At 28.2% G+C, this 215,507-nt stretch overlaps 50 protein-coding genes and 1 non-coding gene across 53 annotated transcripts; 22 read left to right on the top strand and 29 right to left on the bottom strand.

Annotated features, from left to right (window-relative positions):
• Positions 1 to 3,670: 3,670 nt before the first annotated feature.
• LOC128958240 (transcription factor HES-1-like) lies at positions 3,671 to 4,541 on the bottom strand. Its single transcript, XM_054304056.1, has 2 exons — positions 4,365 to 4,541; positions 3,671 to 4,263 (listed from the first exon to the last, which is right to left on the bottom strand). Exons 1-2 carry the CDS (start codon positions 4,539 to 4,541, stop codon positions 3,673 to 3,675), a joined length of 768 nt encoding a protein of 255 aa, XP_054160031.1. The 3' UTR covers positions 3,671 to 3,672.
• A 7,883-nt stretch (positions 4,542 to 12,424) lies between these two features.
• Positions 12,425 to 14,838, bottom strand: LOC128958848 (cytosolic non-specific dipeptidase-like). Its single transcript, XM_054304792.1, has 6 exons — positions 14,657 to 14,838; positions 14,440 to 14,563; positions 14,051 to 14,377; positions 13,376 to 13,850; positions 13,051 to 13,299; positions 12,425 to 12,639 (listed from the first exon to the last, which is right to left on the bottom strand). Exons 1-6 carry the CDS (start codon positions 14,686 to 14,688, stop codon positions 12,425 to 12,427), a joined length of 1,422 nt encoding a protein of 473 aa, XP_054160767.1. The 5' UTR covers positions 14,689 to 14,838.
• Positions 14,839 to 21,467: 6,629 nt separating this feature from the next.
• On the bottom strand, positions 21,468 to 27,103 carry LOC128957465 (long-chain fatty acid transport protein 4-like). Its single transcript, XM_054303230.1, has 6 exons — positions 26,858 to 27,103; positions 24,729 to 25,117; positions 23,587 to 24,032; positions 22,442 to 22,634; positions 21,985 to 22,353; positions 21,468 to 21,894 (listed from the first exon to the last, which is right to left on the bottom strand). Exons 1-6 carry the CDS (start codon positions 27,022 to 27,024, stop codon positions 21,497 to 21,499), a joined length of 1,962 nt encoding a protein of 653 aa, XP_054159205.1. The 5' UTR covers positions 27,025 to 27,103; the 3' UTR covers positions 21,468 to 21,496.
• A 1,718-nt stretch (positions 27,104 to 28,821) lies between these two features.
• Trnal-cag (transfer RNA leucine (anticodon CAG)) lies at positions 28,822 to 28,905 on the bottom strand. The gene has a single exon. It is a non-coding gene; the product is annotated as a tRNA-Leu (tRNA).
• A 672-nt stretch (positions 28,906 to 29,577) lies between these two features.
• LOC128958239 (long-chain fatty acid transport protein 1-like) lies at positions 29,578 to 33,497 on the bottom strand. The gene is made up of 7 exons (XM_054304054.1): positions 33,489 to 33,497; positions 32,331 to 32,424; positions 31,850 to 32,238; positions 31,338 to 31,792; positions 31,099 to 31,291; positions 30,067 to 30,435; positions 29,578 to 29,978 (listed from the first exon to the last, which is right to left on the bottom strand). The coding sequence occupies exons 2-7, from the start codon at positions 32,369 to 32,371 to the stop codon at positions 29,578 to 29,580; spliced, it is 1,848 nt and encodes a 615-aa protein (XP_054160029.1). The 5' UTR covers positions 32,372 to 32,424; positions 33,489 to 33,497.
• A 1,034-nt stretch (positions 33,498 to 34,531) lies between these two features.
• Positions 34,532 to 35,076, bottom strand: LOC128958445 (39S ribosomal protein L52, mitochondrial-like). Its single transcript, XM_054304302.1, has one exon. It carries the CDS (start codon positions 34,957 to 34,959, stop codon positions 34,633 to 34,635), a length of 327 nt encoding a protein of 108 aa, XP_054160277.1. The 5' UTR covers positions 34,960 to 35,076; the 3' UTR covers positions 34,532 to 34,632.
• Positions 35,077 to 36,095: 1,019 nt separating this feature from the next.
• Positions 36,096 to 41,012, top strand: LOC128957575 (coiled-coil domain-containing protein 149-like). Its single transcript, XM_054303365.1, has 5 exons — positions 36,096 to 36,247; positions 36,504 to 36,831; positions 39,364 to 39,972; positions 40,039 to 40,119; positions 40,547 to 41,012. Exons 1-5 carry the CDS (start codon positions 36,188 to 36,190, stop codon positions 40,996 to 40,998), a joined length of 1,530 nt encoding a protein of 509 aa, XP_054159340.1. The 5' UTR covers positions 36,096 to 36,187; the 3' UTR covers positions 40,999 to 41,012.
• A 953-nt stretch (positions 41,013 to 41,965) lies between these two features.
• Positions 41,966 to 47,931, bottom strand: LOC128957529 (ATP-binding cassette sub-family G member 4-like). Its single transcript, XM_054303303.1, has 7 exons — positions 47,342 to 47,931; positions 44,710 to 45,103; positions 43,581 to 43,856; positions 43,281 to 43,493; positions 42,708 to 43,187; positions 42,286 to 42,604; positions 41,966 to 42,187 (listed from the first exon to the last, which is right to left on the bottom strand). Exons 1-7 carry the CDS (start codon positions 47,656 to 47,658, stop codon positions 41,991 to 41,993), a joined length of 2,196 nt encoding a protein of 731 aa, XP_054159278.1. The 5' UTR covers positions 47,659 to 47,931; the 3' UTR covers positions 41,966 to 41,990.
• Positions 47,932 to 53,737: 5,806 nt separating this feature from the next.
• On the top strand, positions 53,738 to 56,700 carry LOC128957570 (uncharacterized). The gene is made up of 9 exons (XM_054303359.1): positions 53,738 to 53,876; positions 54,001 to 55,380; positions 55,455 to 55,537; positions 55,613 to 55,674; positions 55,751 to 55,967; positions 56,055 to 56,188; positions 56,285 to 56,359; positions 56,438 to 56,517; positions 56,575 to 56,700. Exons 1-9 carry the CDS (start codon positions 53,793 to 53,795, stop codon positions 56,587 to 56,589), a joined length of 2,130 nt encoding a protein of 709 aa, XP_054159334.1. The 5' UTR covers positions 53,738 to 53,792; the 3' UTR covers positions 56,590 to 56,700.
• Positions 56,701 to 59,976: 3,276 nt separating this feature from the next.
• On the top strand, positions 59,977 to 60,956 carry LOC128958238 (uncharacterized). Its single transcript, XM_054304053.1, has 3 exons — positions 59,977 to 60,331; positions 60,415 to 60,650; positions 60,762 to 60,956. Exons 1-3 carry the CDS (start codon positions 59,992 to 59,994, stop codon positions 60,954 to 60,956), a joined length of 771 nt encoding a protein of 256 aa, XP_054160028.1. The 5' UTR covers positions 59,977 to 59,991.
• Positions 60,957 to 62,468: 1,512 nt separating this feature from the next.
• On the top strand, positions 62,469 to 63,410 carry LOC128958237 (uncharacterized). The gene is made up of 3 exons (XM_054304052.1): positions 62,469 to 62,805; positions 62,891 to 63,123; positions 63,213 to 63,410. Exons 1-3 carry the CDS (start codon positions 62,469 to 62,471, stop codon positions 63,408 to 63,410), a joined length of 768 nt encoding a protein of 255 aa, XP_054160027.1.
• A 1,274-nt stretch (positions 63,411 to 64,684) lies between these two features.
• On the top strand, positions 64,685 to 65,705 carry LOC128958235 (uncharacterized). The gene is made up of 4 exons (XM_054304051.1): positions 64,685 to 64,729; positions 64,816 to 64,963; positions 65,014 to 65,392; positions 65,508 to 65,705. Exons 1-4 carry the CDS (start codon positions 64,699 to 64,701, stop codon positions 65,703 to 65,705), a joined length of 756 nt encoding a protein of 251 aa, XP_054160026.1. The 5' UTR covers positions 64,685 to 64,698.
• Positions 65,706 to 66,315: 610 nt separating this feature from the next.
• On the top strand, positions 66,316 to 67,483 carry LOC128958476 (uncharacterized). Its single transcript, XM_054304337.1, has 4 exons — positions 66,316 to 66,397; positions 66,561 to 66,708; positions 66,798 to 67,179; positions 67,267 to 67,483. Exons 1-4 carry the CDS (start codon positions 66,361 to 66,363, stop codon positions 67,459 to 67,461), a joined length of 762 nt encoding a protein of 253 aa, XP_054160312.1. The 5' UTR covers positions 66,316 to 66,360; the 3' UTR covers positions 67,462 to 67,483.
• Positions 67,484 to 69,970: 2,487 nt separating this feature from the next.
• Positions 69,971 to 72,110, bottom strand: LOC128957501 (zinc finger protein Xfin-like). 2 transcript variants are annotated; one of them, XM_054303269.1, is made up of 4 exons: positions 72,047 to 72,110; positions 71,395 to 71,740; positions 70,621 to 71,324; positions 69,971 to 70,396 (listed from the first exon to the last, which is right to left on the bottom strand). In XM_054303269.1, exons 1-4 carry the CDS (start codon positions 72,063 to 72,065, stop codon positions 70,158 to 70,160), a joined length of 1,308 nt encoding a protein of 435 aa, XP_054159244.1. In that variant the 5' UTR covers positions 72,066 to 72,110; the 3' UTR covers positions 69,971 to 70,157. The 2 variants fall into 2 exon arrangements, with proteins under 2 accessions (XP_054159244.1, XP_054159245.1); XM_054303270.1 differs by having other exon boundaries at positions 70,627 to 71,324.
• Positions 72,111 to 73,008: 898 nt separating this feature from the next.
• Positions 73,009 to 74,966, bottom strand: LOC128957726 (uncharacterized). The gene is made up of 4 exons (XM_054303536.1): positions 74,362 to 74,966; positions 73,770 to 74,281; positions 73,387 to 73,684; positions 73,009 to 73,281 (listed from the first exon to the last, which is right to left on the bottom strand). The coding sequence occupies exons 1-4, from the start codon at positions 74,777 to 74,779 to the stop codon at positions 73,058 to 73,060; spliced, it is 1,452 nt and encodes a 483-aa protein (XP_054159511.1). The 5' UTR covers positions 74,780 to 74,966; the 3' UTR covers positions 73,009 to 73,057.
• A 723-nt stretch (positions 74,967 to 75,689) lies between these two features.
• On the bottom strand, positions 75,690 to 76,435 carry LOC128958234 (uncharacterized). Its single transcript, XM_054304050.1, has 3 exons — positions 76,341 to 76,435; positions 76,031 to 76,259; positions 75,690 to 75,868 (listed from the first exon to the last, which is right to left on the bottom strand). Exons 1-3 carry the CDS (start codon positions 76,425 to 76,427, stop codon positions 75,690 to 75,692), a joined length of 495 nt encoding a protein of 164 aa, XP_054160025.1. The 5' UTR covers positions 76,428 to 76,435.
• A 292-nt stretch (positions 76,436 to 76,727) lies between these two features.
• Positions 76,728 to 78,427, bottom strand: LOC128957687 (selenocysteine lyase-like). The gene is made up of 5 exons (XM_054303492.1): positions 78,066 to 78,427; positions 77,529 to 77,999; positions 77,334 to 77,468; positions 77,012 to 77,269; positions 76,728 to 76,938 (listed from the first exon to the last, which is right to left on the bottom strand). The coding sequence occupies exons 1-5, from the start codon at positions 78,291 to 78,293 to the stop codon at positions 76,774 to 76,776; spliced, it is 1,257 nt and encodes a 418-aa protein (XP_054159467.1). The 5' UTR covers positions 78,294 to 78,427; the 3' UTR covers positions 76,728 to 76,773.
• Positions 78,428 to 82,970: 4,543 nt separating this feature from the next.
• Positions 82,971 to 92,277, top strand: LOC128958233 (fatty acid synthase-like). The gene is made up of 14 exons (XM_054304049.1): positions 82,971 to 83,133; positions 83,238 to 83,390; positions 83,470 to 83,742; positions 83,815 to 84,176; positions 84,611 to 84,878; positions 84,958 to 85,230; positions 85,287 to 85,871; positions 85,939 to 86,796; positions 86,907 to 87,655; positions 87,735 to 89,145; positions 89,200 to 89,454; positions 89,539 to 90,881; positions 90,980 to 92,047; positions 92,161 to 92,277. Exons 1-14 carry the CDS (start codon positions 82,971 to 82,973, stop codon positions 92,275 to 92,277), a joined length of 7,878 nt encoding a protein of 2,625 aa, XP_054160024.1.
• A 516-nt stretch (positions 92,278 to 92,793) lies between these two features.
• Positions 92,794 to 94,484, bottom strand: LOC128957694 (uncharacterized). Its single transcript, XM_054303499.1, has one exon. The coding sequence runs from the start codon at positions 94,272 to 94,274 to the stop codon at positions 92,904 to 92,906; it is 1,371 nt and encodes a 456-aa protein (XP_054159474.1). The 5' UTR covers positions 94,275 to 94,484; the 3' UTR covers positions 92,794 to 92,903.
• A 545-nt stretch (positions 94,485 to 95,029) lies between these two features.
• Positions 95,030 to 96,411, top strand: LOC128958232 (uncharacterized). Its single transcript, XM_054304048.1, has 4 exons — positions 95,030 to 95,126; positions 95,240 to 95,491; positions 95,555 to 96,194; positions 96,317 to 96,411. Exons 1-4 carry the CDS (start codon positions 95,049 to 95,051, stop codon positions 96,409 to 96,411), a joined length of 1,065 nt encoding a protein of 354 aa, XP_054160023.1. The 5' UTR covers positions 95,030 to 95,048.
• Positions 96,412 to 98,243: 1,832 nt separating this feature from the next.
• LOC128958231 (uncharacterized) lies at positions 98,244 to 99,719 on the top strand. The gene is made up of 4 exons (XM_054304047.1): positions 98,244 to 98,445; positions 98,529 to 98,914; positions 99,001 to 99,240; positions 99,312 to 99,719. Exons 1-4 carry the CDS (start codon positions 98,244 to 98,246, stop codon positions 99,672 to 99,674), a joined length of 1,191 nt encoding a protein of 396 aa, XP_054160022.1. The 3' UTR covers positions 99,675 to 99,719.
• Positions 99,720 to 103,288: 3,569 nt separating this feature from the next.
• On the bottom strand, positions 103,289 to 105,129 carry LOC128958314 (phospholipid scramblase 2-like). The gene is made up of 3 exons (XM_054304154.1): positions 105,080 to 105,129; positions 103,680 to 104,981; positions 103,289 to 103,349 (listed from the first exon to the last, which is right to left on the bottom strand). The coding sequence occupies exons 2-3, from the start codon at positions 104,932 to 104,934 to the stop codon at positions 103,297 to 103,299; spliced, it is 1,308 nt and encodes a 435-aa protein (XP_054160129.1). The 5' UTR covers positions 104,935 to 104,981; positions 105,080 to 105,129; the 3' UTR covers positions 103,289 to 103,296.
• A 2,537-nt stretch (positions 105,130 to 107,666) lies between these two features.
• On the bottom strand, positions 107,667 to 108,472 carry LOC128957526 (uncharacterized). Its single transcript, XM_054303297.1, has 2 exons — positions 108,103 to 108,472; positions 107,667 to 108,008 (listed from the first exon to the last, which is right to left on the bottom strand). Exons 1-2 carry the CDS (start codon positions 108,429 to 108,431, stop codon positions 107,687 to 107,689), a joined length of 651 nt encoding a protein of 216 aa, XP_054159272.1. The 5' UTR covers positions 108,432 to 108,472; the 3' UTR covers positions 107,667 to 107,686.
• Positions 108,473 to 108,957: 485 nt separating this feature from the next.
• LOC128958230 (integumentary mucin C.1-like) lies at positions 108,958 to 109,539 on the top strand. Its single transcript, XM_054304046.1, has one exon. The coding sequence runs from the start codon at positions 108,958 to 108,960 to the stop codon at positions 109,537 to 109,539; it is 582 nt and encodes a 193-aa protein (XP_054160021.1).
• A 725-nt stretch (positions 109,540 to 110,264) lies between these two features.
• On the top strand, positions 110,265 to 111,372 carry LOC128958229 (ubiquitin carboxyl-terminal hydrolase 2-like). Its single transcript, XM_054304045.1, has one exon. The coding sequence runs from the start codon at positions 110,329 to 110,331 to the stop codon at positions 111,370 to 111,372; it is 1,044 nt and encodes a 347-aa protein (XP_054160020.1). The 5' UTR covers positions 110,265 to 110,328.
• Positions 111,373 to 112,939: 1,567 nt separating this feature from the next.
• On the top strand, positions 112,940 to 118,397 carry LOC128957474 (endoribonuclease Dicer-like). The gene is made up of 5 exons (XM_054303239.1): positions 112,940 to 113,066; positions 113,207 to 113,444; positions 113,502 to 117,974; positions 118,035 to 118,107; positions 118,178 to 118,397. Exons 1-5 carry the CDS (start codon positions 113,013 to 113,015, stop codon positions 118,323 to 118,325), a joined length of 4,986 nt encoding a protein of 1,661 aa, XP_054159214.1. The 5' UTR covers positions 112,940 to 113,012; the 3' UTR covers positions 118,326 to 118,397.
• A 1,709-nt stretch (positions 118,398 to 120,106) lies between these two features.
• Positions 120,107 to 121,571, top strand: LOC128958228 (hexokinase type 2-like). Its single transcript, XM_054304043.1, has one exon. The coding sequence runs from the start codon at positions 120,138 to 120,140 to the stop codon at positions 121,569 to 121,571; it is 1,434 nt and encodes a 477-aa protein (XP_054160018.1). The 5' UTR covers positions 120,107 to 120,137.
• Positions 121,572 to 132,977: 11,406 nt separating this feature from the next.
• On the bottom strand, positions 132,978 to 135,280 carry LOC128958838 (AP-2 complex subunit mu). The gene is made up of 5 exons (XM_054304781.1): positions 134,885 to 135,280; positions 134,428 to 134,809; positions 134,247 to 134,349; positions 133,502 to 134,024; positions 132,978 to 133,433 (listed from the first exon to the last, which is right to left on the bottom strand). The coding sequence occupies exons 1-5, from the start codon at positions 134,956 to 134,958 to the stop codon at positions 133,187 to 133,189; spliced, it is 1,329 nt and encodes a 442-aa protein (XP_054160756.1). The 5' UTR covers positions 134,959 to 135,280; the 3' UTR covers positions 132,978 to 133,186.
• A 2,188-nt stretch (positions 135,281 to 137,468) lies between these two features.
• LOC128957680 (uncharacterized) lies at positions 137,469 to 139,530 on the bottom strand. 2 transcript variants are annotated; one of them, XM_054303483.1, is made up of 4 exons: positions 139,465 to 139,530; positions 138,847 to 139,412; positions 138,463 to 138,724; positions 137,469 to 138,363 (listed from the first exon to the last, which is right to left on the bottom strand). In XM_054303483.1, the coding sequence occupies exons 2-4, from the start codon at positions 139,318 to 139,320 to the stop codon at positions 137,567 to 137,569; spliced, it is 1,533 nt and encodes a 510-aa protein (XP_054159458.1). In that variant the 5' UTR covers positions 139,321 to 139,412; positions 139,465 to 139,530; the 3' UTR covers positions 137,469 to 137,566. The 2 variants fall into 2 exon arrangements, with proteins under 2 accessions (XP_054159458.1, XP_054159459.1); XM_054303484.1 differs by having other exon boundaries at positions 138,847 to 139,406.
• A 3,329-nt stretch (positions 139,531 to 142,859) lies between these two features.
• LOC128958227 (uncharacterized) lies at positions 142,860 to 145,073 on the top strand. Its single transcript, XM_054304042.1, has 7 exons — positions 142,860 to 142,923; positions 143,014 to 143,300; positions 143,368 to 144,068; positions 144,136 to 144,386; positions 144,465 to 144,600; positions 144,682 to 144,966; positions 145,040 to 145,073. Exons 1-7 carry the CDS (start codon positions 142,860 to 142,862, stop codon positions 145,071 to 145,073), a joined length of 1,758 nt encoding a protein of 585 aa, XP_054160017.1.
• A 253-nt stretch (positions 145,074 to 145,326) lies between these two features.
• On the top strand, positions 145,327 to 146,052 carry LOC128958226 (CUB and sushi domain-containing protein 3-like). Its single transcript, XM_054304041.1, has 2 exons — positions 145,327 to 145,531; positions 145,646 to 146,052. Exons 1-2 carry the CDS (start codon positions 145,327 to 145,329, stop codon positions 146,050 to 146,052), a joined length of 612 nt encoding a protein of 203 aa, XP_054160016.1.
• Positions 146,053 to 146,381: 329 nt separating this feature from the next.
• LOC128957603 (uncharacterized) lies at positions 146,382 to 148,488 on the bottom strand. Its single transcript, XM_054303399.1, has 3 exons — positions 148,103 to 148,488; positions 147,252 to 147,964; positions 146,382 to 147,139 (listed from the first exon to the last, which is right to left on the bottom strand). The coding sequence occupies exons 1-3, from the start codon at positions 148,138 to 148,140 to the stop codon at positions 146,586 to 146,588; spliced, it is 1,305 nt and encodes a 434-aa protein (XP_054159374.1). The 5' UTR covers positions 148,141 to 148,488; the 3' UTR covers positions 146,382 to 146,585.
• Positions 148,489 to 148,753: 265 nt separating this feature from the next.
• LOC128958224 (DDT domain-containing protein DDB_G0282237-like) lies at positions 148,754 to 149,372 on the top strand. The gene is made up of 2 exons (XM_054304040.1): positions 148,754 to 149,290; positions 149,334 to 149,372. Exons 1-2 carry the CDS (start codon positions 148,754 to 148,756, stop codon positions 149,370 to 149,372), a joined length of 576 nt encoding a protein of 191 aa, XP_054160015.1.
• A 919-nt stretch (positions 149,373 to 150,291) lies between these two features.
• On the bottom strand, positions 150,292 to 151,808 carry LOC128958623 (venom peptide isomerase heavy chain-like). Its single transcript, XM_054304514.1, has 4 exons — positions 151,718 to 151,808; positions 151,196 to 151,544; positions 150,675 to 151,095; positions 150,292 to 150,543 (listed from the first exon to the last, which is right to left on the bottom strand). The coding sequence occupies exons 1-4, from the start codon at positions 151,773 to 151,775 to the stop codon at positions 150,370 to 150,372; spliced, it is 1,002 nt and encodes a 333-aa protein (XP_054160489.1). The 5' UTR covers positions 151,776 to 151,808; the 3' UTR covers positions 150,292 to 150,369.
• Positions 151,809 to 152,442: 634 nt separating this feature from the next.
• On the bottom strand, positions 152,443 to 156,276 carry LOC128958223 (uncharacterized). Its single transcript, XM_054304039.1, has 8 exons — positions 155,944 to 156,276; positions 155,714 to 155,863; positions 155,046 to 155,638; positions 154,670 to 154,955; positions 153,886 to 154,589; positions 153,568 to 153,808; positions 152,854 to 153,494; positions 152,443 to 152,766 (listed from the first exon to the last, which is right to left on the bottom strand). The coding sequence occupies exons 1-8, from the start codon at positions 156,269 to 156,271 to the stop codon at positions 152,443 to 152,445; spliced, it is 3,267 nt and encodes a 1,088-aa protein (XP_054160014.1). The 5' UTR covers positions 156,272 to 156,276.
• Positions 156,277 to 156,834: 558 nt separating this feature from the next.
• LOC128957431 (uncharacterized) lies at positions 156,835 to 160,691 on the bottom strand. The gene is made up of 8 exons (XM_054303190.1): positions 160,301 to 160,691; positions 160,086 to 160,232; positions 159,440 to 160,035; positions 159,074 to 159,359; positions 158,310 to 158,998; positions 157,972 to 158,212; positions 157,262 to 157,902; positions 156,835 to 157,176 (listed from the first exon to the last, which is right to left on the bottom strand). The coding sequence occupies exons 1-8, from the start codon at positions 160,632 to 160,634 to the stop codon at positions 156,850 to 156,852; spliced, it is 3,261 nt and encodes a 1,086-aa protein (XP_054159165.1). The 5' UTR covers positions 160,635 to 160,691; the 3' UTR covers positions 156,835 to 156,849.
• A 207-nt stretch (positions 160,692 to 160,898) lies between these two features.
• Positions 160,899 to 162,435, top strand: LOC128958222 (serine protease HTRA2, mitochondrial-like). The gene is made up of 4 exons (XM_054304038.1): positions 160,899 to 161,727; positions 161,821 to 161,864; positions 161,941 to 162,167; positions 162,243 to 162,435. Exons 1-4 carry the CDS (start codon positions 160,971 to 160,973, stop codon positions 162,433 to 162,435), a joined length of 1,221 nt encoding a protein of 406 aa, XP_054160013.1. The 5' UTR covers positions 160,899 to 160,970.
• An 842-nt stretch (positions 162,436 to 163,277) lies between these two features.
• Positions 163,278 to 164,066, bottom strand: LOC128958221 (uncharacterized). Its single transcript, XM_054304037.1, has one exon. It carries the CDS (start codon positions 164,064 to 164,066, stop codon positions 163,278 to 163,280), a length of 789 nt encoding a protein of 262 aa, XP_054160012.1.
• A 506-nt stretch (positions 164,067 to 164,572) lies between these two features.
• On the bottom strand, positions 164,573 to 165,326 carry LOC128958220 (uncharacterized). Its single transcript, XM_054304036.1, has 2 exons — positions 165,186 to 165,326; positions 164,573 to 165,106 (listed from the first exon to the last, which is right to left on the bottom strand). The coding sequence occupies exons 1-2, from the start codon at positions 165,324 to 165,326 to the stop codon at positions 164,573 to 164,575; spliced, it is 675 nt and encodes a 224-aa protein (XP_054160011.1).
• A 1,013-nt stretch (positions 165,327 to 166,339) lies between these two features.
• Positions 166,340 to 167,132, bottom strand: LOC128958219 (uncharacterized). Its single transcript, XM_054304035.1, has 2 exons — positions 166,571 to 167,132; positions 166,340 to 166,479 (listed from the first exon to the last, which is right to left on the bottom strand). Exons 1-2 carry the CDS (start codon positions 167,001 to 167,003, stop codon positions 166,340 to 166,342), a joined length of 573 nt encoding a protein of 190 aa, XP_054160010.1. The 5' UTR covers positions 167,004 to 167,132.
• A 6-nt stretch (positions 167,133 to 167,138) lies between these two features.
• Positions 167,139 to 169,379, top strand: LOC128957487 (uncharacterized). Its single transcript, XM_054303254.1, has one exon. It carries the CDS (start codon positions 167,335 to 167,337, stop codon positions 169,360 to 169,362), a length of 2,028 nt encoding a protein of 675 aa, XP_054159229.1. The 5' UTR covers positions 167,139 to 167,334; the 3' UTR covers positions 169,363 to 169,379.
• A 3,252-nt stretch (positions 169,380 to 172,631) lies between these two features.
• LOC128958218 (long-chain fatty acid transport protein 4-like) lies at positions 172,632 to 177,961 on the top strand. Its single transcript, XM_054304034.1, has 9 exons — positions 172,632 to 172,706; positions 173,709 to 174,100; positions 174,353 to 175,021; positions 175,097 to 175,465; positions 175,518 to 175,904; positions 176,518 to 176,895; positions 176,960 to 177,409; positions 177,477 to 177,838; positions 177,911 to 177,961. The coding sequence occupies exons 1-9, from the start codon at positions 172,666 to 172,668 to the stop codon at positions 177,959 to 177,961; spliced, it is 3,099 nt and encodes a 1,032-aa protein (XP_054160009.1). The 5' UTR covers positions 172,632 to 172,665.
• Positions 177,962 to 178,279: 318 nt separating this feature from the next.
• Positions 178,280 to 179,964, bottom strand: LOC128958217 (neuronal acetylcholine receptor subunit alpha-7-like). Its single transcript, XM_054304032.1, has 6 exons — positions 179,886 to 179,964; positions 179,651 to 179,781; positions 179,499 to 179,548; positions 179,100 to 179,407; positions 178,653 to 178,988; positions 178,280 to 178,590 (listed from the first exon to the last, which is right to left on the bottom strand). Exons 1-6 carry the CDS (start codon positions 179,962 to 179,964, stop codon positions 178,280 to 178,282), a joined length of 1,215 nt encoding a protein of 404 aa, XP_054160007.1.
• Positions 179,965 to 180,614: 650 nt separating this feature from the next.
• LOC128958677 (acetylcholine receptor subunit alpha-type acr-16-like) lies at positions 180,615 to 182,399 on the bottom strand. Its single transcript, XM_054304579.1, has 6 exons — positions 182,224 to 182,399; positions 182,017 to 182,147; positions 181,862 to 181,911; positions 181,484 to 181,791; positions 181,082 to 181,420; positions 180,615 to 180,995 (listed from the first exon to the last, which is right to left on the bottom strand). The coding sequence occupies exons 1-6, from the start codon at positions 182,312 to 182,314 to the stop codon at positions 180,703 to 180,705; spliced, it is 1,212 nt and encodes a 403-aa protein (XP_054160554.1). The 5' UTR covers positions 182,315 to 182,399; the 3' UTR covers positions 180,615 to 180,702.
• Positions 182,400 to 183,105: 706 nt separating this feature from the next.
• On the bottom strand, positions 183,106 to 184,093 carry LOC128957521 (acetylcholine receptor subunit alpha-type acr-16-like). Its single transcript, XM_054303293.1, has 3 exons — positions 183,896 to 184,093; positions 183,485 to 183,826; positions 183,106 to 183,413 (listed from the first exon to the last, which is right to left on the bottom strand). The coding sequence occupies exons 1-3, from the start codon at positions 184,071 to 184,073 to the stop codon at positions 183,106 to 183,108; spliced, it is 828 nt and encodes a 275-aa protein (XP_054159268.1). The 5' UTR covers positions 184,074 to 184,093.
• Position 184,094: 1 nt separating this feature from the next.
• On the bottom strand, positions 184,095 to 184,762 carry LOC128958216 (neuronal acetylcholine receptor subunit beta-3-like; the record flags this gene model as incomplete). Its single annotated transcript, XM_054304031.1, has 4 exons — positions 184,666 to 184,762; positions 184,416 to 184,543; positions 184,274 to 184,323; positions 184,095 to 184,203 (listed from the first exon to the last, which is right to left on the bottom strand). Coding segments are annotated over exons 1-4 (384 nt in total), but the record flags the coding sequence as incomplete, so codon positions are not given.
• A 1,567-nt stretch (positions 184,763 to 186,329) lies between these two features.
• On the top strand, positions 186,330 to 188,024 carry LOC128958215 (uncharacterized). The gene is made up of 2 exons (XM_054304030.1): positions 186,330 to 187,557; positions 187,626 to 188,024. Exons 1-2 carry the CDS (start codon positions 186,481 to 186,483, stop codon positions 188,022 to 188,024), a joined length of 1,476 nt encoding a protein of 491 aa, XP_054160005.1. The 5' UTR covers positions 186,330 to 186,480.
• A 126-nt stretch (positions 188,025 to 188,150) lies between these two features.
• Positions 188,151 to 189,809, bottom strand: LOC128957595 (uncharacterized). Its single transcript, XM_054303388.1, has 3 exons — positions 189,594 to 189,809; positions 188,922 to 189,321; positions 188,151 to 188,853 (listed from the first exon to the last, which is right to left on the bottom strand). The coding sequence occupies exons 1-3, from the start codon at positions 189,638 to 189,640 to the stop codon at positions 188,353 to 188,355; spliced, it is 948 nt and encodes a 315-aa protein (XP_054159363.1). The 5' UTR covers positions 189,641 to 189,809; the 3' UTR covers positions 188,151 to 188,352.
• Positions 189,810 to 191,730: 1,921 nt separating this feature from the next.
• On the bottom strand, positions 191,731 to 193,487 carry LOC128957657 (nuclear receptor coactivator 5-like). Its single transcript, XM_054303461.1, has 4 exons — positions 193,051 to 193,487; positions 192,851 to 192,970; positions 192,678 to 192,760; positions 191,731 to 192,604 (listed from the first exon to the last, which is right to left on the bottom strand). Exons 1-4 carry the CDS (start codon positions 193,323 to 193,325, stop codon positions 191,850 to 191,852), a joined length of 1,233 nt encoding a protein of 410 aa, XP_054159436.1. The 5' UTR covers positions 193,326 to 193,487; the 3' UTR covers positions 191,731 to 191,849.
• Positions 193,488 to 196,325: 2,838 nt separating this feature from the next.
• LOC128958213 (uncharacterized) lies at positions 196,326 to 207,537 on the top strand. The gene is made up of 2 exons (XM_054304029.1): positions 196,326 to 196,344; positions 207,005 to 207,537. Exons 1-2 carry the CDS (start codon positions 196,326 to 196,328, stop codon positions 207,535 to 207,537), a joined length of 552 nt encoding a protein of 183 aa, XP_054160004.1.
• A 3,408-nt stretch (positions 207,538 to 210,945) lies between these two features.
• Positions 210,946 to 211,716, top strand: LOC128958212 (gastrin-releasing peptide receptor-like). The gene has a single exon (XM_054304028.1). It carries the CDS (start codon positions 210,946 to 210,948, stop codon positions 211,714 to 211,716), a length of 771 nt encoding a protein of 256 aa, XP_054160003.1.
• The last annotated feature ends 3,791 nt before the right edge of the window (positions 211,717 to 215,507 follow it).

Here is a 215,507-nt window from a genome sequence, read left to right as displayed (position 1 = left end):
TATAATCACATATTTTCATATTTTTAAGCAAATATTTCATTGAATAAAAACCGAATTTTAGTCACATATATCTAAAGTTACTACTAATTATATACGGTCTCTTTTGTGATCATCGTTTTTTACATATTTAAAATCTAACTTATTATATAAGCAATATCTTATATATGTATTAATAATATCGTGATTTTCTCAATATTAACAATTTTTCTATATTAGAGCACACACCTTAAAAACATGATATGATTCAAAATATATTACAGTAAATATAAATTACAGTATATAAGTATAATACAAAGCAAAATTAGTTTTTCAACTATAGATTAGTGTGGTAAATATTTTTATATATATATATATTGAACTATTTGTTGATCAAGTATTTGAAAAAAACTATTTAATAATCACATTTAAATATTTATAAACTTTAACTCGGGTTTATATATTTACAGTAGAAAGCAGTTTAAGTTATAAGCTATAATACCTACAGTACTGGTGTGTGTGTGTGTGTGTGTGTGTGTGTGTGTGTGTGTGTGTGTGTGTGTGTGTGTGTGTGTGTGTGTGTGTGTGTGTGTGTGTGTGTGTGTGTGTGTGTGTGTGTGTGTGTGTGTGTGTGTGTGTGTGTGTGTGTGTGTGTGTGTGTGTGTGTGTGTGTGTGTGTGTGTGTGTGTGTGTGTGTGTGTGTGTGTGTGTGTGTGTGTGTGTGTGTGTGTGTGTGTGTGTGTGTGTGTGTGTGTGTGTGTGTGTGTGTGTGTGTGTGTGTGTGTGTGTGTGTGTGTGTGTGTGTGTGTGTGTGTGTGTGTGTGTGTGTGTGTGTGTTGTGTGTGTGTGTGTGTGTGTGTGTGTGTGTGTGTGTGTGTGTGTGTGTGTGTGTGTGTGTGTGTGTGTGTGTGTGTGTGTGTGTGTGTGTGTGTGTGTGTGTGTGTGTGTGTGTGTGTGTGTGTGTGTGTGTGTGTGTGTGTGTGTGTGTGTGTGTGTGTGTGTGTGTGTGTGTGTGTGTGTGTGTGTGTGTGTGTGTGTGTGTGTGTGTGTGTGTGTGTGTGTGTGTGTGTGTGTGTGTGTGTGTGTGTGTGTGTGTGTGTGTGTGTGTGTGTGTGTGTGTGTGTGTGACAATGTGTTGACGATAGGCAATATCAAATTGATATTATCAATCACATCGTTTATATAATTGCTGTCAACATAATAGACTTAAATATTTCAATAATAATATATAGATATTTTTTTTAAAATATTTTAATAGTATATGGTATAAAATATACAATTATTTATTAAAAAATAGACGAATTAATAATTTCAGTAAATAATTATAGACTGCTATATTTAAAAAATGTTTTCATAAAATTTTTAAATAACTTTTATTATGTAATCTACAATTATGGTTGGACAGTTTTGTTATAGAAACAAATCATTTTTAACAAAAATTAAATCTACCCCCTCCCCTTGTTTACCCCCTCATCCACTTTTATTGATGACTTCAATTGTTGATAATAGGCTCGTGTGTGACAAATGAATTAGATTTTTTTTTAAAATATAAATATTGATTGAACACATAATCAATAATACGTGAAATATCAATATATATTACAGTATATCAATAAAATTTAAAAACTTATCATTTATACAATATTTATATTGAATGTTAGGCTTAAAGTGTGTGATAATAATATACAGTATATTTATAGACAATGATTACATTAAACAGGCTCTCAATTATTGTTGAATTTTAATACAACAAAAAATAAATTGATAACTAATCACATATATTGTACAGTATATACAGTCTATTATGGATTTTATAGTGTTAACAAAATAATATACTGTGTATAATATGCTGATTCAATATATCTATTCATTAAGCTATTAATATTTATATAATACAGTATATACTTTATTAAATATATTATATATTGTAGAAAATGATTATATGATAGTATTGATTATATCACATGCAAGTCGTTAAATCAAAAGGTTTTTTTTATCAATTTATGAATTGATGAGTTTATCTATAAAAAAATGTTAGCTGATGTTGGTGTGTGTGTGTAAAAAAATTTCTAATCAATAAAAATTTGTCTAAACAAAAATCTAAAATTACATCTAAAAAAAATTTGTTTTGTTTTATCAAATAATTTTACGTTTCCCGTGATTACGATCATCTGAAATAATATTCACATGACTTTAGTTGTGTCTATGCAATAGTCGACTACTGTTTATATAAAAAATTTTAATACAGTACTTATAACATAAAATCATATATATATTCACTTATTATTAATACTGTTTATATTTAACAGGATATAAAAAAATATTTATAAATAGCACATTTTTTAGCAAAAAAAATAAATGACATGTTTATATTATCTATGATGCTATTTATATATATATATACTATATACTTTTATATATATATATGTATAAAATATTTATATTTTAGTTTTTTAAGACAAAAATTGTCTCATAATTTATAAGATTATAGACACAAAAAAATGATTTTTTAGCTTGAATTCATAATATACTTAAGATTAGTACAGTAGTACACTAGTTACAACAAAATGTTAACTATAAAATTTATTTATTTTTTAAATTAAAACTATAGACTACAAAATAAAAAGGTTTCCAGCTTTTCAAATAACATTTATAATTATTATTAAATTTATTTACTATAGATAATAATATTAAATCTATTTGTGCAATAATTTTTTTTATAAGCGTGCAGTCTTTTTAATTGTATTGATTGTTATATCATTTAATTTTATTTTTACTTTATCGGCATATCTTATAATACAGAATATATAGTAGTATTGTATATTATATAGTACTTCAAGTGCATTATCAAGTGGTTTGTGCCTAAACTGTACATTGATTTTGAAGTTATTAGCAAGCAGAAACAAATTAATTAAAATTTTATTTAATACAAAGCAAACAATTAAATGTATGTCTAGTAAATGGACTTTAAATAAAAATGCACTTTAGTAGTATTTTTCTATACATTTAAAAAAAATTATTAAATTATCGTTAAAAATATTTAAGTGCTTATTATATACTGTATTACTGTATAATATTATAATAGTCTGACTCGTGATTATTAATAAAAGCTATCCTATACTTATTTTTTTAAATAATTTTTTTTAATATAAAATATTACATAAAATTATGTATGTTTATCTTAAATTAAAAATTAAATTTTATTAATTATTTTATTTTATTCATTTTTATTTAAAATATAATCATATAATATTTAAAAAATAACTATTTAATAATAATAAAATAATTAAAAACATATAGATTTATATTTTAAAATATTTAAAAATATTTATTGATTTATTAAGATGAACAAGTGAATTTTTTTAAATAACTATTTATTACAAAAATAATGACAAAATATAAAACAATTATTATTATATTATTCGAAAGACAAGAATCAATTAATTTATATATTTTTAGAGTATTTGTCAATAAAAATAAACAGAAACATAAAATTAATATAATATTTAATTAAATTTATATTACAATATCTCAGTTACTATAAGTATACGCAAATAAAAATTTACAAAAATTTTAATGATATTTAATAATAATATATATAGTCCACACGTATTACAGTAGTAGAGCACCCGTAGATTTTTTATATAACAAATTTATATATCAATAGTATGTAGCAAAGTTTATGATAGCGCACAGTTACCACGGTCTCCAGACACTGTCGTCTAGTATCTGACCGTGCATTAAATGATGGGGAAAGTTATGCTCATCGATCATCGGGTGATGATGGTATCGGTTACTGGAGGATAGGTTTAACGGCATGTCCTCATCGGCTGCACTACTGACTGGTGACAATTGCATGGCGTCGAGCATTGACTGATGCGGACCACTAGTGCTGCTGATACCAGTACTACTGGAACTGGACGCGGATGACACGTTAGACGGTGCCGGCGATGGTGGACAACACTGGCGAGTATGCCGTATGACACTGTAGTTGACAGTGTCGTCAGCGGTCGAATCAAACGAAGTCATACATTGATTGAGATGTGAGTTAAGAGATGTAAAGACAATCGGATCCACGGCTGGGGTATGGCATACAAACTCCTCGACCTGTTTGGCGCACTCGGCAAAGCCGGCAACAAAATCCCTTAACATTGATTGTGTGGACTGTTGTTGTTGTTGACTACTAGTGTTCTCCTTACGGTCCGTAAGCTTTTGCTGATGTAATTGTTGCACATATTTAACGGTCAGCTCCAATATATCGGCCTTTTCCAGCTTAGACTTGGAGTTCTGTAACAATTAAAAAATTTTATGTTAATTATAATGAAAAAAATTTATTAATTAATTTACAAGTTTTTTTATATTATTATATCAAAGTTATAGTAGCGCACCTGTAGATTTTGTTTGCCAGAATCGATGACCATTTCCTTCAATTGCATCAAACACTGGTTGATTCTGGCCCGACGTCGCTTCTCCATCATTGGCTTCGACATACGTTTTACACCGTTTTTATTGGTAATCATGTCGTTTTCGGTAACACGAAACGGTACTTCATATGGTTTGGTCATTATTATTATTATTATATTTTAATATCCCGTTACCAAAAAATAATATATTTAAATTGCGTTGAAAATTAAAGGGCACTTTTTTTATTTAAAAAAAACTTTAGGCAATTTTTTTTGTTGCACAAAATTTCAAATAACTTTTTTTCTCGTTATATAAATCAAACTCTCAACGATTTGGATGTGTTGAGCTACAGGAGCCGTTACCAAATGGTATAGTCAGTTCCCAGCACAAGGTATTTATATAAAGTATACGGTGAGTGAGTGAGTGTGTGAATAGAGATAAACTGTAAACCACTCTCTTAGCAGAATCTTTAAGAGAATTTTTAAGAGAGGAACTGTTAGTGTTTGTGTGTGCGCTCCGGTAGACAACCTGATGCTAACTGAGCACAAGGAACTGAGAGTCAAATATTTTTGTAGTCGAGTGCTGAAACTCGGAGTGACTGAGTGAGTGCGTGTGTGAGAGGTTGCCACCAGTGCTCAGACAGCTTTTCACATATGTGTGATTTTGTGAGTGTGTGTGTCGAGAGTTTGCACTCTCTCACGCTCATTTATGCAGCCTACCAGTGCCCTCTTATTTATATTTTGTCCGTTAAAAAATCATTGAAGATAATGTGTGTGTSTGTGTGTGTGTGTGTGTGTGTGTGTGTGTGTGTGTGTGTGTGTGTGTGTGTGTGTGTGTGTGTGTGTGTGTGTGTGTGTGTGTGTGTGTGTGTGTGTGTGTGTGTGTGWGAGCGTATRTGGYTGTGTGTAATCCACCGACCATACCTACATTCCTGAGAGGAAAGTTGGTTTTTTAGTGACAAAAGCTTGTATAACACAGTTGTCCTAACAGGACGTGTGTGAGTGAGTAAGTGTGAGAGCTATACTGGTAAAGGTTGGAGAGGTAAGTAGTTTTTTATTTATCAACTACCTGAGCACAGTTTGCACCATCAGTGCCGGCTGCATGCGCTTATGTATCATATGTATAAAAAATAAGAAAGAGAGACAAATTTATAACCGACTTTCCCACTGGAATGTCGATTATGAAATTCTTTTAGTGTGTATATGGATAATACCAACGGTAGCTCAGCTCAGGTAGCTATCATCTAAATACAGGAGCGCACCTCACCTTTACTATCAAATAAGGCACACGTACTACTCACTTATTGGCACATGCACTGGCACACATACACGTGCTATTATATAAACGCGTGCATCTGTTGTACGACAAACACTCACGCGTTTTTTTGCACATTCCTGAGAGAGAGTCACTCTCTTTCATACAATTAGATATATATTTTATATATATATAGTATACACTCAATGCACCGGTAGATTAGACAAACATTATTTTTTATGAATGATTTTTTCAGTGAGAAACAGATGGGAAAACAGTGAGTGAGTGAGTGAGAGAATCGGTTGATATATTGCACAACAAGAAAAATATTTTTGAATTTTTATCCCATATTGTTGGGGACAGTCGTCATTATAACGATAATCGTAGGCCAGAGTGCAGCTGCGGTCATACTCTATAATGTAAAGATAGTTAAATAAATTGATTGAAGCATTTTAAGGGGTAATTAGTACTAAGATTTAAATGACAAACAATTTGTTTTATTTAAACCCAATTTTCTCGATAAGAAAAAGACATTTTAATTTTCACCAGAATTTTGATGCCTTTATACATACAGTATATATAAGTTATAGATATTTATCATTCCTTATCTCAACAAAAACATCTCAATCCCTTTCCACCAAATGACTGTTTGGCTGGTTATTGACTTATATGAGAGTGAGACTGAAATACTAGTTTTTTGTGGCTGAGCTTTCACTCAGTCAGTGTGTGTGTTTTGTGCACCGGTATGGTATGGTATGACCCGAACATAAACTTATAAACAGAATACAGAATTTACGGTTCACTTAATTTAAATGACAGTTTACTGGGCATTGGGAGTACTAAAACTTATATACCAATTCAGTAGACAGCTTTGGATGTTTAGTAAAGATATCGGGCAGAGAAAAAACATACTGTTCCTTTGAATACTAAAAATATATATCACATGCCTTGYGTGTGTATGTGTGTTTTTGACAAATCAATGGCTGCAAAAATATTGTAGGCTTTGTATTATGTATTGTTAGACACGATTTATTGTAATATCCAAAACAATATCACAGCAATAATATGGTTTTGAATGAACAGAAGCACAGGTATAGTGAATACCTGTGTGTGTGTTGTTTAGTTGATAAGTGATGGTAGGCTATAAAGTTTGTGTGGGTTTTACCACATTTTTATACAAATATACCGCTATTTCGCTATCTTTTATTTTTTCTGGTCCGACATATATGTAATTTTAAACCATAACAGCACACCACTGATAGCCGACTCATATAATATATGTCCCATTATTATTATTATATGCACTTATTTTATAAAATAAAATACCAGTGCAACTGAATAGGACAATAGGGTAATACAACACATCTATTTCTAGTATTTCTTAAATATATATCGGTTTTCGGGTTTCCCTTTATTTCCCGATATATTTTCTCACAAAATTTATGGAAATATTTTTTTCTATGTGTTTGTATTGTTTTGTTGGTAAGAAAATTCCGGTACTTTTTTCACTATCAGGTGGTCCCACACACACACACACACACACACATACACTCGTAACTATTGCATCACATATTCATAGAAAATACTGTTAGACTTTAATATGGTTGACCATAATTTATGACTATAACATAATGGTTATGTCCATTGGTTTCGGGTCATATAACCAACGTTAACAAAAACGGTTCTCATATTTTTTCAAGTGATAAGTTAGTACCGTATAATATGTTTTAATGGCTACTAAACGATAGAAAAAATGTTAAAAGTTTTTCAAACTAAAAATTTGATTTCCATAACAAGTGTTACAACTAAATTAATAATGTTAAAATCTAAATTGTTAGCTAAACTAAAAATTCATAAATAATTAATTTTACTGATATTTATCTATTTTTCAAATAGATAATTAATAATTAATAAATAAATAAAAATAAACTAATATCATATTAGTATTTGATTTAAATTTTTATATGAAATAGTTTTTAAAGCAAAATCTATTGATATATCCAGCACACAATTTGAAATAAAATCTAAATACAGTATAGGTATATAATATATAAGTTTATATGTATAAGTATAAACTAGTAAATAAATAATTTAATATAATGCTATTATTTTCCCAATCAATTTATCCAATTTATTATTACAATATAAGAGATTAATCTTTAATCCATTGACGAAAATTAATGCTTTAACCAATCCTTTAATATCTGGTTTGTATTAGTAATGTATTACTTGTTATTTGGATGGTCTTAAGGAGGCACTGAAAGGTTTTAAAAATAATTTTATTTATCGATTCAATAGCACACATAGTATACCATAGTATACCACATACACATGAATAAGCGTCTATTTATTGATAGTAAATTGAAAGATCCGTATGTTTACTGTATTATGTCTGTCCCGGACAATACTGGTGCCAAATAACAGGACTTTAGGAATCTATAGATTATATTGTAATTGCAATGAATTTTTTGGTTCAAAAAGTTTATCCATCAAAACATAAGATTCTCTCTCTCTCTCTCTCTCTGAACTAAAGAGTTAAACTTTTTAAAAACTCAGTTATGTTTAGTAAATGGAGCTAAAAGACTGAACCAAAAAATAGTTTTAATAAATGAATTAACGAGAGAATGAGGCGATAAATAACAGTCCATTTTTACGGGCACTGGTAGTCAGGCATAAATAAATTGGTAATGAATGACTGTTGCTTTGATAACCCGTGCAATCGATAACTGATCGTTCGGTCAGTACGTACACTAAAAACCATTAAAATAGATGATTGTGGTGTTGGCGTATACCATATACAGTATATACAGTACTGTATATGAAAGCTATCACTGATAGTAGTATTGGCACACTATTATGTGGTGCAAATACATCAAACACACATACAATTGTGACTTTTAATGTGGTTTTTCTATTTTAGCTTTAGTTACGGTTCAACAGTTATAGCCCTTTCCCATAGTAGTATTGTATGCAAAAGAAAGTACTGTATTTGTGGGGACTGACTGACCGCTAGGGCCAGAGGTTTCCAATTTCCTTATGTTAGGACCCCATACCATACCATAATATTAGAGTACATTAGAGTTCATGTATTCACACAAAACACACACACATATACTGTAATATATAATATAATAAAAAAAAGTATAGATTATTTTCATTTAAGCTATTTTACTTTAAAAAAATAGATCGGTTCAATACCCGATATCCCAGTTGAATATCCCTGGGCTGGTTGTATGTATGTGTGTGTGTAAATTGTATGTGTTTTTGGTCTCAATTTACATCTCAGTCCTCTCTCTCTCTCTCTCTCTCTCTCTCTCTCTCTCTCTCTCTCTCTCTCTCTCTCTCTCTCTCTCTCTCTCTCTCTCTCTCTCTCTCTCTCTCTCTCTCTCTAGTTTACAGTATATGGATATGAGTTCACTCACGCGTGAGATCTGCCCGAAGAAAACCTATTGAAAGGATTTTGCATTTTTTGCTTAAAAAAATACAATAAAATCTTTATATTTTGCAATTTATATTGCATTCCGTGTGTTACTATACAGTGATGGAGATAGTATGGTTAGGTGACGGTAGTAATTGAATACCATTTCTCTATATTATAGTCACACACATATATATAGACTGTATATTATGTGCGTCCATCAAGAAAAATCAATTAAATTCCCAGTTATGGGACCCGTTGTGCCCATACAGCCGACACTTATACAAATGGTTATAGTGGTGTTGAGGGAAAAGGAGGGTTTGAGAGAGAAAGAGAGGTCTATTTGTGGGGGCAAATAAACTATTTCATAAAGTTTTTAAAAAAAAAATTTGAGACAAATATGTATACAAATATTTTTCTCATACAAAGCGATGCCATTCATTAGGAGTTTTGTTTTTTTTGAATCCCGAAAAAACATGTGTGAAAACCACACATAAAGTCAAATGTTTTCTTTTTGATGTCTTTCCTCTCAGTTTTCTATGAAAATTCCCCAATAATTAGCTTGAAATTAGTGACCAATGCATTATCGTCATTGAAATGGCATAATTAGCCGATTTATGTGTGTATTTACTATAAGTTATGGGCCATAACAACCAAATGTATCTATTTTTTATGGTATGTACTCTGTAAATGTGTAATATTATAACTGTCCAAAATAAATTATAGGAAGTATATATAATTGATGGCTAAATGCATACAATTTTAATGATTACTTGTTAAACATATTTTTGAATATTTATTTATTTATGTCTCTGTGTATGTTTTGTTATTATTTAATGATATTTACATAATTATTATTTATTTTATTGTTTTTATAGTAATATTTTATTATTTATAATGTTTTAAAATTTAATTCCTATTGATAATTATATTTTTTATATTTATGTACTATTTTAATAAAATAAAACAAATATGCATTAAATAAAAAGTTATATTATAAATATGTTTAAAATAAAATTATTTTTTATTATTATTACCTGAAAGTTATAGAAAATCTTCAAGGTGGTCTATTTTTTTTTATTTTGTTACTATTGATAGTATAATATTATCATTATTTTTTATTATTATGGTTTTAATGAGTTAGTTGTATGGATACATGTTGTATCAATATATAGATTATTTTCTAAATATATTGCATTATATTTATATTGTTCCGCATTTTGCAAGCAAAATATTTTTGTTTTTGTTCAATTTCTATATATAAATGTATATATATATTGTATAATATATATACTGTAATATGTATCAATAGGCAAAATAATATAAATCAATAATTCAATGTCAATATCGATAGTCACGACCCAATCATTAAAGTAATATTTAAATAATGTGAGAAAGCGAGTGACAATACATTGAGATAAAAAGATCAAATGATATATATTATTACAACATATAATTTCAATAAAACATTTGGGAAAAAATGAGAAATAACAACAAAATCATTATATGTATATATATTATATACACAGTAATATATAGCATTTTTTATTTATATATAAAATATATTATCAATAAATTAGATATATCTGTATATACAGGTATTTATTTCTCACTTCTTAAAGCATGAATATAACCCATAAATTCTACAGTTTTTAGTTATACATAATAACTATCTCTCTCTCTCTCTCTCTCTCTCTCTCTCTCTCTCTCTCTCTCTCTCTCTCTCTCTCTCTCTCTCTCTCTAGTGATAAAAATATGTGAAACACCTGCAGATAGGCATCTAATTATTAAGGTGGAGATTAACACGATTTTTGAGTTACACTTTTGTCTATTGATGTCCTATTGCGAGTGTGTGTATGTGTATGTGTATGTAATACTATGTATGTATGTTTGTGTTATATAGATAATTTACAATGATAAATAACACAAAAATGTAATTATTTTTAAATATATAAATTATAATATAATTATCATACAGTAGTAGTTTAAAATAAAACTCCCCAAAAAACTGTAAATTAACCAATTGCTTATAGAAAAATACAGTATATATTAATTATTATTATTTAATTAATTTTCTAAAAAAATTGAAATATTAATATTAGAAAAATACAGTATATTTTTATTAAACGATTTAATAATTAACCGCAAATTTTATTCATTTGATTCTATCTGTGATAACACTAAATGACATAATATTAATACAAGATATAAAAGTATATTAAAAAATATTTCAAAATAAAATTTTAAATAAATTAGACATAATTTTTCACTTTGTTTTTAATGGATTTGAGGCCCACAAAATAATAATGTTTTATTTTTTTAGTTTGATATCACATGTTGTTTAATGTATTTGTATCAAAAAATATAGTATTTAAGTGTACAAACATTAATATGAAAAATATTTATAAAATGTATATTTTTAGTAGACTTCGGGTTAAATTTGAGGCCCGTTTTTGTTAAATATTTAGAGGTACCGGTGTTGCCTTTACTAAACTAATGAGTTTTTCATTTTATATATAATATATTATATATAAAATAAAATAATACTTAATATATATTAATGGAAATAAAGTATTATTTTGTTTTATATATTATATATATATAATGAAAATCACAATCACAACAACAAAACTACTATCTGTACATAAATATTATATAAATAATAATTGTATAAATTGTAATATACAAAACAACATTTTAATTTTTACTTATTATTGTTTTGATCATTGGCTTAACCAATGCCAGACAATCCGATAAACCAAATAAAGATATCATATATACTATTGTTTCAGTAAATAATACCAATATGTTTGCAGCAAACCTTACACGAGATGATCGATGTAAACCATTGTCTGTATTGAAATTAATGTGTCGTAGGAGAGGGTGGTTGTCATATGATTTATGTGTCTTCATTGCTATCAATAGACTTATCAAATGATATATATATATAAGCATCAAAATCATTACTACTCTCATAAATAATATCATTATTATTTGATTTCATATTTAATGAATTGTTATCACTTGAGATAATTTTAGGAACGGGAGTCAAATTATTTTTGTTTTGTACAATATTTTTAAAACTTTTTTGGCATAAAATTTAATTAAAAATTAAACGAAAATTTTAAAGAAAAAAAAATTATATATTAATTCAAAAACTCAATTCAATTAGAGGTAATAATAAATGTAAAACTATTTTTCTCCAATTTCCATAAAAATTGAATGCAATCTATTTTATTTTAAAATTCGTTATTAAAACATTTTTTATGATTTTTAAAAAAATATTTGTTGCGATATATTCTTGATTAAATATCAATATTCAATATCAAATGATACAAATATATATATATATATATATATTAAAAATACCTATTAATTTAATTGTGCCAATTGATAGACATAAGCGGCAAACACTTTAGTGCCTTCAATATAATTTCTTTTATTAATCTTTTCATTTTGAGAGTGAGCCCCGTCATCACTGGCACCCATAGGTAAAAGCAATACATTTTTGCCGGTCGCTTCTTGAAAAGTTAATGTAACCGGTATTGATCCGCCCTCACGGGTCAGATCTGGATCGACACCAAAAACTATGAGTAAATTTTGATAACAATATATATATCTTTTAGTAATGATTAAAATATTACAGTAAATGAAAATTAATGAAAAAATTAGATCATCTAAGAGTTGATGAAAGTTTTTTTTGTAATCATATCTCAAACACTAATGTTTCTGTAAATAATTATCAATAGTAACAGAATTAACAAAAAATAAATTTTGTGTCAAATTCTGATCTTTCAATAATTTATTTTTAGCCGAAAATAACTATAGTTTCAAATATATATTTTTTTTTTTTAATTTGAAACAATAAAATTAAGATCGAAGTCATAATCTATTAATTAATTGAAACAATAATTGTTTGAATCAAATCTTTTACAATCTTAACATTTGATTTGAAATTCACAATAATTACTATAGAGTATTGTTATAGAAATACAAACCCAATTGCATAGCTTTTCTTCCGGCAGTAAAGTTGGCATCATTTGTGTCGGCAACCCATGGTTTGCTACCTTTAGATGTATGAACTATCAATTTATTAGGACTGTCCATTTTGTTAAATTCATTGTTTAAGTAATCATTGATTTGTTTGTTTATTTTATCGGGATTTTGATCGGGAACAAGTCTTATAGAGAACTTTCCGATAACTTTACTGGGAATAACAGTCCTGGCTCCGGCACCTCCTTCAATATCTATAGATAATTGAAAAAACAATTTTTAATTTTATATTCAATTCAATTATAATATATTTATAATTAATAACAAAACCATGCAATGAAAGCGATGGAAATCTCCAGCGATGTGTTAATGTCTTAACTTTATCGCAATGAATCAGTCTATCAGTTCCGACTTCATTAGCAAATTGTTTGCAATCAAATTCAATTTGTTTGTATAGTTTTTCTTCATCAGTTGTCAATGGGATCACGTCATCCATAATTCCGGGAATAAGTATATTTCCCTTACTATCGACTAATTTGGCCATTAATTGTATTAAATCGGTCATCGCTTCGTGAACCGAACCGCCGTAAACACCTGAATGCAAGTCTTTGTCGGCGCACTCGATCTCAATACAGAAATAGCAGATACCTCTCAATCCATAAGTAAGGGACGGCTTATCAGTTCCCAACCAAAAATTATCACTAATACAGACATAGTCAACATTGTTGAGAAATTTGTTGGCCTCCGCACGGATCAGGTCATCGAGTCCTTGTGATCCCGATTCCTCCATTCCCTCGAAAACAAACTAAAATACATAATTTCCATATTATTTTAATATTATTGTATTCAATAAAATTTAAATTATTATTTTTTTAATAATTATAATAATTGAAAATATAAAAATATTCTAATAAAGTTTAAAGTTTAAACTAATAAAAATGAGGTAATATAAGTAATATAATTTATATTGAAACTTAGTTATGAGATACTATATTTAGAGATTACCCTAAAATTGACGGGTATTTCTATGTTTAACTTATGAAAAGCTTGAATAATATGAAGCCATCCGAGCACTGGTCCCTTGTCATCGGTAGAACCCCTTCCGTATAGTTTGCCATCTTTTTCAGTCAAAACAAATGGATCGGTATCCCAACCGTCGTCTTTATTAGCCGGCTGTACGTCCAGATGGCCGTAAACACAAAGTGTTTTTTTCTTAGGGTCGGAACCTAATTGAGCCAACAGGACGGGTGGCAGCGGTAGTGTAGTACCGTCGGGAAATGTCTGTTCGCCGATGTCAACCAACCGTGTGATAGCACCCTCAGCTGTCAATTGCTATAATAATTTATATGTTAAACTAATTATTAATAAAAAGTAGTATTCAAATAATTGAAAACCTTTTGCATCCACTTAACCATTGAAATGGTATCATCTCTGGTGTCCGGCTGTGCCGACACACTCTTAATGGCCACACATTCGGCTAAATTCTTTATATAGTCATTTGAATGCGAGTCTATATAACTGTTAAATAAATATTAATTTATTTATTTATGTAATATACCGGTAAAAGTGTGGACAAAGTAATCATAAAATATTAAGCAATGCAAGACTTACGCAAACAATTGCTTGAGATTTGATTCAGACATGACTTCAATGTTCAAACAATCACTCAATTATACAATCAATAGACTATTACTTTAAACACTTTACAAATCAATGTATTCAATCAATTAATTTAATATTAATTTAATTGTTTTAATATTTTATTTATCATTCAATGATAGCAATAAATGTCTCATTCAAACATTACATTAGAGCTGGCGATTAAATAGTATTATATATTGTTTAGGCAACTATCTATAGTTATCTTATCTAATCAATACATTAGTTTTTGAAGTCCCAGTCTATCAGTGAATTTTTTTTATTTTGCAATCAGTTTGCAAACAGTATCGTATAATATATTGTGTAATATTACAAAAAATAAAATATTTTTTTTAATACTGTACATACAGTATGTATGTTTTGTATACAGTATACCAATATTTAAATTTTTATTTATATAACAATTTAGTAATACAGTATAATATAATGTAGAAAATGTCATATTATATCCACACACACTATATATAATGTTTGTTCAACTCTTTTGTTTATTTATTATGACTATGTATTTATGTATGTATAATGAACCCGGATCCTATAACAATCACTAAACCATATAATCATTCAAATAACTCGAAAAAATGCATATGTTTTTAGACTTTAGGGAAATGGATGCGATCGCGTTTTTTCTTAATAAATAATAGGTGTATACACTTTCTGTACTGAATTATATACATAATACTAGTAGTTGTTTATCTAGATTAGCAAAAATAAACAGTAGTAGTCAATGTATACTAGAAACTAATATACTGTAGTATAGTATTATACATTGCACCGGTATACTATTAGTAATCTATTAGGAATTTATAATACATTACATTTTAATATACTCTACATTATTTAGAGTAGATTATCAATAATTGCAACTATCAAGTTGATACTGTAGTATTAACTATACACAAAAAATTATATGATTACACTAATACTGTATTAGTAATACTGGACCGGTAGTTGAAATTAAATAGTAATGGTTTCATGAAACTAAAAAACAATGTTTTCTTTGCCAGCGCGTGCATGTTATTGGGATTGATATAATTAAATATATTTTAAATGTCAATCAAAATTAGATTAAAACTAAAAATCTCGTCATCAATCAGTTATTTTTGTGTGTAATCAAACAATTAATACATCGCGCGTACATTTCTATAATAAACAATTAATATTTTTTATTAATGCAAAATACAAATAATTTTTAATCATTAGATATACAAAGTATTATTGGTTTACTAACTGTACGATCACTGAACAAAAAAAACCGTTAAAACATACAAAAAGTCAGACCAATTGGTTTCAACGACGACAACAAAAACACCACAAACGCCACCTTAAAAAACACAGGTTTTAGTTAGTAATTATTTGTTAGACAACACCAGCAAAAAAGGACAGTCAACTCAGGAGTGATGGAACAGATCAGGGATGGACTGCGACCGGCCATTAGGGCGTCGTTCAAGATGTTCGAGTCTCTCGGAGTGAGTGGCAGTGAACTGGACGCCTACGTCAACCGCTATTGGATCCGTATTATTGTCACCTGGATGATAATGATCATTGAACTCTACTATGTGTGGTCAGTGATGGCCGTATTGCACAGTAGCAAAAGTTCAGGCCTATTCGGACTCATCTATATAGTGGTGGCTACCGCTATCGGTAAGGGTATCTTTGAGGCCGGCCGACTTGTGTTGGGCACTCTGGCTGACGAGGCTGTCAACGGAGGACCTGGTGGTGGTGGTGGGCACTGATAGATCAGGTGTCTGTCAGTGTATGTATATGTGTGCTACCCGTGCAGCAGTAGCTCCTCGTTTCATATATCAGTTATCACCGCAACAAACAAAAAAGTTATCCTATCTTTTATTTTTGCTTTTAAATCACACCAAAAAAATGTTTGACAAAATTGTTTTTTATTTGATTGTAATCATCAGTTTTCAATAGATTTCAATAAATTTTTTTAATAAATTCAATTGTGTTTTTTGTATGTTTCTATTAATTTATTTATTTACTATATATTGTTAGTTAAATTATAATAGTTTGTTTTTAAATAATAATATAATCTGAATTGATCTACTGTTCCCTCTATGAAAATAAGTTATATTACGGTAAGCTATTTACAGCTACAGGTTTTTACCTACTTTTTCTGAATAATAATACTAATAATAATATAAAACCAATTAAATAAAAGTCAAATTTTTAAATACAATACTCTTATCTTCTCAATGAATGTATTGTAAAGTGTTGTCTCCAATATTATGGGGAAAAACTATTACTTTTACCTTTTGTTATGCGAAAACTACTACTACTAACTATACAGTATTTATCAATACCTTTATCAGACAGCCAACTAGCGTTTAACATGTTATGGGAACGACATGTAATACTTTTACTGGTCAGTCGTGCCAATTGTCATTATATTGAATATACTGTATGTATATTGAAAGTAAAAACCAAATGTGTATTCAATTTATAACAATCACTTAAAATCTTATTTCAATTTTTCCCAAAAACTGTAACTTAAACTATATATGGATTGATAAATACTATCTCTATTTGTCTCTATTATACTATAACTTACAGTTCAGGTGCCCGTATGTTAGCTCTCCCACTCGCATACCTGTCCACTGCATTGTTATCCTATCAATCTATGCATCTATTGACAGACATACTTACCAATTGATGGCTAACTTTTGGAAAAGTAATGGTGGGATGAAAGTGAAGACACAGTGTCCAACACATACACTATCCTAACAAAAGGGTTAGATATGAGTAAAGGCTTACTGTGTGTGTCTGTTTCTGATGACAATTGCCAACTCAACTGACCCACCAATAAATTTACTATTATTACTACTACTACTACTCATATAGTATGTACAGTATGTCTTCAAAGCACACGCACACAGGTAGGACCTCCACGGATATTTGCATATCAGTTTGAAGACATCTGCACAGATATATATTTTCTCAAAGTAGTAGTACGGTTACGGTATACCATATATATATAACTTTTCTCATTCAATTACTTATATATATAATATAAATTATGTACAATAACTATATTGTAATAGTATTTGTATTTAAATATTGTATACAAAGTTTTTCAGGTACTGTTGTACACTAAACAAACCGGTGCGTGAGAGAGAGAGAGAGAGAGAGAGAGAGAGAGAGAGAGAGAGAGAGAGCACTGGTAGAGGTACGGTATAAGTGAAAGTAAAACGTTTTTTTCTATGAATGTATGTGAAGATCAAAAATAACCAAAAAGTCTTTTCAATTGAAAGAAAGAGAGAGAAAAAAGAGTTAAAGAAATAGTATAAGATATATACTGTATATATTTAAAATGGAAAGTAGTATCGATGAGGGGATGGGATGGAAAAGTTTTTTGAAACCTACTGTCCACTACTACTCGGCTACGATTATTACAACAGTAACCCGTACTATGGCTACTAAAAAGGAGTGATTAGAAATGCCATTCAAAACTAAACTATATTTAACTATTACTTGAGTTAACAACAATAACAGTTTGTCCATAAGAAATTGCACCGGTGTCCACCATCACTACAACGCTAACTTATTACTATAGCTATGTAAATTAAGCTTGAATTTCAACATCTATTTAATACATACCCTCACCCACTCACCCGCTAACCCTTTCACTTTTTATTTGAGTTTCACTTAAAAACATACATCTATTATGTGTTAAGGGAAAAATGTTTATCTCAAACATGGTATTAAATTTATTTTTCCCACTCAAATATACCCCTCAACACTAATTTTGCTTGTCAAGTGTGTGTGTGTGTGTGTGTGTGTGTGTGTGTGTGTGTGTGTGTGTGTGTGTGTGTGTTTAGTACATTCAAATAATAAAATAGCTTGTATACTTAAAAATAATTCAAGCTATCCAGGTGATCAAGTTAGGGTAAAACTTGGTAAATACAATATTTGTATAACAATTATTATCAATCAACAACATTTGATGGCTTAAATTAGTGGTATATTAGTGGCAATTGAACGAAAAAAAACTCTCAATACTATCATCAAGTGTTTTGACGCAAAATAATCTAAAGTTAGTGTTACTGTAAATATATACTACAGAAAATTATTAGGTTTTTTTATTGTATTTTATAAAATTATTTTAAATATTTATTTAAGTCATAAAACTATACCTTAGTTCAACACATTGTACAAAATGTATACAAATATCTTTACATTAGATATCTTTAACTTTACTTTTACTAAAAGCACTTAAAATTATCCCTTTTTAGTCAAAAACGATAACTAGAGTATAGTTTTCAATGGATTTGATGTGAATTTTATGGTTTGCCAAACAGTTTTTCACAAATATTATTGATATATAGATTGATATATTGAATATCGTTTTTACCTCATTAGCGGCTCTAAAAGTTTTAGACTCTAAAACTCAAATAAAAACTTTGTGTCCGAAATACTTTCACCTGAAAAACCTGGTTGTCCTCTACTGTACTGTGTTGTTGTGTCCACCCTTTCCCTTCAATATACAGTACAGTAGTAACTCTCCCTCTCTTTCCTCACATACAATAACTTTACACTGCATTTCACTCTTTATAATATTTAGTATTTTTCTCTTAAAGTTTTATAAGAAAACCCTTTGAAAAAACACTTTCTATAAATTCGTTTCATTTGATTAAACATTTACAGTAGCAGTAATAGTAGTAGTAGTCGTAGTAGTAGTGATAGTGATAGTAAAGTCCAGTTCCCAGTTCAGTCCATATACTGTACTGAACTGTACATAAAGTGTATAGTAATTTATACCTCCAAAAAAACCTACCGATTCATTGGAGCATTAAGTTAGAAAACTTTGTGAAACTTATTCCGGCACAATAGTCAATGTGTTTTGTTATGGACAGGCATATTGGGCATTATCATCACCAAATATGAGTTAACCATGCATATATATACTTTAACAATTTAGTAAACTCTAACTTTACTATTACTAAATTATACTCACACATTATAGTAGTGGACAATGTATAGTCAATGTAAAGTATAGTACCAGTATTATCAATGAATAGTCAGTATAGTAATCGATATCGGGTCAGTTTAGATCATAAATTGAATGATTCACACACACACACACACACACACACACACACACACACACACACACACACACACACACACACACACACACACACACAAACACATACATACATACACATTCATACACCCACCTGTTATACACGTTTAGCATCACTATTGCCTCCAAATATAAAAACATTTATTGAAAAAAGTGTTTTTGCTTTAATACAAATATTTGTCTATTATTAATAATATACAATATAAAATTCATATATAAATAGTACCTTACTACTTATATATACTGTATATACAGTATTGTAGTATAAATAGACTATAATAGTAAGTTTGTTTTATTTAAAATATAGTAGAAATACCAAATAAATTAATTTGAATGAATGAATGAAAACTTTAATTAGATTTTATTATATCAAACAGTAGTTCAACAAAAGGCAGACATACAGACAACAATATACAGGTCATGGCAGCAGTGATGGTTTTTTTGGATACCTGTGCTGCTGAATGAATAGTATGGTGATCATTGTCGTCAATAAAAGAAATATTTTATGGGTAGTTATAAAATTCAGTGACCAATCTTAAGGAGAGACTGTATGTGTGAGAGAGAGAGAGAGCACAGGTAGTAATAAACTTGAAAATCCTCWATACTTTAGTAAACTCTATGCTTATTGTGACAATTGTCAAAAATAATCAAGGCTATACATACACTCTCTATTATTATATTTTTATCTTGATAAGGATCAGTACCTAATGTCTATGCATACAGTTCCTCAACATACTCACAGCAGTTTCTCACAACAAAGTCCAGTACCACTTGAATCCTATTTGAGTGCACTTTTGCCATAAGGTTTCTCTCATTTTCAATGTGTAGTAGACATACATTACAATCAAAATTTTTACAAAAATACAATTGCAAAAAAAAGGTTTGAGCCTTACAATAATTTTATTATCATCGAGAATGACCTTATTTTAAGCTACCTTTCCCTAGTAATATGTGTGTATATGAGTATGCATATACACACATACCAATGGCACAGGTAATAATAATAATATGGTACTGTAGTTTTTATTAGTTTCTATCAATTGCCTGACCTCGTGGAACAATAGGGAACAGATGCATCGGCACTGGTATGTGTGGGTGTAGATGTTTTAACAGCACATATACTTAAACATAAGGACCGGGAAAAATCATATGACTTTTTAATAGTTTGCCCTTTCTATGAGTTTTCGAAATATACAATAAATTGTAATTTTGATAGATTTTTTTATACAGTTTTGTTAAAATTTTAATAATTTATTTTCAAATTATGTGTTCAAACTTTTCAAATATTATTTAATTTTTTCAATTTAGTTTTTCAAAATAATGAATATTTTTACTAATATATTACTAATTTTAAATTTTAGTAAAATTAAGTGAATTAAATTATTTAAAAATTTAAAATTAAGCACAAATTTAGCATATGTTGTACAGTATATAAAAATTTATAATTATATACAGTAGTTATTTTTTTAAAAAAGGCTAATTAAAATGTATAAAAATATATTCATATCTGTATATTTGTAAATTAATATTCCTTAATAAATAGCAGTACATATAGCAGTCATTAAAAAACAATAATTTTATAAAAATTTTTATCAAAAAATTTAATTTCAAAATTAATACATTATTATAAATAATAATAATAATAATCTTTTGCTAAATAATTTCCTAGTAATTTGTAAATAATGTAATGAATGTCTTTATAAAGTAATGTTTCCGCTTTGAATTTGTTGATACAATTGTGTTGTCAGCGGTACATAATTGGCCGACTTTTTGTCCAAAAAGTACAGCTCATCTTTTACTACATTTGGATTGAAGCCCTCCTTTTCCAGGCTATGCTTCTGTAGTTTATAACTGCCGGTAATTTCAATCTTGTCGACCACCCGAACAAATAACGGTACAGCATATGACGGTAAGTCATCTTTTAACCTATGATACAGTTGTGCGACGTCTAGTTTGCCGGTTTGCGGACGTGTCATCACTAGCATACAGGCCTTTCCTTCGCACTGTTCAACTGAGACGCCAAACACGACACAGTCGTTCAGTTTGATTACCTTCTGAATGATGGCCTCGATCTCAGTGGTCGATACGTTCTCACCTAATAATCACAAATAAATCTTTTTTTAGTACCGATAATATTGATAATAATTTTGAGAAAATTGAGAACAACTACTGTTCTAATAACTACCTTTCCATCGGAACGTATCGCCAGTTCTGTCTCTGAAATAAAGAAAGCCGAGCTCATCCATCTCCATAAGATCGCCGGATAGAAAAGCTTTGTCTCCGTGAACGAGTACATTGTGGACAACCTTTTTCTTGGTGGCCTCGGGATTATGATAGCCCGGGTAAGCACGCGATGGGTCCGATTCGTGTATTTTGCCGACTATTTCACCGATTTCGCCCGGTTTTACCGGTATACACAAACCATTGGCATCGCGCAGTGCTTCGCCAGTGTGTTCGTCTACTTTGATGACCACTACCGGGTATATGAGCCGACATAACCACTGTATACAACAGGGAACAAAACCACAGGCGCCCTCTTTGTTTGAAATATTGGCTATAATAGTAATAAAAGTTAGTTTTGATTAAAATAAATTGGGATCTAATGATTGCTAGTGTCCATCGATCGGACAGACAATACTGACCAACATTGGCGTTGCCTTCGGTGGCGCCGTAAAACTCTCCAATTTGTTTGATATTGAAACGTGTCTTGACGTCCGTCCAAATTTTTTGGCGCAAACCGTTGCCAAACAGTATCCTTACGTTATGCTGTTTGTCTACCGGCTTCTCCGGTTGGGCCAACAGGTACCGGCATATTTCACCAATGTACATGGCACCCTTTATTAACATATTAAAAATTTATTATTGTAAATATTTATCAATTTTTTTGCTTGTTTTAAACAAATAATTATATTTCTTAAAATTTGCTTTTTACTTATATGACTTTATGTGAAAATTAGTAAATTAATTTATTATTATTATTATTAAAATATGGGCTTTTGGTTAATGTTTTTATTTACTGCTTAAAAATTTGCTGCAATAAAATTTATTGCTAATTTTTTTTATTATAATTATGCTAAAAATAATTGAATATAACTAAATAAAACATAGACAATGCAAAATAAAATATAATTAATTTCGTTTGTTTAACTAAATCTATTATTTATTGCAATAATCTTTATTTAATAGTAAACTTTATATAACTTTTTGTGTATTTAAATTTTTTTTATAAATTTCAATCAACTATAAATAGTTTAATATTCCCATTAAAATACAATTTCACACGTTTAAAATGAATTGTCAAATAACTCATTTAAATTATTAAAAAAATATTATTTGAACATTTTATATTAACTATACTACTATTAATATGGCATATAAAATATTATTATTTGTAAAATAATTTATTTTCATAATCTATAATAAAATAGTTTATAATCTTTTGACTGAATTTCGCATAAAATATTTAACAAAAGCAGTTAACAAAAAAAATAATTATGAGATAAAATTGTTTTTTTGTTATTGTTCTTCAATAAATATCTATCACTAATAAATTATTAACTAACAAATCTAACAATTTTGGCAAATTTGTAAACAACAACAACAATAATAAATTTTATGATTTATATCTTGATCTATACAAACCATAAAAGCTACGGTAATATTAAATTAATTACATAACCTACAGGTGCAAGCAATTATAGTTAGTGCAAGCGTTATAGTTGTTATGGTTTAACTAAGTAAGAGATCTTAATTTTCAATGTCATCTTCAAAATAAACAGACACTTACAGTACACTTATATCGGATACAGTCCTCCCAGAAGTTTGAGGCCGAAAACTTTTCTCTCAGTGTCAACGTTATGCCAAACAGTACGCCCTGTGCTGAGCCCATAGTGCCGGCGTTGTTGTGATATAACGGTAGTGTCAGATAAAGGTTGTCGGAGTGGTCGAAACTGAACAGTGACCTAATGATTGAACCCATCCATATGTATCGGTGATTGCGAATGACGGCCGCTTTCGGCAGACCAGTTGTACCCGAAGTGAATATGTAATATAGTTTGTCGCTAAAGTTGCCTTTTGCCAGTGTTACCGGATCATCACTGGATGCCTGATCCAGAAGATCGTGTAGTGGTTGAGACGGTATCTCACGTCCTTCTTGTGAAACTGGTTCACCAAAACTAAAGAAGCGCATCGATGGTGACTTATCTTGAAGTGATGGTAGTATCTCATGTATGGCTATTCATTTAAAAATATTTATTTTTTTAATTTTAAAGTTATATCATATTAACAAAAAAAAGTAATGAAATTTTTGAATATAATTTTGATATTTTTTGTTTGTTTTTTAGCTATAAAGCTTGAAATGGGAAATTAATTTAATAACAAACAAAATTTTATTATTATTTTAAGAGATGTTAGATTAGATTAAAAACTTAATTAACATTTAAGGTAAGTAAATGTAATGCATATCAATCTCAATATATATACAGTGTATATAAATTTATATATGTGAGTTTAGTTTGTGTTATTTTTTTTGTTTATTTGTTATTTTCCAGTATTTTAATCTAATTTATTATATAAAAGTCAAAACTTTAGTGCAAACAAATTAATAACACTTTATATGTTTACTAAGTTTCAAGCTATAAATTTCAATGTAAAATATTTTCAATAACAGATGAATAATAAATTGTTTTTTTTTGCTTTTACTTTTATAATTTATTTTATAGTGAGTTTTATTGGATCGTTAGATCTATATCTAAATTAATGCAGTCTTTTATATAATATTTTATATACGATTTAATCTGTAAGAGTTGTTTTTTCAAAAAAATATATATAACATTGATATATTAAAGATAGATAATCAAGGTTTGAGTAAAACAAAAACAATAAAAAAAATTATAAAAAAAACAATTTCAATATAATACTAGTCTTTACCTTTGGCCAGTTGTGGCTCATATATCACAGCCTTACAGTTTACAACTGTTATTGAATGGGTCAGTGCCTCCAATCGCTGATTGGTATTAATAAAGGCAGTGATTAGACCAGCTTTGGCCAGACCTAACCACATGACAACAAACTCGGGTCGTGTGTTCATCATGAGTGCTACCTCTTCGCCGGGATGATAGCCCATTTCGGCAAAAACATTGGCCACTCTATTGGACATTTCGTCTACCTTTCCAAATGTCCAAACCTCGTCCTTGAAGTAAAACATCACCCGATTTGGGTGCCGTTGTGCCAACTCTTTGAACACTTTTGGCACCGATTTGTTGTGTTTTTTGCATTCCCGAAGAAACCATTTGGCCCTCAATAGCTTAATACCGGCCCTAATATTGAGTTAATTTATTTATAAATAAAAAGTTAATTTTAATAATATATAAAACTTAATTTAATCATATTTTGAGTAAACAATATTTTACAATTATGAGGAAAGTTATAAGTGATTATAATTTACATAAATTTCTCATTAGTTTTAATTTTAATTTTCTATAAAACTAACTATTTTACAATATTAATATAAAAGTTTCAGTAAGCTATTAATAGGTTATTGTATTATGTTATTTTTTAAATTTACTTTTATTTGACTTGATAATTTTTAATTAATTATTTAAATAAATAAAACAACTCTTTAATGATAAACAATTTTTATCTTTGATTTGGTTAATCAATAAATTATATATTTTTTTTAAACACATGTTTGACCTCAAATTTAATGCAACAGGTTTTAATACAATTTGTTTATTTGATATAATATTTTTAATTAATTTTACTAAAATTAATAATTAATATTTTAATGTTTATGTTAAATTTTATTTTTTTAAAACTTATAAATAAATAAATAAATTTTAATAAATTTTATAGATACTACTTCTTATTATAAATATAAATTAGCTTATAAATTTAATAATATATATAATTATCTATTTAAATTAAAGTTATGGTGTAATTTAATTTAAATTAAATAAATATTTTTATTATTCATATTAAAAAACATTTTTTCTTATGTTTTATTTAATAATTTAATTCAAAAATTATAAACTTAAAAAATATATTGCTCAATTTTAACTGTCTGACATTTAGTTGCAATTTAGTTTATCAATAAGATATGATAAATATAAACTATGATACATTGTAATTGTTTAGTTAAATCAATTTATACTAATGTGAAATATAGGTTATTTTTATTTATGCAAAAAAAACAAAATTTATTCAATATATCTTTTAAACAAATAATAATAATAATAAAATTTATAAAATTCCCTAAATATAAAAATTATACTTAAATTTATCACAGATTTTCAAATAAGATATAATAATTTATATATTTATTATCGGAGTCATCGATTCATTTCATGTGAAAATGTAATTATTTATTAATTCATTCATTTAGCGATACAATAATTAAATTATAATTTTGTTTTATTTTTTCATTTACAAAACAAAACGCAAACTATTATTTAATATATCTAAACAGTGACTTAATTTATATTAATATTTTATGTGTACCAATAATTATGTGGGTTTTTGGGAAAAGTGATTTCATAAAATATTGAAAAAAAAATTGACAACAAATATTTAATGTACTTAAAATAATAATTTATCATTTTTAAAAATAATACAATATAATAAAAATAAATTAATATATTAAATATATTAAATATTTTTATTTTATTAATTAATATTAATAAATAACTAATTAAAAATATAATAATTTAATAATTTAATACAATAAAATAAAATTCTATTAATTAATATTAGAAATTAACAAATTTATTATTAAATTTTAATAATAAACTGCATTAATATTAATATTATAATATAATACTATTTAATTAAATATTTGTTATAAATATTGTTGTTATATTCAAAATATTAATATATTTTAATTAATTTTAGTTAATTAAATTTCTAATAATTATACTATTTTAATATTAATAATTTTTTATATTTAGTTTACTGCATTAAACACCACAAAATAACTAAATATTCTAAATATGCAACAATAAAAACATAGATAAATATATATTGCAAATAATAAATATCAGTTTAATGTATCAAACACTTACCTAATATCCCTGGGAAGGGTATTATAAAAAATTTTCATGACACTCCAGTAGTTATAAACAATATAACCGATGAGACCCAGTAGACTGGCCAATATAAGCCAACAGTTCATATTAAATAATAAAACGGCAACGTTTGCCACTAATAATGAGACCAATACTAATACCATTATTATTATTAGTAGTTTTAACGATTGTATATTTTTAGAAAAATAATTACTATTTAGTTGTTTTTCAGGTCAATTATAGTTATCTAATGTATTTATTATTATGATTTGTTTTTCTCATATACATAAATATATTTAAAAAACACAGTCAACTAAATAATAAACGATAATTAATAATTTTTTTGTTTAAAACAAATCAATTATTAAGTTATATGAAATGAAAAGTTTTGTTTTATATTAAAAACAACTAAATTAATAATAAACAAACTATGAATAGTTTAAATGACTGAATAATGTTATTTTATTGCTTTAATGAAAATATTTCAAACAAAATCATTTAATAGTAAATTTAATTATATATAAATTTTTTAAAATACATAAATTCATCAAAACTACTAAATATATAATTAAATTATATATTTATTAACAATTAATTGAGTCGAGTGGAAAATATATACTTTACTGTATATAAAAACTACAGGTAATTTTTGCGATAATAAATTAATTGATAGTTATTTTTGAACGCTTAGATAATACACAACAGTATAAACCATTTTAAATATCACACTTAATTGGAAGTTCAAAATACACTAATATATACTGTATATACAAATATATAAATTGTATAATATTGTTATCATAAATAAAAATGATTGTGAATTATATAAGATATCAATGAGTTTTAAATTAGCACTTTTCTGGTATCCCTATCACAAGTGGTTGGGGTGTGTGTGTGTGTGTGTGTGTATTAGATCAAAAGCACTGGTAGACTAAATAGCAAATACATACAGTCAACAAATATATTAATACTTTTTTTTTATTATTATTATGATGACGTTAAATGTTTTTTTTCAACTAAAAAAACTTATAATATTTTAAAATGTTTGTATGTTTTTTTCCTAACTTTCCACTCAACAAATATTTTCTAGCTATATATGTGTGCTGTATAATATTCACTTGGGAAGGATCAGTCAGTTTAAAATACCGGTTTTTTCGGTGAGAGCACTGACAGTGTCATAGACTTCAATACAGTAGACAGTGATCTCTAACTAACACTAAAGTGTTTCCCCTCTATTATATTTTTCCGATGAATTTAGTTTAGTTTTGTTATGTTTGGGGACTTTTAAATTGTAGTCATCATAATATTTTTGTTGTCAAATGTTTTGTTTTATTTTTTGATTTTACGACCTAAACTCTAGTGTCTTAAAATAACTATCGTACAAATATTTGTTTATATATAGAAATATTCATATACTGATACACTGTAATAAATTTAGATACTGATAAAAATTGATTACATTACTGACAAATAAAAATATAGTGTAATGTAAATTATTTAGATAATTATGTCTAATTAATATTTAATTAAATAACTAAACATTACTTACAACAACATATTATATATACTGTATATATTAAATATCAAATTATTTATAAAAAAATTATGACGTCTAAACAATTTGATTTAAAATTTGGTTATTTTTATTATTTTTTATAGAATAATATATAACAATATATTATTAATTGTTTGAATAGTTTTAATTTTAATGTTGAGTGTGTAAAATAATTGACAGAGTTTTACAAATAATTAATAAGTAATTAAAAAACAAGTACTTTATAAGTAATTAAATTTAGGTATTAATTACATACAGTATATGAAAAACAAAATTCAACATAACTTTTTTGATGTAAATTTTTTGTTTATATATACATGTAAATAATTTATTTATAAAATTACTTAGCATAGCATATTTTCATATTACTAATAATTATTAAACAACACACACACAAAAATGATTGTGTCAGAAGTGGGATTCGAACCCACGCCTACAGAAGTAGACTGCGACCTGAACGCAGCGCCTTAGACCACTCGGCCATCCTGACGGTTATATAATTATTAAATTTATAAAATTAACAAAATTCAATTTATAATAAATTTTGTTGGATAAATGCTAATATATTTTTTTTATTAAAAATAATAGTAATTCACATAAATGATAAAATTGACATAAACATGTTTAGGTAAAAAAAAATTTTAATGATTAAAATTTTTGCACTATTACACTACTACTACATATGTTGTTTCATAATTGTTTGCGAGTCTCTCTACTGCTATACAACAACGAAAAATCATAACTGTTAAATACTAGTATAATTTATTTTATATTTTTTTTATAAAATATGATACAATATGTGATCATCTATGAGTACAGTTTTTTTATAGATAACTAACAAGTAAGTGCATTATGCACTGTGCTATTTGGTTAGTAGAGTATTATTTTATTGATAGTATAACTACCGTAAGTTTGAAATTATTTGCTAATCTGTAGGTTTATAATGGTATTAAAATTCAATATTTATACTAATTACAAAAAAAAGATAATTTATAAAAAGTTTCATTCTACATGTTATCATTTAATTATATATAAATATTAAAAAATTATTTTATTTTAATTAATTAAAATATAATTTATTACATTGTATTTATTACTTTTTTTAAATGTCATTTAAAATAACTAATTAATAATTAATGTTTCAAATCAATCAAATTTACAATTAAAGTCTAACTTTTCCTGCATTGATGTCATCGAGTATTTGACTATCAAGAGGAACGTATGTTTTATTGATGCCACTGATGTCATAAAAGTATATACGATCACCGGTACCATCGGGATGATAGCCGGCTTTCATAAAATTATTTTTCATCAATTTATATGAACCAGTAATGTCAATATGTGTGGTCAGTCGTACAAACACAGGTATGGCATACGGGGGTAGTTGTCGGCTCAATTGATTGGCCAATCGGTTGGCATCGAAATCATTTTCTTGGATGACTATGACAGCCATACCAGCCTTTCCTTCACAACATGGAATGTCGACACCGAATACAATACAATCGGACAGTTGTGTAACTTTCTGTATGACACTCTCCACGTCGGCTGTCGACACGTTTTCTCCTTTTTTTGTTTATAATAAATATTAAAAATTATTAGTTTTTTAATTTATATGTATTGTATTAATAAATGATGAAAAAAATTCAGATACCTTTCCATCTATAGGTATCACCTGTACGGTCAACAAATGTTAGATATCCGTTGACATCCATACGCATGAGATCACCGGACAGGAAGGCTTTATCGCCTTTTTTGAATACATTTTTGATAATCTTTTTATTGGTCTCACTTTCGTTGGTGTAACCATCAAATTTGCTAATAGGGTTTGAGTCCATAATACGGGCCCCAATTTCGCCCACCTCTCCCGCTTCGGCCGCTACACACAAACCATTTTTTTCGCGAACTACTTGTCCGGTCTCTTCATCGGTTTTCAATAATATAACCGGATATAAAAAGCGTACAAATATTGTATAATAATATGGATAGAAACCACAGGCACCTTCACGACCCTCCCAATTGACTGTTAATATATTTGTTTGGAAAAAATTATATTTTACTAATATTATAAATTTATATAATGGTACATATTTTACAATAAATTAATACTTACTACTATGAAATACACAGTAGTAGTATATTAAGTAATTTATAAAAGTTAAAAAAATCAACTAATTGTTATTTCTAAACTATACATTTCCCATAATTTTGAGTGATAATAACCTTGATAAGTTTTTTTTTAAAAAAATAATTATTACTTTAGTCATAAATCAATCAATTGTCAAATGTGATGAAAATAATGAATTTAGTTATTAAATGATTGATAAATGGAAAAGTATTATTGTTTTTAATAATTTGAATGAATATTTTTTTCACATTGCATTAAAAAATTATTACCTTTAGAGTACAGGTAATTTGATAATACAATATATATATGGCTCTATGAAATTTGTTAATTATAAAGAGATTTTTTGATTTATAATCAATAAACAAGTAATAACTAAGGAAACAATTTTCTAGTATTTAAAAATATCAAAAATAGGACTAAAAACTAATATTTTATGGTTTTCTATGATTTTCAATTAAAACATTCATTATTCAACATTATACTAAAAAAAAGATTAATATAAAATAATTTTAATTATAAAAAACATATATTATATTATAATGAACTGTCAATACTGACTGAGATTAGAGTTTCCTTCAGTGGAGGCATAAAACTCTGCGATCCGTTTAATACCGAAACGTTGTTGAAAGTCGCGCCAAATTTTCGGTCGCAAACCGTTACCAAACATTACCCGTAATCGGTGTTTCTGATCGCAGTCCCGAACCGGCTGAGCCAATAGGTATCGGCAAATTTCTCCGATATAATTGGCAACCTATTAATTATTGTTTAGTTATGTATATAAATCAATTGACACTTACAGTGCACTTGTATTTAATACAATCGTTCCAGTAGTCAGTGGCCGAAAATCTGTCTTTAATAACAACCGTCAAACCAAATATAAGAGATAGACATGTGCTGACACATGAGTTTGCGTGATATAGCGGTAAAGATAAATAGATAATGTCGTCCCGATTGAGACTAATACACGTGTGTTGGACAACACCGAGTGTCAGATAGCGGTAATGTCGGAAAATGGCAGCCTTTGAATAGCCTGTTGTTCCCGATGTATACAAATAAAACAGTACGGAATCAAAGTGTTGTTTCGATACTAAATAGTTTTGAGTGGTTGGAGCCGATGATATCAACTCGTGAATGCATTGACAGTCAAACGGAGCAATCTGTGTGCCGCCGCTGAGCACAGGTATCTCACCAAAGCAATAGTATTTTATATCTGGATTGTAGTCCATTAGTTGTGGTATAATTTCGGCAACGACTGATAGTTAGAAATAGATTTTAGTTATGTCAACAACAAAATAGGTATTTCTCTTACTTTCGTAGTATATGTTTTCAAAGATGAAAGCTTTACAGTTGATTGCTTTGGTTGCGTTCAACAAATAGTCGCTTCGGTGGTTAATATTGATCAGTGCCGGAATGACACCCATTTTTGTCAGTCCCATCCATACGCCAATATACTCGGGCCTATTGCTCATCATAAAGCATACCTCTTGACGACTTCTGAGACCGAGATCGGTAAACACATTGGCCGTCTGATTGCTGAACTCATGTGTCTTGAGAAAAGTCCACATTTCGTTGCGGAACTGTATAGCAATCTTAAAGGGATTTTTTTCGACACTTTTTACAAACAATTCGTCCACCGATTGATCCAAATATTTCCATTTTGTTAGATTATATTTGACTATTATGTAGTAGTAAAATGATCTTTAAAAATAAATTGATAACAAAAAATTTAATTAATTAATAATTATTTTAATTTTATTGTTATAATAATATAGAATAATAGGGTTACATACTTGACATCTCTGGGCAAATTGATGAGTCCCCTGATAGCCATTTTGGTCAGCACTGGTACTGTCAACTGGAAATATGATAGCAACAAAAATATGGCTATACCCGTCAACATTATTAGTAACAAATAAAATCCTATATCATAGGTCACGGCATAATAATCCATTGTTTTTTTAGATTTTAATTTAAACAAAAATTAATGACAATCACAAAGTTATTTCAAACTATATTAAATTATTTCCTTATACTAACAAAGTTAAAAACTTTTATAAACTGTAAATATATATATATATATATATATAAATATATGTTTAGCAAAATATTAAATATAATAAATATTTATAAACGTTGATTGATAAGTAAGTTATATTTACTAATTTATTATTATTATTATTATATTAAATAAAATTATTAAATATAAACATATTTGTTTTTCATTACAAACACACATATACTTTAGTTACTAATTATATAAATTAAAATTTTAAAAGGAAACTAATTGATGAAATTTCTTATATTTAATTTGTATTGTATTTGCATTGTGAACATCATTTACCTGGACTTTATAATTAGCTGCCCTCACATCTATAGATAAATAACACTGAATAATAATAATAATTATTATTATTATTAATTAGTTGTATAACTTGTTTATTGTGTGGAAAATACTAAATTATTACTCTTATTAAAATATTTTTTTGACATTTAAATTATTAAAATTAATATATTATTCATACTAAATATTTTTTATAAAACGTTTATATAATTTTCTATGATGCAATTATTAATACATTAATTGTAATAATATTTTAACATATTTAATTAAATTTAAAAAAATCATTAAATAATAAACAAAATTATATTTAAAATGTTATTTTAAAATTAAACTACAAAGTAATTAAAATATCCTTTAATTATAACAAAAAAATTATAATCTGAATCATTATATAATCATTATTTTTCATATATTTATAATACAGTATTTTACTAATGCTGTATAATAATAAAATGATTTTCAACTTAAATATATATTTCAAAACACATTAAGTAAAATTGCAAATAAAAATTAATTAAATCAAACCAAATAATTAAAAATAAAAAAATAATATATATTTTATATTAAATAATAATATCATATTTTTTAACATTAAATAATTTCTTACCGCTAATTGTTTTTTATTTGTATTACTATCATGTTTATTATGAAAATAATAATAATAATACCAGTATTAGTAGTACTAATAATATATATTTTTAACTATCCTAAAAATAAAAATTAATTAATTATATTAGTTTAATCTAAATAATACTAAATCCAATAGATGGTAGTACATGAAAATAATTACCAGGGTGGAGGAAAAATAAGGAACTTTGGGAAATTAAAACGAGGGAGGGAATTTGCCCAAACCCTAAATTCTATACAAATACAGTACATTTTACGGTAATCCTATTAAACTAAAAATAAAAAACCACATAAAAATTATTAAAATATTTTCAATATTATAAAATACAATTATCGGCTACCGTTTATGTCGCCATTTACGGGTCAATCATTTATTGCTGTTTTTCCGTATCCCTAGTAGTAGTGGTAACAGAATGTGTAGAACTGGTAGTGCCGTATAACCACTGATATATGATTGATGACTCAACTGATAATCATTTTTGGTCAGCACTGGTATATCAATTTGAGTGTCCCGTCAATAGTATTAGTAAGAGATAGGGATAATAAAATGGTTAAACACTTACCGATAAATACTCATTGATGAGATTACTTATGAGAGAGAGAGAGAGAGAGAGAGAGAGAGAGAGAGAGAGAGAGAGAGAGCTAATGGATATTTGGATATATTTTGTTATTTATTTAATTACCGGTAATTAGATATTTAACTGCAAAATATTTTTATGGACAGAGCATTGAATTGTGTTTTTATCACTATTTTGCAGTTAAATATCTAATAATATAAATAAATAAATAGTCATTTAATATTATACTAATATATAATTAACACTAAAAAAAGTGCTAAATTTTATTTTAAAAATCAATTAATTAATATCCATTATAATTATCATATTAATACAATATAATGTGTATATTAATACAATTTTTAAAAAATTAATAAATGATTTAATCAAATGTTATTAATAATAATAATACCCTTAATAATGACTAAAATTGATTTTGAAAGGTATTTATTTAGTAAAAATTAAACAAATATATCATTTATATATAACATCTACTGTAATGACTGGTCAATTGATTACCGAAACAATGTGTTAGTGTGTCTGTGTGTCCATCAGTTTCATGACCGGTCACTTGCTATTGTCGCCGTCGCCGCCGTCGGGAAGCAATTGTTTAGCCGTTTGCATATCTTTCCAATGATTGATTACACTGCGGGCCAACTCTTGGTCGCGCAAATATCGCTTCTTTTGGCCAACAGTTAGCGGACCAAAACCGCGGCCGTCAGTGTACGACCAGTCGGGCAACTCGTTTAGCGGTGATGTCGACTGACTCATGTTATGCATTGCACGCCACTTGCGGACAGTTATGTATTGACGGCACTGTTGGTGATGACGGCAAACAGTGGCCGCCAATAGACGACGCAAACCGGCGTCCAGTGAATAGTAGTGACCAAACATGTGATGACAACAACAATGTTATAACAAATCTAAACAATTATTTTGTTTAATAAAATCAATTGATGTTTAATATTGAATCCAATGTTTGTTTGTTTTGTATAGAAATGTACATAAATTACGACATAATTATTATTTAATAAATATTATCGTAAACTTTGATATAAAAAAATATATTTACAGTACAAACGTTTATTATAATAATATAAATATTTAAATTTTTATTAATATAATTTTACACTAATTTAACATGTTAAATTAGATAATAATCAATAAATGATACTTTAAACTTATAATACAAATAATACACTAAATAATAGCAATTATTATAAAAGATAGTTAAAATTAAATAAATGATAATTCAGTAATGATAAAAATAATAATTAACACAATAATGAAATTTAAATTGAAAATTACTAATTTGTAGGACGATTATTGAAATAACATAATACTGTTTTAAAACTTTATAAACTTATTTAAAATATTAATATAATAATATAATATATTTAAATAATAATAACAAATAAGCTCTAAATTTACCAAGTTTACTTATCTGATAGTGCTATTTTTATAATTTTTCTAAAATAAAGTTACAATAAATTATATTTTAAATACATTATACAGATTTCTCTACTAATACATTATTGTTATATTAGTCTATATTGTATTGTATTGTATAATATAAATTTAATATTCTATATATATATATATATATTTTTAATTTATGTGTGTTTGATATTACTTAATGTTTAACTAATTAATTAGTTTTTCATACACACGACAAGCATTTATATTATTAAGCATATAATTAATCAAAATATATGTGACAATAATTTTATAATTAGGCGCACTCTCACCAAAATTGTCACACATGTGCATATTTATTATTTATACATTGATTCTAATAGTATAAATGATTTCATAAAAATCATTATCTCATAGATTATTGTCAAACTATTATACACATTGTATACAAAAACTACTGTAGAATATTACATGGTATACAGTAATACATGGTATAACACCTAAGCTCCGCCCATCACTGGCTATAATGATAGTAACGTGTGGTATCAGTTTGATTCTTTAATGTTGACATGTACAGTTACATTTTTTTTTACATTATAGGTGTGTTTACGGTTTATTCTCTCAAACAAATAATAATAATCAATGGCTGAGTAATAATGTGATAGTTAGTTGATATAGAAATAAATTGTAGGATTGACCACAAAAAATGAGTGATAAAAAAATTAAATCAGTTCCCACTCAACAATTTGATGCCGCGCTCAATGAGGTATAGTGTATGCACCCACCAATCGCCCTACCCTTTCGTCAAAATAATTACTTAAATTTAGAATATTTTTGTTATAACATTATATAAAAATAAGTTTAATGTTTAGTTTAATTTTAATTAAATCATATTATTTTTTTACTAAGATAACTAACTATATTTAAATCTATATAATAGATATTATTCACAAATTGTATTTTAATTATCAATAAAATTAAACATCATCTATTGATATATATATAACTAATTTTATCTATAGATACAAGTGCTGCGGGAAAAATTGGACAGCAAGTCATGTGCATTGATTATACTGTCCCAGGAGTTGCTGGAATGTAAGGCACAAAAAGATCAATTTAAATTAATGGGCGAACAGCTCAGGGAACGGTATGCTCAAGTGAAACGCAAGATGGAAGGTCTGGGACCTACACTGTCCAATGTGTATGACTACGAGTACGATATGCCGCGCAATAGTGCCAATTGCCAGCAAACGGAACCGTTAGGTCAACTGTTAATTACAATGAAAGAACAAAACAAACATCTGATCCGCGAAATTGATGATTTGAGGATGAAATTAGAGGACGCAGAGGGTATGTTCCTGAGGCTCAGTTAGCTAATCATTATTTAGTATTTTTTTAAAAATAGATATATAAACGGAAAAATTATATTGTTTGGTCAACACATACACACAAAATTGGTTTTTAAATTATCATTTTGATTGTTTGTTTGATTGCATTGCATTTAAGAAAATAATTTTATATAATAATTGTTTGCTGATAACAACATTAAATTGTATTGTATTGTACTGTATTTGGAAAAAGTAGTTATCATTGATAATAATAATAATATGATATTATAGTAGTGATATGTTAGTAGAATAACAGCAGCACTAGTATTCAAAGCACTAGTAGTTTGACAATCTAGTGGCACCACTAGGGAGTTGATTGATTTATGACAATCATTTTTATTTTTTAAATTACATGTATTAAATTGCAAATACTGGTAATTGAATTTTCTATGCGGCCATAAATTTAATATAAATGACTATTTATTTTATTTATTTATTTTTTTCAATAGTTTTATTGATTTTTTTATTTCGATTTATTACTTACTGTATAAATATATTAGTTTTTGCCTTATTATCTAAAAAACTATTCAATTCTTACTGTAAATACAGTATAATAATATAATATATACTGTACTATTAATACAGACAAACAAAATATTATTATTATTCACTATAATAAGTCCCAAAATAAAGTTAAGCAACAAAAACCACAATTATTTAATAAATACTTTAATAATATAAAGTTATATAAGTTTATTAGATGTCATAAATAATAGATAATACAAGTAATAACTCATTTCAAAACTACATTGACATTACATCTGTAAGCGCTTCCAATTTTTTAGCCAAATTGTCCCAAAATACCGGCCATAATACTTGATATATCGGGAGTTGTGGCCATCATTGCGGCCACTGGTGTCGAGGCCGCCTTTCCATTATTACCCGACGCTGGCAATTGACCACCAATATCGTTGACTATTTTCATAATTGAATCAATACATGATTGTATATCAAGTGGTGTTGTCAACTGTATGGTTGTTGAGGGTGTCATACCTGACCGTATAGGTGGTGGTGTAGGTCGGGCATCGTATAAGCCGCCCGGTAGTCCTGGCCATCGCTGAGATCCGGGAGCACTGGTTGCACCTGTCCAGACCATTGCCACAACCGGTGTTTTGTTTCCGCTACCTGTAGTGGCCGCGGCTGTCTGTTGACCGATAGACGGAGGTGTACTGCCGTATTGTTTTTCTATTTCGCCGACCACTGCTGATATGAGTTCACCCCAATCGACGGTAGTTGTCTCCATCGGCGCTTGTGTAATAATCTGACCATTGTCCCCCATATTACCCCCCGCTACTGTCGAACCCCACGAACCCATAACCTGTGAGATCAAGTCCTGCCAATTGGGCGTATTTGTCAACACACTGCCCGGTGTTGCCCATTGTTGACCATTGCTTCCCATAATTTGTGACACCATTTGATCCCAATTGAATGGTGTGCTCGTCTCCATTGACGGCTTAGCCGTTACAGCACCTCCGCTAATTGCCTGGCTATTAGGCGACATACGATTAACTATTTGTACCATAATATAGACAATTTGTGTAACGATTATCATTAGCTGATTCTGCTGGCCATCGCCTGTTACTGCAACTGGCGGTGACATTGTCGGCAGTTTTCGAGTAAAACCCGACTCATAGCAGACACTGTCGTCCAACATATCGTGTCCCTTATGTTTGCCAACATAATTGGTCAATCGTACCCTTACACAGTCCAATCTAAGCAAATTTTTATGAATCTCATGGGGCACATCCCGGGCCGATTCAAAGTGTTCAAGTATATAGTCTATACGTTTAATCATATGGACCAGTATCTGACGGAAATGGTAGTTCTGTAACAGTGTGCCATCCATTTCAAGTCCACTAACCATCTCATGCAATATGTCTATCAATTGGTTCAGAAGCCATACAACTTCCGATATCTGACTCGATCCCCGATATGACTGTTGCAGATCATTGTTGAGACTTTTACCGCTTTTTTGGATAGTTTTTGTAATATTTTTTTGGCCATTAATAGGTTGGCTATAGATTTGTTGAAATAGTGTTATTAAGATTATAGTAAATACGATAGTTATATGATGTGATTTACTAGTAATCATCATTGATTTTTGTTATCTAATTAATAAAATATCAAATTAAAAATTTAACTCAAGTTATAATATATATTTAAAAATGATAAATACTAATTGAACTAATGAACAATATTGAAAATTTGAACCCACATTATAGTTAATGTTTTCAAACTTTAACTTTTATAACTAAATTATTTATAAGTTTAGCAATGTTATAAATTTAACATTATAGTGGTTATAAATTATTTATTAATATTAAAAATGTAGCCAATAAATTGATAATAATTAAAATTGACTTGAAAAAAATTATATAATTTATTGAATAACAATTAAAAAATTATTATTAATCAAACTTATAAATGTTAATTAAAAAATTTTAATAATTATCATGCTAAATTTTATTTATTTATTGATTATTTTTAACTGCAGGTGACTTAAAGATAGTTAGGGGACAGATGAGGACAATGTCACAGCATATCGACAGCGCGGCCTACGAGTCGCGAGATCGCAACAACATAGACATGAATGTCATACAGGAACTGGAGTTTTATAAAAATAAAGTGGTTTTATTGGAAAGAGATCTTCAGTCAGTGCTCGATGAGAAGGAAGAGTTGATTTTATCTCGCGATTCGTATAAACTGAAAGTCGACAGACTTAACGAAAAACTCAATGATCTCATGAGAAACGAGTTGACTACTGGAACTGCCAGTAGAGCATCGGGTGGATCAGTCACTAATGATGGCAACAATGGTAGCGGACCTGGAGGTGGAATGGCTAACACTATGACTGATAACCGTATTTTCGATATCGATCAGCTGTTTATGGAGAACCGATACCTTCAGGAGAAGCTCAAGACTTACGATGAAGAGAAACGTCTGCTGACATTGCGTTTAACCAAATATAAGGAAATACTCGACAAGAAGCGCATGAATGCCAACAAATTAAGTCCACAAGCGCTGAGAAATTCGTTGTCATCGACCGGCCAGACATTGGCCGGTATTAATGTCATAACTGCCCGACAAATTGAGGAACTTATTGGTTAGACTTTTTTTTAAAAAAAAGAAATCAATAATTATTAACTAATAATTGTTTTTATTACTGTAGCCACTGATGCCATAAACAATATGGATGTGACGGCCACTAATTTATTACAATTGAAAAATCTAGTGATCGCACTGTTTGATGGTATGGTATATTCAAACTTTGTTTTTTCTTAAATTTAATTTATATATGAAATTTTTGTTTAAATACAAACTAGAAATAAGGGTCGACTCAATGTATGCAAACTATTTGGCAAAAAAGTTCAATATTAATATTAAGAATAATAATAATAACAAATTTGATAGACGTTTGCATTGATTGTGATTTGCATTTATAATAATAATATTAATTGTTTCCCTTTTTTGTTTGCCATTAAATTTATTATTTTCTTTAAATCCTCAACTAATAATATACACTACACTAATATCTATTTATTTATCGGTTAGTTTTTAAAAAAAATATAATTTTGACAAATTTAGTATCAATTTTTAGTTTATCTAGATTTAGTAGTGATTTATATGATTAATTTAAATATTATGTTATAAATAATATTTATAATATTATCTAATAGGACTTCAAGACAAAAGTGTAAGTCTATCGCACGCCAAGAGAACCAATAAAATTTTAGGCAAACGGGTCGAGGAGTTAGAAACTCAGGTCAGATGTCTGCGGTCGGCCACCGCTAAAGATAAGATGCCTATCATGAAGACCGAATCGCTGGAAAGCAATACCAGCAGTAATACAACTACCAGTGCATCAAATCAGGACGATTTGGCCACACCTGATGACGATCTGGTTGGCGATGAAGACGAGATAGAAGATCGAGACTCGTCGTCGACACCGATTGACGATCGAGATGTCAATGAAGATGACGACGAATTGCCGCCAGAATTGGACCGATTGGTCAAAGAGGCCATCAATGAGCTCAAGATTAGGGATTTAGAGGAACCAATTGGACAGACAGTCACTAGCAAAACGATAGCCAAAAACAACGATAACAGTTATTACAGTATTAGTCAATAATGAAAAGTTGTGAACCAAAGAAACAAAAAAACATTACCAAAAAATATTATATTAATATATCATTACAAATATGTGTGTATTTTCATTGATTTTTTATATAAATTTTTATAATTTGTTTGTTTGCATATCAAATAAAACAAAATAGTTGGTAAATGGGCATTGAATACACAGGTATATAATGATCACCGATATCTAGTCAAAATGTGATGCGATTTTCAAGTTATTAATTAATTAAAAGTTTTGTTTATTTTGATATTTTATTTTAAACATTTAAATTAATCATTAAATCCTAAATTATATAACCAAACATTACATATGTACAGTAAATATTAAATTTTGTTACAATCTATTTATTAAATGGTTTTTTGATTTTAAGTTTTATTTATAATAAAATACATGAGATTGTTGTTATTGAATAATTATTTTTTATTTGAAAATATAATTATAAAAATTATTTTAGTATATTATTGTTGAATGATAAGCATAGTTTAAAATCTATGATAAAGTTATGCAATAAATAATAAATAAAGTATAACTTATAGTTACTATCAATTTGCTAGGATTTAATTAAAATGCATTAATTGTGTGCATATTTTTAAATAGCTATAATAAATAAATTGTTTTGTTTATTGCAATTATTCGTTATTCAATAACAATATTTTGTTTAATTGTTTTTAAAAATAATCAACATTTTAATTTACAAATTATTGCATAACAAATAACAATATGTCAACAGTGATATATAATTTTTCTTAAAAATTATAATGATACCTAAATACTAAAAATAATAAAATATAGATTAAAAATTAATAATAAATATAATAAATATTGATTGGTTTGCATATGTGATATTGCAACTAGTGATAGTAAAAAAATTGTTAAAAAAAATAAATTTACAAAAATTAAAATAATCTATCTTAATATAAAAAAATGAGATTAATAAATTCACTATTAAAATCATACACTACTATTAGGTTAAAATTTGACTTAAATTATGTATCACTTGTAGACTTGTTATCTGTGTTCAAGTAGTTTGCAGTAAATGTAATACTTTTATTGTCGGTCATCACAGTAGTAGTAGTCAATTGCTTAGCTTTGTTTTGTCGTTGGATCAGATTAGCAATACTCCAGTCGTTGGCCCGATATATCAGTGCCAACAGTGCCAATAGACGCCACACTATTAAATGGCCTGAAAAAAAACAAAAACAATTGTTTAGTGAAAATAATTTATTATGTAGTTAAGAAAAAATCTATAGATAATTAAATATAATTGAAGCACATGTATACCAACTATCCAGTAGGAGTTAATAGTCAGATCGTCATCGTTGAGCTCCAATTGGTGTAACATTATAGATATTTGGGTCGACTCGCACCGATCGATACCATAGATGGATACCATTATTGCCTCAAATGTTAACTTTATAAACGATAGATAACTGGATGAACGAATAATTTCGTGTTGTATGGTTAACGGTACGAAAAAACCGGACAACAGGACCAGCACAAGAAATAGGACAACACCCGATGTGGTGGCCACTTGAAAGCTTCGGGCAAATATAATGCCTACAAGTGTACCGGCACTGTTGGCTATGGACATACCAAATGTCTAGATTTTAGATTAAAACACAGAAAAAAATTAAAGATAACAAACGTTTAATATATCGGTAAATAATTATAGTAATTTAAGTATTAAAGTATTCAATACATACGACAATTAAAGTAAAATAAGCGTAACGGTAGGCATCGGATAGTTGTCCGGTGCCGTAGTATATGATAAATGAGTAAACATATGATATGACAATAGAAACGGGTATTTCCAGCATAAATTTGGACCAGAAGTATGAACTGGTAGAATACCACTTGTTGTGGTGTTCGTTGAGAAATATCCGTACCTCTGACGGGAACACCAGTATAGTGCAGGCCATTGACACAAACTGCAGAAATACCACCACAAAGAACTGACACTTGAGATTAAGAGATACTTTGGATTCTTGGCTCAACAGTCTGAGCGACTGTTCCAGCGATGAGACCTGTGTTGGTGTACGGTTGGCCACCGCAACGGCGGCAGCGTATAAGTCCATACAGCCGTTTTCCTGGCCAATGTCGGTACCGTACAAATAGATTAACATAACTGCTACCACTATTGAAAAAGTGGCCAACGCGGCGCTCACTCGCCATTCAGATCGGATCTAAAATTATAAAAATAATCAATAAATTGTATTATCAGACGATCTTTAAAAAAAATGTTTTACTTTTGTGAATAACAAATAAAAAAAACTTACAAAACAAGTGATTCCTCGCATTAATAAATAGTAAAAGTGATAAAAATTAAAATATTTTGTGTGTTTGTTAATAGATTTGGACACAAATCGGCCATTGGTTTGACACTCGGCCACAATATCCGGTACTTGTTTTATAGTAATATCAATGAGTCGATCGATTTCATTATTATTGTTATTTATAGTCATTGTCTCGTCTTCTACATTGTTAGAGCCCTGATATTCAATGGATAGATAGTGTCAATAATTATTTTTTTGGTGTGTATTTCTATCAGATGTTATCTATTATCTAAATATTTATACATTAGTTTTGCTATATTTATTATATGAATTGTTGGGAAACTTTGATGAAATTTTCAATAGCATTTCAATGGGTAGTATATCTTCGGCACAGTTGATGTCGCATGTCGTCAGATGATCGCGCAGATGATTGGGTCGACCGGCAAACACACAGTGACCACCTTTGGACAGAACATACAACTGATCAAACATTGACAACAATAGTGAGTTCGGCTGATGTATTGAAGTGACAATTGCCATCCGGTGCCGATCTGATAGTTGTTTCAGGCATTGTATAACCTTTTTTTATAAATAGAAATATTAATTATTTATTTAATAAAAAAACAATGTAATTATCAATTATTTAGTTATCGTTAAAAAATTAATTAATACTTTAGAATTAAATGTGTTTTTATTAACTTAAATATTTATAAATATAAATAAAAAAAATTATTTAAGGTAAATCTAATTTATATTAAGTTATAAAATATTACATTAGAAATTACAGACATATTATGCTAATAGTTATCAAGGTTACATAATTGTCAAATTTATGGCTAAAATATAAATGCTGAAAATAAATATTTAAAATAACTTATTGCTGTTATTTGCAAATTTATGACTATAATTTTACATCATAAACTTATTCAATAGCCATGTTTTTTTAATATAATTAAATTTTTTACGACAATTTCAAATGTATAATTTATGAGACAATTGTATCACAAGACAATAAAATAATCACAAAAAAATCAATTTAATTAAAAATTTTATATTTTCCAATGAATATATTTAAGATAAGCTTATATAAATTTATGGTATGCAGTCTACTATAAGCAATAAGTTATATAAAAATATATTTTTTCACAAAAAAAATAAAAATAATGCTATAAATTGACTTTTAAATTGAAATTGAAATATTCAATATAAAACTTTCATGAATTACATATAACTTTACTAAACTTAATATTGCTTTAGTTGAGTTAAATAGAAAAAATAAAATAAAACTCATATATAGTATACTGTATATGATATACAGTAGTCATTAATTTAAAACACATTGACATCAATATCTTTAGTGTATTATATTATTATATAAAATGCTTTAATTAATTTTCTAATAATAAACAAAACAATAAAAAAACTAAAATACCATTTCCGATGCATTACTATCTAAACCACTGGTGGGCTCATCGATACACAAGAGGTTTGGCTTAATTTGCTGAACCAATTCAAGACCGACGGAAAGTCGTTTCTGTTCTCCGCCACTACACGTATGGACAGCATTGTCGGCACAGTCTTCCAGTAGGAGTTCCTGAAGTATTTTCATGATATTCATGTTGTGATCAAAATTGCCATTTTTATCGTACGGATCGGACCACTTCTCCATTGTCACTGCTGTCGACTCATAGCTTTCATCGGATCCGTCTTCGCGGACATCGTTTAGATTTAACAATGAGGTACCAGTTTGTGCATAACTGTCCCGATAGTTGAGCTCCCGTTTTGACGACCGATTCTTTATTCTCGATGCAAATAATAATGATTCTCTAAATTAATTAAATAAATAAATAATAAAATACTTTTTGATAAATTAAATTAATTTTGATTAAATAAAATAAATTAAATAAAATTCGTATAAATTAATTATTTTTTTTGTGTGTTTTTATTATATATTTGTAAATTGAACATAAATAAATTATAATAAAATATTCATAAATAATAATTGAAAATCATATATAAATATTAGAAATACAGGTATAGTACTGTGTAATAATAATAAATTTATTTAAACATGATATGTTATTACATAAATACCATTGATAGTTAAAATAAAATATTTAAAAAATTATATTTAGCTATTTATTTCAGTTAACTACACTAATATTTATTTTTAACAAATTACAGTTATCATGTTTTGTGGTAATTTTAATTGCCCAGAACAAAATCAATAAATATACATTTTATAAATTTATTACTTTTTGGTTTATAAAATAAATTGCAAATATTTTATAATGTTGGCTATCAGTAAATTATGTGGCATCAAATAATGTCTAACAGTGAAAAAAAATAATATTTAATATTTTTTAAAAAAAATATTAACCCTTTATGCAAAATAAACAACAAATATTTTGTTTTAACATTAAAAATAAATTAGGTGTGTGAGAGAGAGTGTGTTAATTATTTAATTTTTTAAAAGTTTTAATTATATATTATATATATACTAATACTGTATATGAAGGTCATCAATATCGTCAATGCACTGCTGTTATCATAATTATATTGCACTAAACAAACTCTAATTAGTTTTTTATGTTTATATTTGATTTATTATCATTTGAAAGATCAAGTGTTTATAAATAAACATTTTTTTCAATAATAATATTTAAATTTTCTGATTTATTCTTTACAAAGAGTTTATTATCGTTTACTAATACACAATATGTTAAATAATATATTTTTTGATAAATTTATTTAACATAGTATATTATGTTTAATTATAATTAAAATGCAAAATCATGAATATCATAAGTAATGATAAAAATCATAAAAATAATTAATTAACTGATATTTTATTAATATCACAGTTATAAAAAATGTAAATTTTAAATGTTGTAATTTTATTAGATGAATAAACAAATTTAAGTAAATTTTATAGTAGTTTAATTAAAAAAAATATTTTATAATAATTGTAAAATATTTAAAATAAAAATATTAATTTATTATATATTTCAATAAAAATAATTAAAATACTTATTTCTAATTTAAATACAACAACAATTAGTATAATTGCATTTTCTATATATGTTTGATAGTCTAATAATAAATTTTAACAAAAATAAAAGTAAAATAATAAAATAAATAAATAATAATAATAATATTTAGTCTAAATAATTGAAATAGTCATACATTGCTGATAAAGAGGAAATATTTTTGTATACAATAATTCATTTATAGTAAGTCTTTTATTTTGTGACAACATTAGAGATGATTAAAATAAAAATAATATTTATATACATTGTAATTGTAATATTTGGATATAAAACAAAATAATATTTGCATTATAATAAAGTAAATTAAAATTAAATTAGAATTAAAAAGATGACCTTGACAATACAAGGTAATCATTTTTATACTGTATTATAATAATGTTGTTTTTTTGCTTATAACTTTATATTGATATTGTTCATTATTAAATATCAATATTAGCAACAACAAAAAATAACCTTCAAACTAACTATAAGTAGAAATGGGCAAATAGAAATTTCTAATAAATTTCCTGAGAAAATTTCTAGTAAATTTGTCAGGAATAAATTTCTATAGAAATTTTACTTTATTATTATACTGGGATAATCTATAGCTACTAATTTTAAACTTTATTAATGTGAAATAATACTGGTATACACTACACTACTATATAAATAAGATATCTATATATAAAATTAATATAATTATATAATTATAATAATATATTAATAAAATTTTAATAAAAGTTATCATTCAAATATATTTTTAGTTTAATGTAATTAAATAGATTAATATTTTATTTTAAATATTAATTAAAATACTAATATTATTATTTAGTTTTTATTTTAATTATAATGTATTTTTACAAGCTAACAAATATTGAGATAACAAAATTAACATGGGTATCCTATAGACAGAAATTTCTTTTAGAAACTTTCTAGAAATTTCTATCTCTTACCAACTTTAACTATAAGTCAATTTAATTTACAATTGTATATTCATCTAATAATATATACCTAATATAACAATACAGTACATACCTGACTGTCAAACCCATGAACAGGTGTTCATCAGACGATTGCATTATAAAACAAGTCCTTAAATCAGTATATTTGTTGACAAACATTTGCGAATCGCTAGTGAGGCCACAGTTGGGCCGCATATTAATACACTTCAATAGTGTTGTCTTTCCAGCACCGGAAGGACCCATCAGTGCTGTCAATGTATGAAAATTGATACAACCGTTCAAAGAGTTTAGTATAGTCTTGGATGGCCCGCAAAACAATGAATTTTGTACACAACACATGTCCAACCAGGCCATTGCCATCTCGTTTTTGTGACAATAGTTCATAACCATTGCTGACGGTGTGATAAATACTACCGTATATTCAATGTCTTCAATCAATCAATCAAACAAACAGTTCAAACCAGTAGATGTAAACTGTTTTTTGTTGTGAGAATTTCCACTGAATTTAATCATTGAGTTTCCTCTGTAATACTGTATCAAAACAGAGCACTGGTATGTTTAAAAGTGAAAGAAAGAGAGAGAGAAAAAAAAGAGTGAATATAAGTGAAATGTTTAATAATAGACAGTTTTCACACACACTCGCGGATGACAAGTACTGAGAGACACTGTGACAGACAGACTGTCAGTTTGAAATGAAATGAAAATAATAATAATAATCAAAATATTTTTAATATAACTAATTTATATCATATATACAGTATTTAAAGTAACAATTTTATTAAAAAATAGTTGATGTGTTTCCTTATCAGTTTTATAACTATAAATAACTAAATTAATAAGTTGTTAGTATTTTTTTTCGTTAAAAATCAAATTATATAGTTTTATTAATGTAAGTTATATAATAAATATAACAATTACTATTATTTATTTTTTTTTTGGGAAAAAGGACTAAAATTAACTGTTTAACTGTGAGGAAGTGTTAACACTGTAAAGAAATTCAACTATTTTTTATTATTATATACCTTATATAATGCTAAATATATGAATAATTTATGTGTTAATAAAATAAAAATCATTGTCATGTAATTTTGGACACACATTAAGCACACAAATATAAATATCGGTATATATTTTACATATAAAACCCCAAACACACACACAAATATATATACGCCGGTGCAAAAAACAACTATTTTTTGTAATTATTAGATAAGCACTTCAATCGTAATTCATATAGTTTTATATAATATATAAATATTAAAAGCACTGATATTTTTGGATATCATATAATAATAATAAATCTTTTGCAATATGAGTTAACATATCATAATAATAATGATAGTAAATCATATTTATTCACAAACAAACAAATAAAGTGTATTGAGTTTATTATGCATAAATAGAAATGGATGCATGTATTAGATAACAAAAAAAAACTTAACTAACTGTAAAAAAAACTAAACAAACAACAAATATTATATCAATATTATTGCCAATAAGATATTGATTTACAAATTCTAGTGTAACATAACATTGATGTTACAATTGAATATAAAACTAGTGAATATAAGCATAAAACAAAAGTTAATACTGTATATTACGAGTACTAAATATTTTATTTCAAAAAATTAAAAAAATATATAAATTATATACCTTAACATGAGTGCAAACATTATTTAAATAATAAATGCACTTAACAAATAATATTTTTTTTTAAATAATAATTTCTTACTTTTTTTTGTCTTATATGTAGTAATTCGTTCAATTAAAAAAATATAATTGCACTAATAGGAAATTATTAATTTATAATATAAATAGATTTTTATTTTTAATGACAAAGTTATGTTTGTTTTGAAGTATTTTAAAAAAAATTAAGCTCAAAAGTAAAGAAAACTTATAAACTTTTTAATACTTATAATTAAAATTAACATATTATCTATAATCCACAAATATAATAAATAAATTAAATAAATAACAAAAAAATAGACTTACCTGGCTTACCGAAAAAATAGGCTGTATAAAACAATATTATTATTTTGATGATAATATTTCAGGGATAAAATTACATTTATTTATTATTAATGTTATAATTTAAAACCATTTTAATAATTGATAATAATAATTTTTAAACATTAAACATTTATATCGTTGTACACAATTTAAGAATTTTAACTGTAATTAATTTTTTTAATCACATAATGATTAACAGTAAAAATATTAATTTGTATTTATTTGATAATGATATTTACTATACAATTCACTAATACTTATAAAGTATGACATTTTGTTGATTATTTTGATTTATAAATATATATTTATATTAAAACTTTATTATACATTAACTGTTGATATACTGTACTTTTTAGGACGATAAAAAATAATTGACACTAAACAAGTCTATCACACATTTATATATTATAAAATCAATAAAATATAAATTAGTTTATATTAATATTAAATTTTTAGTTGTGTGTTTGTGTGTGTGAACCGGCATTAATACTATTTAATATATTATTTAATGATATTTTTATTATATATAAAAATTATTTTTTATTAAAATTTAATTAAGTTTTTTCTGCATAATAATAATAATAATAATAATGATGTCTAATAATGATACATTAAAATAATCATTAATGACTGATTATTCAGTATAATTACTTAAATTATTATTATTAATAATAATAATTAATGTTATTGTTAAATAATTATTTTTATTTTATATACGTAACTTACATATATACAAATTTATGTTAAATATAGTATCCAAAACTTGTTGACATTGATGTTTTTTTTGTTGGGAACGGCATATTGAATCAACATACCTCTGCCCATAACTGACTTTTAACTAAATATCTCAAATGTCATAATATATTAAATTTATTTATTAAATGTATAGACACAATATTTAAATATATAAGCATTTTTGCATAATTAAATTTGCATGTTAGCGGTGATTATGTTAATGATAATGATAACAATTTTTTTAAAATTAAAAATATAAATATAATTTTATTATTGCTAACTATTATAATATTATGTTCAATAAAAAAATTCTACTAATCATTTATAATACATTAAGCAAATGAAAATAAACATGAAACATTTTTATTTATTTTTCATTATCACTATAAATAATTATCACATAGTTTATGACATTTGAAAAAATAATAAAAATAAATAAATAGATATTAAAATTTAATCATTAATGTAAAATATTATAAATATATAATTTTATATTTGAAAAAATAATAATATTTATATTTTCTAAATGTATTTACAAATAAAATATCAATATATCGATTTTTTATATAATAGCACATGCACCAAAATTATATTATACAGTATATACAATATATTGCATATTCAATATTCTATATTAGAAAAAATATTATAACATTAGAGGTGTGCACTGGTATTATAAACACAAGAATATTCGTGTGATTTGTCAGAATATTCTTAATTAAAAATTATTGTTATAAATAGCTTATAGATAATTAATAAATAATAAAAATAATTATATCTATTCAATATAGGAATTAGTATTTAAAAATATTTATAAAAACTATTTATTAGGTATTTAATAAATTTATTAATTCTTAAATTGTTAACTTTTTTTTTAAAAATAAATAATTAATTGTTTATATATATAGTTTCTATTTACAATAATTACTTACATTAAATTTTTAAGTATAATATTATACTTAAATAAAGAGATTAAATATTTTTTTTAATCTACAGCATATATTTAATATATTTAGCATTGGTTGACAAATAAAATAAACTTTAAAATTAAATTATTAGTTTATATTTAGTTTAGTTTATATTTATGTTATCAGTATTCTATAGATTCTCAAATGTTTAGAGCAATGTTTGTCTGTTTAATTATTACACTATATTAAAGTATTATTATTTATATTAATAATTTTTTTTTATCAGAAACACACATACGCTAAAATACATATATAATAAATTGTATTTATTATATACCGATGATAATCATATTGCGTGTGTAAAATTAATATCTCAATATTATATCTAATGTTTGTAACCTATTTTAGAGTATTTTCAATGTTAAGTATATTGTCGTTTGTTATAATCATATAGTGTTAGGGTTGCTATACGTCCTCTATTTTATTTTAATTTAACCTCTAATATTATTTTTCAAATATTCTTTATCTAAATATGATCTAGCAACCTTATATATACTATACATATAACATATTGAACATTAAAAAATCAATTGTAATTTTATATGAAAACCGTATATAAAAAACACATACAAAAATAAAAATATGAAATCGATCTAAAAGTTATATCGATTAGTGAAATACTTAAATAAATGAATAGTAATATTTACATCATATTGATTATTAAATATTCAACATTTTAATATTAAACAAATATAATAGATAAATGATTAATTAAACTAAATTACGAAACAAACAATTATTTATAGATAAAATTATACACTTTCTCAAAATTAATTTATTTGTTATTTATTACAATATTTATTGCACTAAATAACTCAATTGTAATAACTAAAAATTTCATTATTATATTATTATTGTTTCAAATAAGATAAATATTACTTATAAAATTAATCCAAAAAACAATTAAAATGTTTTTTGATAACAATAATAATAATGTACATAAATAATAATTATATTGTTATTACTTAATAATAGAGTATAAATTTTAAAAATTAGTAAATTAAATTTATATAATTTAGACTATATTAGGTAGTATATTAAAAAATATGTGAGAAACAGTAATATTATATTTACTGCTAGATTATTAAGTATACAAATTATCAATTATATATTAGTTACTAATTATGTTTTTTTAAATAAAAAATTATATTTTAAGTGGCATTGAAGTCAATCAATCAATGATAAGATATATTGATATTTAACAAATTTTATATAATATACTTTTTTGAAGTTTATTAATCATTGAGAAGATTTACATAAATAAAAAAGTATTGATTTGACAAATTAACAACAAATACACTACTTTAACATTACAATATTCGATGTAAATGACAATTTTACTATTATTAAAATACAATATATACTGTATTAGTATTAAAGTATTGGTTTTAATTAATTAGATTAACTGTATTAATTGAATTTATTAAATCAAGTTAACTATTTGTTTATAGATTTTTAAGCCTTTTTCTTTATTTAATAATAACAGAAACTTATATTTATATTTTAATATATTTAGTAAATATTATTTTTAAATATATCTGTGTATCATTAAATGAAATAATATAAGTAAATAAAAAAAATATTGTATATATATATGTTAAATATCAGTATATTTTTATTAAGTCTAAAAACATTATATTGTATATAAATATTTATTTATTAAATTAAATCCCATAATAAAGTTCATAAATTAAAATATTAAAAAAATTAATATATTTTTTAAAAATAACTAATAATGATAATGTCAAATTAATCAAATATAATTTCATAAATAATTTACATTATTTTCTTGAGCATCTAAGCATTGAAAATATTGAACATAATAAATAATCAATGCTAACAATAAACAAAAATTTAATTTCATTGCGAATAATTTTTTTGTATTACTGTAAAAATTATTTAAAAAATACTCTATTTATATACTAACTAAATTATACACGAATTAATTATATTTTAATCTTACTTATTATTAATAATTTCTTTATTTATTAATTTATTATACTATATTATGTAATGAGTATAATAATTCTAATAATTACTGTTTTAAAATATATTATATGCTATAATAAAATTATTACTAATACTATTAAGTTTTATATAAGTTTATTCTATTTATTATATTTTGAAATACACTATATTTTATTAATTTATTATATTATTTAAAAAAATGAAATATTTTTATCAACTTTTTTGTCGTCATACTATGAATATAATTAATTGACATATGTATATTATGTTCTATTAAGTTACTAATTTTGCAAATAAATAGTATTAAATAAATAAATTAAATTACTTATTTATATTATTATATAACTTTTGTTTTAATTACTTTTATAAAATTAAACTATAAATACTGTAATATTTACTGCTAATAATAAAAATAACTAATATAATTGATAATAAAAAATAAAATATATATTTTATTTTTTATTATCAATTATACTAGTTATTCGTTATTAATTAATTATATTCATAGTTTGATAAAAAATATTTCACTTTTTAATAATATAATAAATTAATAAAATATAGTCTATTTCAAAGTATAGCAAATAGAATAAACATATAAAAATACTTAATAGTATTATTAATAATTTTATTATACTATATAATATATTTTAAACCAGTAATTATTACAATTATTACATAATATAGTATAATAAAGAAATAAATAAAGAAATTATTAATAAAAAGTAAGGTTAAAATATAATTTAGTTTGTATATAAATAGATCATTTTGTTAAATAATTTTTTAATTTACTGATAATATCTTAGTAATTACTTTTAGTAGAGTAATACAAAAAAATTATTCGCAATGAAATTAAATTTTTGTTTATTGTTAGCATTGATTATTTATTATGTTCAGTATTTTCAATGCTCAGATGCTCACGAAAATAATGTAAATTGTTTATGAAATTATATTTGATTAATTTGATTAATGTGACATTATCATTATTAGTTATTTTTAAAAAATATATATTAATTTTCTAAATTTTTTTATTTATATACTGTTAATATATTAGGAAATATTCATATATTCATTGGTCAACGGGAGTAATATTGGTGATCTGTACAATGCAAACAGTGGCCAATTTATCGGCACTAATATATTTGGCAATCGTTTGGCCAATTTGTCGGTTCAATCAAATAGTGTGGGAGATGATGATCAAAATATAAACATTGCAATTGTTTACAATGTTCATGATAAATTTAACCATTTTCAATTGACTAGTTTACAAAAATTGCATCTATTAGCCCAATCAATTAAAGTAGATGATGATAATGGTGCTAACAAATATCTGCTTGATCATCAATCCTCAACAAATGTGCAAGTAGCGTTTATCAAAACTATCAAAAGTAAATCTCAGCATGTCAATTTAGATGATGATAGTGTCAAAGCCGCTATCAATTGGGAAAGTCTATTGCATACCAGTGCCACACATGTTGTTGTGGGCATTGAATGGGGCACTCGGCTTATCGCTGCGATCGGCGATAGCAATAGTGGCAATAAAAACAGTGCTATTATTGGCAACCAATTGGAGCGCACTGTCCAAACGGTTTACAATAACGTAGAAATCAATGGCCAATTCAAGTCATACAACAATAAGATAAATAATATTAATTTATTTGACTACCGGTTCAAATTGTTTACCGATATTAAACCTGATACTACACCCGTTACTATTGTCGATGCTATTTCCTATGTAAAATACTATAAAACTGACCATGCTAAACAATTGAACTACAAGATTATGCCGATTAGTCATTTGATTTCATTAATGACTCAAACAAAACCCAATTATAAAACAATTGCAAAACAAATTGATAATGAAATTGTTGATAAATTTGTACAATTATTTTATAATATGATTACAATTGAACAACAATTCAATGATTATATTTATGGTAAACAATCAGTCAAAGATAGATTATCAGTGGCTAATCTAACTGAACTCAAACATGATTTTGTTTTATTTAAAAATAATTTTTCAAAAAAATTGATTGAATTGCTTAATAAAATTGACACAATAGATGATAATGATTGGTCTCAATTTGTTAATCATTATGATGTGAGTCATTCAAAAGTTGATGAATTCAATAGTAAACTTAAAAAGTTTCAATCACTGGTGTCTACTCATCATCAGCTTATTGATCCAATTGTTTCAAATGTCAATAGATCATCAACATTATCATCATCATCGGTATCATTGCAACAAACAAAAACGTCAAAATACTATAATGAAAATTTTATTTACATATGTGGTGGTAATTATAAAAACAAATGTTATAAATATGATATACGTAAAAAAGTGTGGCAACAAATTGCTAGTATGAACTATGGTAGACGTGGTTTTAGTTTAATTACATTATATAATCAATTGTTTGCCATCGAAGGTCTGAATGTATGAAATCAATTTGAATTTCCTTTATATACCGTTTATATAATTTTATATAAAATTTCTAATTTATCTTTTAGGATGAGCCGTATTACTCGGTTGAAGTATATGACCCGTACAATAATTTTTGGCGATTGGGTTCGTCATTAAATATTAAACGACAGTAAATATTGATTATAATAATATTTTTAGATTACTCTAATAGTTTGTACAAAAAAATTACAATTATTTTTTTCAGATATTATGGTGCTACTGTTTTATACAATAATATTTATGTATGTGGTGGCAGTTATAATGATTGTATGTTATTATTTATATATAAATTTATAAACCTGTATACATAATTGTTAGCTTTATATAATAATTATTTTTATAGGGATAAAATCGTGTGAATATTATACGCCATCAACTGATGAATGGATGTTTAGTACACCACTGACCAGTGGTCGCAGTGAACTGGCTCTGGTAGCACATGATGGCTATATCTATGCCATTGGCGGAAGAGATAATAGCAATTATGGATTAGATTTAGTCGAAAGATTTAATACACAAAACAAAATATGGAGTCGAATGGCTAATATGTTATTTAAACGGTTTAATTAAATATTATTATAACTATTATGTTGTTGTTGAATAGTAACGATAAAATTATTATATATGTTTAAAAAATATATATTTAGTACCCAATGTGCTTCAGCATCATTCATGGGTAGTATATATGTTTGCGGAGGTATTTACAACACTAATGACAGCTATTATTATACAAATTCTTGCGAGAAATATGATTCAGATAAAAATCAATGGACTTCTATCGGTAAGTCATAAAATATTATTAATATATGCTTATATAATAAAAGTTATATTACTAAAAATAAATATTAAAACTAATTAATTAATATATATATTATAGCTAATATGACTACATCGAGAAGTGATTTTCATTTACTTGTATACAATGATAAATTGTACGCCATTGGAGATAGTTGTATGATATTTTCATTTACTACAATATAAAAAACAAATAATCTAAGATTAATGAAATAAATATTTTGATTTTTTTTAGCCCAAATTGATGTTTACGATTATCAATCGGATATTTGGACTAATACAGTGTCACTGCCTAATTATAATTATGAATTTGGGGTAATGTTATTTTTTTACAAAATAATTTTTATAAATATTTTTTTAAAATTTAAATAGGCAGCAATTCTATAAACAATTAAATGATGGTTTAACGTTATTAACAATTTTAAACAATAATGTTTGTCAATATGAATACATTGAATATTAATTTAAAATTAGTTTATTATATTCATTATTTAACCAATTATTTTTATTTAATAATTATTACATATAAAAATTTATGTTTATAGATTCAATAGATGGCAATATATAGTACAGTATATATATATACTGTATAGTATTATAGTAAATTTATATAGCTCAAGTTTCAATATTAAATTAAAGCTAAATTGCTAATAATTTTAATAAATTGATAGCAATTTAGTAAAACAAATATTTATTTTATTTGATAAAAAAATAAATTACATTATCAAGCAATTAATACACACATTATTATATAGTATTATACCGTATAGTAATATTATTTGTAATAAATTAAAATTAATTTATACTAATTAATTTACATTATAACTCAAAATTATTAAAGTAGAAATCAAATTAAATATACAGTATTATTTGATACAATAAAATAATTATAGCATACATAGATGCAAACATTTTCAGCAACTTATTTATTTTAATATTAATATAAATTTGTGTATACTATACTTGTATTATCATTATTAAATAAAAATCTAAATAAAATAATTTAAAATATATAAATTTAATTAATATTTATATAATGCACTTATATAATAAACTGCAGTATATTAATTTAAAACAAATTCAATAGTGTTCCCAATTAAGTTCAATATCCGGATTAATATAAATCCTAGCAATTTGTGTACATTTATTGCACATTTCATGTAAATAGTTATCATTTTGAAAACCATTTTCGCCATATAATCGTAAAGTTTTCAAATTTCGAAACCGAATCATCAATTTCAACAAATTTTCAGTTATTTTCAGATTTTTTAGCGATAAATACTCGAGATTTGGCATATTATAGACAATTTTTGACATATTATTGTCTTCATTATCATCTATAAGATGATACTCTGTATCAAACGTCAAGTGAGTCAATCGTTTACTTCTAATCAATTGTAAAAGATTTTTGACATTATATCCTCTGATCTCTAGTCGTCGCAAACTATTAAACTGATTGTTGATTACTGTCAACAAGTTTTCATCGACTTTCGGAGCATTTATGACAAGTGATAATCGCTTTAATTGTCGACACTTGAGTCCAATTTTCTGAAGATTATCAACAAATAGCGGACACATACTGTTCTTGAAGAATGTAATCTGAAGATCATTCAATTGATTCATTTGCGACAATCCTGTCATCAGTATTTCAATGTATTTCTCATCGCAAGGCCTATCAATTGTCACATCAATTGATTTCATACCAGACTTATAGTTGAAGACAAACCTTTGAAAATCTTGCGAGTCTTTGGCTGAAAATTCAAAGACAAACTTCTGAAGTTTGCTAAATACTTCTTTACCATCGCTGGTAAATAGCAGCGAAAATGCCGAAAATGCTGTTGAATTCAATGGGAAACTAAAGTCTTTCATAATATCTAAGTTAAGAGCCGTAATGTTTAAGCATTTCTGGATATTTTGTTCAATAAACTTGTGAAACAAATTGCTGTTAATTGTTTTAAATGTAATATTTTTCAATTGTTTAGCAAATTTTTCGAAAAACCTTTCGATAGTTTCCTTATTGATGTCGCCATCGGTGGTAATATATATGGTATGCAAGTGATGACATTGTTTGACTATCAGATCAAAAAGTGAGACGTTGTCAGTAATGTTAATATTTATATAAATTGATGTAATGTTTGGACATTTCTTCAAAATGGTCTCAAATGCTGTCAAAACTAAACTTTTGTCGCATTTATTATTATTAAAAAATATTTGATTTTTATTTATTATTAGTTCAGTTTGTGTCGTAAATATCAATCTTTGCCACTGTTTTGCTATACATTCGTATTGAAATTTTTGATTAAATGTTAATTGACTTAACAATACTTCACATAAGTCATCGCCAAATCTATCAAATGAATCTTTACTGTAATTTTGTGGCATTTTTTAAAAGTATTAATTATATTAGATTTCACAAAAATATAGTATATATTACATATATATTACAATATTAAATATTAAAAAAATAATAATAACTTCAGCAGTTTAGTTATATTTAGTCATTTCTTGATAAAAATACAACATAACATAAATACAGTATAACGTATTACATTAATAAAATTTATTTTTTTAATATCCTAGCATCGTCATATTGATGTGTAATTTATATAAACAACTAAATGCTAACATTAATAACTACAGCATAATAGACATTTGTTTACATTATCTAATAAAATGTTTATTTTATGTAATTTCATAGAATATTCTGTGTATTACATATAGATATTGATACAGAGATTGTAAATAAAGTAATAAAATATTAACTATACAGTGTATATAGATATAATACATGCGCTAATACTGTATAATAGTTACATTACAGTATCGTATAATAAGTGAAACTTCAGTACTGTATGTTATTTTATGGCATAATATTTAGGTTATATTTTATTAGAGAATTAATAAGTTTTATGATATATAGTTAATAAATATTATAATATGAGTTGAGTTTAGTAAATTTCATGTCCTATGGTTTAATATTAATATAATTAAGCAAACACATAAAACTTATATTTAAATATTAATTTAATCGTTAAGTTTATTTATGAAATTGCTAGTACAGTATATCATAAGATATATTATCAATAATAATTTATTATACCATATTTTCCCCCAAAATTGTTTACTATGGATACACTTGAATATATAATTCAAGTGTATTACAGAAACTTTATTTATTAACTGCTAATTAATTTTAAATTATAAAAATTATTGTTATATAAGTATTGTAAAATACGGATTTAAAGTGCAATACAGTCACGTAATATTTATATTGAAAATTATTAATTAATAATTTATGTCTTTTATTATTTATTGTTATTAGTTTTTTAATACATACAATTTGATTGTCAATTTAATTTTATGAATGACACTATTATTCACTATAATTTCTTTGTCTATTATAACTTTGGCTATAACTTAATTAAAATCTCTCTCTCTCTCTCTCTCTCTCTCTCTCTCTCTCTCTCTCTCTCTCTCTCTCTCTCTTTCTCTCTCTCTAGCTTTCTCTGTATAATAATAATACAAATACTGTACAATAACAATGATTTATTTTAAAAACCTACTAAATTATATAACTACTAACAATGACAAACGGAAATTATATTGTTAATAAAAATGACAAACTATTGAGATTTTTTAAGTCATTAGTGATTAACAGGTTTTCAATTGAAAGAAAAAATTCCTATATTGTTATAATAGTGAAGAAAAAGTCTAATTTAATTTATAATACACTAATATATCAATGTTAGGGATCTAATCAAGTTATTGATATATATATATAGCAAAAAAATGAATTTTTTAGTAAATATTAGTTGTTTAGCCATCACTCTCATCGTCATCATTGGCACCGGTGTCCTAGTGTCGGGTGAAGACAAAAAATGTGACATAACTGAAGAACAGGCCGAAAGTTGCGGCGTTAAAATGCAATTATTGAATGAAAACGTGACACTTCCCAAAACAGATCAGGAAATACTTGACAAATGTGGCGATATTAACAAAGGGATCGACTGTTTTCAAAATTATGCCAAAAACTGTTTGGATAATATGTCGGCCCGTATGATGACAATGATTGCCCGTAACGGCAAAAAATTGGCCGACAAAGTGTGCAATAGTGAGGCCAGTCGTAAAGGTAATAGGATTCAACTAATAGTAATAGAACTGTAAGATAATTGATTGGATAATATTTTTTTAATTTTACTTTCTTTTAAATAGAGTTAATACAACATTTCAATTGTTGGCCAACAGCTGAAGATTTGCGTTCAATTAATATCTGTTTTGACAAATATATCGTCCAAATGGAGAGTTTGGCCACCGTTTCAAATGAAGATCGTATACCAATAACCTGTTGTTCGTATCAAATGTTAAAGTCGTGTCTTAAGGAAAAAGGTTCACAAAAATGCAATAAACCAGAATCGGTGGCCTATATCGACAATATGGCCACAGGAGTGGTAAGTATTGACTTTCAGTTTAGAGTTTCAGATTTCATTTCTCTTATAAAATATTTTTTTTTTAATTTAAAAAATTATTTTTGTAAATGATTTTTAATATATGTTGACTAGACTGGTGAATTGGTTAAGTTTGTTTGCGGCAAATTCAAGACCATTGATGACTGTAAAACCAAAATGAATGGCGATTCGTGGAAAAACCTACAGGAAATGGTGGCCAGCGATGACCCGGAGGTGATTAAGTCAAAGAAAAAGTATCCGACACCGTTTACAGCCATGAGAGAGATTATTAAAAAATTTAGAAATTAAATAAATATTTTTGAATTGTTAAGTATAAACATAAAATATTGTTGTTTTTTTCTCAATAAAAATTTGTTGAATAAATTAATCATTGAATCTATGTGTTAGTAGTAAATTGATTTAGTAAAATTTTATTTATAGATAATTTTTGTTGTTGTAAATATTGCAAACTTAAATATTGTATAAACTGTATTTTATATACAGTGTATTGATTTAAAGTAGAGATTCAAAAATATTTACCTCAATTGCTATCAATATTTTTATTAAAATTATTAATACTAACAATATAAGTATACATAAGTATACATTGTAAGTAAAGTGTTTGCTTAATTGTTTATGAGCTAATACAGTATTGATAATACAGTAGCAATTTGATATAATACTGTATTAATAGTGCATTTCAGAGTCAATTAATTATATTGTGTTTAAAGCACCTGTAGTTTACAGGCCAGTATCATAAATAGGTTCAATAAGTAGATTCAATATTATTAAGAAAATTAGATTAAACTGTATATAAGTTTACACTATTAATAGATTAATAAGAAATTTATTTTAATTAAATTTTATTTTAAAAAATTAATGGTAAAAATTTCTTAAAATATATGAAATACTATTTTTTATGATCACACAATAGTTTTAATACTAAATTAATTAATTTTGCTACAAACAAAATAACTCAAAATTGATTCAAATTTTCCATAAATTTTATATTATTTATTTACTTTAATTATGTCGATTACAGTCAAAAATATATTTTTTAAAATTGAAAACTTTAACACATGAGTAACTCAAGTCATTAAATGCTTTCACATTTAAAAAAATATTTAGACAAAAATATAATGAATGTATTTTCCATATTTAAAAAACAAAAGTATTTTTTTTAACTCACGTAATATAGATATTAGGCATAAAATTAATAATTAATTTAAGAATTGTCTCCTATTAAGACAGACACTTAAAAAATATAAATAATAAAAGATAAAATAAAATCACTCATATAAATAAAATTTTCATTGTTTATTTTCAATTTGATTTTATCAATGGTATTATCAATTTGATGACTAAAATCATAAAACAAATTAGAAAAACAAAATAATTGTTTTTATAAATCAAATGGAAATTTCTTGTTTTTTAAGCATTTAAATGTGAAAGTCATAAAATTGCAATTATTTTATTGACTGACTAACCGATTAATTTATTGATTCACATTAAAAACAATATAATTATTATAATATTTTAAGCTAGCTCTTTTTAGCAACAATACACCTTGCTTATTTGACAAAAAATAGATAAATTGTAGCAAATATTTAATTAATTGTAAACAAAAAAATTTTCATATGTGGTATATAAATATTAGGATTACTAAATTATAGTTTCAGATAATTTTTTTTAACGGCCAATATTTAATAATCATACTGTACCCTGATTACTTTCATAATTATTTTTAAATTTTATTATTTTTCTCATAATAAATAATCTCATATTTCTGTAAATTATTAAAAGAAATACAATATATTTAATATGTCGACAATTTTACAAAAACTTTTAACTCAGTGTTCATCAATAGTGCTATTGTTAGCACTGGTAGTCAATGGACGTCCGAAATGTGAAATTTCCGACGCTTATGCCAATGAATGCGGCAAAAAGTTAATGTTTATATCGCCCGATGAGGTACACCTGCCTAATGATGACACGGAATTGAAGACCCGATGCGCCGACATTGACGAAGGACTCAAGTGTCTGAAAAAGTATAGCAAAAGTTGTTTGGATCCGTTTGCCACACAAATGATGAATTTGGTCGTCAAAAATGGCGACAAACTTGAGGCCAAATATTGCAAGAATGACTCAGAAAGGCTAAGTATGTATTACTAAAATGTGTATTGTATTCAAAAGGGGTAGTCATTCAACAAAAAAATTCATTATTTTATTTTTCCCCCCAAAAGAACTGCTGAAATCCTTCCAGTGCGCCAAAGATGCCGATTTGTCACCCATTAAGTTATGTATCGCTAAATTTGTCGTTCAGGCCGAACACTTGGCCGACGTTCCCGGCGATCACCGAATACCTGCTGCCTGTTGTTCCTTTCAAATGCTGAAAAAATGTATTCAAGATAAGTCTGTAGGTCTGTGCAACCAACCCGACAAAGTTAACTATATAACCAACTTTTTAACTGAATTGGTATGTATTATATATATAGATATTTATTTTTATCAATTTTTAATAATCATAAATATATAGATTCATTAAATATAATGTTTGTGATTTAGACTAGTGATGTTGTGAAGACAGGATGCGGTAGGTTTGACAGTCTGACCCATTGTAACAGTGCTATGGATAAGAAGGAATGGGAGAAACTGAAAGAGTTGGTCTCGTCCGACAATATGGATGTAATTCTGGCCAAACGGGTCGACTCATCACCATTTATGGCGCTCAAGCATATCATGAAACATCTAATTGAAGAATAAAAAATTATTTTTGAATTATTTTTTTTAATTATATTACTACTTATTTGCTAATAATTTATATATAATTAGCAATAACAATAAAATTAACAATACATATATTGTTTATGCAACATTGATAACAAACAAAATTATTTTTATTCACTATTATTACAAATAATTTACTGAATTTGAATATCCAATTCATTTATAACATAAATTATTATTTATTTAGACAAAAAAAGAGAGAAACCGATCATTTCTATCAATTCATATCTATATAAATAATATATATTTTTTTCACTATTATAGCTTTAATTAATTTTATGCTAATATATAATTTAATAAATGACAAACAATAAATACATTTTTTTACCGAACATGACATTACGTTTTTTTAAAAATTTTTATTTGAACAGTCAAATAGTTGTTAAACATTTAGTTTAATATTTTTAGTTTAATATGTAATAAATTTACAAAAAATATACTAATAAATATTTTTTCTAATAGCTTTATAATATCTGATAAATATATATATATATATATTAAATAATTTAATTATTTATTTAATAAGAATTGACAAAATTCTTAAATAAATAAAAAAAAATTGTTTTTAATATATTTTAGATTATTCTAATTGTAATAATTACATAAATAAAATTTAAAAAATTATTGCATAATAGTGAACAAATAAAATCATTAACATAATTAATTTTTCAAAAATTAGTGAATTTGTATTGAAACAAATAATAACAATAGTAAACAATATAATATAAACAAAACAATATAAAAACTAAAGAAAAATACTAAAGAAAGTAAAAGTAATTTTTTTATAGATTTTAGTTATAAGATTTATTTTAAATAAATTATAAATGTGTGCTTTAAAATAATTTTATCTATCATTAATTATGAAATATATTTTAAAAATTGTTTTTAAAACATACAGTATATTTCAAAACATATGTAAGTGTAAAAATATCAACAATTGTGCTGTCTTATTAATGGTTTTTAGTTATTAATTAGTTTTTTAGTTGACATTACAATAGAAATTATTAAGACTAATAAGCAAACTATTAAAAATTAATTAAAAATTATTAATGATAAATGTTAATATAATAAAATTACTATTATAATTTCAAATAAATTATGTAGATGCAAATTATTACTGTAAAAATACACTATATATAAATTTTTGAAATACAATAATTTTTTCATTAAACTAATATGATAAAAAATTGTTAAGAAAAACATTTTTTTATTATATTAGATAGTTTATAGCTAAAATTTTATTTTTGTTATTAAAAAAAATATCATGTACAATTTATTAAATTACGTTAGCTATGGTAAGTAATAAAAACATTTAAAAATAATGTTTAAAACATTAATTTATTCTTATGTATTAATTAACATTTATTTGATATTTATTTAGTTATCATTTTGTTAATTATACCGCAAATTATATTGTCGTGTGATGTGGATCACCATAAACTAGAAGTATGTGTAGAAGAGTCCGTATTTATCGGTAATCCCAATGCCATAGTGCCGGCCAATGATGCAGAAATGGAGCAGCATTGCAGGTATATTGATAACTAAATATATTATCCGTTAATATATATGTCTACAACAGTATGGTTAAGGGCGGCATTAAGTGTGCGGGTGATTACGCCGATACATGTCTGAATGGTTTGGCGCAATCGGTTACCCGGATAATTGTCAAAAATTTTGATAGCCATATGCATAAACGATGCAATCAACCGAAAGATAGGGCAGACTTTATCGATAATGTCAAATGTTTTCTACCAAAAGAAAAGATGAAACCATTGTATGTCTGTTACGATAAATATATTAAATCAATGGATATTGCCGTACATATGCCCAAAACAGACGCATTTATGCCATTGGTTTGCTGTGGCTTTCATTTGTTCAAACAATGTGTTTTGACTGAAACCAAAAAGATCTGCAGTGATGCTCACGCAGAGTATTGGGACGACGTTTATGACGAAATTGTCAGTCAATTATTATTATTATTAATGTTATCAGATTTGTTGATCAATTTTTATTAATAATGTTTTCTTATGCTTTATTCATATATATATATATTGTTGTTATTGGTCTCGACAGTCGGCAGAGGCTATTACCTATGCGTGCAATCAATTTGAGACGGTAGACGAATGTAGCAAAAATTTGGACCCTAAATACTGGACCCAATTGTCGACTATAGACAAGGCAACTGATCCGGCCGTCTGGGATCATGGTCGCACCACTTTTATTAAGTATGTCCTCGATCTAATCCAATCGTTTCATATGGATAGTTCATAAATATTTTATTAAATAATTTGATATGTTTTTTAAAAATAAATATTTTATTGTTTTATCAAAATTAATTTTAATTTGTTTACTGCTATTATTGTTTATTAGTTTTCGTAATCAAAAATGAAATTATAATTTTAATTTTAATAACACTTTTATAATTTGTTTTTTTTCTAAATATTACTATTAATTTGTTTGTATAATTAAATTTATCTTTTTCTTGTAATGAAAATCTTATAAATTTAAATAAAATAAAAAAGTGCACAACAAGTTGCTCAAAATTATATATTAATAGAAAATTATTTTATTTTATTTAACTATTACTTATTATAATTGGCAAATTAGCAAATTTAAATGTTTTTCTATACAATAAACAACATTCATTAGTTAGCTATTGTGTCTTATAATTAATGGTTTTGATTGATAAATTATTATTTTAATAATAATGTAAATTGTTGTTATAGCTATTGATAATAAATGAGTTTTTAACAATAGGAACAAATAATTAGTTGTTGATTAATTTGTTTTAATTAAATAATTAAAAAATACAATGAAATTAAATTTAGTAAATTATTATCACTTAATATATAAATAAAAGACAAAGTCAATTGAAAAATATTACTAATTTCTATTGACTTTCTATAGATAATCTTGAAATTTTATCATGGCAAATTTATATGCAAACTTAGTTTTTATTTGTGGTTTGTATATTTTTAATTATTACATTTTATTTATTATAAAAAATTATTACTTTTAAAACATTTTGATATATATACATGATATAATATTTTATTGCTCGTAATTAGATAACAATAATTAATATTTTTATAATTATAATTATAAATAAAACTTTTTTTTTATTAGCAATACTTGTGGCCATAGCACCTGGATACAAATTTGATTGCAAGATGACATTCGAGCAATTAGACGAATGTGTAGAGCACGCCATGTTTATCGGTAATCGTAACGCCATAGTGCCGACCAATGAGGCCGAAATGGATCAGCACTGCAAGTAATATCATATATAAACTATAAATAATACAATGATAACTATTTTTAATATTAATAAAAAAAATAAGTGTATATAAAATTTACTGATAGCACAATCAAAGACGGTATCTCATGCGCCCGCGACTACGCATCTACCTGTGTAACCGGTTTCCCGCAACAGGTGACCGGTATGGTACTGACCAATGTTGGACAACTGATGGAGAAACGATGCGGTACACCGAAAGAAAGGGCAGAGTTTTTAGAAAATGTCAAATGTTTTATACCCAGTGCTGAAAAAATGAAACCATTGCACGACTGTTTTGACAAAAATATTAAGATCATGGAGTTGGCCAGTCAGCTCAATGCCGACGACCCGCATATGGCCTTTGTTTGCTGCGGTCATCATCTGTTCAAACAGTGTATTGTTCAAAACACTGCAAAGATTTGCAGCAGTGGTCACGCAGACTATTGGGATGACGTGTTTGATGAAGTGGTCAGTTAGTTATTAGTTGGCGATGGGGGGAGGGGAGGGGTTAAAAATTCAATTATTTTGAGGCTAACATTTATATCCTATTTATAGGCCTCTGAGGTTATAGCGTTCGCGTGCGGCGACTTTGACACTGTCAATGTTTGCCAAAATAAAATGGATCCGAAATACTGGAGCCAATTGGCAACCATTGATTCGGCAACTGATCCAGCCGTATGGCACCATAGTTATAAAACACCCGTTAAATTTATGTTGGATATGATACACAAATTTCATATGGATGGATAAATTTCTACATAAGCTAGACTACAGAACATATTAGTTATTATTTTTTTTTTTTTGAGGGCTAAATCAGTTTTATGAAACATAATATAAAGTTTATTAATGATGGCTAAAGTAAATGACTGTAAAAACAATAATAAAATTTATAAAATATTTCACGAGATTTATTATTACTATATTTGATTTGAATAAATTGTTTAATTCATGATTTTTTTGTTAATTCATTTTATTCGTTATTTTATTTGACAGTTATTTGATTCGACAGTTATTATTTGAACAGTTATTTTTGAAACAAAGTCTTTATTTGATGACAATGAGTGAACCCAACGATCAGTCCAAAGTGTGTCCAATAAAAACACAATCACCGGTCACTCCTAGACAGTCAATTATATCATCAAACCAGATCCAGCCATCAGTTCCCAGTCAAGTGCAACCATCAGCACCAATAAAACTGCGACAGCCACACGAATGTATTGTTCACAGACCGCCATCACTACCACAACCACAGCATCCATCAGCTGCTTATGTGCCAACCGGTGAGCCGATAAAGACAGTCAATAGAAAACCTCAAGTCCGTAGTGATAGAAACAGTGATTTGGTTTACTCTGTTTTAATGGCATTTCAGGCTATACTCTGTGTTATCATAATTATTGTTTCGGTAGTAATTATCATATTTTTTGGTCATTGGAGTCAATCCAAGTATATGGAAACAGACTATATCTTCTGCATTCAGGAACCAAATGACTGTTACATCGACAAAGCGTTTGCTTATCTGGTCAGCTATTGGATGATTTTAGTCGAAATTATTGGTTTGGTAGCACTGGTCACCCAATTGCTCTGTTTTCAGATAACTTATGCAATTTTGATGACACTGTCCCCGTATATAGCGTTTTGCTTTATCCCATGGATAGTCGTGTGCGCTATGGTATATCGTAGACGACCGCCTACATCACAATCTAAAAGCGAGGAACGTATAGTTGTGGTTCACACCTAATGCCTACACCACTGTCCATCTTGTCATACATTTATCATTTAATTTACAGTATAGGCTTCATAATAATATTATTGACTTTTTAAGACTACAAACATTTTATTTTATTATTTTTTTGTTTCATTTTTATTTTATGTAGATTTTTAAATTTTGTATTTATATTAAATTTCTATATTATTTAATGTGCTTTCAAATAGTAATACAATAATAAAAATGTTATTTTTAATAAATTCGTAATATTCCTAACCTATAAACTGCATAATTATCTGTAAGTTACTACAGTATAACTAATGTGAAAATTATTAGGTGATTATAAAATGCAAAGATTAGTGTCTAACTATAGTATAGTAAAGTATAGATATAGTAAAATAGATTTTAGCCACAATTATCTAGAAAAATAATAACTAATATTTATAATATCAATAGTAACTTATTTATTATTTTATTGAAATTATATATTTTTTACAATTACAACATATCTATATTTTTATTTTAATGTTCTTTGAGTCATGTAAAACAAAGTATCAATTTATTTATTTATATTTATATATTTATAAATTCAGCAAATATTTTAATTTACAATTAAATCGTCTCATATTTGAGGAACATATTATTATTATTATTTTATTTATTTATTTATAATTTATTTTGAAAAAATATATGTTAATTTTCATTTTTCTGTTTACATTTTGTTGATTTTCTTTATAAATGCAATTCAATAATAATTATTGTATTATTAAAATGTCAAATAAAAAAACAATCAATAGTTGATTATAAATAAAAACTATATTACATATAAAATGATATACCGGTAGAGATGTAATAAAAAAACTGATAAGAAGTTCTCTCTTAATGAAAATAAACAATTACTATAAACTTAATATAATTATAATTTTCATTGATTTACATCAAACAAAATATATAAATATAAATAATATATTTTAAAAGTGGCAAATTATAAAATCAAATATAAGATATTTCATACATTGATTTTTTTATCTCTAACTTAAACTTATAAAGCAATTTATATACTAAATTATAATTTATAGTTTTAAATAATTTAATAAACATATATTAAAACTGTCTTCATCTTTCTATCTAACAATTTATATATATATATATAACTAAATATACATATAGAGTGATTTTAGTTACATAAAATAATCAAAAATTAATAATAAATAAATTTAAATTATTTTAAGTTTTACATAAGCAAAAACTATTTAATAGTACATAATTATATATTTTTTGTTTATAATTATTATAATAAAAATCTGATTTTTTCGTCTTTTAAATTAATTATTATATAATTATTAAATCATTTAATTAATAATATATATATATTTATATGATTTGTGGCACTATTTTAGTTTAGAAAATAATGTCATTTAATAAAATAATAATATATTCAAAATGATATATGAATTATTAATAATATATTTATAATATTAGAATCAATAATAATAATAAATTTTTAACAACAAATATATGTTACCAATGAATCAAACGATGATATAACTCGTGAATTCAAGCAATTTAGTCGTCAAATGCAGACATCACTTAACTATCATTTAATTATTTTATATTTTTGATGAAACGGTATGTTATTTGTGTTTGAAATATATGTTAAGTGTATGTTTCTCACATAGTTTGTATGGGTGTGATGTGTGTATGTGGGAGGGGGGGTATGGATAATGATGGTCAAGTGGTGTCAACATTTAGACTTGTGACTGGTGGCCACGTGCTTCTGTAACAGTGCGGGCATCAGAAAACCCTTGTTACACGTGGGACAGTAGTGAGGATACTCTTTCGTGTGGATTGCGATGATGTGATTGCGTAGGGATGAGCTTTGATTGAATTTACTACCGCATCGGTTACAATGGTAGGGCTTTTCGCCGGTATGGGTCAGGATATGCCTTTGGAGATGGCTTTTCGTTTTGAAACTTTTACCTAAAATTATTTAACACAAACAGACAAAAAACAATACATTAATTTTTAAAATGCACTAAACATTGAAACAATTATGTCAAGTGAGGTGTTATCAACTTTTCCTAAACTACCGTAATATATAAAAGTTATAATATGTGGACAGTTAGCTTATCTACGGTAACATTACTCAGGTGTCTAATGGTGTGTATTAAGTGTGTATAAGGTAAATATAAATTGTTTAATACCATTACCACAATGAGAACAATGAAACTTTCTTCGGGTAACTTCGACACCGGTGCCCAATGTGTCGCCGACACCCGTGCCGTCAAAAAATGCATTAACGACGCGTGACTTTCGGTTGCCTTTTCCACGGCCTCTGGGCTTTGGGGTACCGGTGACGTCACCGGTTGTGGACAGTTCACTAGTTTTCACTCTTTTATTATTATTATTACTATTATTATTATTATTAATAGTACTAATTGTCAAATTTGGTACACCAGTGTCCACACCAAACACATCCTCCTGTTCCTCATCCTCTTCTTCTTCATCACTTTCCTCTTCGTCTTCTTCGTCCTCATCAGCTGACTCAAGAACAGCTCCTCCACCACCGCCATCACCGTTACAATCATTGGGAACCATACAGTCTTCATCGTCATCTTCTTCTTCCTCCTCCTCTTCCTCCTCTTCTTCTTCTTCCTCCTCCTCCTCTTCTTCTTCTTCTTCATCATCTTCCTCTTCATCACCGGAAGAGTTGCCGTATTTGTTGTCCATCAGATCGGACGCATCGATTGTTTTTAAATTATAAAAGTTGTTTGTGTAGTCACTGTGCGGTGCAGTTGTCGTCGTAGTCATAATGTTTTTGGATGATGTCATGCGACACGAGCTCTGCTGTGTTGACTGTATGCTCGACGATAATAACAGATCATCGGTGGTGGCCGTCGCCACAGATCTAGAAAAACCATTAGTTAAAAACAAAACAACTCAACGGCTATCAAATAGCTTGACATCGATGAACATACCGTTTGCCGGCCATATAACATGCGGACGGCTCGTCGTCTGATATGCTGATGGGTTCGGATTTGATGGGCGATGAGGCGGTGTTGTTGTTGGCTGTATTCGTATTGGTCGTTGACGTGGTCACCGACAGCGGCGGTTTGCTACACACTTGACACCGATGTGGCGGTCGTCCCGTGTGTGACATCATATGCCAATTGAAGTGAAACTCTTTATCACTTGAATACGGACAGTGACTACAAGTCAATAGTTTAATGCCATCGCATTCGGCGTGATTGCGACGATGTTGTTGATAGTAGTCCAGACACGTGAACAGCGCGTTGCACGTCTGGCACGTGTAGACGCCCGGCGCTAATTGGTTGACATTTGTCGTCATCGGCAGTCATGGATAGTCAAGATAGCGGTGAACATCACACGATAGGTAAGAGATTGGGAGCGCAGAGATTGGCAAAGAGAGAGAAAAACAAACGGCAATTTTGTTAGTCAACAATCGGGTGATAATAACAACAACAATGGCAACCAACGGTCGGCCGAATACGCGGGTGCGGCACTGGCGGTCACACTAGCATATGATAGGCCATCATTGACTACCCAGTGAACACCCGCGCCGCCGTTGGCCGCCGATAGTTGTTTTGGTGGTTATAACGAAATACATACTTATTTTTGTTGAGTCCATCTTTGTTGACAGTCCTGTGTTGGGGGGAAACACCTAAACGCTACCCGTGTGTGTGTGTGTGTGTGTGTGCGTACACTAATGTGTGTGTGTGTGGACTCATTGTGTTTAGTATTAATCTATACAAACTGTTCACTCACTCACTGACTCACACATACAATGCCAGTGCAGGCATGCGTACAGTGATAGACATCTCTCTCTCTTTCAACTATAATATACACAAAAAAAACAGTTTTCGTATTACAGTTGTTATGATTACTGTATTTATTAATACTGTATATTACAGTACAGTGTGTTTGTTGTCTATGCTATGGAATACATAATATACCCATTGTTTTCAATACTGTATAACACTAACACACAAAAGCAATAAAATATTAAAACACTATTTATTTCTATATACATGTGCTGTACGTTAGATGGCGTATACTATATGTGTGATTATACAACAAACATACCTGTATTTTCTTAATATTATCTGTACTTTATATTTATTGATTTATTGATTAATAAGTTTATTATAAACAGTTTATTTAGAAATTATAGTTTTAAAAACACTTATTGTTTTTGATTACCTTTTGATTATCTAATTTAGTTAATATTTTTAGTTATATTATTACTTAATATTAATGATAATTAATTACTTTTATTATATAAAATATTTTATCAAAAGTGTTTTTATTTTTTCACAAAAAATTATAAAGTTTTATTACCAGTAACAAATATTTTTTTTAAATTTTAGTTATTATTTCATTTAATAAACATTTAAATTTATGATAAAATAAAATATGAATAATATTTAAATAGAAAATGAAAACTATGTTAAATAGATAATATAATTGAGACGAAACTATAAAATAATAAATCATTAAAATCTATAATAAAAAAATGCATTCAATAAATAGTTTACAACAGAAAAGAATATAAAAACTAAAAAAGCGATTTTGGATAACAATTTGATATAAATTACTAGAAAATAGCCATAAAATGCAATACTAAACGGCATCGGAACGGGTGGCATCAACTTTGCTATTAGAACGACTGGCCATACCGGAGCCACCACCAGCTCCTGCACCAGTTTTTGAGCCACTACCAGCTCCAGTGACACTACCAGCTTTAGAGCCACCCGCTTTGGATGATGCGGCACCGGTATTACTAGCGGCTGGTCCTCCTTTGGCCGATTTCTTTGGCTGTGGTTTTGAATCATCTTTTGATTTGCCTAAAGTTGGGTTAGAAAAGAGAGAAAAAATAGAATTTAGTGATAATTAAAGTCAATGAAAATTGTCTTTTTTTTTGTTGTTGAAAGACTTCGATGATTACTTACTCCGACCGCAGCAACAGAGACAACAAATGATGAGTATAATGATAATTATAATAATTATAATAATGATTATCCATATCCACCAACTACTTGATTTCGGCTTCTCCGTAGTATTGGCCGGTTCACCAGTCGGTGACTGATCGGTGGGTCCGGGAGGCATACTGTTATCATTGCTTGAACTGCTGGTGACATCATTGTGGGACTCAGTGGAGTTGCTGTCGCCGGGAGGAGATGTTGAGTCTGATCTATGGATGAATAGCGGCGATTTGTCGTTACAATTGAAGAACTCACGCAAATTGAACTATAGATTCAATTAGAATAGTTAAGTGAACAGAGAGAGAGAGAGAGAGAGAAAAAAAAATGATGGATCAATTGGTTTGACATACAAAAGTTTTTCCTGTCACTGATGTGCCATTGATTTCCAACTTATACCACAGTTTGCCGTACAGACCGTATAGTACGCCGTCGTGATGTATGAGTCCAGTATAGAGACGATCGGTAGTGCATTCAGTGAATAGGCCTTTGCGTGACTCATCAGTAGCCGTGCTCTTGAAATACATGGCCGAACGGTTTTGCTTAAACATTTCCATCGATATGTACAGCGTATTGTTGCCCAAGTCGTGTGCAAAACCCCTGTAGTTATAATCATCGGTTGTATTCAAATTGTCTATTTTCCACGGGTATTGTACTTTAGCTGTGCCATTGGTGTCCAGATCCCAAGGGACATACTGTTTGTCTTCGATCGGATAGTCATTTTCAAGTTGGTAAGCCTTATAACCGTAACTGTTACCGGTTTGTTGACTCGGGTCGTTACCGATATCTCCGAACACAAAATACATGGCCGCCTTATCACCGTCTTTCACCATAAACCCGCTATTAATGTATTTGTAGTCATTGGCTACAAGTTATAGAAGAAGATAGAGTTAAGGAGAGAAATAGAAAAGTTTTTAAAGCGGAACTGTATGTCTAAATACAAACACTTAATAAATATTTCAGTCCTAATTTTGCTGGGCATCTCTTTCATATCACTCGTTGAGATGACGGTATGGTAACAGTCCTGATCGTTAATATTTGTTTTACCATTTTTACAATAGTATAGCTTTTTGTCGATAAGAAACGCATAGTTGATCGACTGGTCTACGTTGCCGTCCACACCGCCCGTCTCAGTGCAGTAGAACTTACCGTCTGCGCCGCCACCGCCGCCACCACTACCAGTTCCATTACCATCAGTGGGAGGCGAATCCTGACTGGGAGGCGTAATAATAGGACTAGTGTTCGTCTCAACAATGACAGGCGATTGGTTACTCTCGTCGTCGTCGCCAACAACCGGTCTAATAGTGATAGCCAACAGAGTGACCATCAATAAGATAAGTGCCGTATAACAGGCAGATGTCATATTTAGGCTGAAATTAGTTAGTTTAGCACTCCTTAAGATAACTAATGTTTAATTTTAAACGCTTCTCTAGAGTTTTAGGTATGAGTTTTAGCTAAACTAACAGTTTTAAAAAAAATTAATTTTGACAACTGTTTTCAGTTAATAACTTTAGACTAAATCAAACGGTTATATTATAGACGGAATTCAATTGTTTATTAGAATAGTATTATTCATTTGAATTCACATAAATTTCACGGAATCTTAATAATAAAATTATTTAAAACATTTTTAATAAGGTATTCAATGATTTCCATACAGTATTGCATTTCATGTTAGTATAATACACGTGCAAAGATTTTTTTACAGGTTTTATAATACTTTAGTTTATTAGTAATAAATTATTACTGTATACCATATAATGACAATTTTTTATTATATTGTTTTAACTAATTAAGTTAAGTTAATTTAACTAAATGGATGATATTTTTTTAACTCTAGGAAATCATACATTATTGAATAATACAATAGTTTATTTAAACAAACAAATTGTTTATTTATTGTATTACTAATGTATAGAAAATGTTTTTATTGAATGAAAGTTTTTAAAAAGTTTCTAATATTTTTTATTTATAAAATTTTAAATATTTGATTTATAAATTATATAATTATGATTCGATACTGTATGCCAATCTAACCTGAAATATTTAAAGTAATTGAAATTTTACTTAAATTTTTATTATTTTTTATTTATCTCATAAGCTAACAACAAATCTCAAATTAGTTTTATACTGTACTGTATTCTGTAGCTAACATAGTAATTATATTATGAAATTTAGTTATTTTTATAACTATTATAATTTATACTAATATTGTATAAAAAATTATAAATAAATTAAAATTTAATGTTTTTTAAATAAATGAATTATTTTTTTTAAATTGCTGTTTGAAATCTATTGACAATATCCTGATAGAGAGCCCGTTCATCCTGTATTGGTTCATACCGTTCAACAGTGCCGTCCTCTTTGCAATAAACTCCCGTTAGTTTGAGTCGATCCAAACGATTCCACAATAGTTTATAGCCATGACATGGACTGTACTCCATAAGTTGGACTATTATTTGGGGATAAAATACATAAATAGTTATTAAAATAAACAAAAATTAAATTATTTGTTTTCTATTAGATAAACTACTAGATTGTGTGTGTGTGTGAGTGTAAATTTAAAAATTATAAATGAAATGTAATAATATTACTGTAAATATTTAATACTAACATAATCTGTTAAAATCTATGAAAGAGATGATACATAATACAAGACATATAAGAAAACAAATGCCAATTACGGTAAATATTAACCAAAATGTTACAATAAATGGCATAAAAATATCCCAAACAGTGATTTCCGGCGAATCAATGATAGGATTAAAGAGATTTCTGTTTTTTCTCTTCAAAATCAAATCATACTCTTCTTTATAATCTCTGTAATCACCAAAAGTCTCACTCTTTTTTAAAAAAATATAATTAATTTTCAAAATAATAATTATTGATATATAGTTTTTTTTAATATTTAACATATAACTTACATAAATTGGATTACCGGTACAAATTAAATAACAAACACCTGATAATAATATCGTTATTAAAATATTTATCTCTAAATAGCGATACATTATTTAGTTATTTTTGTATAATATAAGATGATAACTATGGTCTAAAATGATAAAAATATTACCGTAATTTTAAAAATTAGTAAATCTCAATTCAATTTCTTAAATATAAATATAAAATCTCATTATCTCGCTCAATTAGTAATGTAATAAAATAACATTAAATTAAACAATTATTGTACAAATTATATTCATTAAATTGGCTTTAAAAAATTTTTATTATCGATACTAAAATAAAATTATAAAAAATAAATAAAACAACCGGTACAATTTAATATTTTAATATTACGGTAGTGAAAAATATAATCAGTAACTTATAACAAAAATATTTTATTTATTTCAAATACATTTATTTATCATTTAATAATAACTTATTTATCGTATTAGACAAATCATGAATAGCCCGATCAATATCATCTTTGGTTGTTTGTCTACCGGTGCTCAATCGTATAGTTCTCTGAGCTAACTCAGCGCTTAGACCCGATGCCAACAAAACTTTTGAAGGAATTTCTTTCTAAAGATAGATAAATGAAAATAAAAACATTTTTAAATATAAAATAAAAGCCAATAAATGTTTGCAAACATACTTTCATATTATGTGAATGACACGCAGCGCCCATTGAGGCCCGCAAGGAGGTAGTTGTGGCCAATATTTTGCCCGCTATAGGATGCGACTCACAAAACGACAAACTTGTGGTGTTAGGCAACCGACCGTTTGGACAGTTATCGCAGTTTATAACAATCAATTTGCCAAATCTGTTACGCAATTGTGTCTCCAAATAGGTCTGTAATTCGGCAAAATGTTGCCGATATTTGTCCAGATTATTGACAACTAAATCCGAGGCCTAAACAGAGATATACATTATTTTTAAAAATCTACTCTAATATAGGTTGTGTCAATCACCACACCTTTCCGAGACCAACAATCATCGGTACATTTTCGGTACCCGGTCTCAGACCCGACTCCTGACCACCGCCGTATAGCATAGGCATCAGTGGTACACTGTTTCGCCGATAAAGTGCACCAATTTTCGGTCCATAAAACTATTGATCAATAAAAAAAGATAACAACAATAAAATATGAAGTGTCTAACTCTCCCATACCTTGTGTCCAACAATTGTTGCAAAATCTACACCCAATTCGCAAACGTTGACTTCAATTTTGCCGACGGCTTGAGCAATGTCGCTGTGAAACAGAATTCTCGGCAAACCAGTGGCCACTCTTTGTGCGTTCAATTTTCTCAACTGTCTGGCAATGTCGGCAATCGGTTGTATAACTCCAGTCTCGTTGTTGGCCATCATTACCGTTACGAAACACGTTTCAGGCCGTACGGCATTCATAATATCTTCAGCGCTGACCGAACCGGTCTTTGTCGAGACGGCCACAAAAGTTACGTTTATTGGCCGTACGACCAATGAGTCAATATTATCGTCCATTAAGGCGCGCAACGGTTCACAAATAGAGTCGTGCTCTATATTAGTGGTAATCACGTGTGGTCTGCGGCGGTCATCACCCGAAACCGTCAACTCTTTTGCATAGTATCTGACCGATGAGTATATCACCCAATTGTTTGCCTATAAATTTAAATGACCATTAAGTGGCCAAATAAACTCTCGATGTTTAACTAATGTATTAACTACCTCTGTACCGCCGGACGTAAACACTATATCATCGCCGTCGGCGGCATTAATCATAGCGGCTACCCGTGATCTGGCCGTACGTATTAGCGCTCTGACGTCGACGACGCCACAGCTAGCGGTCGCATAACTGGACGATGGATTAGTCCAACCGTTGAGCAAACAGTCGGTAATGGTGTCCACAACTTGTGTGTCCACCGGAGTAGTAGCGTTATAGTCTAGATATATCATAACCCTATTGTATGGTTGAACCGTATTTTCTATAGGTTTTGCCGCAAAAAAACTTTATAACAATAAATCATTTATTTATTTATTCATTCATTCATTCATTCATATGATAAGTGCTATCAAAACATTACAATAAACACCATATGATAAACACATGTGTGTTGTTTGACAATCACTTGTCTATTGTATTGATATTAATGTATTAATGTTCAGTATATACGATAAACTAGAGTATACTGTAGAAAAAAAATTATGTTATTATTATTATTTTTATTTAAAAAATTTGTTTTAACAAAAGTGTTAGTTTAGAAACTATATTTGTATGTTATTTTTAAAATATTTTATTATATATATATATATATTTTAAATATAAATTTTATTGTATGAATTGATAATATATTTTTTCAATAAAAATATCTCATTTATTATGCAATGCAAACATTTTCATATTTACAGTAGTATTAAATATCAATAACGTTATTTTATTTATTGATTGATTCATATTTTACTTTTTTAAGGAAATATAAATTTTTGATATTTATTATAATCATTAATAAAATATTTAATATAAAATTTTACTAACAAATAATTTATTATTTGTATTTTAATTATCTTTTTTATTACTATATCCTCAATAATACCTAATAATTATTATAATTGCTATAAAATTTTATTATTATTTTTACAATGAATTGATAATTTTATAAGTTATAATCTTAATATAATTTAATTAACTTTTGGCATAAATTATAAGTTGTCTAAACGTTAATTATTGGCAAAAATTTTATGTATTGCAAATATTTTTTTTCTGAAAAAATCTAATATTTAAATATTACAATTAAATTATAATATCATTATAGAAATATTTTAAAAATAAAAAATACTTTTGACAAAATTATTTAAAATATAATGTTAATAATATGATAATCATTAATATTAAATAAATAAGATATATTTGTTCGATAATTACTGTACATAAAAAAATGTTTATAACAATACTAATAAATAAGTATTTTAATTAATTTATTTAATTATATATTTAACCAAAGGTTTCAATGATTACCAAAGGTTTAATTGTTATACATAATATAGCCATGAATTTTTATTATCAAATATGATGATTAAACTTTTTTTATTAATAATTATAAATTAAAACAATATTTTAATATTTTACGAGCCTTTAAGTTTTTAAATTAAAATTAGCAGTCATATAGCATAGAGTTACATATAAATCATATTAGTAGCAGTATTAATAAATTATGATAACTCACGTCTAATACTTTTTTAGTTTAAAATTTGTTTTAATTATTAATATAATAATATACAGTATATATATTATATAATATTAAATAAATGCTAACAACAAAATAAAAATATGTATAATAATTTACATGCATTTTTGATCAATTATATGTTTTTGTATTCTAGTATAAAGTAATTATGTATGGATATCATTGATTCATCAAGAAAAAATAAACATCTATTTCAGATAATATTACTATTATGATTAATATAAAGAAAATTTATAGCTTAGATTATTTAGAAAAAAATATCATAATAATTAGTAATAAATTAATAAATATCATATTAAGCTTAGTGTGTTATTAAATTATTCAAAAATGCCAATTAATTAAATCTATGTTTTTTAAAAATTAGAAATAACTTTTCAGTTTTAGCAATTAAATTAATAAGTTAAAAAAATTAAAATTAAAGTACACTAAATTTATAATATTTTATAAAATGTAAACAATTTTTTGTTATATGATATATAGTAAGTTTAAAGATATAAAATTGTCAAAAAATTATATTTGTTTTTATTTTTGTTAATTAACATTTAAAATAAATTAAAATAACTACAAAATAAACGTAAGATTATGTCTAACAAGGTTAGATTTATGATTAGCTATTTTTTGATAGATTGAAATGATAAAGGATGTAATGGCACTTATATTTTATTATAATTTATAATTTTTTAGATGTTTTATTTTTATTATAATATAACATATTTAGACACTTTTATATTAAAATCTATTTTTTTATCAATGAAGCATAATATTGTAAATATAAATAATATTGTATTAATTAGTTATAAAATAATTTCAAGCAAAATATAAACTAATAATAAGCAGAATATTAATGGTTTGAAAATAAATTAATTTAAATTTATTATAAAATTAAATAATACTATTAATTGATTATTATTTTTGTATAAATTAAATATAATTAATGATCGAATTATAAATATAGTTGTTTTAATATTTGTTGAAAATATAAAATATACAATGTATAAATAATTTGCATCAGGTTAAAAAAATGTTTTGTTACTAAAAATTTTTAAATAATTTTATGCTTTAATTTATTTCTTTAAAAATCTCCATTAAAATATTTATAAAATTTTAACACACAGTTAAATCATTACACAAAGTTAATGAATTGGTATTATTTTTTCTAAATATATATGATTTACTATCTCTAATAAACTGGATTTATCAGAGTTGGCAAATACAAAATGTTTGTATAATACATTATATAGTTATATTAATTCTCTAATTATATATATATACTAAAAAATAATGACTATCAGTCATAAATTTAACTGTTTTTTAAATAATATCACATTCATTTATTTGTAAATGTTTTAACTTTTATAAAGAAAAATTATTTAAAAGCTTTTTGATGTTTTGTATGAGTTTATGATAAACATTTAACACAAGACAATAAAAGGAAAAAAATATTTTTATTTACTAATATACAGTACATATAATGTAAATTACAAAATTGATAAAAAAATTTACTATTTATGTTGTTAATTTGCTTTGTTTATTTTTTTAAAAATAATAATAAAAATTATCTAGTAAAATAATCCTTGAACTAGATTAATTTTCTAGAAAATAATAAGCAATGCATGATAAAAATTATAGAAATTTAAATATCTTTTAATTTTATATAAATTTACAAGATTTTATTTTTTTAAATATACTTTTTTATACTATAATAATAAAATACTAATGTTTTAATTTGATTTATAATTGTAATTATAAAAAATACATTTAAAAAAGTTAAATAATATAAAGATATAAAAACTTAAAAATTTGAATATTAAAACAATAATTCAATCAAATAAAATAAATATTATTTTAATGTTTATTATGTATTAAAAGATTTCATATTTTAATGTTTATTAGGTATTAAAAGATTTCATATTTTATTGTTATCATAAAATAGTATTTTATTGACTATAACTATTATTTTAAATAACATTAACCTATATAATTAAAAATATATAATATTTATATTTGACACCAATTGACAGTAATATTACCATGATTATTTAAAATATCAGTAATTTATATCAACTATTATATTTAAAAAATGCTATTTATTTATTAAATATTATACAATATATATCTATCTACGATTGCGATCTAATCTAAATTATTAACTAAAAAAAATATTATTTATTAAAATGTTTTATTGTGCGTCTATTTTGTTTGCTATAATAAATACTTGACGTTTATAAAATAATAATGCTATTTAAAAACAATATTTAATTAAAACAGTAACTGTAAATGACAAAAATAAATTTTTAAATTTTATTTATAGTATTTTTCTAATGTATCCGTCAATATAAACTATTGTACTAAAAAAAACAAACTAAAATTTCTCAAAGTATTAAAATGAAAGTAATAAAAATATTTTAAACATGACTGATACATAATATTCAGAAATAACTTTTATTAAATTTTATTTATTTTTATCATTTATATTGATTATTGTTTTTATTTTAACAAAATGCCAATGTATTAACATATAATTTATATATAATTTTTACAATATAAAATTTGCTGCATTAATTTTCTATATATTTTTTTATTACTAAATTAAAGTATTATACAGTACAGTATATACTTTATAATACAATGTTTATATTTATCAGATTACAATTGTATATTTAAATAAAGTAAAAATATAAAATTAGTAAATATTAATAATAAAAAATTATTGTTTACATTAAAAAAAACAATTTGATTTAATCTTTTTTTTTATAAATAAAATCATAATCAAATATTAAATTGCTTGTTGTTATTACATAATATTTGACACATAATATATTAAAAAATGATTAAATTCTTAATAACAACAAAATAATAACAATTAAGACAATAAATATATATAATATAAGATAAACAATGATTGGCTAAACACAATTACTATCGATGAAAATATTATATATTTTATATATTATATTATTTTTCTATTAAAAATATATACATTTAAAGATATACTATTCAGTATTTGAATTGTTTTTACTATTATTTTATTTTCTTAATGCTATATATTTTTTAATTAAAAATTACGATATCATATAAAAACTTGTCATTCAATGTTAATTGCTTTAATAATCTATTGTACAATGTTTTAGTATTTTTGATTTTAAAATATTTTGTCATTTTGAAAATTTTTATTATTAAGTTTAAGTTAAAACTTTTTAAATTTATTATACTATTTTTCAAATGACAATTTGTTAACAAATTAATAGTAATAATAATAATGTTTAAATAATAAATAATAATATTATTAATTATTCAAATCTAATATTAATAAAACATTTTTCATTGTGAATATAATAAGTTTTTAGTTTGTGACCAACACTTATACAATCAGTAAAGTCAATATAATATGTCGGCCAAACATCTTCAACACTTTAAATGTGTCGACGAAGACATAGTAATCAGTGGAATGTCCGGCCGATTCCCAGAGTCCGACTCTACCGATGAATTTGCCGAAAATCTATACAACAAAGTGGATATGATTACATTGGATAACCGGCGCTGGCATCCAGGTCCGTTTATATACACTAATATTATTTACACTTTTATGTTATATAAAGTTAAATAAAATCAGTTTTTTTTAAATAAATTAATATTTTTTTATGAAATTTTATAGATTTATATGGAATGTGTGGCCGAATGGGCAAACTAAAAGAAATTGACAAATTTGACGGTAATTTTTTCGGTATTATAAGCACAATGGGCCACACAATAGATCCCCAGTCGAGGATACTATTAGAGACCACATATGAAGCTATTGTAGACTCAGGTATGGATTTACAAAAAAAATAGTAAACAAAAGTCTTTGAATCTTTCAATTTTTATACAATGTATAACTGAAATTATAGGCATAAATCCTCAGATACTACGGGGTTCAGACACCGGTGTATATATTGGCTACTCGTCCTTTGGTATGCCCGACGGTATCCCAGAGGAGACACAGCCCGACTCGCAGAACTCTATGGCCGAAATATTGTTGTGGGTGCCGGGAAACTCCAAGTGCTTGTATGCCAATCGAGTTTCGTTTGTACTCGACTTTAAGGGACCATCACTGGTCATAGACACGGCTTGTTCATCATCTATGGTAGCTTTCAATGTAGCCATGAATGATCTAAGATTAGGTATGCAATCATTAATTTAGAAATGATTTGACACTTATTGTTCTCTATTTGACTATAATATGATTTTTAAAGGCAAGTGTCGTCAGGCAATAGTTGGCGGAACTAATTTAGATCTACAGCCCTTTACAAACCATATATTTCAGTCGACTCGACTCAACTCTAAGGACGGTATACCAAAAGTATGGGACGAAACCGCAGATGGCTTTGCCAGAGGTGAGTGTGTTTCCTGTCTTTTCTTGCAACGAAAGTCCGATGCAAAGCGTATATACGCCACTGTTTTGAACACTGGTGTCAACATTGATGGTAACAAACGAATGGGAATGTTCTTCCCGTCGTCCGAGAGTCAGGAGGAACTGATGATTCAGGTGTACAGAGAGGCCGATATTGATCCACTTGATATCAACTATTTTGAAGCCCACGCCACCGGTACTAAGGTATGAGTTAGCGGTCATAAACTAGGGTACAGAACAATACTGAAAAACCAAAAACAGAGATTTAAATAATAATTTTTACTAAAATTGTTTAATAATAACCTAATTTTAGTACTACTTATTAACATTTTTTTGTAAAATTAATTGATATTATTTTAAGCTATATAAATATTTATATCTATATCATTAAGTAAAGTTTATTTAATTATAAATATTACATATTAAAAACCTTGCACTTTATAACATTTACTAAATGTTAGAAAAATATAAAAACAAATTTATTAATATTTTATAATTAAGTAATTATATATAAAATATTAGTGTAAACATACTGTACATATAAATACATTAAATTATTATTTCGATATTACACTAAATACTGTAAAATGATTTATATGAATATAAACAGTTAACTAACTTAAATCCATGTCCTATAGGTTGGTGATCCACAAGAAGCCCGAGCCATATATAATGCTTACTGTGGTAAACCTAAACGTCAGGGAACACTACCTATTGGTCTATTGAAGAGCAACATCGGTCACGCCGAGGGCGCCTCCGGTGTGTCATCTATTGTCAAAGTGTTAATTGCTTACGAACGAGAATCTATTCCGTCATGTCTTCATCTGAATAATATTAAGCAAAATATTAAAGACTTTTGTCCACCACTGGTGCCCGTAAATGGAGATAATCTCAAATATACTCCCGGTATGTATTTTATACATTAGATTACAGAATTTATGAAAAGGTTAGATTTTACATTTGATATTCAATGATATAAATACAGGCATTGCTGGTGTTAACAATTTTGGTGTGGGCGGTGTTAATGCTCACGCATTGCTTGAGCCCAACTACAAACTGGCAGATGAGGACAGTCTGAAAATTGCGGACACCATTCCTCGTATTATCAATGTTTGTGCCCGAACTCAGGAGTCGCTGAACCTTATGTTTGATTTCTTCGAGCAAAATCCGCACAAAATAACTCGCGATTTCATAGCACTCATTACCGACACAATGAAGACTAAGTCATCAATAAATTCAGCCGGTCTTCCATATAGGGGTCAGTTATACTATATATATATATAAATCTTTCAATTATTTAAAACATAATTATAGGCTCAATGATTATAAAGCAAGTGTTTGACGATAACAATGAGACACACTATGAGTACAAAAAACAATTATCTCTGCTGTCGCTGAAAACCCAGCGACCCGTTTGGTTTCTGTTTCCCGGTCTCGGGGGCCAATGGGTGGGTATGGCGCGGGCACTAATGGCTATCAAACTGTTTGCCGACAGCATCGATGAGTTTCACGAAATACTCAAACCTTTTGATATTGATCTCAAATATCTGCTTTTGTCGGACGACTCATCATCAATGTTGACGATGACCAACAAGTTTATCGCCACCACTGCCATACAAATGGCGTTATTTGATCTGATGATTGCATTAGGTATAGTGCCGGACGGTATTATAGGTCACTCGTTTGGCGAGATTGCCTGCGCCTACGCTGACGGATGTTTGACAGCAAACGAAGCACTAATGGTTACCTATATTAGAGGTATGGTTACTGAAGACAATAAAAAGATACCGAAAGGTTTGATGGCAGTGGTCGGTATGTCGTGGAGTGAGGCAAAAAAGATATGTCCGAATGGGGTCAGTGTTGTCTGCAATAATGCAAAGGACACTGTCGTCATGTCTGGTAATTGTCTTCAGACTATTAGTTCTGATTTAATGTATTTTATTCATTCATTTTACGTCAACAATAGGTTTATACGTTGAGATGAAAAACCTGGTCGAAGAACTCAATAGAAAAGGTATATTTGTTAGAGAACTGCAAAGTCAGGACATTCCCTATCACAGCGAATATCTGATAACATCAGCAAAAAGGATGACCAATGAGATCAAGAAATATTTGCCGAAACCGCGACTCAGATCACGAAAATGGATTTCGACGGCACTGTTGGACACGGAATGTGAAGACGTATTGCGTTACGCGTCGGCCGAGTATTTTGTGCATAACCTCATTAGTCCCGTCTATTTTTACAATAAGCTGAAGAATTTGCAAACAGACGCTATTGTGGTTGAGATCGGACCGCACGCACTGTTCTCTAAGATTGTGACCCAAACCCTGGAGAGCGCAACCTGTTTATCGTTTATCAAAAAAGACTCGAATGACACCAATCTGGACATGTTTTTGACTTCATTGGCCAAACTATACGAACTCGGTCTCAATCCTGACATCGAAAATCTATATCCAAAAGTCGAGTGGCCAGTGGCCAGAGGCACTCAATCGATTAGTTCGCTACTACAGTGGGATCACAAACAGTCATACTTTGTACGAAAATTTCCCGATTATTATTTCCGGGCCACGGCTTCGGACATGAATGAGGTAATTGATTTGCAGCGCTCTATCAAATCATATTTGCCGGACCATAGTATTGATGGCAATATAATATTTCCGGCCACCGGTTACATGATGTTGGCCTGGCGTCAAATGGCCGCCTATCACGGCAAAATCTGGAACCAATTGCCTGTAGTATTTGAAGATATTCAGTTTCGGCGTCCGGTCTACTTGTCAGAGACTGACGCTACCCGACTAAAAGTTCGGTACTTTCAACAATCGGGTAATTATTATTATTTACATTTTTATCGTTGCATTCATAATTATCTTCAATAAATTATTTGATAATAATAATTATTATTTATTATTATTATTATTACATTTGTATTTTAGGCGAATTTGTAATCCTAGAGAACGGTAACGTCACGTGTTTGGGCCGAATCCGGTCATCCGAAGACTACACTCTAAGCGTACAAAACATTTTGCTCGAACAGAACGCCAACAAAGATCACTACGAAGTGGTCTTAGAAAGCGAAGACATTTACAAAGACCTGCATATTCTTGGCTATGATTACGGACCTAAATTCCAAGGCTTGAAGTCTATTAAGACAAATAACTTTGAAATATTGGACGGACAGGTACTCTGGAATGGCAATTGGGTCACATTTATGGACTCACTGCTCCAGACAATGGCCGTCGCCATACCGTTTCGCAAAATGATGGTACCGGTGATGATCAAACAGTTGCGTTGCGATCCTAAAGTTCTGTACGAAGCGGTGGCCAAAAATAAGATTTCCGAAGATAAGTCCGATTTGGACGAAGATAAGGCTTACGACAATATGATGCAAACTGATGACGAAGACGTCGAAGAGATACTCGACGCTAACAATATCGACAATATTGAAGAGCTTATCGGTCAGGACTTCCATATATACAGATCGGTGGTACCATTTCACTTGGATATGAACTCTCGTATGATTGTGGCGCCCGGTATTGAAGTGGAAGACCTGATAACACTGCCCATACCGAGAAAGACCAATGTGGCCGACTTGAAGCTCGAATCGTATCAGTTTGTTCCCAATGAACAATCCGATGATGCAATCGATGAAAGTGACAAAACAATAATCAATGAGTATCTGAAGGTCTAGTATTAAAAAATAAACATTTTTAACGTTTTTATTGATAATATATACAATTACTCTTTGTTTTTACTATCAATAGGTATGTTCAACATTAATAGCAAAAGCCAAATATTTATTCAAAACAGATCTGCCATACGTACCGAATACCACGGATGAAGAATTGGTTTATAAATATTTGAAAGACATGAAAGATAATTATATTTTGCTAAAGACTATCAACGATTTATTGAAACAAACAAACGATGAAAATCAAAATCCATCAAATGATCTGATGATGGAATCCGTTAAGAAGTTTTTGTTTGAACTCCAGATGAAACCCGAATACGATCTGTCTCTTGATGTTATAAATCAAGTTTCCAGAAATGAACATCTGATCCGATCGCTGGTAGACATTGTTAGTGAGTGTAATGTTCCCAAAAAGGAGATCAAAGTATTGGAAATCAATTTGACAAACAGTCTGTTGGCCGAAGAAGTGGACAATCATTTGGCTTCGTTTCATATCTACCCGATTAATGTCAACTACAATATTGCGGTCAAATCGTCATTGCATGAGAAGTACAGTCAAAAGACGTTCAAAATTAGCGAATGGGACTATAAAAGGATAAGTTTTCCGTCAGATATGATACTACTGCCTGATTTGGTCATACATTACGACTCTCTGGATTTATGGGATCTAAATCTCGAAGACTTTATTCAGGACATCTACGATGCAGTTGTTTGCAAAGGATTTTTGATGTCTGTATTTCGTTACAAATATACGGAACCCGAACTGGCGGTCATTAATCTGACCGGTAATGCACCGACTAATGCACAACTCAAACAGCGTATCGATAACTTTAAGTCTGTCGCCGAAAAAATTGGATTCTTAACCATTGTTCATAAGACCGACGGCATCGGTACGTTGGCTGTACTATTTCGGCGCATTGTAACCAAACTGACCATAATTCCCGACGATTGTAATGTCTTTGCTATTGACGGCAATCACGGCAATTGGTTTGAAAGTGTCAAACAGCGACTTCAGGTCAAACGCGACGACGAAAAGGACGACCAGCATCTGTGGCTTATCGCTAGTAACACTACGCCGTATACCGGTATTGTCGGTCTTGTCAATTGTCTTCGTCTGGAACCGTGCGGTAACAGTATTAGATGTATTTTAAATTTTGACCAACAGTTGAAGTTACCAATTGATTTCAAGACACTGCCATTTAATGAGATACTTACCAAAGATTTGGTGTTCAATGTGATCAGAGACGGAAAGTTAGGTACATTCAGACATCTGACACTCGGCCGCAACTACGATAAGGTACTGACCAACGACTACTATCTGAATGTCGGACAAAACAAGGATCTCGGAAGTCTTCAATGGTACGACTCAAAGAATTTAGTCCCAAAGGCAATATATTATGACATTAATAACCGAAATTGTCAACAAATCAGATGCAATATCTATAGCGCTGGTCTTAACTTTAGAGATGTTATGTTGGCTACAGGTATTGAAATTGTATTCATAGTTAATATGATTAATGATTTTATCTCATTAATAGGTCGTATAGTTTCTGGTCCTCAAAATCTATTCACAGATTGTCTGTTGGGGTTTGAGTTTGCCGGTCGTCGCACTGATGACGGCACTCGTGTCTGCGGCTTTGATTTGAGTAGATGTTTTGCTACATACGTGGACGCCATTGAGGACTTTATATCGCCGATACCTGATCATTGGTCAATGGACGACGCAACTACTATATTGAGTACTTATAGCACTGTATGGTATGGACTGATAGAAAGGGCCCAATTGAAGAATTGTATGATTATTTTTGACTCTTTTTTATAATTACGGTATAATTTTTTTTATTGATTAAGATATTCTTTGTCTTAATTGTTTTTAGATGAAAGTATACTTATTCATTCAGCAGCCGGAGGTGTTGGACAGTCAGCCATAACTGTGTGCCAGTATTATAAAGCAGATATTTATGTGACGGTTGGTACTGAAGATAAAAAGAAGTTTTTAATGTCAGAATACGGTATTCCAGAGGAACGCATATTTAGTTCACGAGACACACAATTCAAGTACAAAATTAAGGCACTGACCAATGGTAAAGGTGTTGATCTGGTTCTTAATTCATTGACTGGCGATAAACTGGACGCCAGTTACGAGTGTATTGCCGATTGCGGTCGCTTTGTTGAAATCGGCAAATATGATCTCCAGATGAACAAACAGTTGGGAATGTTTTCGTTTTTGAAGGACATATCGTTTATTGCTGTCTCAATCGATAGGCGACTGTTTTTAGTGCCAGGTTTTGCCCAACAGTTCTTCAATTGGATGCACAATAATTCAACCAATGGTATGATTAAACCGCTTAATAGGACTGTCTTCAGGGCAGACGAAGCTGAGAAGGCTTTCCGATATATGACAACTGGTAAACATGTGGGAAAGATTATCATAAAAGTTAGAGATGAAGAAGAAATTAATGGTAAACATATGGACTTCAGTCCAACTCAGACATTGATGGCAACCTCGAAGACCTACTTTGATGGTCACAAAGTTTATTTGATAACCGGCGGTTTAGGTGGTTTTGGTCTGGAACTGATTCATTGGATGACATTTCTTGGCGCCCGTAAGTTTGTGTTGACCTCCCGTTTTGGTGTCCGCAGTAAATATCAAAAGTTCATTTTGAATCGATTGGAGTCTTTGGGCATTAAGTTTGCAATGTTTAAGACACAGATCGTGATCTCGACGCACGACACGAGCACCACATCTGGTAGCAGAGATTTGTTCAGCGAAGCCGAACAATTGGGACCAATCGGTGGTATCTTTCATTTGGCTGTTGTACTCAACGATTGTCTTCTCGAAAATCATACATTTGACAAATTTCAAGAGACAATCGACTCGAAGAGTACAAGTTTTGTCAATTTTGATCACATATCGAGAGATATGAAACTCAATTTAGACTATTTTGTGGTCTTCTCGTCGGTCAGCTGTGGTAAAGGCAATGCCGGTCAGACCAGCTATGGATACGCCAACTCTATATGTGAGCGCATTTGCGAACAAAGACGACGCGTCGGTCTGCACGGTTTGGCCATACAGTGGGGACCAATAGGTGATGTCGGCGTTATGACTGACACTGTAATCAATAGTTCATTGTCTGGAATTATCAAACAGCGGATCAACTCGTGTTTGGAAATATTGGATAAGTTCTTGCAGTCGTCTCACGCAGTGGTCTCGTGTGTTGTGAGTATTGTTGTTCAGAAATAAGAAATTTGCCGTAGATTTTATAATATCCGTAAATTTGTTTGAAAATATCTTTTTTTTCTTTATTTTTTTTGTAGGTAAGAGCCGAACGTTCGACAATTGCCGGAACCAAAGAGGCTAAAATTGTCCATCAGATTTGGCAGGCAATGGGCATCGACCCGAAGACAACACCCGATCATTTGACATTAGGTGAAATCGGTTTTGAGTCTATGTTTGCTGTAGAACTGCAACAAGGATTGGAAAGAGATTACGACATCAAAGTGTCGTTAAATGATATAAAAATTATTACAATAGGAATGATGAAGGAGTTTGAAAAGGGAAGAGTAGATGAAATGAAAAGATTTGCCGAACAGATCAAGAATTGTCGGACAAAACTATGCAAAGTTAAGTTCGTGATTCCCGCCGACGTCTCCGTCCGATTAAATAATGTAACGACTGGTAAACCTGTTTATATTTTGCCACCACTGGAGGGTATATTTGCATCGCTGGAAGGTTTGGCCGAAAAGATTGAAAGACCAGTCATTGGTCTCAATTGGGTTAAAGAAATGGAAAGAATGAGTTCATTGAAAGAGATTAGTAGATACTATACTAATCTCATGAGGAATTTGGAACCCAAAGGAGATTATGATATTTTGGGCCACTTTTATGGTGCGCTCATTGCTATGAAGATGCTTAAGAAGGCACCGATTGGTAAATGTGTTATCATTGATATGCTTTCGGAGATCAAATTGGATGAAGACATTACAAACGATTATTTGATTGAATTGATGTTAAATTTTATTACTAAAGACATGCCCGACGTTATTAAGGCTAAGTTCAAGCGTGACGTTGAAACTAAACCCGACGTTCCCTCGAAGTTAGACAAAATGGCGTCCGAATTGAAAGAGTTTTGTGGCAAAAGTCTTGTCAGTCGAGACTTGGATGAGATTTTGTTTAATTCATTCAAACGCGCGAAACTGTTTACCATATATCGGGTAAATATGAAGAATAAGCAAAAAAAGCTTAAGTATAACATTGGATCCAAGTTCTTGACAATGACGGGAAAGCTGTTGATATTAAAACCGTTCGGTAAAGACTTTAACGATGAAAATGCTGGTGAAGTGGTCAGCGATAAGATAAGAAACGCTTATTTTCTGCCCGAAACTGTATGTTTTATTTAAATACAAAAATTGTCAAAATTGTTGAGTCAAATATTTTATGTTTTGTTTTAAATAAATATATTAATTAAAATTTAATTTAATATTATTTATTAATTCAGGGATTGGAAGGAAAACTTAACTTCGAGAGCGTTGAGGGCACGGGTGAAGACATACATTCATTGACTGCCATTGAGAAGCTGTCCGATGCTATCAATCAATATCTTTCTAATAAATAATTAATAATTCAATAATTTATAAAATATTGTATACAAATTGACATATAATTTTTAATACATGACATCTACAGTATTTCCCGCACCGTTAGCTGCTGAGTGAGTGTGTTTGGTTTGATTGCTATTACTAGTATTTGTTAGATTATTGAAGTTATTATAAAATATAATTTTTTTTAGACAACTTTTTCATGACTTTTTTTATAAATCTATACATTTATTATTTTTATTATTACAATTTTATAAATATTTTTTTTTCAAATAAAAATTATACATTTCCTGTACCTTTACTTGTTTAAATTAGTTTGTAATAAAAAATTATTAGTTACTTATATAAAAAATTTTTATATAATTTATTTTTTAATATTATCTATTAAAAGGTCATCAGATATAAAAGGATTAAACAAATTAGCAAATTAGAGAAAATTCAGATAAACTTTAAAAATTAACAAATAATAATATATTTATAATAATTGTAATAACAAAAAATTTATTATAATATTTACAAACAAATGACAAACACTAGAAATTGAGAGATATTTTTATTATTTGTTAATATGACTGCATAATGATAATAATTATGGGAACAGTTGGTGTTTCAATGATGGAGTAGTGGTGTAGTTGTCTTTATATTATTTTTTGACTCCTGGGTATTGTGACACTGACTTGACTTTTGCTTCTTTGCCCATAAGCTGTTTGTAATAGTTTTCTCCAATCGATTCGGTCGATTTGGTTTTGCCTAACTTTTTACTGACCGGTTTTGCGGCAATGCGTGTTTTGGACGGACCTTTCGACGCCTGCGGACCTTTATATTGCGATATAGACTTGACCTTTTGGTCACCTTTGGTAAGCTGTGCGTAGTAGTCTTGACCATCGTTGCTGGGCGCGGGGCCGGCAGGTGCCTCAGCTTGAGTATCTTTGGGCGTAACGGTTTGGTCGAGCGGGTCAGAGAAAAATGAGAACAAATAGGCCACTATCGAGAGAATCGGTACCCAAAACAGAAAATAAACGGCAATTCCCAGACCGACACTGATTAACCAGAAGATCTCGTGGTCGCTGTCTTTGCTATTGGAGTCTTGTTTAGCAAAATAGTGTTTATCGGACGTCAAATAAGCGGCTCCGCCTCCAAGTGCTATACCCACTACTATGCATAACGTAAGAAATAAGTATCGACAGTAAACACAACATCCTTTTGCCTTTTTGTTATATAATGTCCTTTTGATACAACACCTGTAGAATAGACACATAATTATGAGTCCGAGTGCCGCACAGCTGCAGGCCGTTAGTCCGGAAAATAGTGCGGCAAAGAAGCCGTCGCTGTAGTCTTTGCATAGACCTGTCTTACAAGGTATCAAAAAGACTGTTTGCAACAGAATCTGATTGATGGACACAAAAAACAATATGATATACTCGAGAGCCGTCAACGTCTGGCTCGGACTAAGCTCGGCTTCTAGTGGTCGCTGTTCTCGTGTGGCCGCCGGATGTGAGTGGGCATTAAAATCCTTTGCTTTAGCCATATTAGTGATGGCACTGCCGACGTATGCAATGTTGGCCTCAGGACTGGATAGCTCTTGGATCTCAATAATAGTCACATTGATAGTGCCCTCACCGTTATGGTTGACCGTAACGTTCTTGATGTCGGCCAGCGGTTCTTTTCGGTAAAGTAGAAACCGACAGACCCTAAGACTTGAGTTTTCGCCCTTTTGGATGCTATTTTCCAATTGTTTTGGCGGTATCTGTAGGACAATAAGCGATCGATTGCTGTCACAGACTTCCACAGTAACAGTAGTTTTGTCGATCAAAAAGTTTGGCTTAAAGTTGCCAAAAATGAAGCGAATGACGTACCGATATTTGGCTGTTCTTGTCGTACACTTATCGCACACTTTGTCCCAGTAGTAGATGTCCGGCGGGAACAGGAAATAGACGACCAGTGATAGCAACGATATAGACAGCCATATGATGCCAGTGATAATGTAAGACAATTTATAGATTATTTCTGTCATCACTGTGTCGTTGATATGATGAGATCACAATTTTTTTGTTAAGATATAAAAACTAATTGGTTTGAAGCTTATCTAGATTTTTTAGGTCTAACTTTATTTATAAAAAAACAACACTACAGTTAACAGCTAATAGAGAAATGACAAATGTTTTTATTAAGTTTTAACAACTTTTAGATTTAATAAACTGTTTCATAATTGAAGTTATCATTGAATTTTAAATTTTGAATTTGTTTTCTAATCTTTAGATAACGTGAATTTATCAGTATTTTATAATTATTGAATTATAAACATTGTTTTACAGCTTATCAATAGTTTTTTTAGAACAAATCTATATTATAGACAGCCAGTCGAAAATTATTTGCCACAAACCTATCCCCACCCACTCAACAAGGATGTGGAGGGTTAGGAATGAGGTGATGAGGTGGGGTGGGTGGGATGTTTTGGGTTATATAGTAGTTTGTTAGGTATAGGTGGTGTAGAGTCATATTATCATTTATATATTTTTTACTTCTAATGTGAATACAATTGAGTGATTTCACGTGCAAATAGTATTATTAAAACATTTAATACAGTGTTGTAATGCACGCGCAAACAATATAAAAAACTAAGCCCTCTCTAAGGTAAGTGTTGCCATAAAACAAAAAATATTATACAATAAACAAATACTTAGTAATGCGAGAAATAATATATTAATTTTTAAATTTCAATAAATAACACATTTATCTTGTAATACAAATCAGAAAATTGTGAAAAATTTTTTTATTTATTTCAGTCATGTCTTCATTGATAAACTTGTTTTGTTTACTCTGTCTGACACTTCTTGTGCCGACAAATGCTAACCAATTGGTTAAAGTAATTGATTTTATAAAACATTTTTCGATTATCAATAAATAAATAAAAAACCTATTGATATAAAAAATATATAGAAATGTTTAACAAAAATTATTGTTTTCATTATAACCGAGAATTCATCGTTCATCTGCGGTCAGCCAATTGATTCAATACTATCGGACATCAGTAATGAAAAGATAAAATTATGGATATTTTCTGGAGATCGCTATTATCTGATCGACAATTTTGTAGTCAATGAACAACAATCGACGTATAATATAGTAACGAAAAACGGATCAATTAGTTCATTGAACAACAATCTAAGCGCACCAATAGAGCTGGCATTTGATTACACAGATGGCTATCATCTCATCAATATAAATAAAGTCTCAAATCATAACACAATTTGTTTCAAAACATTGACATTAATTCAAACATTATTTTTTTAGACATTGAGTGCAAAGGAATGGATACTAACAAAGGATTGGCATCTAATCAAAGAATCAAATTTTATCTCAGATGACGATCGTCTGGAGGGTTTGGGTTATGGTTTCAATATATCTGAACCGGTTTATTTGAAATATTTTTATGGCACTATTATTGTCTACTTCAATGAAGTTAACTACTATTCGTTGGTCAAGAGGACAGTCAATAGCAGCACACATACCGATGAGATAACGTTTAGTTACGATATTAATAATATTGAATATAATACGAGTTTTGTCACTCATTTCAATGATAAACCAATCGGTCACGGGATACGAACGCACCAATACTTATATCTGATTGCTGGCCAATATGTTTTTGCCCTTAAGTTTGTTAAGGATATGGATAAAGTCGACTATTGGATGCCAATGTCTCAGTTTATGAATTTGGATCAATTGATTACTTGCGAATCCAGAACAACCATCTCTACTATTACTGTAACTAATAGTACAACTAGTGATAAGATTAGTACAACCATTGAATCTACCGGTTTTAGTATAGTATTAATTATTTTGCTTATTGTTGTCATTATCGTTGTCATCATTATTAGTATTATAATTTTGATTATCATTATTATCCATCTTCGTGCTAATGATCGCGAAAGTATGTATATATATATATATATATATATATATATATATTATAATTACATAAAAACTAATAGAAATATAATTTAAGTGTTGATAATAATAATTGTTTTAATTAATTTATTTATTAATCTGAAGAACCAGCCGCCAAATCAACGGTTGGCAATACACTGGGCTTTGAAAACAGTGCCGCCAGTGATGACAACACTTCAACAATGAGAGAGAGCCTCTAATAACTGGAAAAATACTATTTAATTATTTTTCAAATTTTTGTTGTTTTATATTTGTTAATGAAATTTATCTAATTTTTGTTGTTGTTGTAAATATTTTACTTATATATATTAAAATATTATATCTATATATTGATTGATAGAGATATTAATGAATTGAATTAATGATTCGATTCAGTGATAAACAATTGTTAATACAATAGTTTATATAAATCAAATAAATTTTATAATTTATTTGATTATAAAGTAATACTGTCTTAATTATAAGTTATTAAATACAATATATTTTTTTCGTTGTATTAGTTTAAAAAAATAATTTTTCTATATTAAATATCAAATATTAAGAAAATCACTAAAATAATTACACTTAAAACAAGTTTTTTTATTTAACTATAATTGACATTACAATAAACAACAACAAAAAACACACACAATGTCAATGTCTTCACTACAATAATAATTCATTGACAACATCGATGACCATCTGTTTGACCGGCGCTCCGATGATCCGAATTTGTGGTATGTGTTGATGACTGACATCGCGTTGTTTCGGTTTTCGCATCTCTCTGAGCACACGATAGCCACAGTTGACCAGAAGTCCAATTAAGGCGATGTACATTAGCGTCAGGATGTAAACGGTGTGTCCGGTTGTCAACAATAGCCAAATGACTGACATACCAGTTGTCGCCGGTTTATTACCGATGCCATTGGTGCTCAAATTGTAGTGCTGTTTGTCGACTACAATCGGATCCAAAATCAATTGATTTGCATTGATTTCTCTCTTCTCTTCATTTGAATTCCAGTACTTTGAAGGAATCGTTTGTCGACATTGTTGTTGACGCTCTTTATCACTTGCAATGTCTTCTTCTTTTTCAGTCATCGATTGATGATCTACTGTTGATTGCCATTTGATCCGTTTCTTGAGTTCCATATTTGACTTCGAGTGAATCAACAACTGCTGTGAATCTTCAAACTCATGGGTTTGTACAGTAATCACAGTCTGTATGGTTTGATCATCTCTTTTGGCATCGCTTTCTTTGTCGGACATAAACAGTTGATCGCTAATATCAGACCAATCAGTACTGTTCAGTTCACCTTTCTCTTGAACTACTGGTTCTGTGTCTCCAAACTCGTGAGTTTTTACTGAAGTAGGCTTTTGGTAGCTTTTGTTGGCATCACTTTCATTGCCGTTGTAGTTGTTGTTAGTGTTGTCCACCACTAGGTCTTCACTAATGTCAGACCAATCAATACTATCCATTAAATTACTCATTGATTTTTATATGACTTTTACTATGAATTAATGTCTGATCGAAGATATGGTTAACTAAACGTTAACTTTTTTTCAAAAACTAAATTACTGTTTAATAAAAACTATTGGTTAAAGTTCGGTATATAAACTCATTGATTGTTGAAGTTTCACGCGCGTCGTTATAACCATTATATTTATAAGAAATGTAGTACTATTTTATCACTTTGTTTTAGGTTAGATTTGAGTGGGTGTGTAGGGTTAGGAAGTGGTATGTGGGATAGGAATAAACGGTAAGTAAGGGCTAGTATCTTATTTTATCTAAAAAATTGTTAAATTATCATTTTAACAACAAATGCCTTACATATACTGAAGCTGTTCCAAACTATTTATTAAAAAATAAACTTATTTTGAAATTTCAAAATTCACGCTTTAATTATTATTAAATTATAATAATTATTATTGTATTTATTGATTTCATTATTTATATAACACTGATATTAACGATAAACTAAATCTCTTGTGATTTGTTTATATTTTATATATGATTATGTTTTTCTCTATCAATTTAATGATAATATTAACTTTGATGTTCATCGATAAAAGTCAGTCAACTAGTATTTGTGACATTAAATCTATAAAATCTGTGTTCAACTTAAACGATAACATATATACAGTAGAAAACAGTGATACAAATCAATCTCCAGTTTTTTGGAAATCACTTAACGGTTCAAACAGTGTTTCAAAAGATAATGAATTGCAATCGTTGATCGAAAAATGTGGATTTATTAGTAATTAATTATAAATATCACTATAAAATTGTAATAATATTTGCAATAATAATACAATAACCATATAATATATACATTAATAGTCACTAAACCAATATTTGGTATACACTTCTCCCGAGTCTATGAGTGCCATATGAATGAAGTTCACTGCCGAGACCCGAACTATACGTTTGACGGTATTGACCACTGCAAAGGCAATGCACTCTACTGTCAAAATATGACCAAATTTATCGACGTTGTCCTCATCATTGGATATGATTCGGAGGCCGCTGTCCGACAGTCCTATCAAGCGTTTCGCTATCAGAGAAGCGGTGATAGTAATGGCAATGATCTGACAATTATCGACAATATCAATGATATGCCTTTCGGGTGGCCAGTCAGATGTCCACTAAATGATAGCAAACTTTTCTATCTTCAAACAGGCGAAGTTGTGGAGGCTGTGAATTACAATCCCCTGAAATATGAATTAGTAATATAATATATAACATAAATTATTTTATGTTAAATCCATAGTAAAATGGGTTGAATCAAATTATAAATATTTTTTGTTTGAAGATAGTATTGTTTAAAAGTGCCAAAAAAGACAAAATTATGTTGAGATCCGCTATGCTTAAGATCGACCACTGGTTTTATAAGGATCGATGGACTCTCTATGATCCCAAACCCGTATACCATACTATTGGTTTGGTTCAAATGAGGGCCAATATTTACGCTATCGGTGCCGACGATAACTTTCAATTATTTTACTACAAAATATTTGGTCTGCAAAATCATAGCCGCGAGTTCACAGCACAGGTATGTATGCTTTGTTTATCAACATTTATTGGTAATTACATCTATACTGTTTGTACTGTATTAATGTGTAGAGTATCAACTATTATGGACTGTTTAAGTGCACCGGTAGTGTCACGTTTACAGTAAATCCTGACTACACTACGATCACCACCACTATTACTACCGGTGCCCAACCACTGCCTAATTCGTCGTCCACCAGCCGTTTTCCAAACAACCAGTCGATGACTACTCGTATAACCTCTACATCGTCGATACCGATCAATAATTTTTGGCACTTAATAATCATACCGTTGTTTCTCATTATTACTGTTGTTGTCGTTTTGGTTATATCATACATATGTTTTTATCGGACAAATAAAAAAGTCGACTCCACAACCATAACCAAACCCGTGACACCGCAAAATCGGGAGATTAAAACTGTCCTCCAGAGATAATCAATCAAAATTATTAAAATGTTTATATTTAGACTGTACCATTGCATACCGTTACTGTAATATGAAAAATATTTTATAATTTTTATTTATCTTTTTTTTATTAAATATTTTTTGAGTATAAAATAAAACAATTGACTATTAAAAATTTAAATTAATGTATTATAACTTTAATGTAAACTATTTATAACAAATTATATAAATTCTTTAACCAACAGCTCATTCCACGGATACATAATAGGATTAGTAGTAGTAGTAGTAGTAGTAGTAGTAGTAGTAGTAGTAGTAGTAGTAGTAGTAGTAGTAGTAGTAGTAGTAGTAGTAGTAGTAGTAGTAGTAGTAGTAGTAGTAGTAGTAGTAGTAGTAGTAGTAGTAGTAGTAGTAGTAATAGTAGTAGTAGTAGTAAATACCTATAAGAAGTTATGAAAAATAAAATAAGTATTTAATTATTGAACTAAAATTGCTAACATTAATATAATTTAAATCAGCTTTTAATATACAATATGTCATTAAAATGTATATCATTTTAATTTAAATAAGACTTTTATTGTATGATTCATACGCAAGAATGTCTCAATTGTCCGAATAGACTGTTTTTTTGGCTCTACAAAAGATTGGGAATTTGTTTTTTATATTGCTTTTAAAAGTGTTATATAAAAACTATTAAAATATCTTTATATTTGGGTTAGTTTAAGGGGTGGGTTGTATGAGGTTAGGAGGTTGTGGTGGGGTGGGTTAGGAAATTGTATCTGTTTTAAGTGTTATCTGTACAATCCTGATATGTATTATATTAGTATTTTATTTATAATGCGAATAAAAAAATTTCTTCTATTAAAATATAAACTAGATTATCCCGCGCAACATGTATAGCCGTGCAATGTAGTAAAGTGTAATTACACGACACCTGCCTACCTGTCCCTAAAATTTACCAGTGCTCAATAAACATTTAAAATTTCCCATAGAAATAACATTGCTTTCAATAAAAATTACATTTTTAGATTTGAATTAAAATATGGTTGTTGAGGAAAGGTGTCATACAAACAGACAAACAGACAAAACTATTATCTTAAAGTGTTATCTTGATTGCAAACATTTTTTAAAAAAATTTATAAATTAAAAATTAAATTTAAAACTACAATACTATTGAATTGATAAAAATATTTTAGTAAAACACCAGTAATTTAGAAGATTTAGTAACAAAATGCAAGACCAACAACAAGAAAACCCTTTGGATGCGATTGTCAACGACATCAACAATACGCTCAACACTCCGGTAGTTTATGTAAGGCGCAGTCAAACTGGTGGCCAACCGTATATCGATATGACTACACAAGAACCACAGCTTCTACACATTGTAAACGAAGATTATCCGATATATGTTGAGTTTAATCATAACAGTCCAGTCATCAGATTTGGCAACAATTGGGTTCTTCGTGGTTATCGAGTCGACTACGAAGTTGTTCGCCATGTATTGCAAACTACCTTTCCTATTAGCCACAAAGCATATTCGGCTATGTTTTCGTATGGCATAAAAAACAATGGAGGTGCTCAAGCAGTATTGGTTGACGAACCGCATCTAAAACTATATGTCATCGATAATGACACGGCTATAGCGCTGCGCGATCAGTGCGTTACGTGCGCCGGCCATCAGTCACTCATTTACAGGTTAGTCATAATTGCCTACAGATTATTACAGCTTACCGAGCATTTGTATGAATGGATCTCACAGGGCGTCATCGATGATGAAATTATTGAACAATGGCGTACATATATTTATGGATCAATTGGACGTTATGTACGACAACTGCTCTTAGCCGAAGCCGCCGATGTAGTCTACAGGAGTGCTATTGTCCGCACCAATACAATGGAAGCACTTCGACCACATCACACACCAATGCCACCATTACAGCTACCGGTAGCACAGATTGGTCAGTTGCTACCATTTGATGGCAACATCGGTATCAATCAATTAAATGACAATATTCAGGAACTAACTCACAGTCTACAAGACATCGAACTGTATACCAGAGATTGGGAACAGGAGTTTAATCGGTTCGCTAATTTAGACACATCTACTGAATTCGAGAACATTGCAGGTCAACAACACATTGTACTAAATAATGGTCAAGAATTTGACTTAGTTGTCGGTCACGGGGTCACAAATATCGACGGTATAGAAATGCCGACACACATGTTGTGGTCAGAAAATTTCACGGACTCTCATAACAGAACGTATCGCTTGATACGAGTGCCCGATTGGAATCATTCATGGATTATAGAAAAAAACACTCGAATGGGATTTATTATACCATTACACAGTCACGGTCTGGCGGGCAGTCATCCGCTGGTCAACAATAATAATCTTAATTTGCTCAGTGGTAACAACGGCTGTCAGACAATGTCGCTGAACTTTGTGGACATCCCACAGCTGAACCATCAACGCGTCTATTTTGTCAATCGTAATATGGCCGCCGAATTGTTGACAATATTTGAAACGAATCAAGCGTTGGCCCAATATCACCGATTTTTTGAAGATCTGCTGCCATTGACTCAAACTTTATGCGATATGCGTCGGGCGGTCCAAAACAATGCCGACATCGATCAGCAGCTCATCCAATGGATGAATACTCAGTCGCAAGTGTTGTTCGGTTTTGCCAACAGATTGTTTAACAACTATAAATGGCTCGTCAGTCTCGAACAGATCTGGAAATACGCTATACTCGCGCCTAATATTAATGCTCCCAATCTGGCTAATCGGGAACACCCGCCACATGCCATTCCAACACAACTGGGTGTTTATGGATTAGGAGATTCCATGCATTTACAACCAAAATGGCAACAAGAAATACTACAACTACCACAATAAAAACAATGGCAACAATGGCAAGAGTTCAATCGTAAGGATAGTATTAGTGGTGAAAATCAATTGCTTATCAATAATAAATACCAACTAAAAGTATATTTTGTTCACTTTTTTGATATATTGTATTAATAATGACTATTAATTGATTCCCATTATTGTAGTCTATGTGCGGAAATCGCTTCGTAACCAATGCGTTAGGTATGTCGACAATCAGTCACTTATTTTCAGGTTAGTCATAATAGCCTTTAGACTAATAGAGCTGACACCGCGTATTTGTATCGATGGATCAGAGAGAATGCCGCAGAAGTAAATATTGAAGAATTGCGTGCAATTATTCACGGGTTTAGTGGACTCTATGTAAAGCAAATGAGATTAGCCGAAGCCGCCCATGTAGTCTACAGGAGTGACATTGCAACACAAGTGGGTGTATATGGATTGGCAAGAGCTCCGAGTTTACAACCAAAATGGCAACAAAAAACCACTACAACTACAACAATGGCAGCAATGGCAACAATGGCAAGAGTAACAGTAATAAGGAAAGTAGTAGTAGTAGTAGTAGTAGTAGTAGTGATGATAATCAATTGAAAAATATTTATAGAAAGTATTAATAAATACGAAAACACGTTACGTTATATAACTTAAAATACTCTATTTATAAATTTATATATAGAAACTAAATAAAAATAAACATATTATCTAAATTTATATAATAATAATTTATGCTTTATTTTGATTAATTTGAGATCAATTATTAGCCAGCAGTCACCAATCATTGTCACTGTTCATTGAATTGCTAGACATTGACCTGTAAGATCCTTTTATAAAATAAAATAAATTTAGTATTGGTTATTGAAAAGCATACTTTAAAAAATAAATTGATTATAATTTTTTAAAATTTTATTTGTAATATAATATTTATTTATTAATACTATTATAAAGATTATAAACTTTATAAAAGTTTACTTTAAATATAACTAATTAACAAAAAATTACTGACTTTTTTATTATATTATAATATAAGATAACTGTAACTGATTTCTAATAGAAAATATTGCTATTATATTATAATAATCAAACAAAAATTCTTAAATAATAACTAGAAATACATAAAATTAATAAAATATTGAAATATTAGTAATGATAACCGTAATGGGGTGCAAAAGTCATGCCCGGTGCCATCCCGTAGCAGCCGTGTCCATGATAAACTCCCGGTCCGTACATCATACCCATACCGCCGTTATGGTGGCGTTGGGGTTGGCGCTCAAAATACATATAATCAATGAGAAAGGCGGCGCCCACTAACAATGCTTTTGCTTTGACATCCAAATCCATGGGAAATGTTATACTATAAATGTCAGCATTGGTAAAATACTCGCGCATCATTCCCGACCACTGCTTATTGATCTGACCGATCATCATATCTTTATCGCGGGACAGTATGTTAAAGTGGATATCACTGAAAAATAGTTGAATGACACACAGCGGACCTTTGATGCGCAATATCTTGCGGCCGGTGTCGTCCTCCACGATATAGACTGGCCGAATCGGATGCCATTTTTGTCTAATGTGTCCCAATAGACAGCCGGGAGGGGCTTCCACTCGAATCAACTGCAAACAACAGATACAACAGCAACAGTCGCACCGGTAGGGACGCGACAAATGCATAACTTGTCTGCCAGTATTATCGAGTATCTCGATATCGAAACTACGGTTCGGTCCGCAGACGTTAGTTATCAAAATATCGTTGATTTCTTTGGCAAAAAATACTAACTGACCCAAACTGTTCTGTATTTCGTATCGATTGTTGGTCAATATGCCGGTCATTGTCTGAAATAATAGGACCCGTTGTTTGATAATCAGTTGATCAACAGCTAGAAGATACTCGAGTCCGGGCGGTATTGTCCGCTGTTGGGTCGTTAGGACTGGCATTGGCATCGGCGGTGCACTCGGAAGTTCAGGTGGCAAATTGTTTTTTGTACGATATTCTTGCGATTCTTCGGGCGTCAACTGACGCATTATCTGCTGTTGGCCTGTCTTTGGATCAACTAATGTCTGCTGTGAAGCCATTGGCTGCATCGGCGATGGCGGTACTTGTCCTGTCATTAGTGGTGCTATTGGTGGTTGCATAGGTGTATGGCTACCATATACGTGTTGTTGATTATAATATGGCTGATTATTATATGACTGATTATTATATGACTGATTATTATATGGCTGGGCATTGTATGGCTGATTATTATATGGCTGGCCATTGTATGGCTGATTATTATATGGCTGTGCATTGTATGGTTGACTATTGTAGGTGTGAGCGTTGTATGGATGGCCAGTTGGTGATGGATGTCGATTATATTGTGGATTAGCATTATATGGAATCATTTGGTTACCAGTGTTTTGATACATATTTTGACAATTTTATATACAAAATACAATAATTAAGGTATTGTGTGCTAATAAAAAAAACAAAATGTTATTAAAACTCACAGAAAAAATAATTATTTATATAGTTATAAAAATTTATATTGTATTAAGTAAACAAAAATTTTACCTGAAATTTATTTTTTACAAATAAACCGTTTCGTATATTTATATACAATTAATTTACAAAATAATTTTATTTATATTTTTGTATAATTAAGTTCTCGCGCACCGTGACATCAAATCAGACAACGTGTTGATCATAAAAATTTATAAATTAACACTTATTGCTATATATTTATTATAATTTAGAGAAGTTATAATAATTTGCTTTAATTTTTGTAAATATATTTGTTTGCAATTCCGTAATTTAATTTTACTAATAAATTACTGTTTAAATAAAAGTTAAGAATTTTTTAGTTATTATTTTTTATTGAGTTTAGTGATTATGATTTTTATTTTTGCTATCATTATATTATATAAATTTTTATGAAACAAAATTAATGAATAAATAATACATTAAATGCAATAATAAAACATCAAAAACTATTAATCAATTTAATATATCATAGATTTTTGTTTCATTTGTTTGTTTGCTTTTCCGATTGTTTTCTTTCAATTAATCGTTTGATTTTGGTTTTACTAAAAAGAAACTCTTGTCTAATGTCTATCAATGAACGGACACAATGAGTGGTTCTGTCAGGAGTTTTGTCGTCAAATATCGGGTGTTGTCTCAGAGTTGCGTCACTCAGCGATGGCCGCAAATGATAATCTTTGGTCAACAATCGGCGCACAAATTCCACAATATTTGCCGTATAAACGCTTTCTGTGTCGTCACTATTTGCGTCCATCTGTTTGGTGTTAGGCATGTCTTGCAATACTGCGTCCAATTCGTCGTTAAAAAATCGATGTCTTTCGCGACGCACTTCCTTGAGATTGGATCGCTTGGAGTCGACATCAACGATAGGAAATGGTCGATGAAATGTCAACAACTCGTAAGACATAATACCCAGAGCCCAGACGTCTGTCTTTTTCTGACTCGATACCAGTCGACCAGAAATGGCTTCGGGCGGCCAATAGGTATAGGTGCCGCACTTTGCCGGTTTGGCGACAATTGCGCCGTCGGCGTTACGATATTTAGCCTCACCTACTGTATCGAAATCAGCTATTTTAGCTAAAAAACTGTCACTTTTACTGCTGTAAAACATCAAAACGTTAGCCGCTTTGAGATCCCGATGTGCGTAACCTCGACTGTGCATGTGATGCAAACCGTTAAAGATATCTTGGATTAATGTAATCACATGTTTGGCGCTAAACAAACTACAGGTGATTTCAATGTGACGTCTCATATGATGTCTCAGGTCGTGGACAGCCCACGGCATAGCTGTCACTCTAAATGACGGAGTCTTCATCTCAATGATCGTCATTACGTTTTTGTGATTGAATTTTCGGATCAGATTTACCTGTTTTTCAACAAACTCTGCATCACTTTTGTGGAACTTGAGGGCAATCTTTTTGTTGTTCAACTGTCCCTCGCATACCACTCCGAAACCTCCCCTACCCATGAATTTGCCTAACTTTACGTCATTATCTCGCAATACGGGCAACGCATTGACAATCAACTGTCTCAACTCTTTGGGTATTTTTGGATCAATTGGGAACTTCTTTTCGAGAGAGTATTGCTTAAGATTAGTGGCGAGTTCTGTAGCTGTCGTTGTCGGTGCCAATGGTTTTGTTAAGACATTTAAATACGACGTCGAATACGCTCTTCTATTGTAATTGGCTTTTGTCTTCTGTTCCGGTTCTGGATTAGGTAACGATAGATCTCGTGACAACACATGAGACAAAATTACTTCTTTTAGTGACTGCTCTTGTAATTTCTGAGTATCTTTTTGTTGATCGACACCACCACCACCAACAATAACAACTTCCGATTGTTTGTCACCGCTTAAAACTAAACGGTTTTCACATTTTTCCGATAAATTCATCACAACATCTGATTGTTTATCTAACTCTTTAGATTCAGTGATCATTACATCTTCGGCTTTTGCATCGACTGACAGTTCATTTATCTCGTAAAATGAGGTCACATATGATTGGTATTGACTTTCGTGATGACCGATATCTTTTGTGGTCAACTCTGGTCCTAAAATCGGATCAATTGTTTCACGTTTGCCATCGACTATACTCAAGAAATCGTTAATTGACATCATTTTCATTAAATCTTTGGCCGTATAATAGGTATCACAACAGCCGCTGTCTTTATCAGTCATTTTTTATATATATTTTAATTTAGATTTGAGAAATGATTTTTCAAAATTTTTAATGATAATTAACTAATTGTCGTTTAAAATATAAAAAATTTACGTTAATTTATTATGAAATTTAAATTAAACTTTAAATTTTATGAAAACACATGCAAAACTGTAAGTTTTAAATTTAGATTAGTTTTATGTATTGTATATTAAAGTTAGAAAATTAGAAATAATATAAATAAAAAAAAATATAAATTAATTTTTTATTTTTAATATAATTATTTACTACCACAACAACAACAAAAATTATCCATTAAAATTAAATTTATTATTTTATGCTGATTAAAATAATTAATTTATAGGATAAATAAAGTTTTGATTTATGTTTAAGTATTAATTTTTTGATTATATTTCTTAATATTAAACTAAACTTTATTATTTTTTTTGTCATCACATCACCGAATTTGTCACTATTTTTGTAACTAATTGAGAGATTCATTGCTGCCATCATTAGGAGGAAGTGTTTCATTGCTATCGTTATTATTTTTAGCTAACTGTTTACTATTGGTTTTTATTGATTTCTTGCATTTATCAATATTTTCATTAGATTTTTGACTGTCTTTTGCTTCTGTCTTATTGTTTGCCACCCGTCTCTTCACTTTAACCGACGATGACGACCGACGTTGTGTACTTGTTTTAGGTTTCATACAACACAACACAATCAGCGCTATAATTGCCACAATCAATATGACAAACAATATGCCATTCAGACTACTAGTGATTGTTATTATTAAAAATAGGCCACTGATTTGAAAAATTTTAAAATAAAGAATTGCAAAAAATAATTAATAAAACTACAATTTCATTAATAATAACACACAAAAAAAAACTGAATTACTAGTTTTGATTTTTCAGTTCTTTGAAATCACAGCAATAGGCTATTGAAACGATTTTATCGGTAATATTGTTGTCCACATCAGTAATGTTTTCTTCAAAGTGATCGACAAGACTCAGTGATTGACTGATGTTTATTGAGTTAGAGTAACAACAAAATGGTCGGTCTTCGTCCAGACAGTAGATCTTATTGTAGCCGTGAATGTGATGACTAAACGAGCAGACAATAGCACCGATACGTCGGATACAGTCGATATGATCAACAGTAACCAGTGCTGTCAAACATAAAACTTTGATTAGATTTCTCAATAATAATAATTTTCTTAAAATCATTTTTATGAAATTAATATTAACGTCAATTAATACATTAGTAATCAAATAATTAACTAAATCAGTTAAAATTGGATATTAATTATAATTTTTTTAATAATGAAATTATTGATATAATATCGCGCAACTATATAGATAATGAAGACAATAAATGTCAATAATATTAATTACTTTAATCAATACTATTTTTTTTAAATTGCAAGTATTTAAAAGACTAAAAAAAACATTTATTGACAAAAATTAATGCGCGGAAATAAATTAAACTTAGTTTTACTGTATCAACAAAAATATCTAAATTTATTCTAATCTTTTTTTCCATAAATTATATATAAATAGTTACAAAAAAAGAAGTATTCAAATAAAAATTTATTTAAAACAAATTAAAAGATACAATAAATACTGTATTTATATAAAGCGTGAAATATAATAAATAACAATAATTTATTTATTTAAAGTATAGTCGCAGTCATTATTTGAATTTCAAACTTTTCAAAAAAAAGAAATTAATAGATACCGATAGCCGATAGATATGACCATCAAATTATTGATTGTATTGGCAATTGTCAGTACATTAGCCAATAGTCAATTGTCATCATCAACTTTAAGCATTACTATCACTACTACCTTAAAGCCAATCGACGTGTCAACAACTAATGTGTCCACTGAATTGTCGCCGATTGTCAGTTCAGAGGTTACTAACAGCCCGACTAATGAATCAATTAATGGCACACAAACAACATCACCGACAATAGTGACAACAAATGAAAACACCACTTCAGTGCCATCAAACACATCAACAACTGTTGTAGTAAATGACACGACGACGACAACAATGGTCGTTGAAAGCAGCACTAAATCTACTATTATTGGACAGTCATCGTCATCTGCAGACTATGAAAGCACACTATCACCGCCAGATCAGACAAAATCATCTAAATGTTTGAATAATAATAATTGTATCGATAAATCATTTCATGAAGTTGTCAGAGATTTATCATTCTTACTGATTGTTATGGTATTCATTGGTTCACTTCTTGTAACCTTTTGTACAGTGTTTGGATACAAGACATTAACCAAAGAGTTGTCGACACCAAAGGAGTGTCAAAAATAATTATTTTCAACTATTTTTTATATAATATTTATTTTTTTTAATGTTAGTAAATGTTATGTTTTATTTTTAAACTAACTAATAATTAATTTTGTGTTTATCTAAATTAATAAATATTTTTGATATATACTATACATCTATATAATTTGGTAATGTTTGTATGTCCGTCACGCAAACAATTACTTTTAGCTCGATATTAAAATTAAAAATAATTAAAATAAATGTTAAATAAAATTTATTGTTGACTATTTTTAAATATTTAAATTTTTTTTTATTGTTTCACGTGTAAAGCAAACAAATATCTAAAATAAATTATTGAATGCTAAATTTAAATCACTATTGTTTTAGTATAATTTTTAACTTAATTAAAACATATAAGTTAACAAGTTTACATTACAATACATTAATACTATATATTGTACCTAAATTTGTTTTACATTAAATACAAAATGAATTTTAATAGCAAACTCGATAACTATTATAATAATTAATATTTTTTCTCTCTCCCTTTTTAAAACAAATAAAACTCAAGTGAAACTATAAAATTAATATTAAGTTAAATTCAATTCAGAAAACAATAAGTTAAATAAAAAAGTTTATTATTTAATTAATTTATAAATCCTTTTTGTAATTATCAAGAATTAATTTTTAAAATACTGTATACTTTTAATATATTTATCGCTACAATAATAAAATAAAAATTTTAATTTCTATGAAAATTTAAAATTGTTGTCATTATTGCCAGAAATATACAGAATATTTTAGTGGCAAATCAGTTAACAATTCAAAGATATGAGTCAATTGAATGATAGTATTGAGACAAAGGCCGATACCAATGACACCGATACCAGTGATGAGACAAAGAAAAAGCCAGAATTTAAAGGTTTAGACAATTTAGGAAATACTTGTTATATGAATTGTGTAATTCAGGCCTTGTATTCAATACCGGACTTTCGATACAATCTCAATATCAATGGCACTAAACCTCTTCATTTGGCGCTTAAAAACCTTTTTGATTCAATGGCCGCCAAATCGGATCAAACAAATGTAAATCCATGTGAATTCTGGGATATTTTTACTAATTACAGAAATCAGTTCAAAGACAGACAACAACAGCACGACTCGCAAGAGTTTCTCCGGTATTTGATTAATGGTTTACACGAAGAGGTAAACGTTGCAAAACAACAGACAAAGACAAACAATGGCCAACAATTGACAGATAAAAGACAGCGTCGGCCTAAAAGAGACAAAGTCTGGAACAGATACTTGAAGTTTGTGGACAATTCCTATCTTGTAATGATGTTTGTCGGACAACTCAAGTCTACCATTAAATGCAGTCATTGTGAGTCTGAAAGATATAATTGGGATATTTATTGGGATCTTTCACTGTCTATACCTGAAACCAATGATGACATTGACATTAATACATGTCTTAAAGAGTATACGGATGTCGAGGTACTCGACAACGACTCGATGCCCACTTGTGAGACGTGTCAGTCAAAGAGGAAGTCATTCAAGTCATTATCATTTTCCCGAATCCCTCCAATTCTTATCATTCAACTCAAGAAGTTTGTCAATGACGGCAACAAAATATCAAAAGCCGTTACAATTAACAGTCAACTTGTAATCAAAAGCCACAACTATTATCTGTTTGCCATAATATGTCATAACGGGACCACTTGTTCCAGAGGTCACTATACCAGCTATTGTCTGCACAATCACATCTGGTATCTGTTTGATGACGAAGTGGTACATAGTATTCAAACCATGGACTTCAACACTGTCTCATCAGATGCTTATATATTGTTTTACCGATCGGTTCAAAATCATAGATAACTTGTAGTTATTTACAAAATGAAAACTGTAAAGAAATAAAAATTTAATTAACTTTTTCCCAATCAAACCTATAAGACTAAAATACTATATCTTTTTGCTTATTTATTAAATTTTATAAATGATATTTTATTAATAAATAAATATTTCTAATTATCTAAATAAAGATTTTGGATGAAATATTTATTTAAAAAATAATTTAACTTTACTATACATAATATAGTTTATTTATTTTACTGATTTATTTAATTTTTAAAACATTGACATTCATTAAGTTAACTATTGTTTTTAATAGTATGTAATATCCAATTGATATGTCGAGGAATGGACACAAAAGTCTTTAAAAAAAACTCTCAATAGTTTCATTGCAAACATAACTAGAAGTTCCTAAACCATTGACAACAGTAGTCAATCAAACCTAACAAAAATAGTCACAAACATCACTAAAATTAGTGAAAATAGTTTTATTATATTTTCATTTCAATATAAAACTTTAATTTTAAGTATTAATAATAATTCTGTTCTCAAATTTTGTTTTCAAAATTTTTGTTTCACTATATTTAGTGTTGAAAGTTATGTAATAACACTTCAGTTTAGTTAACGTCATTGACTATACTATTAGTAAATGTATTAAACAATATTGTATTAAATTTAATGCAATGATGTAATGCCTAATGCAATCAAATAGTGTTTTATTATTACATTAAAGTATTTGTTGTTTATATTGATTAATACAAACGTTTATCAAACGATATTACAGTATCTCAAAAAAAGAGTATAACTTTAAAAATAAATTAATTTATTAAATAATTAGTTAATGTTTTGTTTATTTAATTGATTTATTTGTTTTAATAATATTTAGTTGACATCAAATGTTTGTCAATTGAGATCACAAAAACAAACTAATAATTTGTAAGTAATTTCATATTATTTTTTAAAAAAAAAATCTTTGTATTAGTTGTCAATTTTATTTATATGTAACTGTGTCTAAAAACCCTTGTAGTCGCCCATACCTACTGTCACGGGTGGCTCAGGGATATCAGTAGTTAGTATACCTATCATATTTACCGATTAGTTTGGTCACTTACCCGGCATATAGCAATGTTTATGTGCGAAATGTTAGGAGTATTGGTTGGTGTTGTATATGATATATAGGCCTAACCATACCATTCCCTTGAGAGCACCCGTACATTGAAACTGTTGTATAAGTATGAGTCATGTTAGGCAACAAACATATTTGATTAAGTTATACAGGTATATAACTATTGTCTAATATTTAATATATAAACATATATCATAATTGACTGATAAGGTAACAATAAATGTAATGTTATTTAAGACAACAGTTACTCATCATTAATATGATATTAGTTTTATTAGATTATTGTTGTTTATTAACTATTTTTTTAATAAAACATTTTTATTTTATAGTTTCTAAAACTGTGGTTTATAAGAGATAGATAGATAGATAGATAGATAGATAGATAGATAGATAGATAGATAGATAGATAGATAGATAGAGAGATAGAGAGAGAGAGAGAGAGAGAGAGATAGATAGATAGATAGATAGATAGATAGATAGATAGATAGATAGATAGATAGATAGAGAGATAGAGAGAGAGAGAGATAGAGAGAGAGAAAAAATGGCCAGCACTGGTAATGAAAAGAGTGTAAAGTACAAACCCCATTCCTATCAGGTATTAAATATTAATAATGTTATATTTATTAGAGAGAGAGAGATAGATAGATAGATAGATAGATAGATAGATAGATAGATAGATAGATAGATAGATAGATAGATTGTTATATATTATTAATACTAACACTGGTCTGATAGGAACAACTTTATATGGCAGCCAAAGACCGTAATATTATAGCATGTCTGGGAACCGGTACGGGAAAGACGTTTATAGCAATAATGTTGATGCGCGACCCAAAGTTTGCCGCTGCCCTACGCGGACAATACCCTCAAGAGGCTAAACGTACCGTTTTTATAGTACCGACACGAACTTTGGTCACTCAACAGGCGGCTGAAGTTAAGCGACATTTTAAAGCACGCGTAAAAGGATATACCGGTAAATGTTAGGTCAGAAACAGATCGTGATTGTAATGACAATTATTATTATTGTCAGGTGATATGGATGTCGACTCATATGATGTCCATCGATGGACAACTGAGTTAACTAATCAGGACGTTATTGTTATGACTGCACAGATATTATTGAATATGTTGAACCATCAATTCATTACTTTTGATAATATAAATCTCATGATTATGGATGAGATTCATTGGGCAGCAAAGAAAAAAGGCAAAAAAGAGTCGGGCCATCCGTACAAACAGATAATGAAATTGTATAACGAATGTCCAGTGGATCGCCGACCACGAGTACTTGGATTGTCGGCCAGTCTTATTAACAGTTCTATGCCATCGCATCTGTTTGATGCGGTCGTCAAAGATCTGGAAGAGACATATTGTGCTGAATGTAATACATCAGAAGTTGCCAAAGATTGTGGTACTAATCCTGAAGAACATATTTGCAATTTTGTTAGCACACCGGCCTCTCCCAGTCCAACTGCACGGAGTGTAGTACAGTCTTTGGACTTATTTATTGATAATTTGAATAAATTAAAGAAATTGAAGAAAATCGATGGAAATTCAATGATAACTCACACCACAAGTATTAAAAAATGTTTGACAAATGTACGTAATATGTTGGCCGATCCGGTTAACAAACTGATTACAAATCCCGAAACCAAACAGGAGTACATTATTACTATGACATGGATGGGTGTTTGGTGTACAGCGTTGGCCATCGATAAATATATATCTAAGTTATCACAATACAGGGAACTCTATCAACGATATCCCCCTCATTCTGCACTATTTGATCACGTAATACGATATTTAGGTTTGATTAAGAGTCAGTTTAATAATGAACTGAATCCCATTCAATATCCGATGGCAGCATATGACACGGCATCACCTAAAATGTACCAATTGTTAAAAATTCTTGAAACATACCGTCCCATAGATAATGAAAAGAGTCAATTCTCTGGTATTGTATTTGTCGCCCAGCGATCAGTAGCCAAAGTATTGGCTGAATGGCTCAATAAAATTAAAGAACTAAAACCAACTGAGTTTGGTTTTCTTAACGTCGATTCGGTAGTCGGAAACTCCTACAGACCTGGATTTGAATCGTCGGTCACATCGTATATCGATAAACAACAAGAAGGTGTAATCAATCGCTTCAGAAATGGGTCACTAAATCTAATTATCGCCACTTCAGTACTCGAAGAAGGACTTGACATTCCAAAGTGCAATGTTGTCATCAGATACGATCGTTTAAATACATTTAGAGAGTATCTACAGTCCAAAGGTCGTGCAAGAGCTAAGAATGCCAGCTATTATATGATGACATCTGAAGAAGACAGAGACAAACTTGAAAACCAATTAAAAGATTTCGCGGATATTGAGAAACATATTGAAAATCTGAACAATATTTCCAAAGTTAACGGCGCTATATTGTCACCGTTTGATGATGAAGAGGACGAAGATGATAATGAACAGTACATCGATGATAGAACCGGTGCTCGCGTAACATCGCGGACATCCATATCATTGATTTACCGATACTGTGCTCTGTTGACGAGTGATTCGTTTACTAAGTTAATGCCTGTTTTCAATATTGAAGGCATTGATAAGCCATTCAGATATTCTCTAAAATTGCCGGTTAATAGTCCACTAAAAGAGACAATCTATGGACAGTGGTGTAAATCTAAAAAAGGTGCCAAAAAGAGTATCGCTTTTGAAGTATGCAAACAATTGCATCTATTGGGTGAACTAAATGAAAGATTTTTGCCAATCAGTAGAGAACAATTAATTAACAAATATGTCGAAAAATTAGGTCTCAGTATAAGAGATATCGATAAAGAGGACAGTGATGTTGCAAAAGTTGGTACTCGAGCTCGAAATCAAATCTATGAAAAACGATTGGCACAAGTGTTCACATCACAGGTTTCTTCAAACTTTTATTATTTGCACAGAATCTCTATGAAGTTCCCTTCTTTGGATTGTTTTAATGGCCAATACATGGAGTTTGGTCTTATAACTGGTGATCAAATAGTAAACCGATGCTCATTCTCAGTGTTTGCTCCCATCAGAGAGTATCAAACAATGGAGAATAATTTTGCCATCAATGTTGACTTCATGCCACTGACTAAGCTATCGTTTAATGAAAGCCAGTTAGAGGTGATTAGAAAATTTCATTTATTCACATTTGAAGAGGTCATCGGTATTGACCCAAATGGACAGTTAGTCTTTAATACTGGCGAATCTCAGTTTAACTTACTGGTCGTTCCGTTGATGACAAACAAGCAAATTGATTGGAAATTTATGGATAAAGTCAATAATTGTGAACCAATACAACTAAAGACTTTGTCCACTACTGAACGGTCAGACTTTAAATTTGACGCACAATTATATAAAGATTGTGTGTTCTATCCGTGGTATTGGCAACCAGACAATCCTCGACCTGAAAGACCGACATTATATGACTCTCTAAGTGTAACCAATTTAACACCAATGTCTCCGTGGAAAGGAAAGGATGAACAATACAAAACGTTTGAACACTACTATCTCAAGAAACATAATTTGGAAATAAACAATAAAAGTCAACAATTACTTGAGGGAAAAATGGTTAAGAAGTTATCACAGATCAAGTCATTTACTTTAGAAAAGTCAGATCCAAACCGTATACCACAATATTTTGTACCAGAATTGGTATACATTCATCCCTTTCCAAGCTCTCTATGGCGACAGGCTTTATGCTTACCGGCCGTACTTTATCGGTTGAATCACATATTTTTAACCGAAGAATTGCGACAAAAGATTCATTTAGAGACAAAGCCACACATCGGTTGCTTGAATTCACCAATTAATGAGTTATCATTAACTTTGTCTTCAGATATCATTGAATTTCCTTTAATTGGAATAAAACGTCTTCTTATCGATGACATAAGGATCAATTGCGAAGGACATCCATTAGACTCCACAATGGATATGAATGAAATTAAGACGTTTGTAATGCCAAAAATGAAGAAACAACGAACCGATTACGCTATTTCTGTGACATCAAACGTTACAAAACTTGGATCAAACAGTATTATCACAAATCTGTCTCCAGTTAACAACAATAACAACAATTGCATTAATAGATTATTGGATTTTACCGAAGCTGTCATCAAAAAATTTAATGATATTTTTAATAACATCAGAGAATCAAATATTGAATCTGATTCAGACAAATATGAATTAGAGATTCTTTCGGCAAAAAGTGAATCACAAAAGGATAGTGAGCTTAAATATGGTGAAACATATCCTTTTATATTTACCGGTAATATTATGCCATACATTGAACGCTCATATGATTGTCGAGTGGGTGAACCCATCATTGGTCCCTCAGCTGATGTTTTGCTTAAAGCTCTGACATTATTGAACGCAAACGACGCTTTTAATTTGGAGCGTTTGGAGACAATGGGCGACTCTTTTCTCAAGTTTGCCACAACTGCTTTTCTATACTATGCCTGTCCCGAACTAGACGAGGGACGGTTGTCTTACTTGAGACAGATCCAGATCTGTAACTGTAATCTGTATTATTTGGGTAATCGCAAAGGTATTGCAAACTTATTAGTGGCTCATAAATGGTACCCAAAAATTAATTGGTTGCCACCATCCTATCATATCGATGATGAGTGTGATTTGCAATTGTTAACAAAAACCAATGATGGCTATAGATATCAATTGGTTAACGATAAAAGTATTGCCGATTCTGTGGAAGCACTTATTGGCGCTCACTTATTGGTCGGCGGAACTAAATGTGCGCTAATTTTTATGGAATGGTTGGGTCTTAAAATATCCACTAAAAAAGATATCGATTATTTAAACATTAGAAAATTGGATGACTCGAAACAGTTCCAGTGGCTACCGGAGCCCAAGAATCCTATTTGGAATACTAGTGCCACTGAATATGATATAAACAAATTCATAATGAATGAGTACACTGATTGTTATTTAAATAATTTCGAGAAAATCATTGATTATACGTTCAATAATAAGGCATTTATTATACAAGCGTTTACACATTCATCAAACATTAGAAATCAGTTTACTGATTGCTACCAACGACTTGAATTTTTAGGCGATTCCGTATTAGACTATCTAATAACTTATCATATTTATAATATTGCCGATAAAAAGTTTAGTCCGGGAGAGCTAACCGATCTGAGATCAGCATTGGTTAACAATACATTTTTTGCTAACATTGCCGTTAAATTTAATTTCCACAAATATCTTAAGGCATTTTCACTTGAACTCTACCATTCTATCGATGTTTTTGTCAAAAAGTTTGAAACCGAAAAACAAGACTCTATTTATCATTGTTTCAAAGCTTTGACAGATGAAGAGGTGACCGATTTGGAAGAAGTAGAGATTCCCAAAGCTTTGGGAGATATATTTGAGTCAATAGCCGGTGCCATATATTTGGATAGTGGACTGTCATTGGATGCGGTTTGGAAAGTGTTTTATAAACTGCTTAAACCAGAAATAGGTGTTTTTATATAAATATTTGTTTTTAAAAGTTTTTATTAATTATATTATTTATATTTAGACTATTTTAGTGATAATATTCCCATTATGCCGGTTAGGGAACTAAGAGAGAAGTGTGAAAGTGTAGAGTTCAGGTATTTTATATTTTTCTAAAAACTATATTTTAATAATTAAGTTTAAAATATTTTTGTTTATTTATATTAGTAAAGGCGAGCAATTAAGTGACGGTAAAATACGTGTTGTGTTGTCTGCTAATGGCCATCAATATTCGGGAATCGGGAAGAACTCTAAATTGGCCAAAATTGCTGCCTCTAAGAGTGCATTGAAAGCTATTAGTTTAGATAAAAAATAGTTAAATATATCTTAAATTGTGATACAAATGGATTCTTTGTTAAATTATTATATTAAATGTTTATTATATTGATATATATTTATGTGATTATTACTAATCAAATCATTTCTTTAAATAATTTTTCCGGTGATTCTATCAATTATTCCAAAAATTATTATTTTGTTTATTAAAAATTGTTGTTTTGTTTTATCAAATATTATTAATATTACTAAAAAATAAATCGGAATTATATGATAAAATTCACAATTAATGCAATATAAATTTATCATAAACATTGACTTATTATTTTTTAATTTTATTTTTTAGCGCAAATTACCTATATACCATAGTGTTTAACTATACGTTAATAATAATAATTAATAATTTAGTAAATATTTAATTTATCTAGATAATATAGATAATAAAATTCTATAATAATTTTTTATATTTAACAGTTATTTTAACAAAAATACATTAATAACTCTTTATTCCAACGAGAATTAATCTACCATGGTATTTTTCTATTGTTTAACTGTATATACAGTAATTTAACAATTTATTGTATACAAAAATAATTTACCGGTAGTTATATTTTGTTTTATTTTAAAACTAACTAATAATTAATTTTATGTTTATCTATATTAATAATTAGTTTTAATATAATTTGATGTATAATATTTAGTATTACCGGTAATATATCGTACATAAAAAATTTTTACATTACCGGTAACATAAATACAATTATAATTTTAACAGCAAACTAAATGACACTATTTTAATTAATTTATATTTCTCTCTATCTCTTTCTATTTATTTATTTATTTTATGAGTAAAACTAATGTAGTAAATACTTGAAAACAAATTTTTGCTATATTTTAATACTAATTAATTCATTTCTTGATATACTTTATAATTTAGATTTTAATTTATAAATGAATATGCTTATTTAAGTAAAATTTGCTTTTATTGCTAGATGAAAAATAATGATAAAGCAATTATTGTAGTTTTTATTAGAAAGTATTAACTTTTTTAGTTATTAACTAATTATAAGTTTTAACTACTGTATAGTTTATAAGCTTATCTCGTGAATAATAATTTTTAAAATTTTAATAATCAAATTATTATATTTTCATTTAATATAATTTTGATTATGATTTTATATTTGATTAAATGATAATTATATTAATAATTCAAAAATAATTTTCTAAAATTAGTGTTGTTTTAAAATATAGAGAAATGACTGAAATATTATCACAAAACGACGGCTCTATTAGTAAAATAATTTATTTGATATTTTCAATCGTTTATTTGATTTCTCTAATATTTCTGATTTCCTATTATTACTATATCTGTAAGCGTTTTCATTATTATTATTACTTTTATAATAAACGTCTAATTAATTCATTTCTATATTTTTAAAAATAATTTTAAATTGCAGTCAAAGTCAAAGAGAAAGATATGCGAAGTATGAGTTCAATTAGTGTTCACCGAAAGATTTACAATTAATTTTCATAATTATTTTTTTTATTAAAATATTTATTAATTAAATTCAATATAAATTAATACACTGTTTTATTATACTTTAATATGATTTAATTACATTTATTACATAATGAAATAAATTGTTTTTTTTTGCTTTTTTTGTGAATATTTTCTGTACTTTACAGTACTTTTCAGTATAAAATAATTTATAACAAATTTTATTTATTTATTATGAGTATGAGTTATATCATGCACTTAAATATTTAAATAAATAGATAATTAGTATTTAGTTAAATAAATTTAACTGACTTTTTGTATAAATGTTATGATTAATTGATATATAATAAGACAATGAAAGATAAGCCACAAATCGATGACAAACTAATAGCAGCGGCCAATGAACTGACCAAATGCTTTGTATTAAGTGACGACAAATTGAGACAATTGATGGAAAAGTTAGAACAGGAGTTCCAATTGGGTCTTTGTAATGAAGAGTCGGCCACATTGAAGATGTTGATCACATATGTCCGACATCTGCCTAATGGTAAAGAAAGAGGTCAGTATTTAGCGCTGGATTTGGGTGGCACTAACTTTCGGGTAATACTCATTAACTTAAACATTGCAAACGCACCTATGGTTAGCCAAAAATTTGTAATACCAGATGAGTTAATGGCAGTCGACGGGGAACGACTGTTTGACTTCATTGCCGATTGTATTATAGAGTTTACTAACAATCATAAGTTAGAGACCATACGCATTGCACTGGGATTCACATTCAGCTTTCCGTGTGTACAATACGGCTTATGTCAGTCCAAACTTGTCCGGTGGACCAAAGGGTTCAACTGTTCCGGTGTTGTCGGTAAAGATGTCGTGAAATTGTTGAAGAACTCACTAAAAAAGAAAACTCAGTTTAACAATGCTTTTGTCGATATAGTTGCGCTAATCAACGACACCACCGGTACATTGATGTCATGCGCCCACAAAAATCCAAATTGTAATATTGGTCTGATAGTGGGCACCGGTACCAATGCTTGCTATATTGAACAATTAGACCGCATTGACAAATGGCCGTCCAATTATAGCGATCCTAAGACAGTAGTTATTAATACCGAATGGGGAGCGTTTGGTGATAACGGTGTTGTCGACAAGTTAGGTGTGATGACTAAATGGGATAAACTAGTGGACGCGGATACGGTAAATCCAGGCCGACAATTGTATGAAAAAATGGTATCCGGCATGTATTTGGGTGAACTGGTACGTCGACTACTGATTACACTATGCGAACAGAAACTATTGTTCAACGGACAGACCCCCGAAAATCTACTCAAAAAGGGTAGTTTTCCGACAAAAAGTGTATCAAAAATTGATTCAGACTCGGAATCCAACAAATTTCAGGCCACCCGTCGATTGTTTGACAGAGACTTTACCAAAACATATACAGAAACCGATTTGCGAATCATACATATGGCCAACAATAGGGTATCTAAACGTGCAGCAGATTTGGTGGCCGTTGGATGCTCTACACTGATCGAGCATATGGCCAACCAGTCAAACACCATAGCCTACGACGGGTCAGTCATCAAACTTCATCCGCACTTTCATCAATGGGTAAGCGACGGGATCTGTAAGTTGATTGACAAAAAGAAACGGTTTGAAATGATGCTCTCCGAAGATGGTAGCGGTCGGGGAGCGGCTATTGTGGCCGCAGTTTCCTATCGCGAAAAGAGGCCCAGAATTATAATACGCGATCGTAAGGTCTACGAAATTGGCACTTATATACATTAATTTGAACTAACTGTCCATTTTTATGATTATAATTTTTATAATCATATATTTGACTACCAGTATATCATAAATTGTTTGTTTGTACAGTTCCTATTTTTTCTACAGTATATCAAATTTACAAATTAAAAATAAATATTACAAACAATTTATTTTTAAATATAATAAAATGTCTAATTAATAATTTCATAAACTGTTTCTTAAAAATTATTAAATAAAACTTGATTTTCTTAAACTAAAAAATCGTATTTAGTATTTAAAAAAAAAACATTAGAATTTTAAACTAAAAAAGATTTTATTTGTTAAAAACATCAATTTGCATAAAGATTATCATTTAAATTATTTAATAATAATGCAAAAAATAGTATTATATAATATTTATTATACAAATCATAGTTAATACAAAATTTAATTAAATAAAACAAAATTTTCTTTTTGATTCATATATAATATATTTAAGTAAATAACATACAAATAGTTATTTTTAAAAAATGTATTGATATTTTTGATAAATTTAATATTAAAAACCCTTTATATAGTATAACTTCATATACTGTACAGTATATACCTTTTTGAGCCCATACTATGTCTTACTTATGCCCGTGTATTGCGAGACAGACTTTACGCGGATTGAATTAGTCATCAGTTCTTTATAATAGTCTTCGCCAATGTCTTCGTCATTTGGATCGGCTTTTGATTGCGGCGATGGAGTTGACATTGATGTCGATAATGTATCTGATTTTTTATTATCACTCTTTACTAGAGATTGTTTTTGACTATTGATCGATGGTTTCTGTGCCAATGGTGGCGGCACTAACACTGTTGAAGCTGATGGTGATGAAGACGATGATGACGACGGTGATGATAGATATTCAGATATTGAGTTAAATCGGATGTTGTTTCTGTACATTTGTGTTTTATAATCAATTTCATCGCTCTTGTCATTGTCTTTATTGAATCTCAATGGTAACGACTCAGTGAAGAACCCGATTAGCTGTCCGATTACTGACAGCACTGGTATACATATAAAGAATAACATTGCCATTGCCATCGCCACACTCAACAACCAGTAGACCTGATGGACATACTTTTGATTATTGTGGTCAACGAACTTGTTTTCATCTGATGATAAGTAGGCAGCGGTGGCTCCCATTGCAACACCATTGCACACTAACAGTGCAATGAACATGTATTGAAGCCAACATGAGATCCAATGAATAATTGATAATTGTATTATAATAAATCTATAGATTAAACAAAGACATGCAAAAATAAATGCCGAACTGGCAGTGGCCACCAGTGCCGCATATAATGAAGGCAATAGTCCATAAGCAAAGTCATGACACAGACCATCGGAACAGGGGATTACAAATATTGTCTGCAATAATATTTGATTGATGGCTACGAAAAACAGTACCATAAAGTCCAGTCTTGACAATGTCACAGAACTGAGTTCGGGCTCAAGTTTTCGTTGTTCACGAGTGGCCGCTGGAAATATCTGAGTATACAATGCCGACTCTTTCTTGACCTGTTTGATGGCTTGACCCACATATGCAATGTTGGCTTCCGGGCTATTGATGTCTTGAATTTCAATAATATTGACATTAATAGTTGACTCGCCGTTATGGTTGACCACTACGTTCTTAATGTTCTTCAGCGGACACTTTCGGTATAGCAGTATATGAAAGACATTAAGCTTTGATGTCTCGTTATGACGTATGTTCTGTTCCAACTTCTTCGATGGTAACTCTATGACACATATCGACTGATTACTGTCTAATATATCAATAGTGATGGTTGTCGTTGACATAATAAACCCGCGTTTATGGCTACCGAATATAAAGCGAATGACATACAAGTAGTTGTATGTCGCGGCCGTACACTGTTGATACATACGTTCCCAGTTTTCCGGTAAAAACAAATAGTATAACAAAATCGATAGTAAAGCCATTGCCAGCCATATTATACCGATTATGACATACGGCACATACAATGTCGTCAAATTAGACATCAGTTGATAATAAATAATTTTTCAATATTTGAGACAATCTTATAACAGTTATTATTAGAGTAAATGATTTTAAAATTCAATTTACTTTTTTTTGAAAACAATGTTTGAATGGTTAAACATAATGTTATATAAATCTATTGTTGCTGTTTCACGTACATGAGATAAATAAGATATAATGATAATACTTGTTATGTAAAAACAAAAATATTAATTTTATTTACTGTATATTTCTATCATTATGTACAGTAAATTTTTTTTTACTAAATCCACTGATTATTTATTAACTGCTTAATGATGGTGTAGGCATCCAACTATTAAAGTAAATAATAATGGTTTATGTCATAAATTGATTTTTTTTAAAAGTAATGAATAAATTGACACTAATTTAATGATTGTTTGATGGAGTGGTCAAACTATCTTAGATTCAATTCATTTATTTTTGTTGTTGTTATTGTTAATGATTTTGTACTTGAAATTATAGTTAAAATTTAATAATTATTTACTTACTAGAAAATATTAGTCAATTAATTAATTAAAATTATTTAAAATAATATATTTTTTTTAAAAAAAAACATATAAAACAATTAATTTAAAGTTTTCATTTAAAAATCAAATAAAAAAATCAAAACGATATCATCGAAAGAAAAAGATAAGTTAAGAACTTCCATCCAAATCAAGTGAATCAAATTACAGACAATTATGGTCAGAAACTATGAAGAAGAAGAAGAAGGAGGACCAGAACAATGGTATATAGATTTAGTCGGTTATGAACAGGCATTAGAAGATTATCGAATGCAAAAACAAATCGATCAAAATTACTCCGGAGGAAGCTCTGACCCTCTGAAGAAGTATTTAGATATCGGGATGAGCCGTGAAGAAGCAGAAGAAGCTTTGATATCTCAAGAATTACATGATGCAACTTCTGGACAATCAGATTTACCGGCAAAACGAAGAACTAAAAGACGTGCTCCACAGCCTCCTATACCAGCACCAGCACCAGCACCAGCACCAGCACCAGCACCAGCACCAGCACCAGTACCAATACCAGGTGTGACCGGACCGACAGAGGCAATGATTGAAATGTATGGATCATTTGATACTGCAAACCGAATTTGGCAGATGGATGAGCGTCGGGGCGTAAACAAAAAGCATACACCGAATCAGTATGAACAGCATATCCCAGATTATATCTCAGAAGAAGATCGCAAAGCTATACAAAGATCATTTAACGAAGATGCTCAAGAGGATGAGGAACAAATGAAAGAAGAACAAGAGAAACAAAGGTTGCAGAGTAGAAGAGAACTACAAGAATCCACTGGATTTCATAATCGGCAAGTGATGCAAAACATTATAGAAACGGGTCAACCATATGGTCGCACTCAACCATCTGAAGCACCGGCTATTGTTAGGAGATATCAAATGCCAGTAAATGTTGGCCAACAAATCGGGTCAGAACCAAATTTTTACAAAATGAGAGAAGACATACAACTGGAAGAATCGTTGGGTGCTTTTCGCGAGTCGCCCGATATGAGCCGTTCAGATATATTGGCTCTAAGACACAAAAAAGGAGTTCGCGATGTCAAGACATCACTAAGTGGTCAACTCGATCGTAGCAACAAAATGTTCGAAGACAAGGGATTTATTAAAATCAAAGATAGAAAATCAGGATCAGACAGATTTCATAAAATGGCATCTCTTGTGCCTGAAGAAGGAGCTCAAACACAACGAAACCAATTGATACGAAGCCAAAGTACACCCAATATGTTCACTACGGATGAAGTGAGTCGACCAATCAAACATATGGGTAGTAGACCACAGTCTCAGATGATGCCTACGGGTCGTATGGGATACGGTATGCGATGGGATCCCCGACGCCGACACTCATACAGTGTCGATGATTTGAGTTTTCCCGGACTACAACACGAAGACATTGCGTCATACACTCCTCGGGAACAGGCGTTTGCAATGCGTTTGAAAGCACTGCCAGACGAAGATTTGAGCAATTATTCTAAAAACCGGAATTTAGTGGATCCATCACAGAGTCCTTCATTTGTCAGAGAGCGCATGCATCCAATGGGATCGCAATTCGGGTTATCGCGAGCCGACCGCAAGAGAATCAATCAGATCGAAGATCAACAAAGAACAATTCAAGCCATCGACAAAATACCGCCACATTTAGGTAGTGGACGACAGTTCAGAAAAAGACATTTCCAACAATACCATCGACTTTCGGAACTCCCGTTGAAGACAATCGGCGAACTACCTGAAGATGAAAGCGCACCCGTCGGCAAACAGTTAGCACAATCTGAACAACGGTTGCAAAGAGAAGCAAATTGGAGACAACAATTGCGTGGACCGCAATACCCACGGGATCCCAGTCCAGATCCCAGTGTTAGGCAAAAAAATATATACTTAAAGCCAATACCCAGAGCTCAACTCCCAGAAACAGACGAAGAAAGGGAACGGGAAGATCGTCGACAACAAGAACGGGATCGAAGAAAAAGGGACGGTAAGGACAAAGACTGTTCCATACAGTAAGTAGTAGACTAACAACCATTACATTGTCTATAATGTCATTAAAAACAATATATTGTCAGTAAAATTTATACTTAATTATTGAATGTTATTGAAAATACAGGCCTTACCCGGGTTTTACCCATTGATTTTTAAAATATCTATTTTAGATTTTAGAAAAAATGATTTCCAAATTATATACAAACCAAGGAATTAGCAAAAAATTGTTTTAATCTAAACATTTATAACAAATGTTTAGAATATCTGAATACAATATATCTATTTATAATAGAATAGAAGTATACTATTTATACTAATAAGAAATTTTAGTAACATTTTATTACATTATTTTTAATTACTTTTGATGATAACTAACTTGAGTTAATTGAAATACATTTTTAAATAATTAAAATCATTTCATTTTATAAAACAAACGAATGATTATTATTATCATTAGTTTTTAACATTAAAAAAATTAAATATACAGTTATGCCTATGATTTTATATGATTTAATTATTATATGATTACAATTTATGATTAGTATGTCTACTAAAAATTTTAGGTGAATTACAAATGCTGTTGTTGCTAATTATTTCAATTATTTTCAATTATTTCAATAAATATATACAACAACAAAAATCATGAAAAATGTAGTATTAATATGATTTTACCACAAGTTTAAGTCTATTTAAAAGATTTAACTATAAATATTTAACAATAACAAAAATCATTGTTATTTTAATTTTTTACAATTTATTGTTAGTATTTTCAAAAAATTTTCGAAAAAAAATCTTTTTTGATAAAATCAATGGCAAGAAAAAGGCAAACACACAGCAAAAAGAAAAGGGGACCAAATATCAGGGGTCGTAGTGGTAAAGATAGAGGTATTTTGAGGAATGCTTTTTGGTGTAAAAATGTCGATGAAATTGATGAACAAGAAGATGGAGGAGAAAATGAAGAAGACATCGAATTATCGAATGAAGAGTTAAACATTTGGAATATTATTATGAATCAAATGTACGAGATTTTGACAAACATCGGGATTAATGGTAATCAAGAAGCAAATGATGACCAATTGATACCATTACCACCACAACCTGTTGATGGAGAACAACAACAGCAACAGCAGCAACAACAAGATCAACAACAACAGGTAAATGTTGGCGACTCAACACCCCGTTGTATGTTCTGTTATGACTACGACTACGAAGACATGCCATTAGAGCACGTGTGCAACTGTACAGATGGACATCACTTTGAATGTATGTGCAAACAGTTGACATTTGTACGCAACCAAAACAACGTATGCGGCGGCTGTAGACAAATGTTTCGTCACCCGAATATCACATATATCCAAACCAATAGGTTTGTCCAGTTTATTAGAGCAACAGAGGAGCCCACTTTTATGGTTTTTCTTTCAGTCGCTATTATGTTTTGCCAACTATTTACTATGTGGTTATCATTGAGTGTATATATCGTTGATCCAGAATCCGACAGTTGGTTCAATAGGAACAGTCCGACTCAACGCCATATCACTAATGCCGGGGTTTCTATAATTACTTTATGTATTCTAAACATAATCAGAAATACAGAAACCAATCAGATTATTGAGATTCGTGATTACAATCCCGAAACAGAAGAAAGGGAACCGGGATTTGTCTACATATTCGATAGAGTGGCTGAACTGCGCAAGAAATTAGATCGGGCCAGAAAAGAGTTGAACGATTTGGACAGTCGACACCAATTTGTTGTGAACCAGTTGGCCAACGAGTTTGGTATCCATAATCACGAGGATGTCAATCAACAACTACTCGATGGACTCTCAGAAACAGATAGACATGAAGTTGAAGTTCATTTGCAAGAATTGGCAGATATTTCAGTCTCAAGAGAAAATCTATTAACAAAATATCCAGAATTACAAGAAATTATTAATCAAATACAACAACAAATGGAACAACAAATAGAACAACAACAACAACAACAGCAAGAAGAACAACAACAAGAAGATCAAGAAGAACAAGACGATCAATACCTCAAAGAGTTTGAGTGGTAAAGTCATTGTCAACTGAATTAAACAAATAAAATACTTATTTTACATTATATAGAAAAATGCATTTCCACAGCACCAGACTACCTGTTCCTAAAACCTACCGGTGCTCAATAATGATTTAAAATTTCCGATAGAAATAACATTTCTTTGATTGCAATATAAACAAAATTATAAATGTTTTTAGAGACAGAATAAAAAAAATATATCCAAATATTGTTGTCAGTATTTTTAAAAATATAAATTAGAAAAAAATCAATGACAAGAAAAAGGGAGACACACAACAAAAAGAAAAGGGGACCAAATATCAGAGGTCGTAGTGGTAAAGATAGAGGTATTTTGAGGAATGCTTTTTGGGGTAAAAATGTCGATGAAATTGATGAACAAGAAGATGGAGGAGAAAATGAAGAAGACATCGAATTATCGAATGAAGAGTTAAACATTTGGAATATTATTATGAGTCAGATGTACGAGATTTTGACAAACTTCGGGATTAATGGTAATCAAGAAGCAGCTGATGACCAACTGATACCATTACCACCACAACCTGTTGATGGAGAACAACAACAACAAGACCAACAACAACAGGTAAATGTTGGCGACTCCACACCCCGTTGTATGTTCTGTTATGACTACAACTACGAAGACATGCCATTAGAGCACGTGTGCAACTGTACAGATGGACATCACTTTGAATGTATGTGCAAACAGTTGACATTTGTACGCAACCAAAACAACGTGTGCGGCGGCTGTAGACAAGTGTTTCGTCACCCGAATATCACATATATCCAAAGCAATAGGTTTGTCCAGTTTATTAGAGCAACCGGTAGACCCGCTTTAATGGCTTGTTTTTCAGTCGTTATTCTCGTTTGTCAACTAATTGCTATGTGGTTATCATTGAGTGTATATGTCATTGATCCGGAATCAGACAATTGGTTAAATAGGAAGAGTCCGACTGAACGCCATATCACTAATGCCATGACTTCTATCGTTACTTTAGTTGTTCTAAACATAATCAGAACCACAGCAACCAATCAGATCATTGAGATTCGTGATTACAATCCCGAAACAGAATTAAGGGAACCGGGATTTGTCTACATATTCGATAGAGTGGCTGAACTGCGCAAGAAATTAGATCGGGCCAGAAAAGAGCTCAACGATTTGGACAGTCGACACCAATTTGTTGTGAACCAGTTGGCCAACGAGTTTGGTGTCCATAATCACGAGGATGTCAATCAACAACTACTCGATGGACTCTCAGAAACAGATAGACATGAAATAGAAGTTCATTTGCAAGAATTGGCAGATATTTCAGTCTCAAGAGGAAATCTGTTAACAAGTTATCCAGAATTGCAAGAAATTGTTAATCAAATACAACAACAAGTGGAACAACAACAACAACAACAGCAAGAAGAACAACAACAAGAAGATCAAGAAGAACAAGACGATCAATACCTCAAAGAGTTTGAGTGGTAAAGTCATTGTCGACTGAATTAAACAAATAAAATATTTGTGTCAAAAATACTAATATAAATATTTATTTTACATATACTGTAATCACATTAATAACTATATTATTATTTGAATTATATTTTAGTCATAATATCTGAATTTTTATGTGGAAACCGAATCTTTTATAGACATCAAATCTAATTGAAAATAATATCAAAAACTTTATAATGAAATTATAGTTGACTTTTATATAGAATTGAAACGTTTAAAATTGAAATTAAAAAGTTTATAATTGGTTTTAATAATAAATATTGTATGTCTCGTGCATTTTTAATACATGTAACCAATGTTTTAAACGCACGTCAAACTTACTGAAAGACTGATAACCAAAATTTAGCCACCAGCCTACCTGTTCCTAAAACCTACAGGTGCTCAATAATGATTAAAAAATTTCCCATTGAAATAACATTGCTTTGAATGTAATATAAATATAATTTTAATTATTGTATCTAGAATTTTTAGACTTATTTTAAAAAAAAAAATTATTTAAACATATTATTGTCAGTATTTTTAAAAATATTTCAAAAAATATTTAGTAGAAAAAATCAATGGCAAGAAAAAGACAAACACACAAAAAGAAGAAAAGGGGACCAAATATCAGAGGTCGCAGTGGAATAGATAGAGGTATTTTGAGGAATGCTTTTTGGGGTAAAAATGCTGATGAAGTAGTAAAAGGAGGAGAAAATGAAGAAGAAGTGGTCGAATCTCACGTTCAAGAAGAAGAAAACTTTTGGGGTTTACTTATGAGAAACTATGACTTAATTATGAATGAAATCGAAAGATTTCTCAACTATCAAGAAGTAGACGAAGAAGTAGAAGAAGAAGAAGAGCAACAACAACAACAAAATATTATCAATGATCCGGAAGCCATCTGTCCCTTCTGTTTAGAGCATAGCGAACATGATATGCCATTAGAGAGGGTTTGCAACTGTAAGGATGGCTATCATTTTGAATGTCTTTGCCAACAATTGACACATTTAAGTAATACAACCAACAGATGCAGTGTTTGTAGACAAGTGTTTCGTCACCCAAATGTCAATTATACCCAAACCAGTCATTTCAGTGAATTTATACGAAGAGCCAGACATGTGAACGCTCGCTATGCATACATTGGTTGGAATGTCTTTTGTCTTATGATTGGTCTCCTTCTGTTTATCAGCTGTTTCTTAGACGAAGAAACGTCAGCATACATAACAACAGTTCCAAGTTATCAACGAATTATCATTACTCTGCTGACAGTCATACTCAGTGGTGACCTATTGAATACCATTAGAAATACACCCACCAGACCCTTCATTGACATTCAAGGATACAATCCCCAAACACGACAACGAGAGCCGGGATTTTCCTACCGATTCGATAGAGTTATTGAATTACGCAATCAAGTAGGTCAGGCCAGAACCGAACTCAGCGATCTGATTGCTCAACAACAGATTATTAGGAACCAATTGGCCAACCAGTATGGCATTAACTACCAACACGTCAACCAACAAATACTCAATGGACTCACAGAAATACAAAGACATGAAGTCGAAGTTTTGATTGACAATTACAACCAATTGGGAAACAGAAGAGAACTACTATTATTGAGATTTCCTCAATTGAATCAAATTGTTAACCAATTACTACAACAATTGCAACAACCAGTTCAAGACCAACAACAACAACAGTAAGTGTAAAGTCAATAAAGTTTTTGACAAATAAATTATTTGTTAAAAAAATCAATTAACAAATAATTAATATATCATTTCATCAATTAGTTGTTATTTGAATTTCTTATTATTATAAAAGTACAGTAATTATTATATCTGTTATTAATCTGATAGAAACTGGAGTTAAAATAACAGTTTAAATAGTTTTATATAAAACTATTAACTAACCTCACAATATCCCTTCCCTTTCCTTCACACACAAACACACCAATTACTAACCCTCTACACCCACCCCAACCTAAACTAGAATCCTGTTTTCAATTCAATGTGAATTCAGTGACAGTTTTTTCCATATTTTAAACACATTACAAGTCAATTGTTGGCTTCAAATATCATTTGAATAAAATTCAGAGTCATTGACGACTTTTAAAAAATTGTAAAAAATGATAGTCGACTGCAATTATCTGCCCAATCATGCAATTAATTAAAAATATGTCAAATTACAATCTTATTCAGTTTGAAATTATCTACAACATTGACCATGGTGACTTTTAAATCCAACGTATTGTTGACCAGATAATTGAAATTAATAGCATCGCTGCTGTTTTAAAGACTCACTTTTTAAAAAAAAATTGATTGTTATATTTTTAAATTTTTATTTTTTATAGTTATTTTTTTATTATAAATTGCAAATTCCATGAACACATTAAGTATAACTAGTAGTTGATGGTCAACACCGACACAATGACACAGTGTTGTTGTCTGTGTAAACAAGCTATACTGAGAACGTGGATATCGGACGACGCTATACACCACTGTAATTGTCGTCTAAACACGCATTTTGTGCACCGAAAATGTTTTGCCGAATTTGTCCGCAACAAATCGGCTCAATTATATGCCAGTATTAAATTACAACAAATAGACATCGATTACAGTATGTTATGGCAATTAGACATTTGGAGTCTATTGGCAATCATTTGGTGGATACTCATGAATCTATTGGTGCCGGCAATCGGTATTTATGCTGATATGAACACTATTATTAAGAAGGGACTACCCATGGCTTACAGTGCAATATATGATGCAAAATATAATGGATGGGAATTGGGTGCCAATCTGGTGATGCCATCGATATCATTGATGTTAGCGGTCAAAGAGTTGCATGAATTTTGGTGCGATTATATCAAATGGTCTAATATCAAGATTATTATAACTTTTAAGCAAATAAACTAAATATAAATTGTAATTAATCTATAAAATTAATCAACTATTCTATCAATTATTGTATAATAAAATAAAACTTGTTTTTAAAACAATTTGTTAATTTAATAAATTCAATAATGTTTGCGGTAAATAATTTTAATTAACTTATGCTTTATTATTTTGCTATATTAACTTATCAATCATAATTATTAATAGATACAGTATTTACCAATTGAAATTTTGTAAACATTTTGAAGACATTTGAATTATTTTGAAAAAAATTAACATTACTTAAATAAATAAATTTGTTAAACAATATGAGAAATTACAACTCATAGAAAAAAACAGTGATCAAAAAACATCAAAAAATAACATTTTTTTAAAATTTAATAATTCATTTAGACATTAATTTATTCAATTAAAAACTATATATTTAATTTATAAAATTAATAGTAAACTTTAGGATTTAATTAATTAATTAACTGTGGAATGATCTCACATTAATTTAATAATAAAAATAATAAAGTAAATTCAATAACAGTGTTATAGAGAGACAGATAGGATAACCATTTGTTTAAGTTTTAAAGATAAATAGTAGTGAAGACGTGTTTTTATTTCACTAAAGATTTCAAGCATAACCACTCACTCACTCATGGATTTCCTTCTCCGTAGTCCTGATTAGCAACGAGTCTCATAGAGACCGCTTCGACCAATATAACGAACCCATTTAATAACGTCGTGATCGTTATAATTGAGTTTCGGTTCAAACACCTTCAAGTAGCGAACCTTTAGACCGGAAGGTGCAAACGGCACCTCAAAGTTCATCGAAATAGGTGGTCGGTTCCACTTTTTCTTAGTGTCGGTCAACAAAAGTTCTATTTCAGCACTCAGTTGAGTCTCCTTCATACCTGCCATACGTTTTATTCTAAAAAATAGATAATTAATTGCGATTAGAATTACTGAAACAACAAAACAATTATCTTAAGAACTTACTTCCAGACAATGGCGTTCTCACTGGCCTTGTATTTTGCTTTTCCTTTCATACAAATCAATTGACACCCACTAGTGTTCAATGGTGTCGGTATCTTCACCTCAATTTTCTGCCCAATAAGCGACGGCTTAAAGTTAGATTTCAACACCACTTTGACTTCCATTTTGGTTCGGCCGACCTCACGAACCAACGGTATGATTCGGAACGGGAATGAGATGTCTTTAGTAATCCGATAGCGCATCAGTTCGTACTCGCCATCCGGTGGTATAAAGCTAATGGCGTGTTCCGACTCAAACTTTGACAGTTTGACACACTGGTGAAACTGACAGTCATCAATGGCAATGGACGACTTGCTAGTGGTAGTCGTCGTGGGCCGAGTCGGATCATCCAGTGCTGCTGATTGCGTTTGTTTGCCCTTTGACTCCATTGTAATCTTATCGTTGATACCAAACTTGCATTCAGGCATTCCCGACAAATACGACTTCATCACCACTTTGCCGGCCACATGAGCGGACAACACTTGACCTAAAAAATACAATAGATTTATTGGTAAATACATCTGTCAGCAAATACTTGTTGTTATTAATTATATAAACAAAAAACTAATAACAAGAGTTTGATTGGCTATAATTGATTTTTGACACAATTTGCAATCACATTATACAACAGTTTAGATAATGTGTAATTGAAAAGCAAATCATGTCTTTAATTGTTGGGTTATTAGATATGTAAAGCAAATATACAAACCTTGCGGTGACATCAAGAGATTCACGTACTCCAAGACATCGAGAAAGAGTTCATTGCGTCGATATTTAATGCCCTCTCGTCGCCAACCAATCTGTCCGGTAACCTAATCAAAGACATGATAGATATCAAATTGGCTGCTTTTGAGACCTATTACTGATAACATCAATAATAATAGACATACCTGTGATGTGATTTGCGATTGTTCCTCTTTTGTGGCCGATTTGATGCCCTGTTGTGTAATAAACGTCTTCAGTATACCGGTGTCAGTGTTCTGTGGATAACCGAAGTCGAGAATCTCATCCAACAGTTCATAGATCAGTACAAAGTTATTCTTAACGTTTTCTTCGCTAATTTTGCCGAAATAGCTTTGCATGACTTCGCACATCTTCAACAAGAACTCGAAGACCATCGATGCGTTGACATTCTGTTTGGTCACAGCGGCCAACCAGATGTTGCCGCGTTTGATATGAAAGAATGACGTTCGGGCCATATTGGTCACCGGCGACCGAACCTGTTGGCGGGCGTGAATTACATTCACCCGAAACGCGTCCACTGCATTGCGTCTATTATTCAAAAGACAAGATATCATCAGTAAGAGCTATCAGTTTATTAGATAGCAATCAAGTGGTGGTACAAACCCAATGTCGTCCCGATAGACACGGGATATGAGGACTTCTCCCTTATGATTGTAAATGAATAGACCGCCGATCATTGTCGGCGATTATGTCGTGTGGCGTAAGAGCGCCGACAATGGACTGCAAACAACAACAGACCAGACACGTGCAGCGGTGGCCACAACACGTGTCCCTAAAATAATGTCTTTCTTATTTTTAGGCCCCGAAACTGGCCGATCATATCAGTGGCCAATCAATCAATAATTCAATGATTTTTTATTTGATATTATTTTTGTTGTTGTAGTCTATTATTGAGTGCTTCACTGAGTCTATAGTACTGTATGTACTGTACTGTAGTAGTAGTGTATACACTGTATAGTACTGTATATTACTCTATGAATGAATGAATCAATAATTGTAGTGATAATTACTGGGAAACGCCTCTCTCTCTCTCAATCTCTCTCTCTCTCTCTCTCTCTCTCTCTCTCTCTCTCTCTCTCTCTCTCTCTCTCTCTCTCTCTCTCTCTCTCTCTCTCTCTTGAATCTCTCTCTATATAAATTATGTCAAACACAACTGTCCATAAAGTATGTCATACAATGTGTATTTGTTTAGTGTTAATGTGATGTCTCTTTTAAAACAAATTGTTTATTTAAGTACTCTCTCTCTCTCACAAAACATGAAAATATCAATTTTATAGTTACTCACATTGTGTTACACTAATCTCTCTCTTTATTTGCTACAAAATGCACTATTTATTATACAGTACTATAACTCCACCCATTTTACACACAAAATATATTCCCGTAATATAAATACTAAAAAATATTAAATTATTAAAAATAATAATAAATATTAAATAAAATAATAATAACTAAAAATATTAATATATTGGTTCTTGTAGCGTTTACCGGTCCTGGGAATCCCGTATAGAAATGGTAGCCCAGACGTCCCTGAGTACCCCCATAGCACTTTCATACCTGTCCGACCTCCGCAATTTGAGATATTCGACTTTAAAGTCGATTTTTTAATGGACGTTATTTATGTATATGAGACATTATTTCAATGTACTTTTTAATGCTACTAATATATCTGAAAACAAAATTTCAATACGATTTCTAGTATTCGAGATATTCGACTAAATCGAAAGTCGAAATTTTTAAATTACGTTATTTATACATATGATATATGATTTCAATGTATTTTTTAATAATAACTATCATAATAAAATCAACATTTCTATAAGTTATATAGTATTCGAGATATTCGACTATAGTCGATTTTTTTGTATATTGCATTTAATTATTATTTTTACTGTATATTATTTATTTTATTAAATGTATAAATTTATTATTGTTAATTGTGTGTAAAATTAATATACAATTTTATAATATTTTTGGCAATGCTAGACTTGAATGATAAGTTTGTTAAATCATGATAGTATTTTATAGTACTATCAACAAATAATACTTTTATCACGAACTCCTAAAAAAGTACGTATGGAAATGCTTTCTATCATTCTCAACTGGTTTATACTGCAAATAATTTTTACTCGATTTAAAGTCAAATATCTCGAATACTAAAAGTATTATTGAAATTTTGTTTTCAGATATATTAGTAGCATTAAAAAGTACATTGAAATAATGTCTCATATACATAAATAACGTCCATTAAAAAATCGACTTTAAAGTCGAATATCTCAAATTGCGGAGGTCGGACAGGTATGAAAGTGCTATGGGGGTACTCAGGGACGTCTGGGCTACCATTTCTATACGGGATTCCCAGGACCGGTAAACGCTACAAGAACCAATATATTAATATTTTTAGTTATTATTATTTTATTTAATATTTATTATTATTTTTAATAATTTAATATTTTTTAGTATTTATATTACGGGAATATATTTTGTGTGTAAAATGGGTGGAGTTATAGTACTGTATAATAAATAGTGCATTTTGTAGGCAAATAAATACAAGCATTTTAATACAATTAGTGTTATATAAACTTTATATATATTTTTTATAAATACCAATATTATAGTACTGTTGAAATCAATATTAAAAATATTTTTCAAATGTTATAAATTATGATTGATACAGGAAATTTCAATGCAATCTAATACCTGTATTTAATATAACTTATTTGTTATAACTAATTAATATTTGTAATTTTGATTTTTTTTATTACTTATAATAATAATAATAATAAAAATCTGATAAAAATTTAATAAATGATTTATTTCTACTATTACGAAAAATACTGTATTAACAATAACAAAGTTTCTAATATAATAAGTGTGAATTACATTATCCTAAATTTATAAATAAAAAATAAAACCAAACTATTTATATATTTGTACTATAAAGTCAATATTTATTTTCAAAGTTGTTTTTTAATATAATACTCATAAATTAAGTTTCAACAAAAAAAATACAGAAAAAATTGTTTAAATAAAATAAATAGTTTTAGCATTTAATAATTGTTTTTAAATGTAATAGTAGTAGAGTTATCGGTATTGCATTCAACAAATAGTTTATAACTAATAATAGTAATAATGAGAGCAAAAAAATTTAGATAATATAAATAATTCCAAACAATTTATAAAATAAATAGTTAAATGAAATAAATTAATGAATAAATATTTGGATGAAAAAAATACATTAGAAATATTTCATTAAGTATTACAACAAGAGATGTGTTGATCGGATTAACTGTTGATCTGTTTTAGTTCAATAAGTTTAGGTGTGTTTTGAGTGAGTTTAGTGGGTCGTCCAGAGGGAGGCCTATCGCGTGAAATGATATATCTTCGGACAAATGTATTGAATGGTCCGACAAAGATATATAATAAATAGAAGACACCAAATGCTATGATTATGACTATTACTAATATCAATAATATCCATAACCATAATAGAGATGCCTTTTCTTCGGGATCTTTGGGTTCGTCAGGCATTGGAATGTTAGTTGGCTCGGGTTCTGTTGGTTGCGGTTCTTCAGGTTCTGGTGGTTCAGATCCTGTTGGCTCAGCCTCTGTAATCACACTGACTGTTGATGCTGGCAGTTTAGTTGGTTTTTTAGTTGTAGTAGTAGAAGCCTCTGCACCAGAACTTGCAGTGTCTCCAGCAATGGTCGTTGCTATTGTTGTAGTGACCAATGGTTTGGGTTTTGTACAATTGAACAGATCCAAAATGGATCCGTTTGCGACTTCAGTCAAGTTATTGGATACACTTGTAGCTGATTGCCAACCGGTTTTGATTTTGTATTCGTTGTCAATGAACTCAATAATAGTGAAATCATGTTTACCACCTGATGAAGAGGTACTAGTGGTCACGAGTGCCGCTGCGTTGACAATGTTTTGTGTGACACACTTTTCGGTATCGTTGTCCCCGATGTAGGCCCAGTTCAGTTCATTGTATTCGCCATAGTTTACAAGTGATGGTTCAAAAACATGTCTTTTAAATTCCCATTTTCCCTGTTCTTCTACCAATGATTTTCGGGGTTTCTCTGAAATTATTATTATTATTATTTCAATTAAGAGTTAATAAGAGGAGTGTAAGTGATTATTAAAGTTAATAAAACGTTTTTGTTTTATCCATGACTTACCCAAATAGTAGACAAAATATCGTCCGTAATCAGTGGTCGCTTTTCCAATCGACGGTAAAGTTAATATTGAATGAATTCGGTTACTGATATCCTCTTGAGGTAACTTTACCGCCAATGACATCAAATTGAATTCATCCTCTTTCGGTATATATTTGTATATATTTGTATTGATTCTAATGGGATCTTTTATGTCGAAAATATTTAGCCTTTTATTTTCTCCAACCGGGAACCGGTAGGCATCAAACATTTCGATGGAGTCCATCTAAAGATATCAGTAATTAAATTTATTTTTGTTTATCTGTTTTTTTTTTAAAAACTAAAAATTCAACAAATGTTTGCCCAAATGGTTTTCACTTATTGTTTTAGTCTTAAGAATGAGTTTACCATTGTTTTGTTAAATCCAATGAGATATTGATAGACACCAAGCAGTTGTGTGTTCTGAGCATTTGTGAAGTCTTCTCTTTTATTGATAAAAAAGAAGTTTTTCAAATAGAAGAGCCAATTGCCTCGTAAATCGTTAGACCAGTGGCGGGTCATGTCTATGGCCTGAGAAAAGATAGCCGATTGACTGATGCCATCAACGATGTCTGATGTATCAAAAACACGCAGACAATAGTAACGCTTTCGTGAGCCAAATGGATCCTTACTTCTCGACTGTTTGTCTTCAGTTATCAGAAACAGATCGTTATTAAAATTAAATGCTTCGACAATCCTATGATTAGTCTTCAGTTCTTTGCACATCTCTTTCACTGTCTTTTGCGACTCTTCCCAATTAGACTGTCCGTCGACTAAAGCAATTGAAATGATGACAGCAAACACTGCCAATGAAGTCAAACGTTTAGAGATTGTCGACAACATTAGTAGCCGTTTATATGAGGACAAAGAAAACTGATAACTAATATCTCTTTGAGAGAACTGATTATATCCTAATCTAATAATATAATCTAAATCTTATAAAAACATTAAATGAGATCACAAATTAACCACTAAGTAAATCAATACCTTAATTGTAATCCTTATTGTAAAAACTCTATAAATACTGTAACTTTTAGTCAATAGATATTTAGGAACAATTGTTTGAATTAAATAATTAATTTATTATTGAATTCAAATTCAAAATAACTATAGAATACTTGAAAAATACGTGTTCTTCTCTCACGCGCTTTCAATAATCAATAATTTATTTTTAATTATTTATAATTTTTGTTCATTACAACATTAAATCTACATTTCTAATATTATGGATTACAGTATAATTAAAATTTTTAAAAATAATGGGAAAATATATTGGATTAATATCATTGATATTTTTTTATAAAAATATATAACCATTAATATACATTTGTGTAGATAGATATGATATGATGACTAATCAGATTGTTTTAATATAATATTATACCGTTTTATAATATAATATACAGTTTTTCTGTTTTAAACAACACTAATAAATATTTTTAATAACTAATTATAACAAAGTTATAATTAGTTATAACTTGTAGTAAACTAAAATAGTTAACATTAATTTATTAATTAAGATTAATTCAAATTACAGAATAAATTAATCAATAAAAACAATTTTTTATTTAAATAATATTTTTATAAGAGTAAGATTAGTTTTTTTTTTAAATAATATTTTTAATTGACACTTAATTATATTAAGACTTGATTGTTTCAATTATAAATATATTAATTCATTGATTTTATCATTTATTTTTGTGTTGACAGGAAATACTATTATGTTATTATTAAAGCAATTTTTCTATTATAATTATAGCAATTATCATTTAAACAATACAACGATTATTATAAATACTTTAGCAATAATACTTTTAACTATTTTTTTCTAAAACTATAAATTAGTGGTATTGTAAATTCATAACATAACTAATTGAAAATAATTTTGACATTCATTATACATTGAGATTAAAAATTGACTTTTTTTATTAGTTTTTTCTCAAAATAAAGACTATAATTTATAACAATGTTATTGTTATTATTATTTACTGTATATCCTAAATATATTTATATTATATAATTAAAGATATGATAATATATAATCATAAATACATAAACAGTATAAATATACAGTATAATAAACTTGAACTCAATTTGCATATTAAATGTGATATTTTAAAAATAGTTTTATTAAGTTTATAATTTTTATTTTGTTTCTAATTTATTGTAGCATTTAATTATTATTTCTTAATTTTATATAATTTAGCAGTGTTTAAAATTATTGTAATAAATATATTAATTTATTTTAAAAAATTATTAACAATTTTTTTTATTTGTTAATAAGGTTAAGTACAATGAAAAACTATGTATAGTGTTTAATCCGGTGATAATTTTATATTTTATTTGTTTATTACACGAGAAATTAAGAAACAAAATATTTTCTTATAAATAAGATACAAAAATATTGATTTGTGTTTAAATTTAACAGTTGTGTTATAAAAGCAACAATTGGTTTGTGATTTAATAGTCAGAAAATATTAGCAAATTTAAGAATAAATTTATGTTTTGTACTATAAATATGATTTTATAATACAATGAGAAGATTGACAACAATTACAAAACTATTTTTATTATATTTAATATGTGTTACACTTGTCGATAATGTTAAATCCATGAATGGTTTTAAAATTTATTTCATAATAGTTTATATCATAATTATTGTTATTTTTTTTATTATCATTTTATTAGATGGTAAAGAAATAGAAGAGACAGAAGATATAGAAGACGAAGAAGGACACGAAAATCTAGAGAAAGATAAAGAGAAAAAGACAACAACTTCTACTACAACAACAACAACAACAACAACAACTCCCAAACCTAAACTCAAGAAAAAACATAAAAAGGCAACGACGACAACAACAACCACCACTACCACCACAACAACTCCTAAGCCTAATAAATATTATTACAAAGAGGAACACGAGACTCCTCCTCCTCAATCACCACCACAACCATTACCCCCACCCCCACCTTCATCTACTCTTCCACCACAATCTAAGTTCACAGAAGATGATTATCCTAAAGTACCGGAGTTGCTGTCGTCTACAACTGAAAAACCATACAAAACTAAACCAAATTTCACAAAAAATAAACGATGGCGTATTATTACCGAAAGCGGTGGTTATGGACGCCGCCGACGGTAATTAAACTTTCCTATTGGTCTCAAAATTATAATAACAAAAAAAATTGTTTAGTATCTAATAATTTTTTAAAATAACTATTTTATGCAAAATTAGCTATAATGTAGTAATACTTTTACAATGATTTTTAGTTTATTAATAACTGTATATTTTTATATTTTTTGTTAAAATTCTATTAGTTAAGTATTTTTATATATTTTAAAGGATAAAAAGATATTAATTATATGTTAGAAACTATACATTAAATATAGATATTTACTTTAGTATTAATTTTAAATACTGTATAAGTTTAGTTATATTCCTCTGAATAAATATTTTAAATAATTTAACTTTCATTATACATTTTAAAATAAATAACTAATCTATAATATATAATCTATAATACTGAAATTTATTTTTTTTCTTAAAGTTGTTAATTAAAATATAAGCAAAATTAATATTAGCAAATAATTTTTATTAAGACATGTTATTTTTAAATCATGAATAAAATAAATATAAATGATACTTTTACATTTTTGTGTAAACCTTATTTTAATATTTTAATAAATAAATATTTAATTGTATTTGATACCTGTATAAAGTGTAACAGTTGATCAATGACACTGAAAATATTGATGTCATTATTTGTAATTTAAAATTTGTAAAAAAACACATTATTAAAAATATATATTTCAATGTTTATTCACATTGATTATTTTAATGTTATAAATTTTTTTTTAAAAATACCGTAAAGCTAAAATGATAGTTGCAATTAACTATTATTGCAAATATATCAGTATATATATATAATACAATATACTGTATATCAGACATCAAAAAATTTATTATAAAGTTATTAGTATATAGAGTTCTATTACAAAAAACTTCAAACAAAATTATTAAATAAAATAATATACAGTATTATTATTATTAGAAAATATTACTGTATTTCTAAATTAAATAATGATTTTTATAAAAAGTTATAAAATTTGTATAATTTTTGTCTTGAAATTGATATATTTATTTAAGCAAACAATTTGTGATTGTGGTTTGCCTGCCATTCCTTATAATGGTATGCAATTATTGACCATTTAAATTTTAATATAAATTATTTAGCAACTATTAAATTTTTCAATAACTAAAACACTATAATATTGAAACTAATAAATTTTGGTTTAACTAATAGCTCAAATAGATAGAGTACGGCATGTTTATTATGAAAGCGAGACAGTTACATACCAGTGCCAATTGGAATATCTAAAAATGGTGGGTAATTTCAGCAGACAATGTTTAAATAGCCGTTGGGTTGGATCCATACCTAAATGTGGTAAATATTATAATTAAATATTTGACATTTTTCTTAAAAATTAAATCTCTTTTGTTTGTTTTGTTTTCAAACCTACTATATCTAACGTAGTCGAGGAGCTAAACTTTGGTATTATAAGTGCCATCAATTTGGCCGATAAAAACAATCATTCATTGAAATATGAGGACGGTTGGGTAAATCGAGACCCGGTAGCTGCCTACTATGTCGACTACAAACGTGATAAATGTTTGCGGTCGACAACAATGTCTCGGCCACACTCATGGAAACTTCATTTAGCAAAAGAGAAACGCCATATAAGCTATATTGAAGTGGTTATAAAAGACACTGGCAATCGGTTCGACAATTTGGACGCTTCAAAAATTATCAAATATGCCAGAGTAGGTGTTCCTCCTGAGTGTCTCATTCATTTGGCTATTTTCTCTTAAGTATCTCATTTTTAATTAGGTTAACGAACTGCGCGAATGTGTGGCCAGTGTTGTTGATACAACCGATGCAACCAAACGTTTGGCTCTGAACTGTCTCATGGAGTTTGACGGTGACTCTAACTGGGAGGCCTGGGAACGGGATAAGACACAAGTTATTGATATTCAGTTCGATGTGAACGACATAAGTATCTGCGAAATACGATTGTACACCAACTCATTCATGCCATTCCATCGGTGCGGTTCGGCCGACATTGTTATGTACTCGACAATGGAGTTTATCAAAAGTGGCAATAAATACTCGGGAAACTCCTATTATAAATACCAATGCGATGAAGGATTCCAGTTAGAAGGTTCTGATGATGTCCGGTGCGGTCTCAACAACAACTGGTTGGACCCGTTTCCAGTGTGCAAACCGAAAGCTATGTGTCCGTATCCGCCCGATATGAACGGTGCACTGAGTGTAGGCATTAAAACCGAGCACCTGTACTCATACGACGGGAACGTTAGCGCATTGGCCGGCAGTGTTATCTACTATCAATGCGTTGGCGACAATGGCAATCATTCAATTATGATTGGCGACTCGGTTCGGTTGTGTGGCATCAATGGCAACTGGTCAGGTGTTAGTCCCGTTTGTATCCACGACAGTGAACTCAATTCCGATCATTTTAATGATATTAAACAAAGTGATCAAAATTATAAACACATGACAACTATTGAAATGTCTGTTTTTATACTGAAAAAAATCTAAAAATTCTTGATATTGTTTTTGTTATTTATTTGTCTATAGGTTTGCCAATTTGACAAAAATAGCTAACCAGACAGCCCTGGCCTGTGGTATTCCGGCGATGCCATTGTTTGCAAAGCCTACGACTGCAAAGCGGTATAGGATGTTTGGTGGACAGGCAGACTTACGTCGATGGTATGATAATGGCACTGTCCTAACCTATCAGTGTGAGTCAGCCTATCGTTGGGTGTCAGGTGATGTAGATCAGAGAACCTGTATTAATGGTAAATGGATTGGAAATGTAGGCAAATGCGGTAAATATAAATTTTTATACTATTATATGATTATTATTTTTATTATTTGTTTTTATTTACAATCATATACTGTATAAGCTGTCAATTGGGGAAACAAAGTTAAACTTGATGTCATCTATGTGTACGATCTGGACAATAAAGGACAGTGGACTAACCAGCATCTGGTGATGTCTACTAACTCGACATCAGCATGGGATGAACATTTTGCCTATAGGTATGCTGTTTAATAAAAAGTTAAAATATTAGAAAAATTACATATATTTTTTAATTACTGTAAATTATATTAATTTAAAAGGCGAGACCCGGATAAGGGAGAGTGCGCTACCTTTACGGTGGACAGTAAGCATCGGTGGAGTTTGCGGTTAAACGAGACGACTTTTATCACCTATTTTGTAGTGATGTTGCATCCGGGCGGCTTTTTTGGTGCCAAACGCAAGATTAGTGACCCGAAAATATTGGCTAAAAGTCCGGTGACGGCATCGGTCGAGCGGACTGATTGTGTGCTGACATCGGTCTGGGATTACACCCATTCCAAGATCGGTACATTCTTTTTCTTTACGTGCGATATGAAAGAGCCAAAGTATCGGTCCAAGAAAACCGCCCGAAAAGTAGATCTATTTATTGATCCAAAAAAGTTTGATACAAACTATAAGACCACAAACATATCGTTGTGTTCGTTGGCCGTAATGGTGTCCAAAGACGATTGCGGAACACCAGACGTTCCGTTGCACAGTACTGTCCAACCAAACGGCAAGGATTGGATCTATACTTGCGATGCAGGTTTAGATAATCAAAATTACTAATTGAGTGATAATAACAGTAATAGTATGGCTTTTTTTTATTAGGTTACAAATTGGTTGGACCTACAAAAGTAACATGCGGTAGAAATGGACGTTGGTCAGATGACTTTCCCAGTTGCGAAAAAGTGGAATTATGTCCAATGGATAAACCATCTAAACCTAACTTCCTATACATGCAAACCCGTTGGGATAATGTAGTCCAAAAGGACCAAAAACTTGTGGCCATTATCGACAGTCTTATCAATCATTCGTGTATTGCGACCTCTAAGAAATTATTGGTCGGTTCTCAGTTGAGAATTTGTACTTCTAGTGGACAATGGAGTGGAACCGAACCCTATTGTTTAGGTAGGTCTACTCTGATAAACTTATGCTGAAATATAAACACACACACACACACACAGACACACACACACACAAACACACATTAGATTAATTGATAATTTGATGTATTTGTATTAGATCCACAAGAATTACCCAAACCATTGGCAACTAAATCAAGTTCAACATTAAGTATATTCATGAGTATAATAAGTACTATTGTGGTCATTGCACTGGTAGCCGCACTTCTGTATTATGTGTTAAAAATGGGTTATTTGAGACAGGTGTCGATACCCAAACTAACAATTCCTAAAATCAATATACAGAGACCCAGTACTATTAGACGACAGACTGAATCACCTGGTTATGGAAATGAGGGAACTGTTGCTGAAAATAATTCACATTTATCTGACTCTTCAACAGCACCACAACAACACCAACAACAACAACAGCCCTTACCTAAGCAAAGATTAACCAAAATCAACGAACATTTGCCAGTATTTTCAAAGGGAACAGAATTTCTTGTTGAAGCCGAAGATGAAGATTGATTAGAAATTTTTTGTTTTATTTTTTGTTTAGTTTCTATGAATTATATTTTTTATTTAAAATAAATAGTTATCTAAATAAATATTTTTTCATTTATTACAATTTGTAATTAAATTCAATGATCACTGGGATTGAGCATCAATTTATTGTATTCAATAGATTGAAATGAGAGGTGAAAGGGTTGGCTTAAACAACATTTATAAATAATTTAAAAATAAAATATCAAATAAAAATACATTTAATTTTATCAAATAAATAGTGGGAAAACATTTTAATTGTACAAATAGTTAAAATAAATATCATCTCTTTGAATTGTTATAAAAATATATAAATACATAAATACACAAAATAATAATAAATACATTTATCGTAAAGAAAAAATAATTGATAAAAATTTAGAAATTAATAAATAGCTAAATAATTGCTATTAAATTGAAAACAAAATAAAATAAAATTATAAATAATTAAAAGTTAATTAAAAACAAATAAATAATAAAATAGAGAAAAGAATCGGTAAAAATATTTCGGATTTTGCCTAAAAATCAGATAAAAAGGGTTCGGGTTGTGGTTGTTGAGAGATAGGCGGCATCGGTGGCCAGGTTTCGGGAGTTTCATTGATGCCTGTGTCAGTTGGTAGTGACTGTTTCTCAATGTTGTTGTTTTCTGGCGTCAATTGCACATCACTTGTTGGTCGCGGTTTATGTGATGGCGTCCGCTTCGGTGGTGGTGGTCTTGGTTTTGGTGGAAATTCTTTTTTTGGATCACGTGGTGGATCAGCCCAGCGCTGAGGTTTTTGTGGTTTAGTTTCAGGTTTTTTGGATGGAGGTCTAGGCTTCCTTTTCTTTGCTTCCTGCCATCCTGGTACATCCGGATCTTTGGGAATTCCTTTAGGCTTCCAACCTGGTGTGCCCGGCTTAGGTAACACAATTGGCGGTTCCATAGGTTCCTCGGGTTTCTTGGGTTCTTTGGGTATCTTCGGTGCCTTGGGTTCCATAGCTTTACTTTTAGCGTCGCCACTCTTTTGCTCTTTTTCTCGTACAGGCACTCCTGTGTCTGTACTTAAGTAACCTTTCGCTTCAGTTAAGAATTCTGTGACACAAACCAATCAAAACAAATGAATAGTCAAATAAAACATTTAATAACTTTTAAATCACATTTTCTCTCTCTCTCTCTCTCTCTATTTGTTTAATTATAAACGTACGGTCAATCTCCTTAACGGGAATAGCAAAGTATGTGTTAATACTGTCGATGAGCTGCTGATAGAAGTAGAGTCCAATCATTTTTCTTTTGTCCACATGAATGAGCGGTCCGCCGATGTCATCGATGGCAAATGCAGCCGTGTGTTGTATGTATTGGGTTTTATCGGCGATTAGCGGATACTTTTTGCCAATTTTGGTGATATCTTCGCCAGTACGATTCGGCCAACTTATGATACCAGCGTTGACGGTCGTGTAATCCCAGGCGTGACCGGCGACCACCACTTTATCGGAAGCTTTAAAGTCATAGTCTTTGCCACCCATTTCTATTGGTTCTACCTTTGCATCTCTATGTAGTGGTTGTAAAATTGCCAAATCTCTCTTTTCGTCTCTGTAGTCAACTTTGCATTTGTAAGAAACTATGCGCTGATTAAGTGGATCTCCAACTCCCACTTCAACGGAATCTGAGTTACCGACAGCTCGACAAGTGGTTAACACTCTTTTACCATCTAAGACGACTCCAGAACTGGTTGAATATATGCGACTAATGTCCGGTCTACCAGTTTTCTCGACATAAACCCGAACAGAGACCACCGATTTCAGCGCTCTCTCACAGACTTGTTGTATTGTTTTATCGTCAGCCAAATAGGCGCAGCGTTTCTGGTGCTGACACCAATGGGCGGCGCCTACAAGTGGTATGGCCACCACTAATGGTTGTCTATATCGATGGTGTCCACAAAGAAAGAAACATTCAAACAATCATTTGATAGGACAACAACAACAAAACAAGAGATCTCGCTTTAGTGTAATCAGTGATCACATCATTTACTCATAACTTAAAATAACAGAAACAGACCTGAAATGGATGACCAGTGCAGACAAAAAACGGCTCATAACTGATCAATCGATCGACAGTTGTTGAGGTCAGCAATCAAATCACTCAACAAATTAACAGAATTATGTAAAAACTGAAAAATTACAAAAACACTACAGAAGTTATAGATTAACAATAAAATTCTGATAATTTAAGTGACAATAATCGGCAAATAAGTGGTCAAAAAATGTGAGACAAAGACAGAAGATTTTTTTTTGCGAAACAGAAGAACTAATTTTATTATTCAAACGGTTTGTAAAGAATTCTGTTTCCAATTCAATGAATTTGAATTCAAATTTTCAATTCAGTGACAGTTTTTTTATTTCATGCATTAAACGCATTACAACTCAATTGTTAGCTTTAATTCTCATTGATTTCAAATTGAAATTTTCAATACAGAGTTATAAAAAAACCTGATTTTTCTCTAATTTAGTCTAAATAATCTAACAATTACTTAATATAGATTCGCGTGATTAGTAAATACAAACTAAAGATTTGAATTAATTTTCAATAAATCAATAATTGATTAATTATTTGTTGACTTTTATTACCGTTTAATTTGATATTTAAAGATAACGTATCTAACAAATGTTGACATCAGTTAAAATGATTTTTATAATGTTGTGGACAGTTATGATTGAATTGAGTACATCGGCGCCCGTTATCACTGACGAAACAGTAGGAACAGATACCTATACCACTCAGATAATTGTCTACGTAATGGGTGCTATTGTTGTGCTATTGACACTCATATTCATAGGTCTAGCCATTTATCTGTGCTGTCGATGCAAAAAGCAGTCACAAACGCAAAAAAAGTCACAAAAAACAATGACAATGCAAAATAAGCCAATGACTGCACCGGTAGAGCATACGACCGATAAGCCGACGACGGGTGGCAAACATTACTATAGCTCTTACAGAACTAAAGTCGAAAAATACATTCAAAAAAATAGAGGTAAACAAACACAACAAGAAGTCAATGAACTAAAACAGAAGAGCCAACAAATACCAATTGTTAACCAAGTGATCAATAAGGATGACAAACAAGACATGAAAAAGACAAATCAAAATGAGAAGGAAAAGACAGATCAAAAAGAGAAGGAAAAGACAGATCAAAAAGAGAAGGAAAAGACAGATCAAAAAGAGAAGGAAAAGACAGATAAGAAAAAAGTGGCGGACATTAAAAATGTCGTCAAAAAATCGCCGAAGAAAGACAAAGGCTATAATAAAAAGTCACAGAAGAAAACAGTAGTTCAACAGGTTATGGATGAAACAGATGAGTCGGCATCTGATGTGCCCGTAAAAGATGGTGACAAGAAAAAGAAGGCTAAGACTAAAATGATGCCAAAGATTAAAGCCAAAGTCAAACCACCGAAACAAAAGCCACAGAAGATAGAAGTGAACGATCAAAGTGTCAATCAATCGGAATCCGACAACAAGGATAAGACAGTAATAAAGACAAAACAAATGAAACAACAAAACGAATCGAAGTGTGAAGACAATGAAGACTCCATCAGACCATTTGATACCACTTATGATATAAATCAAAGAGTAAACAAATTGATATCCGATGACTAATATAAACATAATATCATAATAATACTAATAATTTCATTAAAAATGTTTTCTAATAAAAAGGCATTCAATAATATAAATTTACTGTAATGTATAGTTAGAATATGTCATCAAATTATACAAATTAATTAGTATTGTAATTAAAATTTATTATTTTTTCTGTTATTTTTTTTATCTCTGTCTCTTAATACAATTTCAATTGTTTCAAAATAAAATTCAAAGTTTTACTATTATTTTTGTTGTTTGTATTATTTAGTTTTACTATTAGTTTTACAATTTTTAGTATAAAAATACTAATTAATACCTTTAGAATAACTTTGAAATGTAAATAATAAATACATTAAATTATTAATAAATATAGTATAAGTGTTTTAATATATAAACATATTCAATACTTACCATTTTTCTAACAAATTTTATGTATTTGTTGTTATTTTTTTTTATTTATATGGCAATTCATTTTGAAATTAACAAACCAATTATTAATATGTGGCAAATGTTTGTTTGAAATATTGTATTATAATTGAATTATAATAAATTTTAATAATTGGCAGATTAGTGTTGCAATAAAAAAAATACAAAATGATGTAAAATTAGTGATTTATTAGCAAAAGTTTTTATTAATTCACATAATTATAATTGAAAGTCATTACAAGTGTGACAACCATTTTTCATTATACTGTATGCTCTTTAGTTTTCTCTATAATCCAATCGATATAATGAGAAACTTTGGTGTAAACGCCGGGCATATCTTTCACAGCGCACGGGTAGCCAAAAGATACAACACCAATAATTTGGATGCGGTTTTCATTAGGATTTAATTGAACTAATGGTCCTCCAGAGTCACCCTTTTATACAAAAAAAAAAAATTATCATCAAAACTATATCTTTTGTAATTAATTATATTGTCAAACAATTTTATAAATTGGTTGTAAAAAACTAAATAGTTTAATCACATATTTGCAAAACAATGACATACCATACACGAGTCCTGACCTCCCTTTCCTCCGGCACACAGTTTTTTCTCATTAATCTCCACATATTTCTTGTAATTGCGGGCACACTTTTTGTGATTATAGATGGGAACGTCCAGCTTTTGAAGGTTGTCCGACTGCGATGCAGTGGCACCGGTCTGACCAAAACCGGACAGTGTGGCCGTACCGTTGGCCTCAAACTCTTTCTCTGGCATACAAACACTGTTTACCTCATACTGATGGTTGTCATTAGTCTTGAATGTTATCTTTTCATTGACTCTAATCACTGCAATATCGTTGGCCTGTGTTTTGCGATTCCATTCTTCGTGAAGAGTAAACTTCTGGACCGAATAGTTGGGTGTATTCGGATCTTTCATTATATTTGATCCCATTTTTATGATCAAATGTTTTTCTTTTCCTTTTAGACTTGAATATTGTGGATAATATTAATTATTAATTTTTTTTTAAAAATGAGTATTTATAGTTAAAACAATGCCTAGCAATGGTTATGACAAAAATACCGTACACATCAAGACAGTGAGCGGCCGTCAATATCCACTGGTCGCTGATGACGGCACCGCCGCAAAAGTGTTCAATCTTTTTCTTCTTCGGTATATAAATCTGAATGGACACCTGCCACGGAAACTCGAATGGCTCGGCATCAACACCGCCGACAATACGACCCATACCTTTGGCGCCGACCAACTTCTTGCGTGCCTTTGCGTCCACATCTGTCCGACGCAAACCGCACGTATCGTTTTCGCCGTCACCGCCAGCTTTGCTTCCGTCTTTACCACCGGTTGTTACCTTTTCCGATGCTTCAGTGGTAGTCGATTCGTTGCCTTCCTCGCCATCGCCATCACCGTCGGCCAAACCTATTAATAAATGAATGCAAACAAATACAACATTACTTGCAATTTGCAATTTAATTGATATCAACCATATTATAATAATAATACAGTTGTTATAATTAATTATAAATAACATTTAATAAAATAATAATTGAATGATATGTAATCTAAAATAAATAATTATTTAACAAATTTACTTATTGTAATTATTAATAATAATGTTAATACAAGTATCCAGAGTTTAGATTTAATCATTATTATTTGATAATCTATTTTAATATTTATATAATCAATATAATATTAAACTATTTATATTAAATACACTATTTTTTAATTATAAATAATATTTTTTAAAAAGCCATGTTTATTAGAAATAGTTACTATAATTAATTTTGCACATAAGGTTATGTTTAGTAATTATACAATTTAATTAATTTTTGAAATAAATTAAATTATTTATTTATAATTATATGATATATACATTATAGTATAACAACAAATATATACCTATTAAATCAATATATGAATATGAATTAATAATACCTAAATTTAATTTTAACATGTACTTCTTATTAATAAAAAATATTATATACTGTATTTGAATGCAATGTTATTATATTTTTTTATGTTTAAAAAGTTTTTAATATAAAAAACTTTACTACGATTAATTAAACTAAATAATTGTAAAATCACACATTTTTAAACATAACTAAATTAATTTAGATTTAATTAATTTTTAGTTTAATATATTGATTGATATAAACCGATATATTATCTAAATTGATTTTTAAAAAAATATTGCATACAATTAAATTTACGAATATTTTATTAAAATAACAATTATATTAAATAAATTTACATAAAAAAAGATATATAAACAGTAGAATATATTTATTAATATTAAAATAAAAATAACTGGAAATTAATCGACACTTTTAGTTGACGTTTGTGTCGTTATGTTGGTGTTGTTGTCATCAGATTTTGTTGCTAAACTATCATTACTTTTATCACCGATTGATTGATTGGATGATTTGGGTTTCACCGTTGTTGACGATGACGATGATTGTAATGATATCGATGACTGGTATTGCATAACAGCAATAACCAAAACTATTATCAATAAAATGATCAGTAAAATGATAAAAACGACAATTCTTGCCGATAGTCCAGACGATGACTGATCAGCTGATGAAAAAGACTCATTTTTAGCGACACATTTGAAAAAGTCTTTAAAATTTATGTCCGACTAAATTAAAAATATATATAAATATTTGTTTGTTTAAAAACTTTTTTACTGTATATATACAATACAATAGATCAATCTTATACAGACCACAATACTAGTAGACAAGTCGTCCCCACTGTTGATCTTCAAAACCATGTGTTCGGTTTCATCCCATTTAAGTGCCACTAAATACAGATCCCCATCCAATGCAAACAAACCCATAATATTCTTGTAATAATAACGTTTATAATCAGTTTTCATTGATTGAAATTCCTGCGAAAAAGGCATTAAATGTTCAAACGGTGCGGGATATCCTCCCAATTGTATTAGATTTTTCGATATATTCAACAAATTATAGTCTTTCTTGTCGTAGATGACAACCAATGGATTAGTTTGTTTGCCGGGCGGATACAGATCAGCATTGGATAGCATTCGGTCTTTATATTGTTTCCAACTCATCGATCGCTGAAGATATCCGACTCCTAGTATAGAATCGCTGGTGATATTGATGTCGAGATATTGTTTGTCAATTGTGTCGAACGGATACTTGACGTGATAGAGTTCCGCTTCATTGTCGGGTATCAGAGCCGTCAACTGATTTCTTATAGAGTAATACATACGATATAAAGTTCTGAGAGTTTGGTTATTAAATAATGATAAGTCTCTCCATTTGGGTCGACCAACAATTACTGTCCGAAATTGATTACCAAAATTTAGATAAGAATAACCTATTACCCGATGTTTTGTATCTATAGATGATCACAAGTAGTTTATAATTATATAATCATAAAAATTTCTAACTAAACATTTAGAAGGCTTTACCGAAATGATCGTTCAATAGGTTTGTCACATATCTGTCGTAAACAAATTTTTTTCGCAATTTGTTGTACCGATAAAATCGTTGACCACTCTGAAAGTACACCTGTTCTCCGGCATTGAAAACACTTTGGAAAACTAATGAATTAGCAGTACATCCGTGTCTAACATGATTTTCATCTGATACCAGTGTATAGCTCTGATTGAATGGACATTCATAGAGACTTTGCAGAGAATGAGTGTGATTCTGGTTTATATAAAAATATTATTTCTTATTATTTTATATTATTAATACTTAGTTGTCCACAAATAAGATATACAAACCGTTAGCATATCTTTTTGCAGAATCTTTTTCAGAGACAACATATTTTCACGAGTTGTGCGCCGAGTGCTGAATATCCACGACTGGTTCGTGTAATACATGCCATACTCGGTATGCTTTTCCTCGCCATTTCCCAGACCTAACTTTACCGACACATGTATTGCAGTCCTATTGAATACGAAGTCGGCTTCATTCATGATATGATGGGGCTGTTTGCTGATCTCGGCATCGATTAGTTGCAGTTCCTCGGGTTTGTTCGGTTCGCGCACTGTTACCATTGCCTGTATGCCAAACCATTGCCGATAGCCATAACTACTGTTGCGGTCGAGTACAGTAATTGAATGCATTTTTGTTACGTGTGGTATCTCCAGAATCTTAAATAGAATATAATCACAAATACTGCGCGTTTCCTGATAGACATCCCGGAGCTCTAGCGAACCGACCCAATATTTGTTGAGCATTATTCTCAAACCTGCCGGTGTGTACTCAAACGGTAACGATTCCATGCGCTGCTGTTGTTTTTGGTGATTATCTGATACTTTATCAGAAAATTTGTAGCCATAAATACAGGCGCGATAATTATCAGGCATTAAATAGAGTCGACACCTAACTGATAACAATGCCTTGTTGTTACCGCAAGTGGACAGTGACACCGGGTTTATCGTAAAATATTTGAATGCAAAGCCCATTACGGGTCGTGTAATGTCTGAAAATTAGAAAACGATATTATTTTAAATATTTAAAATAAAAGAAAACTCATTAAAAATATATAAATTATTTTAAAACCGATATTTTCTTCGTGAAGAAGTCGTGCAATGTCTGAGTCAAATACAATACTGCTAAGCGTCAGCACTGGTAGCGGATTGCCTCTGGGGTTTGTAAATCGTTTGTCGTATCGGCGCCAGAAACGACCGTTATTTTGCAGATACAGATCGTCACCCATTGTGAACACCGATTGCGATCTCTGGTCGGCACAGAACTCGTTGGGAGAAAAGTTGTTAACATAAACCATATCGTATGAATCACAACCAAACAGACTGTGTAACGATTGATTGGTACCAAAGAGTTCGCCCTTCAAGAAATAAAAGTACACCAAACCATCAGTAAGTTTGAAATTTTGTGATAAAAATTTATTATAAAAAACAATTAAATCGATACTCACTGAATACCAAACAGTCAGCTCCGGTGATACATCAATAATACTTAATAGCGATCGAAGTGTACAGTTTTGCGGACACGCAAACGTCAGATTCAGATAGCGAAACACGTGATACACTTGACTTTTCGGTATATAATATCGGCGACCGGACAGCCAGTTATTGGTGGCCGTATTGTTGAGATCTTCGTCATACACTTTGCAAAACTTATAGCCCAACATATGAACGCTTGACTGTTGGCTACTGTTTTTCGTATCAGTCGTAAACATCATAAAAGTGATTTTATCCTCATATAATGGCCGAAATATTGTGGCATTGTTTAGGTCGCTGTCAGTTACATTATCTGCCGGTGCTGTCGTTGATGAGACGCTGCTGTTTGACCCTATACTACTGTCATCGCTAGCATTGATGGTTACAATTTGCGGGTAATGATGCAAGCGAAATGACGTACCCGATAGTATACCCGGTTTCGACAGTGGACTGTCCGGATGCTGATACCGAAGCTCGCAGTACTGTTCATTACGTAAGCGTAGGCCAATAACTTGGATTTCTTCGATACGCGAGTTGTTATACTTGCGGGCAATGGATATGATTTTGCCTATTATATCAATAACACCATAAAATTACAAAAGTGGGGGTGAAATGGGATGGTATATAATTAAAAATACTGTACCGCTTTTAGTCTCATACCCGTAGATACAGGCATAGAAAATACGTGAGTCGTCGTACACTTGGGCGCACTCGTTAAGGTAGTCCTCGATCACTTCGCCGCACTGTCTGCTAGCAAATTGATAGGTAAAGCCAAACACCGGTAACGACAGGTCTGTTCGCAGTTTAGAGAAAAAAAATTGTATTTTCAATATTATTTTTATTAATATTTTCATTAATTATTATAATACTGACTAAAGTACTGTTTTAGGTATTGTCTCATACGATGATCGTTAACAAAATTAGATCTAATATATGGCAACATTTCGAGACCACTGTCCCGATCGACACAATCCGTGAGCTTCAAAAAATCGTCGGCTAATTGAAAGATCAAATCGTTTCCCAAATTGAATACCGATATGAACCGGTCGTTGTGACATATTTTGTTAACTAACGGTTCATCTGAGCCGCCAGTACTGGTATAGTCGGTGCCGTCCGAATAGATATATTGTATGCTAATACCGAAAATGATAACTAAAACCAATGACAAGTATTTGATGACAACATTCATTTGTCTAAACATTTTGTTATTATTAATAAAATGATATGATTTTTTTTACAAATTTGAATGCTTTTGAATAAATAATTTGAATTAAAATTTCTATTATAAGTTACGCGCGTTTAAAAAGTACGGTACGTGTTAAACAAATAGAGTAATTGTATGAAATGAAAAATAAATAACAAAGTATTTATTGAAAAAAGTTAGATTAATATACAGTAATAAATGCTTAATTAATTTTAATGTTTAATTTAACTAGAAATATATTTTATATTATGTATAAAACACTCATATAATTTAATTGAATATTAATTTATTGAATATTATACTGTATATATACACACTAATATTTTATAATATTTGAGACAATAAAAAATTATTTAATAGTATTAAGTAGCAAAATAAAATTCAAATATCTATTATATTTTAAATTGAATACAAAAATTATAATTAGTATATTGTTAAATAAGTATTAGATAAGTATAAACAAAATAAAAATACATGTATAATACAAATAGTATGAGATACAGGTAACGTATTAATAATAAAACAAATATTTTTTAAAAATTAATGCACATTTTTAGTGATTATAACATTCAATATTATTGTTGTTGTGTCTGATTTTCATTGGATTTTGGCACTGAATTGTCGGCACTATTATCTGTGACCGATTCCGTCGACTTAGACTTTGAGACAGATTTTTCTTCGCCAACACTTTTATCGCTGACAGACTGTTCGGTGACGGTTTTGGCCGATCCGGACGGAGTCGGGCAGGGTATGACTGCGACCATTACCATTAGGATTATCACAATTAGTACCAAAACGGCTAACAACAAGATTTTTCCCGAACCCTGCGATGACTTTGAATTAGTTGACGACGACTCTTCTCTTGGGATACACTGAAAAAAGTCGTCAAACTTGGTGTCAGACTTAAGAAAGAGATAGAGAAAGATATAAAGTTTAGGTTTAGATGTTATGTTATGTTATGTAAAGTTAAGAGAGAAGAATACTAACCACAACACTGGTGGACAAGTCGTCACCAGTGCTGATCTTTAGCACTCTGTACACAGTATCACCCGTTTTAAGTGCCACTAAATACAGGTCGCCATCCAATGCAAACAAACCCATAATATTTTTGAAGTCATTGCGTTTGTAATCAGTTTTAAACGATTGAAATTCTTGTGAAAACGGCATAAAGTGTACAAACGGTGCGGGATATCCTCCCAATTGTATTAGATTTTTCGACACATTTAACAAATTGTACTCTTTCTTATCATATATGACTACAAATGGATTAGTTTGTTTGCCGGGCGGATACAGATCAGCATTGGATAGCATTCGGTCTTTATATTGTTTCCAACTCATCGATCGCTGAAGATATCCGATTCCTAGTATGGAATCGCTGGTGATATTGATGTCGAGATATTGTTTGTCGATTGTGTCGAACGGATACTTGACGTAATAGAGTTCCGCTTCGTTGTCGGGTATCAGTGCCGACATTTGACCCTTAATTGTATAATACATACGATATAGACTAACGAGTGTTAGATTTTTATACATCGATATGTCTCTCCATTTGGGTCGACCCACGATAACTGTCCGAAATTGATTACCAAAATTTAAATAAGAATAACCTATTATCCTATGTTTAGTATCTGTTGAAAATTAAATTATAATTTTATATTAAATGTTATTTTGACTCTTATTTTTAGTACAATCATTACCAAAGTGATCGTTCAATACGTTTGTCGCATATCTGTCGTAAACAAAAGTTTTCCGCAATTTGTTGTACCGATAAAAGCGTCGACCGCTCTGAAAGTACACCTGTTCACCGGCATTGAAGACACCGATAAAACTGTTATTACCTGTCGGACATCCACCTACCACTTGTCTGGATTCTGTTATCAGTGTATAGCTTTGATTGAATGGACATTCATGAAAACGTTGTAACGAATGGCTATGATTCTGGAACAGGGAGTAGTATTAGTGTAAATGAAAACAGTTAGTTTTTTTTTGAAGGAAATGGGGTTTAGGTATAGTTGTAGTTTAATGTTTTGATTACAATTAGCATATTTTTCTGTAAGATCCTCTCAATTTGTAGCATATTATCACTGGTTTTACGCCGAGTGCTGAATATCCACGACTGGTTCGTATAGTACATGCCGTACTCGGTATGCGTTTCTTCACCATTGCCCAAACCTAACTTTACCGACACATGAATGGCTGTCCTGTTGTACACAAACTCGGCTTCATTCATGATATGATGGGGCTGTTTGTTGATCTCGGCATCGATCAGTTCAAGTGCTTCGGGTTTGTTCGGTTCGCGCACTGTTACCATAGCTTGAATGCCAAACCATTGCCGATAGCCATAACTACTGTTACGATTGCGTACAGTAATTGAATGCATTTTTGTTACGTGTGGTATTTCCAGAATCTTAAATAGGATATAATCACAAATACTGCGCGTTTCCTGATAGACATCCCGGAGCTCTAGCGAACCGACCCAATATTTGTTGAGTATTTTTCTCAAACCTGCCGCTGTGTACTCAAACGGTAGTGATTCCATTTTGGTATTTGTATTTTGTCCGTTTTGGCCAATCTTGTAGCCATAAATACAGGCGCGATAGTGATCGGGCATCAGATAGAGTCGACACCTAACAGATTTCCATGTATTCTTGTCACACGACGACAATGACAACGGGTTTATCGTAAAGTATTTGAATGTAAAACCCATTACCGGTTGAGTGATATCTGTAAACAAAATTATAATAATAAAATAAATATTAAATAAATTAAAATCAAATAAAAAAAACGTTTTTATTTTACCGAAGCCTTCATCGTTGATGACTTGTGTCGTATCAGAATCAAAGACAATACCGCTGAGCGTCAGTACCGGCTTTGGACTACCTCTGGGATTAGTAAATCGTTTGCCATACGAGCGCCAGAAACGGCCGTTATTTTGCATATACAGATCGTCACCCATTGTGAACACAGATTGAGAGCGTTGTTCGGCACAGAAATCGTTGGGAGAAAAGTTGTTAACATAGACCACATCGTATGAATCACAACCAAACAGACTGTAAAACGATTGATTGGTACCAAAGAGTTCGCCCTTCAAGAAATAAAAGTACACCAAACCATCAATCAGTGGATCAATTATTTAGTAATCTTTTTATGTTTAGATATACTCACCGACCACCACATCTTCAGCTCTTTGGACACTTCGATGACACTCAGTGGAGATCTGAGCGTACAGTTTTGCGGACAGGCAAATGTAATATTCAAATAACGAAACACATAGTAGATCTGACTTTTTGGCAGATGATACCTATAACCGGACAGCCAATTATTGTTGGAGGTGTCGGTTAGATTATCGTCGTACACTTTGCAGAATTGGTAGCCCAACAGATTGACAGTTGCATTGCGTGTAATGTTTATCGGTTCCGATGTGAATACCATATAAGTGATTTTGTCTTCATAGAGTGGCATATAGTTGTCGCTTAGGGTTTCATTACTACCCGTTGTTGTGTTTGATTCACTGCCATCGGTCTCATTGAACGATACATCAACGGTCGTGTTATCGACAGTTTGGTTAAGTTTTATAATACGCGACGGATAGTGTGGCAATCGAAAGGACGTACCGGACAGTACACCCTCTTTGGATAGTATGTTCTCTTCGTGTTTGTATCGTAGGGCACAGTATTTTTCGGTCCTCTCCAGTAGTTTCGGTGTCAGGATGTGCTCAATGTATGATTGGTTGTATTTTCGTGATATGTGTGTGATTTTGCCTATAATTAATAATTAGTTATATATGGTATAAAAAGAAATGTTGAAATACCGGTATTATTTTCGTGACCATAGATACAGGTATAGTAGGCCTGAGAGTTGTCGTAGATTTGACTGCACTCATTGTCAATTGAGTCCAGTTCGCCGCACTCGCGGCTCATAAACTGGTAGGTAAAACCAAATATTGGCTCCGATACGTCTATTGATGGGATAGATATTTATTAATTAGTTTACTCCTCTATCACTAAACTATCAAAAAATACTCACTGAAATGTTTTGCCAATTGGTCTCTCATACGATAATCGTTGATAAATTTAGACCTGAGAAACGGTAGTCTTTCCAGACCAATGTCCCGATCGATACTGTCTTTAAGTTTGATAAACCCCTCCAGTGTCTGAAAGATCAGATCATTACCCAAATTGAATAACGATATAAACCGTTCGTTGCTATTCAGACACATTTTAAAGGTATCGTATTTACTATCACCAGCGCCGGTATCATCATCGGCAACAGTGTTATTACTGGCCATAACACAGATAAGGATCAACACTACCACCAACACAGTCCTCAAAGTCAATGATAATAAGTTTTTGACAATCATTTAAATGCAAATAAAATCAATATATTTAATGAAATAACAGTTAATAAAATAGAATAAATGAACGAAAAATTTTGAAAAATCATTTACAGTATTAATAAAAAAATTCTGTAAATTGTGATATTAATAACACGCGCGTCACGCGCGACAAACATTGTAAACCAAATAAAAAAATAAATATTTTCAATAATAAAAATATGATATATTTAATATATCGTTACTATTAAATTTGAAAAATATATGATTTTAATTATGTTTACCAAATGTTAGCTATTATTTGTTAAATTATTGATTTTGAAAACAATTAAAAAGTCAAATTATGATAATAGTTGCAAAATAATGGTATCACTCAATCGTATAACAAGACTAGTGGCCATCAATTGTATAGTACTAACATCATATCAAAAACATCGACGATCTGTAAGTCCCGGTTACTCTCCAAGCATGAGATGCGCTCAGTTGGTCGATACTAAACCAACCATTGCTCGCATCGGTACTGTATCACTTACACGAGTGGCCAAAATCTGGGTCAAAGGACAACACACGACTGATCCACTTAAAGAAGGAACGGCATGTGTGGTCAATGCCGAAGATGGCTTACTAATAACCAATGCACACGTGTGCGCCGACATGCGCGACGCCTATGTACGATATATACGGAAACGGTCAAATGGGGGCTACGAGCAAGTGAACCGACGTAGAGTACAGGTGCTGTACGTTGAACCGCACTACGACCTGGCTCTCGTACGGATCATGTATATGTTGGGCACCGATGATGAACTGACCGATGAGTTTGATTTTTGTGACGACGATGCCAACAGCTATTTTGGCCAACAAGTAGTCTGTTTAGGATATCCCGAAATTGGCTCCCTATTGACTACTGTCGGTACTATTGGTTGTCCCGCCAGTCTGTATAAGCAATGGTTTTCCGACAGCACGTCGACCAATGATAAGGCTTTTCTGTATCATATCAGTGGTGTGGCCAAAGGCTATTCGGGTGGACCGCTGGTCAACGATAGGTTTCAATTGGTTGGAGTACATCACACTACCGTTGAATTGGTTCATAGGTTTGCCACGACGTCCAGTATACTACTCTGTATGTAATTATTAGTTTTTGTTTAAACAATATTAATCATGACTTACACTCTACTATACAATCAATTATGTACTGTACTATTATTGATGATAGCATTTTACGAAAGGGGTACGACCCGGGACTATTGGAGTCAACAGGTAATACCAATACTACACATTTTTTTTAACTATAGTTGTTTGTTAATTAAAATTTGTTTTTTTGTTACATTAATAGAGAGTCTATACAAGCGATAAGAAACATAGGGTTAAATTGAAGTGTAATTTGAAACCATTAATGGGTGCAGAGATTTGTTGGTATAATCCAGCACTTAATGATGACTACAAAATGATGGCCACAAGTGAGGGTCAGATATATGATACACCGCAAGTAGGTTATGGTAAGGATAACGGCTATATACTGGTATGGAATGTTATCAAACAAGTTGACAGTCCTACTAAAAAGTTAGTGCAATAATTGTTATTTTATAAATTAGTTAATTTCAAAAATAATTAAATAAAACTAATTTTTATTTTTAGTGAAACTTTACAACAATTTGATTTGATAACTAAAATAAATGCTAAACCCGTTGATTCTATACATGACTTAATCGATACATTGAAAACAAATAGTGGAAAGTCTGTTGAGCTAACTGTCCACAGAAATAACAGTTTAAAATTAATTACTGTAACTACTGAGTACAGTACTAGTGATTCATATAATTTGATTTAAATTATAAATAATATCTTTTATTTTATATAAATTATTTTTATTTTTTATACATTTAGTAAATTAGGTAATCAATTATTAATCGATTCGATCATTATATTAAAAAAAAACATAATGTTAAATTTTTAATAATTATAATAATTAAATAATAATAATATTATTTATTTATTTAAAGTATAATATGATACTATATTAATAGTAAACTCGGTTATTATAGCTATTTAAATTCAATTCAGCTATAAATCAGTATTAAAAGCAAACTTTTATTTTTACTTTTGTTGTTATATTAGATCAAATATACACTACCGGTATATTTTAAATAATATCAAATTAATAGAATTTTATGTTTATTTGACTGTCTTTTCTATTGACAATACAACTAAATGGTCAGACATATGAATATGAGTGTCAGTAACACAACGATGACAAACATTGTATTGATAATTATCTGAATGTTATAATCGGTGTATGATTTTAATCTACAGTCAGTGATAACTCACTCGTCGATGTAGTCAATTCAATCATAACTGTCCACAACATTATAAGTAGTTTTTAAATGAGGACTATGCTATAAATACCGGTATAAATTAAATTGTAATAAAAGCATAAAATAATTAAAGTTTTAAATTCAAAATCAAACTTTTATTTAAATTTTATTCTTTGTATATATCGATATACTATATACAGATTTTTTGCTGGCTGTCTATAATATAGATTTTAGCCGAACTTTGTTTGACAATTTGACAACTTTTGTTGAATTTTAATTGTTAGATAACTAACTAAATAAAAATTTATATTTGAATCTGACATTTGAATGGGAAAACTCTAATTGTATTTACAATACATTATTCTTTTCGGACTCTTTTGCTATCAGAGTATCCGCTCAAAGAGTAGTCATCCGAGTCATCGCTTTCATACAATCCATTGTCTATGTCCTCATATTCATCATTGACCGACTCATGATCTTCTTCTTCTTCACCGTAATCGCCGGCATTTATAGGTACAACAAAAGCCATTATTTGTAAGTTTTGTCGGTCTTCTCTTCCATCAATCAACTGATTTAAAGCCGAATACATGTCTTGTTGTGAAAGGTTTGCATTGAATGTCACCGAATTCTTATCGATATCCAGTCTGTTATTAACCATTTCTAAGGCTTTGTTTTCTCTAATCAATTGATTAAATCTTTGAGATGTTCTCTCACTTTTCGACATATTCCTCATTTCATTGTTGTTTTTATTAAATTGTTCCAAAGTTTCGACTTTCTCTAAATAACTACGACTGTATGTAGAGTTCACTCGTGATGCCGATAGCATTCCCAACTGGATTATCGCATTCATCGATTGTTCAACAGTTTGTACAACAGGTTCCCTATCATATTGATCGGCGGACACGATATTGTGAATAATATTTTTGTAATTTTGTCGACACACTGGACAAAGACAATTACCATCAGAAGACCACTTGCGAAGACATTCGTAACAGAATTGATGGAGACATGTGTCTGTCAACGAACGGTTTGTCATAACTTTTAAACAAATGAGACAACTCTTGGGATATTTCTTGTGGCCAACGATTCTATTGGATCTATCGTTGTTGTCATTAATGTCTTCGTCGGATGAATTCTTTTTGTCCATATTTTCTGGTTATTGGTCTCAAATTATTTGCAGTTTTTTAGTCCAAAACTTATTATTTAAATTTATAACGTTTTAAAAGCGCGCGAAATGTTTTTTGATAATACGGTAATCAAAGTACAGTATATCGCAAGAGTAATAATGTATTTTTAAATTCAATACAATTCAATACAATTCAATTATTATAATTATTTTAAAGTTTATTATAATCAAGTAATTGAATTTAATAAAACATTTAAAGTATTAGTAAATTTATTTATTTATTTTTACATTTATAATAATTAATTTACTTTGATGTAATCAATTAATCAATTAAGTAGTATATAAATGTCTATAGAGTATATTATACTTTATTTATTGTTATAGAAAATATATTTTAATTTACATTATTTTGATAATTAGTTAATCATAAATCTAATTAATTGATTAATAATTAATTTATTTTACAAACATTGTATCATTAGTTTGTTTTATATACAATTTGTTGTATTATTATTATTTAAAATTATTCAAATATAAGTCACACAATTTTGAGCACTTGTTGATTGTGAACTATTATCATCATATGGGGGTGGATAGGGAGGCATTTCCTCATATGGAGGTGGCTTACAAAATGTTGGCATATTATGCATATGAATAAATTGTTGATTATTATTATTATTATAGCCATCAATATTATTATAATTATTACTATTAGAAGTGTTATCATTTGAAAAGACAATTGAATTAAACGTCGCTCCATATGGTGGTCCGTTATCTCTGGCAAAAGCTAATTGCGGTTCAATTAACAGTTTCAGTAGGCGTTCCCGTATGTGTCGAGCAAATGAAAATGAAACCATTGTTACAAACATGAAGAACAGTGTAATGAACCAGAATATCGGCGATATTATCGATGAATATATCTGTGCGATCACTGATAGAGTTGTAAATACCGAGAACAGTGATGTCAGACAATAGCTCTCACGATAGGCACCGATAGCGCCCAACATTGCCAACAGCACCGTAATGCCGGACTCGACTAATATCTTGCGATATATTATTTTCTAAAATTATTACAATAATTTTAAAACTAAATAAATTCAATAATATAACTCAAAATAAATATATTGATATATTATATACCCGATACTCATGTGGGGACTGATTGGATATGAATACAGCAAATAGCACTAGCATTAGCTCCAAGTATACCAATGCAAAACATAAGCCAAACAATGACCACTTATGGCAAATATAAGAACAACTTTTCTTATTGTTTGCCATTTTTTGTTGACTTATTATTTCATAAAAATCTAATTATTATTATATCATTTGGAAATAATAAAAATCAAATATAAATTGTAGTTTTTTCATAAATGATTATTAATTAAAAAATAATTAGTACTTTATTTATTATTTTTTATACTGTATTAATTTTATAAAAAATATTCTTACAGTATTTATCATTTTTTTATGACAAATGTTATCAACAAAAAAAATTATTGTTTTATTATTATTATTATTATAAAGATATAATTATACATCTCGTCATAATAAAATGTTATCAGAATAATAAAAACATAGTATTTCAATAATAACTTATATATTTGTAATTAAAATCTTAATTATTATTAATTATGAGTACAACATTATTGATATTACTTATAACTGATTAACAAATAAGTATCTATATTTAAATTTTAAAAAACAAAATAATAATTTTTTGTTTACTTTATTAACAATCATTATTGATTATTAAGATATTATTATAATTAATATTAGAAAAAATATCACAATTAGATATATTTAGATATATATAAAATATTTCAAGAGTATGTTTTTACAAATTATAGTAATTGAATTAATAATAAGTGTATGTTATTTAGAAAAAATTGTTATTTACATTAAGTTATATACATACAAGTACAGTTACAGTAATCAGTAAACAAATTACCCTAGTACAGTTAATTGGTATGCAAACAATGTCGCAATCAATTATATTTTTTAAAAAAAACATAACTATTGTTTACAGTATGTAAACAAATAAAATGATATAAATTATATTCAGGTAAACATTGAGATAAAAAAACATAATTAGTAACTATTAACTCAAAAAAATCATAACTTATGTTATATATCAATTGAATATCATTTTTGAAGAAAAAATTATTACAGTTATATCAGAATAAATAAAATACAAATAAATAAATAAATATATGATATATAATATACAAATAATTAACAAAATTTGTTTTTAAATTACATTAAAAATCATTTCTATTTTTCAAATAAATCTATTAGTCATTAGTCCTGTCCTCGACTTTTCGCTCAAGAAATGTTTTCCACTGATCTTCAGGCATATCGTGAGCCCAAACAGGAATGTTATCCTTCGGCAGTTCAAAGTCAGCCATCAATGTCTTAATTTCATTGATACGATCTATCAATTAATTATAAGAAAATAATTAAAATTAACCGAAATTTAGTTTAAATAACCGAAAAGATCGATAACAAAGCGGATCAAATCATACCATCGTTTAGATTAATTGGTCGACTAAGTGATGGTTCACTGGTTACTGGACTCGTGTCCGCTATGGAAACGTCAATACCGATCGGTGTTTCATCACTAGATTGACCATCAATTGGATTATCACTTATGGATTGTTGTGGCTGTTGTTGTCTTTGCTGACTTTGCTCGTACTGATCCCAGTCAACCCATTCAACTACATAATTGTGCTGATAATAGTTGCCCGGTTGTCCATCACCACTACTACTATCTTCGGTAACATTGTTGGCCACATCCGTTGTCGGCAATAACTCATAAAATCGGTCGTTCGGGTCGTCGTCGTCGGACTCGTCATCTGAGCTAAAGTCACTGTCAACCATATGATGTACGGGTACTTCGGCAGTGGACAGATGACTGTCATCGTCGGGTGTATCACTTGGGTTGACGTTTAAGGGCATATTGACTGTCGGGACAATTGGTCACAAAAAAATGTTGCGATTAATACTAATTTACTGCAAACTATTGTTTACTTTTTGAATGTAAAATCCAATACAAAAAACACATCATTTGTTGACAAAACATATAAACGAAATGTTTTTTTGTATTTATTATTATTTGAAAACTTTTTGATTACATTTCAATTCAAAAACAATTTTTGTCTTATTTTCAAATTAAGTGTTTGTTTTACCGTTTGTGACCACTGGTTACACTACCCGATCAATGTCTCTACAATAGATTGTATATATTTGTGGTAATAATTATTAAACACCCGAAACCCGGTGACTAACGATGACCAGCGGCGGCGGATCTGCTGATAATAAAACAGTGATAACAAGTATCACCACAAGTGGTCATCTATTGAACACACCGTCGGTTAAATGGTCTGAAAGCAATTCAATTGCTGTCATAATAGACAAGTATCTGTTGGTGTTGACCTCACGGTGCGATCCGACCGAATGGACTACAGGTTTTCCATATCACAAGACAGTTGTGCCGAACCCGAAACAGATCATGACTTTTGATTGCGGAATGACTGTCAAAGAAGTGCTATCGACGGCCACTCTCGATGAACAACAAATCTTAATGATGGACCCGTCACTGGCCGGTGAAACAGGCAATTCATTGACATATTTAAGCTATCGTTGCATCGATTGGTCGCCCAATTGGGGAGAATTGGGTTGTCTATTGGGAGCCCTTACTGTTGATCATCGACTAGTCATATATCGGTGGACTAGAGATGAATGGGAACAATCTATTGACGTGTCTGAGCTATTAAATAGTAAACTGCAGTCAGACTTTTGGTTTGCCGATATCGGTGCCGCAGTTAACTATAATACATACCGCGATCGTATGTATAGTTTGGCTACTGTTTGCTTTTGTTGGGCCCGTAGTTGGGTCGAGACTGATGACAAACTTGGCTACAGTTGTATGTTATTCATGGGCTCGAAGAACGGTTTAATCACTTTCTGGGACATCACTGTATATAACGATTGCCAATCAATTCGGACACAATTTCTCTACAAATGGACCACAAATTATAACGATATTAAATGTCTCAAGAGTTTTGACGACTTTTTAATTATATCGGTCGCAAACGGTATCATTGCTGTCATCTATACGGGCAGTTCGTCCGATTCGGAGCCCAATCCACTGCTATTGTGGTCCGAAGCGGATGAAATTGCGGTCAATACTTTTAGTATAAAATTAGTGGACACAGAAACCAATACCTATGATATTGTGTTCGCAAAATCAGATTTTGTGGTCATATGTCGTATGAATGCTAACATCGACGGCGAAAACATTGCTATGAATCTCAAGTGTTGCAAATGGGAACCGGGTTTACACCGAATGCCGGCCACTAGTATTAGCTCTATAGTTGATAATAAATATTTGTTGACATCACTGGATGGTCGACTCATTGAAATAGAAATTACACACGATTTAACTATTAGACAAAAAGAGGTTACACTCGACAACATTAGCTTTACATCCATGTGCTCATATGGTATTGATTCATCGCCCAATGGTGTCCTATCGTGTTTAGTTCAAACACTCAGTCCACTTCATGATCATCTGGTAATCAAAGAGCCGACACAAGTGATTATATTTGCAAACTTATCATTTGAAGGCCTGACAAACCTGTTATACGAAAACTTTTTATCATCAAAAGTGATCCAATTAGTTAAAAGCCAACAGTTTAGTGATTGTTTTGACTACATGGACTGTGTCCGCTATTTTCTGGCCACCAATAATTTCGGCAATTGTGAAACTACTTTATACCAATTGATTTGCGATCAGTCGCTAATCGACAACTGTCCGGACTTAACAACCTTACGAATCATACGTTTTATTACAAAAGTATTTATTACTCACTTCAAGAATAAGACATCCGATGATTGTGTCAAACTTGAAGCCAACGCACAGTTATGTGAAGACATGATTTTAAAGCATTTCATACATAAACTCTACAGCGAAGTTGTCTGCGCTTTGGAAGTATTAACCGAAAGTCAGTTACGGTCGTTGAAGAACATGAATCACTGGCTGTCCGTACGATTTGGTGAAAAACTGTTTGCCGACAATTGTTTCGATTTTAGTGCCGTAGAAGACATTTGTCTGATTTGTGGCCAACGAATTGAGTTCGACAATCGCACGACTGGCGCGTGTCGACAGTCCCATCGGTTCATTAGATGCGCCAATTCATTGGTTTTATGCGATTTTGTTAACTATCGATATAATAAATGCTGTATTTGTTTGAAATCGTTTGTAATTAAACCGGCCGTTTGGAGTAAATCAGCGATTTGTTTGTATTGTCAGTAAAATTATGTTTTCTATAATAATAATAAATTTCTAATTTAATTGCATTTATTTATTTGTTTTTTAAATTAATAAATAATTCTTATTTTTTTCTATTGAATACCAGTGTTATAAAGACTGATTTTTTAATTATTTTTTCTCATAAAATTTTGCTTTAAAATAGTTAACATTGAGTTTGATTCTGAAAATTATGGGAAACCCTTTCAATGTTAGATTTACATAATCTTAAAACAAATATAAATTTATATATAAAATGAAAAATTCATTTATGCAGTTTAACTATTGAATAATTTTTTTGAACATTAAAATTAATGCTAACTTTAATAAACAATGCTATAAATTTATAAAATTGCAAAAACTTATATATGAATATTTGTATAATCATTGATATTGATTGCTGTTAGACACTTATAGTTTGATTTATTAAAAATATATTATAATTTTTATGTTTATATTATAATTTTTTACTTAAAAAAAGTTATAATCAATGATTTATGAATGATTAATGTAGATCTACTAATGAATAATTTTCATAGATTGGTGAATCTACTGTATAAATATATTTTTTAAATGTCACCACAAAAATATCAAAATATTTAATACTAAATATAGATAGTTAAGCAAATTTTAATCAAATTATGCTAAAAATGTATAGATTATTATTTAAAATTAAACTTTATTTATATAATGCATACAACACATAATCATTTACTAACACACTAGTAGTTGTCATAATAAAATTATTAGGATTTAAAGATTATTATTAAATAATTGAGATTTTAGCTTAAATATTCAAGATAGTTTTTTTTGTATATATGATTTATACAATATAACTAATTATTACCGGTATCATCCAGTCGTTATCGATGATGGCATAATTTTTTTTTACAAAACTATTGAACAATCAATAGATATATGACAGCAATGCCGGATCAAACATTAAAATTTTGATTGATTATTAATAATAATAATTTTAAATAATTTATTTTTTTAACAATCAATGATACATTTCGCAAACCTGTTAAAACATATAAAATAAAAATAATATAAAATATAGTAAAATAATTATAGATTTTAAAAAACTAACTATTGCTATTATAGTAAGACTTTTTAAAAAATACTATTTTCAATGACTGACATTTTCTATTAATAAATATATAATAAATAAACTAATTTGATTATAATTGTATAGTATTACTGTTACAAAAATAACTAATTATAATCTAATAACTTTAATATATAATATATATATCTATATACTGAAAATTTTTATTGATAAAACCTTGAAATAATTGTGAATTTAATTTTTAATTCAATAAACTTTTTTGTATATAAAAAAAATAATTGTTACAATTTAAAATAATTGAGTTGTTGAGAATATTAAATTATTAATAATTTTAATTAAATTTAAACAAAATGAAAATATAATTAATTTCTAACTAATTAAATAATATACCAAAAAACTTTACAGTCTATTAATTATTAAAATCTTAGAATATTTTGTATTTATATAAACTCATTTAATATTTAAATCGTTGAAACTTATATAGTTAGAAAAATTGTATAAATTATCAGACATATTTTATTTGTTTTGTATGATAATTTTTATAAATTCATTGGTTATTGAAAAACAATTAATTTAAATTAACTATTACTAAGATTTTATTTTTAACAAACAAACAAAAATGATCAAGGTTGTCAAACAGGGAAAGTGTTAAACAAAAATGTCAATTAAAAGGTTGGCATTTAGTATCAAATGTATTAACTGCTATTCATATTTTATTTTAATAGTTTATCATTTTCTATATTATTTTATTTGATTGCATTTAAATATTTATTATTAACTAAAAATATACTATTAATTAGAACATAACTTTCTAATTATATAATATTGTATAGCATTAACTTAAATTAAAATTTTTATACAATTAATTTTTATGTGTCTATATATTATGTGTGTATGTGTTGTGTATTGTTTTTTTTTTAAATAATATTTAATGATTTTAGATAAGTAATTTTTTTAATAATATGAGTTAAAAAAATATTTATTTCTTAATGTCAATGTCAATAAAAAATATATATTATATTCGTTAGATGTTATAAATACGATATTATACACTGTGATCTGTGATGTGATATCTTATACACATATATCTATGATGATAGCAATGTATCAACATTGTATCAATATATTTATAAAGTTTAACAAAACAAAAATTATTTTTATCTAACATAACATTTTTTTTGTAATATTTTTATAAATACTATAAAAATAAAATTTTAGCACTTTTTTGTTATTTTTAGAAATATATTAATAAAATCAAATATTCATTTTGTTGATTGTGAAATATAGCTAGATGATTTGAAAAAGCAATTAAATTTTATTATTATTATGCTTTGAGAAAAAATATATATACGTAAATCTCTAGATTGATAAATATTAATAAATTATGTTAAAATTTTTATACATATTTATTATTAGCAACATTTGTTTTTCAATTTAACGCAAAACAATAATTTTTAAAAATACTGTATATATTTGTTATGATAATAATTATTCACACCATAGTATTGAAACAATTTTTTTTAATTTGTTGACTGATTTAATGTTAATTGAGTGCTAATAATAAATATATATATATTTTAAAAACATACTGTTAGACTGTTAGTTAATATTTTATAATAATAAAAATCATTTGTATCACTAATACACACATAATATAAATTTTTATTTTATTTCATATAGTATATGACAATACTGTATATACTTATAAATAAAGTTATACCGGTTATATACCAGTCCCTATCACATAGACTATTGTATGATGTGATTGCTTATACAGTATATTAATCTAAGAAAACTAAACTTGTTAACCTTCTCTTATATTAATAGAACTCAGAAAAGAGAAAGCAGTTTAGAGAAAACTGTATGTTCAGAGAGCACAGGGATGTGTAGTACAGTGTTTGGGTTCTGGTAAAAAAAATTGTTTTCACGTATACCTTAGCTAACAAACGATGATTATTTTATTGTGCCTCCAGTTATAAATTTATACATCAAATTTATATTAACTTTTTAAATGTTTATTTTTTTCTCTGATATTCTGCTATAATTATACTGTATATAAAAAACAAAAAATTTATTCATTTTGTTGATCTCTAAAATTGATCTAAAAAATCTGTTTTTTTTAATTCAATCGCATTTTCAATTCATAAATGTTTTGTATATATAGATAAATGTTTTGGAATTTTTTTCTTTTTTTGATATTTTGACAACAATTTATATAAAAAAATCTTATTTGAGAAAAAATGATGAATGATATGTGGGAATGCTTTAAACGGGATCTTAAGTAAGTATTAAATTTTATATTAATATCTATTATATTATTTTTATTTATTAGTTTATTCATATACTAATTATACTTATTTCTTATAATTATAAATTCGATTATACATATTTTAATTTTATATAATTATTTATTTTAATAAGCAGATAAAGTTAGATATTTGAATATTTTATATTAATAACAATATTATTAGTAATATAAAAACTATCTTAAAATTGAAAAAAATAATTTTCTAAATTATAATATTTTAATATTGAATCAAAATATTAATATTTGTCTAAAAATTTAATATTTAATTTAATTTAAATTTATCACATTTTATTCAAATTAAAAATATTGTCATTAATATATGTGAAATATTACTAACAAATTAAAATATTTATAAATTAATTTAAGAAAAAAAATATTTTTATTTAATGTAAGAATAGTTATTTTTATTATGTCAATTTTTATAAATATTTAACTATAATTATTTAATAAATAAATATAAGATTATGATTTCATGTAAAATAGCTATTAGAAAACATAAACTGCATTTTTAAAAACTATTATTTATTTTAATGAAACGAGACATTTAATTATAGTTTATCCTAGTATAATATACTAAGTATACTATATTGTATAAAAATTATTTAAAGTAAATTTTTTTAATGTCATTTAAAGTGAAAATGTCAATTTAAACACAAAAATATTACTTTAAATAACTATATAAATTTAGAAAATTTTATTAAATCAAAATGTTGTTTATCCTGTAGAACTAGTAATTTAATAAATTAAGTTTAGCTTGATAACATAAATTTTATCCGTCACAAAATTGTTTACTATGTTTACAATATATTGTACTATATATGCGTTCAATGGCCATATAATCATAAGATGAATAGATTATTAAATTATTTTTTAAGTGATTAACTTAAATCACGATATATATAGTTTAGACCAAATTGATGACCAGAAAAAAATTAATAATATTTTTTTATTAATAAATGATAATTATATGTATAGGTCTGGTATTGGTGTGGTTGAGTGGAACCTACTGTGGAGGCGCTGGAAGTTTAGCAACGAATCAGTGACTACAGTGTTCAAGAAGAATGCCACTAAAAATGGCGACAAAATTGCCATCAGATATATGGATGACAAGTGGACATACAAACGGTTGGATCAGTTTTCCTATCAAATTGCCAACTATTTTGCTTCGGTTGCCGGACTTAAAGCGGGCGATGAGGTGGCGATTATGATGAATAATAAGCCCGAATATGTGGGCATTTGGTTAGGTTTGATCAAAGCCGGTATTATTCCCGCATTCATTAATACTAACAATCGTATGGATTGTCTAATGGATTGTTTGAAAGCATTCAATTGTAAAGCAATTATTTATGACTTGGAGTACTATTCAGGTATAATATAATTTAATGTCTATTACAATATTTATGCAATAGTTAATGTAAACTAAAATATAAATAAATTCATTTAAAATGATAGATCATTTCATGATGAATGATAAGACATGTCATTGACAAACAAAAAATATATGAGGAAAAAAATAATTCATTATTTAATCTAAATAAAATTTTATTAACTACATTTAAGATCACATATTAAACTTAAATAAAAGTACTAATAACTTACAATAATTCACATATTAATAGCATTGACTGATATCTATGATGAGCTAAACAGTGTCTATCCGGCAATGAAGTACTTTGTTTGGTCTAAGGATCACAATTACAATGTGATTGACAGTAACAACAATACGGGTCCACCAAAATTTGTGTCCGAATCGTTTTGTCAGTACCTGAAAAATCATTGTAAAAACAGTCTGGAAGTGTTTCATAAGCGTAACTTCAAAGACATACTACTCTATGTGTTCACATCGGGCACTACGGGTGGTAAGGCAAAAGCGGCCATAGAGACCGACGCACGGATACTACTGGCCGCCAGTGGTCAGAAAATTGGATATCGTTTACGCAATTCTGATAACATATACCTGCCATTACCACTATACCATGCTTTCGGCGGATTGCTAATTGTTGCCCAATGTCTTATAAATGGTATAACTATAACAATTGCCGATCGATTTTCGGCCAGCAAATACTGGGCAGATTGTATTAAACACGAGTGCACTATCGGACTGTATATCGGCGAAACGTGTCGTTACCTTTTGGCTCAACCATCCAGTCCTTACGATACTCAACACAGTATACGTGCAATGTGTGGAATAGGTCTACGCAAAGAGTATTGGAACCAATTCAAGACACGGTTTGCTATCAGACATATCTTTGAGTTTTATGGTGCATCCGAAGGAAACGTATATTTGGGTAATATATTCAATATATAGTAATAATGTCTATCAATCTATAATTTTTATTATCACTATTTTTTCAAAAAATTAGTCAATTTGAATGACAAGGAAGGGTCCTGTGGTTTTATACCATACTATTACTGGATTTTTCTAAGATTAATATACACAGGTTGTATCATTAAAGTAGATCCCATTACCTATGAACCGGTGCGCAATAGGAAAGGTCTGTGCAAAATGATTAAACCGGGAGATATCGGCTGTCTGGTTGGTGTTAATAAAAAAATCAGTCCAATCTATGTTTTCGAAGGCTATACCAATAAAAACGAGACAAATAAAAAACTGATTTATAATATCAGATCCAATGGTGACTCTGGTTTTATATCGGGTGATCTCTTAGAAATGGATAGATATGGTTATATGTATTATAAGGATAGAATTGGCGATACATTCAGATGGAAAGGTAAACAAATTGGTCAAAATAATTGGGTTAAAAAATGTATGTTTATTTATAGGGGAAAATGTGTCGACCAATGATGTTGAGGCTGTCTTACAAAACTATGTTAACCTGAAAGACTGTACTGTGTTTGGAGTTACTGTTGGCAAATGCGAAGGTAGGGCTGGTATGGCTGTCATTAATGCCGAAGAAAATGAGATAGACTTACAAGAATTGGCTCAACAATTGATTAAACGATTGCCGCCATACGCCATACCATTGTTTATACGACTGTCCACTAACATAGAGCTAACCGGAACTTATAAACTGATCAAATATAAACTCAGACAAAACGGTTTTAAACCACAATTAACTGATGATTTAATCTATTATTTTAATCGCAAATCAAATACTTATGAAAGACTAACCAATGATTTATATGAATGTATTGAAAGCGGAGAACTGAGTATTTAAAGCTAACTTTAATTACATACATATTTAAGTTATGATTATATTTTAAAAATAATTTTTTTATTTACAATTATTTTTAAATACCGATATTATTTTTATATGTATTGAAATTATTGTCAATTGGTGTTAGGTATGTAAACAAAATATTTTTTTTAAAATTATAAATAAATAAAAAAATATAATTATTTAATTAATTTGTTATGAAAAGTATTTGTATAATGACAGCAAAATTATTATTTGTGTATTATGTTTATGTATTTTTCTAAGTCTAAATATTTTTTGTGGTTATCTTATATAATAAATATTATTTAAATGTTTTTTAATTTTCTATACAAAAATTAATTAACAAATTTATTTTATTATTGTAATTATTTAGCATATAATCTGTGTTTCAAAATAAAATTCTGAACTTATATTATAACTGTATGTTATACTGTTTCATTTAATATAAATTTAACACTAGACTTGAATATTAAATATGATATATTAATAAAAAAATTTATTGCATTTAACTACAATACTGTATAGTATTGTCTAAAATTACATTAAACAAAATAAAAGTCACAAATAAATTATTTTTATTTAACTTATTATAAACATAATGACAGATAAAAATGAATCACTCAATGATAATGATAACTATGAAGTCAAACCCACTATTTCCTGTGAATCCGATTACCAGCCATTAGTTAGAGTTATTGAATGTGATCCCAGTGTCGGTATCGCTAGTCTACCCGAGCAACACGTGAAACGGGTGCTTAAAAACAAGAGCATAGCTTTTAATATAATGGTTTTGGGACAGACAGGCGTCGGTAAGACCACACTTATGGACTCATTGTTTAACACGTCGTTCGCCAACGAGTCAGCCCGTAGTCATCAGTTGCCGGTTGATGTGATCATCCATTACTATGATCTTAACGAAAAGGACGTCCATTTAAAACTTGGTATCATTGAGTCGCGAGGTTTTGGCGATCAGATTACCTGTGGTTTGTTTTTTTCTGTCCAATAAATTAGCACTTATTAAAACGATTACTGAAAATCTTTTTTTAGATAACCCCTGCAAACCGATAGTTGACTACATTGTCCAACAGTTGAACATCTCATTTGAAGAGGAAATCAAACTTAAAGTTCGTACTAAAAGACACGACACAAAAGTACATTTGTGTTTATATATGATATCACCCATTGGTCATGGATTGCAAGCCATCGACATACAGACATTGAAGGCGTTGGATCTTTTAACCAATATTATACCAGTGATAGGAAAGTCTGATCTGATTAATAAAGAGGAACTACAGCGACTCAAAAGCAATATCATGTCTGACATTGAGAATAATGGCATTAAAATCTATAGATTTCCTATAACTGAGCCCGAAGTGGCCGATATTAATAACAAATGCAATGATTTGTTACCGTTTGCTTTGGTGGCCAGCAATGACTTTATTACTATTGACGACAAACAAATACGGGTCAGACAATACCCGTGGGGTACTGTAGAAGGTATGAATTAAAAACTCGAGTCTTCAAAATCTTTATGTTTATGATGTTTCAAAATAAATGAATTTAGTTGAAAATAAAAGTCATTGCGATTTTATGCACTTAAGAGATATGATATTAAAAGTCAATTTGGAGGACATTAGACAGACTCTTGAGGAAAGTCATTATGAATGCTATCGACGACACCGATTGGAAACAATGATGAAAGCGCTACAAACTGACAACAGTTACGAAGTTATTCGTCGTATAGTAATGGAGAAACTGGAGCCACGATTGAAGGCCAAGGAAAAGGAGCTGAAAGCCATCGAAAGCCAAATACACCAGAAATTTGAACAAATAAACAAACAAAGAATGGATGAAAAAATGATATTAGATTTTGATAGACAAAGACTCGATGAAGATATCAGAACTCTTGAGATTAGAAAGAAATTGGTTTATGAATCAAATAATAATAATATGATTGCAAATAATAATATGATTGCAAATAATAATAACAACAATAAGCTTAACATTAAGTGTAATAATAATCCATCAAAATCTAGTAAAACTAAATAATAATTATTAAGTTAATTAAAAATTTGTTTTTAGATAAAAATATGATTTACTATACATACATTTAGTAATACTATATATAATTTATATATTGTATTAATAGAAAAATAAGTACATTTTTATAATTGTTAAAACTATATATTTATTTAGATGTACAGTATATTCACTAATTATACTGTATTTTATTAATTATTTTTTTATGATTATTACATTTCTAATATATTAAAGTATACTTATATAGATTTATAGATCAAATTATTATTTGTGTGTATATTATATGGTTATTTTAATTATTTATGATACATAACTTTAATATTTATACTAAAGATGCATAGATATGATTACAATGAAAAATATGACAAAAACTAGTCTATCAATAATAGTAATAACAATTTCTAGTGACTTATCTTTCATTTGTCTGTTATTATAACCAACATTTTGGTCATCAATTGTCAAATTAACTGTATCACTGTCCATATTACCACCAGATCTTTTGATTATCCACTCGGCCGGCGCCACAATTCTTTTGATACCATCGGGCACTTGGATGTCCATGTTTAGCAAATTATAAGCTACTGTTGTCCACACAAGGGTCAATCCAATTGCAAGTATTGTACGACTAATATAACGAACTTTTAAACAAAACAAATAATTTAACCACAAATACTATCAATTGTATTATTTTTAGACTAACTGGCAAACGGTATGGTATCGGTGCCTATGCCAAACCGGGAGCCCAAATATAGTAAAATAATTGTCATTAATAACAAACTGAGTCCCGATAGCAGAAATCGGTTATTTGAGTGAATTGCAAACCAAAACATTAGAAGATTAAGGAGTACGGCAGTGGACACCGGCAGGAATACCGTATAGTGATATAGGGTTGTCTTGCGGCGCATCTTTATAAAGAAAGACACCTCAGGGTATGGTTCGGGACAACAGGTAAAATAAAGATCTTTACGCCGAACTTCGGTGCCTAAAATATCCCATTCCCCACTGGGCCAGTATTCCTCTAATGATATATTACAGTCTAAACACACCCATCCATTGGTAAAACAAATATACAATAATGTAAATAATATCTATTAATATTTATTAGATTATGTGTTAGATTTTAGATGTTTTTTGAAAAAAACTATACCATCAGAAATATTGATACCGAGTCCATCGTGAGTCCACGAACCAAATGTCAGAAAACATGTTTGTTCATCGTATGGCCAATTAGTTAGGTCGACATCACACAATGATTTCAATACAACCGGCGGCACCCACATAATCTCTCCCGTTGAGTACAGCAACATATTTGTCTTAATTGTATTGTCTTTCATAGTGTTTACATCAACTGAATTGAATAACATAAAGTCTGGCTTAAAAACTTCGTCGGGTGCGACCCTTATGATTGATATCTTGTCGTAATCATCGGGATTCCACTGTAAGTGCTGGTCAGTCCTAAACATAACATTTTGCATATGATTTTATACTAATATGGACTACAAAAAAAACAATATGTTTTAATAACCCCCCCCCCCCATCCACTTACCAGCTCATCAATAACCAGCCTTCAGTTGTTAGTATATTTGTATTAACATCCTATTTAACAAAAAAAAAATTTATATAATTAAACTTTTTAAAAATAAAATATTATAAATTAGTTTATTTATTTAAGTATATTGTTTTCTTTAATGGTAATACCAGATCAAAAATTTTGATAAGATTATAGCTGAGGTGTACATTGAGAGTGTGACTCCAATTTTTGACCGGTACTATCATTGGATCGTAACTACTATTTTTGAATAAATTGTTTCTCAACTTTTTAATAGCAGCTATACAATCAAAATCAAATCAAATCAATTAATAACATTTAAATAATAAGTTTTGTATTTAACAAAAATCATTAGACATTATTATTATTAATATTTTCTAATACCTTCTTCTTGTTTTTGATCATCACTTTGACAATAAACTGTTATAATAAACAAAGTCAACAATTTTATAATGGATATCATTGCGAAAACAGTTTTATTAAAAACCAATTATTTAATTAGTTATTAATTAAATAAATTTTTTACATGAAATTAAAAGAAAAATTATTTTTTATTATAATATATTTCATATATTACTGATATAAAGTAAATAATAACAATTTCTAATAAAAGTTAAATCATAGTTTTTGAGATAATACAGTTAAAAATTAACAACAAAAAAATGAAATATAATATCTTTAATATTTTATGTATTATAGTATAACTAACAAAAAAAACAATTTATTTTGTTTGACATTAAAATTTTTTATTACTTGTGTGTGTGTTTGTGTGCCTATGTGTGTCACTATTAAATGACATTAAATTTGATTAAAAATTATTACCATTAATAATTGATACTATACGTAAATACACCCATAAAGTAAAAATATACACTTATATATATTTTTAAAAATTAAAATAGTAGTTATTATAGATTGATGTTATAATATTGATAAAAAATTATTATTGAATGTTATAACAATAACTAAGAAGCATAAAATACAAAATAATATTACAGTATTTAATATCGTAATTAAAGCAAATTGTTTTAAATAGGTTTTTCAAATAAAAAGATTATATATATATATATTTCACAACGCTTATTATATTTGTTAAATTAGTAAATTGCCAATAAAAAATATATATACTGTATAAAGTTGAAAGGGTTTTATATTGTGATAATTGCTTATTATAACAAAAACTTATAAAAATTTTTAAATTTTAAACAACTAAGTTATACAATAGTGCAAAAACATAGACTACAAAAACAAACTTATCTATAATTAACACAAATATTTGACTTTTTGTCTGATCTGACTCTTTTAGGATGTCCTCCATCTCAGGTTTAGTTGATTTTGTTAGATGTTGTTCCTCGTGTTCAGTGGTAGTGGTCTTTCTATAGGTTTGAAACATCACTTTTATGAATCTTATCGGAAAAAATGAAGTACTGTATGCAATTGTAAGCCATAGTTGTAATAAACCGACAAACAGTGTCGACACACTTATAAAATGAACTAAATTTTGATAAAATTATTCAAGTATTATAATTATCACATAAATAAATAAATATATTTTTATTTTGTTTATAGTTATATATTACCAGCAACGGGAACTCCTAGCGTAGAAACACCAAACTGTGCACCCAAATTGACTAAAATACTGGACAATACAATAAAGCTAACTGAATTCAATACAAATCGTAGTCCTGAGCGCACGGGTAACAAAAATATGGCCAAACTAGCTATAATGGCCATAATTGCCGGTACAGTTATTGTGTAGTGATAAAGTGTCGGCTGTCGTTGCAATTCAAAATAGTAAGTCACCGACGGATACGGTTCGGTACAACACGAGTAATACTTGACCACTCGGGTCACGTTCACAAATTTGACGTCAAATTCAGTGTTTTCATAGAAATTATTAAGAAAACTTTTGCCATCATCTAGGTTATTTTTAAAATCAATTAATTATCTAATTAGATGTTATATTGAAAATGTATACTTACTATTGGCAGTTAGATCCATAGTAAATCCATCCATGGTCCATGAGCCAAATTGAATAAAACACAAATGTCTATCGTATGGCCATCGGGAGAGGTCTACTTTGCACAGGGCTTTCAATGTGATCGGCGTTACCCACAATACCATCCCATTGGGATATACCAATGCATTAGTATTAGTCATTTTTGTAGTACTATGCTCTATGCCATTGTATGCCATTAAATCAGGTTTATATATTTGATCGGAAGGCATACGTAGGACAGCTATGTTTTTAAACTCCTCTTTATTATCCCATCGGAGACCGTCGTCAGTCCTGACAATATTGTAAATAATATTTAATTATATTTTTATAAACAATTATTTTAATATACAGTATTAACTACCAGTTTATTTTCGGCCAACCCTCGACAGTAAGTGTTTGTGATTTGACATTCTGATCATTAAATTTTTAAAAAACAATTATTTTTTTAAAAATTAATGATATCTCAAGTTTTCAAATAAATAATAATCTAATAAATTATATCATTAGTTAACATACAAACTCTGTTATATGAATTAAACCGAAGTCAATGTTGACAGTCGTGTTTCCGCCCGATTTAGGTATAGGTCGGACAAACTTGTCATACGATTGGGTGATAAACAAATATTTACGCAATTGCTTTAAATCATCTAAAGTTTTTATAAGTAATATATTATATAACAGCAAAAAACTGATAATTCAAATAATTAAAGTAATAATAATAACCTGTTGTTATAGTAGATTTTAGTTTATTATTTTCCGCATAAACTACAATAAAATATATTATAATAACTAATAGCTCTCGTATTTTATACATGATAATTTTTTGAAAATTAATATTATAATTAAAAAAAAAACTATAACAATATTTTATTCAATAGCAAAGTTTAAATAATAAATTATTTTCAAAATGAAATTTTCAGCTTTTCAACCCTTTTTATATAAGTAGCTAAATTTTTATTAAATAAACACAATTTAATTTATATTAGTTAATTTAAGAGAAATTTTTCAATTAATTATAAATAAATTATAAATCCTTGAAAATTCGATAAAAATTATTATATAATAATAAATATATGACAGTAAACAGTCTATAAAATGTTTAGATTAATCTGAACTCTATATAATTGATTAATTTTATTTTGAATACCGTTTAAAACTACAAAATATTTACAACTTTATATTTTGTAGTTTTATTATAAAAGTTTTATATACAGTTGATATATAGTAATATTTATCAAATTTATTCTAATTGATCAAGTACAAAAATTCAGTTTAATCTCTACGTCAACATTTTTTGATATTTTTTTTATTAAAAAAATCATAATAAAATATATAGTATGATAAATGTTATAGGTACTTTTATCTATTTACACACACATATACTAAATAATAAAAAATACTTAATAATTATCTATTATGATATAAAACTTACATTTATTGTATATTGAATAATAATAATAATGATAAACAATGTATTAATATGTACTACAGTATAACATTGCTATGATTTTTAAGTGAATACAAGTTATATGAATACAATATTTTTTTTTACTAAATTAATTTGTAAAATATTTCCAATTATTTTCAAATAATTTATTGGTTTTATTAGACCAATGAGTTAATGATAATCATAAATGTAAAGACAATAAAAAGTAATTTGTCGACAATGAAAGTCAGGTCCTCAGCGTTGGGATGTTTTGCGACCGACTTTTTGTTGGTCACGTCTGCTGTTTGTTCCGATTGTGTCAATTGGATGCTCTCGTGTTCGGTATTTCGGTACAATTGTATCAACGGTTTTGTGAATTTCATGGCCCACACAGGTATCTGTCCTTTTAGTTGTGATGTATTGAATGCGATGGTTATCCAGACTTGTAATAAACCGACAAAAAGTGTTGTCAAACTTATGAAACGAACTAATAATTATAACAATAAAATTAAATACATGTGAATTAAAATGAATTTGAAACCATAATTGAAAAAATACCTGCAATGGGAACTCCAAATGATGACATACCAAACTGTATGCCCAAAAATATCAATAGTAACGATAGTATGATTAAACTAACTGAGTTGAGAATGAAACGATTATTTGATCGAATTGGTAGCCAAAATGTGGCCAAACTTGATATGATGGCCACAATAGCCGGCATTGAAATGATATAGTGATAGAGTGTCGGTCGGCGCTGGAGTTTGAAAAAGAAAGTCACCGATGGATACGGTTCACGACAACAGTCATAATACTTGACATCGCGGGTGACGTTAATGTAAGTGATGTGAAACTCTGTGTTTTTCCAAATATCCTTCAATAGACCGGGATTTGTCTTATCTGTCAAACAGTTATATATATATATTATATTCATATTTTATGACAATATTTTTATTTTATAAGACATACTCATTGGCGTGACATCCATAACGTGGCCATCAAAAGTCCAGGAGCCAAACTTAAGGAAACAGTTATGTTCATCATATGGCCAGTATTTGATGTTTACATTGCACAGGGCTTTCAATGTGATCGGTGGCACCCATATAACCATACCGTTGTTATATACTATAGCGTTAGTGAATGTCATTTTTTGTTTGTTAAATTCAATTGAATTATAGGCCATCATATCGGGTGTATATAACTGATCGGCCGGCACTCGTATGTTATGTATTTTCTTGAACTCCTGTTGTCCCTGCCATACCAATCCTTCATCATGCCTTTATTATAACAAATTAAATATTAATAATATGATATTTTTATCAATGAAAATCAATTTTTTAATGTTACCATTGCATGAATAGCCATCCCTCAGTAGTTAATGTCTGTGCTCTTAAATCCTAAAATATCAAACAATTTTTTTAAATTAAGAAAATTGGGTTTTTTAAATAATAAAACTAATTATTTTTTTTAAAAAAAAACTTATACTAACAAAATTAGTAATATGTATTAAATTATAATCAACAGAAACTTTATATGAATCGTTTTTAGGTATGGGTCGGGCAAACTTGTCGTAGGCCTGGGTAATAAACAACTGTCTTCTCAATCGCTTAATATCATCTTTAAAAAAATATTTGCATAATTAAGTACTGTATTTGTTTAATGAAATATTTTTAATAATTATAATAGACTATTGTAATAAATTTTTAAAAATTTAGATAATTGAAATTTAGATAACTTACCAGTGGTAACATCAATATTTTCGTTGGCATACAATTGAAGTGATAAACATATTTCTGATAAACTAAATAAAACTATACTAATAATTAACAATTTCATAATTGGTAATGTAATAAATAAAATATCAATAAGATTTTTGATTAAAATTTTTTTAGATAATATATGTAATAATAATAATAAATGATCAAAAAATGTCCTAAAATTGTTTGTTCAAAATAATGAAATGATAAAAATGATTAATTTAAAAAAAAAACTATAATAGTCATGACTATCATGTCTATAGTGATGATCATCCTTGACAAACAATTTTACTAATTATTACAATAAACTGAATAATAATAAACATTATCATTGGTTATCCAATTGTCAAAATCACTTTTAATAAGATATTTCACTATCAATTAAATTCAAAATTAATACATCCGTATAAACTCTATAAACATACTGTACTATTAATAAAATGTTGTCAACTTATATACTGATAGTATATTATGTAATTATGTATTACTATTTTAATATAACAATTCATTACGTTTAACAACAATTAGAAAATATTATATTATTGACTGATTTAATTTATATAATAATATAATACTATAATAATTATGTCAATTAATTTTTTTTAAATATATTAAAAAGTATCAAAATGATAAAAAATTTATATTTTTATTTATTTTTAAAAAATACTTAATGGTTTGCATACTATAAATATTTCAATTATAAATTCTAATCTAACAGACAACTAATAATAAGTTTATTAATGGTTTTTTAAATGAATAAATTATTAAAAAAATAATACTTATATAAATTATATGATAAAGAAAATAAGACAAAAAACTTTAATGAATAATATATTGAAAGTATATCTAATTTAATAAACAATTTTCTGATCACAATTTAATTCATTTTCATTTATTAACATTTTTATACATAAACAGGAAATTAAATTATTTCTAGTTATTCAATATTCTCTGTATTAGAATAGATGAATAAAATGTTTTAATTTAATCAATTATTCAAATAATATTTCTTAAATAATAACATCAAATTAAGATTAAAAGATAATATTTGTTTAATTTTATAGTATAGTAATATATTAATACAGTATATTCAATACATTAATTAATTTTAATACTTAGTATAATCAAAATAATTATTTCATATTTTTTATATTAATTAATTTGTCTTTTCTCTATAAAAATATTTTAATTAATTGTATTGTATTTTATTGTAATATCTTATCTAACATTTTTTTTAATCTAAAATAATTAAACCAAATGAGAGAATTAAAAAAATAATATTAAAATATTAAATAATTTTTTTGTAATAAATTTGAATAAAAGAAATAATAACTTTTTTATAACACTATTAATATTTAATGGAAAAATTTGTTAACAATTTGAAAGCAATAAATATTAATATTAATGAATAACTTAAATAACATTTTTAATCAATACTTATACTAATAGTAAAGTAATTTAATTGTTGGCCAAACACGCGATCCATACAAACACAACGTTATCGCCAATAAAACAATGCATTATATAATATGGTTATACTCTGTAATCTATTTTAGAATTAGTTTATTAGAGTATATTGACTGCAATAATACGTTATGTTTGAATGTATTGAATGTATTGAATGTATTGAATGAATAGAATATTAATAGAAATTTATTTCAATTATTATTAAAACATTCGATACGAAAGTCTATTGACTATTGAATTGTTTTTTTGTTGTCCACTATTGTTGTTGTGTTGTTGTTGTTGTAGCCGACGGTAAACACCGAAGACCGACAAACACTTATAGACACCGATATGAATGATAGCAACCACTTGTCGTCTACACAACATTTGGCTGATTCTATGGACACCATTACACCGATCGGCGACATTGACGGCGGCAATAATGACTGTCAACTGCCAGAGGATGAGCTGTTGGCCAGAATGCTGGCCACTCATCGTAAGCTCAAAGATTCGATAGAAACTATGGCCACACGTGTTCGCCAGTTAAAGTTGCAGGACATCGACAACCGAACCAAATTGGCCAACAAATGGTGCGAATTATACAAAAATTTGTTACACACTTACGGCCAGTGTATGCAAAACGAATGCAACCGATACTTGAATCACGAAGACATGGCCTATAGATTGCGACCACTCGTCGAACAGTTGACTATTGCCACCGATTGGTTTAAACGACAGAAGAAATACATAAGACAACAGACAGCGATTCTCAAACGACGCGTCAATGAGACCACCGATGGTGTCGTCGACTTTACCGATATTGACAACGATTTGGATGTACTGTTTGATCGTACGGCAGTTCCCGACTTACCTAATGTCTTGAAGTTTTATCAATCGATTATCGATGAATTTGTTCCAAAAATAGCTATTCAGACACAAGATATTGTGGTTAATGTTGTTGAGGATACTCTTGAATGCGAATCAAATGATAATATGAATACCAAAACAGTGATCAATATTACTGATAATCCAGTCAATAGTCATCCGGTTAATGATATTAGTCCCGTCAAGAATATTAGTCCAGACATTAGACTGATTGACAATAATAAACCTATTGATTATATGATAGATACTAAACCATCGATGACTAAGACTGATGATGACAACAATAATATTGATGAAAGACAAGAAGTGACTAATACGAAGACACCAGCCATCAGGTCATTACTGACAATTGTCACCACAAACGGTGATAATACTGAACAAATGAAGTTGTCGTTGAACTGTGAAATTGATCCAATAGACGACAAAATGAATGTCAATGAAAACAGCGAATATATAATTGATGGTAAACTCAATGAATTGATTGCGAAGACATTGACTGAGATCAAAGTGTTACCAAAGACTGAATGCGAGCGTAAACTCTATGTATTTTTGTCATTAAAATTTACTAATTATTTAATAAACTTACGGTAAATGTTTTCTTGCATTTATAGGTAAGTCTGAGTGAAAAAGGCCGTCAAGTGATGGCATGTTTGAAGAACAGATATCCGAAGTTATCAATTGAAATCATCGGCGATGCTATGAAACGAACTGAAAAATGTTACGATTTCTCTGTTTTAAATGTAGCGGAAATTGTGGCCAAAGTTAACGATAGTATTGATAGTCGATTGGCATCTAATTTAATGCCCGACGATTGGATCGAATCGCTGCTCGATATATGGTATGAACGGAATGGTACCGATTGTACAATTTGTAGCCATCGAGTGACTTATGATCCAAATGATAGCCTTAAGACTTGTTGCGGTCATTGGTTTCACATTCAATGTATTGACGAGTATTTGCGATGTGATGGACAACAATTGATTTGTCCTCAATGTCAGCGATTACTATAATAAATATGATTATAAATAAGATTATTATATACAATATATTTTTTTAATGAATGTATACTACAGTATAATATGTATATTACTGTATATTAATAATATTTTAAACTTTATTTCATCTTAATTTCCACTGTATTGATGTTTTATTATTTACAGTTATTATAATACCATTTTTGATATAACTGGTAATAAAAATAATTTCACTAAAACAAAAATTATATAACAATACCGTATATACGGTAATAAAATAAAAATAACATTATTTTTCTCAATATATTAAATTATGGCATAAAAATACTAGATATGAATCAATCAATAAACAAATTTTTTACGATCACTGATCGGTTAGATTTTGATATTTAATACTCCAATTCATTTGATGCTTCTTCAGTCTCAATAGATTTCTCTGCAACATAGTTGTGGTCACTTTACCGATTGCCGGCACAAATATGGACGCCCGCGACACGACATTGTCCTCGAAGTTCATACAACTGGAAAAATTGATGGCAATAACGCCCGGTTTGAGTAAATCGGTGGACACTTTATATTTGAGATTCGGTACACCAGTGACTACAACATCGCTGATCGGCAGAATGTCTTCTAAGCGTTTGTCGCTATCGTGTACCCGATATTTCGGGAGTTGCAAGTTGTGGCCTCTATCAAACTCTAGTATATCGCCGATGTCTATGGAGTACACTTTGGCGCCGTCATTGGCGCACAGGGCGGCCAGTGGTCGACCCACTACTTCACTTCTATTGATTATTGTGATAATCTTATCACTCAAATGATTGCCATAAGACTTGTTCATATCATACACATTACAATATTCAAGAATCTATAAAGACATACATATATAGTAATTAAATAATTTTCTCTAATTAAATGAGATCTTATTAGCCAAACCTTAACCACGGCTAACGGTGTGCACGGGATGATAGACTTGAGTGACTCAACACCATTCAAAAAGCGGCGATTGTTATACATATTGAACCGATAGGTATGGCACAGACCTTCGACATCTTTGGCCGGATTGACACAGTTTTGGATGTACTGGTCGTGACCGCCGCCGAATACCGGATAGTAGACAAGTATGCCGTGAATCATCGGGTCGTTGTTCGCCTCAATGATAGCGTCCTCGAGTATCTCCCGATTGATTTTCCTCAACTCATATTTGACACCAGTTTCGGCACAGGCTTTGGCTGTCACTTCGGCATATTTTTCAGCCGCCGGATCATCATTGGCCAAAAATGTCACCAATTTTACGTCGATTTTGTTTTCATATATTGTTTTTTGTAATTCTTTTCTAGTAAAATAAAAAAATTAAAACATATTTTTAATTTCAATATATTAAAAATTTATACAAATTTAATTAACTAAAATATTATTAATATTAAATAAAAATATATTACAATATATTTTTAATCAATAAATATAATTTACTATATATTTTTAAGCCTTATTTATTAGAAAGTATATAACGGAAAGTTATATTGAAATATGCGATTGTATTACAAGTCAATAATTAAAAATATTTTATAATTTATATATTTTATTTAGAAATTACTAATAACTTACATAAACTCTTTGGCAATATTTGAGCCCAAAATTTTTTTGCCATCCATTTGAAAAGCTGTTAAAATTATTATTATTAATAATTTTTGTAATTTTAACTCAATCAACGAGTAAAGTGTACTGTAATTATAAATATTAATTAATTAAAATAGATTTTCTAGTTATAAACATATATTACACATATGGTATTATATTGAACTGTTAGCTCAAGAGATAGACTGGCCTTTTTAGTAGAGGAACCGGTATAATAATATTCATATCACATATTTATCATATCTTATCTTTCAAAATAAGTTTAAGTCACATGTATTTGTGAAAATACCAGTTTTAAAAAAAAAGTAATGATCATATTTTTTATGTAGTTTTCATGTGATTATTTTGCTAATGTAAAATGAATCCACTGTTTAATACATAATCAATAATAAAAATTTATCCTAATTATTGATTTATATAATTTTTTTATATTAAATCAAAAAACAATTTTTGTTATTTGATAACCAAACACATTAAAAATTGTTTGTTTTATATAATCAAATTATAGTGATTTCATTTAAAAAATAGACAATATTTTTTAATGTGTATTCAATTGATAAGAAATATTTATATGATTATTTATATAAAATCATAAATATAATTAATAAATGCAATTTTGATGATCATAATAAACTAATACAACAAAACAAAAATGTGAAATAATTACATAAAAATGATTTCAAAGAAATTAAAAACATGTTATGATATGATATATAGTATTTGCTTTTTTTCGTTTGTTTAAAATGATAAAAAAATCTAATCAGATAAACATTCAGACAATTTAAGGTCACTTTTAAGTCACTACTACTACTAATACTACTAAAATCATAAATAGTACAGTAAGTTATCAATACTATAGTAAATAGTTTAATACTTTTGTATTATTTAGATTTGATGTAAAATATTACTAAATGATTACAGTATATGTATGTTCAACATTATTGATAATATTAATTTAGTTATTATATAATAATATTACTAATTATAAAATAATTATACAAAATATTTTTAAAAATTTCATTACAATTGACATCTCTTGTCGCACACGTAACACAACTATTAAACGGTCGGATATCATATGATTCATATCTATTAAGCGATTTATACGTTATAACTAATTGTTATATAATATAATAGTTGTATACTTTATACCTTTAAATCATTTTGAGGGATAGAGAGACATAGTATACACAGAATAAAAATGTTTATTATAAAAAATGAATTAAATTTACAAACAATTCAATTAATATAAACAATTTATAATAAATTCTATATATATTTTTTTACTACATAAGGTTACAAAAACAAATATTATATCAAATTAAATATTAGATGCTATAGTCTAATAAAATTACTAAATTTATTAAATTCAAATTAATTTTTTAATATTTCAACAAAATTTTATGTTAAATATCTGAGTTATGGTATTTTTTAGTTTTTTTACAAAATCTATTTTATACTCTAATGGGTTAAGTGAGGGTAAATAAAATAATATTTTTTCTGGAAAAAATTAGAGGAAATTTATTAGTGAAGATCCCGTATGAAGTTTCTCGAACTCAATATAAAATATATATCAAAATATGTTTAAAATTGTTTATATTATTTGAATAATTATTAATAAATTTAATTCATATTTTTTATAATAAACATTCATTTCGTATTTATATCCTAATCATCAACAAAACTATAAATCTAATTATATAAAATTTATTATTTTTTAATAAACTAAAAGTAAACATGTCAATTTTTATAAATTATATAATTTCTTTTAGATAAATTGATTCAATATTATCAAAATTGTTTTGTTTAGTATCTCAATAGTTTATACAATAAGCGAGTATCCTAATTATACATGAGCTTAAAAGCATTTTTGTCATATTAGTATTTAATTTATTTATTTTTTAAATTGTATAAACTTATTATTATTATATGTACTGTATAATATTAATAAATATTTTATATATATGTAAATATTAAATATATAAATAATACTTTAAAAAAAACTTTTTTTTTAATTAAATTACGATAAGTTCATATGTTTTACATTTTTTTGAAAAGATAAGAGAAATTAAACCAACAAAAAATGCCATTTAATTAAAAAGTGTCGCTAAAAACTAGTTTTTTTTATTTTGTTTCACATAGTGTCGAAAAAAATAAATTTGATGTAAAAATAATCAATTAAATAATGAAATTAAATGGGGAGAAACAATAACACGTCAATTATTATCAATAGTATTGCTGATAGTATTGACTGTATGATTGTGGTGGTGGATATCGAATCAGTCCGGCAGCGGTACCTCCAACAGGTGGTACAGGTGCCGGCACTGGTTGTATCATTTGTGGTGGTGGTGGTAGTGGTTCTTGTTTGGGAACCGTTTGTCGTATTTCAGTGCCAAACAATGGATGTCTGCGCGGCTGTTGATTAACACCTGTGACCGGCGCCGCAACTGTAAAACCGTTGTTTTGCGGTTGATTTGTATAGCCAACACCTATCATTGTGTTGGTGGTTGTAGCGGTCAAAGCGGTTGCGGTACCAGAGGTCAGGGCACCGATTTGTATGAGAGATGATAATGCCGCCTGAACGTGCGGGTTCTCCAACAGTGTGGCCTTTTGTTTCTCTATATCATGTTCCTTGCCTTCACCGGTGGCACTATTACTTTTGGCCACTGGACGACCACACGTTAGCCGAGACTTATGTCTTTCAAAATACTCAATAAGGATATCAATTTGAGCTAATGATAGAAATTGTGGTCCATTTTCTGACAGTATTGTCCTTAACAAGTAGGCCACGTCTTCGGGTAACGAATTGCCGTACGATTGTGAAACTGTTGTCTTCAGCGGTGTAGCGGCTACTGATGGTGGTAGTTGTGGCAATGGAAGTGATGGTGGAGGACCGCCAATCGGACCCGAACGACCAGTAAATGCCATAAAATCTTTGGTTAACAGTTGAAGAGCGTCTTCAAGCGGCATATTTCGGTGCTCTACACATGAAATCCAATTAGTTTTGCAAACATACGAACCAAATAGACTACTCGGGTAACTGATCACACCTACCGGTTTGATTGTGTAGTACATGTATGGTAATCGACCGGTGCTTTTCGTTAAGCGGTGCTACCACTATAGCGTACAGTGTTTGTCTATCGGGAGTAGTAAAGGACACAAATTTTATTATTACTAATGAATATTATATAATATTAGATAAAACTTTGTCCCGAAATGGGACAGACCTGTCAAAGAGGTCGTTGAGTGTCATATTGAGACTGTCAGGTGTGTGAAGGAACAACATATCGCAGTATTGGATACCGGTTTCGCTTTTTACCCGTTTTTCAATCATATCGGCGTAACTCCTGACCAAAAAAAAAGAGATCAATTGATTAATAAGTCTGTACTGAATATGTTTTTCCGTTTCTCTCATAAAAATACAAACCATTGATCTCTTTCAACGACTATAATCTCGGCCTCATTGCCAACAATCGGTTCGTCCGGCATCTGAGGTGGCGGTAGCTGTTGTAGTGATGGCGGACCAAATTGGTTGCGATCGTCGTATCGGTTGTTCATGTTTGGCACCCGAGCACCATGTCTTGTACCGGTTGGTCCACCCGTAGGCCGGCCTCCACCGCCGCGGCCAGACATTGGACTTCTGCTTCGGTCGCGTCGTCCGCCACCGCCTTTCGGTGGTTGGCCTGACTTGTTATGAAACATATGACCACTTATACCGATGTTTTTTTTCGGGGATCACTATTACAGACACACAGAAGTGGTGTCACTCTTGGAAATTGATGTCCAAAACAATAACACAAAAACAATGTAAATATAAATATAAATAACTCTTTGCTATAATAATGAAAACAACAAAAAATTCCGACTTTTTTACATAACAGTCAAAATTAAACATTCAATTCATTAAACAGATTCAATCAAATAGTCAATAGTAACAAATAGGACCAAATGAGTCGTATTTTCTAAATTTATTTCACAGTATTTTTGTGATAAATTTATATACATTTGGAAAACATTTAATTTTTTTCTCTAATTTATAAATAGTTCAAAAAATACAGTGATTTTTATTAATAGTAAATACTGTTATGTTTTTTCTATGTTTGTGTAAAGTTTTTATGTATTAAACTATTATAAAAATTTAGGGCATATTTGTTATGTAAAATAACGTAAAGTTTTGTATTAATGATGCGTTCAAAATGTATTTTCCAAATGTACACTAAATTTATATAAATTAATAGACATTATTTATGTAACAACTAAATAATATTACTGTACATGGTACAAATAAAATATTTAAATTAAAAAAAATAATTTTTATGTATTTTTACATTTTACTGTTACTATTTAATTATCTAAAAATTATAAAGTAAATTAAAATTACTGATGATAAAACTTTATTTTTTAAAAAAGATAAATTTACATAATTATAAATATATACTAGTTTTTAAAAAAAATTATTTGTGCGTTTATACATAATTAATAAATTTGAATAGACTAACCAATATTTTTTTACAATATCTAGATAATTTTTAGAACAATATAAATTACTAAATAAAAAATTAATTAATTAAATTTTTATTGATATGTACAGTATGTGTGTATCAATGAAATAGTATGTATTGTATATGTTATACAAAAAAAATATAATTAATTAATTAACTTAGATTTAGTTTTATAGTATTACTATTAAAAAATATTTTATATGTATTGAATTTAGCTTATTGTTAAATATATTGTAAAAAATATTGAATAATTTTTTTTTAATAACTATTGTCCGCATATTTGTTAACTGGTTTGCGGACCACTTCAATGGCATCGATCACATCGTAACCGATGACTTCTCCGTCGGCATACTCTTCGTACTCACCGTTTGCGAGTCCCGATTGATATCTCTTGTCGTTGATATACTCGTATCCACTATCGACTGGAGGAGCCATTAGCTCTGCTCTGTTATACTCCTGATCCATATTATCGTAATAGTTGTCACTATTATCTAAACCATCGTACGATGTGCTTGAATAGGATGACTTCATCGACACTGGCGGACGACGAGAATATGAGGATTTGCCGTAACTGGTTTGGGGACCGTTATATGATGAGGACCGGGAGTATGAGCCAAATAGTTGTGGCATTGGTGGTAATGGTGCTCTACTATTACCATAGTTAACTTGCGGTGAACCGTAGTTATTATTATTATAATTATTATTAGACTGATAGGTAGGTTTCGGGGATCGATACACACGGACGCGGGGTCTGTATGTTCGGACCGGGCTTTTGTAGGTTAATCTCTTTAATGGTATTCCCATATAACTGTTTATTATTTTTAGATATAATAGAAAAAGAAATAATAAAATTATGTCAACAATAAAACAATTATATACCCATTATTTCCATAACCAGAACTTCTACTGTATGATACCGGTGCTCGACTCCTGTATCTCTGTGGACGATCAGTTAGTCTAGAACTGTAACCGTTGTCTCTCAATGAACACTCAGTTAAAGTAAAAATTGTAATAAACGGTAAAAGTATCTAAAAATATAATTTAATAATTTGGAAAATAAATTAGAAACTTTCGACAACAACAACAACAACAAAAATATTGAAAATATTAAATAAATAATAATTAAAATACAAAACTAACACAAAATTTCATTTTTCATTCAATATATTTTTATTAAAACTCCACAATAAAGTATTATATTTTACTTTCACTTTTTTATGATAATAAACTTTGAAAAATAAAAAACTTATTTAACAAATAACTTATATTTATAATGCCATCAAAGTTTACAACTCTTAGTTATATTGTATTGTGTGTGTATTTCGGCATTAAAATTCAATGCAAGATTACAAGACATTTATTATTACAGTAATATTATAAGATTTATAAGATTTTAAAGAGTATTTAATACCGGAATTGATTTTTCATGGTTTGCACCGAAAAAAAAGACATAATACAAAAAATATATAAGTTATAGCTGTATGTAAAAAATAAATGATAAAATCTGATCCACAAAAAAATTAGGATCATTTCATTATAAAATATATATATTTACTATCTCATATTAAAACATTAAATTACAATATAAGAAAAAAACTATTGCTTAACAAAAAAATATAAATGAAGTTTAATCACCAAAACAAAGATCAGAAAAAAATTTTACGTTAAATTTACTTTTAATTATCTAATTTTGACTCATTTATCATAAGATTCTGTAAATAAGAAAAAACTTATGAAATTATAATTTTTTTTGCATTACTTAGTTGTGTTGTCTATAAAAATAATATTTCCATTGATCAGAGAATTAATCTAAAATACTATTACTATTGTATATTATATTATAAGTGTGACACAAATGTGAGACAATATATATATCAATTGTCATCAATCACATTATAAATACATTATACAGTATTATTGACACATACAATAGATTATATTGAATTTTTCAAAATAGTTTATTTTATCCGATTATATTTTGTAAATTGTTATATAAAATTGAATAACTGACTCTATCATCATACAAATAATAATAATAAAGTTTTGAAATTTATTAATTAATATAATTACGATAAATTTAACACACTTAATTAAATATCATTTTGCACCTGAAAAAGTGATATTATGTATAATTATTAAAGTAAAGTATGATATATAAAAAAAACCGACACTTCCTACATGATGTACGTGTGATATACCAATGTGTCATCAAATTGCATGTATAAGGAGTTCATCATAAACTAGTTTTTCAAAAAAAAAAAATTAAATAAATAAATAAAAATAAAATCATCTTTAAAATAAAATAAAAACAAATTTAGCATTAAATCAAACCCAGCAATAGAGTTGCTTACTATTTGCTTATTTCACCCCATTATTTGTTTACTTTACTTACACTCAAACACACAAACAAACTCATTATAAATGCCTGTAAAAAATTAAATATCAATTTAAAGTCAAAATGATTTGAAGCGTAAACTGATATTTATTATTATTATTTTTTTATCAATAGATCTCTGGTAGTGAAGTGATGATCTTAGTAGTAGTAGTAGTAGTAGTAGTAGTAGTAGTAGTAGTAGTAGTAGTACTGCACTGGTATGTCAATAAAGATGATTATTTGGTAATTCACTTTTTTTTATCAATTGGTTTTACATGTCATCAACTATAAGATGAAGGATAGGTTTTACCAATATTTCATTTTTTATTGGTTTTGTTTAGTTTTGCTTTTTTTTAATCCTATTACAGAAAATGTCTAAATTGTTGAGTGAAAATAATAATAAAAAAATAAATAAAAAAATTGTTTGAAATACATATTAGTTAAATAAAATTAGAATTGTGTGTACTGTATGTTTGTAAAATAGTTATGTTAAACGTCTAGTATTTTACTTAAAACAATTCAACATTTTCTAAAAAATGACATTTAAAAAAAATTGAAATAAAAATAAGTTTTTAGTATTTTTAAAATCATATTTAAAAAAATAAATTTTTACTTTTATTTCTATAATTTCTAAAATATTGAGTATATCTAGTATTATTTTTTAAAAAAATGATTTAACAACTCTAGTGTTAAATCATTTTGATGGCATATACATTAAAATATAAGGTTTACTTTCTGGTATATCATTGAATGACATTTATTAATACTATGCTATTTATTAGCATGAGTTTGATGTTATATAATAAACAAAAAAAAATATTTAGTAAATCATTTCATCATAGCTTAATCTCTCTTAAACTATTGTTAAAAATCGTTTATATTGATGTCATTTTATAGTAGGTTAAGATTTTTGTTTTTTTAGAAAATTAGAACAAAATTTATAAAAAATTAAAATATCCTACAATATAAAATTTGTCATTAATTAAGAAAATTAACTTATGAATTATTAATAAACAAATTAAATTAAAAAAAATCTTTTGATATATTATTTGCAATTATAATTTAAAATATGTATTTTCGTTTATTTCGTTATTAATATAAAATAGATAAGAAATATTAATAAGAAAACAAAACAAAAATGCATACATTGAATTGAATTAAATTAAATTAAATACTTTATTTATAAAAAAAATTAAAGAATACAAAATTTGATATTTATTATTACAGTATTATCTTTTTCTAATATATGTTTATATGATTTGTGCAAATTTCCTTTATTTTTTTAAGTATACTATATGTTGTTATACTGTACTATATATTAACAATACATTATTTTTGGTAAACCATTATAATTTATTAAATTAATAACATTGGGAATATTATTAGGAAAATATGAATATTTATAAATATCTAATACTGTATATTTAAGAATAACAAATTTGTATCAGTTGTGACAAAATTGCAATATTTATATATTTTATTTATATAATAATGTCAAATGTAAATGTCATAAACAAAATGATAAATTTAGTCAAATGTCATTAGTTTATAGTAAGATATTAACAATCTTTAGTTGAAATAAATATATCGTTTATAGCAAAACAATCTATTAATCTTATAGTTATTTAAATTAATGTTAAATTATTTTTTATTATAAATGATATAATAATTAAATTTTGCTAAAAAATCATAAAATATATTAGTCAAACTATTTTTTGAAAATTTTATTTATTTGAAAAAATATTTTTAATTAAAATTCAATTACATTTGAAAAACTTGAATATAAATTTTACAAATATTTTTATATACTAATTTAATTTAATATTTGTATTATTTTTGTATAAATATAAATTAAAAACATCATATTTAATATTCATTTTTGTTTTGTTTTTAGATTAAAGTTAATTTTGCAAATAATTTAATTTTTTATATTATTTTGAAAAATTATTTTTTGAAAAATTCTCTTATTATAAACAATATTAAAATTTCATCTAAATTATATATTTTTCGTTGTAGTAATAATATTTATAATTTTTATATTACATGATTTTTTTCATAAATCAATTTTTACTTTTTATTATAATAATATATTAAATATATTAAAAATTTAATTTAATTAAATAATTTTTTTAGTGTATAAATATTTTATAATATAGACTTATTGTACACTTTATTTTAAAAATCATTAAATACAGTATATATGATATATAATGAACATAAAGTATTTAATATTTATATATTTGTTATTTACTGTAGTGTTAACTATACGATGTCATCACAAATCATTATAACTTACAATAGTTTAATTGAAATAGTTTTGCAATAGTTTTGTATACTTTTTCTGATAAAAATGATTATATTATCTAATATTGATAGTTATCTAGTAATTCATAATAATCTAGTTAACTAGTAATCTATTGATAGATTAATTATTTTTTTCAAAACTATAAATACTGTTAGTGAAAAATTTATTAGAATTTTCTATTTAATTACATTTAATTATAATGAAAGTAAATTTTAGATATTTTTATCTTCACTATATATATATATATTTAACTATGAATAAATTATTTACTAAGATTTTTATTATGTTAATACTTTACACCAACAATAACAACAACAAAAAGAAAATCTAATATAACTTAAATTATTTAATCAATCAATTTGTGTCATTAGGCATATGTAAAATATAATGAAAAACAAACAAAAAAAACAACTCATTAATGATATAATTAATTTAAGACAGCACTTTCAGTTACTCATTAACCGTGTAATCATATATGTAGTAAAAATATTATAAACTAAATAATACATATTCATATTATGCATATCAAAATTTACAAAAATTTTTAAACATGTGATATAAATTTATAATAGAGTTATAAAACATAGAATATTATGTATATGCATTGTGAACATCTATATCAATATAATTTATTTTAATATATAGCTAACCTTGATATTTACAATACAATAGGGTTAACGATGAACCAAAAGGAAAGAGTATAAATATAAATATATAAATTCAATATAAAACATAACATAACAAAACTTAGAAAAAAATGAGAGTCTCTCTAAACGACAATACTATTTATCATTCACATTGTTATGCACTGTATTAATAATACTATTAATACTATTATTATTTTACTATCATTATTACAGAGTTGTTGTTGTTGTATATATCGTATATATATTTGTATATTTTTATATAGATTATATATATGACTCGCGGGAGACACTAACCAAATCAATTGATTAGTTTTATGGTACCAAAAATAAAATAAATTTCTATCAATACGGATACTATTGTCAATGTGTTTATCACAATTGCAATGCTAGTCTGCCATTCAATGCATTCAAAGTTTTTGTTGATTATTATTGAACTGTCATTTAAATAAACTATACATATGAGAGCCATACCAATAATAATAATAATATTAACAAAGTTAGTAATAAACATTTAAACTACTGTCCAAATTGTGAATATAGTCATGTGTAATGTCAATAATAGTAACAATACTAATAGTATTAGAATAAACACTTTGAGATAATTACATATTATGTGTATATTTAATTTGGTTTGTGGACTATAATAAAACAATTGTTTACATAAGTAAATGAAACAATTCAATTTATTAGGAACACAATAATGAAATTTATTAAGCATAAATCAATATTGTTAATATTGTATATATTTTTATACAAATATTTTTATTAATTTATATTTTGAGTATTAAATAATTTTCAATTATTTTTTACTTTAATAATATATTAATAAAAATAATATTGTTAAATAATTATTTAATCAAATAATATTCTGTAATTTAGAATATTCTGTTTAATATTATTTTATTTTTTAATTATATTTATTTAATACTTAAAGAGGAAAAATATGTAAATATAATTAAAAAATAAAATAAGATAATATTAAACAGAATATTCTATATTACTGAATATTATTTGATTAAATAATTATTTAACAATATTATTGTTTATAAAAGCTTATTTTTATTTATATATTTGTATAATTTATAAAATATTAAAAAGTGAATTTTACAAATATTTTTATAACAATGTCTAACTTACTATAGCTTATCAGTATTTTGTTGCAACATTATAGTGACTTTTAAAATGATTTATAATTTATTATTTATTGAACAAAACACATAAAACGATGTAATATAGAGTACTATAGAAATGTATTAAATAATTTAAATCATATGATATTTTGCAATATTTTGATAACATATTTATGTATTTAATAGATGTTACAAAATATAATATTTATAAAACAAAATTATCATATTATGTATCAACTTATTACTATATTAGTAAAACTCTATAATAATTATATATTACCTATAATTGATTATTTTGATTTGTATAATACCTAATGTAACTGAAAGTAATATTGAATCAATTCAAAGAAAAATATTTAAAGATATTTGTTATAAAATTAATTGTATAATAATATGAATTATGAAGAGAAATGTAAAACATTAAACATAAAATCAAAAGATTTATTACTAAAGTTATTGTTTTAAATGTATGAAATGAACGAATAATTTTTAAACCAAACAGTATATAAATTATTTAGAAAAATAATATCATATATAATATGTATATATTTGATAAACTAAAACTCAGATAATTTTAGATTTCAATTATCATTTTTTGTTACAACGTTTTATAACAAAACAACGTTTTTTGTTTGTTATATTTGCAATAATTTGTAACTAAATAAGTTGTAAATATATTATTGTAAAGTTTCTTAGAAAAATTTAAAAAAAGATAATATTTATAGTTATAAATTGATTTTCACTATAATTAGTTACTGAAAATAGGTATTGCAATATTCAGTTTCTATTATTTTTTATAAGCTTTTAATACAATATTAAAAAACTAATAAAAAAATTATATTAGTGTTTACTGTATTTTGATATACAAATGTATCTATTATTAGTTAATGTCAAACGACTATTATTGAATAATTATAAAGTATTTCATGTTTTGTAAATTATTTTTGTATAAATATTGTATTTCCAATGAATTTATTATTGTTTTATTACTTTCAAATTATTAGTATAGTAAATTAATTAAATAAAAACAATAGCAATATTATTTAGATAAATATATATTATTTGATTTTATTTTGAATTTGCAAAAAATACATTACAAACACACAATAGAATTTTAACAATTTATAATTTTGTTATATTGTCATATTTAATGTTTGTAAACTATGTCATCATTTATTAACTAAAACAAATCAATATTTTGACTCAAAATAATACATTAATTATTATAATTAAAAATTTCAAAACATAAAAAAATCAAAATAAAAACAATAGCTTTTATAAAAAAATTTTAAGTGTCATCATAAATATATGTATGTATTGATAATATATGTATAACAACCCATTCTGCTATGTTAACGATAACATAATTAATTATTGAGTGTAATTACTATTTCAACAATTTTATTTTAAATGCACTATATTTAAGTCATTTATAATTAAATTATTAATTTTTTTCATAATTTATAGCATAAAGTTTTTTGTACCCAATTGTTCAAACCCACATTATTAACATAGTATGATGTTTTTTATTATCATAAAATTGAATATTATTATAAACGTTTAACAAAAAAAAACTTTACTGGTAAGATAAAAACCCATTTTAATTTTTATCATAGCATTTTAATTTTTTTGAATTTATAAATTATATGATAGAATATACAATAAATATTTATGTGTGAATAAAATTTTTTTGTATGGTATTGTATAATAATGTAATTGCATATTAAATCTCTTAACACTATACTGTCATATAAATTATAAGATATGTTTATCATATAACAAGCAGACAAACACACACACAGTTTATTGTTATTTTTATTTTATATGAGTGCCACTTATTTCTAAATAATAATAATAATAATACTATACAATACATAAATAAATGGCTTATCTATACGTATTTTATAGCTCATTAATATTTATCAAAATTATATTTATCATAAAAATCTCTGTCAGTTAAATATATTATGATATATTATTCAATATATAGATATATTTTTAACTTACATTATTGTCATAATCATCATTATATATATCATTCAATTTTTTAACTTTAATATGTTTTCTTATTTTTTTTGGTGAAGAATAATAATACCAACAATAAAATAACCATATGTTTAAAGTTGTATACAGTATAATATATTAAATATATGAATGTAATGGAGCTAAAAATTACTTTATAATAGTTTGTGATAAAAAAAATTGACAAATTTTTCTAAATATTTAATCGGCAAACTTAGTGGAAAAATTTATAAAATTATTTTTTAGAATAAAAACATTAATTTTATAAGTCATCATTAAAAAACCCACATTACTAAAACAGATGATAAATTTATAAGTATTAAAATCTCATAATAACAATATATTATAAGAAATTTAAAATATATTTTTAGATTAAAAGTTATTTTTCTTAAAGTTTAATTTTTTAAAAATTAAGAGTTAAACTATAGAAAATATGTAAATGCAAATAAATAAGACACTTTCAGTCATTTAAATGATTTAAATACGACAATTTAGTTTTAATACAGTATTAATAAATAAACCGAACATTTATTTTCTAACAAAAAATCTGTAAATTTTTACAAACAAAAAATTCTTAATCGGAATTATTAACATCACTAACTTTATTATTATAACTGTAAATTAGTTAATAAAACATATATAAAGAAAAATAGACAAGTTAAACCAACCAAATAATATAGTAATAATCATAAATATATAAAATATAAAGATTAATTTAATTGTCTATTTATCATCAGATTTAACAAATATGAGAATTATTATTATTATTTTATAATAATAATAATAATATGACAAATGTTTGAGCAATATTTAATATCATCAAATATTTTTTATATGATACAGTTTTAACTAACTAAAAGATGTTTTGAATACTGGAATAATAGTTGAATCAAGTAATCCAATCATTTTAGGGTCTGTTAGATCTCGAAAAAAATGGTATGAGCCAGAGATATACTATACTGTACTATATTATAGTATAGTATACTACAGTATAATAAAGAATATTTTTTATATGCAGTGATAAAATATGTCAAACCAGTGTTTGAGATAATGGTCGCCCAAAATTAAGAGTCACACCAAAAATATATATAAAATTAGTAATTAAAGTGCATATTTTGCTGTCATTAATCATCAAATGCTATATACAACCAACAAATAGCACACACAATGGTTTTGTTAATTAAAATATTTTGAGTGGCTTTTGGTGCTGACTATACAATGTATTTATACTATATATTATTTAATACTGTAATGTTTTAATGCTATTAATCGACTGATTTTGATATTATATATTAGTTTCATTATTTAGAAAAATATTTGGACACAAAAGTCAATAAAATTTTAATATAATAATTTTTAACATTTTATTCTAAATATCAAATTTTTTAATATACAATATTTTTCTACATAGAAGCTAATGTAGAAAATATTGTTGTTGAAAATATTCATATATCATATAATATAATATATATATACTATATATATTAAATTCACAAAAATGTTATATATTAATAACTTACATAACATGCATGGATAAAATTTCATAAAAATCTAAATTTAACAAATATTTTTGAGCGCATTATTCAATAATAAATAGATTTATATTATTTATAGTACTATATTATACTTTATCATCATATGTGTGCAGTTTAACATTTGATTCATAAAAAATTAATTTATACTTAAAATATGTTTTTAGATTTTGTTGTTGAAAACTACTTTATATACAAATATACTGTATGTCCGATGCATTTCATAACATCTGTATCTATTTGAATAATTTTAGTTCACATATAAAAGTTTTTTATATATAAGTACTGACCTGAAAAATCCCATTAAAATACATTTTTAAAAATATTCTGCAAATCTATTAATATGAGTACAAATATGCTAAAAAATTGAATATAAAAAAGTTATAAAAATAATGGTAATCAGATTTTTTTTGTGATTTAAAACATCATAGCTATTGTTTGCTATAATAATAACAATAATAATTTATGAATTATTATTACTATCGAATATATTTACATTTTATTTAGACTTACTTTGATATTCAATTTTTTATGGATAAAACAATAATAGGATATATAATATGGAGTTGTATTGTATAACATAATCTATTTGTTTTGTCATATTTTGTTTATTTAATATTGTATGAAAACACGAAATTTATTTGATGTAACCTTTGAAAAATGCAAATTTTATTATTTAATGTATATATAAAAAAAATTCTAAAATAAATCTATTAAATATATTGTATTTTGTTTAATATGATAAAAATATTTTTAGTTTCAATAGAAATCATAACATTTTCTATAAATAATGAAACTAAATTTTGTATGTTATTAATTTTCATAATTAATGATTTAACAATTTAATTAGTCTAACCAACATAAACACACAAATGAATTCATGTAAATATTTTTCATACAATATACTATAAGATGTATAAATTAATGCTTTTTAAATAAAACAAATTAAATTAATTAATCAAAAGTTTATCATCTCATAAATCTGTTTATATATTTTCTAAATAAATTTTCAAACTAAAATATAAAACATATAGTAATAATAATGTTAACAATAGTAAAACACAATAACTAATAAATACAATTATTTAACATGCAAACTATGTGACATTTAGCATGCAATATGAAACGTTGTATATATTCTATGTAAAAGTAGAATTATAATAAAAATATTTTTTTTATATAAATTGTATAGTAAATACATGATACCTTATACTGTATAGAGTAAATATAGAGTACAATATTATTATCATTAATATTTTGTATTTTATTTTTTGAGAAAAACTATAACATGTCTAAAATGACAAATAAATAATAATGATTAAATATCTAATGTTTACTAATCTATTGTATATGTGAGAGTACATTAAAAATGATTAATAATAAATAAAGAAATATTGTTGGCATACAATAAAAGTTGATATTATAAATCAATTACTTTCTCAAAAATGCATATAAATTTGAATATTGTTTACTGTTTATTATGTGTACATTGAATTAATGTCAATAAATGATGACAATGTGTCAATATAAGACTTTTAACATTAATTATATTGTATTATAATATTTTTATAATATACCATAAATATTTAATAATATTATATTTACAATGTTCAACATAAACAGTTTTTAAAAATAATAATATAAGCTATTTTACATTTTAAACTAGCTTAATTTTACAAATATTTATATATAAATTCGAATATTTAAATAAATTAAATTATGTTAAGTAGAAACAAAAATATAAATAAAAAACACAAACATTTATGTAAATTAAATTCACATAAATCATTAAATTCTGAAAAAACTTCAAAATTTTTAATTTAATTAATTTTTAATTTATGTTTATTTAATTTTTTGCTTAATTGTTTATTTTTTAATTAAATGTTTTATAAAAGTTTGTCTTATATATAATAATTATTATTTATTTAATAATTATATCAATTTTTGTAAATAATTAATTGAAAATTAAGCTAAATAACTACATTTTTATTTTATGTTAATATATTATTATTTATGAAATAAGTTTATAAAAAAAATATTTCTGAGATATTAAAATACAAATATACTGTCAAACAAACTATTTAAATGATAAATAAAAAATAAACTTAAATTAATTTAGATGTAATTTTTTATATTAAATAATAACTGATCTATATTTTAGTAAATTACTCTAATTTAATATATAAATTATATCGAGAATAAAAAAATCATTTAATAAATTTATAAATGTTTTGAATAAAATGACAGTTACTATAATATACTGTATTATAAATTATAATTCATGGGTCAAAATATTTTTAGTTATAAATTTACTGTCATATACTGTATATATATATATATATGAATATTATGATTGATTTGATCTTTTAAAGTAATATTTAAAGTCCCGACACTTTTGCTTTATATTAAAAGTTTGCAAAATATTTTTTTTATCTTTCGAGAAACTTTTAACAAAATAAAATAAATGTGTTAAATAAAAAAGTTTTACAAAAAAATACAGTCATTGACTATATTTTTGTTATTTAGTATAATTAAAGTTCGATCAACATTCCCAGGGAGGGAAGTTCCCTAAATAAATCCCTCCATTTTTTCCGGAAAATATTTTATTTTTCCACTCTCGATCGTTAGAAAGAGAATATATATATTTTTTATTATTAAAATAAATACTAATAAAACTTAAATATTTTGCAAAAAAATATTGAAATATTTAAAAATAAATTTGAATTCCATAACTTTAGTGAAACTATTTATCAATACAACTCAAAATACAGATTTAATATAATATTTGTTTCTCATAAAAAAAATTGTTATAAAATGTAATAATAAATGTGTTGTTTAGAGTTTAATATGTGTTAACATAACGAAATAGATTCCATAGGAATTCCCAGTGAGCAGTGGGAACATAAGGAACATAAGGAACATAAGGAACATAAGGAACATAAGGAACATAAGGAATATAAGGAACATAAGGAACATAAGGAACATAAGGAACATAAGGAACATAAGGAACATAAGGAACATAAGGAACATAAGGAACATAAGGAACATAAGGAACATAAGGAACATAAGGAACATAAGGAACATAAGGAACATAAGGAACATAAGGAACATAAGGAACATAAGGAACATAAGGAACATAAGGAACATAAGGAACATAAGGAACATAAGGAACATAAGGAACATAAGGAACATAAGGAACATAAGGAACATAAGGAACATAAGGAACATAAGGAACATAAGGAACATAAGGAACATAAGGAACATAAGGAACATAAGGAACATAAGGAACATAAGGAACATAAGGAACATAAGGAACATAAGGAACATAAGGAACATAAGGAACATAAGGAACATAAGGAACATAAGGAACTTTTGGATAATAAAAAGAGGGAAAGAATGTGAGTTAACCATAATTACAATACAAGATGTATTTAAAAAGTGAAATCAAGTTTTTAATATTTTTTTATAAGTAATGTTACACTAGTCTTGTATAATATTAAAAAATAGATATATTTTTTAACTAACATAATATTTTACTTAATCTCAAAACTATAAGTAAAATTATATCAATATATTTATACTTATCTATATTATACTGGTATATATATTAAATCAAGGTCTTTTAAAAATAATATTTTATTATTTAGGTAATCATAAATATATAAAATTTAACATTAAGTGTAAATAAGATGTTTTTTGATGGCACTTACTTTATAATGCATTAAAATATTATTCTAGTATATATTATATGGTATTGATATTTAAAAAAAACTATTGTTTATACAGTAATATTACTGTACAAAAAACAACACTTACCATTGATTTGGATTATAATAATAATAAAAAAAAGAAAGTAAATTGCATTTCATATACAAAAACAAAAAATAAACAAACATTAAACTTAAAAATTGTTATTTAAAAATTTACAAAAATCTCTACGGATTTATAAAAAAAAACACAAAACACTGGCAGATATAGTGAGGAATATAAATCAATGGATTTAAATGTTTTGAACAAAAAGTAAATTTGTTTTACAGTACAATACGTTATACAATATATAAATTATACATATTTTTCTATTAGTACTATAGTTTGTTTTGAAAATAAAAAAATTTATGTATTTTAATCTATCATCTATCAAAAACAACATTCCCAGGTCTATTAATAATTATTCTATTTTTTAACATTATTTACATTAATAACTATTTGGCTAAATTTAGTTTGTATTTTCTAGATATATACGCGGCTTAGAGTTTATAGATTATTATTACTATTATATCAGTAATCTTATAGTTTGATTTTAAGTCTTGAGATTTGAAATCTTTTTAAAAATACATTGAAATATGATTAGGACAACACACACACACACACATATATATATATTGAATATACTATGTAATTATAATAAAAAGTTCATATACAATACTGTATATGTGTTGTACAATATATACAGTATATATATATATATATACTGTACAGTATTTTATAAATAAAACCAATAATATATGACTTAAATCTGAAATGATTGATAAAAGAAAAATAAAAATTATAAATATTTTACTTTACTTATATACTGTATTGTTAAAGTTATAGGATTTTATATATGAGTTTTTCAACAAATTTAAAAAACATACATTAACACACACACACACACACACACACACACACACACACACACATACACACGTTATGTTAACATAAAAATTGACTACAATTATAACATTTTATTGTTGAGTACGATATATTGAATGTAAGGTAGTGTTACATTACAAAAATTGTTGATATTAAATGCATTAGTGAACAGTAATATATGTATTATATAGTCTATCATTAATAACAGTAGTGATAATTTTTACATTATTCGACTCACAATTATCGCGTGAAATGCATTACAAATCTTTTTTTTATTATTGAACCAAAAATAAATATAAAACATTTGCGATATATGAATGCAAAAAATGTATATAATTTCATAATAATAAATGAGAGCAGAAATTTAAATACTATTTTATTCTAATATTAAATATAAAAATAATAGACAAAATATAATCAATAAAAATATTTTTACATTAATCTCTCTCTCTCTCTCTCTCTCTCTCTCTCTCTCTCTCTCTATAAATAAGTGTAGCATTTAATTATATTTAAATACAACATTAAAATACATTTAAAACTTTTATTTAACTTCAAATATAATGCATTATTACTTAAAACACTTTTTATGTTTTGAAGTTTTTGAGTCTTTTTCCTACCGAAACATTATAATACATATAAAAGAATTTAGAAAAGAATTTTGCAATAATTTATAACTATATCGTGAAAAAAATGAAATATTCTTAAAGCAACCAAATAGTAAAATATATATAAAATTATATATATATATATATATATACTGTATATAATAAATGTCTGAAAAAATTTGAGACAAATAATTTCTACTGACTTTTTTTGATTCTTTGATTTGATTTTAAGCGCTTATATAAGTGAAAAATTCATGACTTTAATGCTCGAGACATTTGAGTCGCTATTTTTATGTCATTTTAATCAATTGAACTTTAAGTGCATGAGTTGGATACTAATAGATATTAATAGATAAATAAATTTTTATAAATATATATAAAATCAGTACAAAATCACAATAAGATAACAACAACAAGTTAAACAAGTAGTGTTGTACTACAAACACACACACACACACACACACAAAATAATAATAATAGATTTTTTTATTATTGAAATTAAATATAAATAATAATGTATAATAAATTAGTGTCTGAATTGACTTAAAGTCTCAAGTGCTTAGCATTACATTTACAGTATATACATATTATACAGAATACCTTATAATATTGTATTTTTCAAAGTCAACTGAGAAATGTGATAATTGAATTGCATTTGCGTCTAAAGCCGTTTGTATGTATGTGTATGTGTGTGTATGTGTGTGTATTTGTGTGTGTGTGTGTGTGTGTGTGTGTGTGTGTGTGTGTGTGTGTGTGTGTGTGTGTGTGTGTGTGTGTGTGTGTGTGTATGTATGTGTGTATGTTGTATGACAGTGAGTGAGCGCATTAAGTAATAGCCGAGAGAGAGATACACACAGACTCTAACTGTTAGTGAGATATAAATATACAGTAAATATATATACAAAGTGTGAGTATTATTATTGTGAGAATAAGTTTGAAAATATCGGAAGCGCACAGAGTTTGTGTAATACTATTTAAATATCGCACACAAAATATATTCTGGTTTTTTGTTATTTGATTGAATGAATGAATAAATATTTCCATAATATTAATATTATACAAAAAAATAAAATAAAAATAATTATTATTTCTACATTAAAACGCTTTTTTATATGTATTTAAGCGAATTGAAGTTAATATTAAATATATAAGACCGGATCTTTTTATGTCTAATATGTTTGCCATTAGTTAATATATAATATTATATTATATATATATCTTAAATTTGATAAATTCAATATTATTAAATAAATTAAGTAATCATCATAATGAAGTTATTTTTGTAAAGAAAAAACATTGCAAAAATTGCAAAACTTATTTTTAAATTTTTAAAATAAAAATTTATATTTATTTAATGTCAAATGTATTTCAGTAAAAAACTTCCAAAAAAATCTTTATATTATAATAATATTAATTTTGAAAACGTTTTTTTAAAAAAAATAATTTATGAATTCAATAATAATAAAAATCATTAATTATTAATAATAAAATATTAATGTCTTCTTATTACGACAACAACATTAATATCAACCAATTTAATAATACAATAAATTTAGAAAAATTGTTAGATATCATGATATTGTTGAACGTAACGGGAGATCCAATGCTAGATATGGAGGCTATACTCAAAAACCTGACACAAGAAGAGATAATTAATCTGACGAGACTATTCATCCCTCAGTGGTTAGAAGATGACATACGAGCCGAACATCTGATCCGCAATTGGATCACTTCATCGATGTACGCACTGATAGTTTTAGTATCGTTTGTCGGCAACCTATTGGTTAGTGTTGTTTGTATTAAAAATCTGACAAAAACCAATACATTGATACTATCGTTGTCGACATCGGATCTGCTGATGACTGTATTCAACATACCGTTTAATGTGGTACGACTATTGAAAGAGGAGTGGCCTTTTGGACGATTTCTTTGCGTGTCAGTGCCTTTTGTTCAAGTAATGGTAGTCTATGTATCCAGCTTTACTATGGCCGTCATCGCCTACCATCGATGGCGATCTGTAACTTCTATGACCAATACAGCTTTGCCCAGCATTTGGCCAATTATTATGACAATCATCGTAACCTGGACACTGTCGGCCATTATGGCTATACCGACATCGTTGTTCAACGATGTGGTACCAATGGTCACCTACAAGACCATCAAACGGTGTCGCGTCAATTATCCTGAATCCGAGTACAACATATCGTTGATACTAAGTCTGGAGATATTTATTACACAATACCTGATCCCACTGTCGTTGTCCATAATCCTCTACATTAAGATCGGCAAAGTTATCTCCAGACAGGGAAAGATCATTAATCTCAGAGGTTTGTCATTAAAATAAAATACAGTATTTATGTTATGTCTAATTGTTTTTATTTCTTTTTGCTTCTTCTTGTTATTTGCCTTTTAACCAATTTTTTTGGTTTTTTGTTTTTATTTTTGTTTTTTGAGTTAAGTTATCACTCACTGAATGTCAAACATTTGTGTCCATATGTTTGATAACTAGTTATATACTTTATTTTTATATAAAAATAAATTTTTATATTTAAAAAATAACTAATACTTCATTTATCTTGCTTACCACATCACTTAATGATAGTAATATCAATTTAATACTGAATTATTATTATTTATTTTTTTACATTAGACAACTAGTTAATGATTTAACTTTGTTATTCCTATAAAAGTTTTAATAATAATTATTTTTATAATACAGTATATACTTATAAATTATATAACAGTATTTTATAAATTGAATTGAGAAAATAAAACAAAATAAAAATGAATTAAAATTGTCTTAAAAGTATATATTAATACTATACTATAATATTAGTACTATAAAACTATTACATTGTATACTACTGTATAACTTGTTTGAGAAAAAATGATTTTTAATTTATTAGACCAACAACAGTGTTAGAATAAAAATAAAACAACTTATTATTATTATTATAATTTTCAGACAGTAATAGATGTTAAATATTGAAATATTTGATATATCATATTATATTTGTGGTGAGTGTGTGTGTGTGTGTGTAGTGTACAGTAGTGTAGCGTTTATGTAATGACATCTTTTTCAGTAACATATAAATCATAATATTAAATAATATATGAATTTTACAATTCACTTGTTATGATATATGTATTTTGTATAATATTAATAAATTTTGTATACAAAAACAATATATCTTTTTTCTAAACGATACAAATTACAAAATACTCTAAAAACTGTCTAACTTTTATTTTTTTAACAGATAATTAGCTGAGCATTTAAAATATGCTAATTTAAAAATCACTAAATTCATAAATGCTAAATCAATAATATGCAATTTATAATAAGCAATAATATAAATCAAATTAAATTTTAATACTTTAGTTACAATTAAATGTTATCAGGAAATGTTATGTTAAATAAAAGTAAAATAAAAATGAATGATATGTTACATTATTTTAAATATAATTAAATATTTTTATTACTAATTTTTGCTCATATGGTTGAAATTGAATGAAAAAATCAACTTTAAATGTCATTAGACATAAAATATTTTATAAATTCAATTATTAAAAAAAATGGTTATTATTTTATTTTAATATGTAAACTAAATTTTATTTTATATAAAATAATGCAACAATTTTTGATACAATTTATCTGATTATCTTTAAAATGCATACAACTGTAAAATTATATACAATTTATATTTAAAATTCAATTTTTATAAATTCAAAATAATCAGATATAATTTAGATATTTTTTAAGATTTTCATATTATTTTAGAATATTGTTATTTATTTGTACTTAAATTTTTGACTCTCTTTTTTCAATATAATCATTTATATACAACAATTTACAATAGTTTATAACATATACAAGAGAGTATATTTCAAAATAAAAATTGCACTTATATTTGTCAAATAAATATAAAATAAATTTGTCTCAACTCACTCACTCAGTGTTTAGTTTTTGTTTTTTATTACATTATTAAAAAGTTAAAATAAAAATCGATTTACAGAATAAAGTTATTACAGTAAAAGATATTATAAAACAATAAATTTATTTATTTTTGATATTTTTTTAAAGTTTATAGTTTTAATTTCAATAGTTTTAAACTATATTATCAATGTTTAATTTTAAATTAATTTGACTATGTATACTTTGAAAATTTAGTATAATTTTATAACAAATAAAAATAAATAATTATTTTATTTAGAAAAATATTTAATATTAATATTAAACAAAAATCGTATAAAATTTTATTATAAATTATTTCAATAATTTTCTATTTAAAATAACATATAAATACTTTTTTTTATTAAATTGTATGCTGAGCATTTTAAAAAATATCTATTACTTTTAAATAAAGACAACTATGGATTAAAAATATTGTAATTTAAATATAGATTAAATTAAAACGTTAAATAATTTAATATTTTATAATACGTTAATAATATATCAGTAAATTACTAATGTATAAAACTACAAATTCATATTGAAATTTAATTTGAATAATAATCAGTAACTTCATATAAAATAAGCAATTTTAGATAAATCCTAGAAATTCTATAACAAATAATAATTTTGATTGTTTTATTTTATTTTTCATTTACTTCATCATCAATTTATATTAATGTTTTCAATATATTTTATGTTAAATAAAAATATGATTAAAATGTAATTTTCAATATTTATATAAGAAATTATAAACTAATTAAATGTAATAAATGATAGAATATACAGTATATTATATATATATTATTCTTTATATATTTGAATGAGTTTACATTTATAATTAATGTTTTGCATTTAATAATTTATAAAATGCAATTAAAAGAGTTGTCTAAATTTTATTTTATTTTTATTAAACCACATTAATCTTATTAATCTTTAATTATTAAATTGTTTGCTAAATATACAATATTTATTAATAAATTATTTTGAAATTTCTATTAATTAGTCATTTTTACAAATCCTAGTTATCTTTTATAATATTTTATAAAAATTATTGGTTATAAGCTATATCAATATAAATTGTTTGAAATAATTTAATTATTATAATTCGTTTAGATATTTGATTTTTCTGATAAAATTTAATCTTTTTATTGTAAGGAAATTGATAATTATTTGCAATCTAAACGAATTTATATGAAAAACAATTTTATTATAACAACCAAATTAAAAAATTTTTCAGAAATTTTCATATCAAGCATTTCTAAATAAACCATAAATATCAATCAAAATACTAATAAAATTTTTAATTGATATTATATTGATTTAAATATGCTTATATAAATTGTATATAATGTATATACTGTATTATTTTCGTTTACTTTTAGTGAATTGAATAACAAAAAAATAATCATTTTTATTTTATTTGTTTCTATATTTTATTTTATTATTTACTATTAATAGTTATATAAAAGTTACTTAAATAGAGAGAGAGAGAGAGAGAGAGAGAGAGAGAGAGAGAGAGAGAGAGAGAGAGAGAGAGAGAATTTTATATAGTATTATTAAATATACACTAAATATATACACATATTTCATATCAAATTGTGATAACAATTATTGGGTCTTTATATTTAGAAAGTGAAGAGTGAGTGAGTGAGTGAGTGAGTGAGTGAGTGAGTGAGTTAGTGAGTGAGTGAGTGAGTGAGTGAGTGAGTGAGTGAGTSAGTGAGTGAGTGAGTGAGTGAGTGAGTGAGTGAGTGAGTGAGTGAGTGAGTGAGTGAGTGAGTGAGTGAGTGAGTGAGTGAGTGAGTGAGTGAGTGAGTGAGTGAGTGAGTGAGTGAGTGAGTGAGTGAGTGAGTTAGTGAGTGAGTGAGTGAGTGAGTGAGTTAGTGAGTGAGTGAGTTAGTGAGTGAGTTAGTGAGTGAGTGAGTGAGTGAGTGAGTGAGTGAGTAAGTGAGTGAGTGAGTGAGTGAGTGAGTGAGTGAGTGAGTGAGTGAGTTAGTGAGTGAGTGAGTGAGTGAGTGAGTTAGTGAGTGAGTTAGTGAGTGAGTGAGTGAGTGAGTGAGTGAGTGAGTGAGTGAGTGAGTGAGTGAGTGAGTGAGTGAGTGAGTGAGTGAGTGAGTGAGTGAGTGAGTGAGTGAGTGAGTGAGTGAGTGAGTGAGTGAGTGAGTGAGTGAGTGAGTGAGTGA

This window comes from Oppia nitens, unplaced genomic scaffold, assembly GCF_028296485.1.
Source record: "Oppia nitens isolate AA-2021 unplaced genomic scaffold, nextdenovo-longstitch-racon4-pilon3 scaffold3_pilon_pilon_pilon, whole genome shotgun sequence".
Classification (NCBI taxonomy): Eukaryota; Metazoa; Arthropoda; class Arachnida; order Sarcoptiformes; family Oppiidae; genus Oppia; species Oppia nitens.
This window is presented reverse-complemented; position numbering and strand designations above follow the sequence as displayed.

Excerpts from the sequence above, each read along its gene's own strand:
- LOC128958240 (XM_054304056.1), bottom strand. The coding sequence starts at position 4,541 with ATGACCAAACCATATGAAGTACCGTTTCGTGTTACCGAAAACGACATG. Across the intron at positions 4,264-4,364 it reads CTGGCAAACAAAATCTACAG|AACTCCAAGTCTAAGCTGGA; the intron begins GTGCGCTACTAT and ends TAATTGTTACAG.
- LOC128958848 (XM_054304792.1), bottom strand. The coding sequence starts at position 14,688 with ATGTCTGAATCAAATCTCAAGCAATTGTTTGC. Across the intron at positions 14,564-14,656 it reads AATCTCAAGCAATTGTTTGC|TTATATAGACTCGCATTCAA; the intron begins GTAAGTCTTGCA and ends TTTATTTAACAG. Across the intron at positions 14,378-14,439 it reads TGGTTAAGTGGATGCAAAAG|CAATTGACAGCTGAGGGTGC; the intron begins GTTTTCAATTAT and ends AAATTATTATAG.
- LOC128957465 (XM_054303230.1), bottom strand. The coding sequence starts at position 27,024 with ATGGTATTAGTATTGGTCTCATTATTAGTGGCAAACGTTGCCGTTTTA. Across the intron at positions 25,118-26,857 it reads ACCCTTCCCAGGGATATTAG|GGCCGGTATTAAGCTATTGA; the intron begins GTAAGTGTTTGA and ends ACTCAATATTAG. Across the intron at positions 22,354-22,441 it reads CGAAGGCAACGCCAATGTTG|CCAATATTTCAAACAAAGAG; the intron begins GTCAGTATTGTC and ends TTACTATTATAG.
- LOC128958239 (XM_054304054.1), bottom strand. The coding sequence starts at position 32,371 with ATGGCTATCAGGGGACTCATCAATTTGCCCAGAGATGTCAA. Across the intron at positions 30,436-31,098 it reads TGAAGGAAACTCTAATCTCA|TCAATTGGGAGGGTCGTGAA; the intron begins GTCAGTATTGAC and ends ATATATTAACAG. Across the intron at positions 29,979-30,066 it reads TGATACCTATAGATGGAAAG|GAGAAAACGTGTCGACAGCC; the intron begins GTATCTGAATTT and ends AAACAAAAAAAG.
- LOC128958445 (XM_054304302.1), bottom strand. The coding sequence starts at position 34,959 with ATGTTTGGTCACTACTATTCACTGGACGCCGGTTTGCGTCGTCTATTG.
- LOC128957575 (XM_054303365.1), top strand. The coding sequence starts at position 36,188 with ATGAGTGATAAAAAAATTAAATCAGTTCCCACTCAACAATTTGATGCC. Across the intron at positions 36,248-36,503 it reads TTGATGCCGCGCTCAATGAG|ATACAAGTGCTGCGGGAAAA; the intron begins GTATAGTGTATG and ends TTTTATCTATAG. Across the intron at positions 39,973-40,038 it reads ACAAATTGAGGAACTTATTG|CCACTGATGCCATAAACAAT; the intron begins GTTAGACTTTTT and ends TTATTACTGTAG.
- LOC128957529 (XM_054303303.1), bottom strand. The coding sequence starts at position 47,658 with ATGGTTATGAACTATTGTCACAAAAACGAGATGGCAATGGCCTGGTTG. Across the intron at positions 43,857-44,709 it reads ATAGTAATGCATCGGAAATG|GTTATACAATGCCTGAAACA; the intron begins GTATTTTAGTTT and ends TTATAAAAAAAG. Across the intron at positions 42,605-42,707 it reads CTTATTTTACTTTAATTGTC|ACATTTGGTATGTCCATAGC; the intron begins GTATGTATTGAA and ends TCTAAAATCTAG.
- LOC128957570 (XM_054303359.1), top strand. The coding sequence starts at position 53,793 with ATGAAATTAAATTTTTGTTTATTGTTAGCATTGATTATTTATTATGTT. Across the intron at positions 53,877-54,000 it reads CAGATGCTCACGAAAATAAT|GAAATATTCATATATTCATT; the intron begins GTAAATTGTTTA and ends TTAATATATTAG. Across the intron at positions 55,381-55,454 it reads TTGCCATCGAAGGTCTGAAT|GATGAGCCGTATTACTCGGT; the intron begins GTATGAAATCAA and ends TTTATCTTTTAG.
- LOC128958238 (XM_054304053.1), top strand. The coding sequence starts at position 59,992 with ATGAATTTTTTAGTAAATATTAGTTGTTTAGCCATCACTCTCATCGTC. Across the intron at positions 60,332-60,414 it reads TAGTGAGGCCAGTCGTAAAG|AGTTAATACAACATTTCAAT; the intron begins GTAATAGGATTC and ends TCTTTTAAATAG. Across the intron at positions 60,651-60,761 it reads ACAATATGGCCACAGGAGTG|ACTGGTGAATTGGTTAAGTT; the intron begins GTAAGTATTGAC and ends TATGTTGACTAG.
- LOC128958237 (XM_054304052.1), top strand. The coding sequence starts at position 62,469 with ATGTCGACAATTTTACAAAAACTTTTAACTCAGTGTTCATCAATAGTG. Across the intron at positions 62,806-62,890 it reads GAATGACTCAGAAAGGCTAA|AACTGCTGAAATCCTTCCAG; the intron begins GTATGTATTACT and ends TCCCCCCAAAAG. Across the intron at positions 63,124-63,212 it reads CCAACTTTTTAACTGAATTG|ACTAGTGATGTTGTGAAGAC; the intron begins GTATGTATTATA and ends TTTGTGATTTAG.
- LOC128958235 (XM_054304051.1), top strand. The coding sequence starts at position 64,699 with ATGTACAATTTATTAAATTACGTTAGCTATG. Across the intron at positions 64,964-65,013 it reads GAAATGGAGCAGCATTGCAG|TATGGTTAAGGGCGGCATTA; the intron begins GTATATTGATAA and ends TGTCTACAACAG. Across the intron at positions 65,393-65,507 it reads ACGACGTTTATGACGAAATT|TCGGCAGAGGCTATTACCTA; the intron begins GTCAGTCAATTA and ends TGGTCTCGACAG.
- LOC128958476 (XM_054304337.1), top strand. The coding sequence starts at position 66,361 with ATGGCAAATTTATATGCAAACTTAGTTTTTATTTGTG. Across the intron at positions 66,398-66,560 it reads AAACTTAGTTTTTATTTGTG|CAATACTTGTGGCCATAGCA; the intron begins GTTTGTATATTT and ends TTTTTTTATTAG. Across the intron at positions 66,709-66,797 it reads GAAATGGATCAGCACTGCAA|CACAATCAAAGACGGTATCT; the intron begins GTAATATCATAT and ends ATTTACTGATAG.
- LOC128957501 (XM_054303269.1), bottom strand. Across the intron at positions 71,325-71,394 it reads TGTTATATGGCCGGCAAACG|ATCTGTGGCGACGGCCACCA; the intron begins GTATGTTCATCG and ends TGGTTTTTCTAG. Across the intron at positions 70,397-70,620 it reads TTGTTCTCATTGTGGTAATG|GTAAAAGTTTCAAAACGAAA; the intron begins GTATTAAACAAT and ends AAATAATTTTAG.
- LOC128957726 (XM_054303536.1), bottom strand. The coding sequence starts at position 74,779 with ATGACATCTGCCTGTTATACGGCACTTATCTTATTGATGGTCACTCTG. Across the intron at positions 74,282-74,361 it reads GACTGAAATATTTATTAAGT|CCAATGACTACAAATACATT; the intron begins GTTTGTATTTAG and ends TATAACTTGTAG. Across the intron at positions 73,685-73,769 it reads CAGTGACAGGAAAAACTTTT|TTCAATTTGCGTGAGTTCTT; the intron begins GTATGTCAAACC and ends TTGAATCTATAG.
- LOC128958234 (XM_054304050.1), bottom strand. The coding sequence starts at position 76,427 with ATGTATCGCTATTTAGAGATAAATATTTTAATAACGATATTATTATCA. Across the intron at positions 76,260-76,340 it reads GTACCGGTAATCCAATTTAT|AGTGAGACTTTTGGTGATTA; the intron begins GTAAGTTATATG and ends TTTTTAAAAAAG. Across the intron at positions 75,869-76,030 it reads CATAGATTTTAACAGATTAT|TCCAACTTATGGAGTACAGT; the intron begins GTTAGTATTAAA and ends CCCAAATAATAG.
- LOC128957687 (XM_054303492.1), bottom strand. The coding sequence starts at position 78,293 with ATGATATATCTAGACTATAACGCTACTACTCCGGTGGACACACAAGTT. Across the intron at positions 77,270-77,333 it reads TGATTGTTGGTCTCGGAAAG|GCCTCGGATTTAGTTGTCAA; the intron begins GTGTGGTGATTG and ends ATCTCTGTTTAG. Across the intron at positions 76,939-77,011 it reads GTCATTCACATAATATGAAA|AAAGAAATTCCTTCAAAAGT; the intron begins GTATGTTTGCAA and ends ATCTATCTTTAG.
- LOC128958233 (XM_054304049.1), top strand. The coding sequence starts at position 82,971 with ATGTCGGCCAAACATCTTCAACACTTTAAATGTGTCGACGAAGACATA. Across the intron at positions 89,146-89,199 it reads AGATGTTATGTTGGCTACAG|GTCGTATAGTTTCTGGTCCT; the intron begins GTATTGAAATTG and ends TCTCATTAATAG. Across the intron at positions 90,882-90,979 it reads ACGCAGTGGTCTCGTGTGTT|GTAAGAGCCGAACGTTCGAC; the intron begins GTGAGTATTGTT and ends TTTTTTTTGTAG.
- LOC128957694 (XM_054303499.1), bottom strand. The coding sequence starts at position 94,274 with ATGACAGAAATAATCTATAAATTGTCTTACATTATCACTGGCATCATA.
- LOC128958232 (XM_054304048.1), top strand. The coding sequence starts at position 95,049 with ATGTCTTCATTGATAAACTTGTTTTGTTTACTCTGTCTGACACTTCTT. Across the intron at positions 95,127-95,239 it reads ATGCTAACCAATTGGTTAAA|AATTCATCGTTCATCTGCGG; the intron begins GTAATTGATTTT and ends ATTATAACCGAG. Across the intron at positions 95,492-95,554 it reads ATCTCATCAATATAAATAAA|ACATTGAGTGCAAAGGAATG; the intron begins GTCTCAAATCAT and ends TTATTTTTTTAG.
- LOC128958231 (XM_054304047.1), top strand. The coding sequence starts at position 98,244 with ATGTTCATCGATAAAAGTCAGTCAACTAGTATTTGTGACATTAAATCT. Across the intron at positions 98,446-98,528 it reads CGAAAAATGTGGATTTATTA|TCACTAAACCAATATTTGGT; the intron begins GTAATTAATTAT and ends ATACATTAATAG. Across the intron at positions 98,915-99,000 it reads ATCCCCTGAAATATGAATTA|ATAGTATTGTTTAAAAGTGC; the intron begins GTAATATAATAT and ends TTTTGTTTGAAG.
- LOC128958314 (XM_054304154.1), bottom strand. The coding sequence starts at position 104,934 with ATGTATCAAAACACTGGTAACCAAATGATTCCATATAATGCTAATCCA. Across the intron at positions 103,350-103,679 it reads GACTTTTGCACCCCATTACG|GATCTTACAGGTCAATGTCT; the intron begins GTTATCATTACT and ends ATTTTATAAAAG.
- LOC128957526 (XM_054303297.1), bottom strand. The coding sequence starts at position 108,431 with ATGATTTTAAGAAAATTATTATTATTGAGAAATCTAATCAAAGTTTTA. Across the intron at positions 108,009-108,102 it reads GAACTGAAAAATCAAAACTA|TGGCCTATTTTTAATAATAA; the intron begins GTAATTCAGTTT and ends TTTTCAAATCAG.
- LOC128958230 (XM_054304046.1), top strand. The coding sequence starts at position 108,958 with ATGACCATCAAATTATTGATTGTATTGGCAATTGTCAGTACATTAGCC.
- LOC128958229 (XM_054304045.1), top strand. The coding sequence starts at position 110,329 with ATGAGTCAATTGAATGATAGTATTGAGACAAAGGCCGATACCAATGAC.
- LOC128957474 (XM_054303239.1), top strand. The coding sequence starts at position 113,013 with ATGGCCAGCACTGGTAATGAAAAGAGTGTAAAGTACAAACCCCATTCC. Across the intron at positions 113,445-113,501 it reads ACGCGTAAAAGGATATACCG|GTGATATGGATGTCGACTCA; the intron begins GTAAATGTTAGG and ends TATTATTGTCAG. Across the intron at positions 118,108-118,177 it reads TGTGAAAGTGTAGAGTTCAG|TAAAGGCGAGCAATTAAGTG; the intron begins GTATTTTATATT and ends TATTTATATTAG.
- LOC128958228 (XM_054304043.1), top strand. The coding sequence starts at position 120,138 with ATGAAAGATAAGCCACAAATCGATGACAAACTAATAGCAGCGGCCAAT.
- LOC128958838 (XM_054304781.1), bottom strand. The coding sequence starts at position 134,958 with ATGATCGGCGGTCTATTCATTTACAATCATAAGGGAGAAGTCCTCATA. Across the intron at positions 134,025-134,246 it reads TCTCTTGATGTCACCGCAAG|GTCAAGTGTTGTCCGCTCAT; the intron begins GTTTGTATATTT and ends TGTATTTTTTAG. Across the intron at positions 133,434-133,501 it reads GAGAACGCCATTGTCTGGAA|AATAAAACGTATGGCAGGTA; the intron begins GTAAGTTCTTAA and ends TCTATTTTTTAG.
- LOC128957680 (XM_054303483.1), bottom strand. The coding sequence starts at position 139,320 with ATGTTGTCGACAATCTCTAAACGTTTGACTTCATTGGCAGTGTTTGCT. Across the intron at positions 138,725-138,846 it reads TTGGATTTAACAAAACAATG|ATGGACTCCATCGAAATGTT; the intron begins GTAAACTCATTC and ends TGATATCTTTAG. Across the intron at positions 138,364-138,462 it reads ATATTTTGTCTACTATTTGG|AGAAACCCCGAAAATCATTG; the intron begins GTAAGTCATGGA and ends TAATAATTTCAG.
- LOC128958227 (XM_054304042.1), top strand. The coding sequence starts at position 142,860 with ATGGTGGGTAATTTCAGCAGACAATGTTTAAATAGCCGTTGGGTTGGA. Across the intron at positions 144,387-144,464 it reads TGGAAATGTAGGCAAATGCG|CTGTCAATTGGGGAAACAAA; the intron begins GTAAATATAAAT and ends ATACTGTATAAG. Across the intron at positions 144,601-144,681 it reads GATGAACATTTTGCCTATAG|GCGAGACCCGGATAAGGGAG; the intron begins GTATGCTGTTTA and ends TTAATTTAAAAG.
- LOC128958226 (XM_054304041.1), top strand. The coding sequence starts at position 145,327 with ATGGATAAACCATCTAAACCTAACTTCCTATACATGCAAACCCGTTGG. Across the intron at positions 145,532-145,645 it reads AACCGAACCCTATTGTTTAG|ATCCACAAGAATTACCCAAA; the intron begins GTAGGTCTACTC and ends TATTTGTATTAG.
- LOC128957603 (XM_054303399.1), bottom strand. The coding sequence starts at position 148,140 with ATGAGCCGTTTTTTGTCTGCACTGGTCATCCATTTCAG. Across the intron at positions 147,965-148,102 it reads GCACTGGTCATCCATTTCAG|ACAACCATTAGTGGTGGCCA; the intron begins GTCTGTTTCTGT and ends CCATCGATATAG. Across the intron at positions 147,140-147,251 it reads TCCCGTTAAGGAGATTGACC|AATTCTTAACTGAAGCGAAA; the intron begins GTACGTTTATAA and ends TTTGTGTCACAG.
- LOC128958224 (XM_054304040.1), top strand. The coding sequence starts at position 148,754 with ATGATTGAATTGAGTACATCGGCGCCCGTTATCACTGACGAAACAGTA. Across the intron at positions 149,291-149,333 it reads AAAAGACAGATAAGAAAAAA|ACAAAGGCTATAATAAAAAG; the intron begins GTGGCGGACATT and ends CGCCGAAGAAAG.
- LOC128958623 (XM_054304514.1), bottom strand. The coding sequence starts at position 151,775 with ATGATTAAATCTAAACTCTGGATACTTGTATTAACATTATTATTAATA. Across the intron at positions 151,545-151,717 it reads ATTATTAATAATTACAATAA|GTTTGGCCGACGGTGATGGC; the intron begins GTAAATTTGTTA and ends ATTTATTAATAG. Across the intron at positions 150,544-150,674 it reads GAGGTCAGGACTCGTGTATG|GGTGACTCTGGAGGACCATT; the intron begins GTATGTCATTGT and ends TTTGTATAAAAG.
- LOC128958223 (XM_054304039.1), bottom strand. The coding sequence starts at position 156,271 with ATGTTTAGACAAATGAATGTTGTCATCAAATACTTGTCATTGGTTTTA. Across the intron at positions 154,956-155,045 it reads AGCTGACTGTTTGGTATTCA|GGCGAACTCTTTGGTACCAA; the intron begins GTGAGTATCGAT and ends TATTTCTTGAAG. Across the intron at positions 152,767-152,853 it reads ACTTGTCTACTAGTATTGTG|TCGGACATAAATTTTAAAGA; the intron begins GTCTGTATAAGA and ends TTTTTAATTTAG.
- LOC128957431 (XM_054303190.1), bottom strand. The coding sequence starts at position 160,634 with ATGATTGTCAAAAACTTATTATCATTGACTTTGAGGACTGTGTTGGTG. Across the intron at positions 158,213-158,309 it reads TACAGAAAAATATGCTAATT|AATCATAGCCATTCGTTACA; the intron begins GTAATCAAAACA and ends TCCCTGTTCCAG. Across the intron at positions 157,903-157,971 it reads CGTATTGAACGATCACTTTG|ATACTAAACATAGGATAATA; the intron begins GTAATGATTGTA and ends AATTTTCAACAG.
- LOC128958222 (XM_054304038.1), top strand. The coding sequence starts at position 160,971 with ATGGTATCACTCAATCGTATAACAAGACTAGTGGCCATCAATTGTATA. Across the intron at positions 161,865-161,940 it reads GGGACTATTGGAGTCAACAG|AGAGTCTATACAAGCGATAA; the intron begins GTAATACCAATA and ends TTACATTAATAG. Across the intron at positions 162,168-162,242 it reads GTTGACAGTCCTACTAAAAA|TGAAACTTTACAACAATTTG; the intron begins GTTAGTGCAATA and ends TTTTATTTTTAG.
- LOC128958221 (XM_054304037.1), bottom strand. The coding sequence starts at position 164,066 with ATGGACAAAAAGAATTCATCCGACGAAGACATTAATGACAACAACGAT.
- LOC128958220 (XM_054304036.1), bottom strand. The coding sequence starts at position 165,326 with ATGGCAAACAATAAGAAAAGTTGTTCTTATATTTGCCATAAGTGGTCA. Across the intron at positions 165,107-165,185 it reads AGTCCCCACATGAGTATCGG|AAAATAATATATCGCAAGAT; the intron begins GTATATAATATA and ends TAATAATTTTAG.
- LOC128958219 (XM_054304035.1), bottom strand. The coding sequence starts at position 167,003 with ATGCCCTTAAACGTCAACCCAAGTGATACACCCGACGATGACAGTCAT. Across the intron at positions 166,480-166,570 it reads ACCAATTAATCTAAACGATG|ATCGTATCAATGAAATTAAG; the intron begins GTATGATTTGAT and ends ATTAATTGATAG.
- LOC128957487 (XM_054303254.1), top strand. The coding sequence starts at position 167,335 with ATGACCAGCGGCGGCGGATCTGCTGATAATAAAACAGTGATAACAAGT.
- LOC128958218 (XM_054304034.1), top strand. The coding sequence starts at position 172,666 with ATGATGAATGATATGTGGGAATGCTTTAAACGGGATCTTAA. Across the intron at positions 172,707-173,708 it reads TGCTTTAAACGGGATCTTAA|GTCTGGTATTGGTGTGGTTG; the intron begins GTAAGTATTAAA and ends TTATATGTATAG. Across the intron at positions 175,905-176,517 it reads TATTGAAAGCGGAGAACTGA|ATAAAAATGAATCACTCAAT; the intron begins GTATTTAAAGCT and ends ACATAATGACAG.
- LOC128958217 (XM_054304032.1), bottom strand. The coding sequence starts at position 179,964 with ATGATATCCATTATAAAATTGTTGACTTTGTTTATTATAACAGTTTAT. Across the intron at positions 179,549-179,650 it reads TTATCAAAATTTTTGATCTG|GATGTTAATACAAATATACT; the intron begins GTATTACCATTA and ends TTTGTTAAATAG. Across the intron at positions 179,408-179,498 it reads GGCTGGTTATTGATGAGCTG|GACTGACCAGCACTTACAGT; the intron begins GTAAGTGGATGG and ends TGTTATGTTTAG.
- LOC128958677 (XM_054304579.1), bottom strand. The coding sequence starts at position 182,314 with ATGTATAAAATACGAGAGCTATTAGTTATTATAATATATTTTATTGTA. Across the intron at positions 182,148-182,223 it reads AAAATCTACTATAACAACAG|ATGATTTAAAGCAATTGCGT; the intron begins GTTATTATTATT and ends TAAAAACTTTAG. Across the intron at positions 181,792-181,861 it reads GGTTGGCCGAAAATAAACTG|GACTGACGACGGTCTCCGAT; the intron begins GTAGTTAATACT and ends CAATATTGTCAG.
- LOC128957521 (XM_054303293.1), bottom strand. The coding sequence starts at position 184,073 with ATGACATTCACTAACGCTATAGTATATAACAACGGTATGGTTATATGG. Across the intron at positions 183,827-183,895 it reads TATGGATGTCACGCCAATGA|ATAAGACAAATCCCGGTCTA; the intron begins GTATGTCTTATA and ends ACTGTTTGACAG. Across the intron at positions 183,414-183,484 it reads ATTTGGAGTTCCCATTGCAG|TTCGTTTCATAAGTTTGACA; the intron begins GTATTTTTTCAA and ends TATAATTATTAG.
- LOC128958215 (XM_054304030.1), top strand. The coding sequence starts at position 186,481 with ATGAATGATAGCAACCACTTGTCGTCTACACAACATTTGGCTGATTCT. Across the intron at positions 187,558-187,625 it reads AATGCGAGCGTAAACTCTAT|GTAAGTCTGAGTGAAAAAGG; the intron begins GTATTTTTGTCA and ends TTGCATTTATAG.
- LOC128957595 (XM_054303388.1), bottom strand. The coding sequence starts at position 189,640 with ATGGATGGCAAAAAAATTTTGGGCTCAAATATTGCCAAAGAGTTTAT. Across the intron at positions 189,322-189,593 it reads AATATTGCCAAAGAGTTTAT|AAAAGAATTACAAAAAACAA; the intron begins GTAAGTTATTAG and ends TTATTTTACTAG. Across the intron at positions 188,854-188,921 it reads CACCGTTAGCCGTGGTTAAG|ATTCTTGAATATTGTAATGT; the intron begins GTTTGGCTAATA and ends ATGTCTTTATAG.
- LOC128957657 (XM_054303461.1), bottom strand. The coding sequence starts at position 193,325 with ATGTTTCATAACAAGTCAGGCCAACCACCGAAAGGCGGTGGCGGACGA. Across the intron at positions 192,971-193,050 it reads GTCGTTGAAAGAGATCAATG|GAGTTACGCCGATATGATTG; the intron begins GTTTGTATTTTT and ends TTTTTTGGTCAG. Across the intron at positions 192,605-192,677 it reads TGTACTACACAATCAAACCG|AGCACCGAAATATGCCGCTT; the intron begins GTAGGTGTGATC and ends TTTCATGTGTAG.
- LOC128958212 (XM_054304028.1), top strand. The coding sequence starts at position 210,946 with ATGATATTGTTGAACGTAACGGGAGATCCAATGCTAGATATGGAGGCT.